General features: G+C 46.3%; 9 protein-coding genes and 6 non-coding genes across 24 annotated transcripts; 13 read left to right on the forward strand and 2 right to left on the reverse strand.

Moving 5' to 3' along the window:
- The first annotated feature begins 20,505 nt into the window (after positions 1–20,505).
- ppp1cb (protein phosphatase 1, catalytic subunit, beta isozyme) lies at positions 20,506–56,496 on the forward strand. The gene is given in 8 exon segments (NM_001011467.1): positions 20,506–20,563; positions 39,050–39,181; positions 45,762–45,992; positions 46,832–46,936; positions 49,935–50,006; positions 53,574–53,725; positions 54,900–55,034; positions 56,225–56,496. Coding segments are annotated over 8 exon segments (984 nt in total). The 5' UTR covers positions 20,506–20,511; the 3' UTR covers positions 56,330–56,496.
- Positions 56,497–64,164: 7,668 nt separating this feature from the next.
- Positions 64,165–75,805, forward strand: spdya (speedy/RINGO cell cycle regulator family member A). Its single transcript, NM_001112964.1, is given in 7 exon segments — positions 64,165–64,185; positions 66,724–66,966; positions 67,820–67,878; positions 69,078–69,163; positions 71,261–71,432; positions 72,611–72,911; positions 75,621–75,805. Coding segments are annotated over 6 exon segments (930 nt in total). The 5' UTR covers positions 64,165–64,185; positions 66,724–66,737; the 3' UTR covers positions 75,704–75,805.
- On the reverse strand, positions 75,753–81,888 carry trmt61b (tRNA methyltransferase 61B). Of its 2 annotated transcripts, XM_031902574.1 has the most exons (8): positions 81,747–81,888; positions 81,075–81,707; positions 80,361–80,463; positions 79,595–79,785; positions 79,242–79,333; positions 77,004–77,206; positions 76,148–76,231; positions 75,761–75,899 (listed from the first exon to the last, which is right to left on the reverse strand). In XM_031902574.1, the coding sequence occupies exons 1-8, from the start codon at positions 81,786–81,788 to the stop codon at positions 75,832–75,834; spliced, it is 1,416 nt and encodes a 471-aa protein (XP_031758434.1). In that variant the 5' UTR covers positions 81,789–81,888; the 3' UTR covers positions 75,761–75,831. The 2 variants fall into 2 exon arrangements, with proteins under 2 accessions (XP_002938472.4, XP_031758434.1); XM_002938426.5 differs by having other exon boundaries at positions 75,753–75,899; positions 81,075–81,888.
- Positions 81,889–85,118: 3,230 nt separating this feature from the next.
- On the forward strand, positions 85,119–98,969 carry wdr43 (WD repeat domain 43). Its single transcript, XM_002938425.5, has 18 exons — positions 85,119–85,371; positions 88,117–88,251; positions 88,462–88,583; positions 89,409–89,529; positions 89,970–90,103; positions 90,696–90,798; positions 91,666–91,730; positions 92,200–92,368; positions 92,751–92,837; positions 93,795–93,926; positions 94,370–94,507; positions 94,803–94,889; positions 95,319–95,350; positions 95,529–95,592; positions 95,988–96,101; positions 96,777–96,843; positions 97,751–97,797; positions 97,899–98,969. The coding sequence occupies exons 1-18, from the start codon at positions 85,162–85,164 to the stop codon at positions 98,067–98,069; spliced, it is 1,998 nt and encodes a 665-aa protein (XP_002938471.4). The 5' UTR covers positions 85,119–85,161; the 3' UTR covers positions 98,070–98,969.
- Positions 88,817–88,898, forward strand: LOC116411274. The gene has a single exon (XR_004223022.1). It is a non-coding gene; the product is annotated as a small nucleolar RNA SNORD53/SNORD92 (small nucleolar RNA).
- Positions 89,712–89,792, forward strand: LOC116411276. The gene has a single exon (XR_004223024.1). It is a non-coding gene; the product is annotated as a small nucleolar RNA SNORD53/SNORD92 (small nucleolar RNA).
- On the forward strand, positions 90,322–90,402 carry LOC116411275. Its single transcript, XR_004223023.1, has one exon. It is a non-coding gene; the product is annotated as a small nucleolar RNA SNORD53/SNORD92 (small nucleolar RNA).
- LOC116411277 lies at positions 92,417–92,500 on the forward strand. Its single transcript, XR_004223025.1, has one exon. It is a non-coding gene; the product is annotated as a small nucleolar RNA SNORD53/SNORD92 (small nucleolar RNA).
- Positions 93,057–93,136, forward strand: LOC116411273. The gene has a single exon (XR_004223021.1). It is a non-coding gene; the product is annotated as a small nucleolar RNA SNORD53/SNORD92 (small nucleolar RNA).
- On the forward strand, positions 93,982–94,059 carry LOC116411272. Its single transcript, XR_004223020.1, has one exon. It is a non-coding gene; the product is annotated as a small nucleolar RNA SNORD53/SNORD92 (small nucleolar RNA).
- Positions 98,970–102,606: 3,637 nt separating the features above from the next.
- On the forward strand, positions 102,607–105,006 carry LOC101731018. 2 transcript variants are annotated; one of them, XM_004914820.4, is made up of 5 exons: positions 102,607–103,185; positions 103,369–103,560; positions 103,744–103,821; positions 103,986–104,066; positions 104,283–105,006. In XM_004914820.4, exons 1-5 carry the CDS (start codon positions 103,138–103,140, stop codon positions 104,718–104,720), a joined length of 837 nt encoding a protein of 278 aa, XP_004914877.2. In that variant the 5' UTR covers positions 102,607–103,137; the 3' UTR covers positions 104,721–105,006. The 2 variants fall into 2 exon arrangements, with proteins under 2 accessions (XP_004914877.2, XP_017949579.2); XM_018094090.2 differs by lacking the exon at positions 102,607–103,185 and having other exon boundaries at positions 103,204–103,560.
- A 3,474-nt stretch (positions 105,007–108,480) lies between these two features.
- Positions 108,481–156,732, forward strand: togaram2 (TOG array regulator of axonemal microtubules 2). 4 transcript variants are annotated; one of them, XM_012963993.3, is made up of 20 exons: positions 108,481–108,544; positions 130,850–130,957; positions 132,704–132,832; positions 132,983–133,219; positions 134,217–134,455; positions 135,546–135,739; positions 139,222–139,268; positions 140,833–140,996; positions 141,543–141,696; positions 142,434–142,610; positions 142,805–142,943; positions 145,793–145,898; positions 146,801–147,036; positions 148,813–148,971; positions 151,443–151,560; positions 151,674–151,777; positions 152,625–152,829; positions 153,170–153,386; positions 153,683–153,769; positions 155,386–156,732. In XM_012963993.3, the coding sequence occupies exons 2-20, from the start codon at positions 130,933–130,935 to the stop codon at positions 155,637–155,639; spliced, it is 2,991 nt and encodes a 996-aa protein (XP_012819447.2). In that variant the 5' UTR covers positions 108,481–108,544; positions 130,850–130,932; the 3' UTR covers positions 155,640–156,732. The 4 variants fall into 4 exon arrangements, with proteins under 4 accessions (XP_012819447.2, XP_031758346.1, XP_031758347.1 ...); XM_031902486.1 differs by lacking the exon at positions 108,481–108,544 and adding an exon at positions 120,476–120,585; XM_031902487.1 differs by lacking the exon at positions 108,481–108,544 and adding an exon at positions 120,476–120,585 and having other exon boundaries at positions 152,628–152,829.
- A 3,772-nt stretch (positions 156,733–160,504) lies between these two features.
- pcare (photoreceptor cilium actin regulator) lies at positions 160,505–169,150 on the reverse strand. Its single transcript, XM_004914927.4, has 2 exons — positions 165,112–169,150; positions 160,505–161,084 (listed from the first exon to the last, which is right to left on the reverse strand). Exons 1-2 carry the CDS (start codon positions 168,867–168,869, stop codon positions 160,970–160,972), a joined length of 3,873 nt encoding a protein of 1,290 aa, XP_004914984.1. The 5' UTR covers positions 168,870–169,150; the 3' UTR covers positions 160,505–160,969.
- Positions 169,151–171,957: 2,807 nt separating this feature from the next.
- clip4 (CAP-GLY domain containing linker protein family, member 4) lies at positions 171,958–208,756 on the forward strand. Of its 5 annotated transcripts, XM_031902166.1 has the most exons (17): positions 171,960–172,221; positions 174,910–174,987; positions 177,212–177,367; positions 178,965–179,104; positions 181,219–181,312; positions 185,331–185,492; positions 186,843–186,961; positions 190,741–190,977; positions 195,790–195,925; positions 197,236–197,370; positions 198,662–198,742; positions 200,945–201,109; positions 201,732–201,866; positions 202,221–202,344; positions 203,796–203,860; positions 203,989–204,064; positions 207,264–208,756. In XM_031902166.1, the coding sequence occupies exons 3-17, from the start codon at positions 177,229–177,231 to the stop codon at positions 207,598–207,600; spliced, it is 2,145 nt and encodes a 714-aa protein (XP_031758026.1). In that variant the 5' UTR covers positions 171,960–172,221; positions 174,910–174,987; positions 177,212–177,228; the 3' UTR covers positions 207,601–208,756. The 5 variants fall into 5 exon arrangements, with proteins under 5 accessions (XP_031758027.1, XP_031758030.1, XP_031758026.1 ...); XM_031902167.1 differs by lacking the exon at positions 174,910–174,987 and having other exon boundaries at positions 171,958–172,221; XM_031902170.1 differs by lacking the exon at positions 207,264–208,756 and having other exon boundaries at positions 171,959–172,221; positions 203,989–204,068.
- Positions 198,750–200,938, forward strand: LOC116410860. Its single transcript, XM_031902172.1, has 2 exons — positions 198,750–200,672; positions 200,772–200,938. Exons 1-2 carry the CDS (start codon positions 199,228–199,230, stop codon positions 200,806–200,808), a joined length of 1,482 nt encoding a protein of 493 aa, XP_031758032.1. The 5' UTR covers positions 198,750–199,227; the 3' UTR covers positions 200,809–200,938.
- Positions 208,757–213,720: the final 4,964 nt, after the last annotated feature.

Raw genomic sequence — 213,720 nt, forward strand, 5'->3', positions numbered from 1 at the left:
TGGCACCTTACAGCCCCCCTGGCATTCCCAGTACCCAGAGGCACAAACACCCCCCCAGCCCAATAAATAGTGACTGTCTGTGGCACCTTACAGCCCCCCTGGCATTCCCAGTACCCAGAGCACAAACAGCCCCCCCCAGCCCAATAAATAGTGACTGTCTGTGGCACCTTACAGCCCCCTGGCATTCCCAGTACCCAGAGGCACAAACAGCCCCCCCAGCCCAATAAATAGTGACTGTCTGTGGCACCTTACAGCCCCCCTGGCCATTCCCAGTACCCAGAGCACAACAGCCCCCCCAGCCCAATAAATAGTGACTGTCTGTGGCACCTTACAGCCCCCCTGGCATTCCCAGTACCCAGAGGAACAAACAGCCCCCCCCCAGCCCAATAAATAGTGACTGTCTGTGGCACCTTACAGCCCCCCTGGCATTCCCAGTACCAGAGGCACCAAAACAGCCCCCCCCCCAGCCCAATAAATAGTGACTGTCTTGTGGCCACCTTACAGCCCCCCTGGCATTCCCAGTACCCAGAGGCACAAACAGCCCCCCCAGCCCAATAAATAGTGACTGTCTGTGGCCACCTTACAGCCCCCCTGGCATTCCCAGTACCCCAGAGGCACAACAGCCCCCCAGCCAATAAATAGTGACTGTCTGTGGCACCTTACAGCCCCCCTGCATTCCAGTACACAGAGGCAAAAACAGCCCCCCAGCCCAATAAATAGTGAGTGTCTTGTGGCACCTTACAGCCCCCCTGGCATTCCCAGTACACAGAGGCAAAAACAGCCCCCCCAGCCCAATAAATAGTGAGTGTCCTGTGGCACCTTACAGCCCCCCTGGCATTCCCAGTACCCAGAGGCACAAACAGCCCCCCATCCCAATAAATAGTGACTGTCTGTGGCACCTTACAGCCCCCCCCTGGCATTCCCAGTACCCAGAGGCACAAACAGCCCCCCCCAGCCCAATAAATAGTGACTGTCTGTGGCACCTTACAGCCCCCTGGCATTCCCAGTACCCAGAGGCACAAACAGCCCCCCCAGCCCAATAAATAGTGACTGTTTGTGGCACCTTACAGCCCCCCTGGCATTCCCAGTACCCAGAGGCACAAACAGCCCCCCAGCCCCAATAAATAGTGACTGTCTGTGGCACCTTACAGCCCCCCCGGCATTCCCAGTACCCAGAGGCACAAACAGCCCCCCCAGCCCAATAAATAGTGACTGTCTGTGGCACCTTACAGCCCCCCTGGCATTCCCAGTACCCAGAGGCACAAACAGCCCCCCCCAGCCCAATAAATAGTGACTGTCTGTGGCACCTTACAGCCCCCCTGGCATTTGCTTGAACCCACAGATTGCCAGGCCGGGCCTGGTATCAACAATATTAAGAGGCAAAAACTGCCTTTATGAGGAGCAAATAGGGCCCTGCAGAACAAGATGTTGCGGATAGAGAGTTGGGGATCAGTAGATACAGTAGGGCAAGATGATGGCAGAAGATAACCCTTAAAGAAGGAAAGGAATATCATCTTCAATAATCATAAATTATCACTAAAGTCCATTCTGAGCTTTAAAGCTTCACTAACAAAACTGGAAGAAAAATGAACAATACAAAAACCTATAAAAAAAACGAATAAATAAAGATTCTTGCCGTTCTATAACAAACTGAAATGTAACTGAGATGTCAACTTCCCCTTTAAAGAACGTGTAATGTTATCAGACAAAATAACTATCCGTATGTTTATGGCAGTGTTGCAGTTAAATTCGTCACCATGTCCATAACCTCTGGGACCCTGAAGCTGCCATTTAGTGCTACTCTGTCTCATCCAAGGACAGTAATAACCATCAGCATTTCCATCAAATACCAAACGCTCTTCTGAGTCCGTACAAGGTTAGCCGGTCCGGTGCCGTGTTTTCCCTCGCTTCTTACTCTGCTGAGGGATTTATGCTCCCAACATATGGCAGTACTGCTACTTTTATGTGTACTTAGAGTCCTGAAGTGCCAAGATATCCCATTCCTATTGTTCTGCTATAAGGTTTTTGGCAGAGAGGTGTAAAAATGTATATAAAATTATGTATAAAGACACCTATATCCATGTAGGAGCAAGATAGCAGCTCCCAGTAGGTATCAGAGTAGCACTCAATAGTAAGAAATCCAAGTCCGGCTTGGGACTCCTCCAGTTACATGGGAGTAGGAGAAACAATAGGTTAGCTGAAAGCAGTTCTAATGTGTAGCACTGGCTGAAAGCTCAGGCTCAGGCACACTTTACTGCTGCGCTGCAAGTTGGAGTGATATCCCCCCCCTTCCCCCCCAGCAGCCGATCAGCAGAACAATGGGAAGGGAGCAAGATAGCAGCTCCCAGTAGGTATCAGAATAGCACTCAATAGTAAGAAATCCAAGTCCGGCTTGGGACTCCTCCAGTTAAATGGGAGTAGGAGAAACAATAGGTTAGCTGAAAGCAGTTCTAATGTGTAGCACTGGCTGAAAGCTCAGGCTCAGGCACACTTTACTGCTGCGCTGCAAGTTGGAGTGATATCCCCCCCCTTCCCCCCCAGCAGCCGATCAGCAGAACAATGGGAAGGGAGCAAGATAGCAGCTCCCAGTAGGTATCAGAATAGCACTCAATAGTAAGAAATCCAAGTCCGGCTTGGGACTCCTCCAGTTACATGGGAGTAGGAGAAACAATAGGTTAGCTGAAAGCAGTTCTAATGTGTAGCGCTGGCTGAAAGCTCAGACTCAGGCACAAGGCACTGAGATGGCGCCTACATACCAATATTACAGCTACAAATACATTTGTTGGTTCAAGAATAAAAGGTTAAATGGCAGAGGAAATTATTTGCTGTGTAACAGTGTCATTTAGAAATAAAAGTGCCCCATAAATATCATGACAGTGTCCCTTTAAGTCACTAATGCCACGGGGAGGGGGGTAAAAAGCACAGGACAGTATTTACATTTTAGGCATATGTTATTATTATCTTTTGGGACAGTAAATCATGTTGTAGTCTTTCTTCTGACACACACACCTCCCCTTTATGCACCGACTAGCCAGTCTGTACTTTTCCAAGTGATGTCTCTGTTATTTTTTTCACCCCCCGGTGCATATATGCTGACTTGGGACAAGCCAGTAGTGACATTTAACAGGTGCATTGTGCTGCAGTCGTCGCTGCCAAAAACAAAGGTTAATCGGAACAAGTAAGAGGAGGGAATGTCCTCTGATAGAGCTGCCAAATTATTATAAAGATTTATTTGATATCAGATAGGGACGCCAGCTATAAAGTGATAGTGAGAGGCAAAGGTCCCTGCTGATGTCACTTTGTTGGCGCAAATGGTAACCCATGGGTGCCTGGGCCATAATGTGAGTGTGAGTGACCCTGCCCCAGGTCTGCAGATGGAAAAGCAATCTGAAACCATTAAATGCCCGTGCCCGACTCCTGCTCTCCATGCCAGCTGACTATATGGGCAAACAGGTTCCCATAAACCACTGGAATGTGCAACTGTAAAACTGGAGCCTCACAGAGCAATCGTGCCGGGGCTGCCGGGGTCAGTGACCCCCATTTGAAAAGCTTGAAGGAGTCAGATGGGTAAATAATTCAAAACAGAATGCAGAGGAAATGAATAGAACTGGCACAAACTGCTATACTCCATGGGTTTGCCCACTATGTAAGGTATAAAGGTGGCCATACGGCCATACACAGTCCCTTTCTGCTCGACTAGCGAGGTTGCAAAACTAGTGGATCATCTCCCGATATGTCCAGCGATATCTGGCTAATTCGATTGTTTGGCCCTAGAGCCAAACCATAGATTTAAATCGGGGGGTATATGGGCTGTCAGACCAAGGAGTTTATTCAGCCCCTGATCCGACGATCAAGATCTGACCAATCATAGGCCAGATTTCAATCGGGGAGGCCCGTTGGGGGTGCCCATACACAGACGCATAAGATCAGTCTGAAGGACCTGAAATCTGTCCGTGTATGGGCACCTTAAGGTAATGGCACACTGGGCACTTTTAGCTAAAAATATCCAAAAAATTGCCCCCTGCCACCAAGTCACAGGTAGAGAAACCAGTCAAGGACACCAAACCACACACAGGCTGGGGTTAATAAAACAGAGAGATTCAATGGGAAGTCCCATACTGGCAAGCACCATGGCACAACCAAGGTCGGACTGGGGGGTGAAGGGCTCACTGGGGCTCCCGCCCCAGGGGCCCTGCAGGTACCCCCGCCGGCTGCATCCCCAACCTCCCACAGGGGCCTCCCTAACCCCCTTCGCAGGGCCCCCCACCCGACGTCCTCCCCTAAGCATGTACATTTAACGCGTCAGGGGAGGAGCGGTCGGGCAAGGGTCAGGTCTGGCCCGCCTGGGCCCACTAGAGCTGGGGCTAGAGTAGGATTTTTCCCGGTGTCCCAACGGCCCAGTCCGACCCTGGGCACAACCAAGATCAGCTTCCAGATAAAGCACTGCACCCCGGCCCCACTGGCATCAAGAAACAAAGGGAATCCAACGGCTGAATGTCAGACTCTCTATCCCAGTGGTGATGAGACGGCAGCCTCTCTCGCTATACTGTAGTCGTGTCTCGCACCGGGGTCACTTTCTGCTTTGCTGTAATTGTTCCCTCCTGGATATACAGAGCCGCTTGCTTTCATTAATATACGCTGTGCGCACTCTATCCCCCCCATTAGCATGTGAATAATGCTCTCTGGATATGCACGGCTGTCATATGCGCAGGCCTCCGCGTCCTTGGAATTATTTAACGGCCTGTGTCCTGCTGGAAAATTGCAATAAAAAATGATAATGAAATCTTTCGCTCAGCTCACAAGAAAAATATGTATCTAAGCGCTCTCTGTCTGCAAAGGCCAAGAACTGCTCTCTATTGAAGGTTAATGTGATACGTTGGAACCCAACAAAAGAAAAGCACAGAATAGAGATGTACGTGGAGATACATCACTGGGCAAATGCTAAATGTGACTGTCAACACCCAAAGGCTGGCACTTAGAAGTAGGACACAATTTCCCAGTAGGGTTGCCACCTTTGTCACAATACATTACAAGCAGCTGGGGGTGGGCACAAAAAGGGCAGGACGATGATATCAAATGGGAGGGGCGATGGCGCAAAATGGGTGGTGCTATGACCAGAGAGAAGGTTATGGAGTGCATCCAGGAAGAAATACGGTGAGTTCTAGGCAGATTGGGGCAAATCGGGGGCAGTCCAGGGGCCACTACATTGCCGGTAAATTTGTAATATCAGCCCCGGCCTCGGTTGGTGTTTCACTAGCTAAAATACCAGCCAGATGGCAACCTCAATTTCCAGAAGGATCCTGAAATAAGCAACTGCCCAATTAAAACCATGTCCCTTAGAAAATAATCCAATGTGGATTGTAGCCTAGAGGGGTCATTTACCGAGACTAGGGATGCACCGAATCCAGGATTTGGTTCGGGATTCGGTGAAGATTCTGCCTTTTTCGGCAGCATTCAGATTGGCCGAATCCTGGTGTCTGGCCGCACCGAATCAGAATCCTTAATATGACTTGACTTTTGGTCACATGAACATGGGAATACATTTTTTTTAAGCATGTGTTTCTATTTAACCCTTCCTTGTCCTAATTTGCTTATACAAATTTGGATTAGGATTGGGATTTGCACTGAATATATTATTTTTGGGTTTGGTCAAACCCCAGATCCTTCATGAAAGATTCGGGGTTCAATCAAACCCAAATATAATAGATTTGGTGCATCCCCTACAAGACCCCAGGCAGAAGTACAAGAGAACTAAGGGGTTTAACATCACTGTGCTCCTCTCACCGGATAAAAAAAAGTGCTGAGGAAAAAACTGGATAAACAAATACACTGCTTCTAATCGCGTATACAAATAGCTTTTTACAAGTGTAACTCTTTAATTAGCATGTAATCATTTTCTTTCATTATGGAAAAAAATGTTTTTGGGTGTAGTTCCCCTTTAAGAGCTGATGCACAAAGAATATTGATTGAATGTGGATATCAAGCAAAACCAGTCCTTACTCGATAGCAGAACAAAGAGGGGTTTTGCTTTGCACTTGTCGGATGCCTTTTATACTTGCCCTTTATACTTGCCCTTTATACTTGCCCTTTACACTTTATCTATAGTAAATGCCATTTGGAGAGCAGGAATCTGTACAACTGTGTCTGTAGTTTCATTGCAAGGAACCAGTACTGGAAGGACAAGCGATTGTCACAAGGAGCCCATAGCTGGAATGGCTGCCATACCAACCCCCTCGAAAAGGGAATGCTCATGTAATAACATGGGGCAACTCTGAAACCTGAGCAGCCTCTGTAATGCACAGTGTCTAAGCCTTCTATTCTATGGGCAATGTCACCAGTAATGACAAATATTTAATAATTACCAATACTGTGTGCAACTGTAAATAAAGCATTCAAACCTTGGCCATGTCTGCTGGGACTGCTTTCCTCCTTGTCACATGGTGCTCCACAAACAACCAATGAGGAGAATTATATCATATTCAGGGACCTCTGAACTCATATCCAGGGGGGATTGTGCATCCCTGTCCTCCCAGAGGTGGGTCCTCTGATGCCGCACCCCATCGCTCCCTGAGTCTGCCAATAGGAGCTTCAGCATGGTTGAGGGGGGTTGAATCTGTAAAGCAGAGAGTGCAATTGTTCAATTGTGCCAAAATTCAAATAAAAATTGTCATTTGTTCTCATTCTGTCCTTTGAAACAGTATAAATGACAGTGGGCTCCAAATGCCAAGAGATGGAGACCTATCTTTTTCTGAGTTACACTTTGAGTTCCACTTTCTTGGGTTCATATCCGTGGTAATAAAAATACACCCCCACGGTAAACTGAGATTAAACAGAGTCTAAAGGTGGATTTGTAATTACATTTAATCCAAATTAAGATATTTTAACTTTGCCCGCTCTTATTTTCCCCCAAATTCTATTGCTTATGTTTGGCCTATGGGGATGGTGTCTGCTCCTCTTTGTAGGAACATGGACAGAGTTTGCCCCATAGTGACAGGAGTCAGAAGAGAACCCTGCCCCAAAGCTGAAGGCCTGTCATGGCAAACAACAATATAAACCAATGGAGGGCCCACTATTAAAGGAGACATATCCTATAAAAATTAAGAATGTACCAAAGAATTATACTCCTCTAGATATAGAAGGAATGTGCTTAAAAAAGTTGTATTTCTGACTAGTCCCGCCCATCTGTTCCACTTCCTGCTGGCTGAATTCTCTGGATGAGCTGGGGAGCCGGCGGCCCTCCGCACACTGCACTATAAGATAGGAACCAATCAGCAGCTAGGCTGACCTGATAGGGAACTGAAGCCTGTCTTTGCTTGTGTGAGTGTAAGGCTGTGATTGGCTCTCCCCCTCCTACTGTGCTTCTGGCAGGGACTGTTAGGACACGCCCACTCTCCATTTCAAACTAGGACGGAGGAGTGATACGATCTATAGGGAGCCCCTATAAAGGGGCCATTGTTACAGATAGGATTAATGTTTAGCCCAAAGGGAAACCAGCACCGGATATTATTCATAATTGCCTACAAAATTAGGGTTTTCCAATTTATCCTATATGTCTTCATTAAGCAGCATTAAAAAAATAGAATTAGGTGCAATAAAGCCCCAAATTACCCCCATACAGGCATTCTCATTTTGGCCACGGTATACGCTTCCTTACTTTTTTTTTGCTCTTTTTTGCGCTTATTACATGTATATAAATGTTCTGTAATATTGAGCTGAATTGTGATACTTTCATTGTCACATTTTTTTAATAAAGATATTTTCTTTTGATAATAACCGCCTGTTTGAATTGCTTTGTTGAGTGCAAGCCCATTGTCATAGGACTGTCATAGCGACACAGGGAAACTGAACGCTCACCCCAAGTCTGGGTTCATTTCATTTGTTGGTAGCTTAGGTAATCAAGCCATTATAGCTGTGTTTTAGCAAAACAAGTGGATTCTACCACCTTGTTCACCTTTGCGTTAACTTTTAGTATGATGTAGAGAGTGATATTCTGAGACTATTTGCAGTTGGTCTTCGTGTTTTATTATTTGTAGTTGTTTTAGTTATTTCACTTTTTGTTCCTCAGCTTTTCAGTTTGGAGTTTTATCAGCTATTAAGTTGCCGGGGTCCAAATTATCTTAGCAACCAAGGAGTCACTTGAATGAGAGGTTGATATATGGATAGAAGAGGGACTGAATAGAAAAATATGTAATAAAAAGTAACAATAACAATAAAACTGGAGCCTCAAAGAGCAATAGGTTTTTTGGCTGCCGGGGTCAGTGACCCCCATTTGAAAGCTGCAAAGAGTCAGAAGAAAAAGGCAAAAACCATCAAAAATAAATAATGAAGACCAATTGAAAATGTGCTCAGTTGCCATTTAATTACATATTTAACGTAAAGGTGAACCCCCCCACATAAGTGGCACTACGGCAGAGACTGCTGAACTTTGCCCCTGGTGTTACAGAACCAGGCCAGACACCCGTGCCAGGGTTCCATTGGCTGCACAATGAGCCGGCCTGTGCCAGTGCCTCATGGGATCCTTCTTTTAGAAGGGATCTGTTTCAATCTGATTATGAACACTAAGTGCCCAGCACAAAATGTGGTCCTGGGACGGAAACATTCAGCCTGGAGAAAGCGGCTTAGGGATTAGTATGAGCCGGGCAGCCGGCGCGTGACCCCAGGAAACCGCTGACTCCTTGGATTTTCAAAGGTTTTGGGGAAAATAATTGGTGAGTAGAGAAAAAAAATTATATATAACCTTATTACAATTCATACCTTTTATATGACTTATATTACCACAGGGGTCTTTTGCAACCACAAGTGCAGTGAGCAAAGGGCAAGTTCACATGCTCTGTGAATCCTATGATCCCAGGGGGCGGCCCTTAGTACTTAAAATGGCAGTTTCCTATTTAGGATTACCCAATGGCGCATACTGCTAAATAAGTATATTTATATGAAAATGGTTTATTTAGATGAAGCAGGGTTTTACATATGAGCTGTTTATGCAATATATTTGTATAGAGACCTACATTGTTTGGGGGAATAGTTTTCCTTTAAAGATAACGTTTAGTGTTACAGAATTCCCTATTCCTAGCAACTTTGCAATTAGTCTTCATTATTTTTTTTTTATATATAACTATTGAATTATTTGCCTTCATTGTCTACATCTTTCCAGCTGTCACACTGAACCCGTTATAAACAGGTTGGGCACAGGTTGGGGGTAAATAGATACAAGGCCCAGCTGAGAGCACTCATAGGCACATAGAAATAGAGGCTACTGGAGGCTGAAGCCGGGCACCAATGTTACCAGAATAACTACAAAATGATGTGTTTTTACACAAAATTCTACAATAGTACGACCCTCAAATCTTGTCAGTGGCGGATTTCTTTTACGGGTGTCCAGAGGCCACACCCTTTCTCCGCCCCCTTCAGGATCACACTGGAGACACTGAAGTTTGCTGCGCTTCCCATCCCCAGTGCTCCGTATGGGAGCAAACTTTACATGCGGCTGGGCGGCCACCCCAAAATTTATGCCGCCTTAGGCCCAGGCCTTTGTGTCCTCACCCCAAATCCGAGCCTGATTCTTGTATGAATATCAGCTTGAACCCACCCAGGGTTAAGCCCTAACTATAAATAGGGTAAGTTTCCCTTTAATATTGTTCCAGACTCTAGCAGAACAGCTGATCCCTGGCTTAGTGAATGAATCCGGTTGCTGAAATAGATGGGAGGGATTATGTAATCCCAAACATTCCCATTGTTCTAACGCTGTACAAAGCGGAGATTTACACGGCCGTCATTACCGCGACACATTGTCATTCAGGAGTCGGTAGCAGCCAAAGCTTTTGGCATAACCCAGTGGGTTCCGACTGTGACATTCGTTGCTGGAGCTTTGTGTGCGTATGGAGAGATTCCCTGTGAGTGGGGCAGATTAGGAAGTCACGTGCCGGCTCTGTGTTCCTCGCTCTCAGGCTTCACTCACAGTAATCATGAGCGGGAGTATTGGTTAGAAAGGCTTTGCTTGTGCTGAGACCCAACGGCTCCGGGTATCGTGTACCCGGGGCAGGGCCGGAACTAGGGGTAGGCAGAAGAGGCACTAGGGCACCAGGTCGGCTTGGCCCGCCCCTGACCCGGGGGTCTGACCTTAGGGCTGCCAACCCTTTAATACGAGCCGCATATTGAATCCACATTATTCATGGCTAGTTAGTAAGTTACATGCATGCTGCAGACTGAACTGATTTATGTGCAGCCATGTAGCATGCATCTACATTAAAGGACATGTCAACCCCAAAAATCATTTTTTGTCTAATAAAAGAACACATAATAATTTCAAGCAACTTTGGAAATGTGTAAATGACATTGACTATTGAAAGCAGCATTTGCTGAACTCCTGGTTGTTACTTTTTATACCAACGTCTCCTCCAGTGAGTCAGGTCTGTCAGGCTGCTCCTTGCGTTACATTGTTTCAGTCAGAGCCCCCAGGGCAGGGAATAGAAAGGGAGTGACACTGCAGATGCAGATTTACCTAGTGTTTATAAATGACCCCCACTGTATGAGTATGGCAGAATGTTGATAGACTGATTCTAACTATAAGTGATATCTAACCCTGTTTGCTAAGGCAGCCATCCTAGGAGTTTGTATGCAGAAACCCCATCCTCTCTCTAGCCCTGTAAAATGATATTTACTAAGGAAAAGATAGACAGTAGGACAAGATGAAGACAGTAGTGTGAAGACTCTGGCAAAAAAGCGCAATGGAGATGGTAGGGAATAATAGATACAGTACAGAAACATAGGAACATAAAGTGCAACTTTTGAAGTCATTCAGAATGCACTGCAGACACATGGGTTTTAGTAGCCATTAGTGGCAGTAGATGCAGCCCAAGTGTTGCAATAGTGTCCACATACAACACACGAAGGTACTTCAAAATAGATAATACTGCTAATTGTCTCTATGTGTGTTTTAGCAGAGCCAGTTCTCAGTATTGTCTATGGCAGGGGAATTTCTAGCATTTAGTAGCCATGAAACGTAGCTGGCTACAAGTAGCACCGTGTGTCATAGTGCAGAAAATCCCCTGCCATAGACAATACTGAGAATTGCCTCTGCTAAGGGCTCTGGCACACGGGGAAATTAGTCGCCCGCGACAATACTCCCTGTTCGCGGGCGACTAATCTCCCCGAGTTGCCTTCCCCTGCCATCCCACCGGCGAAAATGTAAGTTGCCGGCGGGATGGCACACACGGCGGCGCAATATCCAAAAATCGCTGAAAAAAAACTTGCGAGTCTTTTTCGGCGATTTCGGGAAATCGCACCGCCGCGTGTGCCATCCCGCTGGCGACTTACATTTTCGCCGGTGGGATGGCAGGGGAAGGCAACTCGGGGAGATTAGTCGCCCGCGAACAGGGAGTTTTGTCGCGGGCGACTAATCTCCCTGTGTACCAGAGCCCTAAAGCACACATAGAGACAATTATCAGTAAATGATCTGCATTGTCTATTTTAGTAGCTGCTACAAGTAGCACAGTGTGTCTTCACCCTAAGACAATGTAAATAGGAGTTTCCCTGTGCACTTGACTCAAGCCTCATCCTAGACTAGGCTGCAAGCGGCAGTAAATATGAACAAAAGCCTAACTGCCAGCCTCTCGCACACAGCTCTCAATATCATTCCTGATCTCCAGCCATGGATAAAGGGTACAGCAGAAACCCATTGAACAATACAGCGGGCTCGAGAGTAATTGACTTGAACACAGCGCTCTACCTCACTCTCTGATATTTTCACGGATCAGTTTTCAGACGAACGCTATTATAGGATTCGTTTAAAAAAAAATCAATTTGTTCCACAGTGAGGCGAATACATTCCATGAGATTATTCATTAAGGCTGATATTTAGAAATAGGAGTTGATACCAGCTAATATATATATGAGACAAAGAAGACATTACTCTTTTTGTGTGGTGCCATTAATCGAGGCAACAAGAAATAGGGTAAAACAGACTATATTCAGTGACACTGTTAATATAAAATAGTACAGTCCAACCTATGTACATGTAACTGGTGAACTTTAATCCCAGTTTCCTACTGTTGGAGGGTTCTGGCACTTGTAATATATTTATTAATTTACAACTAAAGGACTACAGGTTGCTCCACGGCCCCAGTCCCTTCCCAGAGGCTATTATCCCCCCACTGCTACTATAGGCACCATCTCTCCCTACTATACCTGTTATCCCACAGCCCCAGTCCCTTCCCAGAGGCTATTATCCCCCCACTGTTACTATAGGCACCATCTCTCCCTACTATACCTGCTATCCCACAGCCCCAGTCCCTTCCCAGAGGCTATTATCCCCCCCACTGCTACTATAGGCACCATCTCTCCCTACTATACCTGCTATCCCACAGCCCCAGTCCCTTCCCAGAGGCTATTATCCCCCCACTGCTACTATAGACACCATCTCTCCCTACTATACCTGCTATCCCACAGCCCCAGTCCCTTCCCAGAGGCTATTATCCCCCCACTGCTACTATAGGCACCATCTCTCCCTACTATACCTGCTATCCCACAGCCCCAGTCCCTTCCCAGAGGCTATTATCCCCCCACTGCTACTATAGGCACCATCTCTCCCTACTATACCTGCTATCCCACAGCCCCAGTCCCTTCCCAGAGGCTATTATACCCCCACTGCTACTATAGGCACCATCTCTCCCTACTATACCTGCTATCCCACAGCCCCAGTCCCTTCCCAGGGGCTATTATCCCCCCACTGTTACTATAGGCACCATCTCTCCCTACTATACCTGCTATCCCACAGCCCCAGTCCCTTCCCAGAGGCTATTATCCCCCACTGCTACTATAGGCACCATCTCTCCGTACTATACCTGCTATCCCACAGCCCAAGTCCTTTCCCAGAGGCTATTATCCCCCCACTGCTACTATAGGCACCATCTCTCCCTACTATACCTGCTATCCCACAGCCCCAGTCCCTTCCCAGAGGCTATTATCCCCCCACTGCTACTATAGGCACCATCTCTCCCTACTATACCTGCTATCCCACAGCCCCAGTCCCTTCCCAGAGGCTATTATCCCCCCACTGCTACTATAGGCACCATCTCTCCCTACTATACCTGCTATCCCACAGCCCCAGTCCCTTCCCAGAGGCTATTATCCCCCCACTGCTACTATAGGCACCATCTCTCCCTACTATACCTGCTATCCCACAGCCCCAGTCCCTTCCCAGAGGCTATTATCCCCCCCCCCCCACTGCTACTATAGGCACCATCTCTCCCTACTATACCTGCTATCCCACAGCCCCAGTCCCTTCCCAGAGGCTATTATCCCACTGCTACTATAGGCACCATTTCTCCCTACTATACCTGCTATCCCACAGCCCCAGTGCCTTCCCAGAGGCTATTATCCCCCCACTGCTACTATAGGCACCATCTCTCCCTACTATACCTGCTATTCCACAGCCCCAGTCCCTTCCCAGAGGCTATTATCCCCCCACTGCTACTATAGGCACCATCTCTCCCTACTATACCTGCAATCCCACAGCCCCAGTCCCTTCCCAGAGGCTATTATCCCCCCCACTGCTACTATAGGCACCATCTCTCCCTACTATACCTGCTATCCCACAGCCCCAGTCCCTTCCCAGAGGCTATTATCCCCCCCACTGCTACTATAGGCACCATCTCTCCCTACTATACCTGCTATCCCACAGCCCCAGTCCCTTCCCAGAGGTTATTATCCCCCCACTGCTACTATAGGCACCATCTCTCCCTACTATACCTGCTATCCCACAGCCCCAGTCCCTTCCCAGAGGCTATTATCCCCCCCACTGCTACTATAGGCACCATTTCTCCCTACTATACCTGCTATCCCACAGCCCCAGTGCCTTCCCAGAGGCTATTATCCCCCCACTGCTACTATAGGCACCATCTCTCCCTACTATACCTGCTATTCCACAGCCCCAGTCCCTTCCCAGAGGCTATTATCCCCCCACTGCTACTATAGGCACCATCTCTCCCTACTATACCTGCAATCCCACAGCCCCAGTCCCTTCCCAGAGGCTATTATCCCCCCCACTGCTACTATAGGCACCATCTCTCCCTACTATACCTGCTATCCCACAGCCCCAGTCCCTTCCCAGAGGCTATTATCCCCCCCACTGCTACTATAGGCACCATCTCTCCCTACTATACCTGCTATCCCACAGCCCCAGTCCCTTCCCAGAGGTTATTATCCCCCCACTGCTACTATAGGCACCATCTCTCCCTACTATACCTGCTATCCCACAGCCCAAGTCCCTTCCCAGAGGCTATTATCCCCCCCACTGCTACTATAGGCACCATCTCTCCCTACTATACCTGCTATCCCACAGCCCCAGTCCCTTCCCAGAGGTTATTATCCCCCCACTGCTACTATAGGCACCATCTCTCCCTACTTACCCACAGCCGTTAACTGCGTATTTGAGTTTGATGAGTTTTAGAGTTTTTATTCAAATTAAAATTTACAAAATTGACTGTAACATTCCCTGAGCAGCCTTCTTACTTGAAGTGGGAGCACACACAGAGTTACATGTTAGCTGGCACTCATTCAGGCATGCTCCATGCTTTGATGGCATCTGAACGCTCCTTTATTACATGTTCTAGTACTGTGCAAACTGTATTAATGTATAACTGTATAATGCAGTGAAAAAAGGCATTTATTTATAAGCAACGGTGAGTTAACAAGGTCTGTTTCTGGATTTATATATAAATACACTGCATGTTTATACACAGACTTTATTTCCTTTGAATAGATTCCCACAGTGTTCAACCTTTCTTTAATGGGGTTATTCACCTTTTAGTGTGATGTAGAGAAACAAACTTGTGGCCCGGTTCCCTTCCCTGCCCATATAAATTCTGATACATAATAGGATTATATAGCAGAGCGGAACATTCCCAGCAAGCACACTTCTAATCCATGACATTTTTTAATGGTTTAAATTGGAATGCATGACTTTTGAAACAATGTAGTAGAATCAAACTAAACAACAGACCTGGAGAAGATCTGACTTCTGAGTCGGAACCACCAGTGGAGGGACGACCCTTTGGAAAACCAGGCTGTGCGGGTCAAAACCGGACCGGTGGCAACCCTAAGTGGATGGAATATAAACAGCTGGGCTAAAATAATTTTAAATCCATTGAACACCTTAATGTCTCTCATTATACATAAAACGGTTTTTGGGTCAGGTCCCGCTCTGATAAATGAAATTAATAAAAGAGAGAAATCACATGATAATTCTCTTTATTATTTCCATTTGTGACGATGCATGTTCCTTACACATTTTCCTTCGTTGCTACAGAAAAAATTCCCAGGAAGCCGTCTCCTGGCGAGGCCTATATATAGCAGATAACGACAATGACCCAGGGAACAAGTCAAGAGGGTTTAATTACTTTCCTATTACAATGATTGGCTGGAAGCCTTGCTGCAGCGCTCAATTAATATCCTTCTTTGTGCCTTGGCAAACGAGTTCTGAATTAATCACAAAGAAAAGAAGCATTTGCCAATGCAGAGGATTAAGTGACATTGTGAGCGCCTGATAATAAACACTTTTGAGGGGAAAATAACAAACCATAGATATATACCTCATAATAAAGTTGTTGCACTTGTTTCCTCTCATGAGTGCTACTGTAATCCCATACACAGAGAACTTTATATTCCTGCCAGTATCTCCCCATTAACCTTTACACGGCAAATACTTTACAAACTCTCATTTAAAAAGCCACCTTAGAATTCTGTGACCTTTCCATCTTAGCCTATGACTTTATATGGTCACATAAACCCTAATATCCTAATAATTTACAGTAGAGGGTAAATTATTCCTTATAATACATGAGTGATACTCAGAGTTCCCTGTATAACTCAGCCTGCAGCCTTGTGCCTTTATATGGGCACAGAACCCCTCAGTGACTGCTAATATCCTTATCATTTACAGTAGGGGGTACATTATCCCTTATAATACATGAGTGATACTCAGAGTTCCCTGTATAACTCAGCCTGCAGCCTTGTGCCTTTATATGGGCACAGAACCCCTCAGTGACTGCTAATATCCTTATCATTTACAGTAGGGGGTACATTATCCCTTATAATACATGAGTGATACTCAGAGTTCCCTGTGTAACTCAGCCTGCAGCCTTGTGCCTTTATATGGGCACAGAACCCCTCAGTGACTGCTAATATCCTTATCATTTACAGTAGGGGGTACATTATCCCTTATAATACATGAGTGATACTCAGAGTTCCCTGTATAACTCAGCCTGCAGCCTTGTGCCTTTATATGGGCACAGAACCCCTCAGTGACTGCTAATATCCTTATCATTTACAGTAGGGGGTACATTATCCCTTATAATACATGAGTGATACTCAGAGTTCCCTGTATAACTCAGCCTGCAGCCTTGTGCCTTTATATTGGCACAGAGCCCCTCAGTGACTGCCAATATCCTTATCATTTACAGTAGGGGGTTATTATCCCTTATAATACATGAGTGATACTCAGAGTTCCCTGTATAACTCAGCCTGCAGCCTTGTGCCTTTATATGGTCACAGAACCCTGAGCTGTGTAAAGAAAGTTCCCATAATGCCTTGCTTCTGCACCAAGACCAAGACGGTGTACATGCTCAGTGTGTAAGACTATGAGGAAGCTTCCTGCTGATTGGCTCAGATCCACATTCCTAAGGGGGGGGGAGTGAGTTCTTAGCATTCTTGAGGGAGGGTGGGGCAGGAGAGGGGAGAGAGCTGCATGTCAATGGCACAGGAAAACAAAGAGACAACAAATCCTGTTTCTTTTGACAGAGGACTCAGTGCAGCGTTTCTGCGAGTGCTTATGACTGTATTTACATAGACCTTTCTGATAAAGCTACTGAGTTCTTTACCTTTCCTTCTTATTTAATTGATCAGGCAATGAGTCCCCTGTTTGATGCCTGGAGACTTGCATAACAGGCAATATACCCATAGCCCGGGCATCATGCAATGCAATATAAATAGCAGGATAAAGGTAAGGGATGATCTTACATCTCTATAGCAATAAACTACTGTAAACAACTTCCATTCGGCACCACACTAGCAGCCCTATAAATAATGCAGCAGCCTCAGAGGACTGATACAGAGCAGCTCCAACAGCAGCCCAGCCCAGTTACACAAGCAACTCACTATGGAATCAGCATTTTGTAGGATGCAGGGAATTGTACTCGGTAACAATATGCAATTGGTCCTGTTTTTTTTCTTGAATGGTTTTGACTTTTTCTCTGTAGTTTTCCATTTTGGAAATGAGAAACATTTTAGTATGTTATAGAATGGCCCATTTTAAGCAACTTTTCAATTGGTCTTCATTATTCATTTGTTATAGTTTTTTAACTATTTTGAACCTTCTTCTTCTAACTCTTTGCAGCTTACAAATGGGGGTCACTGACCCCGGCAGCCAAAAACCTATTGCTCTGTGAGGCTCCAGTTTTATTTTATTTTTTTCGTTTTATTGTTTTTGGTACTTTTTGTAACTTTCTTTTCTATTCAGCCCCTCTCCTATTCATATACCAGTGTCTCATTCACACCACTCCCTGGTTGCTAAGGTAACTTGGACCCTAGCAACAAAATAGCTGCTGAAACTCCAAACTGGAGAGCTCCTGAACTGAAAAGGAAATAACCAAAAAAACTGCAGATAGTAAACAATGAAGACCAATTGCAAATTGTCTCAGATTATTACTCTCTACATCATACTAAAAGTTAACTCAAAGATGAACAACCCCTTTGTCTTCTGCAAAACAAGAAGCTGCTTTTTGCCACCCCTTGTAATTTTGGGGGCACTGCCGCCTGAGATTAGTTTCTCAACTTGCCTCATGGCAGCACCACCCCTGCCCACCCATTGCAGCAAGCGGTGTAGTCCATAATATGTCCGTGCTGGGGAAGACCGACACTGCAACCCTCTTTGTCATAAACGGCACATTGCAGCTCTCTTTGCCGGATCCCACCCATTGCAACAAATGGTTGTAGGGGGAGACCAATACACTGCAGCTCTCTTTGCCAAAACCAACATTTGTTGCCTCAGTGCCGTGGCACAATGCAGCTCTCTTTGCCAAAACCAACATTTGTTGCCTCAGTGCCGGGGCACAATGCAGCTCTCTTTGCCGAAACCAACATTTGTTGCCCCAGTGCCGGGGCACAATGCAGCTCTCTTTGCCGAAATCAACATTTGTTACCTCAGTGCCGTGGCACAATGCAGCTCTCTTTGCCAAAACCAACATTTGTTGCCTCAGTGCCGGGGCACAATCCAGCTCTCTTTGCCGAAACCAACATTTGTTGCCTCAGTGCTGTGGCACAATGCAGCTCTCTTTGCCGAAACCAACATTTGTTGCCCCAGTGCCGGGGCACAATGCAGCTCTCTTTGCCGAAACCAACATTTGTTGCCTCAGTGCCGGGGCACAATGCAGCTCTCTTTGCCGAAACCAACATTTGTTACCTCAGTTCCAGGGCACAATGCAGCTCTCTTTGCCGAAACCAACATTTGTTACCCAGTGCCGGGGCACAATGCAGCTCTCTTTGATGAAACCAACATTTGTTACCTCAGTGCCGGGGCACAATGCAGCTCTCTTTGCCGAAACCAACATTTGTTACCCAGTGCCGGGGCACAATGCAGCTCTCTTTGATGAAACCAACATTTGTTACCTCAGTGCCGGGGCACAATGCAGCTCTCTTTGCTGAAACCAACATTTGTTGCCACAGTCCTGGGGCACAATGCAGCCCTCTTTGCCGAAACCAACATTTGTTGCCTCAGTTCCGGGGCACAATGCAGCTCTCTTTGCCAGGTCTCAGGGGCTAAGTAAAAGGAAAAGTAAAAAAAAACTATAAAAATGGAACTTGACAACCAGTCTACTCTCCAGTTCCTGCCATCCTTTCCCAGGTCAACCAACCAAAAAGCACTTTAAATTTTAGGTTTAAGTGTGCAATCTCACACTTTGTGCTTATAGTTATAGGAAAGAGCAGCTTATAGGCCAATTGGCCTAAGGCGGCCCTATGGGCCTATGCATAGTGTAGCAGCAGAGGCAGTGTGCCATTGGGCACTTTAGGGGTGAAGACACACAGAGCTACTAGTAGCTGCTACTTGTCACGGCTACTAAAACAGACAGTGTTGATCATTTAGTGATAATTGTCTCTATGTGTGTTTAGCAGAGGCAATTCTCAGTATTATCTATGATAGGGAATTTTCTGGCATTTAGTAGCCGTGACAAGTAGCTGCTACTAAGTAGCTCTATGTGTCTTTACCCTAAGGGCCTTGACACACGGGTAGATTAGTCTCGTTGTGACAAATCTCTGTTGTTGCGGGTGACTTATCTCCCCACAATGCCTTCCCACCAGCTAGAATGTAAATCACCAGTGGGATGGCATACATGGCACAGCAATTTGCCAAAGTCGACGAAGTTTCCTTGCAACTGAAGTTGCCTTGAGAGGAAACTACAGCAACTTTCACAAATCGCTGCGCCGCGTATGCCATCCCACTGGTGATTTACATTGTAGATGGTGGGATGGCATTGTGGGGAGATGTCACCTGCGATGACGGAGATTTGTCCCAGCGCATCTAATCTCCCCGTGTGTCACGGCCCTAAAAAGGCCATAGGTTCACTGCTACCCCTGCAATAATATATATATACGCACACAGGCCCGCCATGGGGGGGTGAGGGGTACAGTTGTGCCGGGCCTTATATGCCTACACATATACCTACAAATGAACATTTGGTCACAACTGTGGCAATTTTTTAATTATTGCCAGTTTTGAAAATGGCTGAGGTTTAGCTTTTCTTACATACAGAATTTACAAAAATCGAAAATTCTGGAATCTGACTGAAAAAGGGGATATAAACCCTAACTTGAATATAAAATTTGATGAAATTTGATCAAATGCGTCTCTACGTATAAATCAAATGATATATACATGCATGAAGGCAATAAGGCCTGTGCAGGTATATACGGTAATGGAGGGAGGCGGGGAGCCCTGGGCCCGCAGCCCCCCTCACACACTGCATCCTGACACACGGCTCGCTCTGACGTCACGGTTGCTAGGATACCGAGGCTCATGGAACAGTCCAAAACATGAGCCAAGCCCTGAAGAATTATCCAGCGCCTCACGACAAGGGGCGTTTCGATGGGCGGAGCCTTGGGAACGGGCGCCAACAGCATTTCGGCAACCTTAAGTTCTGGCAACTGCGTCACGATTTCAAGACCGCCAGCTGTCACTAAGATCCGCCTTTAAAGTCACAGCTAAAGTTGATAAGGGGCGTGGTATTTTCGTTGAGAGGCGGTACTCTTAGATGTGTTGTCCAGTACGACGCTGCCTATTGGCTGTCGAGCATTATTATTCTATCTGTTAAACTAAAGTACGGGCCCTCTGTGTTTTCCCGCCCATTTTGTGTGACTGGTCTTTCTGCCCCGAAGCCTCCTTGTGGGCGTGGCTGTGCGGCTGTTGTGACGCGGCTCCGCCCGGCTTGTGTTCAGCTGCTGTGCTGAGGGGAACGCAAAATGGCGGACGGAGAGCTGAACGTGGATAGTCTGATCAGCCGACTGCTGGAGGGTAAGTGCCCGGGCCGGCACCGCGGGGGGGAATGGGGGAGAGCTGGGGTGAGAAAGTGAGGGCATTCGGCTGCGGCCAGAGCGACCCCTACAGCTGGGAACTGCGCGCCTGGGAAGTCTAACGTCTGCCCTGCCTGTGGCACTGGGGCCGGGCCTTGGCCTGGGGAGCCGAGCCGTGTGCCCGGGGAGCCGAGCCTGGCCCTGGGGTGTGTGCCCGGGGAGCCGAGCCGTGTGCCCGGGGAGCCGAGCCGTGTGCCCGGGGAGCCGAGCCTTGTGCCCGGGGAGCCGAGCCTTGTGCCCGGGGAGCCGAGCCGTGTGCCCGGGGAGCCTGGCCCTGGGGTGTGTGCCCGGGGAGCCGAGCCTTGTGCCCGGGGAGCCTGGCCCTGGGGTGTGTGCCCGGGGAGCCGAGCCTTGTGCCCGGGGAGCCTGGCCCTGGGGTGTGTGCCCGGGGAGCCGAGCCTGGGCTAGTAATGGGGCCCAGTGGCCCTGCCGCTGAGTGGGGCAAGTGCTTGGGAGGGAGATTTGGCTTGTTAGTAAGGTATGTGGGACAGTTGTACATTAATGGGCCACAGAGAGGCAAGTGGATTATTAGTGGGGCCACAGGAGGGCAAAGTAGGCTATTAATGGGGTGCCGCGGGTGAGGGTGGGCTATTAATAGGGGCAGGTGGGCTATTAATGGGGCGCAGAGCAGGGGCAGGTGGGCTATTAATGGGGCGCAGAGCAGGGGCAGGTGGGCTATTAATGGGGCGCAGAGCAGGGGCAGGTGGGCTATTAATGGGGCGCAGAGCAGGGGCAGGTGGGCTATTAATGGGGCGCAGAGCAGGGGCAGGTGGGCTATTAATGGGGCGCAGAGCAGGGGCAGGTGGGCTATTAATGGATTTATGGGAAGAGGGGCAGGTTGCTCTTTATGGTACATTATACTGGCATGTGGGTGCCAATACTGTATTACTGCTTCTGAAATTGGAGACGATAATTAGCTCAGCTTCTTAGTTTTTTATTAATTTGAGTTAAACCTTTGTGTTCTGCCTGTGGCCCCCCCGCACGTGGAACCCCTAGTGTTGCCCTGCCTGTGGCCCCCGCACGTGGAACCCCTAGTGTTGCCCTGCCTGTGGCCCCCCCGCACATGGAACCCCTAGTGTTGCCCTGCCTGTGGCCCCCGCACGTGGAACCCCTAGTGTTGCCCTGCCTGTGGCCCCCGCACGTGGAACCCCTAGTGTTGCCCTGCCTGTGGCCCCCCCGCACGTGGAACCCCTAGTGTTGCCCTGCCTGTGGCCCCCGCACGTGGAACCCCTAGTGTTGCCCTGCCTGTGGCCCCCGCACGTGTTGCCCTGCCTGTGGCCCCCCCGCACATGGAACCCCTAGTGTTGCCCTGCCTGTGGCCCCCGCAGATGAAGCCAGGGCCTGTGTTGGAGCTCACATACTCATGTTGAATGTGTAACTGATAATATTGTTCAGACTTGTAACACTGAGTATAGACCTTAAGCCTCAACCATAACTGAAATGTAACATTAGTGACGGTGCTTTATATTTTCTTGTTGTTTCTGCAAGATAAGCGCTTGGGCAGTGTATGGGTCCATTAGGGTTTAGGTTATTTACAACTGAAGGAGCTGGGCCCACCCACGGGTCCCACTGCCACTCATACGTACAGCCAGTCCTCCTGAGATACTGTATTGCGTGTTCTGACCCAGGTTCTGTTTATCGCCATGACCTGTTGGTCCCTATCACTCTTGTGTATTGGATTTTACTATAACCTTTACTCTGTTATAAAGGTCAGAGAGCTGCTAATGTAGCACAGAATACACAGGGTGGCTGCACTCTGTATCTGCCGGACGGGAGGGTATATTGATTAACCTGATGTTCCGAGAGGCTAATAAGTGCCCCAACCATTCTGCATAGCAGCACTTATTACCCTCCTGTTTGTAAGTTACACACCCATGTACACTGGAAACTTTGCAGGGCATGGGCCTCCTCATGTTTCTCTCAATGTGTAGATAGATATTCTAGCAGGGAAACATATAGAAAGTAGCCTGTCATGCAGCAGAGTCTATAGCAAATAGGCTGATGGTTTAATAATATTATGTGTGTGTGGGTATAGAAAGAACACTGGTATTCTGGTTTATGCAAACCGAATTTGCCTCCAAATAAGGAATTCAAAAAAAAATGTGTGTTCTAGTGGCGGTGTGTTCTAGTGGCGGTGTGTTCTAGTGGCGGTGTGTTCTAGTGGCGGTGTGTTCTAGTGGCGGTGTGTTCTAGTGCATATAGGGAATAGGCTGATGTTTTTAGGAGTTCCATCTTTGAGAGTATAGAGAGAAGGCTGAAGTTCTGAGATGTACCTTCTTGGGGAATATAGGAGATTGCATGAAGTTCTAGGTGTGTCATGCAAGGAGTTCCCTGTATTTCTAGGTTTGCCACAGTGTGGAATTAGAAAGTTGGTATCTATAACTGTGTTAATTTTAAACACTTGACTAAGCTTTAGAAATAAATATTGATAAAAAAAAGTTAAATGAACTGCAGCTCTGTGGTTGCACAGAATACATCTGTTTTGAAAGTGAAATGTAGCTTCACCTACCTGAACTTGCAGCGTTGCAGTAAAGCTGGTCAGATACAAATATTTACTGCTGACTGTGTCACTCTGCAGTGAGTTGTCTGAACTGGGTAAAGGGTAATATTAATCTTCAGATTAAGATTCACTTCGATGGCAAAATTGATGTAGTTGCCACACAATTGGATCTAGGCCCAAGTGGCCCATTGGGCCCCTTTATATTAATAGATGGTCACTAGATTCCGGTGGGCTGGAGGGGTGAGCTTCTTATGGGAAGGATGAAGGCAAATGAGTATCTTTTCAGTTAGTGTCTGTGTGTCAATTGGTCTGACGTGTGGGGCCTTACTGGTCATTAATGAATGGATTTAAACCCATTTAAGTTTTTAGCCATTTCATAACAGAATGGATCATGTTGTTTTGGTTGCTGGGGTCAGTGACCAAGACAACTGGATGGTGTTGTTAGTTGCCGGCTGCAGGATAAATAATGCAAAGCAGCTGAAAGATGTCTGGGAACAGGTCTGTAGATATCATACAAAGAGTTAATATAGAGGCAACTTCCCCTTGAATGTGTTCAATAAGAAGTGAGGCTAGTGGTAGTTGGATACAGCGGTGGCGTGTACTGACTTCCAGCAGAGATGGTATACCTCGGGGGAGCTGTGTGGTCCGGCCTAGCCAGGCACAAACTTACTATATTTGGCTTTGTTTAAAGGAGAGGCCGCATTTCCCATTGCTTAGGCAACTTGTGCCTCTGGTTTGTTAGGAGGAATCCTGTGTTACTGGGGGCTGTAAGGGTCTCGCTGGGTTTCCGTCTCTGTGTAAGATCCTACAACTGGCTCTCTGAGAATGTTATCTCTAGTAAAGCCATTCCAGCCCCCAGATAAAGCTGAATTCCTAACCCCCCCCCCCCTCAGAACTACTACTTTAATAAACAGTGTGTGTTATTGGCATAGCATTAACCCTATGAGTGATCCCTGTGTTGCCAGTAGCACCCCATCTTTTTTGTTGATTCCCATACATGCTCTGGGTTACTGTCACTTACCTGCACTTAGGGACCCACTCACACTATACAGTATATATACACTATAACGGGCCCACTATACAGTATATACACTATAACGGGCCCACTATACAGTATATACACACTATAACGGGCCCACTATACAGTATATATACACTATAACGGGCCCACTATACAGTATATATACACTATAACGGGCCCACTATACAGTATATATACACTATAACGGGCCCACTATACAGTATATATACACTATAACGGGCCCACTATACAGTATATATACACTATAACGGGCCCACTATACAGTATATATACACTATAACGGGCCCACTATACAGTATATATACACTATAACGGGCCCGCTATACAGTATATATACACTATAACGGGCCCGCTATACAGTATATATACACTATAACGGGCCCGCTATACAGTATATATACACTATAACGGGCCCGCTATACAGTATATATACACTATAACGGGCCCGCTATACAGTATATATACACTATAACGGGCCCGCTATACAGTATATACACACTATAACGGGCCCGCTATACAGTATATACACACTATAACGGGCCCGCTATACAGTGTGTGTATATATATATATATATATATATATATATATATATATATATATATATATATATATATATATATATATATACACTATAACGGGCCCGCTATACAGTATATACACACTATAACGGGCCCGCTATACAGTATATACACACTATAACGGGCCCGCTATACAGTCTATACACACTATAACGGGCCCGCTATACAGTCTATACACACTATAACGGGCCCGCTATACAGTATACACACACTATAACGGGCACGCTATACAGTATACACACACTATAACGGGCACGCTATACAGTATACACACACTATAACGGGCACGCTATACAGTATACACACACTATAACGGGCACGCTATACAGTATACACACACTATAACGGGCCCGCTATACAGTATACATACACTATAACGGGCCCGCTATACAGTATATACACACTATAACGGGCCCGCTATACAGTATATACACACTATAACGGGCCCGCTATACAGTCTATACACACTATAACGGGCCCGCTATACAGTATATATACACTATAACGGGCACGCTATACAGTCTATATACACTATAACGGGCACGCTATACAGCAGGGATCCCCAACCTTTTATACCCGTGAGCCACATTCAAATGGAAAAAGTGTTGGGGAGCAACACAAGCAGGAAAGTGGTTCCTGGGGGTGCCAAGGAGAGCTATAATTGGCTATTTAATTGCCCCTATGTGGACTGGCAGCTTACAGAAGGCTTCTGGGTTTTTATGCAACCAAAACTTGCCCCAAGCCAGGAATTCAAAAATGAGCACCTACTTTGAGGCCACTGGGTGCAATATTCAAGGGGTTGGGAAGCAACATGTTGCTCACAAGCCACTGGTTGGGGATCACTGCTATACAGTCTATATACACTATAACGGGCCCGCTATACAGTCTATATACACTATAACGGGCCCGCTATGCAGTCTAGACACACCATAACGGGCCCACTATACAGTACATATACACTATAACGGACCCACTATACAGTATAGACACACTATAACGGGCCCCCTATGCAGTATAGACACACTATAATATGGTAATATGATTTACCTTCCCCCTAAGCTTCTCAGCAGCAGCCCAGGGCCCACTGAGCACGTGCAGTGCCACTGACACACAAAAGATGAGGGCAACTGTGAAGGCCTGAATCATTACTGTTATAGTGCTGCTGAACCTCTGGTTGCATACAGTATATACAGCATTTCTAGCTAAATTCTTTTGGCATTCATTCTTTTTTAAGCAGTTAATTCATTTTCCTCACTTTCTTCGCTTGATCAGTCCCTGGACTGGTTTATCCTATTGCATTGAACCCTTTTCTGCTGTTTGTGTAGCACTACTGGGTTTGGGTTCAGTTGCACTGTTAGTGTTCAGCCAAACTGAATCCAAGCTCTTAATGAGATTGTGACGTGTTTGCATTGAGCTTGGAGAAAGTGCCTGAGAGCAAGTATGTGTGTTTGTTACTGCCCCAGAGCTATCCATAGAGCAAAAAATTCCCCCAGTGATGCTGTAGGCTGGAGCTATATGGCTAATTGTGTTGTGTGTCCTATGTGGGCTGCTGCCTGTTTTTATTTCCATTTGTTGCTCTCAGTACACAGTGTGTCAGCATGGATATTTTGGCAATAGGGCTTGTTGAGCAAATATTATCAAAAAGATGGGTAAACACCTGTAAAATACATTCTAGTATGATGCAAGCAGACATTTAGTAATAGGTGTTGATTTGTTTAGTTTTTGTGCTCCAGAATTATTGAGCTTTTTGTTCTAAAGTTCTGCAGTTTGGTAATGCAGCAGTTATCTGGTTGCTAGGGTCCAACTTAACCTAGCAACATGGCTGCGGTGTGAATGAACGACTGGACAATGAATAGAAAGGTAAGGCAGAAGAGGAAGGCAAGTAGGTAAAACAAAAAAAAAAACTAAATGAAGACAAATTAAAAAATTGCTAAGGGCAGGGCATTTAATAATGGATATAAAATATTTAGATAATAAATCCATATGTATAGTTTTTATTGTAAAGCCCTGGTGAATCATTTTGTTTTCACCCTCACTGCTTCCCAAGGATAAATCTTGATTTACTGTCTCTGGCTGTGGGAAGGTTCAGAGGAAAAGTACAGTACGTCATCTTTGTACAGTGCAGGAATAATAACACATATTTCTCCATTCTAACAGAGAGATATATATTCTCCCAGTATATAGTGTGTGTATGTAGCTGAAGGACTGGCCAGGGAGCAGGCTTTATTTGGCGCCAAGGCCTTACATGCCTATATTTAGTGCTGATCCTGAAAGGATTTACTTGCTTTAGGGTCATTTCACAGTGGCTCCTTGTCCTAATTCTGTATTTTGGGAAGGCTTTATAGCAGCCGAAAGAACTAAACTACACATAAGGCAGGAAGTTAAAGCAAAATATCCAGCCATGATGGGTGCCTGGGGGTTACACCCAAATGGCAATAGGTAAAGCACCATAAATGGGCCTTTGTGTGTGGGATTCTGCTGATAAATATATGTATGCTGGGGCAGAATGCAAGGTATGTGTTTGTGTGTGTATATTGTATGTATATTATATATATCTATCATACAAAATCTGGGAAAGAAGTCCACATTTTGTTTTTGAAAACCAGAGGGAAAAATTAATATTTTTTTCCCAGAATTCCTGCTGTTTCATCTGCAGAGTAAAGTGGTGCTTTGCTTACTGTGAATATGGGCATACTGGTTGGCTCCCAAGGAAACGGACCCATACGTGTGCGTGAATATGGTTAAGGTATTTGATTGTAAGCTTCTCTGAGACAGATGAACAGATTTTTAACCCTTAATTTACTGAGCTGTACTGCATCTCCAGCACCACCCATTCGTTGCCTAGAACCTTTTTTTTTTTTTTTTTCCCTTTCATTTTAATGGAATGCAGAAACGTAGAATGTAAATTACTGTTAGTCCCTGTAATGTCAATATAACTTCTCTGGCGCTGTGAGGAGCCACATATTTATTACAGCATGTTGGATAGAGAATACCTGAAACAAATCCAAAACCCTTAATGGGGTTGTTTACCTTGGAGTTAACGTTTAGTATGATGTAGAGACCAATATTCTGAGACAATTTGCAATTGGTCTTCATTGTTTAAATTTTTTATAGTGTTTTTAATTATTGAACTTTTTGTTTAGCAGCCCTCCAGTTTGGATTTTCAGCAGCTATCTGATTGCTAGGGTCCAAGTTACCTTAGCAATTTCATTTTGAAATGTCACATGGGGGTAGCCATATACTTTATTTCCCAGGGTGCCACAGCCATGTGACCTGTGCTCTGATAAACTTCACGTGCAAAAACAAAAATACCTTCACTCGCACACCCTCGGCTCTCAACACAAATTCACAGCTCGGTGCACACTGCTGGAGGGGTCGGCACCCTCCCGAAAATCCTATATAGAAAAAATAGCACTGGCACTCCGGAGCTGTATATGGGACTAGCCCTTTAGGTATCTTTATTACAGAAATGCTCTAAAAAACTTCAGTCACACTTTACTGCTGTGCTGCAAGTTGGAGTGATATCCCCCCCCTCACCCCCAGCAGCCGATCAGCAGAACAATGGGAAGGGAGCAAGATAGCAGCTCCCAGTAGGTATCAGAATAGCACTCAATAGTAAGAAATCCAAGTCCGGCTTGGGACTCCTCCAGTTACATGGGAGTAGGAGAAACAATAGGTTAGCTGAAAGCAGTTCTAATGTGTAGCCCCGTCTCCTTCTGAAAGCTCAGACTCAGGCACACTTTACTGCTGCGCTGCAAGTTGGAGTAATATCCCCCCCTCCCCCCCCAGCAGCAGAACAATGGGAAGGGAGCAAGATAGCAGCTCCCAGTCAATGAAAGGGGCATCAGTTTGTCGGAAATAATAAGGGGCCTGTATAGCATTGTTCCATTACAGAGTGTAAGTAAAGTTCATCTGAAGGTTTAATCTGAGATTTTATATACAGGGATTATCCGCACATGATTGGCAAGCTTGGGTATTATGCAGCCAGACTTGCAGCAGTGGGAAGGATAAAGGTCGGTGGAATTGGGATCTCCCCCTGCCGCTCATGTCCTAGTCACCTCCAGCCCTTTTCTGCCTGGTGGAGCGGAGACAGTTATATATTCTTGTGTGGGAGTTCATATAGCAAGAGGCATGAATTCTACCAGAACATTGGCACATAAAATATTTAGGATATGTTGCATTATCAGTGATGTATAAACTGCCAAAAAATCCTGCAGCACTTGGTGCTCCCACTGGTGCCTTCCTAGACTGCCCTCCACTGGGTAGGTAACTATTCATAAACCACAGTGGGTGCTCCTGCCTTAGGGCAGGGGTACACGGGGAGATTAGACGCCCGTTGTAGCGGGCGACTTATCTCCCCGCAATGCCATCCTACCGGCTAGAATGTAAATCCCCTTTCCATCGGCAAGAATGCAAGTTACTGGTGGAAAGGCCTTTGCACCTAAAAACTTGCTAATCACATGGTGGCTTAATTTTGGGGATCCACCTGTGAGTTGTTTTTTTTTTTCCTTGTAATAATTGAAATGATTAATGGGTGACGGTGCCCCGCTCCTTGAGACACACTCATACCTTGCCTATATAAGGAAGGTTTGTCTTCCCTCTAAGCCAAGTCCTGTCTCAACAGGCTGTATGGGAATGCTTTGCCTTGATGGAGTGTCAGCCTGTGTAATTGTGCAGACATGTGTTATATATGTTAATATAAACATACGGAGGCATGTACTGTATGCTACAAGCTAAAGAGCCCGGGACAGGGTTTTTATATACAGTTGTGAAAGAGCTGGAAACCAAGGCTCTACTGTAATGTAACTGCCCAGATATATCTACAGGATACTGATGTCTATAATTAGTGCACAAGCTGTAATTCTAGGAACTTTTGAAAAAAAAAATATACTTCTAAAACCTTTTAGTTCCTACATGGGGGAGTGTATTTGCTGGTACTCACGTGACTATTTACATTTCCTGTCCAGTAACAACAGTCCTGTCTGGCTTTATGGCAGAGATATAAACTGAGGATCAGGGGAGTAGTCTCACTGAGCAGGATCAGTTAAGCTTAGGCTAATTCCAGACAGCCTCGACTACCATTAGCCTAAAGGTGGCCATGCACGGGCTGATTTCAGCTGCTGACTCGGGTCCTTCTGACTCATTCGCCAGCTTATGTGCCAGTCTATGGGCACCCCTGATGGGCCTACCCTACCGATTTGCGGCCTACAATTGTCCAGCTCTCAACAGAGCAGGTTTGTTCAAGTAGGGCTTAAACTATAAAGATTTGCTCTAGGTGTAAAGGTCCCCATACATGGACTGATAGTAGCTGCCGATATCGGTCCTTTGGACCGATTCGGCAGTTTATTGGCCCATGTAGGGGCAGAAACGAGGGGCATACCCGACCAATATCTGGCCTGAAATTGACCAGATATCGATCGGGCAGGTTAAAAGATTCAGTCCGACAGCCAAACGCCCAGGGTCAAACAATCAAATTTAGCCTACACGTTCCCTGATATCGCCCACCCATACGTGGGGATATCGGGTGAAGATCTGCTCACTTGGCGATCTCACCAAGCGAGCAAATCTTAACGTGTATGGGGACTTTTACTGTTCCTTTAACCTGGCAGTGAATATTTGATCTGGCCGCCCCACTGTCTGTCACTGATTTCTCCCCATGTGGGGACTGTAGCCTGTAGGGACAGTTGGGTAAGTAATTCAGACTTACCCTTTAATCAATTCTGTGGTCCTTAATTGCTCAATGTAATATTTGTTTAATCTCTTAAGATGAAGTGACCTACAGAGCGAGTCGTGATTGGCTGTCAGGCCGCTCCTGAATAGACAAAGCAGTTATTTTTCTTACCTGCTGTAAATAATATATCTAAAGGGGTTTTTACAAATGAAGTCAACAAAAACACATAAACTCAACAAAAATAAGTAGAAATGTGAATTGGAAATGTATCTACTGAAACACTACTGTACATGAAGCAATAAACATGTGGCGTGTACAGTGTATGCACTGGCTACTATGCGGGCAATTAGCCCTGTCCGTGCCCTGCAGGTTTGTGCCCACAAATTGGTCTATTCTGCTGTTCCATTTTCACCTCTGTTCCTGTGGCTACTGATCCACTGGGATAAATAGGACCAGTAATTAGAGAAGGTGGAAAATACGCTAGAGAATCCCCGGGGGTACATGGCCCATCCTTGCTATCGGAGCCCTGGAATCCCCTGGTGAATCCTTGGATGAATGATGTCCTGAGCGGTAATTGAGCCGCTGTGGTGTAGTTGCACGCAGCTTGCCTTTGGGCCAACGTTGGCTGAGAGACACTTGTAGTTCAGTAGTAGCCGGAGAACCACAGGCTAAAGATCAGTGCAATACACAGACTTTGTGCCAAATAGCTCTATAGCTGCTGCTCTTTGCAGAGAATCAAGGTTTTATGGGAACTCCCAGAATTCCTGTGGGAAACCTTATACAGGTATGGGACCTATTATCCAGAATACTCGGGCCCTGGGGTTTTCCGGATAAGGGAACTTTTCATAATTGGGATCTCCATACCTTAAGTCTGCTAAAAATCATTTAAATATTGAATAAACCCAATAGGGCTGTTCTGCCCCCAATAAGGGGTAATTATATCTTAGTTGGGATCAAGTACAGGTACTGTTTTATTATTACTGAGAAAAGGGAATCATTTAACCATTAAATAAACCCAATAGGGCTGTTCTGCCCCCAATAAGGGGTAATTATATCTTAGTTGGGATCAAGTACAGGTACTGTTTTATTATTACAGAGAAAAGGGAATCATTTAACCATGAAATAAACCCAATAGGGCTGTTCTGCCCCAATAAGGGGTAATTATATCTTAGTTGGGATCAAGTCCAGGTACTGTTTTATTATTACAGAGAAAAAGGAAATCATTTTTAAAAATTAGAATTATTTGCTTATAATGGAGTCTATGGGAGACGGCCTTTCCGTAATTCGGAACTTTCTGGATAACTGCTTTCCGGATAAGGGATCCCATACCTGTATATGAATTGTAAAGTGACTAGTGCCATAGAAAAGCATTGTTTTCTGCCCAGCACGTACCATGAAAGTACTGTTTGCTGTTAAACTCTGCATATTTTCCGTGTTTATTCTATATATTGAAGGCGAGTTGCAGAACCTTAGACTACCTGGTTCAGTCCGTACAGTTCAGACGCGGCGCCTCCCCACGAGCGCTGTAAATAGTCTGTCTAATCTGATTTAATTAGCGGATTTACAAAGCTTTGCTCACTTTCTTTTTTATTTTTCCCTTTACAAAAATATACACTGATAGTCTGGATAATCCCCCCTGGCGTCTGCACATTCTCTCTCTATGGGAGAACTGTTAGTGCTTTAACCCCTTCCCCACCAAACACATGGCTGGCTGAGAAAGTGGCACACTGCCCCTGTGTTTCCAAGTTTGCCTAGCAACACATTTTCCCCCAAAGTACAACTAAACCCATTGCTGGCAGCTAAAGGGTTAAACTTATGACAGATGTAGAGTGTTGGTGGTGTTTAACGGATAAAATCCACTCAAAGACTCTAAACGGCCCCCAGAATAATATACCTTTTTCCCTGAATTCAGTCTCCTGTGGATTCTAAATCATAAGCAGCTCAACTGCAGCTCTTTCAGCTACTTCCTGGTCTAGTGTGAAGTACCGCCCCTTCTCTCAGCAGAGGTGTCTGCTGCCTATGCATGTTTTTTTTTCAAAACTCATCAGTTAATAGAGCTTCTCCAGCAGAATCCTGCATTGTAATCTGTTTTTCCCATGGGGCTAGCCATATTCTTTATTTCCCAGGGTGCCACAGCCATGTGACCTGTGCTCTGATAAACTTCAGTCTCACTTTACTGCTGCGCTGCAAGTTGGAGTGATATCCCCCCCCTCCCCCCCCCCCCCCCAGCAGCCAATCATTAGAACAATGGGAAGGGAGCAAGATAGCAGCTCCTAGTAGGTATCAGAATAGCACTCAATAGTAAGAAATCCAAGTCCGGCTTGGGACTCCTCCAGTTACATGGGAGTAGGGGAAACAATAGGTTAGCTGAAAGCAGTTCTAATGTGTAGCGCTGGCTGAAAGCTCAGACTCAGGCACAAGGCACTGAGATGGCGCCTACACACCAATATTACAGCTACAAATACATTTGTTGGTTCAAGAATAAAAGGTTAAATAGCAGAGGGAAATATATATCACGGCAGTTTCCCTTTAATAGACGGCTGTATATAGAATTATATAAAGTTGCCTCTGATCTGACTTTATTGACTATAAAATTGTCTGTAATATGGATCTGCCCATAAATACAGTGTGTGGCTCTTCATGCCCATTAACCTGTTCCCTTGTGCTCGTTATGCACGGCTCCTCATTAATGAAAGCAGCAGGGTGTCAGGATCTCCATTAGCTGCCAGCCCAGTAATGTTCCAGTGATTTTCCAATGTGACTCTTTCCATTCTGTGCTAGATCCCGGAACTCCAGCCAGAAATTCTTTCATAATGGCAAAAGGCGCCAGGGGCTTCATGTCGGCGTGATTTGGCCTGCCCCCCCTGGGCTCGATTGTGGGGGGCCTGCCCCCCCCCTGGGCTCGATTGTGGGGGGCCTGCCCCCCCCCTGGGCTCGATTGTGGGGGGCCTGCCCCCCCCCTGGGCTCGATTGTGGGGGGCCTGCCCCCCCCCTGGGCTCGATTGTGGGGGGCCTGCTCGATTGTGGCCACTGACTCTGCAGTGACATGGAAGCTGTTGCATTGTACTCTGGCCCATTTGGTCGGATTGTTCTGCAGCCAAGCGCGGGGGGGGGGCTATAAATCACTTTGCAATTCTCAGTTGCAATCAGTGCATTGATAAATCATCACTTATGGGTTGTGCATGTCTTTCCTTGTTACTGTATAACCCTAATTGCTATGTATGGAAGCACATTGGTATCGGGTCACTTTATTCCTAGGCCTTACAGGCTTTGGTACCGTGCCATAGAATGTTATGGAACACTGCAGAGTGAGAAGGAAAAGACAGATGGAGCCAGCAGAACCGCTCTATCCCTGGGCAATCTGTTCTTCTTGCGCCTTTATTCATTGGACCATAATTTTCTGTAATAATAACACAAGGGTGTTCTACTCCCCCCACTCTTCATCAATACTAATCAATATTATGAGACTGATTTCCCTCATGAATTCCTTGCAGCTGAATCCCTATCTGTATCTAGCAGTGTGATCCCATTCCTGTATTCTCTCTCCAAATGGAAAATCCATGTAGAGAACTTACTGGAGCCAGTATGTGGCCCTATTCTGTACATCTTTGATTTGGGGGTAACGCCCCCTGCTCGTCCCTACCAATTGGACCGAGCTGTGTGGATCAGTACTTTGCTACTAAGATAGACAATGCTGATCATTTACTGATGTTTAGTAGCTGTGACAAGTAGCTGCTACTAAGTAGCTCTGTGTGTCTTCACCCTTAGGAAAGGCTAATCTTTCATGGGTTAGATGTGATCTCCGGTACATTCAGGTAGTGCTGGTTCTGATGTACTGATCCGTGCAGTGAGTACTGAGTGTAAAGTAACAGTGATCTAAGCACCTTGGCCTGTCGGTGGGGGAGTCTGATCCGAAGCCCAAAGTGCTTAGATCACTTTGTTACTTTTCAATTAGATCTCACTGTTCTGGATGAGCAGCTGCTGCTCCGATTCGTCTGATCTGGGTTAGTTGCTGTTTCAATACAAAGGCCAAAGGGGTCAACTTTAATTAACTTTTAATATGTAATATACTATCCTACTATTAGCAACCTTTCAATTGGGCTTCATTTTTGTTTTTTTATATAGTTTTTGAAGTGCCTTACTCTCCTGTGTGTTTACCGCCTTGAATTGGGCGTCACCGACCCAGGCTGCCAAAAAACTATTATTCTGTGAGTCTGTTACAATTCAATTATTGTAACTTTTTATTTCTTATCATATGTTCAGGCCCATTTTATTCATCTTCTGGCCTGGTTGCTAGGGTAAACCTGACCCTAGCAACCAGGTAGAAGTTAAAGTTTTGAATTGAGCTTCTGAACAAAAAGTTAAATTTAAAAACAAAAATAAATCTGTGCAAACTCTGTCACTGTCTACTGGGATTTAATTTAAAGGTCAACTATCACTATTAATCCTTCAACAGATTACCCTTTTAAATACACCAAACAGCTGTTTGTATTGGCTGATTTCAGTGATGGGAACGGATGGGTTAAATCATGTGTAAGGGGAGAAACGCAGCTTTATAAATATTTTGTTGATTTAACACCACTTTTTTACACCGTTTAGGCATAAAATATTTCCCACACCTTTATAAATAGGCCCCACGGTCTTGCTGAGCTGAGTACTTTTGCATTGGATACAATCCGCACACACTACATAAGTGCTCAGGAGTTTAAAAGGGTTAATAACTTAGTATGATATATAGAATGCTATTCTGATACAATTTGCAATTGGTCTTATTTTTTTATTTGAGATTTTATTTAGCTTTTGTTCAGCAGCTCTCCAGTTTGGAATTATAGCAGCTATCTGGTTGCTAGGGTCCAGTTTAACCTAGCAACTAGGCAGTCATTTGAAAGAAAGGAATGTTAATAGAGGAGGGCCTAAACAGAAAGATAAGTAATAAATTGATAAGTACTAAAAAGTAACAATAACAATAAAACTGGAGCCTCACAGAGCAATAGGTTTTGGCTACCGGGGTCAGTGACCCCCCCCCCCCCCCATTTGGAAGCTACAAAGAGAAGGACAAGCAAATAATTAAACAGCTATACAAATTAAAAAATGAAGACTAATTGAAAAGTTGCTAAGAATTGGCCATTCTATAGCATACGTTATAGCATACCCCTTTAAGATATGATTGTTGGCAGTGCCCTGATTATATAGAATGCGGAGGTGCCATATTTCAGGGCTGATAACTAAAAAGATTTTTGGTGAAGAAATAAATGGCAATGAAGGGTGTGTTTGGCAGAACAATACAGAGCACTAAATGATTAATGCGGCACAGACGCCAGGTTGCCATGTAACAGGCCGGGATTGGGTGCCCGACTATGAATAGCTCATTGTATTTCAGCAGGCACGCAATTCAATACAAAGATAAAGTGTGGAACTTGGAGCGAAAATCCCAGTGTAAACAGAATCTTGTACTGGAAAATGTTATGCATATATGGGAACAGCTTTTGGCTTGCATGTAGCATTGGCCCTCCCAGCGCTAACAAGCCTGTCACTGCCAGTACCGGCCCAGGTAATACACAGACATAACCAGAACCCACACACAGTACTAACAGATTGGCCATATTAATAGCTGTCATGGGGGGGGGGGTCAAAATGTACATATGATGCCCCAACCATTTCAGCAACATTCCAGTCCCACAGAGCTCACAGTCTAACAAGTTGGCATGGACATTGGCTTTAATGCCGGTATTGCATCCCTTATCCGGAAACCCGTTATCCAGTAAGTTCTGAAATACAGAAAGGCCATCTCCCATAGACTCCATTATAAGCAAATAATTCTAATTTTTGAGAATTTCCCTTTTCTCTGTAATTATAAAACAGTACCTGTACTTGATCCCAACTAAGATATAATTACCCCTTATTGGGGCAGAACAGCCCTATTGGGTTTATTTAATGGTTAAATGATTCCCTTTTCTCTGTAATAATAAAACAGTACCTGTACTTGATCCCAACTAAGATATAATTACCCCTTATTGGGGGCAGAACAGCCCTATTGGGTTTATTTAATGGTTAAATGATTCCCTTTTCTCTGTAATAATAAAACAGTACCTGTACTTGATCCCAACTAAGATTTAATTACCCCTTATTGGGGCAGAACAGCCCTATTGGGTTTATTTAATGGTTAAATGATTCCCTTTTCTCTGTAATAATAAAACAGTACCTGTACTTGATCCCAACTAAGATATAATTAATCCTTATTGGAGGCAAAACAATCTTATTGGATTTAATCAATACTTAAATGATCTTTAACAAACTTAAGTTATGGAGATCCAAATTACGGAAAGATCCCTTATCCGGAAAACCCCAGGTCCCAAGCATTCTGGAGAACAGGTCCCATACCTGTATATTCAGTTGTATGGCCCCTCTTCATCTTATACCTGAGAGCACAGGTGTAAGACTGCCATATATACCCAGGTTTGTTGGGGCAGCCCAAGCTTTTAATGTTGGCTTTAGAGGACTTTGTAAAATATTTTTGGCCTTAATCTTCCTGCCCAAGCTCTGTGTTTTAGGGCAATGTTTTGGGAACAATGATTGGTCGCTTGTGGGCAGCGCTCAGTGAGCAGCAACTCTCTCTCTCCTCGTGTGTGTTTGTGTGCACATTAGTTGCCCGCAGTCAGGCTTGTGTATCTAGCGGTGCCAAGGCAGAAGGAGTTCTGATTCTCAGAGTGCCCAGTTAGTTCAAATATTTGCTGTTTTACATTGTTTATTGCCCAACTCTCATCACTTTCAGCCTGTGCTCGGGGCTTGTGGGTGGTCATTTAGATTTTAGTTTGTGAGAATCCACAGCAGCTTAAGTTATTTTTTTTTTTTTTCTTTTTTTAAAGGAACAGTAACACCAAAAAAGGAAAGTGTTTTAAAGTAATTAAAATAAATGTGCTGCCCGGCACTGGTACAGCTGAAACCCTACTATAGTTTATATAAATACCCCGCTGTGTAGCCCCGGGGGTTTCTGTAGCAAACACCCCAGCTGTACCAGTGCAGGAATGACTGCCCCCGGGGCTACACAGCGGGGTATTTATATAAACTATAGTAGGGTTTCTGTAGCAAACACCCCAGATGTACCAGTGCAGGAATGGCTGCCCCCGGGGCTACACAGCGGGGTATTTATATAAACTATAGTAGGGTTTCTGTAGCAAACACCCCAGATGTACCAGTGCAGGAATGGCTGCCCCCAGGGCTACACAGCGGGGTATTTATATAAACTATAGTAGGGTTTCTGTAGCAAACACCCCAGCTGTACCGGTGCAGGAATGGCTGCCCCCAGGGCTACACAGCGGGGTATTTATATAAACTATAGTAGGGTTTCTGTAGCAAACACCCCAGATGTACCAGTGCAGGAATGGCTGCCCCCAGGGCTACACAGCGGGGTATTTATATAAACTATAGTAGGGTTTCTGTAGCAAACACCCCAGCTGTACCAGTGCAGGAACGGCTGCCCCCGGGGCTACACAGCGGGGTATTTATATAAACTATAGTAGGGTTTCTGTAGCAAACACCCCAGATGTACCAGTGCAGGAATGGCTGCCCCCGGGGCTACACAGCAGGGTATTTATATAAACTATAGTAGGGTTTCTGTAGCAAACACACCAGTTGTACCGGTGCAGAGTAGCAGTACATTATATTGTAATAACTTTTATACACTTTAATTTTTTGGTATTACTGTTCCTTTAACTGAGCTGTTGGTATGTAGTGGGCATGGGTAACGGGAGTCAGCCTGGCATCCTTCTGGCACTGCTGCAGAGCCCAAATGTACAGCTGTTTCTAGTTATAATATAATATAAGGGAGACTTTAGTGCCGCTGTATTTGATGTCATTTACGTATTTCTTTGTACGTATGTTTGAAATTGGGGTGCACTATTTTAAGGGTGCTGCAAAATGTCCGCAATATCCAAACTCCTGCCCCTTTGGTTATACACAGAGCCAGCCAACCTCAGAGCCCGATTGTTTATCTTCAAAGCTGATTTTCTGAGTGGTTCCCATTAATTATTGCTGCTTTTTGATGGCCGCTCTCTTGAAATACATTTTGGAACACAGCTCTGTATAGTTAATAGCAACACGGTGGGTTCCTTTGTCGGTACAGCAGTGCATTCTCAGTTCAGCCTTTGATCTTTGTGCCCTTAATGGCTGCCTAATGCATTGTCTGAATAAGCAGGGTTTGTTATGACTGGAGGTACATGTACCTAAATTACATTCAAGTTGGCTTAGTATTACATATAGTACTTTTATTAATGCCAAACTGCAAGTATCCCTGTTATCCAGTCAGTCTTGACTGGAAGTGTTCCTTTTTGGCAGAAGCCCCACAGGTAACGCTCGGGGGTATAATTGCCGAATTCCTTCTAAGCTGATTATGATTGGGAGTTGACAGACCAACCTGGAGCTGCCAAGTTCAAATTGGGAAGCAGATGACAGACCAAGCAGTATTACGGATATGAAATGAAGCTAAAGACTGAACCCGCAGACTATATTCTCCCTATTTATACTTTGCTGGATGGCTGTAGCCTACTTTTCTCTATGAAAAGATGCAGTTTTATTGTCTTGCTGTTTTTTGGGCCCCAAGTGTAACCTCAGATATTTTTTTTTTTTTCCCCTGCAGTACGAGGATGCCGCCCAGGGAAGATTGTGCAGATGACAGAGGCAGAAGTGCGAGGGCTCTGTATAAAGTCCCGGGAGATCTTCCTCAGTCAGCCAATCCTGTTGGAGTTGGAAGCTCCGCTGAAGATCTGTGGTAAGTTTGGACTGACTTAACCTGGACTCAAGGGAGAATGTCATTAAATTTGAGAAATGTTGCTTCTGGAATTAACTGTACTGCAGAGTAAGATATTGGCACAGGTTACATAGCAGGTAACCAATAAGCTCTGTACAATATAATGGTGTTTTATCGGTTATCTGCTATGTATTCTGTGCATTTTCTCCTTTGAATGGCTGCCCCCATGGCTACACAGCAGCTTTGTTTACTAAACTATAGTAATGTTTCTAAAGCAAACACACCAGTTGTACCAGTGCAGGGCAACAGTATATTATATTGTTACTTTTATACACTTTTATTTTTTGGCGTTACTGTTCCTTTAAGGTTAAGGCTTAAGGTGCCCATACACCTTCAGATCCACTTGCTTGTGGAGTGGATCTTCTCCCGATATAGCCCACCCGTAGGTGGGGGATATCGGGAGAATTCAGGCTAATTTGATCGTTTGGCCCTGGGGCCAAACTATCGAATTATAACGACGGGCATAGGCAAAGTCTGTTCGGGGACCACATCAACGAGCCAATGCGGTCCCCGTCTGACTAGATTTTTTAACCTGCCTGATTTCAGGCCAGATATCGGTCGGGCAGGCCCGTCGTTGGTGCCCCTACATGGGCCGATTAGCTGCCGAATCTCTCGAAGGGACTGATGTCGGCAGCTGGAATTGGCCCGTGTATGGGGACCTTTATTCGCCTGTGTATGGGGACAGTCCAAGAGCCTGCCCATCCAATATCTCCTTAAAAAATCAGCCAGATATCTTAGGCAAGTTAGAAAATATTACTGGGTGAGGCTGGTGTTGCTAGGCTACTGTTAACTGATTGTTGACTGAATCATCTCAGTTTGACCCAGTGTATTGGTGGGCAAATGTCAGCCTTGCCAAATGAGCAGATATTAAGTGTTTGGAATCTGCTTTAATCTCTACTTATCCTCAGGGCTGCCATCAGTAATCCTTGGGCTCTAAAATACTAAGATAGCAGGCACCTCCCCCCAGGGGACCCACGTTATTAGCCCACTGGTCACCTGGACCCCCTTGCACACATGGCCACACCCTTGATCCAACCAGCCTAATTATAACAAAACTTTTCCTACTCTCTCGCAAGCCCCACCCCTTCTATGACCTATGAATCATGCTTTTTCCATCTCTGCCCCCCCCCATGGTCTGTTTGACCTCCACCATTTGGATATTTACTTTGTGTCTTGATCATCGCCAAGCATGCCCAGTAAGCACCTCCTCCAAACTGAGCATGTGCAGTGCCGCTGACACATGATGATCAGCTATCCTTTTACCTAGACCGGACAACCTACAGTATTTATTTATCACTGCAAACATACAGGAATTAGGGTATAGGTATACAGACTGTATGTGGGTGTTGCTGGCACCCACATTAGGCCGCACCTGTTTTTCAGCTGTTATGACACAATCCGTTTTACCCTTAGTAGGAGAGTATTGGGCAATATCTGCCTGACTGCCGGCGTTGTTTGTGCTTGAGGAGAAGCTGAATGATATGTATATTTTGCCTCTGTGTATGTGAGTGTCCCCTGTTCTGCCGGCTCTGCTCACACACAGGCCTCGATACAGTAAGAAGCAGCGGGTGTTTTATTTGGCCGTGTGTCAGCAGCCACCTAGGGCTCTCAGAGGGCGGCTCGTTTATCTGCTCAGCACCGAGCATGTACAAAGCCCCGTCTGTCGTCCCACAAGGAATTCTGCTCCATTCACATTGCAATTATTCCAGTTCTTAAAGATAATTTGGATGCAGGTAAGGCTGCAATTGAAAGTAGTGTCCATCCTTCCTGTTCTCTGCGTCTGACTTTTGAAACAATATGGCAGAAACCAACCCTCCTCCAGTAACGCCTATTAATGGCTTCTGCTACATAGTTTCAAGAGTCAAAGCCAGTAGTGGAGAGTTTATAAACAGTGACTGCTTTCAGTAACATTTACATTGACTAATAACTTATATTGGGAAGTATACAGCTAAGAGACTGCAATTCCTGAAATTGCCATAAAGGACATATCCATCCCAAAAACAATTTTTTGCTTAATAAAAGAAAATATAATTCTAAGCAACTTTGCAATATACATTCATAACACATTTGTAATGGTCTTTGGGTTATTTTTGGCATTGACATGTCCTTTAATTACCAGTTATATTGGCTGGCCTCTCAAGCAGTTCTATCAGCTCTATGCAGACCCTGTATGGGTGAGCCAGCCTGGATGTTAGTAGCGCCCAAAGCAGATGTAACTTGTATTCAGCAGCCCTACAACATAAGGAAACCTACTGCTATCTGTTATATTTGCATTTTGGGCAAAATGTCTTTGCCCACTGTAACATGGACCTGGGGCTGTGAATGGGTTGTGGCACTGGAACATGATGGAATGATTGTGCCATTGGATTAAGTCCACCAATAGCGTTTGTTGGACTCTCAATCTAAATGGAAATTTACCCCCAGAGGGCCCTGTGTGTTTAATTTGATCCTCTCCCTTGGTCGGTTCCTCCGACAACCCAGGCTCAGATAGTTCCTCTGTGTGTGTTTGCTGCTCTCCCACTGAGTATTGTGACAGCTGGAGCATCAGGGCAGCCATGTTTGGGTGGGTGGGAGGGAGAGAATGCTGCTCTACTCTTTGAGGTCCAACATTTGTTCTGAGGTGCCCTTGGCTAATGACAAGGTTACAGGTAATTGGAAAACCAGGATCTAGGACTGCAGATTTATGTTCCAAATCAAAGGCTTCCCTTCAGACGTATCCATCCTAGTGACGGTTCTGATGCAGCGCCACTATTTAAGAACCACAGCCCTGGGGTCTGAGGGGAGAGGTGGGATGTATGTTGGCCGCACAAGCCTGTTTTACCATCAGATTTTCTGGAGATATAGGGAAAGGATGCCCAGACTGTCCAAGCAATCATTTGTGCCAAATCATCTCTCATATCATCCCTCTGTGTCTGGACATTCTGAATCCACACTGTATGGGGCCTGGTGTTCTACTGCATTCCCTGTATCATTGCCTTCTCCAGCACCAAAGCTCCGTTGGGGTGGGGCCAAACCCTGTCCATGGTGGGATCTGTGATGGTCCCTTCCTGATTGGTGCTTTTTCCCCATAGTATATTGCCATCTGTTATACTTAGCCCTTCGCCACAGATCTGCCAACGATACCTCTTAAAGGAACATACACTATTTTGTCTGACTTTGTGCCCATTGAACTAGAGAAATAATCAAAATATAAACACGGAATAGAACTTACCACAACAGCTTCAAAGGATACCTCCAAAAAAAACAAAAAAAAAAAACCCTATACTTTCAAAAGTAAGACCTGAACCTAAACCTACAAAACTGAGGACCGACAAATAAATACCCACAAGAACTTATTTCCCAAGCTAACCGGTCATACCCTCACCTTCTTATCCCCTTCCCTTTCTCCCCCCCCCCCCTTTTTTATGTTTGTTACTATCACATACTTAGCTGGCACCATCGGACACCCCAAAAGGTGCACCTTTGTACATTGTTATACTAAATGCAAAATAAAAACAATAAAAGGTATAGGGGAGCAGTAGTGAATGTGTAATGGGAACTGTATGGGTCAGGAACCAACTGCTTCCCTATGCTGTCTCCTACATTCCCCAGGGTTATATACACTAGTCCTTTCCTTGTTGGTTTCCTTGTTAAACCTGGGTGTTGATAGTGAAGGTAAAGGGCATGTAACTCCGAAAAGAGAAATCCTCCTGCCAGTATGAATGTGTAGCTGATGTGCAGTGGTCTCCCTTGGTAAATTCTGCATTATTTCTACATAGAAATAGTAACAATAACAGTAGTAATAAAAATAGTTGTGGATTTAAGGTCACCTATTTGGCAATACATTCTTTTGGTTTTTTTTTCCCTTTAAATGGTTCGATGCTACCTATTAATCGTCTGATTAGAGGTGCTCTAGGCAAATGCAATGAGAATAGGGTTGTGGCATACAGTGCCTGGCTTGATAAATGGCTGTTTTATCCATTATTCCGTTGAAAATAGCCCCCATGTAAATTGCTACAAAGCACATCCCTGTGTGACATCCCCGGGGTCAGAGGGGAAGTCACAGTGTCAGTTATTTAATTGTCCCTTCAAAAAGGAGCTTCATCATCTCCTGTATAAATATCTGTTTCATATTATTGGTCCTTGACTACAAAATAAAAGCATTAAGGTGACAGTCTCTGATTGGATATGAAAACACTGTTATTATCCAGGGCTGGAATAAGCACTGAACGTACATTTATGTGGTTTTGAAGTTGCCCACTACATTATTTCATATGTCAGAACCAGCAGTGCAGTTACACTAATAAGCATTCAGTGCTGACTTCTGCTACATTTTTCCTTTCTGCACTGCTGGTTCTGACTCTTGAATAACATTACTCATTTCCCAGCCAACCTTAGAAGTTACTGACTCGGTGCCCTTGTCTCGGGGGTGGGAGGGAAGGACAGAGTCATGCCACCCTACAGGCCTGGGTGCCCTTTGGAATCTGACCGGAATAGATCAGAGAGCAGTAAATGTGACCTGCAGGAGTTTATTTCCATGTTACTTACTCATCCAGCTCTTGTGCTTGGCGTCACAGTAGTACCCCTTGCCTTAATCCTGTCTCCTCCAATGGGAATCTTGTTACACCGTGTGATGTAAACTTGTGAGCTCTGCTGCCAAAACTTGACTCGTGTAGTTTTAAGGTGGCACCATTTCCCTGTAGCATCATTCATTAGTAGGATTTACAGACTTACTGAATGTGACTATACATTGACTGGGGATTAAATAGTAATAATACGTGTAGTCAGGACCCACAGAGCAGCAAATGGCAAAATATAAGTACAGCGGTCAGTAGCAACTAGTCACAAATAACGCCCAACTGCCATAGTACAGGTCATTTTAACATTACTTAAACCCAATAGGGCTGTTCTGCCCCCAATAAGGGGTAATTATATCTTAGTTGGGATCAAGTACAGGTACTGTTTTATTATTACAGAGAAAAGGGAATCATTTAACCATTAAATAAACCCAATAGGACTGTTCTGCCCCCAATAAGGGGTAATTATATCTTAGTTGGGATCAAGTACAGGTACTGTTTTATTATTACAGAGAAAAGGGAATCATTTAACCATTAAATAAACCCAATAGGGCTGTTCTGCCCCAATAAGGGGTAATTATATCTTAGTTGGGATCAAGTACAGGTACTGTTTTATTATTACAGAGGAAAGGGAATCATTTAACCATTAAATAAACTCAATAGGGCTATTCTGCCCCCAATAAAGGGTAATTATATCTTAGTTGGGATCAAGTACAGGTACTGTTTTATTATTACAGAGAAAAGGGAATCATTTAACCATTAAATAAACCCAATAGGGCTGTTCTGCCCCAATAAGGGGTAATTATATCTTAGTTGGGATCAAGTACAGGTACTGTTTTATTATTACAGAGAAAAGGGAATCATTTAACCATCCCTACAGCTCTGATCTGCCCCCTACCCCATTGCCCTGCGCTGGTGACACAGCCGCTTTCTGTCCTTATGAAAATCATTTTTCCTGTGAAACATTTGCACTCGTGCCTATTTTTTCAGAATCCTAAATCAACACGCTGGCATGGCGTCAGTCAATAAACAATCGGCCAAATGGCAGTGCTGAGCCCTGTGCTATTATATAATTGCCTCAAACACTAGAGATGGGAGGGGCCAGCCATGTCACTGTGTCATACATATCCCTGGCTCATGTGACTGCTGAGTCTGTACCAGTAGTGTGTGATCTCTGTCCTGCAGGGTGTCAGTTGGCTCTCCCTGGCACAGGCTCACAGGTTTCATGTGTATGGGTGGTGCCTGGCTTGTAGATTCCATGCAGATACAATTAAGTGCACTCTTCCAGGGCCTTAAAGCAATACTGTCACAGGAAAACAAAATATTTTCACAACCCATCAGTTAATAGACATTCTCCAGCAGAATCCTGCATTGTAATCTGTTTTTCCCATGGGGCTAGCCATATTCTTCATTTCCGAGGGTGCCACAGCCATGTGACCTGTGCTCTGATAGACCTGCTGTGCTGCAAGTTGGGGTGATATCCCCCACCCTGACCCCCAGCAGCCGATCAGTAGAACAATGGGAAGGGAGCAAGATAGCAGCTCCCAGTAGGTATCAGAATAGCACTCAATAGTAAGAAATCCAAGTCCGCCTTGGGATTCCTCCAGTTACATGGGAGTAGGAGAAACAATAGGTTAGCTGAAAGCAGTTCTAATGTGTAGCGCTGGCTGAAAGCTCAGACTCAGGCACACTTTACTGCTGCGCTGCAAGTTGGAGTGATATCCCCCCCCCCTCACCCCCAGCAGCCGATCAGCAGAACAATGGGAAGGGAGCAAGATAGCAGCTCCCAGTAGGTATCAGAATAGCACTCAATAGTAAGAAATCCAAGTCCGGCTTGGGACTCCTCCAGTTACATGGGAGTAGGAGAAACAATAGGTTAGCTGAAAGCAGTTCTAATGTGTAGTGCTGGACCTGCAGCGCTCTGATACCTGTATTGGTTCCAGCTGTGTATAACCAAGCCTTTCCCTTTCCCTTCCCATCTCCAGGTGATATCCACGGACAGTACACGGATTTACTGCGGCTGTTTGAATACGGGGGCTTTCCGCCAGAAGCCAATTACCTCTTCCTGGGGGATTATGTGGACAGAGGGAAGCAGTCACTGGAAACCATCTGCCTGCTGCTGGCATATAAAATCAAATACCCAGAAAATTTCTTCCTGCTCAGAGGGAACCATGAGTGTGCGAGCATCAACCGGATCTACGGGTTCTACGATGAATGTGAGTGTGTCCCACACTGGGCTCCCTGGACAGTGCCAACGACTGCGTAGCCATTGTGGGATGTTTGTTGGTGATATGATAATGAGGACCCCCTCCTACAGATTTTAGTGGTCAGCTGTACCGTCTCTTTTCACATATAGCTCACACCAATTCTAATTTTTATAATCCAGTTTACTTGGTCAAATCTCAGTGCAACTGTACAGTAGTTGTACTTTAAAAGGAACTTGGTTTAGTTTGCTTTGAATAACCTTGTTTTGCTGTTTGTATTTTCTGTGCTGCAATGAGCTTCAGTCACACTTTACTGCTGCGCTGCAAGTTGGAGTGATATCCCCCCCCCCTCACCACCAGCAGCCGATCAGCAGAACAATGGGAAGGGAGCAAAATATCAGCTCCCAGTAGGTATCAGAATAGCACTCAATAGTAAGAAATCCAAGTCCGGCTTGGGACTCCTCCAGTTACATGGGAGTAGGAGAAACAGTAGGTTAGCTGAAAGCAGTTCTAATGTGTAGTGCTGGCTGAAAGCTCAGACTCAGGCACACTTTACTGCTGCGCTGCAAGTTGGAGTGATATCCTCCCCCCCCCCCCCCCCCCAGCAGCAGATGGCGCCTACACACCAATATTACAGCTACAAATACATTTGTTGGTTCAAGAATAAAAGGTTAAATGGCAGAGGGAATTGATTATTTGTTGTGTAACAGTGTCATTTAGAAATAAAAAAACATGAGATCATTTTGTGGCAGGGGTGTGATGTATTTATAGTTTTTTCTTTCTTTATATCATGTTTACCATTCCTTGAAGTGTGAAGCTCAACTCCTTCCTTTGCTTTTCCCATTCTCTAGGCAAACGGAGGTTTAACATTAAACTGTGGAAGACATTTACAGACTGCTTCAATTGCCTGCCTATCGCTGCCATCGTGGATGAAAAGATTTTCTGTTGCCATGGAGGTACGCCATCTTTGTAACTGACTGGCAGGGCCCTTTTGTGACATATATGTCATGTATATGTATCTTATAAATATTGCTAGAAATCTGTTAGATTCCTCGGGGCAGTTATTCACTGTCGGTATAGCTGGATGTTGCCTACAGCCAAATACTTGTCCTAATTCCATCGTGTTTAGCTGTAGGCTCTATAATATGTGTCTGTGCCGGAGAGTCAGGCTGTAACCTGATGGCTTTGTACTGGTCAGCCGTGTTATTTAGTAATGGTACCAGTACTACCACCCTGTGCCCTGCATCATAAATATAGGTAACATCCAGGCTAGACTTTGTTTCTTTTGAGCCTTGCATAGTGTTAAGCAGTGTTTTTTCTAAAGGTGGCTATAAACTGCATGATCCGCTCACTTGGCACGGTCACTGAGCAAGCAAATCTTCTCCCAATATCCCCACCTATGGGTGGGTGATATTGGCCTAATTCGTTTGTTTGGCCCTGGAGCCAAACCATCGAATTAGAATGGCGGGTATAAGCGCAGTCCGTTCCGACTACATTTTCAAACCCGCCCGATTGATATCTGGCCAATTTCAGGCCAGATATCTGTTGGGCAGGCCCGTCGGTAGTGCCCATACACGGGTATAAGCTGCCAAATTGGTGTAAGGGACCGATATCGGCAGCTAGAATCGGCCCGTGTATGGCCACTTTTATTCGATCTTTTGACTCTAGGGCCTAACGATTGAGTTAAAATAGTGGGAATAGGCATTGTTGGTTCAGTGACTGCATCAATGAGCCAATGCTGTCCCCGATCCAACGGAAAAATCAAACCTGCCCCATAGAGATTTGCCCAATTTCAGGCCAGATGTCGGGGAGGCCTGTTAGTGGTGCCCATACATGGGCAGGTAAGCTGCCAAATCGGCAGCTAAAATTGCCCCGTGTATGGCCATCTTTAGGCTGTGCTTATATAACCTTTGCCTCATATACTGTGTGAGCAAATATCCCCTTATTTCAGATCTCATAACTGACCCTCAAGCTCACAGGCTTATCCAGAGGCTCCGATCTTACCTTATGTGGCCTTTTAGGGCAATGACAGATGCACAGATTCTGAACCCGTAGCAGGTTGTATAAATTACACAACCTGTTTAAACCACTTAAATTGAGTAATTGTGCAAAATGCCGCCTTACAAATATTTGAGCATTTTTTACATTTTGCGATTTAAGTGTTTTACCTCCGATTTACATTACTCACTATGGTAAGGAATTTTTGGCCATTTCGCCTTGGTTACAAAACACAGTCTGTCATTGTCCAATCCCATAGTTTAGAAACAACCGGAATTGGTGTAAAGGGATAGCTACGATAAATTGCTGTCATCTAGCTGGTGATATATAAATTTAATATAACAATCTCCTGGTGGGATCAAAACATTGGAATCACTGTGAGATGGTGAAATAAAAGAATTTGGTATTTACAATTATTTAACAGCTGGCCCTCTTATTTATGTGTGTGTTTTATGGTATCTCTCTGTACAGGCTATGGGCAAACTTAGGGGGCTGTTCCTGCTGAATTGTGCTTAGTACAGGGGAATCCCTATGTGCCATAGTTTTATGGTATCTCTCTGTACAGGCTATGAGCAAACTTAGGGGACTGTTCCTGCTGAATTGTGCTTAGTACAGGGGAATCCCTATGTGCCATAGTTTTATGGTATCTCTCTGTACAGGCTATGGGCAAACTTAGGGGGCTTTTCCTGCTGAATTGTGCTTAGTACAAGGGAATCCCTACGTGCCATAGTTTTATGGTATCTCTCTGTACAGGCTATGAGCAAACTTAGGGGGCTGTTCCTGCTGAATTGTGCTTAGTAGAGGGGAATCCCTATGTGCCAGTTTTATGGTATCTCCCTGTACAGGCTATGGGCAAACTGGATAGTTTTGGGTGCAGTAAGTCGGCTCAGCCTGGGCACCGGTTGCTGAGCAGGTAAATGTGTGTGGTTTCCCCAGTCTGGGCTCTATGTGGCAGGACTGGTCCAACTGGATCACACTCATTGTTTGTGTAAAGCCTATTGATGATTTATTACAGCACATACTGGGGGAGGGCAGGCTTAATCTTGCTGCTGTCAGGCCTGAGGATTTTATGGCTGTGGGATTGAAACTTGTAATGGAAACTCTGTGTCAATTCTCCTTCTGTCCCCGTATAACAGTGTTGTTTATCCCTGGGGCCCCCGCGTAGATTTTAGAGGGATTAGTATTGCCCCGGGGGCCACACATACCTCATTGCACAGTATTATTTATGCAGGCTTACCCCATGGAAAGGGTTGAACAGCGCTGCTTTATATCCTCACCTTGTTGCCTTTCCTTTTGACGTTCCTTTTATTCTATAAGAGTTTTTATAAAGCTGCTTGTGTACAGGCATAGGGACTGGCTCAGCTTTGCCGGATTGCACTTACTGTGAGCTCACACACCAGTCTCATTAGTGCATCAATTAGTGCATTTCATTTACTAAGCTGTAGATTTGTGTCACACACATTCATATTGTATATTTATCAGCACTTAATCTCCCATGCACTCTATTCATATTGCCAAACTTATAGGCATCTTGATTGCTGTGGGTTTCCCTGAGACGCCTGCAGTAATCAAAATAACAAATTAGGTCATGGCACCCTAAAATGTCTCTCTGTACAGGCTATGAGCAAGCTTAGGGGGCTGTTCCTGCTGAATTGTGCTTAGTACAGGGGAATCCCTATGTGCCATAGTTTTATGGTATCTCTCTGTACAGGCTATGAGCAAACTTAGGGGGCTGTTCCTGCTGAATTGTGCTTAGTACAGGGGAATCCCTATGTGCCATAGTTTTATGGTATCTCTCTGTACAGGCTATGAGCAAACTTAGGGGGCTGTTCGGAAGAATATCAACTTGCTTGGCGACATTGCCAAACCATCAGATCTTAGTGTATGGCCACATTTACTCTGCAAGCAGATCTCTGCCATTCATATATTAATCTTTTCTATCCTGGTTTGTCTCAGGTCTGTCACCAGATCTCCAGTCCATGGAACAAATCCGCAGAATCATGAGACCAACAGATGTTCCAGACACAGGTAAGAGGGGTTGCCATCGCTGTAGGGTAGGGTGAGAATGTGTGTGATAATCAGTATAAACAAACAATGGCGTTATATTCTCTGCATACTTTCTTATAGACTGGCTTGGGAGCTGCCATGTTGTATCCCAGAGACAGTACTGTATGAAAGCAGAGCTCATTATATTCAGTGACTGCTCATTGCATCTCTATACCCTGTGCTGGAAGCAGACCAGCTCCATATGTATTGCCCCCCTTCCCCCCAATGCAGATGAGCAGCAGCAAGTCCTTGCTCGGTGACATTACACAGCCTTGCAGGACAGCTGCCAACTCTTTAGAATGCCTGATATAAATAGCAGCCGGACAAGCCTCATTGAAATTCAAGTAGGAGCATTGCTCGCCTCTAGCTAGTAAAATAATACAGCCGCGGCGCTAGGATTTCAAGGTAAAGTGGCTCTGTCGCTTCAGAACTGGTCTGTTTAACAATATCTACATTACCAACATCATTTTTGGGAGGAAACAATAGGCTTCAGGGTATTTTGATTACCGTCCCTTTTCAGTATGATCTTCCTATTGGTTCCTCAGTACAGGTATTGGATCTGTTATCCAGAAAGCTCTTATTTACTGAAAGGCCATCTCCCATAGACTCCAGTACAAGCAAATTCACATTTTCAGAACAGTCCTGTTGGGTTTATTTCATGGTTAAATGATTCCCTTTTCTCTGTAATAATAAAACAGTACCTGTACTTGATCCCAACTAAGATATAATTACCCCTTATTGGGGCAGAACAGCCCTATTGGGTTTATTTAATGGTTAAATGATTCCCTTTTCTCTGTAATAATAAAACAGTACCTGTACTTGATCCCAACTAAGATATAATTACCCCTTATTGGGGGCAGAACAGCCCTATTGGGTTTATTTAATGGTTAAATGATTCCCTTTTCTCTGTAATAATAAAACAGTACCTGTACTTGATCCCAACTAAGATATAATTACCCCTTATTGGGGGCAGAACAGTCCTATTGGGTTTATTTAATGGTTAAATGATTCCCTTTTCTCTGTAATAATAAAACAGTACCTGTACTTGATCCCAACTAAGATATAATTACCCCTTATCTGGAAAAACCCAGGTCCCAAACATTTTGGATAACAGATCCCATACCTGTACTTTGATGCGACTCACAGCAGTGCCAGGTGCCCTCTCAATGTGGGTTATTACTCCCTACCCCCCCCCCCCCCCCCCCACATCTTTCTTTTTAGGGCCACCTTTGCTTACCACCTGGTTGCAGTACATTCAGGAATGTGGGATTACATTATATTCCATTAAATGTAACCCTCTGTATAATCCCTGTTTGGCCAAACACTGACAGATAAAACTTATTTGCCCATGTGTGTGAGGCTCTACTGACAACCTGCCCAATCGATTGCCCAGATATCTATTGGGCAGATTTGGAAATATAACTGGGCAAGACCTACATTGGAACATTGATGCAGTCCTCTCCTGACTAGTCTCCATAGGCCTGTGATATAACTGGCTATTGGCCACGGCGCCAAACAATCGGATCAGCCAGATATAGCCCAAATCTGCTCATTTCATCTCAAGCGAGCAGATCTGCAGGTGTATGGCCAGCTTTAGGGCCTTATCCAATCAGATATCTGACAAAGACATGGACATTGCCACTTCCTTCAGACTTATACCCGCTTGTGCCAGCAGATGGGCTGCTTGCCAATCGCCGGGTTTCATATTGTACAGTATAAACCAGATCGAAGCCTTTTTCTACAGCATCCCAAGCCAATATATATGGTACCCTGCCAGGCTTCCAAACAACCAGAGATCCCACATACAAATCCTGTTCTGTCTTCCCTCAACTTGTATACAACTCCTCCGACTGGAATTTCTAGCCCGGTATGTTCCGGAAGCCTCTAGTTCTTTTTGCTACAGTTTGTGACATTGTGCAGTACTGCAACATACCAGGCTGGTTACACCCCTTGGGTAAAGGGCCAGGACTGGCATTTTATTCATGTCAGGAACACAGCAGCTTAACCAGTTTACATCTATTCCCAGCACCCTGTGGCTGGGAGTTTTTCAACACAGGCTCAGGAAAAAACAGACTTGTCCATTAAAAGCAGGCGCTCTACACAAACGGATTCCAGTGCCCAATGGCATGATTGGCTCGTTTGCAGCAGCACTGAGAGTCCGTCAGAAACCCACATTAGATCATTTGTTTGCTCTTCTTGGATAGAAAGCCTTTTAAGGTGTATAGCACCACTACACCCAAACGCATAAAACCTAGCTTTCCCATGCATTTTACTTGTCCTTTTTATAGGGGAAATACACTTAATAGTAAGAGGGGCTTAGAGGCCCATTTTATCCCTTCATGAGGATATTAGAAGTCACCTCGGAGTTCCTTGACCTTTTATAAAAGCCTTTGGCCTTGCGCTTTTATATGATAATGGGACTCCTCAGTGGCTTATAATATCCTTATATGTCACAGTAGGGGGTACTTTATTCACTATATATTATAAGCCCCCGAGTAGTTCCTCATAATATATAGTGAATAAAGTGCCCCCTGTTGTAACATATAGGGATATTATAAGGAACTCCTCGGGGGCTTATAATATCCCTATATGTTACAATAGGGGGCACTTTATTCACTATATATTATAAGGAACTCCTCGGGGGCTTATAATATCCCTATATGTTACAATAGGGGGTACTTTATTCGCTATATATTATAAGGAACTCCTCGGGGGCTTATAATATCCCTATATGTTACAATAGGGGGCACTTTATTCACTATATATTATAAGGAACTCCTCGGGGGCTTATAATATCCCTATATGTTACAATAGGGGGTACTTTATTTACTATATATTATGAGGAACTACTCGGGGACTTATAATATCCCTATATTTTACAATAGGGGGCACTTTATTCACTATTTACACCTCAATGTGCATCATAATTCTTCACACGATACAGTATCCCATATAGGACATTTTGATTGTGCAGGTATGTGTATATGTTGATAGGTCACATTTAAATAATAAACCGAGGGGAGGGAGGGATGAGTTAATCCCACTTTATCCCAAGGGCAGGTGTGTGGGGTTTATGATGTACAGCAGCACATTCCCCTGACACCAAGGCGCTTACACATGGCAGCAAGTGAATAATCTCCTGTGACCGTCGCTAAGTACAAGCACATAACTGACCTTGTGGGATATTAGTGGCGCAGCGCTAGCTATGGGGCCTCATTAGAGACTTCATTATCCTCCATAGTGGGGAGGCCCCATGTATTCTCTCACAGGCAGGATGGGCAATGGCTGTAGGAACGGGTGCAACGTTTGATTAATTGGTCCAAGATTGTAAATGTCATTGTTTATTTTTATAAATTATTTTGTTTGGGCTGAGTTTTATATAGAGGATATGAGAGATGACTTTTCATAATACAGATAAGTGAGAGTGCAAGAATTTCTGCTTTCCCACCGGGTAAATGTATATTGTCAATCCCAGAACCTGTGTGGCCCCTGAGCCCTTCGCCAGCGTGACCACTTGTGGCGCTGACACTGTCCCCCCTTCTCTTCCAGGGTTGCTGTGTGACTTACTGTGGTCAGATCCAGATAAAGACGTGCAAGGCTGGGGTGAGAATGATCGTGGTGTTTCCTTCACATTTGGGGCAGACGTCGTTAGTAAATTCCTGAATCGCCACGATCTAGATCTGATCTGTCGAGCCCATCAGGTAGGTGTCTACTTGTCTCCTAATAAGAGGATTTGCCAATAACTATGTATACAATTGTTATTTACTTAAGTGGTTAGCAACTCTCTCTCTCACTTTATCTGTATAGGTGGCCATACACTGTAAGGTTTGGCGACCTCACCAAATGAGCAGATCTTCTCCCGATATGCCCACCTATGAGTAGGCGATATCTGGCGAATTTGATCGTTTGGCAAATTAAAACAGCGGGCATAGGCACCGTCGGATCAGGAACCACATCAATGAGTCAATGTGGTCCCCGATACAATGGGAAAAAAAATCAAACCTGCCCCCAATCGAGATCTTGTAATTCCCTGGTGTGTTATTCATAGCAGCAGCATTTAAAGGGGAACTAAAGCTCAACTAAAGAAATAGGCTAGAAATTGTGTACATTGTGTTTTGGGGTTCTATACCAGCCCTAGGTCCCCACAGCTCTTTAGCAGATCTGTGCCCCCACAGACGCCCCCAGTAGCCCCCCCCATCTTCTTTTCTGCTGATTCCCAGCACATACTCTGGGCTGCTGGCACTTACCTGCACTTAGGGACCCACTCACTATATACTGTGTTTATATAGAATATAAATGTAACAGTATAAGGCTAATTAGTAAATAATTCGGATTCATATAACATGGCAGCTCAGAAACCGGTGCAATTAGCATCAGAGTTTAGTAATCAGCCCTGTAGCATCCGTTTATATGACAGACCAGCCTCATTTCTGCTTTATAATTTGCAACGACCCCTAAGCTCAGCTTCTCAGCAGCTCCAGAGAGTATGTGCAGTGTCCCGGACAGTTCTAACAGAATCCAAGATGGAGAGCTCCTCTGACAACTGTAAAAACCTATATCTTCACTACTATAGACATGCTGAAACTTTTGGCTAGTGCAGTCAGTTTAGTATATATTTATTTCTTGCCATATTCATTTTTAGGGTTTAGTTCTCCTTTAAATGGCAGGATAGCCATAGCAGCAACACCAGTTTACAGGCAGAATGGCAGCCTCAGGAGATCCGCACGAGTGAATTGTTGCAGAAAAACCTATATCCTTTATTTTGCAAGTATATTGCAGTATTCTCCATGACCTGCGGCTTTACTCGCCTTGTCAGGGGGAACATATCTGCTGCAGTTGGCATCACCAGGGCCTATTTTTTTTCTATTTTAACAGGTGGTAGAAGATGGGTATGAATTCTTTGCCAAGCGCCAGCTGGTCACGCTCTTCTCTGCTCCCAATTATTGTGGAGAGTTTGATAACGCCGGGGGCATGATGAGCGTCGATGAGACCTTGATGTGCTCTTTTCAGGTATTGGCTGCTGTGGGGCACGTATTGCTTGGTAACAGCACTCCACTATTAATAATTCAATTTTTTTTCTAAAATGTAGGTTTTAAAATTGAATGACTGTTTAATTCCTCCCTGTGACCTGGGGCTTCTGCTGAGCTCTGTATCCAACATTGTATTCACTTAGAGTAATTAAGCAGCTACGAGGATTAAATAAAGCTACTTCCTATTTCAAACTTGCATTTTACATAAATAGTTGGAGAAAAACAACTAACATTGTGGTGTACTGCTTAAAAATAATAGAATGGAACTGCCCTGTATATGTTGGCCATATACTGCCAGACCCACTAGTTTTGCAAGATCACCAAACAAGCAAATATGGGCCCAATTTGGCCACCCACGTGCTGTGCCCAATTGCGCTGGTCCTATCGATGGCCCTGGGGCCTATGGAGGCACGTCAAGGTTCTATTAATGCACCAGTGCGGTACTCACCAGGCGGGGTTTTCAGACCTGCCTGGTTTATATCTTTTCAGTCAGATATTGGTCAGGTTGGCCTTTGTGAGCCCCATACATGGGCCACTAACCTGCCGGCCCGCTTGGCACAAGGTCTGTTTATTGTTTAACAGAGGAGGGGGTTTACTGTCCCTTTTAAAGTTGAGATTTTATAATATATAAAGTATGTCATAATATAAACAGGTATGGGATCCATTATCTGGAAACCTGTTATGCAGAAAGTTCTGAATTACGGAAAGCTTGTCTCCCATAGACATCATTTTAATCAAAAAATTTGTTTTTAAAACTGATTTCCTTTTCCTTTGTAATAATACAGTACATGTACTTGATCCCAACTAAGATATAATTACCCCTTATTGGGGCAGAACAGCCCTATTGGGTTTATTTAATGGTTAAATGATTCCCTTTTCTCTGTAATAATAAAACAGTACCTGTACTTGATCCCAACTAAGATATAATTACCCCTTAATAGGGGCAGAACAGCCCTATTGGGTTTATTTAATGGTTAAATGATTCCCTTTTCTCTGTAATAATAAAACAGTACCTGTACTTGATCCCAACTAAGATATAATTACCCCTTATTGGGGGCAGAACAGCCCTATTGGGTTTATTTCATGGTTAAATGATTCCCTTTTCTCTGTGTTGCCTTAATTTACAAATACACTAGCAGCAGTGATGATATTTTATTTTTGAATTTTTAGATTTTGAAACCATCAGAAAAGAAAGCAAAATACCAATATGGGGGACTGAACTCCGGCCGCCCAGTGACGCCTCCTCGGACAGCCAACCCTCCAAAGAAGAGGTGAAGCGGAAACCCGCCGGATGAAGCACCATGTGATCTCCATCAAGACAAACTCCACCTTATAATAAGTGTGCACTGTAAAATCACCCAGCCATTCTGACCCCCCTATTACAATATCACATGCATTTACCTTCCTGAGACAGGTAAACGATTCCCAACTTTAAAAAAAAATTATTAAAAAAAAAAAAGGGCAAAATTACCCCAAATTGTTGCAGCATAACCTAAGCACCTTCTGCAGTCGGAGCTGGCGTTGCCGACTCCATGGCTGCACTAACAATGCTGAGGGTTCTCAAGAGCCCTGATTGGCGGGCAGAAATTTAGGGATTATGAAAGCCAAAGTTCCCTCTCATTAGTCGCTGTGCCGGCTGGATCTTCAGTGCATCCTCCAATTGACCGTAACCGCAGGAATTAAAAGAATTGTAAGTTTTTGTCGTTCCCCAGACACCCAGTGCTGGAGGAGTCAGCAGTGCACGGTGCCCACTCCTCTGGCTCCCAAGGGGGGGTTTCACTTTACCGTTGTCTCTAGAGTTCACCGCTTTTCCTTTACTCTCTGTGTGTGCGCGTGTGTATTTAGCCGTCATTTCCGGGTTGCACCTACTGTCTCACCATTGTGTGCTCTGCAGTAATTCGCCCACGTTTCCCCCTATGCTTTGGTTTTTTTTCTTCTCGTTTTCGTGTTTATTTTTGTTTTTTCTCTGTCGACATATGACCACTTTTTTTTTTTTCCAGTTAATCTGCTTTGACATTAAAGGTGACTTTTTTCCCCCCCCTCCTCTGTATGAATGGTCTGTGCCAAAGTTATTGTTGACTGCTTGCCCTTTAATATGATCAGCTTTGAGGACAATGAACTGATAGTCGCACAGTAGAGTAACAATGTTAACCCTCTATAGAGCATCGCCCAATCCCCGGCCTCCATCGCTTACACAACACACGTGAACGTCTCCGTGAGTCTTAAATGTGCCCCCTTTTGCCTCTCGCAGGAAAGGGTATTTGGTTGGACCTTATTTTATAGCCCATTAGAGCATGTATAGATGAGCCTGTCCCCCCCCCCCCCCCCCGACATGAAGCACACCTTTCTGCTATCTACATAAATTTATCATTAAATGTCCTCCTTGGAGAATGTTTTTTTTTTTTCTTTTTTTTTGTTAAATAATTTAATTTTTTAGTTTTTTCTCTGTTTTGCAACCTTTTGCCATTGACCATTTTCTTTGGGGAAGGCTCCTATGTATAAAAGGCAGGATTAGCGAGCTGTTATGCGCTGCTAGCGTCCCTGCTGCCATTCTCATCAGCAAAATCACTCCCCCCCCCCCCATTACCCAGGCAGCAGCCGCAGAACTGAAACTTGTACCTTTTGAATGCGTCGTATTCTTTACAAGCGATCGACTAACTGCTTTAACTCTCCTTTTGTTGTATTCTTACCGTTAATTCAATAAAAATATCATATAGAAAAGTTGACCTGTTAATATGGAAGTTCCGGAAACATTTAGGGGACTGCCCCACGTTGATGTGATCGTTGTATACTGGCCCTGGATGTAGAAGGAAAGGTACAAACTCCGTAAGCTTTAACAGAAAGGTCTATGTAAATACAACCATAAGCACTCACAGAAACAACAAATCTTTTAACAGAGGACTCGGTTCAGTGTGTCTGTTTTCCTGTGCCAGAGACGCACAGCTCTCTCCTCTCTCCCCCCTCCCTCAAGAATGCTAAGAACTCACTCCCCCCCCCCCCCTTAGGAATGTGGAGCCAATCAGCAGGAAGCTTCCTTATAGTCTTACACACTGAGCATGTACACCGGTCTTGGTCTCGGTGCAGGAGTGAGGCATTATGGAAACTTACTTTACACAGCTCAGCGTTTTTTCTTCCTGTTTGGCATCTGAACGGGAGAAATATGGGGAGACTTAAGGGCACTATTGAGACAACTGAAGGTATGCCTGCAGCTTGAGATTAACTCTTTATTCGCCTTTCCTTCTCCTTTAAAGGGGGACTCCAGTTTTTGAACCAAAATTTGCTACAGAGCCCCACACAACACAGAAACCCCTAATATCCCTATCCCTGTAACCTGTTCCTTCAGTAAGTAGGAATAAATCCCATTTTATATGCTGAAATCCAGCTGCAAAACAGTTCTTCTCTTTCTGCATCATTTGATATCCTGGCAGGGGAGGAGGGACTAAAACACTGATGTTACAAATTGTAGCAATGTCTCCACAGCTTACAGACAGCCTGCAGGAACTACATAACCCACAATGCATTGCACTGGGATGATCCTTTTCTTACTGACATCACGTGTGCAGGGGATTGTGGGATTGGGAGGAGGCAGGCTTAGTTGACTACTGTTACGTTAGCCAGATTATCAGGAGGTGGGGCTTAGGGACCTGTTCCAAACCATATCACATTAAAATCATGCATGTTTTTTTCAATTGATGTCAATTTCGAAATTGCTTGAAATTGTTTGCTTTTCAAAAAAAGTTGTGTTTGGGTGGAGTTCCCCTTTAGGGTGGCAGGACCTGCTTGTTCAGAGAGGTCTCAGGCCCATTTGGCTGCCCACACACTGGGTAGAATCGGAGCCAAACCTGCCCAATGAGGGGGCATCAAATCCAGCATTTGGTTTGGGGCCCAATCAAACACAAATATTCATTTGTGACTTTTTTAAATTCTGCTCTACTGTGCGTAACAATTTTTTAAATATTTTTAAATATTTTATTTTTTATGTTATAAGTTATAATATTTGAATATTATAAGTTTATATTATATAGGCTTTAAATTGAGTTTCAGAATCTTTTGTGCAGGATTCAGTATCCGAAGATGGTGTTATTGGTATGTCCCTAATATCAGAACTGTCTTATCTGGCAAAATGGTTTAAGCAAAGGAGTAGGGCCCCCTATAGGCTGGAATGAGTGTTGCAGTTCCCAGGTTTAACATTGATTTCTGTGCAGTTCAGCAATTAGTGGGCAAACAGGGCAGCTTTAAAGGGGAAATAGAGCCTAGCTAAAGAAGTAGGCTAGAAATGCATTATGTTATGGGCATTCATAACAGCCCAAGGCACCCCCAGACCTTTAGCAGGGAAGACCTGTGCCCCAGTAGCCCCCCATCATCTTTTCTGCTGATTCCCAGCACATACTGCGGGCTGCTGTCACTTACCTGCACTTAGGGACCGACGCACAATATACTGTATATATACAGACTATAAATGTCACAATATAAGGCTGATTAGTCATTAAAACAGATCATTACTACACGGGAGCTCAGAAACCAGTGCAAATCCCATCAGAATCAAATAACCAGCCCTGTAGCATCAGTTTATAGGGCGGGGTAGCCTCGTTTTCTACTTGATAATTTGCGACGACCCCTGAGCTCGGCTTCCTCACAGCTGTCGCAGGCACTTCCCAAGATGGCGACCCCTTGAGACAAGTTTGGTGGCCTAAAACATTGCTATTATTGAGATGCTGAAACTTAAGCCCGGTGCAGTAAGTCCAGTATATAAAATAGGGCATTTTTACCCATATGCATGTTAGGGTTTAGTTCTCCTTTAATGAACAGTAAGGAAACCTCTTAATATCCCAGAAAATACAGAGGATTGAATAAACACGCACTATTATTTGGTGGGGGTCCCTGTATATAGGAGAGGGTTAAATGCTAGGATCTATTTATAAACATGGGGGGGGGGGGGGAGTATAATCTTCAGTTTAATGACTTTGCTCATTAAAGTCCCCTCCTTGGCTCAGTTCATGCTTTGTTAAGCTGTTTCTGCCAGTGATTTTTATCTCATTTGCTGCTTTGAGACGTAATTGCTGTGGTTGCTTTATGTGGAGCGACTGGAACGGTCCCCACTGAGTTTCCCTGGCTCTCTCCTCTTGGTTACACTCCCAGGCCTCAATATGTTCATGCACTAAGCAAGCTCAGCATCTCATCCCCAAATATATAATCTCTATCTAATAATATACAGTTTCCCTATGCGACCTAACTGTAAATTATATCCTTATAAACTGTGCTTTGTGATGTAATTTCTGTCACATGACTCACTCAAACTTGTATATTTTAGTAAAATATAGGGATATTAGATGTCAGAGACATCAGCCTTGTACCTTTTATATGGTCATGGAACTTCTTGTGGCTTCTGATATCCTTATATGTTACAACAGGGGGCACTTTATTCACTATATATTATAAGGAACTGCTTGGGGGCTTATAATATCCCTATATGTTACAATAGGGGGCACTTTATTCTCTATATATTATAAGGAACTCCTCGGGGGCTTATAATATCCCTATATGTTACAACAGGGGGCACTTTATTCACTATATATTATAAGGAACTGCTTGGGGGCTTATAATATCCCTATATGTTACAATAGGGGGCACTTTATTCTCTATATATTATAAGGAACTCCTCGGGGGCTTATAATATCCCTATATGTTACAATAGGGGGCACTTTATTCACTATATATTATAAGGAACCCCTCGGGGGCTTATAATATCCCTATATGTTACAATAGGGGGCACTTTATTCTCTATATATTATAAGGAACCCCTCGGGGGCTTATAATATCCCTATATGTTACAATAGGGGGTACTTTATTCACTATATATTATAAGGAACCCCTCGGGGGCTTATAATATCCCTATATGTTACAATAGGGGGCACTTTATTCACTATATATTATAAGGAACTCCTCGGGGGCTTATAATATCCCTATATGTTACAATAGGGGGCACTTTATTCACTATATATTATAAGGAACTCCTCGGGGGCTTATAATATCCCTATATGTTACAATAGGGGGTACTTTATTCACTATATATTATAAGGAACTCCTCGGGGGCTTATAATATCCCTATATGTTACAATAGGGGGTACTTTATTCACTATATATTATAAGGAACTCCTCGGGGGCTTATAATATCCCTATATGTTACAATAGGGGGCACTTTATTCTCTATATATCTATGTCTTCGTAATTGGTTCCTGTTGAGAGTTACAGACACAATGTACATGAGACAGATGACAAAAGCATTTGGTTTTGCTGAAAATATCATAGAGGTGAAACTGCAACCAACCCCCCCGCCCCCAGAATTCATTGCTGGTGCCTGAGGGATTTGAACTTCCTTCCTGTGAATATAGCTCCTCCTACTGATGCGGTACATTCATATCATAGCTGCACATACACGGGCACAGCATGTAATAGCCACAGAGCTCTACAGAACACCAGAGATTTGTTTCATAACAAACCAGTCTCACTCTTGGGTCAGAACCTGGGACTCCATGGAACAGCCACCGACCCAGTTACAATCTAAAAGCAACACAGAGGTGCTATGGGCTACAAGCTGGATGGACTCGCGGCCACAGACGGGAAAGTAACTGGGAGAGATGCCGTTAGTTATAGGGGTAGTTCCCCTTTAATGCTCAGCGGGTCAGAAAATCCAATTTCCATGAAAAAAGTCAGTGTAAAAGCTACATTTTACTTCCATCAGCCCTTCTTTTATCTCTCTGAAGGGATGGGAGGGGCCTATTCAGAACCTGACACCAAGAGAACTTCCTGTATGTGACATCATCACTGCCAGGCTTTGCCCTTACTTGTTTCCTATTGGGCAAATTCATTGGTTGCTTGTGCACTGTAACCAGTAGCATAAAGTGAAAGGCCATTGGTTAATTTCTCCCTTCCAATGACTTAGGCAAACTGTTTACAAGTTTTATTCAAGTTTCTTTTCTTTGCCCAGTGGGCACATTATTGTGCCATTTCAGCCCACAGTGATGTTAGGCCCCTTGCTTCTAATCAATAGGGTCAGTCTGGAACTGTGGGGTTCTAATTAACGAGCAATTTCAATATACTGCAGTAGAAAAAGTCAACTTTCCAATATTTTGGGGCTCTAAAGAAATTTGCTGTGGGGCCCAGTAACATCTAGTTATGCCACAGAATACAGACATCTTGCACAGAGCTTGGTATATGGAGACACTGGAAATATCTATAGTGACAATTGGGGGTGTCTAGGTGCAGTAATTCAGCTGCCAGTGACCCCCCCTCCCCTCCTGGTGCCGTCCATGTGTTAATGTGATACAGAGCCTCCAGTCTCTGTGCAGCCAAATAAACAGAACCAGGGCTCTGATGTAGCGGATTTGTCCCCTTACAAGGTGAGTTCATTGGTACAAACACAAGTCGCTATTCAGACACTGAGTGTAAACACTGCCAAGGCCTCTTGTGCCCCACTGATGTGACACTTGGGTGCCAAGCAGTTATTGTGCCAACCCAACCCATGTAATGGGCTAGAGAGGAGCTGCCGACCTACAGGCACTGCTACTAATCTCCTGCATTTAGTTACTGCTTTATATGTGCAGCTTCTCTCTGTCCTCCTTCCCTCTATCCAGGTTCTAATGTTGCCTTAGAAAATCCCCTGCTACAGAAACCCTACTAGGTGTGTGTTTGCTAATTGGCCCCTAATTGCTAAACCCATGTTTGTTTTGGTTGTAAACCCAACCATAACGCTGCCCCACGGGGCCCCCTAGTGTTGCTATAGAAGTTGCCGAAATACGTAATTCTAGATGCAAGGAAATTCCCCAATGAGCCTTCTACTGAGCAACATGTGATTATAAGTGCAAGAGAAGTGACCAATGAGAATGCTGATTCCCAGCACTGTGTCAGGCCCCTTGCTGGTACCTTACATATAGAGATAATGATGGCATTTTCCCGTCATTATATGGCACAGGAATCAGACATGGGGATAAAGGGACAGACTTGTTCAGTGCTGGGAAACTGTGCTTATTGCTCCCAACTCCAATTGCAGGAACAGAGAACAGGGAGCCGGATTTACTCACATCAGCTGGGATTCTCATTGGGGGATTTCTTGCATTTTAATGCAGTTTTATTGGGCAATATTGCTTTAAGAATACAGCCCTGATGTTGCTGGACTACAGCTCCCAGCATGCCTCACCCTTCATTATATGTTACATTATTCTGGGATTTGTAGTCCGGCAACAGCTGAGTAACGTTTGGTTGAGCCGCGCTGTGCCGCAGGGTTTAGTTCCCCTTTAAATTGAGGGACTGTACAGTTTCAATGCATAACTCTGGGAAAGGATTCCTTGCCTACTCCTATTGTTCTGGTTCTCACAGCAATCCCACTCTGACCCCCCCCCCCCCCCCCCAATACTTTACAAGGCTATTGGTCGATTCTAAGCAACTTTTCAATTGGTCTTCATTATTTGTTATAAATAATTGCTCTGTGAGGCTACAATTTTATGGTTATTGTTACTTTTTGTAACTTTCTTTTCAATTCAGTTTGTCTCCTATTCATACACCAGCCTCTCATCCAAACCACTCCCTGGCTGCTAAGGTAACTTGGACCCTAGCAACCAAATAACTGCTGAAACTCTAAACTGGAGAGCTCCTGAACTAAAAATGAAATTTAAAAAAAAAAAGACTACAGATAATAAAACATGAAGACCAATTGCAAATTGTCTCAGAACATTACTCTCCATAATGCTACAGCTGTGTGGTACAGGGGTATGTGGCTAGTAAAATCATCTGGTTTCCATGCCTGTTATATCACAATATATTTCTATGCGTCTTATTTTTGATGCATTTAGTTACTTTGCCTCACTGTTCCCATTCCTTATGCATTTATGACACCTATTGGCCAATGTGAGCAAAACACATTGCCATGTGAGCAAATACAGCCAATGGGAAATCCAGCCCCTTTTCCCTAGCCATGTGAGCGAACACAGCCAATAGGGAACTCCAGCCCCTTTTCCCTAGCCATGTGAGCGAACACAGCCAATAGGGAACTCCAGCCCCTTTTCCCTAACCATGTGAGCAACCACAGCCAATGGGAGTCTTACAAAAACGGAGACGCACCCTGTAGTGTACTTGTAAGTGGAGTGGGACAGGTGTAATTGCAGGAAACCCGGCTGGGTTTGGGCTTGGGAGGAGCGGAGGGGGCGGTGCTGAGGAATAACTACAATCCTGTTGTGGGATGTTGCATCAAAACACTAAGGCAGTTTTACCATAAACCATTATAATTCATTCTTCACATATTGCACTTAGTGTGTGGAAAGTTTATGTATGGAAACAAGTGGGGCGTTTAATGTGGCAACAGTAGATATACAACTACTCCATAATGCTATTGGTGGGTTGAGAGTTGTAGTTCTACAACATAAGCTGACAGATTCTGGGAGTTGAATATGAGCTGCTGTTGCATGCTGGGAGTTCTATTCAACCTGTCAGATGGCTACAGTCCAAATATTCCCTGACCGACAAGGATTCCTGTGGAAATAAGTAGAATATTCCTGAGTAGTCATATAGTCATGGCAGGAACAGTGTGTGCTTGCCCGCCGTTACCCAGTAATGTCTGTGGGAAGCGACGTCAGGGGACATGAACCTTCCAGCAGGGGAGCGACTGGTTATTGGGCCCCGACGCTTACACGATTTACTTGCGCATTAACTTACGCAGAAACTCCACTGACCCCCCAATCAAAATACTCATTAGCACTTATTTTTATGAACCATTACCGTATTGGCCCCCACAGCAACATCATTGGGCTCCTAAGCTTAAGGTTGCCATACACTGTAAGATCCACTTGCTTGGCGACCTCGCCCTTCTCCCGATATACCCACTAAATGATCTAATTAAACCGCCCGTTGGTTCAGGGACTGCATCAATGAGCCAATGTGGTCCCCGATCCAATGGAGAAGTCAGACCTGCCCGACCAAGATCTGACCAATTTCAGGCCGGATGTCGGTCAGGGGGGCCAGTCATTCATGGCCATAGACGGGCAGATAAGTTGGCGAATCAGTCTGTCTGGTAAAATGATTCTTATCCCTTGGCTGTGAGATTCCCTCTTTCAAAAGCAAGTAGGAATTAAAAGGAGATCAAAAAAGAATTTATTTCCAGATCGCGGTCCCCAAGGTGAAATCAAAAATATCCGTGCATAGTCGGTGTGCTAAGCTAAAAGCAAAGCATCAAATGCACCGCTATTAAAAAATATATTGGAATTTCAAGCAAAAAGCAAAAGTCTCCCCTGTATTAATCACAGTACGTGGGGGAAATGTTTTTATGGTGCGGTAGCCCTTTAAAGGAACAGTAACACCAAAAAATGAAAGTGTATAAAAGTAACTAAAATATAATGTACTGCTGCCCTGCACTGGTAAAAGTTGTGTGTTTACTTCAGAAAGTCTACTGTAATTTATATAAATAAGCTGCTGTGTAGCCATGGAGGCAGCCATTCAAAGGAGAAAAGGCACATAGCAGATAACAGATAAAACACCATTGTATTCTACAGAACTTATCTGTTATCTGCTATGTAACCTGTGCCTTTTTTCCAGCTTGAATGGCTGCCCCTGGAGCTTCACAGCAGCTTATTATATAAATTATAGTAGTGTTACTGTAGCAAACACACCAGTTTTACCAGTGCAGGGCAACAGTGCATTATATTTTTATTACTTTAAAGCTCTTTCATTTTTTAGTGTTACTGTTCCTTTAAGAAAGAAAGGAAAGTAAAAAAAAAAAACAACAACAAGGTTGGGTGGCTGCGCCCATCAAATTCATATAACTGCTGGGTGCTGTCAGCTACTGCTTATGGGGTGCAACCTATAATTACAAATGCAAAAATATTCATAAGACCAAAACATCTCAAACTGAGGGATTCCAACTAAATTCACATTTAACAAAATTATACATTTTTTAAAGAAATGGTCTCATTGTTAAAGGGGAACTAAACCCTGCGGCACAGCGCGGCTCAACCCAACGTTACTCAGCTGTTGCCGGACTACAAATCCCAGAATAATGTAACATATAATGAAGGGTGAGGCATGCTGGGAGCTGTAGTCCAGCAACATCAGGGTTGGATTCTTAAAGCAATATTGCCCAATAAAACTTTCCCCCATTAAAATGCAAGAAATCCCCCAATGAGAATCCCAGCTGATGTGAGTAAATCCGGCTCCCTGTTCTCTGTTCCTGCAATTGGAGTTGGGAGCAATAAGCACAGTTTCCCAGCACTGAACAAGTCTGTCCCTTTATCCCCATGTCTGATTCCTGTGCCATATAATGACGGGAAAATGCCATCATTATCTCTATATGTAAGGTACCAGCAAGGGGCCTGACACAGTGCTGGGAATCAGCATTCTCATTGGTCACTTCTCTTGCACTTATAATCACATGTTGCTCAGTAGAAGGCTCATTGGGGAATTTCCTTGCATCTAGAATTACGTTTTTCGGCAACTTCTATAGCAAAACTAGGGGGCGCCGTGGGGCAGCGTTATGGTTGGGTTTATATCCCCTTTGTCTGAGCTGCACAGATCAGTTCCGTTTGTATAAATAACTATTATTGTCAACTCTACATATTAAAGAACATTCTAACTCTATATCCCCCTTATTATCCCATGCCCGTACCTGCTTTATTCTGATACAGGGTGCAGAGTAAACATGAGGCATAACCAGACCTGCTGTCAGACTCCCACTGCTGTTACAGTTTGTCTGAAATCCGGCGCTAAAGTGCAGCAGAAGAAAAAGATTCAGACAAAGCGTCCAGTAGCTACTGAAACTCCAGCATTAACTGAAAGAAATGGTCACAGTAATAAAGGAATTAAACGCCTAAAAGGCCCGGGTCTGATAATACAGCGCAAAGAAATGACAGCTTTTTTTAAGCTTTTTGGTAAGTGAAATCATTTTTTATACACAGATGATAATGTACCCCCTACTGTAAGTGATAAGGATATTAGCAGTCACTGAGGGGTTCTGTGCCCATATAAAGGCACAAGGCTGCAGGCTGAGTTATACAGGGAACTCTGAGTATCACTCATGTATTATAAGGGATAATGTACCCCCTACTGTAAATGATAAGGATATTAGCAGTCACCGAGGGGTTCTGTGCCCATATAAAGGCACAAGGCTGCAGGCTGAGTTATACAGGGAACTCTGAGTATCACTCATGTATTATAAGGGATAATGTACCCCCTACTGTAAATGATAAGGATATTAGCAGTCACTGAGGGGTTCTGTGCCCCCCATATAAAGGCACAAGGCTGCAGGCTGAGTTATACAGGGAACTCTGAGTATCACTCATGTATTATAAGGGATAATGTACCCCCTACTGTAAATGATAAGGATATTAGCAGTCACTGAGGGGTTCTGTGCCCCCCATATAAAGGCACAAGGCTTCAGGCTGAGTTATACAGGGAACTCTGAGTATCACTCATGTATTATAAGGGATAATGTACCCCCTACTGTAAATGATAAGGATATTAGCAGTCACTGAGGCACAGTCACACTGGTCATAGAAGGCCACTATATAGCTAGGATTGGTTATTCCTCCTTATAGAAACATTCATTTTGTAGATTTTGTGATTGAAATGATGTGATTGTACAGTAGTTTTACAGCTATATACTATATAATACTCATATTATTGCCAGGAGCACATACAGTATAGTTCATTCTAAAAAGACAATTTGTTTCAGTGATCTTTGCAACTTTATCGGCAGTAAATGAAGTGTTCTCTTTGTATTAGATGATGACTTGATCCAGGATTTCTTGTGGATGGACTGTTGTTGTAAAATTGCAGACAAGGTAATAATCACTCATTAGGAGTGTAACTAATTTGCTTTATGGCTGAGATTCTAGCTATCTGTATAACAGAGCATTCTGTCACAGTGGCACAGATCCTATCTGATCCCCCCATTGTATGCAGCAGTCCTGCCCTGCTTTATGGCTGAGATTCTAGCTATCTGTATAACAGAGCATTCTGTCACAGTGGCACAGATCCTATCTGATCCCCCCATTGTATGCAGCAGTCCTGCCCTGCTTTATGGCTGAGATTCTAGCTATCTGTATAACAGAGCATTCTGTCACAGTGGCACAGATCCTATCTGATCCCCCCATTGTATGCAGCAGTCCTGCCCTGCTTTATGGCTGAGATTCTAGCTATCTGTATAACAGAGCATTCTGTCACAGTGGCACAGATCCTATCTGATCCCCCCATTGTATGCAGCAGTCCTGCCCTGCTTTATGGCTGAGATTCTAGCTATCTGTATAACAGAACATTCTGTCACAGATCCTATCTGATCCCCCCATTGTAAGCAGCAGTCCTGCCGTGCTTTATGGCTGAGATTCTAGCTATCTGTATAACAGAGCATTCTGTCACAGTGGCACAGATCCTATCTGATCCCCCCCATTGTAAGCAGCAGTCCTGCCGTGCTTTATGGCTGAGATTCTAGCTATCTGTATAACAGGGTCTGTGCCACTGTGACAGAATGCTCTATCTGATCCCCCCATTGTAAGCAGCAGTCCTGCCCTGCTTTATGGCTGAGATTCTAGCTATCTGTATAACAGAGCATTCTGTCACAGTGGCACAGATCCTATCTGATCCCCCCATTGTAAGCAGCAGTCCTGCCCTGCTTTATGGCTGAGATTCTAGCTATCTGTATAACAGAGCATTCTGTCACAGTGGCACAGATCCTATCTGATCCCCCCATTGTAAGCAGCAGTCCTGCCCTGCTTTATGGCTGAGATTCTAGCTATCTGTATAACAGAGCATTCTGTCACAGTGGCACAGATCCTATCTGATCCCCCCATTGTAAGCAGCAGTCCTGCCCTGCTTTATGGCTGAGATTCTAGCTATCTGTATAACAGAGCATTCTGTCACAGTGGCACAGATCCTATCTGATCCCCCCCCCATTGTAAGCATCAGGGTATTTACATTTATCACAATTAAATATATAAAATCAGTATTGCATAATTATTTATAAAATCCCTCATTTCTCGCACAGTATCTCCTGGCTATGACCTTTGTTTATTTCAAGAGAGCAGGATTCCACATACACGAGTATAACCGGAGGAACTTCTTTGCTGCGCTGTAAGTCATTTCTAATAACATTCTCACACCTTATAGTGCCCTTACATACCTGTATAATGCTTTCTCATCATTTTATATCATATGTATTGTAAACTAGTGGGATCCACAATAGACACTTTCTTAGCCTTAAGGCAGTTTATGTTACACAGGGGGGCCTATTGCAGCACACAAAACAAACCATAAAAGTAAATCCTGCCCTCTGGGCACTCCCTTCACACAGTAAATGAGTTCCCTTATTAAACTGGGCCCCTTGTGGGCTGCCAGTGGGAAAACAAATGCTGGGGTCACCCCTGTACTCACAACACTTCTGGGGAATTAGCTCAGCCTCCTGGCTTTCCTTTCAGCTCCTGAGATCCTCAGTCTCTTGGTCTCTTTCTCAGGTCAAGTCTGGGCTCCCTCTGCTCCTTGCAGTGGCAGGAAGCCCCCCCAGCCCCTCTGGGAGTCCTAACACACAGACAGACAGCACCCCCCAGCCCCCCTGGGAGTCCTAACACACAGACAGACAGCACGCCCAGCCTCCCTGGGAGTCCAAACACACAGACAGACAGCCCCCCCAGCCCCTCTGGGAGTCCTAACAGACAGACAGCACCCCCAGCCCCCCTGGGAGTCCAAACACACAGACAGCACCCCCAGCCCCCCTGGGAGTCCAAACACACAGACAGACAGCACCCCCAGCCCCCCTGGGAGTCCAAACACACAGACAGACAGCACCCCCAGCCCCCCTGAGAGTCCTAACATACAGACAGGTGTCCTCCCTGCTCTGAGAGAGTGTTACACACCTTTCCATACAATTAAATACCTTTCCACAGGTGAGCCTTCCTATGGAAAGTAAGCTCCAATAGGTGAGCTGGTCTACTGGAATGGATTGCCCGATCCGCTTGTTCCATCCAGAACCCTATTGCTTCCAGGGCCAGACAGCAAAACCCTTTACACAGAGAAAACATTCTCTCTTTATCATCCTCTCCCTTAAAGCCTACATCTCCCACTATAGAGAACTTAAAGGGAAAACTCACAAAGTAAAGTAAATCAGTCAAAATCTACCTTATTATTGGTCAGTTCCTTAGTTTTCTAGGCAGTTTTTGTTACGTAAGTTTTGGCGTAACTTTATATGCAACTTACGCAATTTGTGTAACTTAGCGCAGGGTTGGACTGGGGGGTGCCCTGCAGGTGCCCCCACCTGGCTGTATCCCCCACACCTCCTAACTACCCGCAGGGGCACTCACTGAGCCTCCCTCACTCCCCTGCAGGGGCACCCACTGAGCCTCCCTTACCTCCCCAGCAGGTGCCCCCACTGAGCCTCCCTCACTTCTTTGCAGGGGCACCCGCTGAGCCTCCCTTAGCCCCCCCGCAGGGGCCCCAGCTGAGCCTCCCTCACTCCCCTGCAGGGGCACCCGCTGAGCCTCCCTTAGCCCCCCTGGAGGGGCCACAGCTGAGCTTCCCTCACTCCCCTGCAGGTGCCCCCACTGAGCCTCCCTCACTCCCCTGCAGGGGCACCCACTGAGCCTCCCTTACCTCCCCAGTAGGTGCCCCCACTGAGCCTCCCTCACTCGCTGAGCTTCATTTACCCCCCCGCAGGGGCCCCAGCTGAGCCTCCCTCACTTCTTTGCAGGGGCACCCGCTGAGCCTCCCTTAGCCCCCCCTGGAGGGGCCCCAGCTGAGCCTCCCTCACTCCCCTGCAGGGGCACCCGCTGAGCCTCCCTTCCCCCCCCCCCCGCAGGGGCACCCACTGAGCCACTTTTACACCCCCCTGCTGAGCCTCTCTAACCCCCCCGCAGGGGCACCCACTGAGCCACCCTTACACCCCCCCACAGGGGCCCCTGCTGAGCCTCTCTAACCCCCCGCAGGGTCCCTTACCCAATTTCCTCCCCTGAGCGCACAAGGGAGTGCCGGCAAGGGTCAGGTGTGAGCCGTTGGGGCCCATCAGGTTTTTTCCCGGTGTCCCAGCGGCCTAGTCCGACCCTGACTTAGCGGTGCAACCGGGCCCCCTTACTGAAGATTATAAAAGGCCCAGCACAGCTGTACCCCCTCTCTCCCCCCCGATGGTGGCCCTGATTCTATGTATAGATCATTTAGTATTTGTCACGTTTTGTTCTGCAGGTATTTGGCGAATACGGTTGAGGAGGATGACGAAGAATCCAAGTACGAAATCTTTCCTTGGGCCCTAGGGGACAAATGGAGGAAGCTTTACCCAAATTTCCTTAGGTCAAGAGATGAACTGTGGTCAAAAATTGACTATAGAGCAGCAGTCAGCAGGCGTTGTTGTGAAGAGGTAGGCCCTAGCAACCGTCAGAAAGCTTACTGCATACATATCAGGGCACTTATTTTATTCCTTGCAACAGGCCTGTCCAGAAATAAAATGGCTGTTAGGGTACCAGCAACACTAACTTGATGGGAGGGTTACAATGAGATGGGTCTTGTCAAGTAGGGAATTTAGAACTTTTTCCCATTTTAATAAATTTGACAGTTTATGTAAAGTTTGAACACATTTCTGGGGGTTTTGGGGTCGTTTTATGTGTTATTACACGTTTGCTTAAAGGGTAAAGTTGCCCCTTTAAAGGGACAGTAACACCAAAAAATGAAAGTGTATAAAAGTAATTACTATATAATGTAATGCTGCATTGGTACAACTGGTGTGTTTGCCTCAGAAACACTACTATAGTTTATATAATAAAGCTGCTGTGTAGCCCCGGGGGCAGCCATTTACAGGAGAAAAGGCACAGGTTACTTAGCAGATAACAGATAAAACCCCATTATATTCTACAAAGCTTATCTGTTATCTGCTATGTGCCTGTGCCTTTTCTCCGTTTTCCCAGCTTCAATGGCTGCCCCCGTGTTGACATAGCAGCTCATTTATATAAACTATAGTAGCGTTTCTGTTGCAAACTTACCAGTTTTACCAGTGCAGGGCAACTGTACATTATATTTTAATTACTTTAAAGCTCTTTAATTTTTTGGTGTTACTGTTCCTTTAAGCTGCAAGTCTCAGTTCCCCCAAGAGACCTATTAGTTACAATCATATCTAATGCAGGTGTAGCTTGTTAAGATTTCTGGGCTCTCCGCCAAAAGCTACCTATTTAATTAAGTTTGAGAAACATTGTATCCAAGTGCAGGTGTAGCTTGTTAAGATTTCTGGGCTCTCTGCCAAAAGCTACTTTTTAATTAAGTTTGAGAAACATTGTATCTTATTTAGCGTTCAGTGTAGGAGATCAAAGGGAAGAGGGGCTTTTTAGTAAGATGGCACTCGGGATGGATTGCTGGCATTTTACCCGGCACAGTTGCTGACAAATGGCTCTCCAACTCAGTCCCTGTAGTTTCCAATTGGTGTTAAATTTCCCTAGTGTGACTGTGATAGGAAACTTAGATAGAAAGGGTAAGTAAAGGAATATGAAATGTGATCACATGAAAAAAATGTAGGTTTTATTTAGATTTTTTACTATTTTGCTGTAGGTAATGGCAATTGCGCCGAGCCATTATATCTGGCAGAGGGAGCGCTCAGAGCACCACAGCGGAGCAGCTAGAAACTACAGTAAATACGATGTCTATCTGCCCCGGGGGCCTTCTGCTACCCCGCTGGACTGCCCTGTCTGTGGTAACAAAGGGAGGCTGATGGAGCTGGGTTTGTCCACTTCATCTTCTGCCTCTTCCAGCACCACATTTCAGGTAAACGAACACATTTTACCGCAGGATTCTTTACAGTCGTCGGGGGAGAACATGGCGATTGATCCACAACCCAGCGGCATTAATAGAGGTGCGGCCATATTTTATATTATTTCATATATTCAGCATTTGCAACTGAAATATGGCTTGGCAAATGTCATTCTATTGGTATGTGGGGACCATGAATGGCCAATTCTAAGCAACATTTCAATTGGTCTTTATTATTTATTGTTTATAGTTTTTATTCTAACTCTTTGCAGCTTTCAAATGGGGGTCACTGACCCCGGCAGCCAAACCCTATTGCTCTGAGGCTCCAGTTTTATTGTTATTGTTACTTTTTATATCTCATTGTTCTAGTCAGGTCTTTCCCTATTCATATACCAGTCTCTCATTTAAACCACTCCCTGGTTGCTAAGGTAATTTGGACCCTAGCAACCAGATAGCTTCTGAAACTGTAAACCAGGGATCCCCAACCTTTTTTACTCGTGAGCCACAGTCAAATGTAAAAAGACTTGGGGAGCAACACAAGCACCATAAAAGTTCATGGAGGAGCCAAATACGGGCTGTGATTGGCTATTAGGTGCCTCTATGCACCCTATCAGCTTACAGGGGCTTTATTTGGGAGGAAATCTTGTTTTTATTCAACCAAAACTTGCCCCCAAGTCAGGAATTCAAAAATAACTCCCTGGTTTGGGGGCATTGAGAGCAACATCCAAGGGGTTGGGGAGCAACGTGTTACCCCTGAGCCACTGGTTGGGGATCCCTGCTGTAAACTATAGAGCTGCTGAACAAAAAGTTTAATATTTAACAAATACAAAATGACGACCAATTGCAAATTGTCTCAGTATATTACACTCTACATCATACTAAAGATGAAGTCAAAGGTGGCAAACCTGTAGCTGTATATGGCCACTGTTACATATCTAGCACTCAAGTCCCCTTGGTTCCCTCTCAGGCACATATGCCCATACTAAGATCTATGGTTTTTTGTTATTTCTTGAGGTAAATAGGGCAAACTGGGAAACTGAACCTACTCCATGTTTGGTACTTGGGGGGTCAATAAAAAGATTCCCACTACACAGATAACCCCCCTGTTTAATGAACTCCTGCTGACAAAACTCATTATCTGCCTCGCAAGGACCAAACATGGAGTAGCTTCAATGTTCCTGGTTGCCTTGATTAGTTTAAGTTTATGTTGTATACTGTCCCTATAAATACTCAATTCATTGTCTCCTAAGCATATCTGTTATGTGAGCCCAACTGGGACTAAAATGGCTCCATAGCAGCAACTACATTCTACAGCAGTTTAGCCAATCAGTTCATTATATTCAAAGGAGGAGGAAAGACGGACTGCAGGGTGCCGAATTGATAGGCATCACCTAGTAATTATAATCACTTACCTGAGAGCCTGGGTTGGTCTGATAAAAACTGCCCCAGCTGGGGGTACTACTCTATCAGCCCTACGTTGCAATTATCTTTCTGTTCTGGGATCCTCTTTGTGGCCCCAGCTGAGGACTGAAAAGTTGGCTTTTTGCGAGCCCAGACCCAGCAGCAGAGAGAGTCCTGGAAGCAGATTATGACGTGCAACTTTCAGCCGACAAAAGCAGCAGCCGGGGGTTTCAGTTAAGTGGTTATAATCCCTGGGGGAGCGCCTAACATTCGGGGCTCTCTGTAACTTTCCTGCCGGCAATGTAGGGTGTATGTCAGGGATCCTCAAACTACAGCCTGCGGACCGGCTCCTGTTGCGTCCTCACCCCTGGCAGCGGAGAGAGAGGACTCAGCAGGGAGCGGGAGGGAGGAACTGGGTGAGTGAGGGCAGATGGAGCGGGGGGAGCTGGGAGAGGGAGGACTGAACAGGCAGCGAGAGGGAGGAAAGACGGAGCGGGGGGAGCTGGAAGAGGGAGGACTCAGCGGGCAGTGGGAGGAACTGGGAGAGGGAGGACTCAGCGGGAGCTGGGAGAGGGAGGAAGGACGGAGCGGGGGGAGCTGGAAGAGGGAGGTCTTAGCGGGAGCTTGGAGAGGAAGGAAGGACTGAGTGGGGGGAGCTGGAAGAGGGAGGTCTCAGCGGGAGCTGGGAAAGGGAGGAAGGATGGAGCAGGGGGAGCTGGAAGAGGGAGGTCTCAGAGGGAACTTGGAGAGGGAGGAAGGATGGAGTGGGGGGAGCTGGAAGACGGAGGACTCAGCGGGCAGCGGGAGGGAGGAAGGACAGAGCGGGGGGAGCTGGAAGAGGGAGGGAGGATGGACGAAGAGGAAGGAGGGGGGTGAGAGAGGGATAGTTCGGCCCCCCAACAGTCTGAGGGACCATTTACTGGCCCCTCCCTTAAAAAGTTTGAGGACCCCTGGTGTATGTAGTGGGCCGGCTAAGGGCTAAAGGTTGAAGGGCCTGAAACATAACTGCTATAAACTGCTGCATAACCAGGGGCTCAAACTAGCGTATTCCCTTTATAAATGAGATTTTTAAAGCATAAATAATAATAATAATAATATTAGGGATGCACGGAATCCAGGATTCGGTTTGGGATTCGGCCAAGGTTTGTTCTTTTTAGCAGGATTCAGCCAAATCCACGCTCCTGGCTCAAATGAATCCGAATCCTTCAAATCACGTGAAAATGTTTTGCCTGGCGCTACATGCGCCGCGCTCTTTAACCCTTTCATATACTAATCTGCATATGCAAATTAGGATTCGGATTTGGGCGATTCTTTTACAAAGGATTTGGGGTTCGGGTGAATCTGAAAATAGTGGATTCAGTGCATCCGTAGATAACACAGCACTCGAGCAATCAGTTTGGGTTTCTTGCAGAACCTCATGGAACCCACGTGCGGAAGGGACCGTGCTCCGCGCCAGACAGATCCATGGAGTGGTTTACACATAACGAAGAATAGATTCCCAGCAATACGGGGCGGCGCTGTGTGGAGATGTTAAACCTATATATACAATTCTCTCCAACTGATGTTTATTACAGAGGATTAAATATGTTCAAAGTATATACAAAACCATTTTCTTATTGCCATTAACTGGACTCCTCGGGTTCTGTGCGGGTCGGGGCTGCTCTGATCTTCCTCAGCTGAACGAGAAACGCTACAGACGGGACAGGAACAAAATACTGAATATTACATTCTGCATCTGAAATTTCATAGTTTTAATATTCTGTACATGAGGGCTACAGCTCCGAGTGCTGAACTACAACTCCCAGAATCCCAGCAACCCTTCAGCATTCTGGGAGTTGTTGTTCAGCCCCAGCTGGAAAACCTCAGTTGCATTCTGCAGCATTGCTTCTGTATGTATTGCATAGCCTAGAACATGTTCTTTTTGTTTTATTTTTTTACCTGTATGACCTGCTTGCCATGGCAACGGGCGAGCAATATATGGCACTTGTCCGAAGGGCTTTACAGCATTAGAAAGCATCTCGGCTGTAACAAATGGGTAGGCAGTTAGTAGGGCACAACTGTCAGAAGTAAATAAATATATAACAGAATTTTTGGTTTGTGTTTCAATACAGTTATTTTATCTTATTCCCTTTTTATATGTTGGGGTGTAGGTGGAGGACACAGTTAATTAGGCTGGAGAAGGCTGAGGTACTGGCACCCCACGCAGGGTTAAACCAAAAAGCGATCAGGCTGCAGGGGTCAGCCGCTCCTGTAGTCCCCACAACAGGCTAATTCTCAAGCTTTAATTATTTTTATTGTTGTATTTTTCTATTCAGGCATTTTATTCATCTTCCAGTCTGTCGTTTAAGCCTCTACTTGTTTGCTGGGGGTAAGTCGGACCCTAAAAATCACCAGACTGCCCCACAAGCAACCAGCGCACAAAGCAGGGTGGGATTGTAAGAGTTCATGCCAATTTAAGGACAGTCCAGGAATGCTAAGAATTTCCAGCAAAGTATTTCTACTAAGCAGGGGGGCACGGAATACTGGATCCGGTTCTGGATTTGGGCAAGATTCAGCTTTTTTCAGCAGGATTCGGATTCGCCAAATCCACGCTCCTGCCCGAACCAAATCCAAATCAAATTAGGATTTGGATCCGGTTCTGTATTTAGCCAAATCTTTTACAAAGGATTCGGGGTTCGGCCGTGGCATCCCTACTACTAAGTGACTAGAAGGCAGAATCAGACACATGAAAAGCACCTAATTGTGTTCATTGCACCCAGTGGGAACACTAAAGAGAAAGTTAAGTTGGCCTTACTGTCAGACTGGGGGTCTGCGCCATTTCCTTCCAGTTCCGACTCCGTATTCCCCTGAGGTTCCACTCGCTGGGATACAGTCCCGTCCTTCCGTACAGACGGAGCGACCAGCCAGTCCTTCACTGACATCTCCTGTATCTTCTCACATAGGAGCGGCAGCCGGCAGGAGCGGATCCCTTCAAGCAGATCAATGACTTGTGTGATGCTTTTATATGGAACAGAGAATATTTTGCCAGTTATTCTCATACTGTGCTTTGTTTCAGTTTCATGGAGCAGTGCCCTGATGTCAGAACAATCTGGTGCCGTCCAGCAGCGTCCATGTTAGTACCAGAGACTTACACGGAAAGGTAAAGAGACAGGCAACACTGTTAGTAAAGGGCAAGTAAAACCAATGTCCCTTGTGCCAGCAGGCTGTGTGACTGTGTTTGTGTCTATGTATAATCTATTAGCTGCCCAGTGTTTCATTTTATATGCCACTCACTCATTTCCAGGGAATTTGGCCATATTGATATGAAGACAAGTGTCTGGCAGGGTTAAATGATATAAATGGCTTTCAACATGGAATGTTTTTTATACTGGAATAAGTGCATGTCCAGCTAATATATGTCTCAAGGGCTGGAGATTGTGGGAGAAATGGGAAAAGGAGAGAGGGCCATATAAATGGAGGAATATTGACACTGCACCCAGTACCCAAAAAGGAAGCTGCCTCCTTGTGTCTGGCACAAGTACCACATGTCCTCAGCTCAGCTGATCAAAAGAACACTCCCTACCAGAGCCAGGCCACGGAGCGTTAGGCTATATGTGCCCCCATCCCACCCCAAGATCCAAACACACCATTAACCCTCTCTGGCAAAGGTTGTGGGGGACACAGGCAGGGTGAGGAGAGACAAGGAGCTTCTCAAATAGCGTGCCGCTGGGCATAGTTACACAGAGGGAAGTGCCCCTAGTATAGGCCCCGGACCAGCAACTCCCCTGTATGGTGTGAGAAATAAGGCTGTATGGATTGAGCCTGGGTGAACAGAGGTCTCACCATCAGCAAAGGAAGGGGCACTCTAAAAGCAGTTAGATAATTAAAGGAATAGATTATGTTTCATCTTTTATGTGCCACCCATTGCAGAATCAGTGGTGCTGGAATAAAATGCCCCTGTGTATGTGCGAGTATGCCCCTGTTTATGCCCCCGTGTATATGCAGTTATGCCCCTGTTTATGTGCGGGTATGCCCCTGTTTATGCCCCCGTGTATGTGCGGTTATGCCCCCTTGTATGTGCGGTTATGCCCCCGTGTATGTGCGGTTATGCCCCCGTGTATGTGCCGGTATGCCCCCCGTGTATGTGCGGTTATGCCCCCGTGTATGTGCGGTTATGCCCCCGTGTATGTGCGGTTATGCCCGTTTATGCCCCCGTGTATGTGCAGGTATGCCCCAGTGTATGTGCGGCTGTGCCCCAGTGTATGTGCGGCTGTGCCCCAGTGTATGTGCGGCTGTGCCCCCGTGTATGTGCGGCTGTGCCCCCGTGTATGTGCGGCTGTGCCCCCGTGTATGTGCGGCTGTGCCCCGTGTATGTGCGGCTGTGCCCCCGTGTATGTGCGGCTGTGCCCCCGTGTATGTGCGGCTGTGCCCCCGTGTATGTGCGGCTGTGCCCCCGTGTATGTGCGGCTGTGCCCCCGTGTATGTGCGGGTATGCCCCGTGTATGTGCGGCTGGCCCCGTGTATGTGCGGCTGTGCCCCCGTGTATGTGCGGCTGTGCCCCCGTGTATGTGCGGCTGTGCCCCCGTGTATGTGCGGCTGTGCCCCCGTGTATGTGCGGCTGTGCCCCCGTGTATGTGCGGCTGTGCCCCCGTGTATGTGCGGCTGTGCCCCCGTGTATGTGCGGCTGTGCCCCCGTGTATGTGCGGGTATGCCCCCGTGTATGTGCGGCTGTGCCCCCGTGTATGTGCGGCTGTGCCCCCGTGTATGTGCGGCTGTGCCCCCGTGTATGTGCGGCTGTGCCCCCGTGTATGTGCGGCTGTGCCCCCGTGTATGTGCGGCTGTGCCCCCGTGTATGTGCGGCTGTGCCCCCGTGTATGTGCGGCTGTGCCCCCGTGTATGTGCGGCTGTGCCCCCGTGTATGTGAGGCTGTGCCCCCGTGTATGTGCGGCTGTGCCCCCGTGTATGTGCGGCTGTGCCCCCGTGTATGTGCGGCTGTGCCCCCGTGTATGTGCGGCTGTGCCCCCGTGTATGCCCCTGTGTATACTGTACTTACTTTGCTACATACACAGCACAGACACCCCCCTGTTTCAGACAGGTCAGTATTGCAGGTAATGCCACCTGGGGGTTCAGCATGTCCAAGGCCGCCTATAACAGAAACACCCAGTTACGCCCAGTTTGGTTCCCCATACAAACCCATTAGCACCCGCTATATTTAGGTGCTGCCTGAGGTACTTGGTGCCAGCGTATGTTCTAAACTTTGCTGCTGGGTTACAGACTAGCAGGGAAACCTTAGCCTACAGCTCCCATCATGCTCTATGGGAGCACAAAACCCTACAGATTGGCGAGGCAAACACAGGACACACATATAGATGCACCAATCATGGGCACAGCCAGACACCTACTTACTGCATCAAAGGCCACAGAGCCCATGGTGGGCAGAGCGGCCGAGAGGTCCTGGTTGATAAAATGTACATTCTCCGGCCATGGGTTCCTGCTCCGTACGTCCCACGCACTCCTCCACTTACTGACGTTCTTTTTTGCTATGGCATGGTGGTCTGCCCGCACCTCAAAGCTGTAAACACGGCCCTCCAAGCCCACTGCAAGGCAAACATATTGTTTAAAAATATATAATATACAGTTGGGCCATTTCCCTGTGGGACCAAACTGTAAATGATATCCTTATAAACGGTGCTTAGTGATGTCATCAGTTAGAATTGGAGCTTAGTGATGTCATCAGTTAGAATTGGAGCTTAGTGATGTCATCAGTTAGAATTGGAGCTTAGTGATGTCATCAGTTAGAATTGGAGCTTAGTGATGTCATCAGTTAGAATTGGAGCTTAGTTATGTCATCAGTTAGAATTGGAGCTTAGTTATGTCATCAGTTAGAATTGGAGCTTAGTGATGTCATCAGTTAGAATTGGAGCTTAGTTATGTCATCAGTTAGAATTGGAGCTTAGTGATGTCATCAGTTAGAATCGGAGCTTCAATCCGAATTCAACACACTTAAGGGGCCATTGGCCCACTCTAAAATGCAGCCCCCAGCCGCTGTCAGAATAAGATTCAGTAATGCTAATATGGGAGACACCCGCCCCCCAACTTCTGTCTGCCAATCAGGTTCAAATGAGCACCCTGGGTGAGCGGATTGGTTCAAGTGTGATTAGATCCCACGTACCTGCTCTTGATAAGAACAAAGTCATTCCTCCAGAACCAGAACCGGCTTCTAACACGACATCCCCAGGGCTTACATCCATCATCATCAGCATTGCTGCGATATCCTGAGGGGAAACAGAGCGGGTTTAGTTACTCAGTAACACATCCGTATACGGCCTATATACCCACCTGGGCTGGACTGGGATTTATATGGTGCTGGTTTCTAAAATAATCCTATCTGTAACAATGGCCCCTTTACTGGAGCTCCCTATAGATCCTCTCAGGTCCCTGTCTGGGTTTCTGAGGGGTGGGCGTGTCCTAACGGTCCCTGCCAGAAGCACAGTAGGAAAGGGAGTAGCCAATCACAGCCCTGCAGTCACACAAGCACAGACAGGCTTCAGTTCCCTATCAGGTCAGCCTAGCTGCTGATCAGTCCAAAACAACTTTTTTAAGCACAATCCTTTTTTAATGCACAGGTACATTCTTCATTTTCACATCTCCTTTAAAGGTTTCTGAGACATTAGCAGTTTTAGACTGCCAATATCAGGCTTTCAGCTGAATAGCTTTCTATATTCAATTAAAACTTGGGCTACTGACTCTGACATCCCAACCAAACATGAAAAGGATAAAGAATGATGATTATCTGGGAGTCCTTAACAAACCAGACCCAATGCCATTGGTACCGTTACCCTCCCACATTCAGCATGTAGCCAATCAAATGGCTGCGGGGCCCAACCTTTGGATAGGAGATAGTGGGGCCCCTCTTCATTAGCAGGATGTATTCCTCCAGGGACGGCCTTTTGAGCAGGAACTCAAAGCCACGGGAAGTCCTCAGCCTCTGCCCGGGCAGTTTGCCCACGATCTCCATGTGGCCGACGACCCCCCAGTTGCTGTTCAGTTTGCCGGAATCTGTGAGACTGAACATTTTTTTGAATTCGGTGTAATGTCGCCTCTTGAACTCAGCGATGACCAAATCCCCCGGCGCAAACGCCGTGCCGAGGGGGGCAGGGGGGCCATCAGGCTGCGAGTCAAGCCCAGAGCTGCCCTCCGGCGGTGAGTGGGTTAATAAAGGCTCCTCACTTTCTGCACTTCTCAGATCCTGGATTTCTGGTGAGAGAAACTGGGGAGGGAGCATCTGGCTGAGCCTGTGTAGGGGGGACAGTGAGCGCCCCCATGCCCTGCTGCCTCCCACAAACCTGGGCTGGTCACTGGGAGGGGAAGTATCCAACCCTGGGGGAGTGTCCATTGGCCCATCTCCTGGGCTGTCAGTGTTACCCTTGGGGTGCCCAGCTCCTGGGGGGCAAGTATGGTGCCTGCATGTCAGTAATGCCTGGCACCCACAGGGTGGCACCCTATAGCCTGATACCGCCTGGCACCCACAGGGTGGCACCCTATAGCCTGATACCGCCTGGCACAGTGAGGCCACCCTACCCCCCCAGCGCTGCAGCATCTTCACCCAACTTCCCTTCTCCTTCACACGCAGGGGAGACTCTCAAGAGTTAAAAACCAAGCTGCGTGACGTCATCAACTGGCGACAACCCGGAAGTGCCCCCATGTGTCCCGAGTAACCATGTGATCTGGCTGAGTGCGCAGTTGGGTTTCCCGCAGCTCCCAGAGCGGCCCGAGTTTATTCCCTAGTTCTATCCTGTTTGCCCAGACTGAAACGCATTCATTCCCCGGGGTGTCTGACTGGGCCGCCCGGCTACTGACCCTCAGCTGGAACAGGGGATGGTGGGAGTTGTAGTTAAGGCCGCCCGGCTACTGACTGTAAGAGGGGGTGGGAGTTGTAGTTTAACAACTGAGAGTTATAGGTTGGCCCTCCCTGTGGCTCCATTCAGTTTATTATAGGGCTCAACCCTTTCCACCAACCCTTGGGCCCCTGGGCTATAAAGCTGCCCATACACTGTCCTATCTGATCCCCCCATTGTAAGCAGCAGTCCTGCCCTGCTTTATGGCTGAGATTCTAGCTATCTGTATAACAGAGCATTCTGTCACAGTGGCACAGATCCTATCTGATCCCCCCATTGTAAGCAGCAGTCCTGCCCTGCTTTATGGCTGAGATTCTAGCTATCTGTATAACAGAGCATTCTGTCACAGTGGCACAGATCCTATCTGATCCCCCCATTGTAAGCAGCAGTCCTGCCCTGCTTTATGGCTGAGATTCTAGCTATCTGTATAACAGAGCATTCTGTCACAGTGGCACAGATCCTATCTGATCCCCCCCATTGTAAGCAGCAGTCCTGCCCTGCTTTATGGCTGAGATTCTAGCTATCTGTATAACAGAGCATTCTGTCACAGTGGCACAGATCCTATCTGATCCCCCCCATTGTAAGCAGCAGTCCTGCCCTGCTTTATGGCTGAGATTCTAGCTATCTGTATAACAGAGCATTCTGTCACAGTGGCACAGATCCTATCTGATCCCCCCCCCCCCCCCCCCCCCCATTGTAAGCAGCAGTCCTGCCCTGCTTTATGGCTGAGATTCTAGCTATCTGTATAACAGAGCATTCTGTCACAGTGGCACAGATCCTATCTGATCCCCCCCCCCCCCCCCCCCCCCATTGTAAGCAGCAGTCCTGCCCTGCTTTATGGCTGAGATTCTAGCTATCTGTATAACAGAGCATTCTGTCACAGTGGCACAGATCCTATCTGATCCCCCCCATTGTAAGCAGCAGTCCTGCCCTGCTTTATGGCTGAGATTCTAGCTATCTGTATAACAGAGCATTCTGTCACAGTGGCACAGATCCTATCTGATCCCCCATTGTAAGCAGCAGTCCTGCCCTGCTTTATGGCTGAGATTCTAGCTATCTGTATAACAGAGCATTCTGTCACAGTGGCACAGATCCTATCCGATCCCCCCATTGTAAGCAGCAGTCCTGCCCTGCTTTATGGCTGAGATTCTAGCTATCTGTATAACAGAGCATTCTGTCACAGTGGCACAGATCCTATCTGATCCCCCCATTGTAAGCAGCAGTCCTGCCCTGCTTTATGGCTGAGATTCTAGCTATCTGTATAACAGAGCATTCTGTCACAGTGGCACAGATCCTATCTGATCCCCCCCATTGTAAGCAGCAGTCCTGCCCTGCTTTATGGCTGAGATTCTAGCTATCTGTATAACAGAGCATTCTGTCACAGTGACACAGATCCTATCTGATCCCCCCATTGTAAGCAGCAGTCCTGCCCTGCTTTATGGCTGAGATTCTAGCTATCTGTATAACAGAGCATTCTGTCACAGTGACACAGATCCTATCTGATCCCCCCATTGTAAGCAGCAGTCCTGCCCTGCTTTATGGCTGAGATTCTAGCTATCTGTATAACATTCTGTTAGCATTTTTAATAAAGGCTGCCATAGCTGCAGAAGTTGTAGTTTACCTTCTGTACTATAGATCACCACAATGGTTCTGCAGCCTCTTCCATTGAGTTTGGGAGAGTGCCCCCCAGGTAGAGTTGCCATTTGGCCTAAAAATGATACCGGTGTTACTATAGGTACAAACGATACCGGTGTTACTATAGGTACAAACGATACCGGTGTTACTATAGGTACAAACGTTACTATAGTACAAATGATACCGGTGTTACTATAGGTAATACGGTGTTACTAATAGGTACAAATGATACCGGTGTTACTATAGGTACAAACGATACAAACGATACCGGTGTTACTATAGGTACAAATGATACCGGTGTTACTATAGGTACAAACGATGTTGGTGTTACTATAGGTACAGATGATACCGGTGTTACTATAGGTACAAATGATACCGGTGTTACTATAGGTACAAACGATGTTGGTGTTACTATAGGTACAGATGATACCGGTGTTACTATAGGTACAAACGATACAAATGATACCGGTGTTACTATAGGTACAGATGATACCGGTGTTACTATAGGTACAGATGATGCCGGTGTTACTATAGGTACAGATGATGCCGGTGTTACTATAGGTACAGATGATGCCGGTGTTACTATAGGTACAGATGATGCCGGTGTTACTATAGGTACAGATGATGCCGGTGTTACTATAGGTACAGATGATGCCGGTGTTACTATAGGTACAGATGATGCCGGTGTTACTATAGGTACAGATGATGCCGGTGTTACTATAGGTACAGATGATGCCGGTGTTACTATAGGTACAGATGATGCCGGTGTTACTATAGGTACAGATGATGCCGGTGTTACTATAGGTACAGATGATGCCGGTGTTACTATAGGTACAGATGATGCCGGTGTTACTATAGGTACAGATGATGCCGGTGTTACTATAGGTACAGATGATGCCGGTGTTACTATAGGTACAGATGATGCCGGTGTTACTATAGGTACAGATGATACCGGTGTTACTATAGGTACAGATGATGCCGGTGTTACTATAGGTACAGATGATACCGGTGTTACTATAGGTACAGATGATACCGGTGTTACTATAGGTACAGATGATACCGGTGTTACTATAGGTACAGATGATGCCGGTGTTACTATAGGTACAGATGATACCGGTGTTACTATAGGTACAGATGATGCCGGTGTTACTATAGGTACAGATGATATATTTTCCCTACATGCGGCAGCCCCAATTCCATAGGACAATGAGGGCTCTGCCCATAGGCTCCCCTTTCAGATTTGGGGTTTATCCCCCCCCCCCCCGGGCTCCCTCTCTTCCCGCTTACACGTGTGAGCCCTATGGGGGCGGCCATGACACCCAGCGCCTCCCAGCCGGGGGTGACGTCACGCCAGGGGGCCGTTGCCCTGACAGCAAGCCCCGCCCCCGCCGCTCTGCGCATGCCCCAGCCATAAACACGTGGCTTGTGTCGGAGCGAGCAATGGCGGCAGCGGGCGGCGTGTCCGGGCTGCTCCCCCCTCCCTGCGCCTTCTCCCCCCGGGGCCGGGACCTGCTGGCTCTGGCCGGAGCGGACGGGAGGATCCAGGTGTGGGACACTCAGAGCGGGGCCCTGCGGAGGGAATATGTGCCGTCTGCCCATCTCAGCGCTACCTGTACCTGCCTGGCGTGGGCTCAGGGCCGGCCCGACAAGGTGAGAGGGGAACTGGGGGCCGCATTGCCGCTCCGGGTGTGTGTGGGGCCGGGGGGGATTAGCGCCTTCTGGGCTGCGGGGAACTGTGGCCCTTTCCATGCTGTGTGTGGCCCTTTAAATCCCCCAGCACCCCACTGTCCAACGGGCACCCCTGTGTGTGTCATGGAACATTCCATCTCCCCCCCCCCTTGTCTAATATCCACTCACCCCAACTTTCCCTCCTCCCCGGGCAGCATGGCAGCTCCTGTGTCCGACTTATACTTTATTCTGTCTGCCCCCCCCCAGGGTAATAATATATCTACTGACACCCCCATAGTCTGCTGTGGGGCAGGAATATCCCACCCCCCATGTTGTGCCACAATCTATTAAATAAATTACCCCCCCCCCATATATATATTAGTGTGGGGCTGTAGATGGGCTGAGACCCATGTGGGGCTGGATTAACCATTGCAGTGCTGGATTGTGACCCCCCCCCAAAGCCCCAGTGTTGCCCCAGTTCCCTGATATCTATTCTCTCTCCTGTATCTATATTAGATAAATACCCCCCCCCAGGGCACTTTGCACCCCTTATTTATCAGCCCCAATCTGACTCTCTGCTTTTTAACTCTCCCCATTTGTTTGTCCCACTATAGAGCCCCCCCAGCCTAGAGAGTGCAGTGTCTCAGGGTATGACTGAGGGATTATACATCACCCCCCCCCCATATATATATATTAGTGTGGGGCTGCAGGGCTGTAGATGGGCTGAGACCCATGTGGTGCTGGGTTAACCATTGCAGAGCTGGATTGTGACTCCCCCCCCCCCCCCCCCCCCCCCCCCCCCCAAAGCCCCAGTGTTGCCCCCAGTTCCCTAATAGCTATTCTCCTGTATCTATATTGGATAAATACCCCACCCCCCAGGGCACTTTGCACCCCTTATTTATCAGCCCCAATCTGACTCCCTGCCTTCTGTTAATCTTTCAACTCTCTGGTGCCCATAAACCTCCCCATGTGTTTCTCACTATAGGCCCCCCCCCCCCCTGTGTAAGTTCATGTGAGGGTGCAGTGTCTCAGGGTGCCCCCCTGTGTAGCAGTCTATAGTGGTGCCGGCTGACACGCCGCTGCCACTCACACGTGCTGACTGGCTGCTTCCCTGGCCCCGCCTCCTACTCAGCATTGCCTGTCTCTCTGCCCCGGGGGCAGTCTAATAGCCCTGGTCTATATGTGTGGGTCTCTCTTAATAGGGCAGAAGGGGGAACTGACACTGCAAATGTTAGATTAAGTTCCACTTGTTGAGAGAGACAGGGCTGAGATGGTTCTGGGCCCAGGAGCTTGCAATCTAAACAGCTGGGTTACTTTACAGTTGTAAATAGAAGGGTAATAAATATTTACATGGCTGAGGTTGGTTTAGATGCTGAGGGAGACGCTGCCCCCCTATGGCTGAGCCAGTAGTGCACTGATACCCAAGTCCAAACTACAATTCCCAGCAGCCTTTGCCAGTAACAGAGTGCTGAGTGTTATTGTGGCTCCCACATGGGGGGGGGGGGGAATTCCAAGCCCAGGATGTTGGTATCACATGATTCCTGTTTATAAAGATTTTAGCGGAACTTGGGCCCAGTTCTTTCCCATGCAGATAGGGATACAGTGCTCAGCGCTCGCAAACTGGACCAGTTTATTTGTTTTTTTAAATAGGAAATCTGTATCCATGCCTGCTCCTATTGGATCATCAGCGCACCTTACAGCCATCAGATTAGTCTCAGTGAATAGGTGCTTTTAGATTGTAAGCTCTTGTGGTCCGAGCTGTCGTCTTGCTGTCTTATGTAAGGGCTCTGCCTGCACCTCCCTCTGTAAAAGGACAAAATGGGCGAATACGATGCAGCTGTGCAGTGTGATACCTGGGCCAGCGATGCCTGCTGGGTAATGGGCCTCAGCCACAAACCCCTGGGGTCTAATGATGGTGAAACGTTTATCCTGGGTGCCAGCTGCACCCAACTGTGCCAGTCTGCCTCCCTGGCAGGATGTTGGTTATATTCTCTGCACTGCTGCTTCTGACACTCAAAACAAACAGTTGAGTTTTGCTGAGTTGTTTGCGGAGTCGGGGCCAGCAGTGCAGAACAGACTCGGTGATAGTTGAACTATAAACCCAGACTGTATATTGGGAAACTGCTTCTAATTGGGCCAAAAATATATTTATGGGTTGACTTCCCCTATAAAGGAGAAGAATGTCTAAACACAGGCTGGTTTCCATGAGTAACGGGTGTAAGAGCTGCAGCCCTTGCTTTGGGAGGAAGTACTGTGAGTAGCAGGAAATACTTCCCCCACCCACTTACCTCTTTTTCAAAGGTTCCACATTGGTGCCGCCACTGAGCAGGGGAGCAGCAGCAGTTTATGAAACTTTGGGGACAGAATGAGACAAACTGCAAAAAAACAAAATTGCCAGTGGAGAAAAATATACATATTTCCACCTCTCATGGATGTGCCCTGTTGGGCAGAGGGGCACGGGCGGCTGTAGGGTTGCTGGGAATAATCAGTGCTTTGCATTATGGGAGCCTAAAAACAGGTGGGATCAGCCAGGGGGTAGCTGGGCATTTCTGCTGCCCAAACAACGCTATGGTGTGGGTTTTGCACTTTCTCGCCTCTGAACTGCAACTCCCAGCAGTAAGTTTGGCGCCCCCTGCTGTACAGTTTGGGGTGCGGGGTACCCGGGTGTGTGAGTGGCATTAAAGGGGACACTGTTCCATCTCAGCATTTCTCTCTTGTTCTTGTCAGGAAACTCATCAGAAGAAGAAAAGGAAATCCGAGGCGGCCGACAGGGATGGGAACTACGACCTTCTCACCATCGGCACCGCCACGGGCACCATTTTATTGTACAGCATCGCTAAGGGAGAGCTACAGAGCCAGCTGGTGAGTGTATAGCCAATCAGCTGTTAGCACTGTAGTGCTGGGGTTCAGGTCCAGCCGGGGCGCTGGTTGCAGGGAGTTGCTCTGTTCTTCTCTTGGGTTCCTCCAAATTTATTACATTTATTTAAGTCCAGTGTCTTGGGGTTTATTCATATAATTAGGCAGTTGGGGGTCAGTAAGGGTTCTGGGGTGCTAACTCCCGGTATCTGGCAGGTTGGCGGCCATGACAGCAGGGTGAACTGTGTGCGGTGGCACCACGAGAGCGCTTCCCTGTACAGCTGCTCAGAAGACAAACACATCATCGAGTGGAACACACAGACCTGCAAAGTCAAGTGGTGAGTTTCCCTGTCCTCTAGGGGGCGCCCTACCAGCCCTTGTGGGTCGGAAATATCCAGGGTTTCAGCCTAGTGGCTGCTTTGGCTCCTGTTCCCAGCATTCCCTGCGGGAGCCAAGCTTACTGCAGCTTTTATAGTTTTTGAAACAAAAGGGAAATGTATTGTTAGTGTCCCGGCCCTTTAAGTTTAGTCAATTATAATGGCATTTTACCCTGGCAGTGCCACCCTGGTGCCCGCTCTGATGACTCTCTCATTGGTTTCGCTTGTTTCTGAGAAGCAATGATGCCACCGTGTTCCTCTTGGCTGTCTGAGCGAGCTGGGGGCGGGGCTTGCTGGCTGTTGAACTTGGGAGGGTGGGATTTGCTGGCTGTTGAGCTTAGGGGGAGGGCGGGACTTGCTGGCTGTTGAGCTTAGGGGGAGGGCGGGACTTGCTGGCTGTTGAGCTTAGGGGGAGGGCGGGACTTGCTGGCTGTTGAGCTTAGGGGGAGGGCGGGACTTGCTGGCTGTTGAGCTTAGGGGGAGGGCGGGACTTGCTGGCTGTTGAGCTTAGGGGGAGGGCGGGACTTGCTGGCTGTTGAGCTTAGGGGGAGGGCGGGACTTGCTGGCTGTTGAGCTTAGGGGGAGGGCGGGACTTGCTGGCTGTTGAGCTTAGGGGGAGGGCGGGACTTGCTGGCTGTTGAGCTTAGGGGAGGGCGGGACTTGCTGGCTGTTGAGCTTAGGGGGAGGGCGGGACTTGCTGGCTGTTGAGCTTAGGGGGAGGGCGGGACTTGCTGGCTATGTTATTTGTGTATTAAACTGATTTCCCCCCCCCCCCCCCCTCTTAAGCAAATGGAAAGGGGACAGCAGCAGTGTGAGCAGTTTGTGCATCAGCCCCGATGGGAAGATGTTGCTGTCGGCGGGACGGACCATCAAACTCTGGGATCTGGAGACCAAAGAAGTCTACAGGGTAAGCGCTGCTTTCCTATTGGTCGGTATCCCTGGTTGGCAAACGCTCATCCTGTAAATCCCCTCGTTACTATATTTACTCATCGGGGTCTGGGATTCAGTATCAGTATACATGCACAGCCCCCACCCTTCCCTGCCCCTTGATGGGGTAAGTCGAGCAGAGGGGCATCTGACTTGGGGCCAATACTGTGATGATGCCAAACATTGTGGTTTCAACTCACTGATTTCGGTGAAGACCCCTTTACCTTGGCTGTGTCTGAGTATTGGGAGCTCCGCCCCTTCCTGCGCTGAGTGAGCCAATCAGGGGGCTCATTGTGGGTCTGTGTTGGTACCGGCGCTGTTTGCCCCACATTGAATTACTTGCCGTTATTCCATTTATGTGGCTGCTGCCTGCACTGGTACCTCAGTGTCTCTCTCGTGACTGTCGCGCTGTCTCTCTAGCAATTCACAGGGCACTCGACAGCAGTCACGTCGCTCCTGTTCCTGACGGTCCAGCCTCCCCGCGAGCCAGTCCCAGACACAACGGGTCTCTATTTCCTGTCGGGCGCCGTGCACGACCGGTTAATCAGCGTATGGTAAGTCATTGGGTCATGTGATTTATACGCTTTGTGGTACTACATTATCTGCAAGGGAACCCCAACATATGGTGTCTGTATAGCGCCCCCTGGTGGTCAGGCCTGGGATAGAATCGCTAGGTGTTAATGTGTAGCTCCATCCTGTGACTCTCGGGATCGATATAAAGTGCTGGTATCGTTCCAAATGTTCCCCTTTTGCCTCTGGTGCTGATGGGCCAATACTGTGATGATGCCCAACATTGTGGTTTCGACTCACTGATTTCGGTGAAGACCCCCTTACCTTGGCTGTGTCTGAGTATTGCCTGCACCCCCACCATTGAGCGAGATAGTTGGGGGGCTCGTGTCTGTTTCAGCCTCAGTACCTGTACTGTCTGCAGGTCAATGAAGACTGCGCTGCCATTGGTTAACAGAGCAGCATGGGTGGGACAGTGGGTTGGTTCCACTATAGGGGGTGTGGCTTTACAGAATTACATTAGACATGAAATACAATAATGAGCTGTTATTATCCATTAGCCATTCTGGGTGGTACTTGTAGCAGTAATTACAGCCACGGTCTGTAGCGCTGATCCACTAATGGCTGCTCTGCTTTTAGGCAGGTTCGGTCTGAAAAGAAGGACAAAAGTTCTGTCCTGTCATTCACTCTCACAGAACCCCCCGTATTCATGGACCTGAGTGCGCCTGAGAGCAAAGAGGAGGTGAGTGGGGTTGGGGGTGATTTGGGGGCAATGGGGAAATACTGTACCTCGTCCTGGTGTTGCTTTAAAGGGTAACTAAACCCTGCGGCACAGCGCGGCTCAACCAAACGTTACTCAGCTGTTGCCGGACTACAAATCCCAGAATAATGTAACATATAATGAAGGGTGAGGCATGCTGGGAGCTGTAGTCCAGCAACATCAGGGCTGTATTCTTAAAGCAATATTGCCCAATAAAACTGCATTAAAATGCAAGAAATCCCCCAATGAGAATCCCAGCTGATGTGAGTAAATCCGGCTCCCTGTTCTCTGTTCCTGCAATTGGAGTTGGGAGCAATAAGCACAGTTTCCCAGCACTGAACAAGTCTGTCCCTTTATCCCCATGTCTGATTCCTGTGCCATATAATGACGGGAAAAATGCCATCATTATCTCTATATGTAAGGTACCAGCAAGGGGCCTGACACAGTGCTGGGAATCAGCATTCTCATTGGTCACTTCTCTTGCACTTATAATCACATGTTGCTCAGTAGAAGGCTCATTGGGGAATTTCCTTGCATCTAGAATCACATATTTCGGCAACTTCTATAGCAACACTAGGGGGCGCCGTGGGGCAGCGTTATGGTTGGGTTTATATCCCCTTTAACATGGGAGGTTAAGGGATCCGCTATCTGGCCTTCAGGGCTGTTAACCCTTACACTCCCTGTTTGTCAATAAACAGCGAGATCATTGGTGTGGGCCATACTGAATCGGCGTTTCTGTACGTGATATACGGATATCAACCGTCCCACTACACTCACAGACCCTTAGATCCCCCATTTGCCCCTCTGTATGGGCCCAGTCACTTACCAACCTTCCTTGTTGTGTTTCAGCCCCTGAAGCTGGCGGTTGTGTCCCGGGACGGGCACTTGCACTTATTCGAACATGTGTTAAACGGGTAAGAGCTCGGGGTGATGTCCCTTTATAAAGGGGTGGGTTCACCTTTATATTAACTTTTGGTATGTTATAGAATGGAGAATTCTAAGCAACTTTTCAATTGGTCTTCATTATTTAATGTATTCACCTTCTAACTCCTTGTAGCTTTCATATGGGGTCACTGACCCCAGGAGCCAAAAAACTATTCTGTGAGGCTCCAGTTTTATTGTTTTTTCTATTCAGTCCCTCTCCTATCCATATACCAGTCTCTCATTCAAACTACTCCCTCGTTGCTAAGGTAATGTGAACCCTAGCAACTAGATAAGTGCTGAAATTCCAGAAAGTCGCTGAACAAAAAGTTAACTAAAAAAAACCCACTAAGATCAATTGCAGATGCAAAAGTGAACAACTCCTATAAGTGTCTGGCTAATTGGATTTAGAATTTCATTTTTATATTTGCTGATGTTTTACATCCCCTTTCCTCTCCTAAGGACCCACAAGAAGCCGATTGCGCCTACTTGTACCGTGCAGATCGCGACGTCGGGCAGCGAGAGCGCCACCCCCAAACCTGTCCCTATTCTGGCGGCCTCTTTCTGCGCAGACAGACAGTCCCTGCTCCTGTTCTACGGTAGCACCCTGCAGCCCATCATTGAGAAAGTGGTAAGTGTCTCCCCGGAGCGCAGGGGTTTGGCCACTTCTGCCCAAGCTTTGCTGTGATGACTTTACATTGTGGTTTCCATCACTGAACGTGCAGTAGTGAGGACACTCATTTCCTTGGCTGTGTCTGAGCGAAGCTTCCAATCATCTGCCCCCCCTGTTCCCTGTCACTGGAGGGCGATGTCCAATCACAGATCATGTGGCCAAACTATTCTGCATTAGTTATGATGTGCCTTGGCGGTTACGGCCGACCGGTTACCCTGTGCCTTGGCGGTTACGGCCGACCGGTTACCCTGTGCCTTGGCGGTTACGGCCGACCGGTTACACTGGCACATAACTGTGGGCACCGCCGCTCCTTAACGATACCTCTGTCCTTTCCCATCAGGCACTGAAGACCGATGAGCCCAACATTTGCCTTATTCGCGACATCCAAAAGACCGTGGCGCTCAGAAAAGACGCGCCTGTAACTAAGGTAGGTTACACCTGGCTGGGGTGCCCCCGAGCCCCCTTACCCATAGCTGCAGCCCTCCAGCTCCTTCTGTAGAACTCCCTGCAGTGCAGGGAGGGACAGTTCTACACTGAGAAGCCATAAAGTTTCTTTGCCTTTGGCTCACTGTGTTTAATGTTGGGGTGCTGGGTACCCTATAATGGTTTCGGCAGGTTGGTGTTGCCTTGGGGGGGGGGGGGGGTCGTGCTGTGATGATGATCAGAGAATGGTTTCGCACACTTCTGAGACCTAGTGATGTGCCAATCTCTTGGCTGTCTGAGCATGCCCACTAACCCCCTGCACCCTGGCCTTGTAAATGGCCGTTGGGCCCCCTCCCCCCTCGACTGTCATGGTACAGCAGCCCATATATATACCCAAGGGGCTGCTTAGATACGTCTCCAATGTGGGGCTCATAGGAAAGAAACAGGTGTTTGCATGATGGCCCCTCCCTACAGAACCACAGAAATTAGCCCCCCACTTCATTATTGGACCATGACCACAAAGATTTGCCAGTGCCTCCTTCACCTCAGTGTAGTTCTGTTTCTACCTTCTTGGAGCCCCAGGTTTGTCCCCACTACTCCTTCAGTGTTCCCCTCCTTGTCCCCCAGTAGGAGACACGGAGGTCGCCGCCCACTCTTCCTCTGCTCCAGCCTCGCCCTTTATCCACTCGGAGATACTTAAATCAGCAGAATCCTTTAGCTCCAAACACCACTTTGTTCCCACCCACTCTAAGCCCCAAAGATTTGCCCAATTGCTGGAGATCCTGTGTTGCTTCTCAGTGATTGGGTAACGGCACATGATCCTGTGGGCAGCAGTAACTGTTCCCCATTTATGCCCTGAGGGTGGCAGTGAGTGACTTGTGGCCCATGAGAAGGGCATTGGGGTAAATACCAGCCAGAATGTGCCCAGTTCATAATAAAATGCACTTTCTCTTCCCTTAAGGTGAAAACTCCAGTTGTAAATTCAGACTCCAAAGTTCTAACGCCGGGGATCCCAGGTCACAGCTCGGCAATTTCAGCCGCCATGGCACAAACCAAAAAGCAGGAGAGCAAGAGGAAGCCCGGAGACATTGAGGTGAGCCCCCCCCTTTCCTAAAATGGCCCCCGGGCTTTGCTTTTACCGATTGGTCCTGCAGTGATGAGTTGCCTCTGGTTTCGCTTGTGTCCGACAAGCTGTGACGACGCATCTCTCTTGGCTGTCTGAGCAGAACCACCTGATCCGTTCTATTGCTTGGGGGCCCCTTGCCCGACGGTGCAAACAACTTGCCGTTAATTCGGGCTCATTAAATAAAGATTGTTTGTAACCCTGTAGCAGCCAGTCAGCAGTTGGCATTCAATATTGTAAGCAGATTTTTGATTGGCTTCTGTGTTAGGCACTTGGCACTCCGCGTGGTTCTAGAATGGTGTTCAAGAATATCCGTTATTTATCTTTGCTTCCTCGGTTCCTTCTGATTGGCTGCTGCCTGTATTTTCCAAGTCTCCATTTATCGTTAATGTGCAATTGGTCTCTCCCCCCAGGCCAGCATAGAGGATCGGCTCGGCGCTATGGATATAGACACCGGCAAGGCGCCGGGTAAGGGGGCTCTGCCGCAGACTGACAACTTTGCCGTGTTGCTGGTACAAGGGCTGGAAAGTAACGACAGCAACATCCTGAATGTAAGTCTTGGGGGGGCGGCACTGTGATTTATTGGCTGGGGGTGGGGGGTGCTTCATTACTTATCTGCATCCCTTCAGATGTTGGGTTACAACTCCCAGCACCCACGGTCTGCCTTTGTGCTAAAGGGCTTGAAGATTGTCCTTAAATTCCATAAATTCTGTCCATGGGCAGTTGGTAGGGGGCTGTTGCTATGGAGCTTCGTGTAAGTCAAGAGAGGGTCATTATGCCTTCAGTGCCTCTTGCTCTGTGCCAAGTCCCCTGTATCAACAGTCCTCTTGTGTTTGTGTCTTGCAGAAAGTCTTCCAGACAAAGAGCGATTCCATAATAAGGAAGACGGTGGCCCGGATTCCGGTTTATGCCGTCATCCCCCTGGTGCACGAGGTGAGATTCTGCTTTTCCCGTGTAACCTGAGAGTCAATGGGGCAGTAAGGCCCCCCATTCCATCCAACATATCTCCCCCCCCCCTTCCATCCAACATATCTCCCCCCCCTTCCATCCAACATATCTCCCCCCCCTTCCATCCAACATATCTCCCCCCCTTCCATCCAACATATCTCCCCCCCTTCCATCCAACATATCTCCCCCCCTTCCATCCAACATATCCCCCCCCCCCTTACCTGTGTGCTAGCCGCTGTCCCGTGCCATTTATGACATGGATACCAGGCTGCAGCCCTGTGCCCACTTTCTAAGTCTTCTCCTGTCACAATTGCTCTGTTCTGACCCACACTTGGGGGGGGTCACGGAGGGCAGGAACACGGGATGCCCCGGTGGTGTTGGCCGGCTGCTAATATACCTGTGTTTATTTTTTAGCTTACGAAGAGGTTACAAGGACATCCCTTGAGGTGAGTAGAATGGGCGCCCGTTACGCAGTCTTTAGGGACCTGAGTGATGAGATCACAGAACACACTGCATTCAGTTTCTATGGGGTGGGGAGGGGGGTATAGGGTGGCACTAGTACACCCACCGGCTGCCCCACTGTTTCTGGCTGTTCCTTTATGTGCCGTGTCTGTTTCCCCGCAGTGCCGTACAGATGGTTCGGTGGCTGAAGGCTGTACTGGTCCTACACGCGTCCTACCTTTCTACAGTAAGTGACTCCCTACTGTCTGACTCGGTGTTTATCACTAAATTAGGGGACATTCTGTGCTGGAATTGGGGGTTTCTCTCTGTTTTTATAAATTGGCAAAATATTGTAAACCTGTGCACAGAGCTGCTTATGGGAAAAGCTGCCATGTTGCCTGGTGGGGCAGATATCTCCTTAGACCCTAAGGGAGGTGGCAGACGGGAAAGAGTAGTTGCCCGCGACAAATCTCCCCGACATGGCATCCGACCGGCAAGGTAGAACGCCAGTGGGACTCGGCCCTTCTGCAACCAGTGCTTTATTTGCATAATGGTACAAGCCACGCCTTTAATGGCAGACCACACCCATACACGTGTGTGACACTTACACGCCCGGGGTAATAGTGAGTTTCCTCTCTGCAGTTGCCCGACCTGGTGCCCCAGCTGGGGATGTTGTACCAACTCATGGAGAACAGAGTGAAGAACCTCCACAAACTCTCTCGTCTCAACGGGAAGCTCTACCTGCTCATAACACAGGTACGGTGTCCCGGGGGGGGGGAAGGGTGTTAGTGCCTGCTCATAACACAGGTACGGTATCCCGGGGGGGAGGGAAGGGTGTTAGTGCCTGCTCATAACACAGGTATGGTATCCTAGGGGGGGTTAGTGGCTGCTCATAACACAGGTATGGTATCCTAGGGGGGGTTAGTGGCTGCTCATAACACAGGTACGGTGTCCTGGGGGTGGGGGGGGGTTAGTGCCTGCTCATAACACAGGTAGGGTGTCCCGGGGGAGGGGGGTGTCTTGGGGGGTGTTAGTGCCTGCTAGTAATAACAAGCTCTACCTACTCCTAACACAAATATCATGGGAGTGGGGATGTTACTAATTGCTAGTAATTGTTTAATTGTTTAATGAGCATTTAGCTGAGGCTAGTGAAGACCAATTGAAAAGTTGCTTAGAATAGCTAATATTAGCTGAAAGGTGACCCCCCACATCACCACAAAGATGCCCTTAGATTGAGAACTGCAGGTCCCATGTGTATAGATTCTATTTCAGGGGGGAGTGTATGTCAGGTGACTCCCATTGGTTGATGCCCGGGACCAACTTTCTGCCCACGCCCAGTAGGGTTTGATGCTTTATAGTGCACCTTGGGGTAGAATTGGTGTTACTGACCCCCCCTTACCTGCTTCTCCCTGTGCTTCCCCCCTGGTGCAGGTAACGGCGGCTGAAAGGGTCCAAAGGACAGAACTGGATCAGGAGGCAAAACTTGTTTATGAAGAAGGTGAGTGAAGAGCCAATTGGGAACTAACTTTATAAAGTGCGGTGCTGGGAGTGGCTTCAGGGGCGGGATCATTAAACTCACACTCCTATTGGCTGTCAGCATGCGTAGCTGTAGGGGGGTTGTTTACCCCAGATGGAGTGGGGCAGATTGTCAGGGTGGGCACTGTCAGTTCTCCAGTAAACAGTCAACTTTTACACATTATTTTTCTTAATTTTTATTTATTTTAAAGGGGAACTACAGCCAAAAACTGTTGCCTAATAAAAGAAAATTAAATTCTAAGCAATTTTACTTTGACTAAAACATTTCAGTGGCTTTAAATGTTGTGTGATTGCTACTCAGCGCATTTCTCACTCTGGGAACCATGCAGAATTAGCTGGCTTGTGTTTCAGAAGTCAGAACCAGCAGTGCAACCCTTTAAAATCAATTTAGTTTTTTTAAAATTGTGTTTGTCTGCAGGATCCCATTTATGTTCCCTGTTGCTTTTTTCCCATTTGGATCGAGGCATCTGGGGTTGATGGAAACACATTCTGGGCAGACATGGGGGGGGCTGTTATGGGGTGCTATTAGTAGCAATCCCTTCTTACCCCTCTGCCCCCCAAGCTTAGTGTCACTAAGGGAACCTTTTACAACCCTTGGTTCTAGAGAAAGCCAAGGGGTGCCGGGCTTCATACAGAGCAGTATATACCTGCAAGCTATGGAAGCCCAACAGGTTCAAACAACCAAATAGTCTCAACTGTAAATATCTATATTCTACATGCAGTTGTACAGTCTTTGCCAAATACATGGCTGTAAATACCTTGGGTGGGGGGATACTTGTTTATTTCACTAAGGAGGTTGGACAGAGGCTGCACATAGGAACCAATCGGAGGCCTTGTTTCATTATACTAACTGCTACCTTCTGTTTTAGAATCTTCGGAAGAGTCCGATGAGGAGCGGCAGGGCGAGCAGGAGTCTGTAAGTGCCCATATGTGGGTTGGCTTGTGGGGCGGGGGGGCACAGTGGTCGCTGTGTGTTGGGCTGTATCCTAATGACTACTCCTGTGCATTGATTTGTAGGAGGATTGGTCAGAAGGAGAAGAGGAGGACATGGAGGAAGAGGAGGGTGAAGGGCAGGATAAAGAGGCTGAGACTTCCGAAGAGGAGGAATCTGACGCAGAAGACATGAGTGTGGGCAAAGTAAATGGGGATTCAGATCCGGACGGTGGCAATGAAAGTGAAGAGGAATAGACTCTGCCCCTCAGTGGCCCCCTGGCTGCTCCCCGGGGCCCCTCGGCCTCACCAGTTCACTGTGCAGACTTGAGCCCTAGCGGTCCCTGAGGATTTCAGCCGACAGAATGTTCGCCGTGACCTGCCTTTGTCCCAACATCAGATCCGCTCTCTGCGCCGGTTCCCCCCCCCCGGCGACCCGGTCGCCTCTCTATGGACCCTTTTCATTTGTGTTTGGAATAAACGAACCACTACCGCCGTATGGTAAACGTTTTATTTTTTAATTGAGTTTTATTGAGTTTGCGGCCGCAAGACAAAATACGGCCCCCTCCCCCCCATATTCACTTGTGTTACTGACCCCCCCCACGGGACGCGGTCGCCATGTTGTGAAGTTAAAAAAAAACTTAAGTTTTTGTTCGTCAATATATTTCATTAATTCTCCCGCGGTAACGAGACTCCACCTGTTGGCCTGCGCCATTTACTCGGGGGGGGGGGGAGCTTTCCATTACACAAATCCCGCCTTCTGCGCTTAATTTGAGATTTGGAGCAAAAAAAAAAAATCTGAAAAACTTTGATTTTTGCACAATGAATAAGGAATCACCCCCCGTCAGTCTGTACATAAGGACGGCCCAGGATGGCGCCATAACTCCTCCCCCCCCATACCGCGGACTTGATTTTATATATTCTATGCTTTTTTTTTTTTTTTCATTTTGCGCAAGAGATTGTGGGGTCTCCATTTTGTATTTGGTAAAAACCAGTTTGATTTTTCCTTTTTTTCTTTTTAATTTTCCAGAGAGCGGGACTGCACTGCTTTATCCACCGGTATAATGTACAGTATATTTGTCTATAAACGGAGCTGTTATTGGCCAATGCCGTGATGCCTCCTCTGTAAAGTGAATAAATATATATAGTTCTCCTTTATCTGCTCGCTCGTGTTGTTGGGGTACAGTCCTTTTAAAGGGGAAATGCCACCTGTAGGTGCAGTCAGATTCAGTCCTTAATTTAAAGGACAACTAAAGCTCAACGAAGATCAAGCCGAGGAATGCAGATTCTCCTGTTCATCTGTATCAGCCTAAGGCTCCCCCAGCCCTTTAGCAGGGAAAATATGTGCCCTCCAGTAGCCCCCCATCTTCTTTTCCAGCACTTGCTCTGGGCTCTTGTCACTTACCTGCACTTAGGGACCCCTACCCCCCAATATACTATAAATATATATTTATATTTATAGTATATTTATTAGAACATACATACATACCGGGCCCAATATACGGTATATATACACTAGGACGGGCACACAGCCACAATACAAGTCTGATTACTAATAATCTGGAGTCATGTTACATGGCAGCATAGAAACCAGTGCAGTCTGGATCAGAATTGATCCATAATCATAGCATCAGCTCCTATGGCAGATGAACCTCACTTCCTGCTTGATGATTTCCCCGCCCCCTAAGCTTCTCAGCAGCTGCCCAGAGCCCACTGAGCACGTGCAGTGCCACTGACACACAAAAGACGGCCTAACAAGACCCAAGATGGGGGGCTGCTGTGGGCAAATATAAAGACCTGGATCATTACTGTTATAGGGCTGCTGAACGTCTGGGCTGGTACAGTAAGTAACATATAAAACAGCATTTCTAGGCACATTCATTTATAGGATTTAGTTCTCCTTTCTTATTTGATATCAATAGAAATGTAATACAAGGTAAAACTAAGGGGCGTGGCCTTTCTGTAATATGTAAGGTGTAAGTCATTGTCATTGGATGACAGCCAGTCTAGCAGAGCCCCGCCCTTGAGGGCTCTATGGGACGGTCACTTTGCATTTCACAAATGTCCGACTTTATAAAAATGACTTAAATGCTCTTTATTGGATACGGTTTAAAGTTGGGGTGCAGGGGGTGTTGGATTTAGCAACCATTAAAGCCCTCCCGGCCACAGGGCCGATGGTTTATGACCATGACCCTGTGGCCTCTGTACTGGGCCCCCCAGCCCCTGTGTCACAGCAATAGGAAGGTGAATGGGGCGGGTCGGGGGAGCCCGGGGTTCCTAAGCACAAATTATATATTGATTTGGGTTTTTATTAATTTAAATCTATAATATACTTTCCTTACACTGTATGAGTAGAGCAGGCTCTGCTGTATTTATGTTCCACTGAGCCAGGAATAATACAGAGCTCCGGGGGTGCCCCACTTTCATTGCAGGGGTGTATATACTGCCGCCCATATACTCACTGAGAGAAGGGGGTCCTCAGGGGCGGGGCTGCAGTATCCAGAGATTCATTTTGCCTCAGAATGGGGGGAGTGAGCAGAATGCACAGTTTTTATTGGATCTGCGGCAGATAGACCAGCTTTACACTTTTAGTATGAAGTAGAGAGTGCTATTGAAACAATTTGCAATTGGTCCTTTTTTTTATTTATATAAAGTATTTTGTCATTTTGTTCTGTAGCTATCTAGATGTTAGGGTCCAATTTAAACCTAGCAACCAGGAAGTGATTTGAAAGAGACAGGAATATGAATAAATATAAATAAAAAAGTTATAAAAAGGAACAATAAAATTGTAGCTTCACAGAGCAACTGTTATTGGCTTCTGGGATCAGTGACCCACATTTGAAAGCTGGAAAGAGTCAGAAGGAGGCAAATATTTATAAAAAGAGGGAAGGGAAAGGGACAGACACAGTGACAGTTACACATAACTATAAACCCAGTGAGAATGAGGGATGAATGGATATTGGGGAGTTGTATCAGGAGTCAGAACCAGCAGTGCAGGGAAGGGAAAGGGACAGACACAGTGACAGTTACACATAACTATAAACCCAGTGAGAATGAGGGATGAATGGATATTGGGGAGTTGTATCAGGAGTCAGAACCAGCAGTGCAGGGAAGGGAAAGGGACAGACACAGTGACAGTTACACATAACTATAAACCCAGTGAGAATGAGGAATGAATGGATATTGGGGAGTTGTATCAGGAGTCAGAACCAGCAGTGCAGGGAAGGGAAAGGGACAGACACAGTGACAGTTACACATAACTATAAACCCAGTGAGAATGAGGGATGAATGGATATTGGGGAGTTGTATCAGGAGTCAGAACCAGCAGTGCAGGGAAGGGAAAGGGACAGACACAGTGACAGTTACACATAACTATAAACCCAGTGAGAATGAGGAATGAATGGATATTGGGGAGTTGTATCAGGAGTCAGAACCAGCAGTGCAGGGAAGGGAAAGGGACAGACACAGTGACAGTTACACATAACTATAAACCCAGTGAGAATGAGGGATGAATGGATATTGGGGAGTTGTATCAGGAGTCAGAACCAGCAGTGCAGGGAAGGGAAAGGGACAGACACAGTGACAGTTACACATAACTATAAACCCAGTGAGAATGAGGAATGAATGGATATTGGGGAGTTGTATCAGGAGTCAGAACCAGCAGTGCAGGGAAGGGAAAGGGACAGACACAGTGACAGTTACACATAACTATAAACCCAGTGAGAATGAGGGATGAATGGGTATTGGGGAGTTGTATCAGGAGTCAGAACCAGCAGTGCAGGGAAGGGAAAGGGACAGACACAGTGACAGTTACACATAACTATAAACCCAGTGAGAATGAGGAATGAATGGATATTGGGGAGTTGTATCAGGAGTCAGAACCAGCAGTGCAGGGAAGGGAAAGGGACAGACACAGTGACAGTTACACATAACTATAAACCCAGTGAGAATGAGGGATGAATGGATATTCGGGAGTTGTATCAGGAGTCAGAACCAGCAGTGCAGGGAAGGGAAAGGGACAGACACAGTGACAGTTACACATAACTATAAACCCAGTGAGAATGAGGAATGAATGGATATTGGGGAGTTGTATCAGGAGTCAGAACCAGCAGTGCAGGGAAGGGAAAGGGACAGACACAGTGACAGTTACACATAACTATAAACCCAGTGAGAATGAGGGATGAATGGATATTGGGGAGTTGTATCAGGAGTCAGAACCAGCAGTGCAGGGAAGGGAAAGGGACAGACACAGTGACAGTTACACATAACTATAAACCCAGTGAGAATGAGGGATGAATGGGTATTGGGGAGTTGTATCAGGAGTCAGAACCAGCAGTCCAGGGAAGGGAAAGGGACAGACACAGTGACAGTTACACATAACTATAAACCCAGTGAGAATGAGGGATGAATGGATATTGGGGAGTTGTATCAGGAGTCAGAACCAGCAGTGCAGAGAAGGGAAAGGGACAGACACAGTGACAGTTACACATAACTATAAACCCAGTGAGAATGAGGAATGAATGGGTATTGGGGAGTTGTATCAGGAGTCAGAACCAGCAGTGCAGGGAAGGGAAAGGGACAGACACAGTGACAGTTACACATAACTATAAACCCAGTGAGAATGAGGAATGAATGGATATTGGGGAGTTGTATCAGGAGTCAGAACCAGCAGTGCAGGGAAGGGAAAGGGACAGACACAGTGACAGTTACACATAACTATAAACCCAGTGAGAATGAGGGATGAATGGATATTGGGGAGTTGTATCAGGAGTCAGAACCAGCAGTGCAGAGAAGGGAAAGGGACAGACAGACACAATAAGATTTTTATTTCACTTTATTTCCCCTTTTGAGAAATAATTTAGAAAATATCAGAATAGAACTAAATTCATTGTAACAACATTTCAGCTGCTGTTGGTTAAGAATCACAAAATGTCTGACCGTGGGAGCAGTGAAGCTGAAGGAGACGGACACCATAGGGTTAATTTATTAGTGGAATTCAAAGTACAGAGAAACCTGCTATAAAATGATGTTTTTAGAAATGTGTATAATCTCTGTACAGCGCTACAGAATGTGTCAGTGCTATATAAATAGTTCTATTTACTGAATACTGTGCTGTACTGCCCCCTGCTGGCCATTTGTTTGTAAGAATCCTACATTTCCATTGTACATGTAACAAGCAGAATCGGCTTCTTTCTGCCAGGGGTCACGTGACCATGATTGGCAGCAATGACATCACAATGCCCATGAGTGCTGACATCACAATGGAGCCCAGCGGGTATCAGGGCTGCTCACAGCCGGGACTGGCAGATCAGCGATTGCAGCCAACATGAAATCACTGATCTTCACACTTTTGATTTTTACCGGATTTTTACGAGTAAGTTCTATGTATTTATACTGGGGGGATAATGGGCTCTGTACCCGAGTCCCTATGGCTTCCCAGTTATTAGTCTCATCTCTCAGTATTTCACTTATTTTTATTGGGTTTGTCAGAAGGTTTCTATGCAATGTACAGTACAGCGCCGCGGCCCATCTGATCCGTGTCACTTGTTCCCTACAGGAAAGACCTATCAATGACGATGATGAGAAATTCTATTATGGGACTGAGCCAGTAGCCCACGCTGTGCCCGGGCCAGTTTGCCCAGTGCCCATAGAAAGGAACAAAGAGGAGTTCCAGTGCGGCAATACCCAGTTTGTACAGGAGAAGCCCGAGCCGCTGCCCCTGCTCATTCCTGGGGATATAACATGTGATGTGAGTTTCTATTTGTTTCATTGAATGTTTCTTTCTGTTTCCCCAATGTAACTGAGTATAATGGAACCCGGAGCCACTGGGCCAGTACAGTGTAAGTGACTGGGTTCCTCCCAGAATGGCCCATTGTTCCATGTTATTTAGTGTTTGGCTGCTGTGTGAGTAACTGATACTCTCCTATTGCAGGGCTTGCTGTGTCCCATTCTACCTACAGCGGGTCAGAACCCAAACCCACAGCCAGATCTGAGCGGCGCCATCATGCAGGTAAGTGGGATCCGTAGAACAGAATCTCATAGACACAATGATGTAGGGAATTATTATTATTGTGAGCTAAATACATCGCCAGTCGGCTCTAACTGCCATAACCGACTGATCCCTTAGTGAGCGACTGTCCAACTGTCTGACCCACTGATTTCCTTCTCTCGTAGGATTTCCTACCAATTCTGCCTTATATCAAGCGCCTCTTCCGTGATACCGAGCAGCAGCCTAGTATGGAGGAGATCCTTATGGTGAGCGGGAATTACATACAACTCAGGGTGGGAGTCCGACGGGTTATCAGGGGTTATTGGGTAATATTCCCCCCCTACTCTGTCCCATCAGCTGCTACTGAGTCCTTCTATCAATACAATATAGGAACATTATACAGTGAATTATGAAATATTTGGGGGAAATGAATTCCCTTTGAATGTTCTTTGTAATAAGTCTCTTTCTCTCCATTTATGTAGGACTTTTTGTCTCCACAAACCCTCATCCTCATCCTACTGGAACTCTCTTGTCTGTATATTTGGGACAAAATGAAGGCACAAGAGGCCGGAGATGGTGCCTGTGCCGGGACAGAGAGTGAAGGGGAACAGAGCGCGGCTATAAAGCCCCATAACCATGAGGAAGATGAGGAGGAAGAAGCGCTACAAATGAGAGAAAGCACAAAGCGGAAGCCTAGAACCGCTAAAGTTTTCTTTTCGCGGAAAAAGCAAATCTGTTTTTCTAACGAACATCAAGGATCAAAGCCTAAAGGGAAACGTCTGGGCTTTAATGTTAGAAGGTGTTTGTGTCGCAGCCCAAGGGAAACAGAGAGAAAGAGAAGAACGAGAGGAGAAGAGAAGAGGGAATTCCAGCAGCTTTCCCTACAGTTCCTGAGCCTGTGCCTGGGGGGGGATTGCTGAAGAGCTCTATCCCTCCGGCTAAGGGCATGAGAAGCACAAACTGAATGAAATACAGAGACAGTGGGTGGGAGGGAGGATAAACACGTCCCCTAATGTTCCTGCCCATAACTGGCACGGTGACCCCCAACCAACAGGGATCATGTACAGGGGGCGGAGTCTCTGGGCTTAAACACATGTCACTAAGTCAATATATTTGCAGCATTTTATGACTTTGTTATCTTGCTTTTTCCCAAAATGTTCTCACTGCTCTGATGTGGTGAAGAGCATTTTTAATAAAATATGAAATGAGATTTTAATTTTGTCTTATTCTAGTGATACATTGGCCGGGGGGGGGGGGGGGGGGACTGAGAAAGAGTTGGTTACACTTGTGTTGGTTTTATGTATAGAGACCCCTTAGCTCAAAACCAGCCTGAAGGCCAGTTAGGGGGGGATTTGGGGTGAGTGCTTATTTGTGCCCTGGGTACCCCTGGAACTATAGCAGGGTGACTGTTACCCCAATGTTTCTATATATCTGTAACCTTGTTATGGGCTAAGGGGGCCCAGCCTGAAGGCCAGTTAGGGGGGGATTTGGGGTGAGTGCTTATTTGTGCCCTGGGTACCCCTGGAACTATAGCGGGGTGACTGTTACCCCAATGTTTCTATATATCTGTAACCTTGTTATGGGCTAAGGGGGCCCAGCCTGAAGGCCAGTTAGGGGGGGATTTGGGGTGGGGGGGCTGTTTGTGCCTCTGGGTACTGGGAATGCCAGGGGGGGCTGTAAGGTGCCACAGACAGTCACTATTTATTGGGCTGGGGGAAGGATGTTCGGGGCTCTGTGTATTAGAAATGACAGGGCCTATTTTAAATCCCAGTCTGGACCTGCATTGCTCCTCCAGGTCTGTTAATCAGCTGGCTTCAGATGTACTGCTTCAGGAGTCAGAACCAGCAGTGCAGAAAATATACACAGCCAGGCACTGCTTTCAATAGCAATGACAGTTACACGTAACTATAACCCCGGTGAGAACGAGGAATGAATGGGTATTGGGGAGTTGTATCAGGAGTCAGAACCAGTAGTGCAGAGAAGGGAAAGGGACAGACACAGTGACAGTTACACATAACTATAAACCCAGTGAGAATGAGGAATGAATGGATATTGGGGAGTTGTATCAGGAGTCAGAACCAGCAGTGCAGGGAAGGGAAAGGGACAGACACAGTGACAGTTACACATAACTATAAACCCAGTGAGAATGAGAGATGAATGGATATTGGGGAGTTGTATCAGGAGTCAGAACCAGCAGTGCAGGGAAGGGAAAGGGACAGACACAACGACAGTTACACATAACTATAAACCCAGTGAGAATGAGGGATGAATGGATATTGGGGAGTTGTATCAGGAGTCAGAACCAGCAGTGCAGGGAAGGGAAAGGGACAGACACAGTGACAGTTACACATAACTATAAACCCAGTGAGAATGAGGGATGAATGGGTATTGGGGAGTTGTATCAGGAGTCAGAACCAGCAGTGCAGGGAAGGGAAAGGGACAGACACAGTGACAGTTACACATAACTATAAACCCAGTGAGAATGAGGAATGAATGGGTATTCGGGTGTTGTATCAGGAGTCAGAACCAGCAGTGCAGGGAACAGAAAGGGATAGACACAGTGACAGTTACACATAACTATAAACCCAGTGAGAATGAGGAATGAATGGGTATTGGGGAGTTGTATCAGGAGTCATAACCAGCAGTGCAGGGAAGGGAAAGGGACAGACACAGTGACAGTTACACATAACTATAAACCCAGTGAGAATGAGGAATGAATGGGTATTGGGGAGTTGTATCAGGAGTCAGAACCAGCAGTGCAGGGAACAGAAAGGGACAGACACAGTGACAGTTACACATAACTATAAACCCAGTGAGAATGAGGGATGAATGGATATTGGGGAGTTGTATCAGGAGTCAGAACCAGCAGTGCAGAGAAGGGAAAGGGACAGACACAGTGACAGTTACACATAACTATAAACCCAGTGAGAATGAGGAATAAATGGGTATTGGGGAGTTGTATCAGGAGTCAGAACCAGCAGTGCAGGGAAGGGAAAGGGACAGACACAGTGACAGTTACACATAACTATAAACCCAGTGAGAATGAGGGATGAATGGATATTGGGGAGTTGTATCAGGAGTCAGAACCAGCAGTGCAGGGAAGGGAAAGGGACAGACACAGTGACAGTTACACATAACTATAAACCCAGTGAGAATGAGGGATGAATGGATATTGGGGAGTTGTATCAGGAGTCAGAACCAGCAGTGCAGGGAAGGGAAAGGGACAGACACAGTGACAGTTACACATAACTATAAACCCAGTGAGAATGAGGAATAAATGGGTATTGGGGAGTTGTATCAGGAGTCAGAACCAGCAGTGCAGGGAAGGGAAAGGGACAGACACAGTGACAGTTACACATAACTATAAACCCAGTGAGAATGAGGAATAAATGGGTATTGGGGAGTTGTATCAGGAGTCAGAACCAGCAGTGCAGGGAAGGGAAAGGGACAGACACAGTGACAGTTACACATAACTATAAACCCAGTGAGAATGAGGGATGAATGGATATTGGGGAGTTGTATCAGGAGTCAGAACCAGCAGTGCAGGGAAGGGAAAGGGACAGACACAGTGACAGTTACACATAACTATAAACCCAGTGAGAATGAGGAATGAATGGGTATTGGGGAGTTGTATCAGGAGTCAGAACCAGCAGTGCAGGGAAGGGAAAGGGACAGACACAGTGACAGTTACACATAATTATAAACCCAGTGAGAATGAGGGATGAATGGGTATTGGGGAGTTGTATCAGGAGTCAGAACCAGCAGTGCAGGGAAGGGAAAGGGACAGACACAGTGACAGTTACACATAACTATAAACCCAGTGAGAATGAGGAATGAATGGATATTGGGGAGTTGTATCAGGAGTCAGAACCAGCAGTGCAGAGAAGGGAAAGGGACAGACACAGTGACAGTTACACATAACTATAAACCCAGTGAGAATGAGGAATGAATGGATATTGGGGAGTTGTATCAGGAGTCAGAACCAGCAGTGCAGGGAAGGGAAAGGGACAGACACAGTGACAGTTACACATAACTATAAACCCAGTGAGAATGAGGAATGAATGGGTATTGGGGAGTTGTATCAGGAGTCAGAACCAGCAGTGCAGGGAAGGGAAAGGGACAGACACAGTGACAGTTACACATAACTATAAACCCAGTGAGAATGAGGAATGAATGGATATTGGGGAGTTGTATCAGGAGTCAGAACCAGCAGTGCAGGGAAGGGAAAGGGACAGACACAGTGACAGTTACACATAACTATAAACCCAGTGAGAATGAGGAATGAATGGATATTGGGGAGTTGCTCAGAATTCAGTGTTATTGGGCAAAAGCAGATTTTGGGGGTAAATAAAGGGTAAGTTTCTGTGCTGGATCAAAGCAAGAGATGGAGTTTGTATCTGAGAGCAGAGAACCTGCCCAGTCCCCCAGTTCCCACAGGCTTGGGGGGGGGGGAACCTCTCGCTGGGAGTCTTAATACCAACCTCATTCTTCAGATTTTGCTGCCGGCCTGGGGGGCACCGGGCTCTGAATGATTTAGTGCCATGGGAACCCGTTGCTGGGGAGATGGCAGAAACATTCCTTCCCATGGCTCCATCAATGAAAGGACTTCAAGCAAAAGCCCCGGGGCCTGGGGCCAATATAACTTTTCTCCCATCTATCAGGGGGCAGACAGGCTGCGAGTGCCCCCCGAGCATCATCTCGTGCTGGAGAGCAGCAACTAGTGGGCAGAGTGGCACCCCCACAGGTAGGGCTCATAGGATCCTACTGATCCTTCTGAACAGGTACATTATATATTCTCTTATTAATAAGCAGAAGGCAGGGATGGGGCTTGTGCTGCCACCTCGGGGGTGCTGGGAGTTGTACTGTCCCTTAGAGAGGGTCACTAGGTAAATATGGGGTTGCTGTGTGGGTACATACAGAATGCAGCCCTCAGCTGGGGGCAATGCTACTAGCAGCTCTGGAGAGGGGGGGCGGGTTCCTTGGTCTAAAAATAATGGAATAATAATGTATAAGAATATTGCTTTCGGATGATTTTCCCATAATCCTTCACCTTTAAAGCCCTCCTAAGAGTAAAATGTATAAAACCAGAGAGTTTGATCAAACAGCCGAAAGCTTTGCCCAACATCGCTGGCCCTTGGCCGTCCAGAATTGCTCAGAATTAGCCAGCTATTGCAGGCATAGAGACTAAGGGGCAGAATTATCACTAGAGAAACCACCCACCCTCTATTCATTCCTATGGGATTTTTAGAAGCTCATTTATTAATGGGTGAAAGTGAGAATTGAACATTTGATAAATACACTTCTATAAATCCCATAGGAACGAGTAGAATGTGGGTGCATTTTTCTGTGGGGAGTAATCTCACATTTTGCTAAATCTGCCCCTAAAAATCTTTATCCTAGCTGAGCATTCCCTCTTCCCTGCGCTGTTAAAAAAGGTGTAATGTCCCCTTAAGTATTAAAATGCGTGAAGCATTTTTTTTTTTGCAAATCCCACCATATTTTGGGTAAGGTCTGCCAATAATGGGTCACAGTAAATAGGGCCAGTTAGTAGGAATGAATATATGAGTATGAATATGAGCAGCGTGCCTGCTGAAATGATGGGGTGTAATTCCACTAGCTGCCCTGCAGGGGTCGCCAAATCTCAGCAGGAGCAGAGGGGCCTGTGAGTTATGCCTGTCAGTTATTATTATTATTATTTATATAGCGCCATCAGTTTACGCAGCGCTTTACAGAATAGAGGGGTACAAAAGACAGGACAGTTAACATGTACATATAAACCATTCACAAAAATGGGTTTGCGGTTACATTGAATGAGGAATGGAGACACTAGGGGGAGGGCCCTGCTCGCAAGAGCTTACATTCTAAAAGGGGGGCATTTCTATAGGGGGGCATTTAATTCCCTGAACCAAACTCCAGTTGAGGAATATAAGAACCTTTTGAAATATGCCTGCACCCTAATCATCTCCCATTCTTGCTTCTGGTCCAAAGAGCTTACAATCTATATGTGTTTCTCAAGTTGTACATCTTCTGTGCTTGGTGTGGGCTCCTTTCCCCTCATAGCCCTGTTGTACAGCAGGGCAAAGTAAGACTGTCCTTAACGGTGAGTACTACAGATTCCTGCAGAAGGAGCCAAACTGGCCCTCCTCTGTACCCACCTCAGTGCCCAACTCTACATCCCTCTATTAGCAGATGTTGTGTTTGGGTCTCATTCAAGGGGCAATTGGGAGCAGCAGGTGAGGAATATAGTGGATAGAAGGAATAATGGTATCAACAAACCTCAATGAGGCTGCAGAAGGGAAGAGAATAAAGAATGGGGTACGAGGGGTGCACTTTGTCTGTACAGTGGGTGCCCTATGTGCTGAGATGCCAGGCTGGCAAATATCTGACCCTGGTGGCCCTTATAAAGGCTCATCTCACTAGTCACAGGGGCACCGCTGCCATCAGAAATCATGGTGGTCTGGGTTTCTTAGCTCACTGATCAAACATGGGTGATGGGTTCCGCCCACTGATCAAACATGGGTGATGGGTTCCGCCCACTGATCAAACATGGGTGATGGGTTCCGTCCACTGATCAAACATGGGTGATGGGTTCTGCCCACTGATAAAACATGGGTGATGGGTTCTGCCCACTGATAAAACATGGGTGATGGGTTCCGCCCACTGATAAAACATGGGTGATGGGTTCCGCCCACTGATCAAACATGGGTGATGGGTTCCGCCCACTGATCAAACATGGGCGATGGGTTTCGCCCACTGATCAAACATGGGTGATGGGTTTCGCCCACTGATCAAACATGGGTGATGGGTTCCGCCCACTGACCAAACATGGGTGATGGGCCCCGCCAACTAAGTAGAATGGAGCCACAAGTTATGATCACCGAAAATATCCAATCCTCCTATTCCCCTAGCAAAACCAGTCACATACCAACACACCCCGACCCTGTCCATTCCTCAGTGAGCCCCCTTTTGTCTCCAGAACCCCACTGTGACCGGGCCCCTGACAGAACTTCTTCTTGTCCCTTCTTCATGGGGGGCCTTTAGGTTATGAGGCTCCAAGACTTCTGAGGTCGCCCTGCCATAATGGACCCTCACTGGGCAGAGTAACGTAGGGTTAGGGTTGTCCAACTGGAGCAGCCACATCAGTGCTCACGTGAGCACCAGTGCCTATAGGAATAGCCTACAGCCCCCCCCCCCAAGTCTCATTCATAGTAACTCCCTGTAGGGCCTTTCTCTACTTTTTTTCTTTGAATATTAATTATTAAACAGGTTATTCACTTTTAAATTAACTTTCATTATGACATAGACATTCGTATTCTGAGACAATTTGCAATTGGTCTTCATTTTTTATTTCATGTTGTTTTTCAGTTATTGCACTTTTTATTCAGTTTGGTATTTTAGCAGCTATCTGGTCGCTAGGTTCTTGTTTCCCTAAGTAACCATGCATTGGTTAGAAAGTGAGACTGAAATATGAATAGGAAAGGAACCCAGAGAGCTTCCGGGGTCAATGACCCCCATTTCAAAGCTGAAAAGATGCAGAAGGGTAAGGCAAATAGTTAAAAAAAACTTTAACAAATAAATAATGAAGACCAACTGCAAATTTGCTAAGAATAGGACATTCTATAACATACTAGAAGTTAATTTAAAGGTGGCCCACTCCTTTAAGACAATTGCTTTCAACTATCAGTATTTACATCATCCTGGCGTTCTAAGAATTCCTTCCCCAGGGGACAGTGCTTGTTCCTAGAAACCATGGAAAGGGAGGCCGGTGCTGCTATTCAGTGCAACTCTCCCCGGGGTAGGGCAGCATGTAGCGGGTGTATTATTAGGACTCTGGATATAGAATATCTCTGGTGACCCAGCATCTATCACGCAACAAAAACCCTTAAAACTGAATCTATAGAATTTTTTTTTTCAAGAAAGAGGTGTGGCTTATTGGAGAGTAGGAGGGGTTTGGGGAAAAGCCAGTTGTCGCACGTCAGGGTGCTTTTTCGTGCAGTATTAAGGTGTCTTCATGCAGTATTTTTGTGTTTTTTTCTTAATCATGAAAACGACTGGCTGATTTCCTTGTGTTATGTTGGGATGTGTCCAACTGGTTTTTTCCATTTTTGATATTTTGAACCAAACCATAAATGAAACAATTAGTTATAAAAAGATTTTGGGTTCTGCCACTAGGTGGCGCAAGCAGCGAAACCCAAGTGCAGCAACAACTTTCTGCTAAAAATCCTTGGAATACTGTGCTGCTGCAAAGGCTCTAGAAATCACTACAATACTACGGTAACTTGGAGAAGAGCGTCTCCATAGACTTAGCTACCCCTAGTGATAGAGAACATTGTATAGGTAGAAGCAGGTTGGATCAGGAGCTGAGAGAACCCTATGCAAAACAATAGTTTGGCTTTTTCTGGACCCACTGTCTATTATAAAACCCAATAATTGCCCCACCATTAGGTTCATCAGACCCCAGTAAGTCTTTGTGGGTCTTAATAATTCCAGGCAGGACTCACTGTGTTGCTTTGTTCCAATATTGGCACCTTAATAATAACAGAGGGAGCCAGTGTGCCCTGGAATTCTGGGAATTATCTCTCCCCAAGGTTAGTGAAAGTTGCTGTGTTCAGTGCAAACACGGAGCCTCCCCAGCAGTGCAAATGGAATAGACTGGTCGCTACATAACAAATGTGCTTCTGGGCTCTGCTGGGGATCATCCATCTCAGGAGAGGGGGGGTGTCTGTCACTAACAGGCGCCGATAAGAGTATTAATAGGGTCAGAACAAACAAGCCTTATGTACTGTATATATCTGTGCGCAAACATTAATGTATTGACTGAGGCTGGAATTCCATTCAGGGCAGGATTAGTTAATGCTTAAGCACATACCATCACTATTTAATCATTACCCCCTACTCTCTATACAATATTGTTATATTTGTTACTTAAGTATTAAAAAGGGCCAGTTCCTTTCTGCAAAGATCAAACTTCATAATTCTATACTCCATTTTGTCCTTCTGTTGACATCTTGCTCTAATGTTTTAATTTTGCTCTACTGTCTTCTTCTTGCCCTACTGTCTCTATCCTGCCCTACTGTCTGTATCCTGCCCTACTGTCTCCATCTTGCCCTACTGTCTCCATCTTGTCCTACTGTCTCCATCTTGCCCTACTGTCTCCATCTTGCCCTACTGTCTCCATCTTGCCCTACTGTCTGTATCCTGCCCTACTGTCTCCATCTTGTCCTACTGTCTCCATCTTGTCCTACTGTCTCCATCTTGCCCTACTGTCTCCATCTTGCCCTACTGTCTCCATCTTGCCCTACTGTCCACATCTTGCCCTACTGTCCCCATCTTGTCCTACTGTCTCCATCTTGTCCTACTGTCTCCATCTTGCCCTACTGTCTCCATCTTGTCCTAATGTCTCCATCTTGCCCTACTGTCTCCATCTTGCCCTACTGTCTGTATCCTGCCCTACTGTCTCCATCTTGTCCTACTGTCTCCATCTTGCCCTACTGTCACCATCTTGCCCTACTGTCTCTATCTTGCCCTACTGATTCTATCCTGCCCTACTGTCTCTATCTTGTCCTACTGATTCTATCCTGCCCTACTGTCTCTATCCTGCCATACTGTCTCTATCTTGCCCTACTGTCACCATCTTGTCCTACTGTCTTCATCTTGTCCTACTGTCTCCATCTTGTCCTACTATCTCTATCTTGCCCTACTGTCTCCATCTTGCCCTACTGTCTCCATCTTGTCCTACTATCTCCATCTTGCCCTACTGTCTCTATCTTGCCTTACTGTCACCATCTTGTCCTACTGTCTCTATCTTGCCCTACTGTCTCCATCTTTCCCTACTATCTCTATCCTGCCCTACTGTCTCCATCTTGCCTTACTGTCACCATCTTGTCCTACTGTCTCTATCTTGCCCTACTGACTCTATCCTGCCCTACTATCTCCATCTTGCCCTACTCTCTCCATCTTGCCCTACTCTCTCCATCTTGCCCTACTGTCTCCATCTTGCTCTACTGTCACCATCTTGTCTTACTGTCTCTATCTTGCCCTAGGGGTAGAATTCCTATTGTTTCTACCTCCATATCTGCCAGTTCAGCCCTGATCGTCAATGGAGGGAACAAAGTCATAATTGGTATGTGCATGGCCACCTTTACTGTTACCACTCTGTCCTATTGTCACTATCTTGCCCTACCCTTCCGTTTGGCTCTACTAATGCCATGTTGCTCTATGTCATTATCCTGCATTACTGCTGATCTTGTTCTACTGTCTACATCTTGATCTACAATGACTATCACGCCCTACTGCTGCCATCTTGCTCTATATCAGAGCTATCCAAATTATTACATGTAGTGGGCCAATTATTCCTTAAACAGATGTTCCATGAAACCCTGGGGTCCAACAGAACAAGGGGGAAGGTAAGCAGGCATTGTTATTGTGGCAGCAGGAGAAGGGCACCATTTGCCAGCTAAGACCCAGAGCCCCCATGGCCTCTCAAACAGTACGACCGATAAGCCCGGCCCTGGCCATATTGCCTTATTGTCTCCATGTTAAGCTTATACTAAATCCCATGATGTAGAGATATATTTCAGAATATGCCTCTTTTTGTTTTTTTCCATTCAAACATTTCCCGGAGTAGTTACAGGTAATGGCATTTTTGCCTGGGGCAATAACATAAACATTGCAGCCAAGGAGAATAAGGCTAATAGGGATGGGGGTGCTAATGCCCGTTAGCTGTGTCGGAGTACTCGTTCTGCAGGTCCCTGTCACCCACTAACCTGTATCAAGTCACATCTCTCGTCTAATTACACTTGTGAGTGGGTGCGTCAAAATGGCACGCTAATTACACAGGCAGCCATGCTGCAAGAATGCCGTTACTATGGAACTCCCAGCCAGAGCCGTGAGGTAAAAAATGCACCTAAATTTCATTTTAAGATGAAAAATGAAGGTTGCAGAGAACACGCCTAGAACTGTGTGTGTCTGTGTGAACACGCGTGTGCGGGACTGGAACCTAAAGGAACAGCTGTTTGGTTCTGTCTTGGCCAGAGCCATGTTTAGGGAGGATCAGTAAAGTGATCTTCAGGCCCGGCCTGGCAATCTGTGGGTTCCGGCTAATGCCAGAGAGGCTGCTGTAACGGCCATAGCCCAGGCCCACTCGCCTCACCCTGCTCGCCTCACTGTATTTACAGAATGAGTTCACTGGCGCACATGTGAGGACTGAAAATAAGTGGTTGTTTGGGGAGGGGAAAGTGTTAGTACAATTTATAAAGGAAACCCAGACAGGTAAATCCATCAATCTGTCAAGAAGGATCATTTCTGTCAGTCCCCTCATGTGACATGTAAGGTACACAGAACTACTGTACTGAGAAGCACGGCGTTGCTATAGTTACATGATACTTCCTGAACTTCCAGGCCCCGCCCACTGCTTAGCAATCCTAGTGACTCTCCCGCCAAAAATCTTTAAAAACATTGGTAATTTATGGTCTGGGGTTGCCCCTTGTTCATGGAACTTCTTTCTGCAGATAAACCCCCAGTGTCCCATTCACAGAAAAGTAATGTTGGGAGCTGCAAATTTAGATTTTATTTGTATTTATGCACATTAGTAGGAGTTGCCATAGTTTTTCTTAGACAAGAGGTCTTCAGACCTCAAGTCCCCCTTTAATGGTCCAACATTTGGTCAGGCCTCCTTAGCTCAAAGGGTGAGTGTCTATTTGTGTCCTGGGTACCCCTGGAACTATAGCGGGGTGACTGTTACCCCAATGTTTCTATATATCTGTAACCTTGTTATGGGCTAAGGGGGCCCAGCCTGAAGGCCAGTTAGGGGGGGATTTGGGGTGAGTGCTTATTTGTGCCCTGGGTACCCCTGGAACTATAGCGGGGTGACTGTTACCCCAATGTTTCTATATATCTGTAGCCTTGTTATGGGCTAAGGGGGCCCAGCCTGAAGGCCAGTTAGGGGGGGATTTGGGGTGAGTGCTTATTTGTGCCCTGGGTACCCCTGGAACTATAGCGGGGTGACTGTTACCCCAATGTTTCTATATATCTGTAACCTTGTTATGGGCTAAGGGGGCCCAGCCTGAAGGCCAGTTAGGGGGGGATTTGGGGTGAGTGCTTATTTGTGCCCTGGGTACCCCTGGAACTATAGCGGGGTGACTGTTACCCCAATGTTTCTATATACCTGTAACCTTGTTATGGGCTAAGGGGGCCCAGCCTGAAGGCCAGTTAGGGGGGGATTTGGGGTGAGTGCTTATTTGTGCCCTGGGTACCCCTGGAACTATAGCGGGGTGACTGTTACCCCAATGTTTCTATATATCTGTAACCTTGTTATGGGCTAAGGGGGCCCAGCCTGAAGGCCAGTTAGGGGGGATTTGGGGTGAGTGCTTATTTGTGCCCTGGGTACCCCTGGAACTATAGCGGGGTGACTGTTACCCCAATGTTTCTATATATCTGTAACCTTGTTATGGGCTAAGGGGGCCCAGCCTCAAGGCCAGTTAGGGGGGGATTTGGGGTGAGTGCTTATTTGTGCCCTGGGTACCCCTGGAACTATAGCAGGGTGTCTGTTACCCCAATGTTTCTATATATCTGTAACCTTGTTATGGGCTAAGGGGGCCCAGCCTGAAGGCCAGTTAGGGGGGGATTTGGGGTGAGTGCTTATTTGTGCCCTGGGTACCCCTGGAACTATAGCGGGGTGACTGTTACCCCAATGTTTCTATATATCTGTAACCTTGTTATGGGCTAAGGGGGCCCAGCCTGAAGGCCAGTTAGGGGGGGATTTGGGGTGAGTGCTTATTTGTGCCCTGGGTACCCCTGGAACTATAGCGGGGTGACTGTTACCCCAATGTTTCTATATATCTGTAACCTTGTTATGGGCTAAGGGGGCCCAGCCTGAAGGCCAGTTAGGGGGGGATTTGGGGTGAGTGCTTATTTGTGCCCTGGGTACCCCTGGAACTATAGCGGGGTGACTGTTACCCCAATGTTTCTATATATCTGTAACCTTGTTATGGGCTAAGGGGGCCCAGCCTCAAGGCCAGTTAGGGGGGGATTTGGAGTGAGTGCTTATTTGTGCCCTGGGTACCCCTGGAACTATAGCAGGGTGTCTGTTACCCCAATGTTTCTATATATCTGTAACCTTGTTATGGGCTAAGGGGGCCCAGCCTCAAGGCCAGTTATGGGGAGATTTTGGGTGAGTGCTTATTTGTGCCCTGGGTACCCCTGGAACTATAGCAGGGTGACTGTTACCCCAATGTTTCTATATATCTGTAACCTTGTTATGGGCTAAGGGGGCCCAGCCTCAAGGCCAGTTAGGGGGGGATTTGGGGTGAGTGCTTATTTGTGCCCTGGGTACCCCTGGAACTATAGCAGGGTGACTATTACCCCAATGTTTCTATATATCTGTAACCTTGTTATGGGCTAAGGGGGCCCAGCCTGAAGGCCAGTTAGGGGGGGATTTGGGGTGAGTGCTTATTTGTGCCCTGGGTACCCCTGGAACTATAGCGGGGTGACTGTTACCCCAATGTTTCTATATATCTGTAACCTTGTTATGGGCTAAGGGGGCCCAGCCTGAAGGCCAGTTAGGGGGGGATTTGGGGTGAGTGCTTATTTGTGCCCTGGGTACCCCTGGAACTATAGCAGGGTGACTGTTACCCCAATGTTTATATATATCTGTAACCTTGTTATGGGCTAAGGGGGCCCAGCCTAAAGGCCAGTTAGGGGGGATTTGGGGTGAGTGCTTATTTGTGCCCTGTGTACCCCTGGAACTATAGCGGGGTGACTGTTACCCCAATGTTTCTATATATCTGTAACCTTGTTATGGGCTAAGCGGGCCCAGCCTGAAGGCCAGTTAGGGGGGGATTTGGGGTGAGTGCTTATTTGTGCCCTGGGTACCCCTGGAACTATAGCGGGGTGACTGTTACCCCAATGTTTCTATATATCTGTAACCTTGTTATGAGCTAAGGGGGCCCAGCCTGCTTATGAGCATATAGCTTTTTATTTCTCAGTATATTTGTATGTATACATATATCAGTGTTGCCATATTACTTTCAGAGGCATTCTCTTCTGACCACTAGGGGTTCCGTTGCTGTGGGTAATGTATACACTAAGCCATTGCTTCCTAATTTTCTCGGTGTTAATGGGAATATAAATGGAAGCTGAACCCCATGCAAGCTATAATTTCCCCTGACAATAGGTGTCGTGGGTATCAGTAACAGCCATAAATAACAATTGCACTGTAACTGAGCACCCAGGCAATAGGCCCTCATAACGAGGTGTATGTATCCCATGCAATGAGCGGCTCGGTTACCCTCGTCCCCGGCAGCACACACTCACATGATAATTATTACTGTAAATAGGTCAACAGGGCTTTGTGTTAGTGAGTTTCTCATTACTTGAGACTGCAATCACGCCAATCAGTGGGCTAAGAGGAACGTTAGAACTATATGGCTGCTCCCACCCAGGAGTATTATGTATCAAGCTTCCATATGATATTAATAAGAATTAATATTAACCCCTTGGCACCCACTGTAAATAAATCTGTACAGAATTAGGGCCTGTTGCTTTGAACCCAAGCTGCTAAGGCTGATGGCAGAAGGGCTGTGTGCCAACAAGATGCCCACTGTACCCCCCTGCTGCCTACCATTCATTTCTGTGCCAGTACTGTGTCTGAAGCACTTATACTGGAATATATGAGAGGCAGCACATGTGGTTTTGGTCTGGCTGAACCCCCCACCACTACCTTAAGAAGTAGAAAAAGTGCAAAAAAAAAAAAGCAGTATAATTAATAAGTAACATATAAAAGTAGGGCCCCCAATAGATGAATTAGTACCCCTTCAAAAATCCAGAGCATTACTACGCTCCCTTGTGTTCTATGCAAAAAAGGTAGTAATAATGAAGTGGATGAGCCCCATTCCTCCCACAATCCAACAATGGATAGAACTAATAAATGGAACACTACCGCTGATCAAACTGACATATAATGCCCGGGGCGCACCTGGGAAATTCGAAAAAATATGGGAACCCTGGCTAGATGCCAACCCTAATATCTCTCTATTGGACGATTAATCCACAAATAACCCCTGGTGTACCTTGACAAGTTGATACCACATGGAGTCTTATTCAAAATTGTCACCAAATACGTAATGCAAATAACTGTACTCAACAATGATGTAAGTGCCAATTTACTTTATTGTACCTGTTTTTCTTTTTTTGTTTATTTTTGTTTGTTTAAAAATGCAAAATAAAAACCTTTTAAAAAAAAAAAAGTAGGGCCCCCATTTTACATTTTTCAGGGGATCAGGAAAAAATAGTGCAATGTAAAATCAGGAAAAAATGTTTTAGAGCCACATATTTGTCATGTACTCAAAGGATATAAGGACAGGAGTCAGTTTTACTTTGATATATGATATTTACTGTGTTAATGACCTTCGGGAGGAAATTTCGGCGACCTAGTGATGCGTATGCCTTCCCATCAGTGACGGTCGGAAGGCATTTTGGGGAGATTAGTTTCCCGCTGTATTTTATTTTATCACGGGCGACTAATCTCCCCATTGGGGATCAAATTATAATCTCTCTAATGCTTTATTTGCCAGTCCTCCCAGCAGACATAATGGCACCTATTCCCATTAGAAGAAAGGAGGTTCCAGCTAAATATTTGGAGGGGGGTTGTTACAGGGGGAGCTGGGAAGTTGTGGGATTCTCTCAGTGGTACTGGCAGATACATTAGATAGGTACAAGGAAGGGGAGTTACAGGGAGAGCTGGGAATTTGTGGGTTCCCCCCCCCCCCCGAATCAGTGGTACTGGCAGATACATTAGATAGGTACAAGGAAGGGGAGTTACAGGGGGGCTGGGAAGTTGTGGGACCCCCCCCCCCCGAATCAGTGGTACTGGCAGATACATTAGATAGGTACAAGGAAGGGGAGTTACAGGGGGAGCTGGGAAGTTGTGGGACCCCCCCCCCCCTGAATCAGTGGTACTGGCAGATACATTAGATAGGTACAAGGAAGGGGAGTTACAGGGGGAGCTGGGAAGTTGTGGGATCCCCCCCCCCCTGAATCAGTGGTACTGGCAGATACATTAGATAGGTACAAGGAAGGGGAGTTACAGGGGGAGCTGGGAAGTTGTGGGATCCCCCCCCCCCTGAATCAGTGGTACTGGCAGATACATTAGGCAGGTACAAGAAGGGGTTGGGGGGCTTTTTAGCAAGTGAGGGAATACAGGGTTATAGACAATAGCCCTTAGTACAAGATCCGATTGCCATCTTGGAGTCAGCAAAGAATTTTCCCCCCTTTTGAGGCAAATTAGAGAGGCTTCATATGGGGTTTTTCACCTTCCTCTGGATCAAATGGCAGTTAGGCAGGTTATATATAGGCATAAAAGGTTTCAAACAATGGACATGTTTCTTTCCCCAAGCTAACCTACTAGGTTACAACTCCCAGCATGCTCGGGCAGCCTCTCCAGCTATGCACATAACTTGGCAGCACTACCAAACTAAACAGCGTGTTAGCCCTGTTGTAAATGTGACAGGAATGAAGTGGCCAGGCTGGCAGGGGAAGGGTTAATCCCTTGCTCTCCCACAGAGAGCCCTGGTGCTGCCAAGGACACCCGGTGCTTTCTGCTCCATTTGCATAACAATGCCCGGCCTGCCCCCTCCACTCACACCTCAGCCCTGAGCCGGTTGCCAAGCAGCCCTGTTTGCCTTAGGTAAGTGTGTGTGTCCTACCTGTCTTACTCCTCCTGGTTCCTTCCTCTCCTCCAGCAGCTTCAGGGGCCGTGGGATCAGCAGGAGCGGGGAGTTCTGTCAGGTACGTGTTCCCATGTGCTGAGACTTCTCTAGCGCCTTGTTACCCCTCAGCTCTCTGCTGGGAGATACTGTATGGGACTGGCATTGCTATACACACTCACATCTTGGCTTACTATACACACTTTCCCATAGTTACAGCCCTTTCCCCTGACATCATTCTGGCCAACTATAAACATGGTCCCACGGTTACAGAACTATAGCGGGGTGACTGTTACCCCAATGTTTCTATATATCTTTAACCTTGTTATGGGCTAAGGGGGCCCAGCCTGAAGGCCAGTTAGGGGGGGATTTGGGGTGAGTGCTTATTTGTGCCCTGGGTACCCCTGGAACTATAGCGGGGTGACTGTTACCCCAATGTTTCTATATATCTGTAACCTTGTTATGGGCTAAGGGGGCCCAGCCTGAAGGCCAGTTAGGGGGGGATTTGGGGTGAGAGCTTATTTGTGCCCTGGGTACCCCTGGAACTATAGCAGGGTGACTGTTACCCCAATGTTTCTATATATCTGTAACCTTGTTATGGGCTAAGGGGGCCCAGCCTGAAGGCCAGTTAGGGGGGGATTTGGGGTGAGAGCTTATTTGTGCCCTGGGTACCCCTGGAACTATAGCAGGGTGACTGTTACCCCAATGTTTCTATATATCTGTAACCTTGTTATGGGCTAAGGGGGCCCAGCCTGAAGGTCAGTTAGGGGGGGATTTGGGGTGAGTGCCTATTTGTGCCCTGGGTACCCCTGGAACTATAGCAGGGTGACAGTTACCGCAATGTTTCTATATATCTGTAACTTTGTTATGGGCTAAGGGGGCCCAGCCTGAAGGCCAGTTAGGGGGGGATTTGGGGTGAGTGCTTATTTGTGCCCTGGGTACCCCTGGAACTATAGCAGGGTGACTGTTACCCCAATGTTTCTATATATCTGTAACCTTGTTATGGGCTAAGGGGGCCCAGCCTGAAGGCCAGTTAGGGGGGGATTTAGGGTGAGTGCTTATTTGTGCCCTGGGTACCCCTGGAACTATAGCGGGGTGACTGTTACCCCAATGTTTCTATATATCTGTAACCTTGTTATGAGCCAAGGGGGCCCAAACTGAAAGCCAGTTAAAGGAAGATTTGGGGTAAGGGTTTATTTGTGCCCTGGGTACCCCTTGAACTATAGCAGGGTGACTGTTGCCCCAATGTTTCTATATATCTGTAACCTTGTTATGGGCTAAGGGGGCCCAGCCTGAAGGCCAGTTAGGGGGGGATTTGGGGTGAGTGCTTATTTGTGCCCTGGGTACCCCTGGAACTATAGCGGGGTGACTGTTACCCCAATGTTTCTATATATCTGTAACCTTGTTATGGGCTAAGGGGGCCCAGCCTGAAGGCCAGTTAGGGGGGGATTTGGGGTGAGTGCTTATTTGTGCCCTGGGTACCCCTGGAACTATAGCGGGGTGACTGTTACCCCAATGTTTCTATATATCTGTAACCTTGTTATGGGCTAAGGGGGCCCAGCCTGAAGGCCAGTTAGGGGGGGATTTGGGGTGAGTGCTTATTTGTGCCCTGGGTACCCCTGGAACTATAGCGGGGTGACTGTTACCCCAATGTTTCTATATATCTGTAACCTTGTTATGGGCTAAGGGGGCCCAGCCTGAAGGCCAGTTAGGGGGGGATTTGGGGTGAGTGCTTATTTGTGCCCTGGGTACCCCTGGAACTATAGCAGGGTGACTGTATGGGATCAATCTGATATCTCCCACCTTAAGGTAGGCATAGTAGGAAAGGATCTGCTCATTTGGTGACCTCACCGGATCTTTCAGTGTATGGCCAGCTTTAGTTTTGAAATCAGGAATATAATATATAGAAATCTAGAGCATTGTATTATATCAGGGATACAAATATATAAGATTAATGACTGAGGATCATATATTAATCTCTTACCTGATACCCTGGGCCGGTGCTCTTGTTCGCTAAAAACTGCACCAGCCAAGGGTATTTCTGCAGAAGATCCTCGCCACCATCTTCTTCATATTTTTTCATCTTCTTTTTGTCCTGGTCCATCTGGCGCTTGCACAGTAGGGTAAAAAGCCAAACTTAGAAATAAAAAGCTGTTTTTTTACTCTAATGTGACGCCCAAACCCCAGGAATAATAAGAGAGAAGAGAAGGTAAGATTGCGCCAAAAACGTTCTTCAGGTATACCCTGGGGTAGGGCAGTAAGCTATTACAATCACTGTGGGGGGTTGCCTAACATTTGTCACCCCCTAGTCATTTAAACTTAACTTCTCCTTTAATGTTAAACCAATACGTTTTCAATTAGGAACTCCCTACATTTTTCATGTATGGTATATATGTATGAATACTTTTATTAATATAATGCTTCTTATGTGCACAGCAATGTACAGTGATCTGTCCAATTGTAGGCCAGGTATCAGTCTGGGAAGGCCCATCGGGGGTGCCCACACACGTGCAGACAAGCTGCCAAATTGGTCTGTAGGACCCTGCCCATGCATGCCCACCTTTAGGATGCATTATTTCTTAAAATGAATGTACTAAGTAGTAATTAGATGTGTGACATCACTATACAGGTATGGGATCCATTATCCGGAAACCCATTATCCCGAAAGCTCCGAATTACGGAAAGTCTGTCTCCCATAGACTCCATTTTAATTGAATAATTCAGATTTTTAAAATTGATTTTGTTTTTCTCTGTATTAATAAAACAGTCCCTGTACTTGATCCCAACTAAGATATAATTACCCCTTATTGGGGGCAAAACAGCCCTTTTGGGTTTATTTAATGGTTAAATGATTCCCTTTTCTCTGTAATAATAAAACAGTACCTGTACTTGATCCCAACTAAGATATAATTACCCCTTATTGGGGCAGAACAGCCCTATTGGGTTTATTTCATGGTTAAATGATTCCCTTTTCTCTGTAATAATAAAACAGTACCTGTACTTGATCCCAACTAAGATATAATTACCCCTTATTGGGGGCAGAACAGCCCTATTGGGTTTATTTAATGGTTAAATGATTCCCTTTTCTCTGTAATAATAAAACAGTACCTGTACTTGATCCCAACTAAGATATAATTACCCCTTATTGGGGCAGAACAGCCCTATTGGGTTTATTTAATGGTTAAATGATTCCCTTTTCTCTGTAATAATAAAACAGTACCTGTACTTGATCCCAACTAAGATATAATTACCCCTTATTGGGGGCAGAACAGCCCTATTGGGTTTATTTCATGGTTAAATGATTCCCTTTTCTCTGTAATAATAAAACAGTACCTGTACTTGATCCCAACTAAGATATAATTACCCCTTATTGGGGGCAGAACAGCCCTATTGGGTTTATTTAATGGTTAAATGATTCCCTTTTCTCTGTAATAATAAAACAGTACCTGTACTTGATCCCAACTAAGATATAATTACCCCTTATTGGGGCAGAACCGCCCTATTGGGTTTATTTAATGGTTAAATGATTCCCTTTTCTCTGTAATAATAAAACAGTATCTTGTATTTGATCCCAACTAAGATATAATTAATCCTTATTGGATTCAAAACACTCCTATTGGGTTTAATTAATGTGTTATTGATTTTTTTAGTAGACTTAAGGTATGGAGATCTAAATTACAGTAAAACCCCGTATCCGGAATACCCTTGGTCCCGTGCATTCTGGATAATGGGTCCTATACCTGTATACTATTTATAAAGATTTATTTTATAGGTTAATTGTGGCCTTTGTATTTTAAGGGGTTTCCCTCTGTGTAACCTGCAAGCACTGCATGTTGTATATTTGCCGTATTTATGATTGGCTGATACCCTGATGGTTGGTTGGCGCAGTATCAGTTTCTGTAGGCACTTGGCGATGTCACCGTGTGAGAGTTGCCCTATAAATATCTGGGTTAGTAGGGCTTGTCCCTGATTGTGTGTAGTAGTAAGAAGCTGTAGGAATATATTATTTATGGGCAGTTAATACAGCGCATCTCAGCGTATTGACATGTGAATGGGACGGCTTGAGTTACTGTTGTCCCTGTGACTCGGAGCGGGGGGGGGGGGGGGGGGGGTGTTTGTCTGTCAGAGTGGCCCTGGGGGTTAAAAGGGGTATTATATTGTGTAACATATACATTAGGGATATCCAACCTGCAGTCCTGTTGCTGTTGTAGAACTGCAACTCCCAGAATCCTCCTGTGCCTTAACCTGACTGCAATGACTCTGGTGTTTCTTATTGAAATCAATGGCCTCTCAATGGCTAAATATCAGTAACAGAATGATGCCGCTGTGCCACAGAGAGAGCAGGGCTCCGGGACTGACGGCTGAACAACCCTAAACATGAATTGTGCGGATAGAATTGGTGCAGAGCAGACAATATCGTGATAAACTGCGTGCGCGGTTCAGACTCACTTTCCCTCTATACAACAAATGGATGCGGCTCATTTATTAACAATAGCCGACTATGCACGAGTGCAGTGACCCATGGCAACCAATCAAATTGTGGCTTCTGTCTGAACAAAGCTAATCAAAGATTGGTTGCTATGGGTTACTGCCCAGGTACGGATTCGCCCCAGGTTAGTAAAAGACCTGGCTTCATGAGAGGATTATAGTCCTTGCCATTAGGCTTAGTTTGTATATACATGAAAAACTGCAAAGCTGCGGCTTTCTGACAGGAAGGAAGTAGAGCCAGTCACATGATTAGCAGGAACTAGGCGTCTCCATGGAAACAGGAGACGCTATAACTTACTCGTTGTTTCCGGGATATAGAAAATTACTTATTTTAGTCACAAACATTCCGTTAGTCATGGTCCCCAAACTGTGCAGCCCACAGGGGCCTAAGGGTGAAGACACACGGAGCTACTAGTAGCAGCTACTTGTCATGGCTACTAAAAATAGACAATAGTCTCTACGTGTGTTTTAGCAGAGGCAATTCTCAGTATTGTCTATGGCAGGGGATTTTCTGGAGTTTAGTAGCCTTGAAAAAGAAGCTGCTACTAAGTAGCTCTGTGTGTCTTCACCCTAGCAGCAGAGGGGGGCACAGGCAGGTACCAGTTAGTACTCATTTAGATACTCCAGGCAGCAGAGGAGGGGCTTAAACCCAAAACATCCAAAATGTCCTGCTCACAATGTCAGACACATCAGACACAGAAACAGGACAGACTTGGCATTTCATTTGCTCTGTTTGGCGGCCCCTATAGCTCCTCTTACCCCTAATGTATTTGTTATTGACTGTATAAGTGGCCCGCAGTAATGTCTCTTATTTCTAATAACTGATTGGATGTACAAAAAATGGTACATCCACGGCCATTTTTCAAAAACATGTCCATGCTATTGAATGAGCCTATAAGTGTAAGGCTTCATATTGGACTGTGTTAATCAGCAGTTCAGTTATTATGACTTTGCTGTGTGTAGTATTAAAGATCATTTCTCTGGTCCTGAATTAAAGCCCAAAAAGAAAAATATATAAAGTATTGATCCAGTCCCTGGGTTGCTGCCAGTGGAGACTTGAATGGCATTGAGCTGTCACTGAACACACACAGGGTGGATTTAAGACAAAGATTCACACCTGAGCTCTTTTCTGCCAAAATCTGACTGTATATCTGCAATGGCTGGTGGTTGCCATTTGGGTTTATCTGCCTCAGGCCCTTTAGTAACCGTATAAACAGTACATTCACTATGTTAATCTTCCGTGATCATATCATATAAACAGCGTATTGAGTGTAAATCGCCGTGACAAGTTCTGTTTAATGGAGGATTTTGGGCAGTGTGTAACATCCCACATAAGAAGGAAAACACGGCTTTATAAACAGACGCCTTAGGTGCCATATATCCTTCTCTGCTTGGGAAATAAGTGTAAATGTAACTTTTCAGTATTGTCTATGGTAGGGTATTCTCTGGCATTTAGAAGCCGTAACAAGTAGCTGCTACTAAGTAGCTCCATGTGTCCATATGCCAGAATGTGAATTGCAGGTGGGATGGCATATGCATCGCTTGATTGCCCACAGTCGCCTCGCAAGGGAACTTCGGACAACTTCGGACAACTTCGGGAAACCGAAGCTACGCAAATGCCACCCCACTGGCGATTTACATCCTGGCATATATTAGTCGCCCGCAGTAGTGAAGATTTATCGCGGGCAACTAATCTCCCCATGTGTCACTGCCCTAAAGGTGGCCATAGAGGGGCAGATTTAAGCTGCCGATTCTGGTCCTTCAGACTGATTTGGCAGCTTATCTGGCTGTGTATGGGGACCCACCAATGGGCCGACCAATAATTGGCTTGATTTTCCCATCAGACCGAGGACAGCATTGGCTCATTGATGCAGTCCTCACTCTGACGGCTCCTATCCCCTTCATTGTAATGCAATAGTTTGGCCCTGGAGCCCAAGTTTCAATTAGAACAGTATCACTCCCTTTAGGTGGGCATATCTGGGGCAAGATCCGCTCATTTGGCCGGGTCACCAAAGGAGAGGCTCTTCTAGTTTATGGCCACCTTTACTTAGGTATATTTACCTTCGCACCACTAATTGTTTATTGTGTTGGTTGCAAGCTCGGAATTATTCTCCGGTGACAGAACTAATCCCATAGATGCTACCCACGCCAAGAATGTGTTTGTGTTTGGGCAGGCAAGATCTCCGGGAATAGCGAGATACAGAGGCCAAGAAATATCAATCTATAGTTCTGTGTAAATCTAATTGCTATTGAAAGCAATTCTGTTCTTTTGGACTGATTCTTAAAACAATGTAGTAGAATCCCCAACACACAATTATAATTTGAACATCACCAAAAAAAATTGGATCAGTGGCAAACATAAGTCCAGCCACAAGGGCAATTTGGGCAAATACATATTTAGAGTCTTAAGGCGGCCACACACGTGGCGATTTCCGATCTTTTCGTGCCACTAACGTTCAGGGCTGAAATGTCAGATATGGAGGTAAAAACAATAGGATTTCTACCTCCTTCTACCGATTCAGTCCCGAAAGCAGATTTTGCTCAGGCGCCTTCTATGTCGCCCGATCAAAGTCTTTTAACTGGCTCGATCGGCGAGTCGACCGATATCAGCAGCCTCCTGAGATCGACTCGCCGCCTTGCCATACACGCACCAAATATCGTACAAAACGAGGTTTCATACAATATTATTGGTGCGTATATGGCCAGCTTTAAGGTCCCCATACACTGGCACCTGGTAATTCGATCGTTGGGCCCTGGGGCCAAACAATCGAATTATAATGACGGGTATAGGTAAAGTCAGCACGACTAGATTTTCTAACCTGATATTGGTCGGGCAGGCCCATCGGTCCAAGGGACCCATATCGGCAGCTACTATCGGCCCCTGTATGGGGACCTTTACCTCCATATGTAATAAAAGCCACCAAGTTTGCCCAGGGGCAGCAACCAATAAGATTATTGTTTTTAAACAGGTGCCTACACTATTTGCCTCCACTAGAAGTCTGCCCAATTGGTCATGGACTCTATATAAATGTGCCCCCTCCTCCTAGGCCACAAGGTAACAGCAAAATGGAACGGGCACATAACAAGGATATTGTAGCTGACCTGCCCCATTAATTATTATTCTCATTATTATGCCAGGCGTGAGTGTTCTCTGGCAGTGAAAGCAACGAAGCAGCTGCATTAGAATAAAAATAAATTATTTCTATTGTTTCATGCAGAAAGTTGGCACCAGAGAGGGCACATAACAGGCCGTTCCCTCCAGAGCTTCTTTAGATCGGTTACTATTAATGGCACCAGATCTTATCAGACAAACACAAAGAAGAATAAATATACATTGTGTGATTGTGTAACGCTCGACAAACAGATCCCGCACCGGCACAAAGGGGTATATATTGCTTATCTGCTGTGATATATTTACCGACTCGCAACTATCCTTTGGCAACCGGGGTTCTCAAAATAGATGTCTCTTGGGGCTGATGCCTTTTATTTGTAAAACAAACAATACACTCGCTCACATACACACTTGTTTGCCTGTTGCACCCACACAGACACACACATATATATATATATATATTAGGGATGCACCAAATCCATGATTCAGGACCAGCACACCAGGTCAAATCAATATCTTCGTTTATTCACTGTGCAAACTTTATCAAGGTCTCAAGAGGGACCGAAACATTGGTTCTATATGGCTCTATATATATATATATATAAAACTATGGCAGCATAGGGATTCCCCTGTACTAAGCACAATTCAGCAGGAACAGCCCCCTAAGTTTGCTCATAGCCTGTACAGAGAGATACCATAAAACTATGGCACATAGGGATTCCCCTGTACTAAGCACAATTCAGCAGGAACAGCCCCCTAAGTTTGCTCATAGCCTATAAAGAGATACCATAAAACTATGGCACATAGGGATTCCCCTGTACTAAGCACAATTCAGCAGGAACAGCCCCCTAAGTTTGCTCATAGCCTGTACAGAGAGATACCATAAAACTATGGCACATAGGGATTCCCCTGTACTAAGCACTATTCAGCAGGAACAGCCCCTAAGTTTGCTCATAGCCTGTACAGAGAGATACCATAAAACTATGGCACATAGGGATTCCCCTGTACTAAGCACAATTCAGCAGGAACAGCCCCCTGAGTTTGCTCATAGCCTGTACAGAGAGATCCCATAAAACTATGGCACATAGGGATTCCCCTGTACTAAGCACAATTCAGCAGGAACAGCCCCCTAAGTTTGCTCATAGCCTATAAAGAGATACCATAAAACTATGGCACATTAGGATTCCCCTGTACTAAGCACAATTCAGCAGGAACAACCCCCCAAGTTTGCTCATAGTCTGTATGGAAACATTTCATAGTATTACTAAATTACAAGTAAGGATTGTGAGTATATTCAATGGCTGGAGAGCAGTGCATCCTCCAAGCCCTGCACGTTCCTCCTGGTCCAGCCATTTGTTTGCACAAAGAAAATTAATTCCATGGAATGCGGAACCTATTTAGAAGTGTTTAATATTACAGGTTTGTGTGCCATGAGCCCATTACACTGCTCAGTTCACTGCACTTTGGCAAACAAAACAATGGTTTCTCTGGCATGGGCTGAACTTCAGCTTTCTGGCTGTGTGTGCTGGAGTCTCACAAAACAGAAGGAGTGCGGCAACTTACACTAGGGATCTTTTCATTTTCTTTCCATACCACTTTTCAAAAGTATATTTGTGGGTCCCACTAACCAGCATACTCTAATCTCAGAATGCTCTGTTATACAGATAGCTAGAATCTCAGCCATAAAGCAGGGCAGGACTGCTGCTTACAATGGGGGGATCAGATAGGATCTGTGCCACTGTGACAGAATGCTCTGTTATACAGATAGCTAGAATCTCAGCCATAAAGCAGGGCAGGACTGCTGCTTACAATGGGGGGATCAGATAGGATCTGTGCCACTGTGACAGAATGCTCTGTTATACAGATAGCTAGAATCTCAGCCATAAAGCAGGGCAGGACTGCTGCTTACAATGGGGGGGATCAGATAGGATCTGTGCCACTGTGACAGAATGCTCTGTTATACAGATAGCTAGAATCTCAGCCATAAAGCAGGGCAGGACTGCTGCTTACAATGGGGGGATCAGATAGGATCTGTGCCACTGTGACAGAATGCTCTGTTATACAGATAGCTAGAATCTCAGCCATAAAGCAGGGCAGGACTGCTGCTTACAATGGGGGGATCAGATAGGATCTGTGCCACTGTGACAGAATGCTCTGTTATACAGATAGCTAGAATCTCAGCCATAAAGCAGGGCAGGACTGCTGCTTACAATGGGGGGATCAGATAGGATCTGTGCCACTGTGACAGAATACTCTGTTATACAGATAGCTAGAATCTCAGCCATAAAGCAGGGCAGGACTGCTGCTTACAATGGGGGGATCAGATAGGATCTGTGCCACTGTGACAGAATGCTCTGTTATACAGATAGCTAGAATCTCAGCCATAAAGCAGGGCAGGACTGCTGCTTACAATGGGGGGATCAGATAGGATCTGTGCCACTGTGACAGAATGCTCTGTTATACAGATAGCTAGAATCTCAGCCATAAAGCAGGGCAGGACTGCTGCTTACAATGGGGGGATCAGATAGGATCTGTGCCACTGTGACAGAATGCTCTGTTATACAGATAGCTAGAATCTCAGCCATAAAGCAGAGCATTCTGTCACAGCAGCTTCTGTATATATGAAGACTAAATAAATAGGCCCGAATTTGTGTCGAGGCAACAAAGGCCCGGGCTGAAGGCAGCATAAATTTAGCGATATTTGCTAATATTGTTATGTTAATGTGCAAACATTTCTTTTCTTTAGAAATCTAAGGAAGACAAGTTGCCTATCTGATGCCCAGAACTGCAGATATTTCCCACTGGTCCTGACACCTCAGAGACCACAAGATGGCACATAATGACTTTACTGCAGGTACCACCCTGAATCCCTTGTGCAGAATATATAGGGTCAGCTCTTCCCTTTACCAACACTCGTGTGACATGTTTCCTGTAACAACCATAGAGAAAGCAGGTTCTACAACTGCTGGGGACCCAACGGGGCTCTAATGTGTATGAAAAATATCTTATTCCTATAGGTTAGGGGCCCCTGAAATGATTTTACTGAGGGCCAGTAACTTCTGGTTCCATCACCATGCTGGGAAAGTAAGTCTGTGACTCAAGCAGTGGGTGGGGCTAGAACACTATGATGGCAGCTCACACAGACACAATGTTAATGCTAAACCCAGTATCACATTATTGCAAATTATTTATTTTTATTTTTACCCCCACCTCCCTGCATTCTTTACATGGTTGGATCAAGTGATCAGAGCTCTCCCCTTTCATTCCTGCATGGTTAGTTCTTTTGTAGTAATTCTGAGTTACAAAAAGAAGTGAGTTGTTGGGAATTTGAGGTGTGGAGAGTTGTTCTTGATATTACCACATCCTGGTAAATCTCACACCAAAAAAGCTTAATCCATTTGTTAATTATATATTATACTGTTACTCTGATACGGTCTCTTTGTGTTATGTCCACTTCCATCTCCCCCAGTGCGTTATCCCCCGGCTCCCCCAGTGCGTTATCCCCCGGCTCCCCCAGTGCGTTATCCCCCGGCTCCCCCAGTGCGCTATAACCCTGCTCCCCCCAGTGCGCTATAACCCGGCTCCCCCAGTGCGTTTTCCCCCGGCTCCCCCAGTGCGTTACCCCCTGGCTCCCGCAGTGCGTTATCCCCCGGCTCCCCCAGTGCGTTAACCCCGGCTCCCCCAGTGCATTATCCCCCGGCTCCCCCAGTGCGTTATCCCCCAACTCCCCCAGTGCGTTATCCCCGGCTCCCCCAGTGCGTTATCCCCCGGCTCCCCCAGTGCGTTATCCCCCGGCTCCCCCAGTGCGTTATACCCCGGCTCCCCCAGTGCGTTATCCCCCGGCTCCCCCAGTGCGTTATCCCCCGGCTCCCCCAGTGCGTTATCCCCCGGCTCCCCCAGTGCGTTATCCCCCGGCTCCCCCAGTACGTTATCCCCCGGCTCCCCCAGTGCGTTATCCCCCGGCTCCCCCAGTGCGTTATCCCCCGGCTCCCCCAGTGCGTTATCCCCCGGCTCCCCCAGTGCGTTATACCCCGGCTCCCCCAGTGCGTTATCCCCCGGCTCCCCCAGTGCGTTATCCCCCGGCTCCCCCAGTGCGTTATCCCCCGGCTCCCCCAGTGTGTTATCCCCCGGCTCCCCCAGTACGTTACCCCCCGGCTCCCCCAGTGCGTTATCCCCCGGCTCCCGGATCCCCCAGTGCGTTATCCCCCGGCTCCCTCAGTGTGTTATCCCCCAGCTCCCCCAGTGCATAATCCCCCGGCTCCCGGCTCCCTCAGTGCGTTATCCCCCGGCTCCCCCAATGCATTATCCCCCGGCTCCCCCAGTGCGTTATCCCCCGGCTCCCGTCTCCCCCAGTGTGTTATCCCCCGGCTCCCCCAGTGCATTATCCCCCGGCTCCCCCAATGCATTATCCCCCGGCTCCCGGCTCCCCTAATGCGTTATCCCCCGGCTCCCCCAGTGCATTATCCCCTGGCTCCCGGCTCCCCCAGTGCATTATCCCCTGGCTCCCGGATCCCCCAGTGCGTTATCCCCCTTCAACTTTCAGGCTTCTTAATAAAATGTATATTTTTATTAGATTTCTTGTTCCCTGTTGTTGTTAAAGCCTCGTTCAGAGCTCCTGTTGCTGTTTATTGTGGCAGCGTACCCAAAATGAAAGCGGGCTATGGATCTATGAGGAATGGGAGTGTCGATCCAAACCTTTGTGGGAACAGATGGACAGCAGCTGACACAGGTAAGAGCACAGAGTAGGGTGGCAGGAGCTACCTGGTCCAGATTGTCTCCATGTTGAGTTTTCCATGTCTTCTGGAGTTGGTGTGGCCCTATCCAGAAGCCATGCAATATGGTGGCACTTTATGATGAGATGTTATTGCTATTCCAACAGCTGCGATTCAATCTACTCTAAGCTTCCAGATGAAGAGGTCCTATCTGTGGGGCAGAGAAGGGGATGAATTCCATACTCAGATGTCTCTTCCCCTGGAGATACAAGGGAGAAATGATCCCCTAGTAGGGGAAAGGAAAAAGCAATGGGAGCAGGAAGTGGACAGTGCGGCGCTGGAAACTGCCCGGCTCAAAGACAAACTGAAAAGGAAGATATCTGAGGGTTGTGGGACCAAAGGAGGTGAGACCCCTTGCAGTCAGTGTTAGGGGGTCACTTTATTTTTGTATTGTTCTAATGCTCATGATTGGCTACAGTGAAGGTTCTAATAGTGTGATTGGCTACAGGTTGGTTTAGCCTAGTGAAGGCTCTGATGGTGTGATTGGCTACAGGTTGGCTTAGCCTAGTGAATGTTCTGATGGTGTGATTGGCTACAGGTTGGTTTAGCCTAGTGAAGGCTCTGATGGTGTGATTGGCTACAGGTTGGCTTAGCCTAGTGAATGTTCTGATGGTGTGATTGGCTACAGGTTGGCTTAGCCTAGTGAATGTTCTGATGGTGTGATTGGCTACAGGTTGGTTTAGCCTAGTGAAGGGTCTAACGGTGTGATTGGCTTCATGTTGGCTTAGCCTAGTGAATGTTCTGATGGTGTGATTGGCTACAGGTTGGTTTAGCCTAGTGAAGGGTCTAATGGTGTGATTGGCTTCATGTTGGCTTAGCCTAGTGAAGGTTCTAATGGTGTGATTGGCTAAAGGTTGGCTTAGCCTAGTGAATGTTCTAATGGAGTGATTGGCTACAGGTTGGCTTAGCATAGCAAAGGTTCTGTTGGTGTGATTGGCTACAAGTTGGTTTAGTTTTGTGAAGGTTCTTATGGTGCAATTGGCTACAGCTTGGTTAAGTCTAGTGAAGGTTCTGATGGTGTGATTGGCTACAGGACAGTTAAGCCCAGTGAAGGCTCTGATGGTATGATTGGCTACAGGTTGGTCTTACATTGTGATTGCTATGAGCTGGTCAAGCCATATGAATTTTCTAGTGCTCTGATTGGCTAGCATTTGGTTAGCCCAATAATGTGCTTATGCACTACAGGTTGGCTGCAACCTAAACATTCTAATGTTCTTATTAGTGTCAGGGCCAGGACTAGGGGAATACGAGGGAACCAGTGATCACTATCTATACAGACTTTTGTAGTTTCAGCCATTATTATTTCAGTTTTTATTTCACGTTTTCTCTTTGTTTTATTAGCCCCGAATGATGGCTCCAATTCAGCTGGGCCCTCGCTCAAACCTGCAGTTCCCAGAAGCGCCTCCCAGAGGCTGCTGAATGCAACGCCGCCAGTGCCCCCAATACAGCGGAGCCCACAGAGGAGTCCTACGCCGCAAACTGCAGGATTAACAGAGTCTGGCACTCACACCTCTAACCCCATCACCGATGCCTTCATTTTCCCAGAAGGTCCAGACGGACAATCTCCAGCATCAGTGGAGGTACTAAAGTTTGAGATGAAGGTGGAATGTATATTCTGACTGGGGACCAATACTGCATTACTTCTGGTCTCTCTGTAATAGGGATAATATGGGGGCACTTTCCTGATTCTTTTGTGCCCTTGGGGCCCCAGGCAGGGTTAGTGCCCTCTGGCACCAACGGATCCATTGTGAGAATGAATAGCAGCAGTTCCCACTGTAGGTGGATAGCGATTGGCTGTCAGTGTTAGGGTTCTGCGGCACGCCATAGATACCCAGTCACTATTGTGCTGCAGTAACGTGAGTTTATCAGACAACAAACACTGATCAAATTCACTTTCTGAGTGACAAGGAACTCGGGGAATTCTCTCATCTTTGTTCTGAGAGATCAAATGACCAACTTCATGCATTTATACGTCTGTCAGTGAGGAATAGAGAATCCATGTCCAGTAGGTCCCAGATACTATTTAATAGCAGCCGTCGTGCTACGTGCTGACGGGAGGGTGACAGATATATTTTAGAACAAGAAGAATGAAGGCAGTGATTAAAGAAGGAATATTTGCCCTTTAAAATGTATAAAGGAAAACTATCCCCCCAAACAATGTAGGTCTCTATAACAATATATTGCATAAACAGCTCATATGTAAAACCCTGCTTCATCTAAATAAACCATTTTCATATAAATATACTTATTTAGCAGTATGTGCCATTGGGTAATCCTAAATAGGAAACTGCCATTTTAAGTACTAAGGGCCGCCCCCTGGGATCATAGGAGTCACAGTGCACACAAACAAGCCAAGGCACACATACATGCTAGGCCCCATCAGCCAATGAATGGGCAGAGTTCTGCCTTTTGCTCCCACACTACTTCCTGTTACAGTTAGAGCTGCATCACTTCCTGTCAGCTGATCTCTGAGGGAGCACACAGCCCATGACTAAATGGCGGCTCAAGGGAAAGGATGTAAAAGGGCAATATTTACTGATATATATATTCCAGTTTGGGGAGATTCTTTAATAGGCCACTTAACATAATATAAACTGTCTGTTGGTTACGTATTCATTCTGGGGGGATAGTTTCCCTTTAATTACAAACAAAAAAGCTAATGTCTTCCAGTTGCACAACTCCCTGCACCACCTACGCTACAGTACAGATAAGAAGTGGACAGCACTCGGTGGAATTGTGATCCCCCCAATCTCCAAATCCCTGGGAACAGCTGTTGAGGTTAAAAACTATGAGCCGACAGCGGATCCCTCCTCTTGGTCTCCCCGAGAGATTCCGGATCCGAGACAGAACCAAGTGCAGGAAAGGTAAATATTGCCTCTCTGTATAGGGATTGTCCTTTCCCCAAGCAACCAACCTGTAATGTGTTACCCACAGACAATGGAAAGGGCTAACGTCACATATGTACTTCACATATTTATTTAACCCACTGTAACAATACAAGTTTGGATTCTATATATTAAGGCTCCATCAATGGCTTTGTTTGTTGTTCCTCTGACAAGCTTTCCTATCTCTCTCCATATATGGATTATGATCCTGGTGACCATTCCATGTATAATACCCCAGAACACACAGCGGGATAAATACAGTGCCAATTCCATGTATAATACCCCAGAACCCACAGCAGGATAAATACAGTGCCAATTCCATGTATAATACCCCAGAACCCACAGCAGGATAAATACAGTGCCAATTCCATGTATAATACCCCAGAACCCACAGCAGGATAAATACAGTGCCAATTCCATGTATAATACCCCAGAACCCACAGCGGGATAAATACAGTGCCAATTCCATGTATAATACCCCAGAACCCACAGCAGATAAATACAGTGCCAATTCCATGTATAATACCCCAGAACCCACAGCAGGATAAATACAGTGCCAATTCCTTGTATAATACCCCAGAACACACAGCAGGATAAATACAGTGCCAATTCCATGTATAATACCCCAGAACCCACAGCAGGATAAATACAGTGCCAATTCCATGTATAATACCCCAGAACACACAGCAGGATAAATACAGTGCCAATTCCATGTATAATACCCCAGAACCTACAGCGGGATAAATACAGTGCCAATTCCATGTATAATACCCCAGAACCCACAGCAGGATAAATACAGTGCCAATTCCATGTATAATACCCCAGAACACACAGCAGGATAAATACAGTGCCAATTCCATGTATAATACCCCAGAACCCACAGCAGGATAAATACAGTGCCAATTCCATGTATAATACCCCAGAACCCACAGCAGGATAAATACAGTGCCAATTCCATGTATAATACCCCAGAACACACAGCAGGATAAATACAGTGCCAATTCCATGTATAATACCCCTGAACCCACAGCAGGATAAATACAGTGCCAATTCCATGTATAATACCCCAGAACCCACAGCAGATAAATACAGTGCCAATTCCATGTATAATACCCCAGAACCCACAGCAGGATAAATACAGTGCCAATTCCATGTATAATACCCCAGAACTCACAGCGGGATAAATACAGTGCCAATTCCATGTATAATACCCCAGAACCCACAGCAGGATAAATACAGTGCCAATTCCATGTATAATACCCCAGAACCCACAGCAGGATAAATACAGTGCCAATTCCATGTGTAATACCCCAGAACCCACAGCAGGATAAATACAGTGCCAATTCCATGTATAATACCCCAGAACCCACAGCAGGATAAATACAGTGCCAATTCCATGTATAATACCCCAGAACCCACAGCAGGATAAATACAGTGCCAATTCCATGTATAATACCCCAGAACCCACAGCAGGATAAATACAGTGCCAATTCCATGTATAATACCCCAGAACCCACAGCAGATAAATACAGTGCCAATTCCATGTATAATACCCCAGAACCCACAGCAGGATAAATACAGTGCCAATTCCATGTATAATACCCCAGAACACACAGCAGGATAAATACAGTGCCAATTCCATGTATAATACCCCAGAACCCACAGCAGGATAAATACAGTGCCAATTCCATGTATAATACCCCAGAACCCACAGCAGATAAATACAGTGCCAATTCCATGTATAATACCCCAGAACCCACAGCGGGATAAATACAGTGCCAATTCCATGTATAATACCCCAGAACTCACAGCGGGATAAATACAGTGCCAATTCCATGTATAATACCCCAGAACCCACAGCAGGATAAATACAGTGCCAATTCCATGTATAATACCCCAGAACCCACAGCAGGATAAATACAGTGCCAATTCCATGTATAATACCCCAGAACCCACAGCAGGATAAATACAGTGCCAATTCCATGTATAATACCCCAGAACCCACAGCAGATAAATACAGTGCCAATTCCATGTATAATACCCCAGAACCCAAAGCAGGATAAATACAGTGCCAATTCCATGTATAATACCCCAGAACCTACAGCAGGATAAATACAGTGCCAATTCCATGTATAATACCCCAGAACCTACAGCAGGATAAATACAGTGCCAATTCCATGTATAATACCCCAGAACCTACAGCAGGATAAATACAGTGCCAATTCCATGTATAATACCCCAGAACCCACAGCAGGATAAATACAGTGCCAATTCCATGTATAATACCCCAGAACCCACAGCAGGATAAATACAGTGCCAATTCCATATATAATACCCCAGAACCCACAGCAGGATAAATACAGTGCCAATTCCATGTATAATACCCCAGAACCCACAGCAGGATACATACAGGGCCAATTCCATGTATAATACCCCAGAACCCACAGCAGGATAAATACAGTGCCAATTCCATGTATAATACCCCAGAACCCACAGCAGGATAAATACAGTGCCAATTCCATGTATAATACCCCAGAACCCACAGCAGGATAAATACAGTGCCAATTCCATGTATAATACCCCAGAACACACAGCAGGATAAATACAGTGCCAATTCCATGTATAATACCTCAGAACCCACAGCAGGATAAATACAGTGCCAATTCCATGTATAATACCCCAGAACCCACAGCAGGATAAATACAGTGCCAATTCCATGTATAATACCTCAGAACCCACAGCAGGATAAATACAGTGCCAATTCCATGTATAATAACCCAGAACCCACAGCAGGATAAATACAGTGCCAATTCCATGTATAATAACCCAGAACCCACAGCAGGATAAATACAGTGCCAATTCCATGTATAATAACCCAGAACCCACAGCAGGATAAATACAGTGCCAATTCCATGTATAATACCCCAGAACCCACAGCAGGATAAATACAGTGCCAATTCCATGTATAATACCCCAGAACCCACAGCAGGATAAATACAGTGCCAATTCCATGTATAATACCCCAGAACACACAGCAGCATAAATACAGTGCCAATTCCATGTATAATACCCCAGAACCCACAGCAGGATAAATACAGTGCCAATTCCATGTATAATACCCCAGAACCCAAAGCAGGATAAATACAGTGCCAATTCCATGTATAATACCCCAGAACCTACAGCAGATAAATACAGTGCCAATTCCATGTATAATACCCCAGAACCCACAGCAGATAAATACAGTGCCAATTCCATGTATAATACCCCAGAACCCACAGCAGATAAATACAGTGCCAATTCCATGTATAATACCCCAGACTCTCAAGTTTATGTGGGGCTCAGTCGGTAGGTACAGTGAGTCTGGAATCAGTGGGATCACGTTGTTCATAAGTTTAATTTATCCCTATTTCTGGGCAGATACACACATTCAGTTCCATAATCCCTAATCCTTCTATTTACAGTTCCCACTCGGGCAGCGCCCCTGAAGAAAAGCCAAGTAAACCCCTGGGTGAGTCCCACAAATAAATGATTTCTCCCTTTGCCTTTCTGGTTACAAATACATGTTTAATGTTTACTAAAATTCCAACATTTTACATTTTTTTATTTTAAAATTCGAGTAAACTCGAGTCCGGGAATTTTTTACATTTACTAAAAAGTCTGAACTAAAAAATGCTATGAGCAAACTTAGGGGGCTGTTCCTGCTGAATTGTGCTTAGTACAGGGGAATCCCTATGTGCCATAGTTTTATGGTATCTCTCTGTACAGGCTATGGGCAAACTTAGGGGGCTGTTCCTGCTGAATTGTGCTTAGTACAGGGGAATCCCTATGTGCCATAGTTTTATGGTATCTCTCTGTACAGGCTATGAGCAAACTTAGGGGGCTGTTCCTGCTGAATTGTGCTTAGTACAGAGGAATCCCTATGTGCCATAGTTTTATGGTATCTCTCTGTACAGGCTATGAGCAAACTTAGTGGGCTGTTCCTGCTGAATTGTGCTTAGTACAGGGGAATCCCTATGTGCCATAGTTTTATGGGATCTCTCTGTACAGGCTATGGGCAAACTTAGGGGGCTGTTCCTGCTGAATTGTGCTTAGTACAGGGGAATCCCTATGTGCCATAGTTTTATGGTATATCTCTGTACAGGCTATGAGCAAACTTAGGGGGCTGTTCCTGCTGAATTGTGCTTAGTACAGGGGAATCCCTATGTGCCATAGTTTTATGGGATCTCTCTGTACAGGCTATGGGCAAACTTAGGGGGCTGTTCCTGCTGAATTGTGCTTAGTACAGGGGAATCCCTATGTGCCATAGTTTTATGGTATATCTCTGTACAGGCTATGAGCAAACTTAGTGGGCTGTTCCTGCTGAATTGTGCTTAGTACAGGGGAATCCCTATGTGCCATAGTTTTATGGGATCTCTCTGTACAGGCTATGGGCAAACTTAGGGGGCTGTTCCTGCTGAATTGTGCTTAGTACAGGGGAATCCCTATGTGCCATAGTTTTATGGGATCTCTGTGTACAGGCTATGGGCAAACTTAGGGGGCTGTTCCTGCTGAATTGTGCTTAGTACAGGGGAATCCCTATGTGCCATAGTTTTATGGTATCTGTGCAGCTCTGGGCCAATGGGCAGGAATTTAGTACAAAGTGTCAGTTAAGAAGAAGAGATTTGTTAATGATTTACCATGTTTGCTAAGGGGCACTAAGCCTGTCCTATGGACTCAGCAATGGCTAAACGGGATATACACTTATTAATAGGTGATTAGCTGATCTCCGATTCATTTTCCCTTAAAGGTACAGTAACACCAGAATACTAGCATCCCATTCAGTACAGTTACAATAAACTGACATACAGTAGCTTGTTCTGCTCACTGAGACCTATTGGCTTTTCTTTATTCCTTTAAGCGGGAGCTGCCATATTGTGTCTCTTCCAAACAGCCAATTACATCAGATCCTGACCACATAATCTTAAAAAATAATGGAACCCTTATTTACTCAATTTAAATTGTTTAGAACTCATTGGTCGTTGTGCTTCTCCTTTAAGACAAACTTTATTAACTCAACTGCCTCTTCTGTCTAGAGAGTCGAAATCTAGATCCTGCACCCCCCCAAGATCAGCAGGGTGGCCTGGCCGCAAAGGATTCTGGGACATCTATGGAATCACAGCCAATTTCCTTCAGCTTGGGGAGAGATGGGACACAGTTTGCCCATTCGGGCGAAGAGGGGAAAGAGAACACAGGAAGGGTCAGTATTCACTTTAATACCTTGTAGAGTGTAAGCTCTTTTGGGCAGGGCTCTTTTTACATCTTGTATCGGTTATTGGTTGCTTTATATGTTACTCTGTATGTCCAATGTATGGAACCCACTTATTGTACAGCGCTGCGGGGTATGTTGGCACTTTATAAATAAATGTTAATAATAATAATAATAATAACAATATGATCCAATGTGTATCAACACTGCCCCCTGCTGGTTATAATGCGATATAGTGGGGCAAATGCTGGATTTTCATAGGGCAGATTCCACTTTCTCTTGGTTAAACTGCAGTCTGTCCCACCATAGCGGTTCTGGGAATTACAGCCCAAATCACTACAACTGCCCCCCAATTGGGCACCATTATTTTTCACCTTGAGATTTTCTCATTGAAGGGCATATAAATTAGACAGCTTCAAGGAAGGGATGGATGCCTTTTTAGAAAGGGAGAGAATCCAAGGCTACAAGGCTGATCCAGGGACTAAGCCAACTTTCATTCTGGGTTATGGACCTGAGTTCCGCCTGTTTCTGTTCCAGATAAATTTCACCATATCTAAGTCAGCGCAGGACAAGATGAGGCTGAAGCAGCTGGAAATGGAGAATATTCTGCAGAACAAAAGAAAGAACCAGCAGCAGCTCTGGGAACGACTTCAGTTTGTGGATGTGGAGCCTGGGGGAATCTCCCTGGACTGTAAGTCACCTTGGGGGGGGGGGACGACAAGCCTGATGAAAGTGGGCAGGGCTTACAGGAGAGTGGGCAGGGCTTCAGGCATATTGGGTGTAACTAGGCATATTCAGGGCAGATTGGGGCTAAATTGGCCTCTTTTTTAATAGTCAAATGTTGGAAGGTGGTCCAGTGGGTGATTTTTCCTGAGCAGCCTATTACCCAAAGGAGTCACTGGTAGTGACTAACATTTCTTGGTGGGTCCCCCAAGTTCCAAAGACTATAAAATGCCAGTCTTTGATACAGGGGGTGCCAGTGAGGGCTGCTTTGTGGTCAGGGGAAACACAAACCATGTATCCAGCCTAGAATTATCCTTATTCCTTTATATTCAGGCACAGTGAGCCCCTTGCCCCTTTACAGCTGTATTCCTCTCTTCTCTATTAATATTTATTCATACAGATGCACCAATCAGGATGCTTTATCCTTTTCAGGCTTCAGATTCTGCCTGGTGATTTTTTTTTGCATGTCTGATCAGTAATAAATGGGTTAAACACCTTGTTTGTGCTGCTGGGCAGTCGTGCAACCTTCCAGCTTGTTGTGGAACTTGGGTTTATTATTATTTCTCCTTCCAACTTGTTGTGGAACTTGGGTTTATTATTATTTCTCCTTCCAACTTGTTGTGGAACTTGGGTTTATTATTATTTCTCCTTCCAACTTGTTGTGGAACTTGGGTTTATTATTATTATTTCTCCTTCTCTTTCCAGACCCTTCAACCTCTGTGTCCGTCAGTCTGAGCGGTGCTGCAACAATCCCAGCAGCCTCGGATAAACGCCGGACCACGGGCAGTTACTCCGCAACCAAATTTGTGAGTCGCACCTCCCTACCCAGCATCCCCACTGTGACCCAAGACTGCACCAGCAGCGACATGCGCCACGCGTCAGGTAGGGGCAGGAGGAGGGCTTTGTACAAATATTTAACAGATTAAAGGGGAAATATTAATGCAACAGCAGGATTTAATACACATATAAATTCTGTGGGAAAAAAGAGTACGAAAACTTACAGCTTGAATATATATATTTAAGCAATGGCACAGAGGGACCTTGTCTGACAGCTGAGGAATTGTTTTCCCTTCCAGCCTATTCCCTGCCCGCCTACATCCAGGATGGCTCAGACTGGGATTCGGACTCTGAGAATGGAGGGCAAAGCATTGGTCCTATGTCTCACCCTGAGCAAGGGATGATTGAAGCCCTACGGCAACTGAACAGCAAAGACTGGTGAGTGGGATTTTATGTATACTGTAATTCAGGCATGGGCACATAACATAGTAAGTTAGGTTGAAAAAAGGCATACGTCCATCACGTTCAACCATAATGCCTATATATAACCTGCCTAACTGCCAGTTGATCCAGAGAAAGGCAAAAAACCCCATCTGAAGCCTCTCTAATTTGCCGCAGAGGGGAAAAAATTCCTTCCTGACTCCAAGATGGCAATCGGACCAGTCCCTGGATCAACTGGTACTAAGAGCTATCTCCCATACCCCTGTATTCCCTCAGTTGCTAAATACCCATCCAGCCCCTTAAAGCTATATAATGTATCAGCCAGTACGACTGATTCGGGGAGGGAATTCCATAACTTCACAGCTCTCACTGTAACAAACCCTTTCCAAATATTTATTTCTTCTAAACGGAGTGGGTGCCCTCGTGCCCATTGGAAGGACCTACTGGTAAATAAAGCATTAGAAAGGTTATTATATGATCCCTTTATATATTTATACATAGTTATCATGTCACCTCTTAAGCGCCTCTTCTCCAGTGTAAACAGACCCAACTTGGCCAGTCTTTCCCCATAACTTTCCATACCCTTTACCAGCTTAGTTGCCCTTCTCTGGACCCTCTCTAGAGCAGTCCTCTAGATGTTCTAAGTCTACAACTACATTTCACCCAACACCTCCTACTTGGGTCTAATTAGAGTGCTGGGGGCTGAGATTATCTATTAATAAGGTGCAGACAGTGGCTCATTGGCCAATTCAAATGTCCTTCTTCTCCCGGGTTCTATTTTCCTATATTCCTATTGAATTCCTGACATAATAATTTCCCTTCATTGTGCATTTTATAACCTACAAGTGAATGACATTTCTCTGTGCAGAGTGTGTTTTCTGCTTTCTGTGGTTCCCAGGGTGGGAATTCCTCTGACAATTCTGACAGATAGGAGGATTCTTCTGGAGCAGATCACATTCTGTGCAGCAGAGGAAGTCCCACCCTTGGATACACTAGAGAGTAGAAACAGCAGAGGAAGTCCCGCCCTTGGATACACTAGAGAGTAGAAACAGCAGAGGAAGTCCCGTCCTTGGATACACTAGAGAGTAGAAACAGCAGAGGAAGTCCCGCCCTTGGATACACTAGAGAGTAGAAACAGCAGAGGAAGTCCCGCCCTTGGATACACTAGACTAGAGAGTAGAAGCAGCAGAGGAAGTCCCGCCCTTGGATACACTAGAGAGTAGAAACAGCAGAGGAAGTCTCGCCCTTGGATACACTAGAGCAGTGCTGTCCAACTGGCGGCCCGCGGGCCGCATGCGGCCCGTGACCCCCCTCTGTGTGGCCCCCCACCTGCCTGGCTGCTTTGATGGCTTACTCTTATGTAAGCTTTAAATGGTATCAGTACTGTGATTAACTACCCCCCCTGCATGGCTCACACCTCAGATTCAGGCTGTAATCCCTCTGTATTGTTTAAAAATGTAATCCACTGTGTTGTTCACACCTTTTAATACCTGCATTGTTTAACCCCTGCAGTGTTCACACCTCAGGCTCAGGCTGTAATCACCCACATTGTTTACCTGTTCACACCTCAGACAGCAGTAGAAACCCACAAATAAACCCTGCACACTACAAAAAGAACTGAGGTGGTACTGCAATTAAAAAGTTTTTTTTTTTTTAATATATAGTTATTGTGCAGACTGTAGGAGCAGTGCCAACATTGTGTCACTGTATGCTGCCTGTGTGTGCCATACAGGGCAGAGAGAGTATGGCACACACATGCAGGGTAGGGAAGGCAGAGTATGGCACACACAGGCAGGGTAGGGAAGGCAGAGTATGGCACACACAGGCAGGGTAGGGAAGGCAGAGTATGGCATACACAGGCAGGGTAGGGAAGGCAGAGTATGGCACACACAGGCAGGGTAGGGAAGGCAGAGTATGGCACATGCAGGCAGGGTAGGGAAGGCAGAGTATGGCGCAGGCAGGGTAGGGCAGGCAGAGTATGGCACACACAGGCAGGGTAGGGAAGGCAAAGTATGGCACACACAGGCAGGGTAGGGAAGGCAGAGTATGGCACACACAGGCAGGGTAGGGAAGGCAGAGTATGGCAGGTATTTGCTGTACTACAACCATTAATATGGGTATGGTCATGTGATAACATGGGTGTGGTTTCAAGTGGGTGCAGTTTCAAAAAGGGGAGTGGTCAAAACTGGCTTCCATTATCGGCCCTCTACCACGTAGGTCGGAAAAATTCCGGCCCTCGGTACCACAGAAGTTGGACAGCACTGCACTAGAGAGTAGAAACAGCAGAGGAAGTCCCGCCCTTGGATACACTAGACTAGAGAGTAGAAGCAGCAGAGGAAGTCCCGCCCTTGGATACACTAGAGAGTAGAAACAGCAGAGGAAGTCCCGCCCTTGGATACACTAGAGAGTAGAAACAGCAGAGGAAGTCTCGCCCTTGGATACACTAGAGAGTAGAAACAGCAGAGGAAGTCCCGCCCTTGGATACACTAGAGAGTAAAAACAGCAGAGGAAGTCCCGCCCTTGGATACACTAGAGAGTAGAAACAGCAGAGGAAGTCCCGCCCTTGGATACACTAGAGAGTAGAAACAGCAGAGGAAGTCCCGCCCTTGGATACACTAGAGAGTAGAAACAGCAGAGGAAGTCCCGCCCTTGGATACACTAGAGAGTAGAAACAGCAGAGGAAGTCCCACCCTTGGATACACTAGAGAGCAGAAATTGAAGTGGAAGTCCCGCCCTTTGATACACTAGAGAGTAGAAACAGTAGAGGAAGTCCCGCCCTTGGATACACTAGAGAGTAGAAACAATATTATGTTCAGTGTCAATACTGTGTTGATGAATTTGTTTAGGGAGCATAAGGAGAAGGGTCTCGGTAGCGTGAGGTGTCTGTCTGCCTGTCACCCTGACGTTCTCTACTCCCGGCTCCATGATGTCTCCACAGCAGTCACCAGAGAGGTACTTTTTTGCTTCTGGTTTTATACATCTCTTATTTCAGTGCCCATACATGGGGTTGTCTTAGCAATTTGGCACAGTTTGGGCTAATGGCCAAGAATTATTCTTCGTTTTTTATTTTTTGGGTCATACTTTTGGCATAAACAAAAAAATTACTCCCTTTTAGACCATTAAGCCAAAACTAGTCATTCTGCCCTACATAATCTGCCTCCTTCCCCCTTTCTGCCCCTGATACACAATCTGGCCAATTTCCATCTTATTCTATTGTTCTTTAGAATCTACCCAGTGACTGGAAGCCAACATCTCATTGATAGTGCTTAGCCTTGTAGACTAAGCAAATCTGCTTCTGGAGTGTTCTAGGTTGGCAGTACCAGGAAGACTGGACAAGGCCATTTCTGGAAAAGGTCTTAAAGTTCTAAATTGGGTGCCTTAAAGTTCTAGATTGGCTGCCTTGGAAGAATAAGAAAGGCTACTACTACCAGGTTACTGTTAGCCAATGTTGGGGAATTCTAGGCTGGCTGCCCCCCCCAGTTAAGTTATCTAGACTACTGCTGGCAGTTCTTGAAAAAGTGTTTAATCAAGGATACCACTGCCAACTGTTGGGAAGTTCTAGATTGGCTGCCTTGGAAGAATAAGAAAGGCTACTACCACCAGGTTACTGTTAGTCAATGTTGGGGAATTCTAGGCTGGCTGCCCCCCAATGAAGTTATCTGGACTACTGGCAGTTCTTGAAAAAGTTTTTAATCAAGGCTACCGCTGCCAACTGTTGGGAAGTTCTAGATTGGTAGCTTCAAGCAGGACAAGAAGGTTACTCTTAAAGACAACACGCAGGTTGGAGGGAAACATGTTCTATCTCAGGGCGTTCAGTAAATAAGTTGTAAATAAAGTGCAATCTTTAACTGCAGGCCAACAACCTACGTTCCAAGGTGTCCCGTCATGCCATTCGGACCCTGGGGGACCTCTTTAAGCACCTAAAGAGAGCCATGGACCCGGAGGTAGAGGAGATTTCCCGCGTTCTGCTCCACAAAATTGGCGACACCAATGAGTTTATTCGAGAGGAATCGGACAAATCCCTCGGTAGTATGGTGGAGAATGCGAGTCCGTCCAAGGCTTTGCCTGCGCTGATTTCCGGAGGCATCAGGTGTGTGAGTGGGTCCTGCTCAGTCTAGTTTATGATAACAGTATTCTTTCTGTTCTCCATGGGTGTGGGAAGAGAACAGATGGGACTTACCCTTGGGATACCCTTGTGGATGGTACAGGTATAGGACCATTATCCAGAATGCTCGGGACCAAGGGTATTCCGGATAAGGCGTCTTTCCGTAATTTGGATCTCCATACCTTAAGTCTACTAAAAAATCAACAAAACATTAATTAAACCCAATAGGATTGTTTTGCATCCAATAAGGATTAATTATATCTTAGTTGGGATCAAGTACAGGTACTGTTTTATTATTACAGAGAAAAGGGAATCATTTAACCATTAAATAAACCCAATAGGACTGTTCTGCCCCCAATAAGGGGTAATTATATCTTAGTTGGGATCAAGTACAGGTACTGTTTTATTATTACAGAGAAAAGGGAATCATTTAACCATTAAATAAACCAAATAGGGCTGTTCTGCCCCAATAAGGGGTAATTCTATCTTAGTTGGGATCAAGTACAGGTACTGTTTTATTATTACAGAGAAAAGGGAATCATTTAACCATGAAATAAACCCAATAGGGCTGTTCTGCCCCAATAAGGGGTAATTATATCTTAGTTGGGATCAAGTACAGGTACTGTTTTATTATTACAGAGAAAAGGGAATCATTTAACCATTAAATAAACCCAACAGGGCTGTTCTGCCCCCAATAAGGGGTAATTATATCTTAGTTGGGATCAAGTACAGGTACTGTTTTATTATTACAGAGAAAAGGGAATCATTTAACCATTAAATAAACCCAACAGGGCTGTTCTGCCCCCAATAAGGGGTAATTATATCTTAGTTGGGATCAAGTACAGGTACTGTTTTATTATTACAGAGAAAAGGGAATCATTTAACCATTAAATAAACCAAATAGGGCTGTTCTGCCCCAATAAGGGGTAATTCTATCTTAGTTGGGATCAAGTACAGGTACTGTTTTATTATTACAGAGAAAAGGGAATCATTTAACCATGAAATAAACCCAATAGGGCTGTTCTGCCCCAATAAGGGGTAATTATATCTTAGTTGGGATCAAGTACAGGTACTGTTTTATTATTACAGAGAAAAGGGAATCATTTAACCATTAAATAAACCCAACAGGGCTGTTCTGCCCCCAATAAGGGGTAATTATATCTTAGTTGGGATCAAGTACAGGTACTGTTTTATTATTACAGAGAAAAGGGAATCATTTAACCATTAAATAAACCCAACAGGGCTGTTCTGCCCCCAATAAGGGGTAATTATATCTTAGTTGGGATCAAGTACAGGTACTGTTTTATTATTACAGAGAAAAGGGAATCATTTAACCATTAAATAAACCCAACAGGGCTGTTCTGCCCCCAATAAGGGGTAATTATATCTTAGTTGGGATCAAGTACAGGTACTGTTTTATTATTACAGAGAAAAGGGAATCATTTAACCATTAAATAAACCCAATAGGACTGTTCTGCCCCAATAAGGGGTAATTATATCTTAGTTGGGATCAAGTACAGGTACTGTTTTATTATTCCTTGAAGATAGGTGCCCGGCTGCTCTCCTCCTGTTTGGGCCACATTATTGAACCATACCATATATGTATTTATATGGATATATGCACTCTAGAACAAAACTCCCAGCACCCCCAACCAGTCACAGACTGCTCTTCACAGGGACTGTCGTGTGTACCCCTTGCATGCACAGTAAGGATTGCCAGTTTGTGTAACAAAATCCCTGCTTTATGCCACCCCTCCGCAGCCACCGGAACAGCTCGGTGCGCAAATGCACGGCTAAATACCTTCTCAGTGTGATAGAGCAGTTGGGGGCAGAGAGGCTTCTGTCAGGTACCAGAGAGAGCACCGATGTATTGCTGCGCACAGTGGTCAGACTGAACCAAGATGGGCAGCAGGACACCAGGTAAGTGCTTTTCTCTATTGCTAAAGAACAATGGCCGCCGTCAGGAAACCTTAATTTTTCTCTGGGGCCCAGGAAAAGTGTAACATTTGGGGCACTCTGTCAGGGTTCCATGCAACCACTTGTACCCCCTGATGGTCTTTATGATGCATTAAAATCTGCAGCAATACCACCCTTGTCCACCAGGTGGTGCATTATATATATCAGGGATAAATTGAATGCACTATATTTTGGTTTGGCCCGAACCCCCAAATCCTTTGTAAAAGGTTCAGCCGAATATCGAACCAAATCTTAATTGGCATATACGAATAAGGCTGTTGAAGGGTTAAATAGAACCGGGTCAAAACCTTTTTTACTTCTGTGTTCACGTGACCAAGCGTTATTTTATTTTAAAGAGGTTGTTCACTCTCAAATTAACTTTTACTATGATCTAGGCAATGATATTCTGAGACGATTTGCAACTGGTTTTCATTTTTTTTATTATTTGTGGTTTTTCGGTTATTGAGATTTTTTTGTTCAGCAGTTTGGAATTTAAGCAGCCATCGGTTGCTAGAGCCTTCTTTACCTTAGCAACCAGGCAGCAGTTTCAATGAGACCGAAATATGAATAGGGGTTGTTCTAATAATAAAAAAAAGTAATAAAAAATAACAATATTAATAAAATTGTAAGCTCACAGGGCAATAGTTTTAGCTACCGGGGTCAGTGACCCCCATTTGGCAAATAATTCAAAAACGATAACAAATAAATAATGAAAACCAATTGCAAAGTTGCTAAGAAAGGACATTCTATAACATATTAAAAGTTAATGATGAACCACCCCTTTATGGATTTGGATTCGTTGCCAGGCACTTGAGTTTGGCCGGATCCTGCCAAAAAAGGCAGAATCTTGGCCAATTCCCGAACCAAAAAATATATGTATATAAATACAGAGTGGGAGGCTCCCAAATATCAATTCTATCAATATTATATCTATTTTAGATTGTAAGCTCTACGGGGCAGGGACCTCCATCCTCTTGTGTCTTTGACTCTTAACTTATTGCAACTGTATCTTGTATTTATCTGTATTTATTGTTATACTTTGTATTTATCTATTATTATCTCAATAACCCCCTGTTTGTATTAATGTATTTTACTGTACAGCGCTGCGTACATAAGTAGCACTTTATAAATATATACATACATACTTATCCATGTATTTAGATCTTGTGCAACAAGTACAAAGCAATGTGCACTGCCTGCTCTGTAGCGCCCTCTAGTGGCCAGGGTTGGCAGAACACAGGCAAAGGGATAGGAAGGCAGAATGCAGACCCCGTGGCTCCATTCGTGGCCTTTTGCCCAAAGCAGAGCGTCATGGAATGTTATGTAACAGCGGCTTATATTTCTAAACATCCCCAGGCCTCAAGGGCTTTCATAGGTCAGCAATGAAAGGGCAACTAAACCAGCAAGAACTGTTTGTTCTCTCTGTAGTTATCCAGTCATAGGGCTGCCGTACGTCTCCCATATTCATTAGAGCTATGATGGGATAACCTATGCACCTCCATGTTGGGCTCAGTGCTTATATACACGGCCACACACATATGCACAGGACTTGTTTGGCTCATATGTATGTGGAGAACAGTGGGCCTGTGTCATACGCCATTTAAACCTAATCAATAGACCATATGAGACCATTAGCAACCTGTCCTTACCTGGATTTGTGCAGCCCTGTCCCGCAGAGTGTGAGGTTCACTGATAGGTTAATCTGGGATCTGCTTTACTGACACTTCTCCGGGACCTGCTTCTTGTATCAGTTTATTGCCTCTGAGCCCTGTCACAGTGGCACAGATCCTATCTGATCCCCCCCCCATTGTAAGCAGCAGTCCTGCCCTGCTTTATGGCTGAGATTCTAGCTATCTGTATAACAGAGCATTCTGTCACAGTGGCACAGATCCTATCTGATCCCCCCATTGTAAGCAGCAGTCCTGCCCTGCTTTATGGCTGAGATTCTAGCTATCTGTATAACAGAGCATTCTGTCACAGTGGCACAGATCCTATCTGATCCCCCCCATTGTAAGCAGCAGTCCTGCCCTGCTTTATGGCTGAGATTCTAGCTATCTGTATAACAGAGCATTCTGTCACAGTGGCACAGATCCTATCTGATCCCCCATTGTAAGCAGCAGTCCTGCCCTGCTTTATGGCTGAGATTCTAGCTATCTGTATAACAGAGCATTCTGTCACAGTGGCACAGATCCTATCTGATCCCCCCCATTGTAAGCAGCAGTCCTGCCCTGCTTTATGGCTGAGATTCTAGCTATCTGTATAACAGAGCATTCTGTCACAGTGGCACAGATCCTATCTGATCCCCCCATTGTAAGCAGCAGTCCTGCCCTGCTTTATGGCTGAGATTCTAGCTATCTGTATAACAGAGCATTCTGTCACAGTGGCACAGACCTAATGTGACCTAATATACAATATATCAATGTTTGTTACTGCAGATTCTATGGGCGCAGGATGTTCTGCCTGCTGATGGGAAACCCGAAATTTGAGAGCCAGATGGAGCGGCTAATTCCTTCTCATGATCTGCGGGACCTCATAGCCACCATCAAGCAGAAAGTATGTGACCATCTCAGTGGCAACAACACACATTTTTGTATACTGTATATTCAGTCTTGAAATCTACCTTTAACAGCCCAATGCCTAATGAGCTTCCTTCTAATGAATTCTAGGAAGCCAATGATACCCTTTCACAAGCCCCTTCTGCCAAGTATCAGAGGCCCCTCCAGAAGAGCATCAATGTGTTTCCCCAGGAAAGCCCAACTCCCGAACAGAGGTGGGTTTTGTTCTGAATCATTCTGCTCTCATTTCCCTACAGAAATAGGGGTTGGTAGCACTAGGTAGGTACCTAATATATAAGGGCAGAGACAGGGGAAAGTGTTGGAAGGGTTACTGCCTGCCCTGCTCTCATTTCCCTACAGAAATAGGGGTTGGTAGCACTAGGTAGGTACCTAATATATAAGGGCAGAGACAGGGGAAAGTGTTGGAAGGGTTACTGCCTGCTCTGCTCTCATTTCCCTACAGAAATAGGGGTTGGTAGCACTAGGTAGGTACCTAATATATAGGGGCAGAGACAGGGGAAAGTGTTGGAAGGGTTACTGCCTGCCCTGCTCTCATTTCCCTACAGAAATAGGGGTTGGTAGCACTAGGTAGGTACCTAATATATAGGGACAGAGACAGGGGAAAGTGTTGGAAGGGTTACTGCCTGCCCTGCTCTCATTTCCCTACAGAAATAGGGGTTGGTAGCACTAGGTAGGTACCTAATATATAGGGGCAGAGACAGGGGAAAGTGTTGGGAGGGTTACTGCCTGCCCTGCTCTCATTTCCCTACAGAAATAGGGGTTGGTAGCACTAGGTAGGTACCTAATATATAGGGGCAGAGACAGGGGAAAGTGTTGGAAGGGTTACTGCCTGCCCTGCTCTCATTTCCCTACAGAAATAGGGGTTGGTAGCACTAGGTAGGTACCTAATATATAGGGGCAGAGACAGGGGAAAGTGTTGGAAGGGTTACTGCCTGCCCTGCTCTCATTTCCCTACAGAAATAGGGGTCGGTAGCACTAGGTAGGTACCAAGGTGTTTGAGTCAGAAATATATAAGCAGATCCCAACATGTTTACTCCTCAGTAGGCCAAAAGAAGCAGAACCAGAACCCCAGGAGTCCCCCGTGCCAAGACGGCAGCCTGTTCGGGCCGCAGAGGTCACAGAGCAGCTCAAGCATCTCAGCAAATTACTAACTGCCAAGGACTTTCAGAGCAAAATGGATGGCGTGGCCCTTGTGCTGGAATATTCCAGGAACAACCCGAAATTTGTCACCGCTAATATCACGCAGGTCAGTGAGCATCAAAGATGAATTCTTCTCTTTTTATTGAATTATTGACTCCTTTATTGGTGCCCTTTCCAGGTTCCATAATTATCCATTGGACTTACATTAACCCACTTTGTAACCCAACCAATGGGGCGATCTGTATTTATAGAACTGCCCGTGCCCATCTCGGGGCATTGTAAGGCTGTGGGTGGGCAGAAGGGACAGTTTGGGCAAGCTGGAACCTCACTACCCTGCACTGTGATTGGACAGTGGCTTAGGGTAAAGGAGAAGAATAAAGGGTCGACCCTGGAATGATAAATATCACTGATGGCAACTAAATATTTTTGGGTTTCTCCCTACACAGATCTTCGACTCCTTTAACCCGCGGTTGCAAGACGCCAATAAGAAAGTCAATCAGTTTGCGTTGGAGTCGGCCAGGCTCATGATCCCGCTCCTGAAGGAGAGTCTGCACCATGTTCTGGTTCCCATGGTAACGGTGGTGACGGACAACCTGAACTCCAAGCATTCTGGGATATACGCGGCGGCCGTGACGGTGGTGGATACGCTCATTGCCAACATAGGTATCGGTGCTGAACCCCAATGGGAAGGACAATTCTACAGTGACAATAATATCCTACCAACCATTAAAGGGCATATAAACCCAAAAATAGAATTCTAAGCAGCTTTCCCCTAATGTTCAGTGGGTTTCAATTGGACCCAAGAATCCAACTGCACTTTACATTATTATTATTATTATTATTATTATTATTATTATAAAAGGCCCCCAATTGCTAACTGGAACTGCCACTAGGGGGGGTTATACAATTGTATCTGCCTCCCACCCACACAATATCATTATTCACTTTTAATTTTGCAGACAATTTGTGGTTGTTGCAGCCATTTGCCAGCAGAATCCGCTTCATCAGCGGCCGAGCCATGAGTGACATCACAGAGCGCCTGTCCGGTAAATCCAATAGGAAACTCAATTAATACCTTTATTAAGACAATTTGCAATTGGTCTTCATTTTTTATTATTTGTAGTTTTTTAATTATTGCACTCTTTGTTTAGCAGCTCTCCAGTTTGGAGTTTCAGAAGCTATTTGGTTGCTAGGATCTAAATTACCTTAGCAACCAGGGTGTGTTTTGAATGAAAGACTGATTTATGAACTGGAGAGGGGCTGAATAAAAAAAAATAAGTACAGGTATGGGACCCATTATCCAGAATGCTTGGGACCTGGGGTTTTCTGGATAAGGGATTTTTCTGTACTGTTTTATTATTACAGAGAAAAGGGAATCATTTAACCATGAAATAAACCCAATAGGATTGTTCTGCTCCCAATAAGGGGTAATTATATCTTAGTTGGGATCAAGTACAGGTACTGTTTTATTATTACAGAGAAAAGGGAATCATTTAACCATTAAATAAACCCAATAGGGCTGTTCTGCCCCCAATAAGGGGTAATTATATCTTAGTTGGGATCAAGTACAGGTACTGTTTTATTATTACAGAGAAAAGGGAATCATTTAACCATTAAATAAACCCAATAGGGCTGTTCTGCCCCAATAAGGGGTAATTATATCTTAGTTGGGATCAAGTACAGGTACTGTTTTATTATTACAGAGAAAAGGGAATCATTTAACCATTAAATAAACCCAATAGGGCTGTTCTGCCCCAATAAGGGGTAATTATATCTTAGTTGGGATCAAGTACAGGTACTGTTTTATTATTACAGAGAAAAGGGAATCATTTAACCATTAAATAAACCCAATAGGGCTGTTCTGCCCCCAATAAGGGGTAATTATATCTTAGTTGGGATCAAGTACAGGTTCTGTTTTATTATTACAGAGAAAAGGGAATCATTTAACCATTAAATAAACCCAATAGGGCTGTTCTGCCCCAATAAGGGGTAATTATATCTTAGTTGGGATCAAGTACAGGTACTGTTTTATTATTACAGAGAAAAGGGAATCATTTAACCATTAAATAAACCCAATAGGGCTGTTCTGCCCCCAATAAGGGGTAATTATATCTTAGTTGGGATCAAGTACAGGTACTGTTTTATTATTACAGAGAAAAGGGAATCATTTAACCATGAAATAAACCCAATAGGGCTGTTCTGCCCCCAATAAGGGGTAATTATATCTTAGTTGGGATCAAGTACAGGTACTGTTTTATTATTACAGAGAAAAGTAAATCATGTTGAAAAATTAGAATTTTTTGTTTATAATGGGGTCTATGGGAGACGGCCTTTCCGTAATTCTGGATAATGGGTTTCCAGATAAGGGGTCTGATACCTGTATTAAAAAGTAACAATAACAATAAAACTGGAGCCTCACAGAGCAATAGTTTTTGGCTGCCCGGGTCAGTGACCCCCATTTGAAAGCTGCTAATGTGTTGGAAGAATAAAGGCAAATAATTCAAAAACTATAAAAGATAAAAAATACCAGTTTGAAAACTGCCCATTCTGTGACATATTCAAAGTTAAACACTATCGGACCCCACTCGGGGCCCCAGCTCTGCCAAGGAGCCTTTAGAAATGATTCTGTTGGGTGACTTCGATGTCTTCTTCTGACCCACAGGGCTTGTCACATCTGTGTACCCGCGGAAGCCCCAGGCTGTGGAGCGCCATGTTCTCCCCGTGCTTTGGTATTTCTTGTGCAACATCACGGGCAACGGGGTTTTCCCTGGACGCAACGGCAACTTCAAAGAGGTGGTGGGCAAGTTAGCCAGGACCCTGTATAGAGAAATGGGACCCAGCCTGGAGGAGTATGCTTCTGGCCAACCACAACATGCCACCAAGATGCTGGCCGACATGTTAGCAACACGCCAATAAAACCGACCGTTCCAGTGTGCCTCATGTGTGGCCCCCAATCTCTGTAGCTCTAGTTCAGCAACAACCTCCCCACCAAGGGACCAACAGGTTGTGGCCCTACTGGGACACTAACTATATCAGCTGACCCAAGTTGGCAGCGGAAGATGGAATTTTCCCAAAAACACCCTTTTTCGTTGTACCCTACACACATAATGGAGTAACCAATGAAAATGTGGCAATAAGGAACTCCCTAGGGCCACCATGGAAATAAGGGATAATGGACTCCTCCATTGCAACAATTGGTGGGGGGAATCTGCGTTATTCTTATAATTTATTTATATTAAATGAACTAAGAGAAGACTTCAACATCAACTCATTCAAAGGGGAGATAAACCTCATCTAGAAGTAGGTTTATTTTTGATAGGATAGTTTGAGAGCAAAGGTCTACAACCCTCCGTGGCCTAGCCAAGGTAAACAAAATGGCAGCCCCCGCGCATAGGTGCCCGCGGAGAGGCATTCCATACCCAAAGTGAGCTGTGCCCTCATACTGTACTTGAGGGAAATCCTGCTCACCAACATGGCGTCTTGTCCCTATAGCAACTATATGAACTAATCTGTACATTTAAATCTATTTATTATATAACAACTAGAGACAAATGGGAATCCGACTGCCTTACCCTTTAACCTGCAGATTATTCTTTATGGATGTGTATAGAGGCCAAGACCCCTACACTTATTCATTCCTTGGCCTGTCCGTATGTACTCTAAAAACAGGCTCCACCCACTGATCCAGTCTTTGCTCCTAACCCCCCATACTGCATTGTATGGAGATGACTGGAAGGCTCTGCTACTCCAGGCAAAAGACTGCTGAGCACTTTATTATAGAGAGTCGGGTTCTATATTGTATTATAGTTATTATTCCAAGATAATATAGTATCTAGTAGAATTAAGTCTAAAAACAACTGGACTTTTCTGACATATCCCAAGATAATGTGAGAGGAACAATCTAAATATCTAGAAGGTAATGCATTAGGCACTGTACAATATCCAGGCGTTGGCTCACCCTGTGTATATACTGTAACATGTACTAGCATTAAAGCCATATTTTTCTACACTTTTTGACTCCCGTTCTGCCTCAGTGACAATGACAGTGAATTTAGTTGCAGAGGGACCCAGGGCAAAATTGTAACCCTCTTCCCTTATTGCCTCCAACTTGCCCTACTGCCTCCATTTTGCCCTACTGTCTCCATCTTGCCCTACTGTCTCCAACTTGCCCTACTGTCTCCATCTTGCCCTACTGTCTCCACCTTGCCCTACTTTCTCCATCTTGCCCTACTGTCTCCATCTTGCCCTACTGTCTCCATCTTGTCCTACTGTCCCCATCTTGTCCTACTGTCCCCATCTTGTCCTACTGTCTCCATCTTGTCCTACTGTCCCCATCTTGTCCTACTGTCTCCATCTTGTCCTACTGTCTCCATCTTGTCCTACTGTCTCCATCTTGCCCTACTGTCTCCATCTTGCCCTACTGTCCCCATCTTGTCCTACTGTCCCCATCTTTTCCTACTGTCTCCATCTTGTCCTACTTTCTCCATCTTGTCCTACTGTCTCCATCTTGCCCCACTGTCTCCATCTTGCTCCACTGTCCCCATCTTGCCCCACTGTCCCCATCTTGCCCTACTGTCTCCATCTTGTCCCACTGTCCCCATCTTGTCCCACTGTCTCCATCTTGTCCCACTGTCCCCATCTTGTCCTACTGTCTCCATCTTGTCCCACTGTCCCCATCTTGTCCTACTGTCCCCATCTTGTCCTACTGTCTCCATCTTGTCCTACTGTCTCCATCTTGTCCTACTGTCTCCATCTTGCCCTACTGTCTCCATCTTGCCCTACTGTCCCCATCTTGTCCTACTGTCCCCATCTTTTCCTACTGTCTCCATCTTGTCCTACTTTCTCCATCTTGTCCTACTGTCTCCATCTTGCCCCACTGTCTCCATCTTGCTCCACTGTCCCCATCTTGCCCCACTGTCCCCATCTTGCCCTACTGTCTCCATCTTGTCCCACTGTCCCCATCTTGTCCCACTGTCTCCATCTTGTCCCACTGTCCCCATCTTGTCCTACTGTCTCCATCTTGTCCCACTGTCCCCATCTTGTCCTACTGTCTCCATCTTGCCCCACTGTCTCCATCTTGTCCTACTGTCTCCATCTTGCCCTACTGGAGTAACAGTACCCCTGGAACTATAACAGGGTGACTGTTACTCCAGTGTTTCTATATATCTGTAACCTTGTTATGGGCTAAGGGGGCCCAGCCTGAAGGCCAGTTAGGGGGGATTTGGGGTGAGTGCTTATTTGTGCCCTGGGTACCCCTGGAACTATAGCAGGGTGACTGTTACCCCAATGTTTCTATATATCTGTAACCTTGTTATGGGCTAAGGGGGCCCAGCCTGAAGGCCAGTTAGGGGGGATTTGGGGTGAGTGCTTATTTGTGCCCTGGGTACCCCTGGAACTATAGCGGGGTGACTGTTACCCCAATTTTTCTATATATCTGTAACCTTGTTATGGGCTAAGGGGGCCCAGCCTGAAGGCCAGTTATGGGGGGATTTGGGGTGAGTGCTTATTTGTGCCCTGGGTACCCCTGGAACTATAGCGGGGTGACTGTTACCCCAATGTTTCTATATATCTGTAACCTTGTTATGGGCTAAGGGGGCCCAGCCTGAAGGCCAGTTAGGGGGGGATTTGGGGTGAGTGCTTATTTGTGCCCTGGGTACCCCTGGAACTATAGCGGGGTGACTGTTACCCCAATATTTCTATATATCTGTAACCTTGTTATGGGCTAAGGGGGCCCAGCCTGAAGGCCAGTTAGGGGGGGATTTGGGGAGAGTGCTTATTTGTGCCCTGGGTACCCCTGGAACTATAGCAGGGTGACTGTTACCCCAATGTTTCTATATATCTGTAACCTTGTTATGGGCTAAGGGGGCCCAGCCTGAAGGCCAGTTAGGGGGGGATTTGGGGTGAGTGCTTATTTGTGCCCTGGGTACCCCTGGAACTACAGCGGGGTGACTGTTACCCCAATGTTTCTATATATCTGTAACCTCGTTATGGGCTAAGGGTGGGATTATTATGAAGCTTCCACTCCCCCTGTATAAACTAATAGTGCATGGGATTGGCTGAACATAATAGGGTTTATCATCAACGTATCTGGTCATGTGACACAACAGCCAGTCAGTTTGTTTCTGACCCTTTTATTAAACATTCACTTGATACAAAATGGTATAAAAGTGACAAAGAGTTGTATCGTGCGATACAGTAACAGTCATAGAGACACACAGCGAGACATACATAGAGACACACAGCGAGACATACATAGAGACACACAGCGAGACATACATAGAGACACACAGCAAGACATACATAGAGACACACAGCGAGACATACATAGAGACACACAGCGAGACATACATAGAGACACACAGCGAGACATACATAGAGACACACAGCGAGACATACATAGAGACACACAGCGAGACATACATAGAGACACAGCGAGACATACATAGAGACACACAGCGAGACATACATAGAGACACACAGCGAGACATACATAGAGACCACACAGCGGAGACATACATAGAGACACACAGCGAGACATACATAGAGACACACAGCGAGACATACATAGAGACACACAGCGAGACATACATAGAGACACACAGCGAGACATACATAGAGACACACAGCGAGGACATACATAGAGACACACAGCGAGACATACATAGAGACACACAGCGAGACATACATAGAGACACACAGCGAGACATACATAGAGACACACAGCGAGACATACATAGAGACACACAGCGAGACATACATAGAGACACACAGCGAGACATACATAGAGACACACAGCGAGACATACATAGAGACACACAGCGAGGACATACATAGAGACACACAGCGAGACATACATAGAGACACACAGCGAGACATACATAGAGACACACAGCGAGACATACATAGAGACACACAGCGAGACATACATAGAGACACACAGCGAGACATACATAGAGACACACAGCGAGACATACATAGAGACACACAGCGAGACATACATAGAGACACACAGCGAGACATACATAGAGACACACAGCGAGACATACAACACATCATACTGTACGTGTAATTGGTTGGGGGGCGGGACAGAAAACTGGGGGCCTGAATGGCAGAATCCTATTGGGTGCTTGTCAAGCACCAAATCCTTAAATCTATGGGTGTGGGATTTAACACTCGCACAGAGGGGTGGGGATGGGGGGGTTCTTCAGTAATATGGGGGGGGCATATTGCATCCTGCATTTTGGGGCTCTTCAATGAATAATTTGCGCTTAATTCCCATAATTCCCTGTGCAACTAGGAGTTCCCTAAATAATAAGTGCTGTTGGAGATTGGTTTCTTATTGGAGGATCTGCCTGTTATTCATTTAACCATCTGGTCACAGGAGCAGTCAAAAAACTATACAACAAATAGGAAAAGTAGCCTTGTCCAAAGGGTTAACTTTTACTATGATATAGATAATGCTATTCTGAGACAGTTTGCAATTGGTCTTTATTTTTTATTATTTGGAATTTTTGAATTATTTAGCTTTTCATTGCAGCTATCTGGTTGCTAGGGTCCAATTTAACCTAGCAACCAGGCAGTGGTTTGAAAGAGAAACAGGAATATGAGTAGAGGAGGGCCTAAATAGAAAGATAAGTAATACAAAGTAAAAATAACAATGTGTTTGTAGCCTCACAGAGGTTTTTGGCTGCCGGGGTCAGTGACCCCCATTTGAAAAGTGGAAAGAGTCAGAAGAAGAAGGCAAATAATTCAAAAACTATAACAAATAAACAATTAAGACCAATTGAAAAGTTGCTAAGAATAGGCCATTCTATAACATACTAAACTTTAACATATAGGGGAACCACGGGGCAGCAGCTGTGCCACTGGAAGGTCCACTTGCCCTTAGCTGGGTACCGGACCATCCTATGGGATATTACAATCATCTCTCTAGGGCCATTGTCACCCAATGGTGACAGCTAAATGGGTCCCCTCTGTTCTATGGGCCCTCATTCTGTCCCAGGGAACCCTGTTCACTTTGTATGTTGGGTTATCTGTGACACTGGCAGTGACAAGTTCCATCACCCTCTGCTTTAGGCACCAGTAATTAGATTGCAAGCTGTGTGGGACAGGAAGTAAAGAGTATAAGGTGCTTAGTACAAGTCAGTAGTGCATCTTCAGGTTCTGAGCCCTTGGTCGGACCGTGAGTACAAAGCAACAGTCCAGCTCTTCCGTTCCTTCGATGGATTTCGCCATTTCTGCCGCAGTCACTCCGGCTGGAACCCCTGTCCCACAATGCGCAGCTCTGGGTCCGAGGCTCTGAGTTCTGCCTGGTTCTGCCCACCCCACGGCTCACTCTCCCTCCGACTCGGCACCTCACAGCTGAAACAAGAAAAGAGGATTATGGGAGACAATAATGAGAAGTGACCGTACTGTGTGAGGAGGGGGGGCTGAACCTATTATTAGCCGGATACCAGCGCAGAACTAATCCCCTCACTGCTGCCTTTATGCAATGAAATATCTTCCCCTGAGCAAACAACAATTCCCCTCATCCTTTCCCTTTGATTTTCCCTTTCCCCCTCAATTTCCCTTGAGAGTTACCTATAGTATGTTGTATAGATACACCCTGCATCTTCCTGTAATTAATATTTACTTTTATTTCTGCAATGAACCAAAAACATTTCAGGCTGCAGAGTTTCAGCAAACCATAATAATAATGAGACAACAGGGCAAGAAACTGACAGTAAGACAAGATGGCATCAGTAGGACAAGATGGAGACAGTAGGACAAGATGGAGACAGTAGGGCAAGATGGAGACAGTAGGGCAAGATGGAGACAGTAGGGCAGGATGGAGACAGTAGGGCAGGATGGAGACAGTAGGACAAGATGGAGACAGTAGGGCAAGATGGAGACAGTAGGGCAGGATGGAGACAGTAGGACAAGATGGAGACAGTAGGACAAGATGGAGACAGTAGGGCAAGATGTGGACAGTAGGGCAAGATGGAGACAGTAGGACAAGATGGAGACAGTAGGACAAAATGGAGACAGTAGGACAAGATGGAGACAGTAGGGCAAGATGTGGACAGTAGGGCAAGATGTGGACAGTAGGACAAGATGGAGACAGTAGGGCAAGATGGAGACAGTAGGGCAAGATGTGGACAGTAGGACAAGATGGAGACAGTAGGACAAGATGGAAACAGTAGGACAAGATGGAGACAGTAGGACAAGATGGAGACAGTAGGACAAGATGGAGTCAGTAGGGCAAGATGGAGACAGTAGGGCAAGATGAGGACAGAAGGGCAAGATGGAGACAGTAGGGAAAGATGGAGACAGTAGGGCAAGATGCAGACAGTAGGGCAAGATGGAGACAGTAGGGCAAGATGGGGACAGTAGGGCAAGATAGAGACAGTAGGGCAAGATGGAGACAGTAGGGCAAGATGGAGACAGTAGAGCAAGATGCAAAAGTAGGGCAAGATGGAGACAGTAGGGCAAGATGGGGACAGTAGGGCAAGATGGAGACAGTAGGGCAAGATGGAGACAGTAGGGCAAGATGGGGACAGTAGGGCAAGATAGAGACAGTAGGGCAAGATGGAGACAGTAGGGCAAGATGGAGACAGTAGAGCAAGATGCAAAAGTAGGGCAAGATGGAGACAGTAGGGCAAGATGGGGACAGTAGGGCAAGATGCAGACAGTAGGGCAAGATGGAGACAGTAGGGCAAGATGGGGACAGTAGGGCAAGATAGAGACAGTAGGGCAAGATGGAGACAGTAGGGCAAGATGGAGACAGTAGAGCAAGATGCAAAAGTAGGGCAAGATGGAGACAGTAGGGCAAGATGGGGACAGTAGGGCAAGATGGAGACAGTAGGGCAAGATGGGGACAGTAGGGCAAGATGGGGACAGTAGGGCAAGATGGAGACAGTAGGGCAAGATGGAGACAGTAGAGCAAGATGCAAAAGTAGGGCAAGATGGAGACAGTAGGGCAAGGTGGAAATAGTAGGTCAAGATGGAGACAGAAGGGCAAGATGGAGACAGTAGGACAAGATGGAGACAGTAGGGCAATATGGAGACAGCAGGGCAAGATGGAGACAGTAGGACAAGATGGAGACAGTAGGGCAAGATGGAGACAGTAGGACAAGATAGAGACAGTAGGGCAAGATGGAGACAGTAGTGCAAGATGCAAAAGTAGGGCAAGATGGAGACAGTAGGGCAAGATGGGGACAGTAGGGCAAGATGGAGACAGTAGAGCAAGATGGAGACAGTAGGGTAAGATGGAGACAGTAGGGCAAGATGGAGACAGTAGGGCAAGATGGAGACAGTAGGGCAAGATGGGGACAGTAGGGCAAGATGGAGACAGTGGGACAAGATGGAGACAGTAGGACAAGATGGAGACAGTAGGGCAAGATGGAGACAGTAGGGCAAGATGGGGACAGTAGGGCAAGATGGAGACAGTAGAGCAAGATGGAGACAGTAGGGTAAGATGGAGACAGTAGGGCAAGATGGAGACAGTAGGGCAAGATGGAGACAGTAGGGCAAGATGGGGACAGTAGGGCAAGATGGAGACAGTGGGACAAGATGGAGACAGTAGGACAAGATGGAGACAGTAGGGCAAGATGGAGACAGTAGGGCAAGATGGAGACAGTAGGGCAAGATGGAGACAGTAGGACAAGATGGAGACAGTAGGACAAGATGGAGACAGTAGGGACAGATCATCACTGTTGGGACAGTAGGAAAAGATGATGACAGTATGGCAAGACAGAGACAGTAGGCCAGTATGTAGGCTGTAGGATAAAGCTGGAGACTGTAAGAAAAAACGAAGACAGTATAACGGGACATTAACTTTCGACAGACTAACTACATCAGAATGATCAAATTAATCTGCTGATTAAATCAAATTAATTACTGATTAATATCCGAATCATATTTACATTTCTTAATTGACATTACTCTCTAATGCTCTATATATAGGGATTATATGTGGCTGTCAGCTGGGGCACTGGGCATCAGCTTGACATACAGTGTCCCGTCCCTACAGCTTACACCTCAGCCGGTGCTCTCGTTTGCTTAGGGAAATATGGAGACTTGGGGTGTCACTTAAGAGACAGCACTCCCAGTGACAGCCAAGGGTCTCAGACAGTCATTCTGTACTATCCAAGGGAAATGAGACGGCAGCTCCCTCCCTTATGTATAAATACATTAAATATACAGACAGAAGTTCTGGGCTCAATATATGTTGTACCTTCTTGCAGCTCCCACTTTTGCTTTTTTTTAAATAAAGGAACGATCCGTTCTTAGCAACTTTTCAATTGGTCTTCATTTTTTATTTTCTATCATTTTTTAATTATTTGCTTTGCTCTTCTGACTTTTTCCAGCTTTCAAAAGGGGGTCACTGACCCCTCAGCCTGAACTAACATTGAACTGTTGCTCTTTGAGGCTACAATTTCATTGTTATTGTTACTTTTTGTTACAGATCCACTGCTATTCATTCATATTCCAGTTTCTTTTTCAAACCACTACCTGCTAGCTAGGGTAATTTTGACCCTAGCAACCATACAGCTGCCAAATTGCCAAACTGGAAAGCTGCAGAACAAAAGTGAAATAATGAAAAAACTACAAATGATAACAAATAAAGACCAATTGCAAATTGTTCCAGAATAACACTCTCTATAACATAAAGGTAATTTAAAGGCAACAGTAGAAGCTGGTGGAGCTGCCATGAAGGGGTATGGAAAGATAAAGTGGCCAAATTTAAAATGAGAATATTTCTATTGAGAAAGAAATCCAATCAAAGCATTAGAATTGTTAGAGATACAGATAAAGCAGTCTGTCTGAGCATTAGAATGATCAAGTCAATAAGGAAAGTAGCCAATCAGAGTATTAGAATGGGAAAATAAAGGGAAAATAGCCAATAAGAGCATTCAAATATTCATAGGGATAACCAGTAAGGGACAGCAGGCATAGAGAAAGTAGCCAATCAGAGCATTAGAATGTTCATATGAATAGGGAGAGTAGCCAATCAGAGCATTAGAATGTTCCTATGAATAGAGAAAGTAGCCAATCAGAGCATTAGAATGTTCATATGAATAGGGAGAGTAGCCAATCAGAGCATTAGAATGTTCATATGAATAGGGAAAGTAGCCAATCAGAGCATTAGAATGTTCATATGAATAGGGAGAGTAGCCAATCAGAGTATTAGAACATTCATAGGGCTAACCAGTACAGAAGAAACAGAAGGCCTAGAGAAAATAGCCAATCAGAGCATTAGACAGAGAGAGTAGGCAAAGTATTAGAATATCCATAGTGATAGGGAAAGTAGCCAGTGAGGGCATTAGAATGTTCATAGGGACAGGGAAAGTAGCCAATCAGAGCACTGGAATTAAAGCTGTGTTATAGAGCAATATAAATGACTTACCCTATTTGCTGGAGAGAGGGCTCGCTGACTGTAAATGCAGAGGCTGGCACTGGGAGACGAAGTTGGACTCTTGGCCGCCGGTCGGAGTAACTTCTCCGTACAAATGGCTGAGGGTTGGCAGCACTCATTGCAATCCGTCTGTGTTGGTCATCATTGGGGCGACTAGAAAAGCTGTGCCTCAGATGAGGGGCAGTCCCATTGCTTGGGGCAGTTTCTTTAGTAGAAAATGTGGGTGGGGAGGGTGGTTTGGATTCAAATAAGGAATTAGATGATGGGCAAAATATTGACTGGGCATTGCCAAGCCATTTTGAGGAGAGTTGTGGATCATCAGAGCCTCTCCGTGCCCCCTTGTATGGAACTGATGGTGACACTGGTGGAGAAGGGGTACAGTATATGGGTGGACTAGGCTCTCGATAACTGCTTGGTGGACTCGGAAGGCTACTCTGATTAGGTGGACTTGATTGTCTTCGCACTTGAGGTGGGCTTGGTAGTTTTCTTTGGCATGGAGGGCTTGGGAGCTTCCTTTGATTAAGTAGACATGATGACTTTTGGTGGGATGGAGAATTAGAAAGCCTTCTTTGCACCACAGGACTGGGTGACTTTTGATGGGGTGGTGGACTCGGGAGCTTCCGTTGAACACCAGGACTTGGTGACTTTTGATGGGGTGGTGGACTAGGAAGCTTCCTTTGAACACTGGGACTGGGTGACTTCTGTTGGGATGGAGGACTAGGCAGCTTCCTTTGCACTGGAGGGCTTGGTATTCTCGGAGTGCTTGGTATTCTCGGAGTGCTGGTAGGGCTTGCAGTTTTAGGCACAGATGGAGAGCTTGTTTGGGACTGAGGTTTAAACAAAGTCCTGTTTCCTGGTGGATTGGTTAATCTCTTTTCAGTTGGTGGAGAAGGAACCGTGGCTCTAGTGGGTGAAACTCTTCTGATTCCTGCTGGAACCCTTTCATTCCTTCTCTGTGAAGCAGGAGAAAATTCTTTCTGTTTAAGTGTTGGGGGACCATCAGCACATACCCGCGTCACCTCTTCATCATCGCCTGACTTCACCCCCTCGCCAGGGTTCTGCAGCGGGATTATTTTGCATGACTGTTTGTACAGATGAGCCACCTGCTCTATTTCATGCCTTTTCAGGGTTTCAAAGTCTCTCTTGATCTCCCTGCCAGATCTAGAGTCTAAAGAGAATTTCCTAGTTGCTTCCTGAGTCCTAACAGACATATAGGACATGGTGGAATTTTTACTCGGTAATAGGTCCTTCACGTTTATTGAGGTTTTCATCTTTTGACAGGTGGAAGCTTTCTTTTCTGGGCAGGATGCTGGTTTGGCACTTGGAAGTATGTTCTGTGGAGCCTTGAGTTCTGTGGCTTTATGTTCTTCAGTTTGGAGAACATTGAAAGAATCATCCATAAGTATCTCAAGAGGAGGAGGTGGAAAGTTCTCTAAATCTTCAGCCTCTTCTTCATTTACGTTGGGTCTGTCTTCACATGCAGACACAGAATAAGATGTATTTATGTACATGCTTGGTGTCATTGAAGTCCCATCCCCTACTGGTAGACTTTGGCCTAATGGCTGTAGTGCCTGAAATGCCGGAATAGTAGGAGGGAGAACGGGAACACCAAACTTTCTAACACATCTCAGTGGACCCAAAGATCTTGTTTGTTTTATGGATTCATCCGCCGGACTAAATGTTTCAATAAGTTTCCGAACGGACTGTCGAGGGGAAATACTTTTACCTTCTGGTTTTTGTCCGACCGGTGGGACATTTTCATTGGTTACTGAATGTGGTTGTAATACAGATGCTGGCGTTGAGCTATTTGTGTTCTTATTGCATCTTGTAAAGGAGACCCTTTCCTGACTAGGCAAAACTTTGAAGCTTTTGTCGAGACAAGCCTTGAGTTTGCTGCTGGAACCAGTGTTTGCTGTGGATACATTTTCCTGCTTATGAAGGAGTGATTTTCCGTTCACGTTCTGCTGTCTTCCTTTCTTGGAACCATCATTTGTATGCATGAGTTCTAGCTTTCTGCTCAGCTCTTTTTGTGTTCTCTGAAGTTCTAGAAGAGTTGGATCCTCTGCTTGGCTTCGGAGTGATTCAGCAGATCTAGATCTTTTTTGCTTAGAAGTTCTCCGGTTGCTTCCGTCAGCAGTACTAGGCCTCTTTGAGGTGGATGGGGCATCATCTTCTCTGTTCCACACATGACTTCTCGATTTCTTGGGGACAAACTTGATTTTCTCGCTGATAGCCTCTTTCATTTTCAGTGAAATCTCTTCATTAGGAGGATTCTCCAGCCATTTGGAGGGGTTTTTGTAGGCCCCAGTTCCTGCAGGAGATGAGAAGGGCCTCTTAGGTAATTTTGCATGACTCGATATGCTCTTGTTGTCTAAACCATCACTGTCATCACTGTCCCCGGACTCGTCTGAATCTTGGTCATTGATGCTGTCTTGCTCGAGGGTGGTACTGTAATCCAATGAATTCAAGGAGAGGCTGTCTGCAAGACTGGATTGATGACAAATTCTTGGCCGGTTCGCTTTGGCAGAAGGTGAGGAACGTATATTTTCTTTTTTGTTCATGCTTGCTTCAGACTTTACATCTTTAGAAGATTCTTCACCTTTGCCAATGATCTCTTCTTCACCCTTTGTCAAACTTTCTTGCCCTACTGAATCACACCGTGCCGGCCTGCCCACTTTGTCAGGAGATCTGCGTTCTTTAATGGACTCAGTATCGCCTCCAATGCCACTGTCTTCAGAATAAAGAGCCATGTCATGGGAATTCGGCTGAGGGCCCTCAACTGCTGAACTTTCCAACAATCTGATGGTCCTCACCAGGCGCTCATCGTACTGCTGTTTCACTTTCAGTTTTCCCTGCAGGTTGGTGGCGGCTGACTGCAAGTAACTACAAGTTTCCTTCAAGGCATTTGTGGTCATAGATGAGACGGTGCTGTTTAACTCCTGCATTTTGTTAACCGTATAGAGCAGCAACTGCTGCAACAAGTCAGGATGTTCTGAGGCATCTCCTTTTGCATTAGGCCAGACTAGGTTGCCCCCTACCTCTTTTACCAGTTTCTCCCCATCCTCTGCAAGTTCTTCCATGCACGTGTTGATCTCGTCAAATCTTAGAGCCATGAAGGTGATCATCTGCTGCATGATTAGTTGGGTTTCCGTGGCTTGGTTTGCCATGCAGATGATGGCTTCATACTTGGACAGATTGGGATTCAGATAGCCGTAGGCATGTTGGTGGGCTTTGACAAGCAGCTCTGGAAAATCCACTTTCTTTTCTGCCTCGGGGAAAACAATCTCTTTATCCCTTGTTTTTGAGCTCCGACACTTTAGAGACCTTTGTCTCTTGGACCTCTTACTCCTTCTTGGGTTGTTTTCCCCATTTCCCAGTTCTGGTTCTGATCCTGTTGAGCTCTGCTTTCTTATGCCTCCTCTTTCAGGGAGACCCTTTTGTTTACTTAAATGGACCATGGCCTCGTCGGCAATGTCATGCATTCTATCCTTCCTCTCGCCCTCGGGGGCAGATAAATGGCTCTCAGCTCCTTTTTGGGCCAAGATAAAATGGTTCTCCTCTTGGCCATTTTCCTCAGTCATTATCCCAGAACTCAACTCACACACAGTTCTTTGTGCCCCCGACAAAGGGATAGTAAGTCCATCGTTTTCGTGGGCGGAAGGAAGAGCCTTTTTATTTTTCTTTAACGGTTTGGCTGTGTTTTTTGCGATGCTCTGAATGATCCCACTGTGAGAAGGAGAGCAGCCCATCGCCCTCGACTTAACAGACAATCTGCTTAGCAAGCAAAAGACTAGTCCTTACTGTTTCGCTGCATAGTGGGACTGAGTATCTTCAAATGCTGCTCTTTCTTGGCCAGATCCAATCTTTGCTCCATCTTTACAAACTCGGACAAGTTCTGCAACCATAAAATTCTGCAATGAAAGAAGGTTCCATGGGTCCCGGAGCAGCACGGCAGCTTCCAACAGAACAGGCAGAGGCTTCCAAGTGTCTCTCTCTCTCCGTCATTGACAGATGCTTGGCTCAAATAGGATTTAGAGCTTACTGGCTTAACCATGCTTTATCTGGGGAGCAGCAGGATTTTAGATGAGGAAGCAAACTGACACATATTTCAGCTTCTATCATAACCCTTGTTGCTAGGGAAAATAAAGGAAACCTTGGCCGGCCAATATGATTGTATCATGAATTAGCCTGTTTCTAAATATTGTTTATATTCTGTTTATTACAGGAAGAATGTGGCCATAGAATAAGGTACCATGACATTCGTAAGGTGGCCATATACGCGAGGTCGCCAAGCAAGCGGATCTTCTCCCGATATCCCCACCTACGGGTAGGGGATATCGGGCAATTCAGGCTAATTTGGTAGTTTGGCCCTGGGGCCAAACAATTGAATTATAACGACGGGCATAGGTGCAGTCGTTTTGGGACCACATCAACGAGCCAATGCAGTCCCCGATCTGACTAAATTTTTTAACCTGCCTGATCGATATCTGCCCAATTTCAGGCCAGATGTCGGTCAGGCAGACCCGTCGTTAGTGCCCATACATGGGCCAATTAGCTGCCGAATCTGTCTAAAGGTCCCCATACACGGGCCGATTGCAGCTGCCAATATCAGTCCCTTGGACCGATTCAGCAGCTTATCGGCCCCTGTAGGGGCAGAAACAAGGGGCCTGGCCGACCGATATCTGCCCCGGAATTGGCCAGATATCGATTGGCCAGGTTAGAAAATTCAGTTGGATCAACGAGCCAAACCGACTGCCCCATTACCGCCGTTAGAATTTGATCGTTTGGCCCTAGGGCCAAACGATCGAATTCGCCTACATGTTACCCGATATCGCCCACCCGTAGGTGGGGATATCAGGTGAAGATCCGCTCGCTTGGCGACATCGCCAAGCGAGCGGATCTGCCTGTGTATGGCCAGCTCGATAGCAGCAGCTAGAATCGGGCCGTGTATGGGGACCTTTACTCTTCCTGTTTGTATTTATTTACATAGGGGTTGGAGTTGCCATATTGTTTACCTTAGACGCCCCATAGGTAATTGGACCTAATCAGATTCCCATGCTCCGCCCCTTCCAGACTGCACCCATGTGTGGGAAGGTAAGAACCCAGACTATATGCTGCTAGGGGGCCGGGGAGGCAGCACGTCTGTAGGAATTACATAGAAAATACCTCCATTCTAATCCGTTTTGGCCCCCGGCCTCGCTGCATTGAGACTCTCCTCTAAATCTATAAGGAAACATATTGTAGGTGGGAAAAATAATTGCTAATTAACATTCCGGAGTGGGAAAGGGTGGGAAGGAACAAAACAAGCTGCGGCACGGCCAGCGATGGCGTCTCACTCACAGTAACGCTGTGTAATTAAACGATTCAATATTGGCATAGGGCTATGTACTGGCACCTGTGTGCCCCCCGGGCCCAGAGACAGGTGTGGGGGGGTCATTGTGCTGCTCCCTGGGGGCCCCGCCAGCAGATCCTTCCCAATACGACTGATGGAATCAGGGAATCAGCTATATTTCCTTTTTTATTTCATGTATTTTCTAGTGTTTCTAGTTTTTTTCACATAGATAATAAGCAGCTACCTGGTTGCTAGGGACATAGCCACCCTGACAACCAGAAAGTGGTGTAAATCATAGACTGGAAGACTAATAAAAGTGGTTTGTTGCTGGACTACAACTCCCAGGATGCATGTACTCCTGATATTATGGTGAGGAATGCTGGGAGATGTATGGATACCCTGCCTACCAGAAAGTGGGGCTGCACACCCCTAATAATTATCAGAAGGTTTGAAACAAGGGGCTCCTTTTTCATCTCAAGAAATCACCATTCCCGTAGTTCTCAGTGGGATGCTGGGAATTGTAGTCAATTCAGTAACAGTGAAAGCTTGTCAGGCACCCAGCAAAGGTACTGTGGGATCAGGGCTGTACCATTGGGGATACAAGGGGGTTCAGCAAAGGTACTGTGGGATCAGGGCTGTACCATTGGGGATACAAGGGGGTTCAGCAAAGGTACTGTGGGATCAGGGCTGTACCATTGGGGATACAAGGGGGTTCAGCAAAGGTACTGTGGGATCAGGGCTGTACCATTGGGGATACAAGGGGGTTCAGCAAAGGTACTGTGGGATCAGGGCTGTACCATTGGGGATACAAGGGTGTTCAGCAAAGGTACTGTGGGATCAGGGCTGTACCATTGGGGATACAAGGGGGTTCAGCAAAGGTACTGTGGGATCAGGGCTGTACCATTGGGGATACAAGGGGGTTCAGCAAAGATACTGTGGGATCAGGGCTGTACCATTGGGGATACAAGGGGGTCCAGCAAAGGTACTGTGGGATCAGGGCTGTACCATTGGGGATACAAGGGGGGTCCATTTTCTTCCCAAGCTCAGGGGAAGGGAAAGGAAACCATAAACCGTATTGAATTCACCATTCCCGTAGTTCTCTGTGGGATTCTGGGAATTGTAGTCAATTCTATAAAAGTGAAAACTTGTCAAGCACCCAGCAAAGGTACTGTGGGATCAGGGCTGTACCATTGGGGATACAAGGGGGTTCAGCAAAGGTACTGTGGGATCAGGGCTGTACCATTGGGGATACAAGGGGGTCATTTTCTTCCCAAGCTCAGGGGAAGGGAAAGGAAGCCATAAACCGTAATGAATACACCATTCCCGTAGTTCTTAGTGGGATGCTGGGAATTGTAGTCAATTCCATAACAGTGAAAACTTGCCAAGCTCACTCGGAGGCCCCCAGCAGAGATACGGTAGGTTCGGGGCTGTACCATTGGTAGGACCGGGGGGGAGTATTACAGGGCAGTGTAGGACTCCTGAGTAATAGCTTGCTGCTGTGTGGGGGCCCGGGGGCTAGTAGCCACACAGTAGGTATGACAAGTAACAAGCCGGTGTGAGGGCGGACGTGATAATGCCAGAAGCTTAGAGACGATACCGGGGTGATACCCCCCCCCCCATTACCCCGCAGTAAGCGAAGCCACAGAGCGGGCAGAAGGGTCTGACAGGCAGGTGCCCGCCCCCTGGTGACGCGTAGGGGCGGAGTCGGAGCGGCTGTTCTGATCTGTGTAATGTATCCCGCTGTATGGGGTCCGGCTCCTCTGCTCAAGGTAACTCGGCTGTGGGGCTGGGGCTGCCCGGTACCCTGTGTGTCTGTGCCCGGTACCCTGTGCGTCTGTGCCCGGTACCCTGTGCGTCTGTGCCCGGTACCCTGTGCGTCTGTGCCCGGTACCCTGTGCGTCTGTGCCCGGTACCCTGTGCGTCTGTGCCCGGTACCCTGTGCGTCTGTGCCGGGTACCCTGTGCGTCTGTGCCCGGTACCCTGTGCGTCTGTGCCCGGTACCCTGTGCGTCTGTGCCCGGTACCCTGTGCGTCTGTGCCCGGTACCCTGTGCGTCTGTGCCCGGTACTGGAACTCCCACTCGTACTGTTGGCACAGGGAGTCATGGAAGGTGCTGGGAGTCACACAGGGGGCACCGGGAGGTACTGGCATTTAGTCTCAGGGGGAACTGACAGCTACTGGGGTCTCATTCCCTCACTGTGTGGTACCGATATGTCTGTGCCCTTCTGTGGGGCTGCCCCCCCCCTCTACCCCCGGCATCATAGCCAGTTAGGGGGGGATTTGGGGTGAGTGCTTATTTGTGCCCTGGGTACCCCTGGAACTATAGCGGGGTGACTGTTACCCCAATGTTTCTATATATCTGTAACCTTGTTATGGGCTAAGGGGGCCCAGCCTGAAGGCCAGTTAGGGGGGGATTTGGGGTGATTGCTTATTTGTGCCCTGGGTACCCCTGGAACTATAGTGGGGTGACTGTTACCCCAATGTTTCTATATATCTGTAACCTTGTTATGGGCTAAGGGGGCCCAGCCTGAAGGCCAGTTAGGGGGGATTTGGGGTGAGTGCTTATTTGTGCCCTGGGTACCCCTGGAACTATAGCGGGGTGACTGTTACCCCAATGTTTCTATATATCTGTAACCTTGTTATGGGCTAAGGGGGCCCAGCCTGAAGGCCAGTTAGGGGGGGATTTGGGGTGAGTGCTTATTTGTGCCCTGGGTACCCCTGGAACTATAGCAGGGTGACTGTTACCCCAATGTTTCTATATATCTGTAACCTCGTTATGGGCTAAGGGGGCCCAGCCTGAAGGCCAGTTAGGGGGGGATTTGGGGTGCTTATTTGTGCCCCGGGTACCCCTGGAACTATAGCGGGGTGACTGTTACCCCAATGTTTCTATATATCTGTAACCTTGTTATGGGCTAAGGGGGCCCAGCCTGAAGGCCAGTTAGGGGGGGATTTGGGGTGAGTATTTGTGCCCTGGGTACCCCTGGAACTATAGCAGGGTGACTGTTACCCCAATGTTTCTATATATCTGTAACCTTGTTATGGGCTAAGGGGGCCCAGCCTGAAGGCCAGTTAGGGGGGGATTTGGGGTGAGTGCTTATTTGTGCCCTGGGTACCCCTTGCCATGACTGGATACAAAAAGGCCCACACTCTATGGTACTGGTGTATTGCTAAGATTGGATTCGGAGAGGCCACACTCTATTGCCCCTTTAACTGAGGAGCGGAAAGTATAACTATACCCTAATAGTGCCCTGTGCTTTTAGCTAAGCATCTGCATTACAATACTGTCAGCTGTGGGGTAGGGAAGGGGTTAAAATGAGGCATTAAACATTAATCCTCTTATGTACTTGCTGTGTACTGCCTTGTGCAGAGTGGGGCAACATTCTTGAGTACAACCTATAATGCTAGTATAATATACACTTGTAAATAAGGCATTATAAATATATATAAATAATGGGTAGGGGGTGCCATAGTGTTTCCCTTAGACAGTACAGTATGGGGGTACAGCTTATTGTGTGCCCAGAACATTCCCTCTCTGTATATTTGTATTTATACATATGGGTAGGGGGTGCCATAGTGTTTCCCTTAGACAGTACAGTATGGGGGTACAGCTTATTGAGGCCCCAGGACAAAAGGTTGTGTAGTTGTGCAGGTTACACAATTTGCTGGCTGTCAGTACCAGGCTTTATTGCTTGTGTGAATAACCTCACACAGTGATCTTATTGTGTGCCCCCCCCCCCCCATTATCTGGCACGAGCCCCACACGTAGCCATTGGCAGCCTTGTGCTTCTTGTTGTGCAGTTAAAGGGGTCTAACTTTTAGTATTTTATATATTGTCCCATTCTTAGCAACTTTTCAATTGGTCTTCATTTTTTATTTTGTATAGTTTTTTTTAATTACTTGCCTTTCTCTTCTGCCTCTTTCCATCTTTCAAATGGGGGTCACTGACCCCGGCAGCCAGAAACCCTATTGCTCTGTGAGGCTCCAGTTTTATTGTTATTGTTACTTTTTATTCCTTATCTTTCTATATTAACTCTCTTCTATTCATATTCATGTCTCTCTTTCAAACCACTGCCTGGTTGCTAGGGTATATTGGACCCTAGCAACCAGATAGCTGTCCAAATTCCAAACTGAAGAGCTGCTGAACTAAAAGTTAAATCATTCAAAAACTGCAACATAATAAAGATAAGACCAATTGGGACCTGCACGGTGTGTTTTTTACGTTATATAATCCGAAATGCTTTCCTTGGCATTCTTGTAAATATAAAGGCGTGCCCGGGATTATCTCACAAATCCTCCCCCTCCCTGTAATTAACCCCTGATATTGCATGAATATTAATTAAGCGGTTTCAGCGGTTTTAAAGTTTTATGTAAGTGTTGTTGCCACTGAAAGCATTGCCTGTTCACTGGTTCCGACTCCTGAAACATTGTAGCAGAAGTTCTTTTCTATTTTTTTTCCAGGTCTGTTCGTCGGTTGGATTCAGCCATGTTGTTTCATGAGTCGGAACCAGCAGGGCAGAGAACATAAACAGCCAGACGGTATAGCATTTACATTTACTAATTGCATAAGGATTTTACATTTATGTTGCATAGAATTACACAAAGTTTTCCTGCATTTTACACCGTTTTTGGGCTCCCACCAATATTGAATGCATAATATGTTTTCCTGGATTTTCTTAATGAGAAATCTGCAAGGTCTCCAAGCAGGAAAGCTGATTATGTTGCTTTAATTAAAGGGGGGATGTGAGGACTCGAAGGTTGGGGCAGGGGGGCTTATTTCTGCCCTTAGACTTATATAATCGTGTAATTATTGGCGCATTTTGCCTTTTTCCAGGTGCAATTATAAACATGAAAATGCAAATACTGAATGTTAATGCAATTTGCAGTGCAAGAGCTTCCTGTTCTGAAGAGCTTACAATCTAGTTGGGCAAAGGGAAACTAAAGTGCTGGAGAAAAAAGTGCTGATCGCAGTTCCTTGTGCCCCAAAGGGTGGGGAGGCTGTGGCACTGGGGTTGGGTGCAGGGTGGCATCTGAGGACAAGTGGAGGCTGATTTTGCCTCGGGTATAAAGGAGGGGGATCTCAGGGGTGAGGGGCGGGAGAAGAGCTTACAATCTAGTGAGACAAAAGGGCTGGAGAAAAAAGTTCTGATCACAATTCCTTGTGCCCCAATGGGTGGGGAGGCTGTGGCACTGGGGTTGGGTGCAGGGTGGCATCTGAGGACAAGTGGAGGCTGATTTTGCCTCGGGTATAAAGGAGGGGGATTTCAGGGGTGAGGGGTGGGAGAAGAGCTTACAATCTAGTTAGACAAAGGGAGACAAAAGGGCTGGAGAAAAAAGTTCTGATCACAATTCCTTGTGCCCCAATGGGTGGGGAGGCTGTGGCACTGGGGTTGGGTGCAGGGTGGCATCTGAGGACAAGTGGAGGCTGATTTTGCCCCGGGTATAAAGGAGGGGGATCTCAGGGGTGAGGGGTGGGAGAAGGGCTTCCTGTACTGAAGAGCTTACAATCTAGTTAGGCAAAGGGAGACAAAAGGGCTGGAGAAAAAAGTTCTGATCACAATTCCTTGTGCCCCAATGGGTGGGGAGGCTGTGGCACTGGGGTTGGGTGCAGGGTGGCATCTGAGGACAAGTGGAGGCTGATTTTGCCCCGGGTATAAAGGAGGGGGATCTCAGGGGTGAGGGGCGGGAGAAGGGTTAAGGCGTGGGTGTGGGTGGTGTAGGGAGGAGACAAATATGACAGGAGAAAAGGAGCTGAACTGGGACATAGGCATGTAAGGAGCTGCACATGAGGCCATGGAGGGTAAGAATAACACTGATCAGTATTAAAACTACAACTCCCAGCATTCCTGGCAGGCTTCAACTAGACACCATAGTGTAGTAATGGCATTAGGGCACAATAGCAATTGGCAATTCCTTGCAAACATAATGTTTATTTTTTTTTTTATCTCTGTCTCTATGGTCAGTGACTCCAGCAACCAGGTCGCCCCTGCCTCTCTTCTCTTGTATTTTAGGGTGAAGACACGCAGAGCTACTAGTAGCAGCTACTTGTCACAGCTACTAAACTCCAGAAAATCTCCTGCCATAGACAATACTGAGAATTGCCTCTGCTAAACACACAGTGAGACAATTATCAGTAAATGCTCAGCATTGTCTGTTTTAGTAGCCACAACAATAGCTGCTATTAGTAGCTCTGTGTGTCTTCACCCTTAAGGGTGACTGCCCTCTTTCAAACTGCTGCCTGGTTGCTAGGTTAAATTGGACCGTAGCGACCATATAGCTGCCAGACTGGAGAGCTGCTGAACAAAAACTGGCAATACTAAAAAATGAAGACCAATTGCAAATTGTCTCAGAATATTAATATTGAGCAACCCCTTTAACACTTTCCCCCAACTCTTTAGGGCCAGACGCCCCCGTAGTGCAAGCATATCCGGCAGCTCCATGTACCCCCTGCTCGCTGTTAATCTGTCATTGGTGGCAAAGTGGGGGGCTCCCACCCCGAGAGCTAGGGGGCCCAAATGAGAATGATTGGGGGTTACTTTTATCTGTAATATTTGTAGGACAGAGACTTGGCCTCCCTGCCTAACAGCTGAGCAGTGACCTATAAATCAGCTCAGTTATTGGGCAGTCAGAACTGGCAGTGTAAGCACAGAAAGCTGAGCGGGGTGGAGCAGCCGGTGATGGAGGGGAACAGGTGTCGCTCGCCCCCGGGTTCTACGTTACACTTTCCCCTCGTCATCGCCATGTTTTCTTGCTTCCCGCACAGGTGGCGCCCCCTAGAAGATGACAATTGAGGATTTGGGAACCGGTCGCCTTGAGAAAGACTCTCTCCGTGTGGTTAGAAATTACCGGGCTTATTACGTGGGCTGCAAGAGGCCGGTGACCTTCTCCATCTGTGCCGCACCCATGCCTTCCGACTGCGGTGAGTGGAGCGCGCCGTGCGTAGAAATGCCATCATGCCACTAGGGATGTCGGCAAGTAGGACAGTTGCCCTCTGTGAGCTGCGGCTGCTGAGCCATAAAGGGTATATTTAGGGAAAGGGGCAAAGAAAAGGGGCCACGTGCTTAATACTTAATGGGGTTGTTTACCATTAAATTAATTTTTAGTATGATGTAGAGAGTGCTATTCTGAGATAATTTGCAATTGGTCTTCTTTTTTTTTTTTTATAATTGTGTTTTTTGAATTATTTAGCTTTTTGTTCAGCAGCGCTCCAGTTTTGAATTTTGGCACCTGTCTGGTTGCTAGGGTCCAATTTTACCTAGCAACCGGGCAGTGGTTTAAAGGAGAGACAGGGATATGAATAGAGGAGGGCCTAAATAGAAAGTTAAGTGATAAAAAGTAACAGAGCAATAGGCTCCAGGCTGCTGCTGGCTAACAAAAGCCGATCACTGATTGGTTGCTGTGGGTTACTGCCCATGTTAAGATTTGCCCAGTGTTAATAAATGAGCCCAGGTGACTTGACACAGTGGGGCTCTTTCATTAACACTGGGAAAATTTACCCGTGGGCAGTAACCCACAGCAACCAATCAGTGATTGTATTTTTTCAGCCAGCTGCAGGTAGAACAATGAATGCAACAATTTGATTGGTTGCCCTAGGTTACTGACCATGGGCAGATTTGCCCAGTGTTTTTGAATTGACCCCAGGCATGTATCACACAGTGGTCCCATCGGTTCATAATACACTGACCTCTGTATTTTTAGGCCTCTGTAAAAAGAAAAAAAACTGCATGAATCACAAGTTGTAGTAATGTAATACACTATGTTAGCCTAGGAGCAGTAACCCATAGCAACCAATTGCTTTTAAGTAGGTGGGCAGTAAATTCTACCTGCTGATTGGTTGCTATGGGTTACTGCTCCTGGGCAAACTTAGTGCCTTTTATTACATAACCCCCTAAAGCACTAGTAGTGCTGGAGAAATGCACAGTAAATTCCAAAGCAAGTCACAACTCCATACTCACATCTGCTACTGGTAGTAGCACCCCCTGAACCAAGAGACTTGCCCTGCAGTTCTTTGCCTCTTCCCCCCCCTACAAACACAGGGATTTGTGCCACTGGAGACAGTTTATTTTTATTTTTGATTTATTTTTTTTATGTCTAATGCTGTAAATCTGCAGCTCTCTAGTTTTGAATTTAGACTGCTTAAACCATCTGGTTCCTATGGTTGTTGCTACGGTCCCACATACCATAGCAATTAGGCAGTAGTTTAAATGAGAGACTGGAAGAAAGATCTTTCAGTTGTAAAAAGGACACCCATTTTCTATTCATTTCTATGGGATTTTTAGAAGTATCTATCAATGGGGGAAAGTTCACCATTTGATAAATATACTTCTAAATACCCCATAGGAATGAATAGAAAGTTGGGGAGTTCTTTTCATCTGCTTTGTTTTAAGGTGAGCTGTGACTTTAATTCTCTGATCGCCTAAAGGGTAACTCAAGCCTTGCACACTTCAAAGTTGCTCCCATGACCAATGTGTTGTTTTTTATATTATGTGATATTGAAATATGATTGGTTCCTACAGAATTCTCCTTCTTTGACCCAAACGATGCCTCCTGCCAGGACATTCTGTTTGATCCCAACACTTCCGTTCCGGAGCTGTTTGCCATCCTGCGCCAATGGGTTCCCCAGGTTCAGCAGAGCATCGATGTCATTGGTAATGAGGTAAGGTACCAGGGCAAAAACGCCAGCGGCTACAGGATCCCCAGTAGCCCCCCCGTCTGCTGTCCCCATATATATATATATATATATATATATATATATATATATATATAATTATACAGTTTGGCCATTTCCCTATGGGACCAAAGTGTAAATTATATCCTTATAAACGGTGCTTAGTCATGTCATCAGTTATATTCGTAGCTTAGTGATGTCATTTCTGCCACATGGCTCAATAAAACTTGTATATTATAATAAATAAAGTACCCCCTGTAAATATTAGAAGTCACCTCGGAGTTCCATGACCATATAAAAAGCCAGAGGCCATGGAACATGGTCATGGAACTCCTCTGGGACTTATAAAATCCCTATATGTTACAATAGGGGGCACTTTATTCACTATATATTATAAGGAACTCCTCGGGGGCTTATAATATCCCTATATGTTACAATAGGGGGTACTTTATTCACTATATATTATAAGGAACTCCTCTGTGGGCTTATAATATCCCTATATGTTACAATAGGGGGCACTTTATTCACTATATATTATAAGGAACTCCTCGGGGGCTTATAATATCCCTATATGTTACAATAGGGGGTACTTTATTCACTATATATTATAAGGAACCCCTCGGGGGCTTATAATATCCCTATATGTTACAATAGGGGGTACTTTATCCACTATATATTATAAGGAACTCCTCGGGGGCTTATAATATCCCTATATGTTACAATAGGGGGCACTTTATTCACTATATAATACACAGGAGGCATCCTGCAAATGGTCATAAATCAGTTATAAATCAGTTATAACCGCCACTTAGCGATATAATTTGTGTCACATGACTCACTGAAACAAATAACGTATCTCCTGTTGTAAAATATGAGGCTATTAGGAGTCGCCTACTTGGCCTGTATATAGTATAAGCACTCTGCCTTCTGCTTCGTGCTTTTTTTATAGCCATGGAAGTTCTTGGTAACTTATAATTACTGTATATACTCGAGTATAAGCCTAGTTTTTCAACACCCAAAGTGTGCTGAAAAAGTCACCCTCGGCTTATACTCGAGTCGGGTGCCATGGGTCCCTCCAGACTAGCACCCTCTGTCCTTTGTGTGCAAATTAAGCCAGCTGGGGGCAACTGTTAAGGCTTGGGTCATTACTGTTATAGGGCTGCTGAACCTCTGGGCCGGTTCAGTAAGTTGAGTATATAATATACAGCAATTCTAGACATAATCTTATTTACGCTTTAGTTCTCCTTTAATCAGATAGCCTTGGATCCAGTCCAGAGACCCTACACCCAATCAGTCGGAGTCTAACAAAAACACAAGACACCCTTTGTACACCCAGTTATTAAGTTTTATTCGACAGTGAAACGGCAGATTTATTGCTTTTGGTTTAGCGCCCCCTCCCTCTCCTTAATTTCACAAACAGCAGGTACAGTCAGTATACGGCGGATTTACTATGTAAAAGCTGCTTTTTGTTTTTATGATCTCTTTGGAACATTTTAGTTCTCTTTCAAGCCGCGTTCCCACAGCTTCTTGGGGAATAAAGAGGAGCCCAACGGAAACACCACGGGCTGTAAATATCCTGTTTCTGTACCAGGGCTGTGAGGCAAGGAGTGACAGATGGACTGGAAATATCAATGCTTGGTCCTTCCGATGACGGATGGAAGCAATGATTTAGTGCTTGATATTCCCCTTAAAGGGGTGGTTCACCTTCAAGTTCATTTTAATCTGTTATAGAATGCCCTTTTCTTAGCAACTTTTCAATTGGTCTTCATTTTTTAATAGTTATTGTATTATTTATTTTCCACTTCTGACTCTTTCCAGTTTTCAAACGGGGGTCACTGACCCCGGCAGCCAAAAAACAACAGCGTTTTAGGAGTCCCTTTGGCTGTACCCGCTTGTTGCAAAGCTGCCATGTTGTTTTCTGATTCATGTTTGCCCTTTTTTCACCAGCAGAGGGAGCTGATCATGGGATTTCTTTTTCCTGATGTATTTGGTAACTACGAGTTTAGGTAGAGGGTCACAAAGTGAGGGCGGCCTGCACGTTATAGTAAGGTTTAGACTGACTGCCTATGGTCGCCTCAAGGGATATCATCTTTTTCTTGTAGATCCTGAAGAGGGGATGTGGCGTCAACGACCGAGATGGACTCACCGACATGACCCTCCTGCATTATACCTGCAAGTCTGGGGCCCAAGGCATAGGTAAGGCTAGTACTGTACTTACTGTATAGGTAAGGCTAGAACTGTACTTACTGTATAGGTAAGGCTAGTACTGTACTTACTGTATAGGTAAGGCTAGTACTGTACTTACTGTATAGGTAAGGCTAGAACTGTACTTACTGTATAGGTAAGGCTAGAACTGTACTTACTGTATAGGTAAGGCTAGAACTGTACTTACTGTATAGGTAAGGCTAGTACTGTACTTTCTGTATAGGTAAGGCTAGTACTGTACTTTCTGTATAGGTAAGGCTAGTACTGTACTTTCTGTATAGGTAAGGCTAGTACTGTACTTTCTGTATAGGTAAGGCTAGTACTGTACTTTCTGTATAGGTAAGGCTAGTACTGTACTTTCTGTATAGGTAAGGCTAGTACTGTACTTTCTGTATAGGTAAGGCTAGTACTGTACTTTCTGTATAGGTAAGGCTAGTACTGTACTTACTGTATAGGTAAGGCTAGTACTGTACTTACTGTATAGGTAAGGCTAGTACTGTACTTACTGTATAGGTAAGGCTAGTACTGTACTTACTGTATAGGTAAGGCTAGTACTGTACTTACTGTATAGGTAAGGCTAGTACTGTACTTACTGTATAGGTAAGGCTAGTACTGTACTTACTGTATAGGTAAGGCTAGTACTGTACTTACTGTATAGGTAAGGCTAGTACTGTACTTACTGTATAGGTAAGGCTAGTACTGTACTTACTGTATAGGCAGCCAAAAAAACTATTGCTCTGTGAGGCTCCAGTTTAATTGTTATTGCTACTTTACATTACATATTTTTGTGTTCAGGCTCTCTCCTATTCATACATCAACCTTTCATTCAAACCACTCCCTGGTCGCTAAGGTAATTTGGACCTTAGCAACCAAATAGCTGTTGAAAATCCAAGCTGGAGAGCTGGAAACGGAAATAATTAAAAAACTGCTGATAATAAAAAATGAAGATCAATTACAAATTGTCTCAGAATATTACTCTCTTTATCGGGGATCCCCAAAGGGACTAGAACCTCATTGCCATCCCAGGGCATCGTTTGCCTCTCTGCTCGTTTGCCCCTTGTTCTCCTCTTAGTTACCCAACTTAGTGAATACTGTAACACTGCTTGGTTTGTGTGCACCTAACAGCGACCAGACACTTTCTGTCTTGGTTCAGAACCAAACAAACAAGCAAGAAAGGAGCACTTGTCTCTCTCCATTTGCAATGCATTTTACAAGCCATTACTATTAGATGGCACGGGGGCTGTTCTTGGCAAACACAGACGGAGGCCAATGCTGCTGATTGCTTTTCTGCCTCATAAAGCTCTGGGCAGGCTCCCAGATTGGGCATCCTGGCGATATCAGAATAAGTTCTGTGCAGGAGATCCAGCCGCCAAGATCAGAACGTGAGACGATTTAATGATGGCGGCTCGGCAGGACGAGGCCGGGTTGCGCTCCGCTGAGCAGAGTAACAAAGGAACACTTGGAGGGCTGCTCATGAGTCGCACACTTCTACTCGCTCTTGGGCTTCCATAGGGGAAACAGCCATTTTCCCTATATATAGTACAAGTAAGGTTAGGGCACCCCATTGGGACGTTAATTGTTGGGTGCACTGTGTGCTCTGTAGCTGCATCAGATTATTTCCATATATATTGTAGTCCTCTCCTGACAGGTCTCCCTTGGCTCCATTATGATATGATAATCTGCCCAGAGGCCAAATGATCCAATTGCCCTAACTGGGTTCAGATCAGGCTTGATACCTGTTTGTTTCATCCAATGCATATTGTGCACTTAGGGGATTCTGCGTCCTCCTATCTACATTTTCAGTTTAGTTTCAGGATTTAGAACTACAGGTATGGGATCCCTTATCCAGTAACCTATTATCCAGACAGCTCCAATACGGGAAAGCCATCTCTCATAGACTCCACTTAATCAAATAATTCTCATTTTTAAAAATGATATCCCTTTTCTCTGTAATAATAAAACAGTACCTGTACTTGATCCCAACTAAGATATAATTACCCCTTATTGGGGCAGAACAATCCTATTGGGTTTATTTAATGGTTAAATGATTCCCTTTTCTCTGTAATAATAAAACAGTACCTGTACTTGATCCCAACTAAGATATAATTACCCCTTATTGGGGCAGAACAGCCCTATTGGGTTTATTTCATGGTTAAATGATTACCTTTTCTCTGTAATAATAAAACAGTACCTGTACTTGATCCCAACTAAGATATAATTACCCCTTATTGGGGGCAGAACAGTCCTATTGGGTTTATTTAATGGTTAAATGATTCCCTTTTCTCTGTAATAATAAAACAGCACCTGTACTTGATCCCAACTAAGATATAATTACCCCTTATTGGGGGCAGAACAGCCCTATTGGGTTTATTTAATGGTTAAATGATTCCCTTTTCTCTGTAATAATAAAACAGTACCTGTACTTGATCCCAACTAAGATATAATTACCCCTTATTGGGGGCAGAACAGCCCTATTGGGTTTATTTAATGGTTAAATGATTCCCTTTTCTCTGTAATAATAAAACAGTACCTGTACTTGATCCCAACTAAGATATAATTACCCCTTATTGGGGGCAGAACAGCCCTATTGGGTTTATTTCATGGTTAAATGATTCCCTTTCTCTGTAATAATAAAACAGTACCTGTACTTGATCCCAACTAAGATATAATTACCCCTTATTGGGGCAGAACAGCCCTATTGGGTTTATTTAATGGTTAAATGATTCCCTTTTCTCTGTAATAATAAAACAGTACCTGTACTTGATCCCAACTAAGATATAATTACCCCTTATTGGGGGCAGAACAGCCCTATTGGGTTTATTTAATGGTTAAATGATTCCCTTTTCTCTGTAATAATAAAACAGTACCTGTACTTGATCCCAACTAAGATATAATTACCCCTTATTGGGGGCAGAACAGCCCTATTGGGTTTATTTCATGGTTAAATGATTCCCTTTTCTCTGTAATAATAAAACAGTACCTGTACTTGATCCCAACTAAGATATAATTACCCCTTATTGGGGCAGAACAGCCCTATTGGGTTTATTTCATGGTTAAATGATTCCCTTTTCTCTGTAATAATAAAACAGTACCTGTACTTGATCCCAACTAAGATATAATTACCCCTTATTGGGGGCAGAACAGCCCTATTGGGTTTATTTCATGGTTAAATGATTCCCTTTTCTCTCTAATAATAAAAAGCAACGCAAAGGATTCTTATTTGTTAATATTGTATATCTGACCTATAAACCTACTATAATCCTATATAGACCGATAAACTGCTTTCTTCTTCACACACTTGCTTTTCGGGGGTGAATATCCCTTTAAGTTGCAATACGTTCTGCTGGTTTGATCTTTATTTGCCACAATTATATTAATCTAGGACGGTGCTAATTATAAACGAGGAAGGTCAGAGGCGAGAAGCTGCCAGTTCTTCTCATTATTATCACTAAACTCAGCCTGTTCCATGGGAGAAGCCGCTGCACTGGGGAAATGACAAGCTTTCTCGCCTATTAATTCTGAATGATTTGCTGGGGGGGGTGGGCTGAGCTTTAATACTATCCCCCTGGTATTAATAATAAAAATAAACTTGGTGTAAATGGGCTTTGGAAATTAAAAGACAAGTTTTTGCCTCATAGAAAAAACATAATTCCAAGCAACTTTCCAATATGAATTTATTACAAAATGTTAGTGCAATGTTGCAAAGCTCAGTCTCCCCCAGCGAGTCAGGTCTGTTAGGCTGCTCCTTGCGTTACATTGTTTCAGTCAGAGCCCCCAGGGCAGGGAATAGAAAGGGACAGACACTGCTTCTAATAGCAATTATATATATATACAAATAACCATTGCAGATTTGTAATGAATGTATATTGCAAAGCTGCTTAGAATTTTGTTGGGTTGACTTGTCCTTTAACCACTTACTGTTACTTGTTAGTGTATTTCTATGTTCTGTATTTGTAGCCAGATAGAAAGTTATACTACAGTTTGACACACAGTCACATTTCTGCCCTAGGAGACGCCGAGACGGCGGCGACGTTCGCTTCTCGCCTGATCGACCTGGGGGCAGACATCAACCTGCGGAGCCGCTGGACCAATATGAACGCTCTGCACTACGCAGCCTACTTTGACGTCCCCGAGCTCATCGGGGTTATCCTGAAAAACTCCAAGCCAAAAGGTAAATTTAATATAAGGGAAACGCTGGGTGAAGGCTTCTTATTGTTGATGTATGACTTTTCTTTCTATTGAGGCCCTCTCCTCAGGGCCGCCTTCAGGGGGGCACAGTCATCCCGGGCCCGGAGAAGTTTCACTTTTAAGGGGTGCCTGGCTGTGCTATAGTTGTCTCATTAGCTCGGGCCCCCTTTAATCAATTACGGGCCCTGTCCTCCTTATAATTGGGCATAGACCCTTGAGGAGAAGAAAGAAGACTACAAAGAAGGAAAAAGTTTAATGGCCACCAATGTATTAGGGGGGCACACTGGTCACCAATGTGTTATGGGGGCGCAATGACCACCAATGTGCTATGGGGGGCACAATGACCACCAATCTGTTATCAGGGGCACACTGGCCACCAATGTGTTATGGGGGCACACTGGCCACCAATGTGCTATGGGGGGCACACTGACCACCAATGTGTTATGGGGGCACACTGGTCACCAATGTGTTATGGGGGCACACTGGTCACCATTGTGTTATGGGGGGCACACTGGCCACCAATGTGCTATGGGGGGCACACTGACCACCAATGTGCTATGGGGGGCACACTGACCACCAATGTGTTATGGGGGCACACTGGTCACCAATGTGTTATGGGGGCACACTGGTCACCATTGTGTTATGGGGGGCACACTGGTCACCAATGTGTTATGGGGGGCACAATGGCCACCAATGTGTTATGGGGGGCACAATGGCCACCAATGTGTTATGGGGGGCACAATGGCCACCAATGTGTTATGGGGGGCACAATGGCCACCAATGTGTTATGGGGGGCACAATGGCCACCAATGTGTTAAGGGGCACACTGGCCAGCAATGTATTGGGGGGGGACACTGATGGGAGGGGCCATTGGGCGAGTAGCCCTGGGGGAGGGGGCCCAGAAAATGTTGTTGTGAGTGGCCCCGCGATTTCTGATGGCCGCCCTGCCTCTGCTATTCATATTCCTGTCTCTCATTCAAACCACTGCCTGGTTACAAGGCCAATTTAGACCCTAGCAACCAGATTGGTTCTGAAATTCCAATCCACAGTTGGATTGAACATGAAGCTAAATAATTCAAAAACCACAAACAATATAAAATGATGACCAATTAAGTAAATTGTCCCAGAATATCACTTTTAGTTTTGAGAGACAAACATTGGGAAGTGTTACATGGTGAGTGGAGGAACTTTCTCCTGAGTCCGTGGGGGATTCATAGGGAGAAGCAAATTCAGTATTTTTCCAGCTGAATAGAGAAATGCGACATTTCCTTACCGCGCGCGTTTCACAGTTCAGCGCATTTCCAGCCCCGCTGTGTTTATCTGTTTCTTCTAGATGTGGATGCCACCTGCAGTGACTTTGATTTCGGCACGGCTCTGCACATTGCGGCCTCCAACCTGTGCCTGGGAGCGGTGAGAAGCCTCCTGGAACATGGAGCTAATCCTGCCTTCCGGGTAAGGACCAGCCGCGCACTCCCATAGGGTCTCTCTGTATTCTGCGTGTAAGGACTTTCTCCAAGGGAACTTAATGCCAAGCTGCAGAACTTTGTATTTGCTCTCATCAGCAACCGAGGTATTTGTCCTGCCCTGCTTTATGGCTGAGATTCTAGCTATCTGTATAACAGAGCATTCTGTCACAGTGGCACAGATCCTATCTGATCCCCCCATTGTAAGCAGCAGTCCTGCCCTGCTTTATGGCTGAGATTCTAGCTATCTGTATAACAGAGCATTCTGTCACAGTGGCACAGATCCTATCTGATCCCCCCATTGTAAGCAGCAGTCCTGCCCTGCTTTATGGCTGAGATTCTAGCTATCTGTATAACAGAGCATTCTGTCACAGTGGCACAGATCCTATCTGATCCCCCCATTGTAAGCAGCAGTCCTGCCCTGCTTTATGGCTGAGATTCTAGCTATCTGTATAACAGAGCATTCTGTCACAGTGGCACAGATCCTATCTGATCCCCCCCATTGTAAGCAGCAGTCCTGCCCTGCTTTATGGCTGAGATTCTAGCTATCTGTATAACAGAGCATTCTGTCACAGTGGCACAGACCCTATCTGATCCCCCCCATTGTAAGCAGCAGTCCTGCCCTGCTTTATGGCTGAGATTCTAGCTATCTGTATAACAGAGCATTCTGTCACAGTGGCACAGATCCTATCTGATCCCCCCATTGTAAGCAGCAGTCCTGCCCTGCTTTATGGCTGAGATTCTAGCTATCTGTATAACAGAGCATTCTGTCACAGTGGCACAGATCCTATCTGATCCCCCCCATTGTAAGCAGCAGTCCTGCCCTGCTTTATGGCTGAGATTCTAGCTATCTGTATAACAGAGCATTCTGTCACAGTGGCACAGATCCTATCTGATCCCCCCCATTGTAAGCAGCAGTCCTGCCCTGCTTTATGGCTGAGATTCTAGCTATCTGTATAACAGAGCATTCTGTCACAGTGGCACAGACCCTATCTGATCCCCCCCATTGTAAGCAGCAGTCCTGCCCTGCTTTATGGCTGAGATTCTAGCTATCTGTATAACAGAGCATTCTGTCACAGTGGCACAGATCCTATCTGATCCCCCCCCATTGTAAGCAGCAGTCCTGCCCTGCTTTATGGCTGAGATTCTAGCTATCTGTATAACAGAGCATTCTGTCACAGTGGCACAGATCCTATCTGATCCCCCCATTGTAAGCAGCAGTCCTGCCCTGCTTTATGGCTGAGATTCTAGCTATCTGTATAACAGAGCATTCTGTCACAGTGGCACAGATCCTATCTGATCCCCCCCATTGTAAGCAGCAGTCCTGCCCTGCCATATAACTGTCAGTATATATATATATATATATGGAGTCAGCATTGCCCGTGTGTTTTAAGCCCTTGGCAGTTTTTCAATAATCACATTATCTTGTTTGGACTTGCTACCCCAGAACTAGCCTGAAGGTCTTAAAGTACCTAAAATATCTTGAATATTTTTGAAGAATTTTGACCCTTTATTTTGATTTATTGAAGGTTTAACACCAGTAATTTAAAGGTATTCTGTCATGATTTTTATGGTGTTTTTTATTTCTAAGTACACCATAAAATGTAAATTTATTTCTAAATGACACTGTTACACAGCAAGTAATTCCCTCTGTCATTTAACCTTTTATTCTTGTACCAACAAATGTATTTGTAGCTGTAATATTGGTGTGTAGGCGCCATCTCAGTGCCTTGTGCCTGAGTCTGAGCTTTCAGCCAGCGCTACTCATTAGAACTGCTTTCAGCTAACCTATTGTTTCTCCTACTCCCATGTAACTGGAGGAGTCCCAAGCCGGACTTGGATTTCTTACTATTGAGTGCTATTCTGATACCTACTGGGAGCTGCTATCTTGCTCCCTTCCCATTGTTCTGCTGATCGGCTGCTGGGGGTGAGGGGGGGTATCACTCCAACTTGCAGCGCAGCAGTAAAGTGTGCCTGAGTCTGAGCTTTCAGCCAGCGCTACACATTAGAACTGCTTTCAGCTAACCTATTGTTTCTCCTACTCCCATGTAACTGGAGGAGTCCCAAGCCGGACTTGGATTTCTTACTATTGAGTGCTATTCTGATACCTACTGGGAGCTGCTATCTTGCTCCCTTCCCATTGTTCTACTGATCGGCTGCTGGGGGTGAGGGGGGGGGGGGATATCACTCCAACTTGCAGCGCAGCAGTAAAGTGTGCCTGAGTCTGAGCTTTCAGCCAGCGCTACACATTAGAACTGCTTTCAGCTAACGAATTGTTCCATAGACTCTGTTTTAACCACATAATTCTAATTTTTAAAAATGATTCCCTTTTCTCTGTTATAATAAAACAGTACCTGTACTTGATCCCAACTAAGATATAATTACCCCTTATTGGGGCAGAACAGCCCTATTGGGTTTATTTAATGGTTAAATGATTCCCTTTTCTCTATAATAATAAAACAGTACCTGTACTTGATCCCAACTAAGATATAATTACCCCTTATTGGGGGCAGAACAGTCCTATTGGGTTTATCTAATGGTTAAATGATTCCCTTTTCTCTGTAATAATAAAACAGTACCTGTACTTGATCCCAACTAAGATATAATTACCCCTTATTGGGGCAGAACAGCCCTATTGGGTTTATTTAATGGTTAAATGATTCCCTTTTCTCTGTAATAATAAAACAGTACCTGTACTTGATCCCAACTAAGATATAATTACCCCTTATTGGGGCAGAACAGCCCTATTGGGTTTATTTCATGGTTAAATGATTCCCTTTTCTCTGTAATAATAAAACAGTACCTGTACTTGATCCCAACTAAGATATAATTACCCCTTATTGGGGCAGAACAGCCCTATTGGGTTTATTTAATGGTTAAATGATTCCCTTTTCTCTGTAATAATAAAACAGTACCTGTACTTGATCCCAACTAAGATATAATTACCCCTTATTGGGGCAGAACAGCCCTATTGGGTTTATTTAATGGTTAAATGATTCCCTTTTCTCTGTAATAATAAAACAGTACCTGTACTTGATCCCAACTAACATATAACGTAACACAGAGATTACAAGGTGTGTGGGTGTCGGTATATTATTCTGTGAAAAACAGGAAACCCACTCAGGAAACCCCAAAAATGCATTTTTTTTAAACATTTCTATTTCTTCTCTCTGTTTTAACTATATAAGCATTTATAGGGAACGTTCTTATATATGAATGAACCCATAACCAGGCTGTAGATGGACCTACAGTTTAATTTATAAGTACAATTTGCATATGCCAATTAGGATAAGGAAGGGTTAAACATTTTCAATTTCCGTGGCAAAAAGGTCCGGTTCAGCCAACGGCATAGATTGGGTCGAGTCCTGCTGAAAAAGGCCAAATCTTGACCTTGGATTTGGTGCCTCCCTACTGTTTTGTCCGAAACAGTTTGTGATTTCCCCATCATCTTGGTTTGTCATCCAAACCTCTGCCTGGTTGCTAGGCTAAGTAGGCACCCTAGCAACCAGATAACTACTTAAAGCCCAAACGTAGAAGTGTAATACAACCTAGAAAATGGAGCATGAACAATAACTGCTGAATGATCTACGAGGGGGTTGGTTCTGCTGGGGCATCTCAGAGGGCCACCAAATAGGCATTTGGGCACCTAAATCTGCCAGTCAGTGCGGGTGTTTGCAGTTTAACTCAGCGGCGGGAGTTTTGGTCCAACTGGCTAATAGTTGGCGTATTGTAAACCATTAGTGTTATTGTCACTGTGCTTCTCTGTAGGACGACAAAGGACAAGTCCCAGCAGATGTGGTTCCTGACCCGGTTGACATGCCGCTGGAAATGGCCGATGCCGCTGCCGTAGCCAAGGAAATCAAACAGATCCTGCTGGATGCCATTCCCTTGTCCTGCGATCTCTCCAGGGTCACCCCCACGGGCCGTGAAACTGCCCCCAGCATCTCTTCCCTCTTGGCGGCCGCTCTGAAGATCGGGGACAGGGTGCTCATCGCTGGCCAGAAGGTATAGTCAGAGAGGTTTTGGCTCTGCATGATATTGGGAGGGGCAAGGATTTTGTAATTCAAGCAGTGGGTGGAGCTACAACACTCTGATGGCACCTTACAGAGAGAGCAGTAGGGAGTCTGTAACACAAGCAGTGGGGCAGCTGCAACACTCTGATGGCACCTTACAGGGAGAGCAGTAGGGAGTCGATAACACAAGCAGTGGGTGGAGCTACAACACTCTGATGGCAGCTTACAGGGAGAGCAGTAGGGAGTCGATAACACAAGCAGTGGGTGGAGCTACAACACTCTGATGGCAGCTTACAGAGAGAGCAGTAGGGAGTCGATAACACAAGCAGTGGGTGGAGCTACAACACTCTGATGGCAGCTTACAGAGAGAGCAGTAGGGAGTCGATAACACAAGCAGTGGGTGGAGCTACAACACTCTGATGGCAGCTTACAGAGAGAGCAGTAGGGAGTCGATAACACAAGCAGTGGGTGGAGCTACAACACTCTGATGGCAGCTTACAGAGAGAGCAGTAGGGAGTTGATAATACAAGCAGTGGGTGGAGCTACAACACTGATGGCAGCTTACAGAGAGAGCAGTAGGGAGTTGATAATACAAGCAGTGGGTGGAGCTACAACACTGATGGAAGCTTACAGAAGAACACTGCTGCCACCATAAAGGATGAGGAATATGAAGACATATACATTAGTTGTACTTTATAGCATTAATTACCTCAGCTTTACAATGCAGTTTATTGTTAGGGTTGGCTGGGGCGAGTGAGATCATTACAGTACGTGGGCCAATGGAATGTGTTTTAACTTGAACTCTGCAAACAAAATGAGGTGATGGAGAAAACCTTGACTTAAAGGGGAAATAGCTTTGATTTCACAACCAAAAATTGTTGGGAAACCTGTAAATTCTCTTTTCATTTAGCCAGAGGAGTTTCCTTATATGGGGGTCACTGTAATTAGATTATATATTTGGCTCAGAGATTGATATAAAGAATTTATTAGGCTTTCCCTGAGTCTGTGGAGTTTGTGTTGCTCTTACTCTGAGTGGCCACTGGGGGGAGCTCCTGCCTAGCTTGCAGCCTTCCTATTAGCTTATATACTGAGCATATTTTTAGCACAAATATTTTTAAACTTCTGTTTATTATGAACGTATCTGCTTCGCTCATCCACTGTTCCCAGCATCCCAAGCCCTGTAGGGGGTTACAGTTCAGCATCAGCAGAAGGGATATACAAACTGAGTGGGCATCACTGTAATAAGTGATTAGAATTGTCTTTGTGAGGGGCCAGGGGGTCTTTTACAAAGGTGTTTTTTTATGGCAATTGCTATTGACCAGTCTAACCAATCAGAAAGGATTTTACTACAAGTAAAGAGACAATTGGGCTCCCTATCATCAGTTGCCAGTAAGTGAATGACAGGGGAGGAGGGACTTAAACACTGATGTTACAAATTGTAACAACTTCCCCACAGCTTACAGACAGCATGCAGGAACTACATAACCCACAATGCATTGCTCTGGGATGTTCCTTTCCTTATTGGCATCACGTGTGCAGCAGGGAATTGTGGGATTGGGAGGAGGCAGGCTGAGGCGACTACTGTCTACAGTTTATTGGAGCCACAAAGTAGTCAGCCGGTCCAGCAGGGGGACAGGAGGCGGGGCTTAGGGAACAGGGGGCGGGGCTTAGGGAACTGTTCCAAACCAGATTATTACATTATTATTATTATTATTATTATTAATAATAAACATCATGGAAAGGCTGCATATTGTTTAATTGATGTATATTGCAAAGTTGCTTGAAGTTTACTTTTCAAAAAGTTGTGTTTGGGTGAAGTTCCCCTTTAATTGTAGTCGGTGCCAGTGCAGGAGTAGGGCTATTGTATATCTCCCGTTGCTGCATATCTGCCCCCCCCCCGGGGTGGAATTGCTGTGAGGGCAGATATGATTGTTGCAGGGCTCCAGTGGGAGCCATTGGATTCCGTTATTGCCGGCGCTTTCAGCGAGGAGCCAAATGTAGGCGATTAATGCTGCGGGATGTAATTATTGGTAAGTATCTCCCCGTCAGCCATTAAACACTGCGGCAGTAATTAGCTGCCAACCCGCTGCCCATAAATCAGTCTCCTCGGCTCGGGGAAAGCTTCAGATATTTGCCATAACAAAAGTGGAAAGCGGCCAGAAGCCATTTGCCTGCAATGATCCCCCCGACTCGCAGGGAACCGGGCACACGTGGCCCTATGTTGGGCCTCAGCTGGGAGCACAGGGACCCCAAACACACTGTGTTGGCCACTGCGGCCGGGCAAGATGGCTGCAACAGGTTGGGCAGCTCAGCAGGTGGCAAAGCAATTGGGGGTGTGGCTGTGGCAGCAATGACTCATTAGGGGCAGGGCTGTGGGAGGGGTGACTCAATAGGAGGTGTGGCTGTTGGTGAAGTGAGTAAGTAGGAGGCAGAGCTGTGGGAGGGGTGGTGTTGGAAGGATCAAATCATTAGGGGCAAGGCTGTGGGTGGGGTAACTCAGTAGGAGGCGTGGCTTCTGGAGCAGTGAGTCAGTGCTGTGGGTGGAGTGACTCAGTGGGAGGCGTGGCTATCGGTGCAGAGAGTAAATAGGAGCCAATGCAATGGGTGGGGTGACTCAGTGGGAGGTGTGGTGTTGGGAGGATCAAATCATTAGGAGGCAGTGCTGTGGGCGGGGTGACTTGTGGGAGGTGTGTTGGGAGAATCAAATAGGAGGCAAGGCTGTGGGTGGGGTGACTCGTGGGAGGCGTGGCTGTTGAAGCAGTGAGTGAGTAAGTAGGAGGCAAAGCTGTGGGCGGGGTGACTCAGTGGGAGGTGTTGGGAGGATAAAATTAGTAGGAGGCAAGTCTGTGGTAGGAGCAATCAGTAGTAGTAGTAGGAGGACTGTGGGAGGAGTAATTCAGTAGGAGGCAAGTCTGTGGGAGTAGCAATCAGAAGTAGTAGCAGGGCTGTGGGAGGAGCAATCAGCAGTAGTAGGAGGGCTGTGGGAGGAGTGACTCAGTAGGAGGCAAGTCTGTGGGAGGAGCAATCAGTAGTAGTAGGAGGGCTGTGGGAGGAGTAATTCAGTAGGAGGCAAGTCTGTGGGAGGAGCAATCAGTAGTAGTAGCAGGGCTGTGGGAGGAGTGACTCAGTGGGAGGCAAGACTGTAGGAGGAGCAATCAGTAGTAGGCTGTGAAGGGCTGTGGGAGGAGTGACTCAGTGGGAGGCAAGACTGTAGGAGGAGCAATCAGTAGTAGTAGGAGGGCTGTGGGAGGAGCAATCAGTAATAGTAGAAGGGCTGTGGGAGGAGTGACTCAGTCGGAGGCAAGTCTGTGGGAGGAGCAATCAGTAGTAGTGGGAGGAGTGACTCAGTGGGAGGCAAGTCTGTGGGAGGAGCAATCAGTAGTGGGCTGTGGGAGGAGTGACTCGGTAGGAGGCAAGACTGTGGGAGGAGCAATCAGTAGTAGTAGGAGGGCTGTGGGAGGAGCAATCAGTAATAGTAGGAGGGCTGTGGGAGGAGTGACTCGGTAGGAGGCAAGTCTGTGGGAGGAGCAATCAGTAGTAGTAGGAGGGCCGTGGGAGGAGTAACTCAGTAGGAGGCAAGTCTGTGGGAGGAGCAATCAGTAGTAGTAGGAGGGCCGTGGGAGGAGTAACTCAGTAGGAGGCAAGTCTGTGGGAGGAGCAATCAGTAGTAGTAGGAGGGCCGTGGGAGGAGTAACTCAGTAGGAGGCAAGTCTGTGGGAGGAGCAATCAGTAGTAGTAGGAGGGCCGTGGGAGGAGTAACTCAGTAGGAGGCAAGTCTGTGGGAGGAGCAATCAGTAGTAGTAGGAGGGCCGTGGGAGGAGTAACTCAGTAGGAGGCAAGTCTGTGGGAGGAGCAATCAGTAGTAGTAGGAGGGCCGTGGGAGGAGTAACTCAGTAGGAGGACTAACAACATGTTTCACAGCCTAGAGCTCTGTTTGTAAACGGGCCTCAAGGTTTTGCTAGACTACACCTCTCTGCATCACGTTACTAAGCTTAGAGAGTTGTACCTGAGGGTTTAGCTCAGTAGGGGTAGGTGCCCTGTAGGTTAGTAAATACATTATGTCCATTGGGTAATATGTGAGTTTAATGGGGGGGGGGGGGGGGCTGCGCTACTGTATAAAATATATTAACCTTTTATGTTTCAATAGTAGGTGGGAATATCTTTTTCTGTTTATCTCAGTCCAGTCTGGTTACTGCCTGAGATTCCAATGGAACGGATTTTGTTCTGGGCTTTAATGGAAGGAATGTAATGATGGGCCCCGGCCAGTTAGTGCCCCGGGCTCGGGCTGGGCATTCTGCCCCCACTGGGGTATAGTGTCAGGCTGAACAGCTGTGATAACTGCCCCGCGCTCAGGCTCAGTGCCGCTCCTCAGTCTTACAGCCCAGTACATGGAAACTGTGGGATGGGTAACATTGGGAGCCTTATGATACTTTGGCAAACAAAATGGGGTGACCTTCGCATGTCCTTCAGGGCAGCCAGTCCTGTTAACCCCTCCTGGGCAATAATTGGGGTGCTGTGCCAGCTGCAAATGCCCTGTCATTTCTGCTCAGTTGGCATATTTTCAGAAAGGCTTGACATTAAGTTACAGAACAATTTAGTGACTTCTAATATCCTTATCATTTACAGTAGGGGGTACATTATCCCTTATAATACATGAGTGATACTCAGAGTTCCCTGTATAACTCAGCCTGCAGCCTTGTGCCTTTATATGGGCACAGAACCCCTCAGTGACTGCTAATATCCTTATCATTTACAGTAGGGGGTACATTATCCCTTATAATACATGAGTGTAATTCTTTTGTAGGTGGGCACATTGAGATTTTGTGGATCCACAGAGTTTGCATCGGGGCAGTGGGCTGGCATAGAGATGGATGAATCTGAAGGGAAGAATGATGGCAGCATTGGAGGAGTAACATATTTTAAATGTCCCCAAAAACATGGTATGTATTCCCCCCAGCAGCCGATCAGCAGAACAATGGGAAGGGAGCAAGATAGCAGCTCCCAGTAGGTATCAGAATAGCACTCAATAGTAAGAAATCCAAGTCCGGCTTGGGACTCCTCCAGTTACATGGGGGTAGGAGAAACAATAGGTTAGCTGAAAGCAGTTCTAATGTGTAGCGCTGGCTGAAAGCTCAGACTCAGGCACAAGGCACTGAGATGGCGCCTACACACCAATATTACAGCTACAAATACATTTGTTGGTACAAGAATAAAAGGTTAAATGGCAGAGGGAATTATTTGCTGTGTAACAGGGTCATTTAGAGAGAAAAAGTTCCCCATAAATATCATGGCAGTGTCCCTTTAATGTGCAGAAACAATAAGATCCATAAATTTAGGCCACAAGCCATATGATAATGCTGTATGGGCATATTTCTAGCAGTGGGGGGCCCACCGGGATTTTTCCCATTACCCAGTAGGCCAGTCTGACCCGAGCTGCCAGTTTAATTGCACAATGGGGAAAGGATTTCCTGGAATCCCCTGGACCAATCACGAGTGATTAATTTAGCAGTCACTACTACCCATATCTCTCTAGCTGGGGGGCTGACCAATATGGTTTATTTCTCTCCAATCCTTGAGGAAATTGCCAATTCCCTCCTACGGCACCGGCAGGGGGTCTGTGGAATAAAACCAAGCGGGGGGAACCTTTTAAACAAACACCGGGCAAATTTCCCCATGGGCAGTAACCCATGGCAACCAATAAAATTGTTCCATTCATTGTAGCTGGGTAAAGAATGCCAATCACTGATTGGTTGCTATGGGTTACTGCCCACAGGAAGATTTGCCCAGTGTTGATAAATGAGCCCCAGTGTTTCAGCAGTTTCAATTGTAGTGCCCCCCCCCAGTAGAATAAGTGCCCCCCCCCCCGCATTGAGTTGAGGAAATTCAGTAATATCTATAAAACAATAAATGAACCCAATCAACTCCCATTACAGACTGGGGGGGGGGGGCTGGTTTGACTGGGGGTGACAGTCTCTCCTGAATCTTGAAAAGGCCACTTGTATCTTTACGCCTGACCTGTTTCTGTAAACCGGACCTGAGGTTATTTACCCCCCTCTGTGTCTCTGGGAAATGTCACCCATTGCGTCAAAATATTCCTTTGCCCCCCAGAGTCCAACAGTAAGGCCGTGGGTCAGATTTTGCAAACATGAACCTACTTACTACAGGGACTTGGCTGGGTTAAATGGACCCGTTGTGGCTGCTCCGGCCCCTCCTTTCTCACCAGTTTCTCTATGGGATTCTGTTTCTTTAGGGATTTTCGCGCCTCTCTCCAAGATTAGCCGGGCGAGCGACTCCATGCGCACATTCATCAAAAGCGCCAAATCCGTCGCTTCCGTCCGATCCCAAAAGCCGGACCTCAGCCGCGTCACTTCCAAGATTAACACAGGTGAGAGGATCCGGCGCTGCCGTATTGGCCAATCAAAGCCCCCCATAAGGGCTCATTATGTTTGCTTAGTACCCAGGCAAGTTACATTGGCCATTTGAGACCAACATCTTGCTGATCAGACATGTTAGTAAATCAGTTATTATAGTGATCTGGGTAAATCATTATTGCTCCATTTCATTGCAAAGTTTAGTTACCTTCCAGTACAAGAAACATTACCATTAAAATACATACATGTAGCATGTACAGCATTCATTGACTTGGCACAGAACCCCTCAGTGACTGCTAATATCCTTATCATTTACAGTAGGGGGTACATTATCCCTTATAATACATGAGTGATACTCAGAGTTCCCTGTATAACTCAGCCTGCAGCCTTGTGCCTTTATATGGGGGGCACAGAACCCCTCAGTGACTGCTAATATCCTTATCATTTACAGTAGGGGGTACATTATCCCTTATAATACATGAGTGATACTCAGAGTTCCCTGTATAACTCAGCCTGCAGCCTTGTGCCTTTATATGGGGGGCACAGAACCCCTCAGTGACTGCTAATATCCTTATCATTTACAGTAGGGGGTACACTATCCCTTATAATACATGAGTGATACTCAGAGTTCCCTGTATAACTCAGCCTGCAGCCTTGTGCCTTTATATGGTCACAGAACCCCTCAGTGACTGCTAATATCCTTATCATTTACAGTAGGGGGTACACTATCCCTTATAATACATGAGTGATACTCAGAGTTCCCTGTATAACTCAGCCTGCAGCCTTGTGCCTTTATATGGTCACAGAACCCCTCAGTGACTGCTAATATCCTTATCATTTACAGTAGGGGGTACACTATCCCTTATAATACATGAGTGATACTCAGAGTTCCTTGTATAACTCAGCCTGCAGCCTTGTGCCTTTATATGGGGGGCACAGAACCCCTCAGTGACTGCTAATATCCTTATCATTTACAGTAGGGGGTACATTATCCCTTATAATACATGAGTGATACTCAGAGTTCCCTGTATAACTCAGCCTGCAGCCTTGTGCCTTTATATGGGCACAGAACCCCTCAGTGACTGCTAATATCCTTATCATTTACAGTAGGGGGTACATTATCCCTTATAATACATGAGTGATACTCAGAGTTCCCTGTATAACTCAGCCTGCAGCCTTGTGCCTTTATATGGGGGGCACAGAACCCCTCAGTGACTGCTAATATCCTTATCATTTACAGTAGGGGGTACATTATCCCTTATAATACATGAGTGATATATGTCTCTTTCCCAATCTTACCCCCAGGGCTTGTCCCATCTAAGAAGAGTGGCCTCTCCGACTCATTCCAGGGAAGTGAAGCCTCCGACTCTGTAACGGCCAAGAAAGGTAACGATTTGGTCACGTCGCTCGCTCTCATTGGCTGCTTCTCCTTTTGTTGCACGGTCATGTGACCAGACGCTTCCCCTGCAGGGGATTTTATTCAGTCTCTGCCAGTGCAGTGCTGGGAGCGGAACAGTCTCTCAGGTTGGCTGAATGTCTCTAAAGTTGCACCCATGCAGTCTTGCTCGCTCGAACCAATCAGCAGGCAGCATTTACTGGTCACCTGTTTAAAAACAAACATCTTATTGGTTGCTATGGGTTACTGCACCTGGGCAAACTTAGTGCCTTTTATTACATATGGGGGGTTAGTATTTTGTACACAGCTGCATTTTTTTAACCTCTTCTTATTCTGCCGATAGATATGTTTATAATTATGCCAGGATATAAGGGTGCCCCCAGCTGCCCCAAAGTGGCCAACCCTATGGCCTAGTTACCTGCCTTGCAGATTTAGCAGTCGTTACCCCAAGGGGATATCCCTCAGGCTATACCAGATGTACCATAGTTACCCCAAGGGGATATACCAGATGTACCATAGTTACCCCAAGGGGATATACCAGATGTACCATAGTTACCCCAAGGGGATATACCAGATGTACCATAGTTACCCCAAGGGGATATACCAGATGTACCATAGTTACCCCAAGGGGATATATCAGATGTACCATAGTTACCTTAAGGGGATATACCAGATGTACCATAGTTACCCCAAGGGGATATACCAGATGTACCATAGTTACCCTAAGGGGATATACCAGATGTACCATAGTTACCCCAAGGGGATATATCAGATGTACCATAGTTACCTTAAGGGGATATACCAGATGTACCATAGTTACCCTAAGGGGATATACCAGATGTACCATAGTTACTCCAAGGGGATATACCAGATGTACCATAGTTACCCCAAGGGGATATACCAGATGTACCATAGTTACCCCAAGGGGATATATCAGATGTACCATAGTTACCCTAAGGGGATATACCAGATGTACCATAGTTACCCCAAGGGGATATACCAGATGTACCATAGTTACCCCAAGGGGATATATCAGATGTACCATAGTTACCCTAAGGGGATATACCAGATGTACCATAGTTACCCCAAGGGGATATACCAGATGTACCATAGTTACCCCAAGGGGATATATCAGATGTACCATAGTTACCCTAAGGGGATATACCAGATGTACCATAGTTACCCCAAGGGGATATATCAGATGTACCATAGTTACCCTAAGGGGATATACCAGATGTACCATAGTTACTCCAAGGGTATATACCAGATGTACCATAGTTACCCCAAGGGGATATATCAGATGTACCATAGTTACCCTAAGGGGATATACCAGATGTACCATAGTTACCCCAAGGGGATATACCAGATGTACCATAGTTACCCCAAGGGGATATATCAGATGTACCATAGTTACCCTAAGGGGATATACCAGATGTACCATAGTTACCCCAAGGGGATATATCAGATGTACCATAGTTACCCTAAGGGGATATACCAGATGTACCATAGTTACCCCAAGGGGCTATACCAGATGTACCATAGTTACCCCAAGGGGATATATCAGATGTACCATAGTTACCCTAAGGGGATATACCAGATGTACCATAGTTACCCCAAGGGGCTATACCAGATGTACCATAGTTACCCCAAGGGGATATACCAGATGTACCATAGTTACCCCAAGGGGCTATACCAGATGTACCATAGTTACCCCAAGGGGATATATCAGATGTACCATAGTTACCCCAAGGGGATATATCAGATATACCATAGTTACCCCAAGGGGCTATACCAGATGTACCATAGTTACCCCAAGGGGATATATCAGATGTACCATAGTTACCCCAAGGGGATATACCAGATGTACCATAGTTACCCCAAGGGGCTATACCAGATGTACCATAGTTACCCCAAGGGGATATATCAGATGTACCATAGTTACCCCAAGGGGATATATCAGATGTACCATAGTTACCCCAAGGGGATATATCAGATATACCATAGTTACCCCAAGGGGATATACCAGATGTACCATAGTTACCCCAAGGGGATATAGGTATTCTGATGGGGATTCTGATGACCCGGGTGGGTTGCAGATGTAACACGGGGTGGGGGGGGCAATGTGTCCGTGCACGCGTGTCGCTTTCCATGTTCTCTGGCGCCATGTCCCCATGTCCCGCTCCCTGTTTCAGCTTTCTACGTCGGATCCAGCAGCCTCTCTTCATCCACATCCTCCTCCTCCTCCTCAGTGGAGACTAAGCCGCCCCTTTCCAACCATCTCCGGCACCGCGGCTCAAATAACCGCAAAATTTCAGCTCCGTTTAGGTCCAAGTCCTCTGCGTTAAGGACTAATAATGGTATGGGTCCCCCCCCCCCCGCTGCACTAGGAACCCACCCGCTGTTGTGTCATTGTCGTGTGCCCCCCTAGCTGTAGCTGCACATGTGTAAAGTCCACAAAGTAGGCGTGCACAAAATTAGCCCCGCCTCTTTCCCCATCTGTTCTTATTTTCTGTTAAAAATAAATAAAGACCAATTGAAATGTTGCTAAGAATAGGCCATTCTATAACATACTGAACCTGAAGGTGAACCACCCATTTAAGGGGAAGTTAACCCTAAAATAAAGCCTGAATGGAAGGGGATTTGCTACCCATGATTTCCCAGTGATTACGGCTCAGGGGTTGGGCCCCGTTACGCCAGGAATATCCTTACGCCGTGTGAGAGGCGGGGCTAGTTGAGTGCATAGGTCCCGGGGCCACTTGGGTTTAAAGCAGGGCAGCTGTCGGGGAGACAAACCCCCAAATCAATAAATATAAAATCAAACATTGCTCCTGTGTATAAGGAATAAAGGAAGCCCTGAGCCCCTGCTTTAAACACAGGGAGCCCCCGTAGCTGATATGTGTAACCGGCTGTCTGTGCTGTTTGGTGCCCCGTCACCCAAGCTCCGCCCCCAAGTGCCGCCATCTTGGATTCTCCCTGCAGGGCTCAAGGCTCGCGCTCCGTCCGTAGGAAGCCTGCAGCACTCGCCGGCCGAATTCCACCCCGGGGACCGCGTGCTGGTCGTGGGCCAGAGGATCGGTACTGTCAGGTTCTATGGGAAAACCAACTTCGCTCCAGGTACGGGGAGTGTTTCCTATAGGGACTGGGCCGCCTCTGACATCACAGGAGGGTGGTTACATCACTGAAGGGGTTGGGCTATGGGCAGTGATGTCACTGAAAATGAGGCCTTTATAATATACAGTTGGGTCATTTCCCTGTGGGACCAAACTGTAAATTATATCCTTATAAACGGTGCTTAGTGATGTCATCAGTTATAATCGGAGCTTAGTGATGTCATTTCTGTCACATGACTAAAACTTGTATATTATAATAAATAAAGTACCCCCTGTTATAAAATATGAGGATATTAGAAGTCAACATGGACTTCCATGGCCTGTATAAACGCCCTTATTCTCCCCCCCCCGCCCACAGGTTTTTGGTGCGGAATCGAACTGGACAAGCCCCATGGAAAGAACAACGGGTCAATCTCTGGGGTTCAGTACTTCACATGCCCCCCCAAACATGGCGTCTTTGCCCCCCCATCCCGAGTGCAGAGGTAAGTGCAGCACAATTACGCAATTCTCCTCATTCCTGTATGGGCTCAGCTTGCACTGCTCTGCACCCCCCCCCCCCATGGATTTACCCAATGGGAATATTATTATATATAGTATTAAAGGGTATTTATCTTCCATCTGCTTTATGTGCCTGAAGGGAATATGGCCTAGCAGTTTACAGTATCAGTGGGTGTATGGTCCCGGCTAGAAGGACACTCCCAAGTTTTCTCATTCCCTGTCAAAAAATATACCAAAAAACTATGGCAACATAGGGATTCCCCTGTACTAAGCACAATTCAGCAGGAACAGCCCCCTAAGTTTGCCCATAGCCTGTACCATAAAACTATGGCAACATAGGGATTCCCCTGTACTAAGCACAATTCAGCAGGAACAGCCCCCTAAGTTTGCCCATAGCCTGTACAGAGAGATACCATAAAACTATGGCACATAGGGATTCCCCTGTACTAAGCACAATTCAGCAGGAACAGCCCCCTAAGTTTGCTCATAGCCTGTACAGAGAGATACCATAAAACTATGGCAGGATAGGGATTCCCCTGTACTAAGCACAATTCAGCAGGAACAGCCCCCTAAGTTTGCCCATAGCCTGTACAGAGAGATACCATAAAACTATGGCACATAGGGATTCCCCTGTACTAAGCACAATTCAGCAGGAACAGCCCCCTAAGTTTGCTCATAGCCTGTACAGAGAGATACCATAAAACTATGGCAGGATAGGGATTCCCCTGTACTAGGCACAATTCAGCAGGAACAGCCCCCTAAGTTTGCTCATAGCCTGTACAGAGAGATACCATAAAACTATGGCACATAGGGATTCCCCCTGTACTAAGCACAATTCAGCAGGAACAGCCCCCTAAGTTTGCCCATAGCCTGTACAGAGAGATACCATAAAACTATGGCAACATAGGGATTCCCCTGTACTAAGCACAATTCAGCAGGAACAGCCCCCTAAGTTTGCTCATAGCCTGTACAGAGAGATACCATAAAACTATGGCACATAGGGATTCCCCTGTACTAAGCACAATTCAGCAGGAACAGCCCCCTAAGTTTGCCCATAGCCTGTACAGAGAGATACCATAAAACTATGGCACATAGGGATTCCCCTGTACTAAGCACAATTCAGCAGGAACAGCCCCCTAAGTTTGCTCATAGCCTGTACAGAGAGATACCATAAAACTATGGCACATAGGGATTCCCCTGTACTAAGCACAATTCAGCAGGAACAGCCCCCCATTATTGCTTGTGTGTATTATCTGTCTATCGTCACTCAGTATATCTAATACATATTCTTCAATAAAGCAATGTGAATATTGTGTGTATATAAGCGAGTGAGTGGCAGTTACGTTGCTGCGGGGGGGGGGGGGGCAATAGTAGAGAATATTATTGGTTGTACAGTGCGTATCTATTAACCCTATCACTGCCTTCTGCCATGCAGGGTGTCCGGCTCAGTAGACTCCCTCTCAGAAATCCCGGCAAGCAAACTCAATCATTCTTTCCCAGGTAGGTACCGGTGCTGGATCTGTAGTTAGTTGCTAAGGATTCTGGGACTTGTAGTCCCCATCAGCTCTTAATCAAGCCTGTAAAGCGTTAAAGGGAAACCTATAGGTGTAACGGCCTCTTTCCTGCAGGATTCAGGCGGAGTTACAGTTCAACATCAACCCGAGCGTCGCAGAGTGAGGCCGACCGGAGACATTCCCTGGGCAGGTAAAGCCTGAGTCTGCCGCCTTGTGTGCTGAGCCCTACCCACCGTGCAGCCGCAGGGGGAATCTTCAGCATCTGATTGGCTGCCTTTAGATGCAGGCGTCTCCCTATTGGTCAGTTTCCCCCCAAAGGTGCTGCACGAGGTTTATAGTATTATTCATTCAGTATTTATTCTGTGGGGGTGCCTGGGCCCCCACTAATGTAACAGCAATGTGCTACAGTTTCCCCGCCCCCCTCTGGCTTCCGGCCAATGGGAATCACGTGCACTGTTTCTATTGTCTTATAAAACCTTTTCTCTCAGAGCTGTAGGGGGCGCCCTCGTACCAGAAACCATGGATTCTCATTTATACCGTCCCTTTATCTCTGTGTTTCTATTATAGCGGGCAGAGGGGCTCGTGTCACTGACCTTATTACCCACGTCCCTTCTGATTGGCTCTCATGTCATCCTGTAGCCAGTGCGGCACTAACATGGGGCTTGTCAGAGTGATACTGTTTCATTAATGGCAGATACATTGAGTCCTGATGATATTCTGGATAAGCCCAATTCAGCAGGAACAGCCCCCTAAGTTTGCCCATAGCCTGTACAGAGAGATACCATAAAACTATGGCACATAGGGATTCCCCTGTACTAAGCACAATTCAGCAGGAACAGCCCCCTAAGTTTGCCCATAGCCTGTACAGAGAGATACCATAAAACTATGGCACATAGGGATTCCCCTGTACTAAGCACAATTCAGCAGGAACAGCCCCCTAAGTTTGCTCATAGCCTGTACAGAGAGATACCATAAAACTATGGCACATAGGGATTCCCCTGTACTAAGCACAATTCAGCAGGAACAGCCCCCTAAGTTTGCTCATAGCCTGTACAGAGAGATACCATAAAACTATGGCACATAGGGATTCCCCTGTACTAAGCACAATTCAGCAGGAACAGCCCCCAAGTTTGCCCATAGCCTGTACAGAGAGATACCATAAAACTATGGCACATAGGGATTCCCCTGTACTAAGCTCAATTCAGCAGGAACAGCCCCCTAAGTTTGCTCATAGCCTGTACAGAGAGATACCATAAAACTATGGCACATAGGGATTCCCCTGTACTAAGCTCAATTCAGCAGGAACAGCCCCCTAAGTTTGCTCCTAGCCTGTACAGAGAGATACCATAAAACTATGGCACATAGGGATTCCCCTGTACTAAGCACAATTCAGCAGGAACAGCCCCCTAAGTTTGCTCATAGCCTGTACAGAGAGATACCATAAAACTATGGCACATAGGGATTCCCCTGTACTAAGCACAATTCAGCAGGAACAGCCCCCAAGTTTGCCCATAGCCTGTACAGAGAGATACCATAAAACTATGGCACATAGGGATTCCCCTGTACTAAGCACAATTCAGCAGGAACAGCCCCCAAGTTTGCCCATAGCCTGTACAGAGAGATACCATAAAACTATGGCACATAGGGATTCCCCTGTACTAAGCACAATTCAGCAGGAACAGCCCCCTAAGTTTGCTCATAGCCTGTACAGAGAGATACCATAAAACTATGGCACATAGGGATTCCCCTGTACTAAGCACAATTCAGCAGGAACAGCCCCCTAAGTTTGCTCATAGCCTGTACAGAGAGATACCATAAAACTATGGCACATAGGGATTCCCCTGTACTAAGCACAATTCAGCAGGAACAGCCCCCTAAGTTTGCTCATAGCCTGTACAGAGAGATACCATAAAACTATGGCACATAGGGATTCCCCTGTACTAAGCACAATTCAGCAGGAACAGCCCCCTAAGTTTGCTCATAGCCTGTACAGAGAGATACCATAAAACTATGGCACATAGGGATTCCCCTGTACTAAGCACAATTCAGCAGGAACAGCCCCCTAAGTTTGCACATAGCCTGTACAGAGAGATACCATAAAACTATGGCACATAGGGATTCCCCTGTACTAAGCACAATTCAGCAGGAACAGCCCCCTAAGTTTGCTCATAGCCTGTACAGAGAGATACCATAAAACTATGGCACATAGGGATTCCCCTGTACTAAGCACAATTCAGCAGGAACAGCCCCCTAAGTTTGCACATAGCCTGTACAGAGAGATACCATAAAACTATGGCACATAGGGATTCCCCTGTACTAAGCACAATTCAGCAGGAACAGCCCCCTAAGTTTGCTCATAGCCTGTACAGAGAGATACCATAAAACTATGGCACATAGTGATTCCCCTGTACTAAGCACAATTCAGCAGGAACAGCCCCCTAAGTTTGCTCATAGCCTGTACAGAGAGATACCATAAAACTATGGCACATAGGGATTCCCCTGTACTAAGCACAATTCAGCAGGAACAGCCCCCTAAGTTTGCTCATAGCCTGTACAGAGAGATACCATAAAACTATGGCACATAGGGATTCCCCTGTACTAAGCACAATTCAGCAGGAACAGCCCCCTAAGTTTGCTCATAGCCTGTACAGAGAGATACCATAAAACTATGGCACATAGGGATTCCCCTGTACTAAGCACAATTCAGCAGGAACAGCCCCCTAAGTTTGCTTATAGCCTGTACAGAGAGATACCATAAAACTATGGCACATAGGGATTCCCCTGTACTAAGCACAATTCAGCAGGAACAGCCCCCTAAGTTTGCTCATAGCCTGTACAGAGAGATACCATAAAACTATGGCACATAGGGATTCCCCTGTACTAAGCACAATTCAGCAGGAACAGCCCCCTAAGTTTGCTCATAGCCTGTACAGAGAGATACCATAAAACTATGGCACATAGGGATTCCCCTGTACTAAGCACAATTCAGCAATTCACGCTCAGGCCCCCCTGCAGTTTTGCACTCAGAGGCTTAGTTACCCTTATCATTATAAATATTGTTTATTTGGAGACACTGGAGGCATTGCTTGTTGCATGCAGGAATACAGTGAGTGGGAGCTGCCATATTGCTTACCTGGGGGGCATTGGTTGAAGCAGGCAGTGGTCACGAAGAGTAGGGAAACCGAGCAAAAACATGTTATTACATTTATTGGGTGGGGCTTGAGTGGGAGTGGTTTAGTGGGCGTGGTCTGTTAAAATTGCTGTACTACTTACTAATAAATCATTAAAAATGTAGTTCCCCTTTAAATAGACTCTGGGTTACAGGTGGAACCATTCTAAGCTTATTTTCAATTGGTCTTTTTCTCTCTCTCACTTTCCGGTTCCGTCAGACCCAAGAAGCCGGCGCTGCGGCGGAGCTGGAGTAGCACCGTGACCACCAACAGCGGCAGCGGCGGCATCGAGGGCCCCGTGAAACTGCACCAGGGCTCCCAGGTTCTGCTCACCAGTTCCAATGAGATGGCGCTGATCCGCTACATCGGCCCCACGGACTTTGCCCCCGGGGTGTGGCTGGGCCTGGAGCTGCGCAGCGCCAAGGGGAAGAACGACGGCTCCGTGGGGGAGAAGCGCTACTTTCACTGCAAAGCCCAACATGGCATCCTGGTCCGGCCCAGCCGCGTCACCTACCGGGGCATCAACGGCTCCAAACTGGTGGATGGACTTTGCTGACCCGGATCCTCCCCGGGGGGTTCTGCCGCTTTGTACATACGGACTGGATTCCAGGGATGCGCCAAATCCGGGATTCGGTTTGGTATTCGGCCAGGGTTCAGTTTCGGCCGAATCTATGGTCTGGTCCTAACCAAATCGGATTCAGTTCAGTATTCGGCCGAATGCGTCGCGGTCGGTTTGGGGGTTCAGCGCACCCCGACTGAATCCGCCATTTATTTGTTATAATAATGTGAGCAATTGCACTTTATTGCCCCCCCCATGTGTGTGTCCCCTTTCTGCTGCTGTCTGAATCCTCCTCTTTCTGTCTCACACATTGGTTGGTAGGCTAGACACGCCCTCTTTCCTTCTGGGGGCTTCTGGGAGTTGTAGTCCATCTCCCTAATGTTACTGACTGGCGGTTGAATGTTTTTCACTCTGAATGACACGGTGAATCCGCACTGAGAACAAAGCACTTATTATTGTATTATGGGGGGGGGGGGGACCCCCTGTCCCTTCGCCAGCTGCTGCGCAACTACAGCTCTCACCCTGGGGCTGCTGGGAGTTGTAGTTCAGCGGGGGCGGCGCAGGTTGGACATGGCTGTTACACGTTTGAATAATAGAGGATGAATTCCCCGTTGGGAGGGTGTTGTTATACCTGTGTGTATATATATATATATTGGGGGGCTTTGATGACACTGGGGTGCAGCCGCTTTGGCTGTGAGTTTGTTCCACAGAGATTGTCACTGGTATGTACTAACCTCCTGAATGTGTTTGTGGTGCAAGAGCTGAATGTATCGGGGGAGGGGGCGGCACTGGGGGCTCATACGCACCATATTGCCCCATCCCAGGGCTGCTCCTGCCTCTTCCCATCGCTCTCAGTAACGCTGCTTTTCCTGTAAGCTTCCATTAGAGTCCTCAAGGCCAACCCACTCCTACCTGCCCCCCCCATAAACAGCCATCAGAGCATTCAAGTCCCACCCACTGCTTAAATCACAAACACCCCTCCCCCTGTATGCATCCATTAGAGTCCTTAAGCCCAGCCCACTTCTACCTGTCCCTGCATCCAGCACTGTATTCCCACCCACTGCTTAAATCACAGACTCCCTACCCATCCCCCATTAAGCTGCCATTAGAGTCCTCAAGGCCTGCCTACTGCTACCTGCCCCTCCCCCTGTAAGCTTCTATCAGAGTGTTCTAGTCCCACCCACTGCCTGCCCTCCCCCGTAAACTTCCATTAGAGCTTTCTAGTCCCACCCACTGCTTAAATCACAGACTCCCTGCCCCTCCCCCGTAAGTTTCCATTAGAGCATTCTAGTCCCACCCACTGTGTAAATCCCTCCCCCCGTAAGCTTCCATTAGAGCATTCTAGTCCCACTCACTGCTTATATCACAGACTCCCTGCCCCTCCCCCCGTAAGCTTCCATTAGAGCATTCTAGTCCCACCCACTGCTTATATCACAGACTCCCTGCCCCTCCCCCGTAAGTTTCCATTAGAGCATTCTAGTCCCACCCACTGCGTAAATCCCTCCCCCCGTAAGCTTCCATTAGAGTGCTTGCTTATTATTCCAGGCCTGGGACTCTGTATATTGAGCTTCCCGGCTCCGCAGGACAATTGTGACGTCGCCTCAGTGATGTCACGGCTACAGGCGTCGCATGACATGGAATAGTCAGCGGCTGCCTGTGATTGGCTACATTAGCCGCGTTCCTGGGGCAATAGAATGTACGTGTGTGAGAATGTGCCGGTGGAACTGGGGGGGCGGGGGGGGGGTGCAGCGCGGCCTCGTTTCTATATTAGGGGTTCAGGCTTTTCCTGTTTGTTTTGTATATTTGTAATTAACTAAACCTGTCGGATTTTCATGATGTAAATAAAAATTAATATTAATAAGGCTGAGGGGCGTGTCCTTACCTCTGTGTTGCACATACGCCCTGGGTTTGGGCTCCTCCCTTTCCTCCCAGTTACAGTGACATCGCTGGGAAGTGACTGTAAGCTCTGCTGGCGCAGAATCCTGCAATATTCTCTCTGGCCTTTAGGTGGAGCTCAAACTCTGCAGTTTTTCCATCCAATCAGGACCTGCCTTTTTATATACTTTTGGGCTCAATATACAATGGGGTCTGGGTTGCTGGGGGGCAAGTGTCAGTTCTGACTGTCACAGTACAGTATCAGAATCATGGACCACAAAGGGGTGGGGCTTACCAGAAGAAAGGCAGGCTCTGGGTGGATCAGGGGCGGGGTTACCAGAATTTTTTTTTTATTTTTTGTACCTTCTCAGCAGTTTGGGGGCCCCATGATTCCTGCTGGGGCCCCTGCGCCCCCCCCAATCAACAGACACAGAGCTGGGTTGGAACAGAGAAGGTTTATTGCCCATCATGCCTCACTACACACAACACGGGAGCACGACACAAACACGGGGGGGTTGGATACAAAATCTCAGCAGTCGTATATTTATATATGTATAGAATTTACAAACAGCCCCTACGGGTCCCGGCCGGGCTCAATCTCATTGCATAAACCCCTGCTGCCCGGGGAGAGAGACTGTCAGCTCTGTGGGCTACTGAGCCGGGCAGCTTTGCCTTCACTCATTCAGTTATATAGAATAGCTAAGTGGGAGGAGCCTTAACTTGTCCTTTCTGTCCGGTCTCTTTGTTATACCATGTGACACACAAACAGAATGGCATTGTGGGTAATAGCGATAGTGACACGTGAAATCCCTGATCCCCTTTACATCATCATGTAAAGCAGCCAATAAATAAACTCTATGGTAATGGCCATGCACAAGTATATAAAGGAGATATAAACCCCGCCCCCTTTAAAACTAAAACTCTCCCATCAACCCCTCCGTTCTTCCAGTAGCCCAGACTTACTTACAGATGCAAGAGGATTTGCCAATGAGAACTCAGTAGCACCATGTCGGCCATCTTGCGGTTATCTACCATAGAGAGATCACCGGGCAGTTTGGGTTTCGGGCCTGATACACTGGGATCCGATGCCAGAAGGGCAGACGTGGGGGTGCAATGATAGAAACTGCCCCCAGCGATGGTTGCACAGCAGCTTATGGGGAGATGAGTGAGCTGAGTGGAGGCAAGATTCTCATTGGAGGACAATTTGCATATTAATGTGGCCACTGGCTCTGTGGAAAACGCTTTCCTGATGTTGTAGGACTACAGTTCCCAGCATGCTTTAAGACAATGCAGGAGTATACTGGGAGTTGTAGTCCAACAAGAAGACTAATCTCCCACCTGCCTTTAGGACAAGGGGCATTAGTCTGTCCCAGGGCAGGAAGGGATTAGTCAGTTGCCCTGTTGGCTAAGGATAGGGAGAGAATAAACAGAACCAATCAGCATTCAGCTTTGCTGCACACAGGAGATTGGGCTGCACTGAAAGGCAATGGGAAGTTTTAGTTGTGTCATATCCTGTTGCTTTTGTCACTTCCTGCTGCTTTCCAGGTACTGGCCCCTGTGGCTAAACTACAACTCCCACTGTCCTTAGTCCCAGAGACCCCGGGCCCAGACTACAGGGCTTATTCTACTGCTGAATTACTGATGTGACTGGGAGTTATAGTTCAGCTCCGATGGGGATATTACTCTGATGCGCAATGTCTCTTTGTAGCATTATTAATAATAATCTCAGGGAAACAGGAAGCAGTGTCTGCCCCCCCCCCCGGGGTACAACTGACACAGGGATGTGAGGGCCCCCCCGGGGTACAACTGACACAGGGATGTGAGGGCCCCCCCCCGGGGTACAACTGACACAGGGATGTGAGGGCCCCCCCCCCCGGGGTACAACTGACACAGGGATGTGAGGCCCCCCCCCCCCCGGGGTACAACTGACACAGGGATGTGAGGGCCCCCCCCCGGGGTACAACTGACACAGGGATGTGAGGGCCCCCCCCCCCGGGTACAACTGACACAGGGATGTGAGGCCCCCCCCCCGGGGTACAACTGACACAGGGATGTGAGGGCCCCCCCCCCCCGGGGTACAACTGACACAGGGATGTGAGGGCCCCCCCCCGGGGTACAACTGACACAGGGATGTGAGGGCCCCCCCCCCCCGGGGTACAACTGACACAGGGATGTGAGGGCCCCCCCCCCCCCGGGGTACAACTGACACAGGGATGTGAGGCCCCCCCCCCCCCGGGGTACAACTGACACAGGGATGTGAGGGCCCCCCCCCCGGGGTACAACTGACACAGGGATGTGAGGCCCCCCCCCCCCCGGGGTACAACTGACACAGGGATGTGAGGGGCCCCCCCCGGGGTACAACTGACACAGGGATGTGAGGGCCCCCCCCGGGGTACAACTGACACAGGGATGTGAGGGCCCCCCCCGGGGTACAACTGACACAGGGATGTGAGGGCCCCCCCCGGGTACAACTGACACAGGGATGTGAGGGCCCCCCCGGGTACAACTGACACAGGGATGTGAGGGCCCCCCCCGGGTACAACTGACACAGGGATGTGAGGGCCCCCCCCGGGTACAACTGACACAGGGATGTGAGGGCCCCCCCCGGGTACAACTGACACAGGGATGTGAGGGCCCCCCCCGGGTACAACTGACACAGGGATGTGAGGGCCCCCCCCCGGGTACAACTGACACAGGGATGTGAGGGCCCCCCCCCGGGTACAACTGACACAGGGATGTGAGGGCCCCCCCCCCCCCGGGTACAACTGACACAGGGATGTGAGGGGCCCCCCCCCCGGGGTACAACTGACACAGGGATGTGAGGCCCCCCCCGGGGTACAACTGACACAGGGATGTGAGGGCCCCCCCCCCCGGGGTACAACTGACACAGGGATGTGAGGCCCCCCCCGGGGTACAACTGACACAGGGATGTGAGGGCCCCCCCCCGGGGTACAACTGACACAGGGATGTGAGGGCCCCCCCCCGGGTACAACTGACACAGGGATGTGAGGGCCCCCCCCCGGGTACAACTGACACAGGGATGTGAGGGGCCCCCCCCCCGGGGTACAACTGACACAGGGATGTGAGGGCCCCCCCCCGGGTACAACTGACACAGGGATGTGAGGGGCCCCCCCCCCCGGGGTACAACTGACACAGGGATGTGAGGGCCCCCCCCCCGGGTACAACTGACACAGGGATGTGAGGGCCCCCCCCCCGGGTACAACTGACACAGGGATGTGAGGGGCCCCCCCCCCGGGGTACAACTGACACAGGGATGTGAGGGCCCCCCCCCCGGGTACAACTGACACAGGGATGTGAGGGGCCCCCCCCCCCGGGGTACAACTGACACAGGGATGTGAGGGCCCCCCCCCGGGTACAACTGACACAGGGATGTGAGGGCCCCCCCCCGGGTACAACTGACACAGGGATGTGAGGGGCCCCCCCCCCCGGGGTACAACTGACACAGGGATGTGAGGGCCCCCCCCCGGGTACAACTGACACAGGGATGTGAGGGCCCCCCCCCGGGTACAACTGACACAGGGATGTGAGGGGCCCCCCCCCCCGGGTACAACTGACACAGGGATGTGAGGGGCCCCCCCCCCGGGTACAACTGACACAGGGATGTGAGGGGGCCCCCCCCCCCCCCGGGTACAACTGACACAGGGATGTGAGGGGCCCCCCCCCCCCGGGTACAACTGACACAGGGATGTGAGGGCCCCCCCCGGGGTACAACTGACACAGGGATGTGAGGGGCCCCCCGTGCGGAAAATGTTATTATATTCATGGGGGGGGCACCCCAAATCTGCAACATGGCCGGGAGTTCTACAGAACTCACATAGGGCACATAGGGATTCCCCTGTACTAAGCACAATTCAGCAGGAACAGCCCCCTAAGTTTGCTCATAGCCTGTACAGAGAGATACCATAAAACTATGGCACATAGGGATTCCCCTGTACTAAGCACAATTCAGCAGGAACAGCCCCCTAAGTTTGCTCATAGCCTGTACAGAGAGATACCATAAAACTATGGCATATAGGGATTCCCCTGTACTAAGCACAATTCAGCAGGAACAGCCCCCTAAGTTTGCCCATAGCCTGTACAGAGAGATACCATAAAACTATGGCACATAGGGATTCCCCTGTACTAAGCACAATTCAGCAGGAACAGCCCCCTAAGTTTGCTCATAGCCTGTACAGAGAGATACCATAAAACTATGGCACATAGGGATTCCCCTGTACTAAG

The sequence above is a fragment of the Xenopus tropicalis genome, chromosome 5 (assembly GCF_000004195.4).
Source record: "Xenopus tropicalis strain Nigerian chromosome 5, UCB_Xtro_10.0, whole genome shotgun sequence".
Classification (NCBI taxonomy): Eukaryota; Metazoa; Chordata; class Amphibia; order Anura; family Pipidae; genus Xenopus; species Xenopus tropicalis.

Bases quoted from the DNA above. Each gene is read 5' to 3' on its own strand.
- trmt61b (XM_002938426.5), bottom strand. From the start codon at position 81,788: ATGCTGCAGCGCTGGGGGGGTAGGGTGGCCTCACTGTGCCAGGCGGTA. The intron at 77,207-79,241 runs GTAAGTACAGTA...TCCATATAAAAG, and splicing joins TGTGCTGTGTATGTAGCAAA to CATCACACAAGTCATTGATC. The intron at 75,900-76,147 runs GTAAAAAAATAA...TCCCGTCTGTAG, and splicing joins ATGGCAAGCAGGTCATACAG to CGTTTCTCGTTCAGCTGAGG.
- wdr43 (XM_002938425.5), top strand. From the start codon at position 85,162: ATGGCGGCAGCGGGCGGCGTGTCCGGGCTGCTCCCCCCTCCCTGCGCC. The intron at 94,890-95,318 runs GTGAGATTCTGC...TTTATTTTTTAG, and splicing joins TCATCCCCCTGGTGCACGAG to CTTACGAAGAGGTTACAAGG. The intron at 95,351-95,528 runs GTGAGTAGAATG...GTTTCCCCGCAG, and splicing joins TTACAAGGACATCCCTTGAG to TGCCGTACAGATGGTTCGGT.
- LOC101731018 (XM_018094090.2), top strand. From the start codon at position 103,240: ATGGCTTCCCAGTTATTAGTCTCATCTCTCAGTATTTCACTTATTTTT. The intron at 103,561-103,743 runs GTGAGTTTCTAT...CTCCTATTGCAG, and splicing joins CTGGGGATATAACATGTGAT to GGCTTGCTGTGTCCCATTCT. The intron at 103,822-103,985 runs GTAAGTGGGATC...CTTCTCTCGTAG, and splicing joins TGAGCGGCGCCATCATGCAG to GATTTCCTACCAATTCTGCC.
- togaram2 (XM_012963993.3), top strand. From the start codon at position 130,933: ATGGCACATAATGACTTTACTGCAG. The intron at 135,740-139,221 runs GTAAATATTGCC...TTCTATTTACAG, and splicing joins CAGAACCAAGTGCAGGAAAG to TTCCCACTCGGGCAGCGCCC. The intron at 148,972-151,442 runs GTAAGTGCTTTT...TTGTTACTGCAG, and splicing joins GATGGGCAGCAGGACACCAG to ATTCTATGGGCGCAGGATGT.
- pcare (XM_004914927.4), bottom strand. From the start codon at position 168,869: ATGGGCTGCTCTCCTTCTCACAGTGGGATCATTCAGAGCATCGCAAAA. The intron at 161,085-165,111 runs GTAAGTCATTTA...TTCTTGTTTCAG, and splicing joins CCCTCTCTCCAGCAAATAGG to CTGTGAGGTGCCGAGTCGGA.
- clip4 (XM_031902167.1), top strand. From the start codon at position 177,229: ATGACAATTGAGGATTTGGGAACCGGTCGCCTTGAGAAAGACTCTCTC. The intron at 185,493-186,842 runs GTAAATTTAATA...TGTTTCTTCTAG, and splicing joins GAAAAACTCCAAGCCAAAAG to ATGTGGATGCCACCTGCAGT. The intron at 201,867-202,220 runs GTACGGGGAGTG...CCCCGCCCACAG, and splicing joins GAAAACCAACTTCGCTCCAG to GTTTTTGGTGCGGAATCGAA.
- LOC116410860 (XM_031902172.1), top strand. From the start codon at position 199,228: ATGTACCATAGTTACCCCAAGGGGATATACCAGATGTACCATAGTTAC. The intron at 200,673-200,771 runs ATATCAGATGTA...CCCCAAGGGGAT, and splicing joins CATAGTTACCCCAAGGGGAT to ATACCAGATGTACCATAGTT.